General features: G+C 39.7%; 5 protein-coding genes and 1 pseudogene across 16 annotated transcripts in view; 3 read left to right on the top strand and 3 right to left on the bottom strand.

Annotated features, from left to right (window-relative positions):
- The first annotated feature begins 46,945 nt into the window (after positions 1–46,945).
- Positions 46,946–122,890, top strand: NRG4 (neuregulin 4). Its single transcript, XM_054450080.2, has 7 exons — positions 46,946–47,013; positions 48,890–48,983; positions 52,365–52,442; positions 96,488–96,634; positions 102,480–102,559; positions 114,770–114,852; positions 122,116–122,890. Exons 1-6 carry the CDS (start codon positions 47,004–47,006, stop codon positions 114,784–114,786), a joined length of 426 nt encoding a protein of 141 aa, XP_054306055.1. The 5' UTR covers positions 46,946–47,003; the 3' UTR covers positions 114,787–114,852; positions 122,116–122,890.
- On the top strand, positions 79,511–79,624 carry LOC129014943 (U4 spliceosomal RNA; annotated as a pseudogene).
- Positions 115,891–154,971, bottom strand: FBXO22 (F-box protein 22). 3 transcript variants are annotated; one of them, XR_008494044.2, is made up of 9 exons: positions 154,079–154,971; positions 153,560–153,698; positions 144,867–144,954; positions 143,951–144,046; positions 140,742–140,906; positions 128,064–128,229; positions 125,073–125,418; positions 123,641–123,880; positions 115,891–122,263 (listed from the first exon to the last, which is right to left on the bottom strand). XR_008494044.2 is itself a non-coding variant. In XM_054450079.2 (8 exons), exons 1-8 carry the CDS (start codon positions 154,216–154,218, stop codon positions 123,878–123,880), a joined length of 1,143 nt encoding a protein of 380 aa, XP_054306054.1. In that variant the 5' UTR covers positions 154,219–154,971; the 3' UTR covers positions 115,891–123,877. The 3 variants fall into 3 exon arrangements, 2 of the variants coding, with proteins under 2 accessions (XP_054306054.1, XP_054306053.1); XM_054450079.2 differs by having other exon boundaries at positions 115,891–123,880; XM_054450078.2 differs by lacking the exons at positions 115,891–122,263; positions 123,641–123,880 and having other exon boundaries at positions 124,007–125,418.
- A 2,171-nt stretch (positions 154,972–157,142) lies between these two features.
- Positions 157,143–215,797, bottom strand: UBE2Q2 (ubiquitin conjugating enzyme E2 Q2). 9 transcript variants are annotated; one of them, XM_054450072.2, is made up of 14 exons: positions 215,067–215,545; positions 214,428–214,571; positions 204,425–204,526; positions 198,893–198,997; positions 189,888–189,947; positions 186,276–186,416; positions 183,576–183,660; positions 181,850–181,910; positions 180,673–180,763; positions 174,850–174,908; positions 167,813–167,861; positions 167,283–167,378; positions 161,131–161,197; positions 157,143–158,764 (listed from the first exon to the last, which is right to left on the bottom strand). In XM_054450072.2, the coding sequence occupies exons 1-14, from the start codon at positions 215,244–215,246 to the stop codon at positions 158,733–158,735; spliced, it is 1,272 nt and encodes a 423-aa protein (XP_054306047.1). In that variant the 5' UTR covers positions 215,247–215,545; the 3' UTR covers positions 157,143–158,732. The 9 variants fall into 9 exon arrangements, with proteins under 9 accessions (XP_054306047.1, XP_063508870.1, XP_054306046.1 ...); XM_063652800.1 differs by having other exon boundaries at positions 214,428–214,583; positions 215,067–215,486; XM_054450071.2 differs by having other exon boundaries at positions 214,428–214,598; positions 215,067–215,485.
- Positions 215,798–266,377: 50,580 nt separating this feature from the next.
- LOC129014508 (putative GED domain-containing protein DNM1P34) lies at positions 266,378–267,527 on the top strand. Its single transcript, XM_054451980.1, has 2 exons — positions 266,378–266,584; positions 267,327–267,527. The coding sequence occupies exons 1-2, from the start codon at positions 266,378–266,380 to the stop codon at positions 267,525–267,527; spliced, it is 408 nt and encodes a 135-aa protein (XP_054307955.1).
- A 1,375-nt stretch (positions 267,528–268,902) lies between these two features.
- The window catches only part of LOC129013625 (golgin subfamily A member 6C-like), a 14,903-nt gene continuing 6,022 nt past the window's right edge, over positions 268,903–277,783 (bottom strand). Inside the window, exons 8-18 of one of the 2 annotated variants that reach the window (XM_054450069.2) lie at positions 277,126–277,212; positions 276,910–277,017; positions 276,628–276,715; positions 275,720–276,246; positions 275,378–275,443; positions 273,971–274,046; positions 273,448–273,539; positions 272,785–272,887; positions 272,598–272,701; positions 272,367–272,508; positions 268,903–272,280 (exon numbers count right to left, since the gene is read on the bottom strand). In XM_054450069.2, coding sequence (XP_054306044.1) covers positions 272,066–272,280; positions 272,367–272,508; positions 272,598–272,701; positions 272,785–272,887; positions 273,448–273,539; positions 273,971–274,046; positions 275,378–275,443; positions 275,720–276,246; positions 276,628–276,715; positions 276,910–277,017; positions 277,126–277,212 — 1,608 coding nt within the window. In that variant the 3' untranslated portion in view covers positions 268,903–272,065. The remainder of the gene's footprint in view (positions 272,281–272,366; positions 272,509–272,597; positions 272,702–272,784; positions 272,888–273,447; positions 273,540–273,970; positions 274,047–275,377; positions 275,444–275,719; positions 276,247–276,627; positions 276,716–276,909; positions 277,018–277,125; positions 277,213–277,783) is intronic. The other variant, XM_054450070.2, reaches the window with a different exon arrangement.

Raw genomic sequence — 277,783 nt, 5'->3', positions numbered from 1 at the left:
TTTACACGTCCCCATCTCCTTTCCCCATGAAATTCCAGTACCGCAGATACACTGTCGACCTGCTTATGTGCTGTGTGTGTATCTGTGCTTGATGCATAAAAAGTAACATTGCGCCCCTTGGAGGCAGCATCGCCCCAGTGTAGAAGCCTGTCCTAGGGCCATGGTTCCCAGTTACTGGGTGGGTTAAGCGGAGCCACTGAGCAGTCTGGATGCACCCACAGATATTCTCTGTGGTTAAAAAAAAAAAAGGTCCTCACACATAATGGGTACAACTCTTTCTAATTAATGTTTGCAAGGGCTGCTGTGAATACGGCCATTTAAGCAGCGTCTGGATTCATAGTAGCTTATCGTTTGTCTTCACCAATTCTTGCTAAAAATATAGCCATTTTCCTATAGGGTGTTGCCATTTTTGTGTTAAAATATTTGAAAAGATGGGAAACCCTTGTTTCTAGGACACGGAGTTTCAGAATGGCTTTTGGCTCTGCAGATAGGCTTGATTTCTGATTCTTGTACCTCTTCTAAAGTGTTTTTATTTGATTAGGTCCAGTTGGCCTCCCAGGAATGTCCTTTGTCTTTTCTTCCTGCCGTAGCTTTTTTAGTATGGATATAATGGAAATGGTAGAGTTGAAGGACTTCAAAACCACCTCTTGGAATTGCCCCACAGTCTTGGATTATACCTTCCCTGGATTATACGGGAATATCCATACAGGAAGTATCTACTTTTGGCAAACTGAGAAAAAAAATGTAAAATTTCTTCAGATCCTCCTTCGCCTTTCAGCATTTCCTACTCAACTCTTCTCTCTAATGGTGGAATTTCAGAGGAAGGAACACTTGGAGATGATACTTGTAGAAGCTACCTGGGTTGCCAAAGGATTTTTCTACATTTCTAGACGGAAGAAATGTGGACTAGAAAAGAGAAAGTGGAGATGGGTTAAGAAAAATTAATGGAGGATGCACGGGAGGGGAGCTATAGTTTTCTGACAGTCGGTGACAACATTTTAACTAGGTACACTTTCTTTAGAAAAAGCTTTGGCATAGCTTGCCCAAATTGTTATCCACTCCATTTTCCACCTTAGTAGAACTCTACTTAAGATTTGATTGAAACTATTGAGAAGCATCCAGTTATAACGCTAATTAACTCTCAGAGTACGACAAGTATTTTGAAACTTGCTGAGAGAAATTTGAAGACCACTTCAAATTTCTACCAGGAATCTTTGTATCCTAATAAAATTTTTTTGAATTCGGGTTCATGCTACTTCAAGGGAAGTTTTTTTCTACAATGGCTATTTATAATATAATAGCCACTGTAGAAAATATTTATATTTATAAATATTTATATTATATATTTATAATATAATAGCCATTGTATTGAAAATTACATGCTAATAACGTTTACCTATGTCTTTTAAGTGTTCTGGATTTTTTCCTTTTCTGAGTAATCCGAGTTAATGGAAATTGTAGGTGCAACCATTTCATGTTGTAGTGTGAAGTGAAAAATCCCCAAACATGTATAATTTGTCAACTCTATGCTGCCCACTGGTGATGTCTTACTTCACAGCACCTCCCCAAACTAAAATCTCCCTTTGATAAATTTTTTAGGGTATTGAAAACTTAAATCAAGTGTGGATGAAATGCCATTCTGCATTCTTCAAACTGGGCCTTCTCTTGTTTTCAAATACCCTGAGGCCTAACACCGGAGGAGGATTAGCCCTTGAGGCTGATCAGTCTAGAGGAACTGTGAAGATCTGCCACAGATCTCACTTTCACTTGGAGCATTATTCTTGAACTTAACTGGCTTATAAGACTCACTTGGGAACACTTGCTTAAAATCAGATTCTGTGAGTCATAAATTCAGCTGATTAGAAAAAAAAATCGGATTCTGGAGCCTCCTTTCAAACACCTTGAAATCTAATATCAGGGGGTTGACTTGTGATTTTTTTTTTTTTTAACTGCCCCAGGTGATTCTTATTGACAGGAGAGGGTGGGGGAATCCTAGAGCTATAAATAGTACAGGTGCTGCTTCAGTACACTGCAGGTGACTAATGAGAGGGAATTTTGTGAGTAAAGGAGCTTAGTAGCAACAGGCAAGTATAAGAGCTGTAAAGCAGAAGTGGAACTGTGGGTTTAAGCTTGGTTTATCACTTTCTTGCCAGATATACCTGTTTGTTTCTAACGTGGCTGTAGGTGGCATTCTATCCCATACCAAGATACGTTTTGAGGTAAGTCAGATTTTCTTTTAGTTAAAAAGACTGCCTTTTCAAGAGTACCAGGATCATATAAATGGAAAATTTGTACATGTATGTAGCTGCAAGATTATGGGAGGATAGATTAGAGATGATGTTGATCCTGTGAATGTCTGAAAAAGATTGGTAGCAGAGTTAAAGCTTTTGTTCTCTTGAGATAGTTGCTTGTGAAAATAGAACAAGTGGATCTGATGCCATGTGATTTGTGAGAATTTGAATAATGCCCAGTCCTTAAATTGTTAATGTGATATAAATGTTAATATTTTGAAAGCTCTTCTAAATGTTATAATATAACCTCACTTATTTGGAATGTACAGGTAGAAAGCCAATCTGAGTTGGTAAAAGCCTGAAAAATGGAATATATGTGACTTTGTGTGGTATTTATTTTAAATTTGAGTACATGCAATATCTAAGTCGTTTTTTATTTTTTAATTTTATTATTTATTTATTTATTTATTTTTGAGACGGAGTTTCGCTCTTGTTGCCCAGGCTGGAGTGCAATGGCACAATCTCAGCTCACTGCAATCTCTGCCTCCCAGGTTCAAGCAGTTCTCCTGCCTCAGCCTCCTTGAGTAGCTGGGATTACAGGCATGCGCCAACACACCCAGCTAATTTTGTATTTTTTTTTTCTTTAAGTAGAGACGGGTTTTCTCCATGTTGGTCAGGCTGGTCTCGAACTCCTGACCTGAGGTGATCTGCCTGCCTCGGCCTCCCAACGGGTTGGGATTACAGGCGTGAGCCACTGTGCCCGGCTGCTGAGTCGTTTTTTTTAAAAAAAAAAATCCTGCTGCGATGGCTTTAGCAAATAAATATGATTAATAACTAGTAACATTCATGTGCATGCAGTCTGTGTGGATACAATACGAAGCACAATACCATGGACTCAGTAGGCTCTCAATAAAAATTAATTGTAAAGTTTTCTCCTAAGTAGGTTAAGAATACTTAATGCAGCAAGCCCATCTTCAAAGATAGTACTTAGAGCAGATTTTACCTTGAATGACATACAAGAGTGGGGCAATAAGAACAGTAGATCTTGGGTATGGACAATAGTAATTCTCATTATCTGTAGGGAGTTTAAACTACAATAAACCCACTAAAAGTCTGTTTTTTATTTCCAGTAATTTTTATGTACCAGTAATTCTAAACCGTGTCAATAATAGTCCTCCATGAAAAATCTCTCATGGATCTGGATTTTAAACAATTTCTGTAGTCTCTGTTAAGTTTTAGTATATGAATTTAAACTTCAAATCAGCACATTTTAATTATTTTTTAATAAACAGTATATTCTACATGGAAATTAATTTAGAGAACTCCCACTCATACAATTGTCCTTCAATAAACATGGCCTCAACTATTGTATATATTTCCAAGTAAACTCATAAAAGTTCAGGGTAATTAAAGATTTAAGGCACAGTTCATGTTCGCAACCCTGGTGGTCCATGTTCCTGCATTTAAACAGTAGATTCTTTGTAAACAATGGTAGCACAGTGATTTTAAGGATGAAGAAACAGAATTTGATTACTTCAACATTGTTCTATGTGACCACTTAGAGTTTTTGTTAATAAAATTTAAGAGTGAAACATAGTGCAAACTTTGAGGTATAATATTTTTGTTTCGTGGAATTATCCTCTTGAATAATTTTTTTGAGACAGAGCTTTGCTCTGTTGCCCAGGTTGGAGTGCAGTGGCACAATCTGGGCTCACTGTAGCCTCCGCCTCCCCCGTTCAAGCAATTCTCCTGCCTCAGCCTCCCGAGTAGCTGGGACTACAGGCACCTGGCACCACACCTGGCTAATTTTTTTATTTTTTTCAGTAGAGATGGGGTTTCACCATGTTGGCCAGGCTGGTCTCCAACTCCTGACTTCAAGTGATCTACCCACCTCAGTCTCCCAAAGTGCTGGGATTATAGGCATGAGCCACCGTGCCCGGCCCCCTCTTGAATAATTGAATTCAAATAATACATTTAACTTTGAATTTTTTTCTTTTTTCATTGTTAATAGTTGCTTCAAAACTAAAAAAGAAATCAAGAAAATAAGAGGTGTAATGTTATTTAGTACTGCAAACAAACCAGTACGTTGGCATATGTGTTTTTTATTTTTTGAAAATGTTAATTTCATTACAATTTCCTTTTTTGTACTATAATACTTTATTTTCTATTGGTATATAAGTGGAGTTGAATAAAAGACAATTTCCACTGTCTCTTTCCTATTGTTTCATTTCATGATTATTACTGAAAAATAATTTTATCACATACAGGAAGGGGTAATAAAAAAAAGATCCCTCTGACCTGAGGTCTGGAGTTTGAGACCAGCCTGGCCAACATGGCGAAACTCTGTCTCTACTGAAAATACAAAAATTATCTGAGCGTGGCGGTGGGTGCCTGTAATCCCAGCTACTTAGGAGGCTGAGGCCAGAGAATCGCTTGAACCTGCGGGGCAGAGGTTGCAGTGAGCCGAGATCGTGCCATTGCACTCTAGCCTGGGCAACAAGAGTGGAACTCCATCTCAAAAAACAAACAAAACGAAACAAAACAAAAATGATCCCTCTGGCTGGGTGCAGTGACTCATACCTGTAATCCTAGCACTTTGGGAGGCTGAGGCGGGCAGATCGCTTGAGCTAAGGAGTTCAAGATCAGACTCGGCAACCTGGTGAAACCCCTTCTCTACCAAAAATATTTGAAGAATTAGCCATATGTGGTGGTGTGCACTTGTGGTCCCAGTTGCTTGGGAGGCTGAGGTGGGAGGATGGCTTGAGTCTGAGAGGCAGAGGTTGCAGTAAGCCAAGGTTGCACCACTGCACTCTAGCCTGGGTGACAGTGTGACACCCCGTCTCAAAAAAAGAAAGAAATCCCTCTGGATGTCAGATGTTCTAAGTATATTAATGGGCCCAAATGATCACCAAGTGAATGGTATTCAGTTTTTAAGTGAGTTCAGTTATGTGTTTGATATTTGGAATTTTGCATGTACTCTATGAAGAACCATTCCTTTGGCTACACAATTCACGTGCCAAAATGGAATATCAGCGAATGCATATATATGTATTGAAAACACAAAAATGATCCACTATTCCAATTGTGGTATAGTTAGGCTATTTTAAAACCTAGCAAGTACAGGCCGGGTGCAGTGGCTTACGCCTGTAATCCCAGATCGCTTGAGGTCAGGAGTTTGAGACCAGCCTGGCCAACATGATGAAACCCTGTCTCTCCTAAAAATACAAAAATTAGCTGGGCGTGGTAGTATATGCTGGTAGTCCCAGCTACTCGGGAGGCTGAGACAGGAGAAGCAGTGAGCCAAGATTGTGCCACTGCACTCCTGGCTGGGCGACAGAGCAAGACTCTGTCTCAAAAAATAAAAAATAAATAAATAAAAATAAAACCTAGCAAGTACATATCCATGTATTTATTGATAGAATCCTAGTAATTGCTGACATTTATGCAATACTTACCATATGTCAGACACCATTCTATGTGCTTTGTATATACTAATTTATTTTTTTCATAGCGTTCCCATTGGGGAGTTATAGTTATTAATGTCATTTTACAGATGAAGAAACTGAGGCACAGAGGGATTAAGTAGCCTGCTCAAGATCACACAGCTAGTAAGGAACTGAGATTCAAACTTGGGCAGTATGATTCAGAGACTTTAAATTCAACGCTGGCGCCTCACTGCCTCACGTATGTACACAAAGTTGTGCCTAAATAAGTTTGAGGAATCATTAAGTAGTAGGAAAAACATTCTAGATTCCAGAGTTCCAGTTCCAGTTCATTCTGTAACTTTGAGTAAGGCAAATAAATGAAAGTCTCTAATTTAGAGAGACTTGTGCTTACTTCATCTAGAAGTTCTGTAAGTTTTTTTCTAACTCTAAATTTTTGTGATTCTATGATTATTTTTACATAAAGGAGAAATTTGTCTTTTTACTTTCTAACAGACTAAAAGTGAATCAGAAAAATAAAGAACCAGCATCAAATTTGAAGATAGATAAATTTTTGATGTTTTGTAGTTACAAAAATATACTATTCTTAAACCTTTTATGTTCGTTATTTGTATGACTACAGAAAGCGCATAAACTTCTGAATAATTGATTGTTGCATTCTAACTATTGACTTGAATAAAAATTTGTATTATTAATATATGCCACTTTGATATAATTAAGGTAATCTGAGCTAGTGCCTTGATCTTACTGCCATATAAAGTAAAAGCTCTTTGGGAAAATTAACTTTCTAAGTGGAAGGTAGATCATTTACTACTTTTTTTCTTCTTCTTTCCCACAAAGACTACCACCTTATTAAAATGACAAGACATATTAGGCTTCTGTCTGTGATAATATGTGTAACTTTTTTTCTTGGGGAACACAAAACATAAAAAGTAGCTTTCGTAATAAAAGAAATGTAATGCCTTGTCCTTACAAAATCCCTGTTTGCATAGTATGAAGTGGCTCCTCACCACCATCTAATCTTTTAATAAAATTCTATTTCCCTCTTAACCCAGCTCCTAGCCTTTTATTTGGAAATAGTAACAATAGTTTTTCTAGGACTTAAAAAGTTATGAAAGGGGGAAAAATTAAACATGTCAACAAAGTGAAAACTTCTGCTTCTTACTAAAAAGTCCTTTGAGGTATCAGTAAAAGAAAAACATTCATATGAAATTTGCATATATATTCTACTTTCCTTCTCTTCGTGTATTATTAAAATTGTTATATAAATATTCTGTTCTTGCTTATTTCTTTATAGTGGCCACAAATTCTATTAAAGCAGAAGAAATAGTGGTGAACCATAAAAGAGAACCAGTTTCCTCTCTACTCTGCGATTTAGAGGAAAAATTTTCATCCAAGGACAGATCAGGTACGTGTTCATTCTTTTTAATGTTTTTGAGCTATATATGTAGTCATGATTTGTTAATTATAATCCTAGATCGTTGGTTTGATTTAACTAAGAGACAATAAGGTAGTCTCTGCAATATGGAAAATTCTGTAATTTTTAATTTTATGGGTTTCAATTCTGTTTGAGAAGACTGTATGTATAGAAGTATGTTCAATTAGGCCAGGCACGGTGGTTCATGCCTGTAATCCCAGCACTTTGGGAGGCCGAGGTGGGCGGATCACGAGGTCAGGAGATCAAGACCATCCTGGCTAACATGGTGAAACCCCATCTCTACTAAAAATACAACAACAACAACAACAAATTAGCCGGGCGTGGTGGCGGGCGCCTGTAGTCCCAGCTACTCTGGAGGCTGAGGTAGGACAATGGCGTGAACCGGGGAAGCGGAGCTTGCAGTGAGCCGAGATCACGCCACTGCACTCCAGCCTGGGCGACAGAGCGAGACTCCGTCTCAAAAAAAAAAAAAAAAAAAAAAGAAGATTGTTCAATTATATGTTAACTATTTATTTAGAAAAATAGAAACAACAAAGTGCTGTTGCTGGTTAAGTTTAAGTCTGGTCTTTGTGATTTAAAAATAACATGAACAGAATTCAAGTTTTAGGCTGAGCACAGTGACTCACACCTATAATCCCAGCACTTCAGGAAGCTGAGGCGAGAGGATCGCTTGAGCCTAGGTGTTCCAGACCAGCCTGGGCAACAGAGTGAGAGCCCATCTGTATTAAAAAAAATAAATAAAAATAGGCAGGCGTGGTGGCATGCATCTGTGGTCCCGGCTACTTAGGAGGCTAAGGTGGGAAGATAGTGTGAGCCCAGGAGTTCGAGGCTGCAGTGAGCGATGATCAAACCATTGCGCCACAGTCTGGGTGACAGACTGAGACCCCATATCTTAAAAAAAAAAAAAAAATAGTTTTGGAGAACGGGTGTCTGGAGAAAAGTCCAAGTTGTTGAGCTTAGAAAAATGAAGGCTCGGCCGGGCACGGTGGCTCACACCTGTAATCCCAGCACTTTGGGAGGCCAAGGCGGGCGGATCAGGAGGTCAGGAGTTGAAGATCAGCCTGGCCAACATGGTGAAACCCTGTCTCTACTAAAATACAAAAAAAAAAAAAAAAAAAATCCAAGCGTGGTGGTAAGCACCTGTAATCCCAGCTACTTGGGAGGCTGAGGGAGGAGAATTGCTTGAACCTGGGAGGTGGAGGTTGCAGTGAGCCAAGATTGTGCCATTGCACTCCAGCCAGGGCAATAGAGTGAGACTCCATTTCAAAAAAAAAAAAAAAAAATGAAGGCTCGGGGTGACAATAATGCTTTTCCAGTCGATGAGATGCTGTCATACTGAGGATGGTGCTTGTTCTTTTCTAACCTCTACAAGGGAAAAACAGCAGGAAAAAATAGATTAGAAAAACCAAAGATTTTGAAATTAAGAATATTTGAGGTTGTAGTTATTTACTTTGGGAAATTGTAGAATCCTCTTTCTAGAAGATTTTCCAAGTAGTGAACATCTGAGAAAAGCTTATCTACTGCTTATACACCCGTCATTAGGTCTTCTAACCTTATGATGTTATGGTTTACTTTGAAACGCAGATGGTTATTTATGTCTAAGGCTAACATGATATGTTTCTAATGATAGAGTAGGTAAACTTACAGAACTTTAAGACTATGGAGAATGATAGTTATTTTAGGAGCACAGAAATAGTCATATGTCTTATCCAATTTATTCCATTCTTGGCCGTGTGACCATCATTAACATATTTAATTTTTCTTGGCTCTTGTAATACTGTCCAAGTACCTATATGTTACCATTGACAGAAATGGAATTGTGGACTCTTAATGTATCATCTCTACCAAGACTAGAGAAAAGGATGGGAGGACAGATTTAAAGAACAGTGTATTCAAGTGGGATTGTTAAGAATAGTTCCCCGAAATGTGGGATAGGGTGGAGATTTCAAACAATAAGAAATAGGCTACAGTATGGTAATCTGAAAATGGCATGTGGGAGCAAGGAAGGGGCTGTTGTTCTTTCTACTGAGTCAGAGAGAGAGGAGAAATTAAGAGAAGTAAGTGGTTATATTGGAAAAGGCACCTTCTAATCTAAAAGAGAACCAGCTTTTTATTAGAGTGAACTGCACAGAAGTGAAAAATAAATTTAGGATAAAAGGGTTTGTCCTCAAAGAAATAGACTTTCCAGTAGATATTGTTGATGAATAGGGCAGAAGGGGAAGAATGACTGAGATGTTGAAGAATTGGGTGTAGAGTGAATGTGGTTAGGAGGGTTTGAGAGTGAGGATGGGAGGGTCAGAGGTAAAAGGAAAAAGAGGCTTGTGCATATGGGGTGAGCAAATAAAATGGAAATGAAAGAAGCATTTGAGTAGGAGAAAAAATAGACACAAGTTGAGGGAAAATTAGGAACTTTAAGATAATATTTCTTTGTAAGCAAGGAGATGTTAAGGATGACCAGTTATGCATACTGAGGAAATATACTCAGGAAAATGGTCAGAGTGTGTGTGTGTTTGTGTGTGTATGTATGTGTGTTGCAGGTGGAAGGGGATGATAATTACCCCAGGCCTGAGAAGGGCACACACATATGAAAAGTAACTAGGCTGATTGACCCTCTTATTTCAGAGAAGTTTTCCTGGAACAATGTTGACAGACATATCCTATTTGGATTTTTTTTTTTCTTTTTTTCTTTTCTGAGACAGAGTATTGCTCTGTCCCCCAGGCTGGAGTACAGTGGCGTGATCTCAGCTCACTGCACCTCCACCTCCTGAGTTCAAGCCATTCTCCTGCCTCAGCCTCCTGAGTAGCTGGGACCACAGGCATGCACCACCGTGCCCGGCTAATTTTTGTATTTTTAGTAGAGACAGGGTTTTACCATGTTAGCCAGGCTGGTCTCGAACTCCTGACCTCAGGTGATCCACCCACCTCGGCCTCCCAAAGTGCTGAGATTACAGGCATGAACCACCACACCCGGCCCCTATTTGGATATTGATTGTAGACTGAGTTTCTAGGCTTCAAGGGCATAGGAAATCTTTAGAAAGATTTCTAAAGGTATGTATGAGAGGCAGCGCTTAGGGTAGTGAGGGTGGGGAGCACTATGATTTTTTTCTCCTTTACATTTCTATACAGAGCTATAGCATTTTGTAGAGACATGCATAATTCAAGCCTATTTCTGGCAGCAAAGAATGGAAAGTTTGGTATTGCCATGTGGCAGTAGCTTAAGAGTTTATAAATCACATTCACCAGCTAGCTGCTTTTTTTTTGAGTCAGTCTTTTTTTTTTTTTTTTTTTTTGAGACAGGGTTTCTCTTGTCACCCAGGAGTACAGTGACAAGATCATAGCTCACCACAGCCTCGAACTCCTGGGCTCCAGGTATCCTCCCACCTCAGCCTCGGGAGTAGCTGGGACTACAGGGCTGTGCCATCACAGTCAGCTAATTAAAAAACATTTTTTTTGGACACATGGTCTCACTGTGTTGCCCAGGCTGGTCTTGAACTCCTGGGCTCAGGTATTCCTCCCACCTTAGCCTCCCAAGTAGCTGGGATTGTAGTTGCAAGCCATTGCGTCTGGCTGAAACTTTAATTCTTGATGAATTATTAATTTGGGGAATTTGTGTTATTTCCTATTTAGCATATAAAGTGAATCTTTATTATTAAATCGTTTTACATTTGCAGAGACTGCAACCATACACTATTTTTTTTTCACTTTTTTTGAGGTAAAATATACATATAAAATTTACCATCTTTACCACTTTTATGTGTACAGTTTAGTGATAATAAATACATTTATATTCCTTTTTTCACCCTTTATCCTTCCCTCTCCTCTATCCTTAATGGCTTTTGGTAACCACCATTCTACTCTCTGTCTTCATGAGATTCACTTTTTTTAGCTTCTATATATGAGTGAGAACATATTTGTCTTTCTGTGCTTAGTTTATTTTGCTTGACGTAATTGGCCTCCAGATTCATCTATGCTGCTGCAAATGACGGGATTTTATTCTTTTTTTATGGATGAATAATACTCCAGTGTGTACGTATATCCTGTTTTCTTTATTCATCCATTGATAGGCACTTAGGATGATTTCATATTTTGGCTATTGCTAATAGTGCTGCAATATACACGGGAGTGTTGATTTCCTTTCTTTTGAATGTAGACTCAGTAGTGGAATTGCTGGATCAGATGGTAGATCTACTTTTAGGCTTTTGAGAAGCTGCCATACTGTTCTGCATAGAGGTTGTACTAATTTACATTCCCACCAACAGTATATGAGGGCTTTCCCTTCTCTACATCCTCACCAGTATCTTTTATTAGATGATATTTCATTGTGGTTTTGATTTGCATTTCTCTGATTAGTCATGTTGAGTGTTTTTTTTTAATACACTTGTTGACCATTTGTATGTCTTCCTTTGAGAAATGTCTGTTCAAGTCTTTTGCCCATTTAAAAATCAGATTTTATATATATATATATATATATATATATTTTTTTTTTTTTTTTTTGCTATTGAGTTGTTTGAGCTCCATATATATTCTGGTTATTAATTCTTTGTCAGATGGATAGTTTGCAAATACAGTCTTCCATTCTGTGGGCTGCCTCTTCAATTTGTTGATTGTTTCCTTGTGCAGAAGCTTTTTAGCTTGATGTAATCCCATTTGTCTATTTTTGCTTTGGTTGCCTTTGAGGTCTTACCCCAAAAATCTTTACCCAGACCAATGTCATGGAACATCTCTCCAATGTTTTCTTCTGTAGTTTCATAGTTTCAGCATTAAATATTTGTCTTTAATCTATTCTGATTTGATTTTTGTGTATGGTGACAGCTAGGGGTCTAGTTTAATTCTTCTGCATCTGGTAACCTTTCCGCATTGTATGTTCTTGGCACCTTGGTCAAAGAGGAGTTGGCAATAAATGTGTGGATTTACATCTGGATTCTCCATTCTGTTCCATTGGTCTATGGTACTGTTTTTATGCCAGTACCATGCTGTTTTGGTTACCATAGCTTTGTAGTAAATTTTGAAGTCAGGTAGTGTGATGCCTTCAGCTTTGTTCTTTTTGCTCAGGATTGCTTTGTCTATTCCAGGTCTTTGGTAGTTCCATATAAATTCAAGATTTTTTTTTCCTATTTTTATAAAGAATGCCGTTCACATTTTGATAGAGGTTGCATTGAATCTGTACATTGCTTTGGGTAGTTTTATCATTTTAACAATAATTCTTCCAATTAATGAGTATGGAATATCTTTCCTTTTTTGTGTGTGTCTTCTTCAATTTCTTTCATCAGAGTTTCATAGTTTTGCTTGTATAGATCTTTCACTTCTTTAGTTAGATTGATTCCTAGGTATTTTGTATATTTTTGTAGTGTAAATGAAATTGCTTTATTTTTAATTTTTGTGGGAACATAGTAGGTATATATATTTATGGGTTGCATGAGATATTTTGATACATTCATGCAATGCATAATCACATCAGGGTAATGGGGTATCCATCCCCTCAAGCATTTATCCTGTGTGTTACAAACAATCCAATTATACTCTTAGTTATTTTAAAATGTACAACTACATTATTTTTTACTGTAGTCACCCTGTTGTGCTAGCAAATATTAGGTCTTATTGATCCTTTCTAACTAATTTGGATCCATTAACCATCCTCACTTCCCCCAACCAGCCCCCTGCTCCACCCCTTCCCAGCCTCTGGTAACCATCTTTCCACTCTCTACCTCCATTAGTTAAATTGTTTTAATTTTTAGCTCCCACAAATAAGTGCGAAGATGCGAAGTTTGTTTTTCTGTGCCTGGCTTATTTCACTTAACAGTGACCTCGAATTCCATCCATGTTGTTGCAAGTGATAGGATCTCATTCTTTTTTTATGGCTGAATAGTACTCCATTTTATGTATGTACCAAATTTTCTTTATCTGTTCATCTGTTGATGGATGCTTAGGTTGCTTCCAAATCTTAGCTCTTGTGAATAGTGCTGCAGTAAACATGGGAGTGTAGATACCTCTTCGATGTACTGACTTCCTTTCTTTTGGGTGTATATCTCAGAGTGCAATTGCTGGGTCATATGGTAGCTCTATTTTTAGTTTTTTGAGGAACCTCCAAACTGTTCTCCATAGTGGTTCCCACCAACAGTATGTGAGTGTTTCCCTTTCTCCATATCTCCTCCAGCATTTGTTAATGTCTGTCTTTTGGATAAAAGCCATTTTAACTGGTGTAAGATGATATCTCATTGTAGTTTTGATTCGCATTTCTCTGATGGTCAATTATGTTGAGCACTTTTTCATATGCCTGTATGCCATTTGTATGTCTTTTGAGAAATGTCCATTCTGTCCATTTTAATACCAGATTATTAGGTTTTTTTTTTCCTATAGAGTTGTTTGAACTCCTTATATATTCTGGTTATAATCCCTTGTCAGATGGGCAGTTTGCAAATATTTTCTCCATTCTGTGGGTTGTTTCTTTTTTGATTATTTCCTTTGCTGTGGAGAAGCCTTTTGTTGATTGTTTCCTTTGCTGTGTAGAAATCTTTTAACTTGATAGGATCCCATTTGTCCATTTTGGCTTTGGTTGCCTGTGCTCATGGGGTATTACTCAAGAAATCTTTTTTTTTTTTTTTTTTTTTTTTTTTTTTTTTTTTTGAGGTGGAGTCTCACTCTGTCACCCAGGCTGGAGTGCAGTGGTGTGATCTCGGTTCACTGCAAGCTCCGTCTTCTAGGTTCATGCCATTCTCCTGCCTCAGCCTCCCAAGTAGCTGGGACTACAGGTGCCCGCTACTATGCCCGGCTAATTTTTTGTATTTTTAGTAGAGACAGGGTTTCACCATGTTAGCCAGGATGGTCTTGATCTCCTGACCTTGTGATCCACCCACCGCGGCCTCCCAAAGTGCTGGGATTACAGGCGTGAGCCACCGTGCCCGGCCTACTCAAGAAATCTTTGCCCACTCCAATGTCCTAGAGAGTTTCCCCAATTTTTTTTAGTAGTTTCATAGTTTCACATCTTAGAATTAAGCCTGTAATCCTATTTTGATTTGGATTTTTGTATGTGGTGAAAGGTAGGGGTCAAGTTTCATTCTTCTGCATATGGATGTCCAGTTTTCCCAGCACCATTTATTGAAGAGACTGTCCTTTCCCCAAGTATGTTCTTGGCACCTTTGTCAAAAATAAGTTCATGTATAGATTTATTTCTGGGTCCTATGTTCTGTTCCATTAGTCTATGTATCTATCTTTATGCCGGTATCATGCTGTTTTGGTTACAATAGGTCTGTAGTATAATTTGAAGTCAGGTAATGTGATTTATTCAGTTTTGTTCTTTTTGCTTAGCATAGCTTTGGCTATTCTGGGTCTTTTCTTGTTCCATATAAATTTTAGGATTGTTTCTTCTATTTCTGTGAAGAATGTCATTGGTATTTTGATAGAGATTGCATTGCATCTGTAGATTGCTTTGGGTAGTGTGGACATTTTAACAATATTGAATCTTCCAATCTATGAACATGAAATATCATTCCACTTTTTGTGTCTTTTTCAATTTCTTGCATTGGTATAGTTTTCATTGTAGAGAGCTTTCACTTCTTTGATTAAGTGAATTCCTTGATACTTTATTTTATTTGTAGCTATTGTAAATGGGATTACTTTCTTGATTTCATTTTCAGATTGTTCACTTTTGGCATATAGAAATGCTACTAATGTTTGTTTGTTGATTTTGTATCCTGTAACTTTGCTGAATTGGTTTATCAGTTCTAAATTTTTTGATGAAGTCTTCAGGTTTTTCCAAGTATAAGATCATAATAATCTGCAAACAATGATTATTTGATTTATTCCTTTCCAATTTGAATGCCCTTTATTTCTTTCTCTTGTCTGATTGCTCTAGGTAGGACTTCCAATACCATGTTGAATAACAGTGGTGAAAGTGGGCATCCTTGTCATCTTCCGGATCTTAGAAGAAAGACTCAGTTTTTCCACATTCAGTATGATACTAGCTATGGGTCTGTCATATATAGCTTTTATTATGTTGAATTATGTTCCTTCTATACCCAGTTTTTTGAGAGTTTTTATCACAATGTTGAATTTTATCAGATGCTTTTTCAGCATCAATTGAAATAATCATATGATTTTTGTCCTTCATTCTTTTAATATGATGTATCACATTGATTCGTGTATGTTGAACCATCCTTGCATCCATGGGACAAATCTCACTTGGTCATGACAAATGATATTTTTAGTATGTTGTTGAATTTGGTTTGCTAGTATTGTGTTGAAGATTTTTGCATCAGTGTTAACCAGGGCTATTGGCCTGTACCTTTTTTTTTAATGTGTTTTTATCTGGTTTTGATATCAGGGTAATACTGACCTTGTAGAATGAGCTTGGAACTATTCCCTCCTCCTCTCGTTTTCAGAATAGTTTGAGTAGTATTGGTATTAGTTCTTTTTTAAATGTTTGATAAAATTCAGCAGTGAAGTCATTGGTCTCAGGCTTTCCTTTGTTGGGAGACTTTTTAATATGGCTTCGATCTTATTAGTTGTTATTAGTCTGTTTAGGTTTTGGATTTCTTCATGGTTGAATCTTGGTAGGTTGTATATGTCTAGGAATTTATCCATTTCTTCTTGGCTTTTCAATTTATTGGCATGTAGTTGCTCATAGTAGCCTCTAATGATCCTTTGAATTTCTGTAGTATTGGTTGTAATATCTCCTTTTTCACCTCTGATTTTATTTATTTGTGTCTCTTCTCCTTTTTTCTTAGTCTGGCTAAAGGTTTAGCAATTTTGTTTATCTTTTCAAAAAACCAACTTTTTATTTCATTGATCTTTTGTATTTTATTCATTTCAATTTTATCTCTGCTCTTTATTCTACTGATTTTTGGGTTTGGTTTGCTTTTGCTTTTCTATTTCTTTTAGATGCTTCATTAGGTTGTTTATTTGATGTTTTCCTACTTTTTAAATGTAGGTGCTTATAGCTATAAACTTCTCTCTCAGTATTGCATTTGCTGTATCCCATAGGTTTTGGCATGTTGTGTTTCCATTATCATTTGTTTCAATAAATGTTTCAGTTTCCTTTTTAATTTCTTCACTGACCCACTGGTCATTCTGGAGCATATTGTTTAATTTCCATGTGTTTGTATAGTTTCCAAAATCTCTCTCATTATTGATTTCTAGTTTTATTCCATTGTCGTCAGAAAAGATGTTTGATATTATTTCAATTTTAAAAAATATTTTAAGACTTGTTTTTTGACCTAACATATGGTCTATCCTTGAGAATGACCCATGTGCTGAGGAAAAGATTGTGTATTCTGTAGCTGTTGGATTAAATGTTCTATAAGTATCTATTTGGTCCATGTGGTCTATAGTACAGATTAAGTCTGATGTTTCTTTGTTTATTTTCTGTCTGGAAGATCTGTCCAACACTTAAAGTGAGGTGTTGAATCTCCAGCTATTATCATATTGGAGTTTATCTCTTTCTTTAGCTCAAATATTTGCTCTATGTATCTGGGTGCTCTAGTGTTGGGTGCATATATATTTAAAATTGTTATATTCTCTTGCTGAATTGACCCCTGCATTATTATATAACAACCTTCTTTGTCTCTTCTTAAAAGTTTTTGTCATGGAATCTATTTTGTCTGATATAAGTATAGCACTCCTCTTTTTTGGTTTCTGTTGGTATGAAATATCTTTTTCTGTCTCTTTATTTTCAATCTATGTGTATCATTATAGGTAAAGTGTGTTTCTTGTAGGCAACGGATCATTGGGTCTTGTGGTTTTTTGGGGGGGTTTTTTGTTTGTTTGTTTGTTTTCTTATCCATTAAGCCACACTGTCTTTTGATTGAAGAGTCTAGTCCACTTACATTAAAGGTTATTATTGATAGGCAAGGACTTACTCTTGCCATTTTATTTGTTTTCTGGTTGTTTTGTGGTCTTCTCTTCCTTTTTTCCTTTCTTCCTGTTTTCCTTTTAGTGAAGGTGATTTTCTCTGGTGGTATGATTTAATTTCTTGCTTTCTGTTTTTTGTGTATCTGTTGTATGTTTTTTGATTTGAGATTACCATAAAGCTTGCAAATACTATCTTATAACCCATTATTTTAAGATGATTCCAACTTAACACTGCTTGCATAGACAAACTAACAAGCAAAAAGAAAACTAATAAAAACTTCATCCTCTTGCTTTTTAACTTTGTGTTTCTATTTATATCTTACAGTACTATGTTTTGAAAAGTTGTAGTTGAAAAATTGTTGTAGTTATTATTATCATTATTATTTATAATAATAATAATTTTGTCACTCAGGCTAGAGTGCAGTGACACAATCTCAGCTCACTTCAACCTCTGCCTCCTGGGTTCAAACGATTTTCCTGCCTTAGCCTCCCTAGTAGCTGGGATTACAGGCATGCATGACCACAGCTGGCTAATTTTTATATTTTAGTAGAGACAGGGCTTCAGCATGTTGGCCAGGCTGGTCTCGAACTCCTGACCTCAAATGATCTGTGATCTGCCTGCCTTGGCTTCCCAAGGTGCTGGGATAACAGGTGTGAACCACCATGCCGGGCCCATAGTTATTATTTTTGATTGGTTCATCATTTAATCTTTCTATTTAAGATAAGAGTAGTTTACACACCACAGTTCAGTGTTATAAAAATCTGTTTTCTGTGTACTTACTATTGACAGTGAGTTTTGTACTTTCAGATGATGTCTTATTGCTCATTAACATCCTTTTCTTTTTCTTTTTTTCATCCTTACTTCTGATAGAAGTACTCCCTTTAGCATTTCTTGTAGGACAGGTCTGATGTTGATGAAATCCCTTAGCTTTTGCTTGTCTGGGAGAATCTTTATTTCTCCTTCATGTTGGAAGGATACTTTTGCTGGATATATTATACCATTCTAGGGAAAATTGTTTTTAACCTTCAGCACTTTAAATAAATCATGCCACTCTCTCCTGCCCTGTAAGTTTTCCACTGAAAAGTCTGCTGCCAGACATATTGGAGGGCCATTGTGTGTTATTTGTTTCTTTTCTGTTGCTGCTTTTAGGATCCTTTCTTTATCCTTAACCTTTGAGAGTTTGATTATTAAATTCCTTGAGGTAGTCTTCTTTGGGTTAAATCTGCTTGCCTTCTCTCTCTCTCTCTCTTTTTTTTTTTTTTTTTTGGCGGGGTGGTGGGTTCACAGTCTCACTTTGTTGCCCAGGCTGGGGTTCAGTGGTGCAATCTCGGCTCACCTCAACCTCTGCCTCACGGGTTCAAATGATTCTCATGCCTCAGCCTCTCAAGTAGCTGAGAGCACAGGTGTGTGCCACCACGACCAGCCAATTTTATATTTGAGACAGGGTTTCGCCATGTTGGCCAGGCTGGTCTCAAACTCCTGGCCTCAAATGGTCCACCTTTGGGAGGCCTTAGCCTCCCAAAGTGCTGGGATTACAGGTGTTAGCCACCATACCCAGCCAGCCTTTTTGTACTTGGTTATTAATATCTTTTTCTAGGTTTGTGAATTTCTCTCTTATTATCCCTTTGAATAAAGTTTCTACCCCTCTCTCTACCTTCTCTTTAAGGCCAATAACTCTTAGATTTGCCCTTTTGAGGCTATTTTCTAGATAATGTAGGTGTGCTTCATTCTTTATTTTGCTTTAATCTCTAACTGTATTTTCAAATAGCCTGTCTTCAAGCTCACGAATTCTGTCTTCTGCTTGATCAATTCTACTATTAACAGTCCCTGATGCATTATTCAATATGTCAATTGCATTTTTCACCTTCAGAATTTCTACTTATTCTTTTCAATTATTTTAATATCTTTGTTAAATTTATCTGATAGAATTCTGCATTCCTTCTCTGTGTTATCTTGAATTTCTTTGAGTTTCCTTAAAACAGCAATTTTGAATTCTCTGTCTGAAAGGTCATGTATTTCTGTTTCTTCAGGATTGGCCTCGCACCTTATTTAGTTCATTTGGTGAGGGTATGTTTTCCTGGATGGTCTTGATGCTTGTGGATATTTGCTGGTGTCGGGGCATTGAAGAGTTAGGTATTCATTGCAGTATTCTCAGTCTAGGCTTGTTTGTATCCACCTGTCTTGGGAAGGCTTTCCAGGTATTCAAAAGGACTTTGAGTGTTGTGATCTAAGGTCTAAGCCATATCTGCATTATGGGGCACCCTCAAGCCCAGTAATGCTGTGGTTCTTGCAGACTTGTAGAAGTACCATCTTGGTGATATTGGATAAATCTGGAAGAATTCTCTGGTTTACCAGGCAGAGATTCTTATTCTCTTCCCCTACTTTCTCCCAAACAAATGGAGTTTCTCTGTGCTGAGCCACCTCTGGCTGGGAGTAGGGTGACACGAACACCCCTATAGCCACCACCAGTGGGACTGTGCTGGGTTAGACCTGAAGCCAGCACAGCATTGGGTCTTGCCCAAGGCCTGCTGTAACCAGTACCTGGCTGCCACTTATGTTCATTCAAAGCCCTAGGGCTCTACAGTCAGCATCTAGTGAAGCCAACCAGGCTTGTGTCCTTCCCTTCAGGGTGGCAAGTTCCTGCAGGCCCTGGGCAGGTCCAGAGATGCCGTCTGGGAGCTAAGAACTGGAGTCAAAAACCTTAGAAGTCTACGTGGTGTTGTATTACACTGTGACTGAGTGGGCTTTCAAACCATGAAAAACAGTTCTCACTTTTCCCTCTCCTTTTCACAGGCAGAGGACCCTCACTTTATGGTCACTACCACCCAAGGCCCACAGGGAGTACTGCCAGGCTACCACCAATGTTCACTTAAGGCCTGAGGGCTCTTCAGTTAGCTTGTGTTGCATGCTACCAGGCCTGGGATTCACTCTTCAGGGAAGTGGGGTCCCCTCTGGCCCAGGCCATGTCCAGAAATGCCATCCAAGAGCCAAGGCCTGGAATCAGGGACCCCAAGAGCTTGATTGGTGCTATACCACATTGTGGTAGAGCTTGTACTTAAGATGCAAGACAAAATCTCCACTTTTTCCTCTGCTTTTCTCAAGCAGAAGGAATCTCTTACCATAGCCACCACAGGTGGGAATGTGCTGGGTCTTACCTGAAGCCAGTGTGTCTCCGAGTCTCACCCAAGGCCCATGCCATACTACCTAAGTATCACTATTGATTATTCAGGGTCTCAAGGGCTCTTTAGCCAGCAGATGATGCATCCTGCCAGGAATAGGTCCTTCCCTTCAAGGAATCAGTTTCCCTCTGGGTCCACGGTGTGTCTAGAAATGTCATCTGGGGAGCTAGGGCCTGGAATGGGGGACTTACAATTCTGACTAGTATTGTATTCGACTGTGGCTGAGCTGGTGTCCAAGGTGCAAGACAAAATTCCTCTTTACTCTTCCCTCGCCTCTCCTCTCAAGCAGAAAGGGAGTGCTTGCACTACCCCCTTTTCAACACCAGGCAACACAGCTTGTGGCTCTTTTGTGACTTTTTTGGAGCCACAGCTGTGTTGTCTGGGGTTGGGGGACGGGTAGTGCAAGCACTCCCTTAGGTGCCTTGGCTTGTGTCTCAGTAAGTCTCATGACCGGCAAGTCCACTGGCTTCAAGTCCAGCTCAACACTAAAACTTGCAGTTCTTGGGGCCTAGACTGCCTTTACAGTTTATTTAGGGCCCCAGAGCACTTCAGCCCACAATGAGGAAGCTTGCTGGAACTCAAGTTCCAGCTGCTGGGATGGGTGATTCTCCTCTGGCTAGGGCTTGTCTGAATGCTCCCTCTGTAGATGGGCGTCAGCTAAGTTCAGCCCAGTTTTGCTTTATACTGTGACAGCACTGAGTTCAATGTAAGTCTCATAGTCTCTGTGCTCTCACTCTCCCCAAGCACACAGATTTCTTCACACCACTTGGCTACTGTGATGGGATAGGGGAGGGGTAGCATCAACAATTCAAGACTCTTTCCTACTCTAAGTTTCTCTTTCAGAACTATGAAGTTAAAATCAGGTGCTGTGAGTGCTCACCTGATATTTGGTTCTTATAAAGGTGCTTTTTTGTGTGTAGATAGTTGTTGAATTTGGTGTTCCTGCAGGGGGGATGATTGGTAGGACCTTCCATTCTGCCATCTTGCTCCACCCCTCGAGATTGCTTTTATGATTTCTTTTTCAGATTGTTTGCTTTTGGCATATAGAAATACTATTGATTTTTGTATGTTGATTTTTGTATCCTGCAACTTTACTGAGTTTATTAGCTCAAACAGTTTTTTTTGGTGGAGTCGTTAGGTTTTTCTATGTATAAGATCATGTCGTCTGCAAATAAGGCTAATTTGACTTCTTCCTTTCCAGTTTGGATTCTCTTTATTTCTTTTTCCTGTCTAATTGCTCCAGCCAGGACTTCCAGTATTATGTCGAATTGACAGTAGTGAGAGTGGACATCCTTATCTTGTTTCAGTCCTTAAAGGAAAGGCATTTGATTTTTCCCCATTCAGTAGGAGTTAGGTGGTCATACACTATTTAAGTTTCCCAATTAAGAGTGATGAAAATAGCTAGCACTTGTTGAATCCTTCCTATGTTCCAGGCATTTTACATGTATAAATTCATTTGATACTCAGATATCCCTTTGAATGAGGCATTATCATTATGTCCCCTTCTAACTCTGCCCTCATGTATAGATGAAGAAAGTAGACACAATGATTTTGCTCCCAATGTCACACACCCATTATAGGGTGGAACATTCTACTGTGGAATTGGGAATTGGACTCTAGCCTTCTGGCTCCAGAGCCCATTCTCTGTATACTGTATAGCTACACTACATATATTTATATATATAAAAAACTATGAGTCGAGGGTTGCTGGGAAATGATGATACTTTGAATGGTTGGTGACTTGAGTATATTTATAGGTGGCACAATTTACGTTAAAGTAGCTTTTGTGAGCTGCTACATGGAATAAAAACTTATTGCTTAAATATTTTACATAAAGTTGTTTACGCCAATATAATCAGTGATGTGAGGAGCTGTTGCCTGGAGCAGGCCGGCTGCTGTTATTCAAAAGACTACATCAGGTGGTAGAACCTTAGTGAAATTTTTACCAGGGCCTGACTCAGTCTTTTGGTCTTAGAAACCTAATCTGATCAGTAGAGCCCCAGAGAAGATTAAAGTAGTTTGACAACCTTATAAACCTAATACGTAATGCCAGAATGCAAATTTATTAATGTACTAGGAGATAAAACTGTTACATAAACCAGTTGAACCATAATGATCAAGTCATTTTCTTTCAGGTGGTGGACCTAGATGGGAAACCCAAATGATAATCAAGAGATTTCTTGGTGAGCAACAGGTACCTTAAATATTTTTTGTTTTGTTTTTTCACAACGTTTATCTATTTCAGAAATACCTCAGGTATTTCATCAATAATAGCTGCTATTGGCGTGTACTGTCGGTCTTTAACTTCTAAATAGCCTCCACCCCAGGGCCCCACCACCAGGGGCTCTGCTGCCATAGAAACAGTTGTTAATAAACATGGGTATTTTAGAGAATCTATAGGTTCAGAATTGAGGAAAGGAAGAGTCCATGAAAAGCAGAATTGCTAAAGGGTGCTAATTTCAGGGATAGACTCCTAAGTAGGATGGGTTTGCTTGAGTGGGGATTTCTGTACCTAAAATGTATTTCTATAACACTGCCTGAGGGACTTTTTTTTTTTTCACTTCTGTTACCGAGTCTGAAATTTCACCAAAAAGAGTTTGATTTCTTAAAATTATAAATATTCATAAGTGGCAGATATTCTTAGTGGCTTCCATAATACCCATTCCCTACTGTTCACCTTAATTTTGTTAGGGCAGCAATGTGCCCAGCTTGAAACAAAAAACTGAATAGTTGAAACCAGTCATAACAATCCTGTTCCCCTTTGCCAGTGATTAGGAAGGGAAGTCTGCTGAGTTCAGGGAGGGCTTTTGCTTTCCTCATAAAGAGGACAGAGGTGGCTGGTACTTTACTCTTTCTCCTCTCTTTATGCCTTAAATGGAATCATGAAGCCGGGAGCTGTAGCAGGCATCTTGTAACCATGAGATGACAAGCATGAGGCTAAAATATTCTCACAAGCTGTGGACCTTGGAGTAGATGGACAGAAAGAGACTGGGGCATTGTTGAACAGCAGTTCCGACTTTAGACTACCTATCTCCAGACTTAACAGAGAAAGATGAGAGGAAAGTTATTACCCTTGTTATGTGACAGCAAGGCATTTGATTAACTTGTGCCTGCTGTTCCATGGCAGGCTGGCTCTGTGGGAAAGGAGGCTATAATATCAGGAGAAACAATAGGAAAAATCTGGAATATTGGCATGTATTAATTACTTCTTGTGACTTTTCAGTAAGATCTTATAGAAGGGGGTGAACTCAAATTAGTGCTCCCCAGCATTGAACGCGCAGTGGTGGTGGTGGGGTTACAGTTCGCCATAGAAGTATTCTGCTTTTAGCTCCTGCTCTAAATTAACAAAGAACCTCATAATTTGGAATTTTGCAGGGATTAGCGGCAGTACCTCTCCACCTAAAGCTATTGTTAGAATTGCCTCAAGTCTACTGTAAGAGTTCAGAGGTCAGCAGCTAAGAGATGAGAATCCCCAAGCCTAAAGATTATTTGGAAGTGGTTTTTTTTTTTTTTAGCTATGGTTATTCACACAAGGAGTTGATGTGAAGCAAATAAAACAAGTTTTTCCCTCCAAGCAATTCTCATATCCACCACTCTAAGTCAAACCAGTGTGAAGTGGGCTACAAAAGCTGTGGAGCCCCTGGGAAGAGTGTCTGTTTAGAAACTACCTTAGATGTCGCCAAAGAGGACAATGGCAAAGCAGATGCTCCTGAGACTTATACCAGGACCTAGCAGATTGACTAACCAAGGAATTTACTTTACTGCCTGCCAAGGAATCTGCTGTTTCTGTCCTAAAGATACAGTGTGGATTGTGGGCTGTTGACAATGTGTGCTTCCCATTATTCCCTTTTCTGAATGGGAATTTTAATGGGGTTACTCTGTTCTTTCTTTTTCACAGTTATATTAACAAAGGAGGATGGCTTAGAGATAGATATCTTATCTTGTAGCTATTCAGATGATCAGATAGGAATTGCCATATTTGGACTTGATATAGCAGATAGAAAATCACCCAGGGATTCTGTTTAAAGCTGTTTGCAGTAATTGGATGAGATAGTAGGGTTGTCTTTCTTTAGGAGAGAATGAGTATGTTCTGTTTAATGCATAGGTATGAGAAGAAGTGTGTATGTGCATGTTGGGTTGAGGACTGTGACAGACACTATTGGTTATCCAATGCAATATCTATTCCTTACTTTCACCATAAAAATTAGAAAAGTTAAATACTAGATTTTTTAAACTTACTGCTACAGTGGCCATGTAATACAATTCTAGTCTGTGAGTCTGCTGGGGGACTTCACGGAAGGCTTTCCTCTTTTCTGATAAAAGGGTCAGACAGGGCTGGGGTAACCCCTTTTCTGAGTTTGACTTTAGATGTGATGCTTAAAGCTGAAGTGACCATCTTGGAACCATTAGGCAATAAAAAGAGTATAAAAAGTTAACACACTTAGGATGGTGGAGAAAAAATACTGAAAATATTGATGACATCATTGATTAGTGAACCAACTTTAGCAGTTGCTCTGTTCAAGATTTTGTGTCTTGTGAGAAATTTATCCATATTTGTGTATGCTATTGTGAACTGGGTTGACTGTTACTTACAACCTAAAGCTTTCTAAACTGATACATTATAAAAGTCTCTTTTATATGCTACAATGTCAGGTACATTTTTGTTTTTAACTATGATGTCCTGTTAGTAAATAATGGTTATATGAAGTAAGGGCAAGCCTTATTTGTTTATTTTTTGAAATAGAGGAGGGATTTCATTGTTTCCCAGGCTGATCTTGAACTCCTGGCCTCCAGGCATCTTCCTGCCTTGGTCCCCTAATGTGGTAGGATGACAGGCATGAGCCACCACACCTGGCCGGGAAAAGCTTTTGGGGAAAAACAAACAAACAAAAACAAAACAAAACAAAACAAAAAAACTTTTACAGTAGGCTGATTCAATTCACATGTAAAATTGCATTTTTGAGGTGTTACTATTGACAGACATCTTCTTGATACATAGCCCAGTTTACATTTTACTTTTAGGAGTAGAATATCAGCACAGCCAAGACTTGCACTTTAATATAATTAGGGAATATCTTATGAAAATTGGTTTCCCATGCAGTAAGAAATGCTACAAACTTTTACAACCAAATAAAAGTCTTCAGAAAGAAATTGCTGAGTCCAGTATGATAGGTTCAATATAGTCATGGCTTTTGAATAAGACAGTATTTTAGTTCTGCATCACTGACTGCTAGGAAATGTTTATTACTTCCAAAGTGATATTTTACTCTAACTGCCTTATATCAGAACATCTACTTTAAAATTTTTCAGTTGTCCTTTTAAATGTTTTTGTTCATCATTTCAGAAAATTTTTTGTTCCAATTGTTGACTCAATCATATGAGGTTTAAGATTTTACTTTTCTATTTTTGCCTTTCTAAAAATTAATTCATGGTAATAGCCATTTGTGCCAGCTTTTTATATCACAAGGAGATGCTTAAACAACAACCAAAGGAAAATATGTGGCAAAGAAGAATAGACATTTTTCTGTGAATGTAGTTTATAGGAAAATTTTATTTGGCCTTCAAAGAAAGTTTTTAAGATTTTATGTTTGTTACTTATTCACATACTGACAAGTTGTGATCAAAATAATTTTCCTAGAAAAGTAGTCTGAAGTTTTTTCATTTTGTTTATGCTAAATTCTAAAACCAAAAGCTTTTAAAAATAATCAGAAAGGTCCTGACACTGAATATTCTGTTATTTATTAAATGCCTAAGACATGATTTGGGGGGTATTGAGATCTATTGGTCTCTACTGTGGTTTTCTTGGTGGCTTTATACACAATATTTTACTTTTCTTTTCTGATGTACCCTGAGTCATGCCTCACAAAAACTAACAATATTGTAAGACTTGCAAAGTCAGCATCTAAGGCGATTCTTAAATGTATGATAAGGGTATTTTCAACCAATTGACTGGAAAATCTTTTTGGTCTATTTCTACTGATATTTGAACACTCTATTGAAGTGGTTTGAAACAAACCTTAAAGCTTGAGCTTTTTCTTGATTTCAATTACTCTTATTTTTAAGACTGTATTGTTATTAGCATGGTGGCCCTGTGCCTAGCATGTAAAGTCTTATTACTGGGTAATTCTCCCTCTACTTCTTGTTTACCCTGTGTGCTGGCTTTTCTTGAGTAATGTATGCCATACATATGCTCATTTTCTTTCACCATTGAAAGCGTTTATCTGTGAATAATTACAGCTTCATTCTTCCTTTCCAATTTTTAGGGCTTTTATTTGTTTGTTTGTTTGTTTGTTTATTTATTTATTTATTTGAGACAGAGTCTCACTTGGTCACCCAGGCCAGAGTGCAATGGCACAATCTCGGCTCACTGCAACCTCTGCCTCCTGGGTTCAAGTGATTCTCCTGCCTCAGCCTCCCAAGTAGCTGGGATTACAGGCATGTGCCACCACGTCCAGCTAATTTTTGGAGAGGCGGAATCTTGCTCTGTCGCCCAGGCTGGAGTGCTGGAGTGCAGTGGTGCAATCTTGGCTGACTGCAACCTCCACCTCCTGAGTTCAAGCAATTCTCCTGCCTCAGCCTCCTGAGTAGCTGGGACTACAGGAGCATGCTGCCATGCCTGGCTAATTTATTTTGTATTTTAGTAGAGACGGGGTTTCACCACGTTGCCCAGGTTGGTCTTGAACTCCCGACCTCAGATGATCCGCCCGCCTCGGCCTCCCAAAGTGCTGGGATTATAGGCATGAGCCACTGTGCCTGGCCCCAATTTTTATGTTTTATATTTCTTTTTATTGTCCTAATGTGCTAGTTAAGACCGCCAGTATAGTGGTGATAGAAATAGTGAAATTGGACTTCTTTGCCTTGTTTCTAATCTTAGGGGAAAGGCTTTCAATATTTCAGTGTGAAATATGATGCTAATTGTAGGTTTTTAGTAGATACTCTTTATAAGCTTAAGCAATTTCCCCTAGTTTTTGGAGATTTTTTTTCCCTCGTGAATGGGTATTGAAGTTTTATCAGATGCCTTTTTTGAATCTATTGAGGTGACAATATAATCTTTGTCTTTTATTTTGTTAATGTGGTGAATTGTATTAATTCACACATATTAGACCAACCATGCTGATAAACCCTACTGGTCACGATATATTATCCTTTTACTGTATCACTAGATTCAATTTGCTAATTTTTTAAGGATTTTTTTGGTCTATGTACATGAGGATTAAGAGTAATTTTCTTTTCTTTAATTTCTTGTCAAGTTTTGGCATCAAGGTTATGTTGGCTTCAGAAAAATCAGTTGGGAAATGTTCATTCTTTAGTATCTAAAAGAATTTGTATAATGTTATCTCTTTTTCCTGAAATGTTTGGTGGAATTCACCAGTGAAGCCATCCAGGCATAGTGTTTCCTTTGTGGAAAGATTTTAAATTAGAGATTCAAATTTGTTTATTTTTGCTTTGTCACCTGTGCCTTTGAGGTGTTATTCATAAAATCTTTTCCCAGACCAGTGTCCTGAAGTCTTTCCCCTATGTTGCCTTGCAGTAGTTTCATAGATTCAGGTCTTTCATTTAGATTGTTAATCCATTTTGAGTTGCTTTTTTTTATAAGGTTAGAGGGTGGGGGACTAGTTTCATCCTTCTGCATATTGCTATCTAGTTTTCCCAGCACTATTTATTGAAGAGGTTGTCCTTTCCCTAATTAGTGTCCTTGATGCCTTTGTGAAAAATCAGGTGGCTGTAGAAGCATGGGTTCTTTAAATCTGGGTTCTCTATTCTGTTCCACTGGTCTATGTGTCTGTTTTTATGCCAGAACCATGCTGTTTTGGTTACTACAGTTTTGTAGTATATTTTGAAGTTGTAGCATGATGCATGATGCCTGCAGCTTTGTTCTTTTTTTTTTTTTTTTTTTTTTTTTTTGAGACAGAGTCTCACTCTGTCACCTAGGCTAGAGTACAGTGGTGCGATCTTGGCTCATTGCAACCTCCACCTCCTGGGTTCAAGCAATTCTCCTGCCTCAGCCTCCTGAGTAGCTGGGACTACAGGTGTATGCCACCACGCCCAGCTAATTTTTTGTATTTTTAGTAGAAGTGGGGTTTCACCATGTTAGCCAGGATGGTCTTGATCTCCTGACCTTGTGATCCACCCACCTTGGCCTCCCAAAGTGCTGGGATTACAGACATGAGCCACCATGCCTGGCCTGCAGCTTTGTTCTTTTTGCTCAGGATTGCTTTATCTGTTTTGAGTCTTTTAGGATTTCTTTTGCTATTTCTGTGAAGAATGTAATTGGTATTTTGATAGGGATTGCATTGAATCTATAGGTTTCCTTGGGTAGTATAATTATTTTAAACAATATTAAACCTTCTGATCCATGAGCATATCTTCCCATTTGTTTGTATCCTTTTCAATTTATTTCATCAGCATTTTATAGTTTTCATTGTAGAGATCCTTTACTTCTTTGGTTAAATTTATTCCTAGGTATTTTATGTTTTTGTAGTTATTGTAAATGGGATTGTCTTGATTCCTTTTTCAGTTTAGTTAATCATCCATGTACAGAAATACTGATTTTTATATGTCGATGTTTGTATTCTGCAACTTTACTGAATTCATTTATTAGTTTTAAGAGTTTTTTGGTAGAGTCTTCAGGTTTTCCTATATAGAAGATCATGTCATCTGCAAACAGGAACAGTTTGATTTCCTCCTTTCTAATTTGGATGCCCTTTCTTTCTCTTGTCTAATTGCTCTACATAGCACTTCCAGTACTATGTTGAATAACAGTGGTGAGAGTGCGCATCTTTTCTTCTTCCAGTCCATCCAGTATGATGTTAGCTGTGGGTTTATTATATATGGCCTTTATTTTGTTAAGGTATTTTCCTTCTATACTTAATTTCATGAGAGTTTTTAATTATGAAGGGATGTTGAATTTTATCAAATGCTTTTTTTCTGCACCTGTTGACATGATCGTATGGTTTTTCTCCTTCATTCTGTTGATATAATGTATCATATTGATTGATTTGCATATGTTGAACCATACTTGCATTCCTGACATAAATCCCACTTGATCAGGTGTATTATCTTTTTTATGTATTTTGGATTTGACTTGCTAGTATTTTGTTGAGGAATTTTACATCTATGTTCATTGGAGGATTTATCCTGTAGTTTCTTTCTGTTGTGTTCTTGTCTGGTTTTGCTATCACAGTTATGTGGGCCTCAAAGAATCACTTTTTTTTTTTTTTTTTGGAGGAGTCATCTCACTCTGCCACCCAGGCTGGAGTGCGGTGGCACATCTCAGTTCACTGCAACCTACCTTCCCCTCCTGGGTTCAGGCAATTGTCCTGCCTCAGCCTCCCAAGTAGCTGGGATTACAGGTGCAGGCCATCATGCCTGGCTAATTTGTGTATTTTTAGTAGAGAGGGGATTCACTACGTTGGCCAGGCTGTCTCAAACTCCTGGCCTTAAGTGATCCACCCACCTCAACCTCCCAAAGTGCTGGGATTACAGGCGTGAGCCACCACACCCAGCTGGAATCACTTTTTTTTTTTTTAAACAGTTTGAGAAGAATTACTTTTAATTCTTCTTTAAAGGTTCATTACAGTTCAATGGTGAAGTCATCTGGTTCTAGATTTTTCTGTGTTAGGAGACTGTTTTATTACTGCTTTACTTTTATTACTTGTTATTGGTCTGTTCAGGTTTTCCATTTCTTCTTGGTTCCATCTTGGTAGGTTGTATATATCCACGACCTCATCTATTTCCTCTAGGTTTTCACATTTATTGGCATGTAGTTGTTCATGATCCTTTGTATTTCTGTGGTATCTGTTGTGATGTCTCATTTTTCATTTCTGATTTTTTAATTTGGGTTTTCTTTTTTCTTAGTTTAGCTACTGATTTGTCAATTTTGTTTATCTTTTCAAATAACCAATTTTCATTTCATTGGTCTTTTGTATTTTTTTTCTCTCAATTGCATTTATTTCTGCTCTGATCTTTATTTCTTCTCCTAATTTTGTGTGTGATTTTTTTCTTATTTTTTTAGTTCCCTGAGATGCATCATTAAATTGTTTATTTGAAATCTTTCTAGTTTTTTGTGTAGACATTTATTACTATAAACTTGCCCCTTAATACTGCTTTTGCTGTGTCCCATAGGTTTTGGTATGTTGTGTTTCTATTTTCATTTGTCTCATGGGACTTTCTGATTTCCTTATTTTCTTTTTTAATCCATTGGTTGTTCAGCAGAGTGGTGTTTAATTTCCATGTATTTGTATAGTTTTGAATGTTTCTCTTATTATTGATTTGAAGTTTTATCCATTGTGGTAAAATAAGATACTTGATATTTCAATTTTTTAAAAAATTTGAGACTTATTTTATGTCCTAATATGTTGTCAGTTTTGGAGAATGTTCCATGTGCTGATGAAAAAAATCAGTTGTTGGGTGAAACAGTCTGAAAATTATGTCCATTTAGCCTATGGTGCAGTTTAAATCCAGTGTGTTTTTGTTGATTTTCTGGCTAGATGACCTGTTTAATGCTGAGAGTGGATGTTGATGTCCCCAACTATTATTGTATTGAAAGTCTGTCTCTCCCTTTAAATCTAATAATATTTGCTTTATATATCTGGGTGCTCTGGTGCTGGGTGCATATATATATATATTTGACTGTTATATTCTCTTGCTGAATGGATCCATTGAGAATTATATAATGTTTCTTTTTCTCTTTGTACAGCTTGCTTTATATATCTAGGTGCTCTGGTGCTGGGTGCATATATATATTTACCACTGTTATATTCTCTTGCTGAATGGATCCATTGATGATTATATAATGTCTTTCTTCTTCTCTTTGTACAGCTTTTGACTTGAAATCTGTTTTATCTAATATAGATATTCCTGCTTGTTTTTGGTTTTTGTTTGTGGAATGTCTTTTTCCATCCCTTCACTTTCAGTTTATATGAGTCTTTATGGATAAAGGGAGTTTCTTATAGGCAGTATATAGTTGGTTCTTGTTTTTATTTTATTTTATTTTATTTTTGAGATGGAGTCTCACTCTGTCCTGCAGGCTGGAGTACAGTGGCACAATCTCAGCTCACTGCAAGCTCTGCCTCCCGGGTTCACACCATTCTCCTGCCTCAGCTCCTGAGTAGCTAGGACTGCAGGCACCCGCCACCACACCCCGCTAATTTTTTGTGTTTTTAGTAGAGATGGGATTTCACCATGTTAGCCAGGATGGTCTCAATCTCCTGACGTCATGATCTGCCCACCTTGGCCTCCCAAAGTGCTGGGATTACAGGCGTGAGCCACCACACCTGGCCTCTGGTTTTTATTTTTTATCCTTTCGGCCAATCTATATCTTTTAAATGGAGTATTTAATCCATTGGCATGCAAGGTTATTATTGATGAGGATCTCCTTCTGTTTTTATGTTTGTTTTCTGGTAGTTTTGTGTATCTTTTGTTTCTCTTTTATTTATTTTTGCAGTTGGTTTTCTGTAACGAAATGGTTTGAATCCTTTCTCTTTCTCCTTTGTATAGCAGTTCTACCAGTGAGTTTAATAGTTTCATGTTTTTATGAGTGTGGTAATTATCTTTTCTCTTCCAAATGTAAGATTCCCTTGAGCATTTCTTATATAGCCAGTCTAGTGGTGATGAATTCCCTTAGTTCTTGCTTGGCTGAAAGCAAAGATTCCTTTATTCCTGAAGGATATCTTTTCTGGGTATAATACTCTTTGTTGATAGATTTTTTCTTTCAGTACTTTGATTGTATCCTATTTTCTCCTGGCCTGTAAGGTTTCTGCTGGGAAATCCACTCAAACTAATGGGAATTCCCTCATATGTGACTTAATTCTTTTCTCTTGCAGTTTTAGAATTCTTTCTTTGTCTTTGACTTTTGATAATTTGACTATAACGTGCATTGAAGAGGACTTGTTTAGGTTGAATCTATGTGGGTTTATTTGAACTTTCTGGAACTGGATATCTGTCTCTCTCCCAAAACTTGTGAAGTCTTCAGCTATTATTTCATTAAATATGTTTTCTGCATATTTAATGAAATACTAGCTTTTTTCCCCTTCTTTTCTTCTTCTGGAATGCCCATAATGCAAATATTTGTTTACTTAATGATGTCTCATACATTTTAGAGGCCTTTTTTTGAGTGTGTTACTTCAAAAGACCTGTCTTCACATTCAGAAATTCCTTCTTCTGGCTGATCTAGTCTGTTTACTGATACTCTCAATTGCATTTTTTTTTTTTTTAATTTTTGAGACAGGGTCTCACTCTGTCACTCAGGCTGGAGTGCAGTGGTGCGATTTTGGCTTACTGCAACCTCCACCTCCTGGGTTCAAGCAGTTTTCCTGCCTCAGCCTTCCAAGTATCTGGAATTACAGGCACCCACCAGTATGCCAAGCTAATTTTTGTATTTTTTAGTAGAGACAGGGGTTCACCACATTGGCCAGGCTGGTCTTGAACTTTTGACCTCAAATGATCTACCAGTCTTGGCCTCCCAAAACTGCTGGGATTATAGGAGTCAGCCATTGTGCCCAGCCTCAATTGTATTTTTTATTTCATTAATTAAATCCTTCAGCTTCAGGATTTCTGTTTGATTCTTTTTTATGATATCTATTTCTTTATTGAATTTCTTATCGAAATAGTCAATTTTTAAAATTTCATTGTGTTGTCTATCTATATTCTCTTTTTTTTTTGAGACAGAGTCTCACTCTGTCACCCAGGCTGGAATGCAGTGGCGTGATCTCAGCTGACTGCAAGCTCTGCCTCCCAGGTTCATGCCATTCTCCTGCCTCAGCCTCCTGAGTAGCTGGGACTACAGGCGCCCACCACCACGCCCAGCTAACTTTTTGTATTTTTAATAGAGACAGGGTTTCACTGTGTTAGCCAGGATGGTCTCGATCTCCTGACCTCGCGATCCACCTGCCTCAGCCTCCCAAAGTGCTGGGATTACAGGCGTGAGCCACCACGCCCAGCCCCTGTCTATCTATATTCTCTTATATCTCACTGAGTTTCCTTAAGAGTACTATTTTGAATTCTTTTTCTGGTATTTCATATAGTTCCTTATGATTGGAATCTTACTGGAGAATTACTGTGTTCTTCTGAAGGTGTCCTGTTTGCCTGCTTTTTCTGCCTATGTTTTTGTTGTTGTTGTTTGTTTGTTGTTTTTTTGTTTATTTTTGCCTACGTTAATTTCTATGCATTTGGTGGAACAATTGCCCGCTCCAATTTTCTGAAGTAGGCTTCATATGGAAAGACTTATACATATAGATGGGTCTTGGGGTGTCAGTTTGGTGGGGTGCCTTGGTTTTGGGTCTAGATTATCGTGTAGTATAGTCTCCATGTAGTTTCTTCAGCTGTAATCTGCAATACTAACATTTATGAGTGTCTCAGGAATCTAAGATGAGAGAGTTTGGCAGTGGTGGTGTGGCTTTGCTGAGAGCGAAGCTTTTTCTCAGATCAAGGCGCGAGTATGCACAGTGAGTCAGCCAACTTGAAGTCTTGCTGGGGTTGGGGACTTGGAGTTGTTACTCTGGCTGGTGGCACAGGCACCTGGTTGCTCAGCCAATCTGAGGTTATGCCTGCCAGGGGTGGCTTATAAGGCTATTTCTTAGACCTGAGACATGGGTGCACAGCTCTTCAGCTGGCCTGAGGGCATGTCTGTCAGGGGTGTCCTGGGGGGTTGTTTCTCAGGCCTGGGATGCAGATGCATGGCTTTTAAGCTGTCCTGGGTGTGTGTCTGTTCAAGTTTGCTCCTGGAGTTGTTTCTCTGGCCTAGGACATGGGTGGCTTCTTGGGTGGCCTGGATGCCTGTCTGGTAGATGTGGCCAGGACTTGGGTACACAGCCACTCAGTCTGGGAGTGTGTCTGCCAGGGGCAGCCCCCAGGGCTATTTCTGAGGCCTAGGAAGTGGACATACAGCTACTCAGTCAGCCAGGGGGCATGGTAGCCAGGGGCAGCCTGCAGGGCTGTTTCTTAGGCCCAAGACTTACATGTTGGCAGCTTGGAGGCCTAGGGGCAGGTGATCTAGGAGTAGCCCATGAATCTGTTTCTCAGGCTCTGATTGCAGGCATGGGGCCTTTGGGCAGGCCAGAGGTGTCTCAGCAGGAGGGGTGGGTGCCGCAGGGCTGTTTCTCAGGTCCTAGGCTGGTAGCTGCTCCACCTGTTTTGGGGACAGCCCAAGGGATTGCTTGTCAGCTACTTGATAGCCCCGAGTCCTGTCATGCTTAGCTTAGGGGAGAGCGTGCAGCAGTTTAGCTGGCTCAGCAGTGGGTTCACCCTGGGTAGGACTGCTAGACTATTCCTCCAGCTGGAAGTGCAGGCAGTGGGAATTGGTTTCCCTGCTGTGTAGGACCAGATTTGCAACCCATCCTGGACCCAGGCTCTGCACAGCTGGGGTTATGGCATCAGCCATCTGTGGGCTGGGTGGAATGAAGATGAAACCCCAGTGCTGGAGGGGAGCAATGGCTACTGGTCCCAGAGTAGGACGCATTCCAGAGGTGGTTCTAATTTCAAGATGGCACTGTGCTGCAGCAGTGTGGCTCACAGGATAGGTGGGGGTTGGGGAGTGCACACCTTGTGTTCATAATCCAGAGCAGTGTAGTTGCATGAATTCCCAGCAGCTCTCCAAACTTGACTTGGGGCTTGGGATGACTGTGGGATTCACCTGTAGTAAAGACTGTGGGCATTTGCATTGGCAGTAGCAGCTGATGAGATTCTTCTGCTTACCATTTCCCTGAAAGGGAAAGTCTCTCCTGTCTCCAACTCAATCTGATCCAGGCATGGCAGACAGTGCCACAGAGGCTAGGTGTCTCTCCATTGCTTCCAATCACTGTAGGTACCTCCTGGGCTTCCAATCACTATAGGTACCTCCCCACTCCCCTACTGTACTCCAGCACTCTCTAGGCAATACTCCAGTGAAATGTTAGCTCTTTATTCATTGCCTTGGTCCTTTCTTGTATGTGTGTGTGTGAGTGTGTGTGTGCGTGGGTGGGGAGTATGGGTGCCAGGTGTCTCTCGTGAGCTATCTTGCTGACATCACCTCATTGTGGTTTTAATATGCATTTCCCTAATAGCTATTCCTTTAGTTATTTAATTTTAGCAACATTTGAAAGTTGTTCTTGATTTTTTTCTTACCCTGCTCAGCTATACTGTGGGTGTACCTCCTAAGTATGTCTTTAATTATCTCTCTCTTTGTCCTAATTCTTGTGCTTTATTTCTTCACTATTATTAAAACAGCCTCCAAACTGCTTTCTCTGATACCATTTCCTCAGCAGAGTCCAATTTGTTTTCCACACTGCCATCAGAATGAATTTTCTAAAATGTTGATGTGATCATGTCACTCCCTTGCTAAAAAGCTTTCAAAGCTTCCCATTGCCTTTAAGATGAAGTCTACAATCTGGATCCAACATGTTTTATACTATCTATTCTTGCCATTCTTTTCCCCACCATCCCGCCCTCCTACAAACATACACACTCCACACACACGACTGCACATTTCCTGGCTTGTGATCCACCTGCAATTATTTGAATACATTAGATCTTCCTTCTTTTATGCCTTTAGACATGCTGTTACCTCTGTCTGAAATGCTTATTCATCTGTTTACAAACTCTTATTCATTCTACCTCTTGGAATCTTTTTCTGATTCTCCGTAACAGTTAAGCATTGTGTGTGTGTGTGTGTGTGTGTGTGTGTGTGTAAAAATAGTGACATACATATGTGTCTGTGAGAATATTAGGTTTAATCACATGAAACTGTCATTTGTATAAGTCAAAATATGCTTTATATGAATCAGCCTAAAACATTTTTGTGCTTGTTTATGTGTCTGGCATTCCTCATCCAGCAAGAGACTGTCCTTTTTTTTAAAAAGGATAGCAGGCCACTTAGTACATGTTTATTGATACATGGATGGAAAAATAGTTTTTAAAGATCAAGGCTTTCATTTAGAGCAGGGGTCCCCAACACCGGGGCCGCAGACCAGTACTGGACTGTGGCCTATTAGGAACCAGGTCACACAGCAGGTGAGCAGCAGGCAAGCAAGCATCATGGCCTGTGCTCCACCTCCTATCAAATCAGCGGTGGCGTTAGATTCTCATAGAGCATGGACCCTGTTGTGAACTGCACATGTGAGGGATCTAGATTGCATGCTCTTTATGGGAATCTAATGCCAGATGACCTGAGGTAGAATAATTTCAACCTGAAACCATCTGCCACCCCAGTCCATGGAAAAATTGTCTTCCATGAAATCGGTCCCTGGTGCTGAAAAGATTGGGGACCACTGACTTAGAGTGAAAAGTTAGCTTGAAAAGCTATAGGTTTTTACTTTGGAATCACATGGTCCTAAAAGTTGCTTATTTGCATGGTGCAAAAAATAATACAAAAGCATCACAATATGTCTCTTAATAAATACATCTCGAATGTCATGAAGTCACAGATTATCTCCCATATACAGTTTAGTAGTCATTTTCATAATAGTAGACACCATCATGGCTTCAAGGTTCAAATAAAATAATAAAAGATACTGATTTTGTTTCATGAAAACGTCATTTTGAAATTCAAACACCATATGCTAAAATGGTTTATGTGTGTGTGTATGTGTACAAGCACACCTCTGAGATATTGTAGGTTTTGGTTTCAGACTGCTGCAATAAAGCAAATATCACAATAAAGTGAGTCACACAAATTTTTTGGTTTCCCAATGCATATAAAAGGTATGTTTATACTATAGCCTATTAGGTATGCAATAGCATTATGTCTAAAAAATAATGTATATACCTTAATTTAAAAATACTTTATTGTTAAAAAATGCTGGCAAACATTTGAGCCCTCAGTGAGTTGTAATGTTTTTGCTGGGGAGGGTCTTGCCTCAACAGTGGACTTAAGATATTTAGTAAACCATGCTGTAAACAGATGTGCTGTCATCAAGGCTTTGTTGTTCTGTTTATACAGCACAGGCAGAGTAGATTTAGCATAATACTTAAGGGCCCTAGGATTTTCAGAATGATGGATGACTGTTGGCTTCAGCTTAAATTCACAAGCTATATTAGCCTATAACAAGAAGTCAACCTGTCCTTTGAAGCTTAGAAGCCAGACATTGACTTCTCTTTAGCTATAAAAGTTCAGATGGTATCTTCTTCTACTAGAAGGTTGTTCTACAGTGAAAATCTGTTTAGTGTAACCATCTTCAATGATCTTAGATTTTTCTGGATAATTTGCTGCAGCTTCTACATTAGCACTTGTTGCTTTACCTTGCACTTTCATGTTATGGAGATGGTTTCTTTCCTTAAACCTCATGAACCAACCTCTGCTAGCTTCAGACTTTTCTTCTGCTGCTTCTTTACCTCTCTCGGCCTTCATAGAATTTATAAGAATTAGGGCCTTGCTCCGGATTAGGCTTTGGCTTACAGCAAGCTTGTCCAACCCTGGCGCATGGGCCGCATGCAGCCCAGAATGGCTTTGAATGCCACACAACACAAATTCATAAACTTCTTAAAACATTATAAGATTTTTTTGCAATTTTTCTTTTTTCTCATCAGCTATTGTTAGTGTTAGTGTATTTTATGTGTGGCCCAAGACAATTATTTTTCCACTGTGGCCCAGGGAAGTCAAAAGATTGGACATCCTTGGCTTAGAGAAAGTGGTGGCTGGTTTGACCTTCTATCCAGATCACTAAAACTTTCTCCATAACAGCAATAAGGCTGTTTCATTTTATCATTTGTGTGTTCATTGAATAGTACTTTTAATTTCCTTTAACAGTGCAAGAGGCCTATCTTACTTTTCTGCACGCTTTCCTCACTAAGCTTAATCATTTCCAGCTTTTGATTTAAAGTGAGAAACATGCAGCTCTCCCTTTTACGTGAACACTTAGGGGCCATTGTAGGGTTATAAATTGGGCTAATTTCAATATTGTTGTGTCTCAGGGAATAGAGAGGCCAGAGGAGATAGGGGAACGGTAGGTCAATGGAGCATTCAGAATATGCAGATTTATCGATTAAGTTCTCTATCTTATACGGTCATGGTTCATGGTGCCCCAAAACAATTACAATAGTAACATCAAAGATCACTGGTCACAGATCACCATAACAGATATAACAATAATGAAAAAGTTTGAAATATTGCAAGGATTACCAAAATGTGACACAGAAACATGAAGTGAGCACATGCTGTTGGAAAAATGGCACCAACAGACACAGGGTTGCCACAAGCCTGTAGTAAAAACAATATCTGCAAAGTGCAATAAAATGCATAAAATGAGATATGCCTATATAATGGTTATAGCTATGTAAAAATTGCCTTTGAATGTGGGAGATAATATGTAATAATGGGTGGCTGGCAAGATGGCCGAATAGGAACAGCTCTGGTCTGCAGCTCCCAGCGAGATCAACACAGAAGGCAGGTGATTTCTGCATTTCTGACTGAGGAACCCGGCTTATCTCAGGGACTGGTTAGACAGTGGGTGCAGCCCACAGAGGGCAAGCCAAAGCAGGGTGGGGTGTCGCCTCACCAGGGAAGTGCAAGGGGTTTGGGAACTACCCCCCTAGCCAAGGGAAGCCATGAGGGACGGTGCACTCCAGCCCAGATACTATGCTATTCCCATGGTCTTTGCAACCCACAGACGAGGAAATTCCCTCACATGCCTGTGCCATCAGGGCCCTGGGTTTCAAGCACAAAACTGAGCAGCTGTTTGGGCAGACATCAAACTGGGTGGCCGTTTGGGCAGACACCGAGCTAGCTGCAGGAGCTTTTTTTCATACCCCTGTGGTGCCTGGAACACCAGTGAGACAGAACCATTCACCCCCCTGGAAAGGGGGCTGAAGCCAGGGAGCCAAGCAGTCTAGCTCAGCAGATCCCACCCCCATGGAGCCCAGCAAGCTAAAATCCACTGGCTTGAAATTCTCACTGCCAGCACAGCAGTCTGAAATCAACCTGGGATGCTTGAGCTTGGTGGAGGGAGGGACGCCTGCCATTACTGAGGCTTGAGTAGCTGTTTTTCCCCTCACAGTGTAAACAAAGCCACCTGGAAGTTCAAACTAGGTGGAGCCCACCGCAGCTCAGCAAAGCCACTGTAGACAGACTGCCTCTCTAGATTTCTTCTCTCTGGGCAGGGGAATCTCTAAAAAACAGGCAGCAGCCCCAGTCGGGGGTTATAGATAAAACCCCCATCTCCCTGGAACAGAGGACCTGGGGGAAGGGGTGGTTGTGGGCACAGCTTCGGCACACTTAAACATCCCTGCCTGCCGGCTCTGAAGAGAGCAGTGGATCTCTAAGCACAGCATCCGAGCTCTGCTAAGGGAGGACTACCTCCTCAAGTGAGTCCCTAACTCCTGTGTCTCCTGACTGGGAGACACCTCCCAGTAGGGGTTGACAGACACCTTATACAGGAGAGCTCCAGCTGGCATCTGGCGGGTGCCCCTCTGGGACAAAGCTTCCAGAGGAAGAAACAGGCAGCAATCTTTACTGTTCTGCAGCCTCCGCTGGTGATACCCAGGCAAACAGGGTCTGGAGTGAACCTCCAGCAAACTCCAGCAGACCTGCAGCAGAGAGGCTTGACTGTTAGAAGGAAAACTAACAAACAGAAAGGAATAGCATCAACATCAACAAAAGATGTCCACTTAGAAACCCCATCCAAAGGTCACAACATCAAAGGCCAAAGGTAGATAAATCCACGAAGATGAGGAAACACCAGCGCAAAAAGGCTGAAAATTCCAAAAACCAGAACACCTCTTCTCCTCCAAAGGATCACACTCCTCGCCAGCAAAGGAACAAAACTGGATGAAGAATGAGTTTGACAAATCGACAGAAGTAGGCTTCAGAAGGTGGGTAATAACAAACTCCTCCAAGCTAAAGGAGGATATTCTAACCCAATGCAAGGAAGCTAAGAACCATGAAAAAAGGTTAGAGGAATTACTAACTAGAATAAGCAGTTTAGAGAAGAACATAAGTGGCCTGATGGAGCTGAAAAACATAGCACGAGAACTTCAAGAAGCATACGCAAATATCAATAGCCGAATTGATCAAGTGGAAGAAAGGATATCAGAGATTGAAGATCAACTTAATGAAATAAAGTGTGAAGACAAGATTAGAGAAAAAAGATTGAAAAGAAATGAACAAGGCTCCAAGAAATATGGGACTATGTGAAAAGACCAAACCTACATTTGATTGGTGTACCTAAAAGTGAAAGGGATAATGAAACCAAGTTGGAAAACACTCTTCAGGATATTATCCAGTAGAACTTCCCCAACCTAGCAAGACAGGCCAACATTCAAATTCAGGAAATACAGAGAACACCACAAAGATACTACTCGAGAAGAGCAACCCCAAGACACATAATTGTCAGATTCACCAAGGTTGAAATGAAGGAAAAATGTTAAGGGCAGCCAGAAAGGTCGGGTTACCAACAAAGGAAAGCTCATCAGATTAGCAGCAGATCTCTCTGCAGAAACACTACAAACCAGAAGAGAGTGGGGGCCAATATTCAACATTCTTAAAAGAATTTTCAACCCAGAATTTCATATCCAGCAAAACTAAGCTTCATAAGTGAAGGAGAAATAAAATCCTTTACAGACAAGCAAATGCTGAGAGATTTTGTCACCACCAGGCCTGCTTTACAAGAGCTCCTGAAGGAAGCACTAAACAAGGAAAGGAAAAACTGGTACAGCTACTGCAAAAACATACCAAATTGTAAAGACCATTGACCCTATGAAGAATCTGCATCAACTAAGGGGCAAAACAACCAGCTAGCATCATAATGACTGGATCAAATTCACATATAACAATATTAACCTTAAATGTAAACAGGCTAAATGCCCCAATTAAAAGACACAGACTGGCAAACTGGATAAGGAGTCAAGACCCATTGGTGTGCTGTGTTTAGGAGACCCATCTTATATGCAAAGAAACACATAGGCTCAAAATAAAGGGCTGGAGGAATATTTACCAAGCAAATGGAAAGCAAAAAAAAAAAAAAAAGCAGGGGTTGCAATCCTAGTCTCTGATAAAAAGAGACTTTAAACCAATAAAGATCAAAAGAAACAAAGAAGGGCATTACATAATGGTAAAGGGATCAATGCAGAAAGAAGAGCTAACTATCCTAAATATATATGCACCCAATGCGGGAGCACCCAGATCCATAAAGCAAGTTCTTAGAGACCTACAAAGAGACATAGACTCCCACACAATAATAGTGGGAAACTTTAACACCCCACTGTTGATATTAGATCAACGAGAAAGAAAATTAAGGATATTCAGGACTTGAACTCAGCTCTGGACCAAGTGGACCTAATAGACATCTGCAGAACTCTCCACCCAAATCAACAGAATATATATTCTTCTCAGCACCACACTGCAATTATCCTAAAATTGACCACATAATTGGAAGTAAAATACTCCTCAGCAAATGCAAAATAATGGAAATCATAACAGTCTCTCCGACCACAGTGCAATCAAATTAGAACTCAGGATTAAGAAACTCACTCAAAACTGCACAACTACGTGGAAACTGAACAACCTGCTCTTGAGTGACTGATGGGTAAATAATGAAATTAAGGCAGAAATTAAGAAGTTCTTTGAAACCAATGAGAACAAAGACACAATGTACCAGAATCTCTGGGACACAGCTAAAGCGGTGTTAGAGGGAAATTTATAGCACTGAATGCCCTCAAGAGAAAGCAGGAAAGATCTAAAATTGACACCCTAACATCACAATTAAAAGAACTAGAGGAGCAAGAATAAACAAATTCAAAATCTAGCAGAAGACAAGAAATAACTAAGATCAGAGCAGATCTGAAGGAGATAGAGACATGAAAAACACTTCAAAAAATCAATGAATCCAGGAGTTGGTTTTTTTGAAAACATCAATAAAATAGACTGCTAGACTAATAAAAGAATCAAATAGACACAATAAAAAATGATAAAGGGGATATATTACCACTGATCCCACAGAAATATGAACTACCATCAGAGAATACTATAAATACCTCTATGCAAATAAACTAGAAAATCTAGAAGAAATGGATAAATTCCTGGACACATACCCCTCCCAACACTAAACCAGGAAGAAGTTGAATCCCTGAATAGACCAATAACAAGTTCTGAAATTGAGGCAGTAATTAATAGCCTACCAACCTAAAAAAGTCCAGGACAAGACAGATTCACAGCCAAATTCTACCTAGAGGTACCAAGAGGACCTGGTACCATTCCTTTTGAAACTATTCCAAACAATAGAAAAAGAGGGACTCCTCCCTAACTTATTTTATGAGGCCAGCATCATCCTGATACCAAAGCCTGGCAGAGATACAACAAAAAAACAAAACTTCAGGCCAATATCCCTGATGAATATCAATGTGAAAATATTCAATAAAATACTGACAAACTGAATCCAGCAGCATGTCAAAAAGCTTATCCACCACGATCAAGTCAGCTTCATCCCTGGAATGCAAGGATGATTCAACATACAGAAATCAATACCCGTAATCCATCACATAAACAGAACCAATGACAAAAAGCACATGAGTATCTCAATAGATGCAGAAAAGGTCTTTCATAAAAGTCAACAACCCTTTATGCCAAAAACTCTCAATAAACTAGGTATTGATGGACTGCATCTCAAAATAATAAGAGCTATTTATGACAAACCCACAGCCAATATCATACTGAATGGGCAAAAGCTGGAAGCATTCCCTTTGAAAACCAGCACAATACAAGGATGCACTCTCTCACCACTCCTATTCAACATAGTATTGGAAGTTCTGGCCAGGGCAATCAGGCAAGAGAAAGAAATAAAGGGTATTCAAATAGGAAGAGAGGAAGTCAAATTGTGTCTGTTTGCAGATGACATGATTGTATATTTAGAAAACCCCATCATCTCAGCCCTAAAACTCCTTAAGCTGATAAGCAACTTCAGCAAAGTCTCAGGATACAAAATCAGTATGCAAAAATCACAAGCATTCCTATACACCAATAACAGACAAACAGAGAGCCAAATCATGAGTGAACTCCCAATCACAATTGCTACTAAGAGAATAAAATACCTAGGAATACAACTCACAAGGGATGTGAAGGACCTCTTCAAGGAGAACTACAAACCACTGCTCAGGGAAATAAGAGAGGACACAAACAAATGGAAAAATATTCCATGCTCATGGATAGGAAGAATCAATATCTTGAAAATGGCCATACTGCCCAAAGTAATTTAGAGATTCAATGCTATCCCCATCAGGCTACTATTGACTTTCTTCACAAAATTAGAAAAATCTACTTTAAACTTTATGTGGAACCAAAAAAGAGCCTGTGTAGCCAAGACAATCCTAACCAAAAAGAACAAAGCTGGAGGCATCATGCTACCTAACTTCAAACTATACTACAAGACTACAGTAACCAAAACAGCATGGTACTGGTACCAAAACAGACATATAGACCAGTGGAACAGAACAGAGGCCTCAGAAATAACACCACACATCTACAACCATCTGATCTTTGACAAACCTAACAAAAACAAAATGGGGAAAGGATTCTCTATTTAATAAATGGTATTGGGAAAATTGGATACCCATATGCAGAAAACTGAAACTGGACCCCTTCCTTACACCTCATATAAAAATTAATTCAAGACAGATTAAAGACGTACACCTAAAACCTAAAACCATAAAAACCCTAGAAAGAAACCTAGGCAATACCATTCAGGACGTAGGTATGGGCAAAGACTTCATGACTAAAACACCAAAAGCAATGGCAACAGAAGCCAAAATTGACAAATGGGATCTAATTAAACTAAAGAGCTTCTGCACAGCAAAAGAAACTATCAACAGAGTGAACAGGCAACCTACAGAATGGGAGAAAATTTTTGCAATCTATCCGTCTGACAAAGGGCTAATATCCAGAATCTACAATGAACTTAAACAAATTTACAAGAAAAAAACCAACAACCCCATCAAAAAGTGGGTGAAGGATATGACCAGACACTCTTCAAAATAAGACATTTATGTGGCCAACAAACATATGAAAAAAAGCTCATCATCACTGGTCATTAGAGAAATGCAAATCAAAAACCACAATGAGATACCATCTCATGCCAGTTAGAATGGCGATCATTAAAAAGTCAGGAAACAACAGATGCTGGAGAGGATGTGAAGAAGTAAGAATGCTTTTACACTATTGGTGGGAGTGTAAATTAGTTCAACCATTGTGGAAGACAGTGTGGTGATTCCCCAAGGATCTAGAACTAGAAATACCATTTGACCCAGCAATCCAATTACTGGGTATATACCCAAAGGATTATAAATCATGCTGCTATAAAGACACATGCACACGTATGTTTATTGTGGCACTGTTCACAATAGCAAAGACTTGGAACCAGCCCAAACTCCCCTCAATGATAGACTGGATAAAGAAAATGTGGCACATATATACCATGGAATACTATGCAGCCATAAAAAAGGATGAGCTCATGTCCTTTGCAGGGCCATGGATGAAGCTGGAAACCATCATTCTCAGCAAACTAACACAAGAACAGAAAACCGAACACCACATGTTCTCACTCATAGGTGGAAACTGAACAATGAGAATACATGGACACAGGGAGGAGAACATCACACACTAGGGCCTGTCAGGGGGTGGGGCTAAGGGAGGGATAACATTAGGAGAAATACCTAATGTAGATGACAGGTTGATGGGTGCAGGAAACCAGCATGGCACTTGTATACCTATGTAACAAACCTGCACATTCTGCACATGTATCCCAGAACTTAAAGTATAATTTAAAAAATGTAATAATGAACTTTTTTTTTTTTTTTTTTTTTTTTTGAGACGGAGTCTCACTCTGTCGCCGAGGCTGGAGTGCAGTGGCGCAATCTCAGCTCACTGCAAGCTCCGCCTCCCGGGTTCACACCATTTTCCTAATGAACAGATTATTTTTAGAGTATTTGATTTTGAGTTTATTTTAATATTTTCTTAAAACAACAAAACAAACTTAGTAGTTTGGGCTTTACATCAGTCAAGTAGTAATGTCTGAATTGTCGTTTTAGAAAAGATAACCATCTAAATGTTTGGCATACTTTAGATAATTATATGATGAAGAACTCTATATTCATTTAAACAAAATGACAGTTTTAGTCAATATTTTAAAATTGTTTATGATTTTTAAAACTTAACTTTCCTCACTGTATATTTAATAACTTTGCCATAGTATTCAGGCATTACACTGTCATTGGTATTAGTCAAGTTCGATGATTTTATTCATTTCAAATTGAACTTGGTGTTATAAGTTTTATTATAGCTATTACCTTCTTTTAGCTTTATAAGTTCTTCAGGTCATTATTTATATAAATTTTATCTGGCTTGTAAGGTAACACAACCTCATAAAACATAAATTAAAAAAAATTTTTTTTTAATTTGTGAAACACTTATCCATTAGCTCCACATTAAAATTTCTTTTCTCCCAAACTTACACTACGTCTTGAATTATTCAGACAAGCAAAGATAAGTAAGGAGTCTAAGGAATGTGGTTTGGTTTTTACCTTTAAAACTTGGACAGTAATTTGGAAGTGCAGCTTAGTTCAACTCCTTTTCTAAATAAAATTCTGCTCCATTTGCAACTCTGAACACGTAAATTGAAGGGGTGGCTCTCATGGCCAGTGCCTGACCTCTGTGCACACCTTGGTCTGGTGTGACCTCGCCCACACTGCACACTGCAGCCATATAAATCAGATTTTTGACATGTTATAAAATGCAAGTCACAGCTGCTGTTGTCTGCAGTATTCAAAAACTTTTGAAACACTGCATGTCCAACAAAATTTATTTTTTGTGTGAATGTAAGTTTTTATTGAGGGTAAGTCCTGTTTATTTGGAAAAAAGAAACAGTATGAGTCAGTGCTTTTTAAAAATCAAATAGATTTAATGTTCTCTTCCTGCCTGTTCTCGCTCGTGTGTGTTTCTCTCGATTGCTTGCTCGCTTTCTCTGCCTCTCTGCTTGTCTAAGAAAGAGCTGTTGGCTTTGAGAGAAGACCTTGGTATTACAACTGTGTTAGTCGATTGAGATTTCTGTTAGTCTTTCTGTTTAGGTCAGGAGTGTTCTTTATAGAACAGAACTGGGAGCTTGTAATCATAATGTAAGTATAAATGCTTCACCTCTTCAAATATATGTTTGAATTCTTTTGTTTCTGTTATAGCAGGAAACTTCATATGTAAGAATGTCTTATTAGCTACATTGCTTTGCCAGATGCCAGACATTTTTTGTGTGTGTGTGGTTAACATTTTCTTTTTTTTTTTTTTTTTTTAATTTAATTTTAAGTTCCGGGATACATGTGCAGGACGTGCAGGTTTGTTACATAGTGTGTTTATAACATGTGTGCCATGGTGGTTTGCTGCACCTATCAGCCCTGGACATTTTTTAAAAGAAAGGTTTGCATAGATTGGTAAATGTAATGTGCAATCTATGGTAAACTTAAAAGTGCTTTTATAAAAGTTTTAAAGGTTCAGTTCATTTGGTTTTACTTACTGTCTCATCTTCATGTAAAATTCCATGTAGTACTCTACTATGTTAATAATGTTTACTAAAAATAAGCCTTATTAGACTTTTCTGCAGAGAGATATTTAAGATTAAATTACATTATTTAGGCAATGATTTATATTAAGTATGTTATTGATCTTTTAGTTTTGTTCATATTTTTTACTGAAATGTAATAGGTATCTAAAAATGCTGTAACTAAAATTTGTCCCTAGTATATAAATGTCTTTATTATTTTATTTTCAACATTTAAGAATGTTGCTATTAGAATATTTGACATTTTGTAATGCCCTTAAAAGAAGACTATTTTCCCTGAATTATTATTTGTTAAACTGTTTTAGGTACTGTTTTTCAACCCTACTCTCTTGACCAAGAATGAAACTGTTTACAAATTAAGATGCCAACAGGTAATTTCTTATACATTTATATGTTTTTGTCAATATGTGTCCATAGCAATAGAACAACAATCAAAAATGTATATTAACACAAGGCTGTATTATTCCCTTCCAACATCATTGGAAGAGATGTGAATATGAAATTAATATTTCAAATATGAAATATTTGGTTTTGAGAGACCTTCCTTTATGACATAAAGCTATTTTATTTTAGACATATGTGTTTTATTGGTTTTATAACCTGATAAATTCTAGCTTGTTCTATATCTGAAATCAGCTCAAATAATAAGGAAATAGAAGTCAGAATAAAAGTAGATTCAGAAATAGTGATTCAGGTTAGATGAGTTTTCTTTATTGATAAAATAAATGCCAAGTGTTGAGATATGTTTGACTATAATCCAATTAAAACAAGGACACTAATCTTAGCTGTGATAAAGTTACATTCCACCCTCAGTGGAAAACCATATATGATGACGCCTTTGATGCTGATGTAATGTTATTTTTTAGCCAAATTATTCCTGAAAAATTTTATAATCTTGTTGAAAGTTGTTTGATTACGAAAAAGCATGGCATTGTGTAAAAAAAAAAAAAAATCTAAAAGAATTCATTATGGTTGATTTTACTTTCTTTTTCACCAGTTCTCTGTAGTTCTGATTTCCTCTTTACATTTTTATACTCCTAGGGCTATAATATGATGCTGAAACAGGATTTTCTCAATTCTAAAGTAGAATAAAAGTTTTAAAATTTGAAATTCTGATTGTGGAGATATCTGACTCATAGCAATTATATCTTAGCAAGTATTGATATCTTAGTGGCACATAAATGCTAGATAATTTTTTAAATTAATATATTAATTTTAATGTCAAATTGGAGTCCCAATGGGAGTAATGCCATTTTCTTATTCCGATTAGATTAGGAACTAACAATGTACAATTTTAAAGCAATTTCCCCTTTAAGGCTGAAAGATAAGATATTCACCAATTTTCTCTTCATAAATTACTAGTATAATGACTCAATGAATCCTTCTGTTATTCTAATTTTTTCTATTCAATGGCTTTGGTGGACAGGGATTTTTTATAAAAGGTCTCGGGGGGAGGCTAGAAGGAAGGAGAGGTACCGGGGAGAAAGGGAAGGCAGAGAGATAAAGATAGATAAAGGAAAGGTCATAAAGAAGGAAGAAGAGGCTGAAGAAAGAGGAAAGAGAGAAAAGAAGCCAGAGAGAAGTAGAGGTTTATTTTCTTAATATTCTGAAAGATTTGGCTGTATATCAAGCTATGACTTAGCTTTTTAATTTTTCTTTGCAACTTTAGATATGCCTTATGGTTAGTATAGCTATTACCTAAAACACTGCAAATCAACACCTTATAAGATTATTTTTGGTTTCTGACATTTAGATTGTCATATAGGAACATTTAAGGTTAACTTTGGAAATAAAAAGTTAATTATCTAAATCCTTTACCAGCTGCAATTTCAGATATAATGTATTTGAGACCTAATAGGGAAAACAAGAATCTAAATAAATTCTTAGGACAGGGAAATGCTAGGTAATACTGCCAAATCTCTGTAGTAAGTGAGAAAGGCCCTGTTTGTTCTAACATCCTAATCACCTCCTTTTAATTAATATAGATATTCCTTATTTCTGTTATATAGTGTCTAAATCCATTATAGTTAATGGCCATATCTTTAGGACACAATTTTTCTCTCAAAGACATAGAAGTCCCAGTCTGTCAAATAAAGAATAGAATTAAGTCTTTAATTTTAAGAAAAAAAATTCTTCATTCTGATTTTCAGAATTGCTACTTGAGTTTAAGATAGTTATTCCTATTCCTTGTTGCATTAGGAAAACTTTAATTTGCTTTTCTCTATTTTATATATGTATGTGTTTTAGATCACGAAGAGCCCTGTGGTCCCAGTCACAAGTCATTTTGCCTGAATGGGGGGCTTTGTTATGTGATACCTACTATTCCCAGCCCATTTTGTAGGTGAGTGAAATGTACTAGGGGGAGATGTTAACTTTATTTTTTATTGTCTACTAACTTCTTTGAGAAGTAATAAAAAGTAAACAAAAAGTGTAAGATGAAAAGATGTGAGGCATATTCTTCATATTTATTTAGGGAAAATTATCCTTTTAAAACAAAACAAAAAATAAAATAGCACATAAAAATCTCACTAATCAAGGTGTTTATTTTGAAAATTGGTAATGGTAGTTCCTAGCCTAGACACATTTTTAAAAAATAATCCCTTTTAGTGAACTCTTTGATTTTAGCGATTTAAGGAAGGCAGTCTATGCTTAATATTACTGGCAAAACAGCTAGGGAATTTGCTAATCAAAAAACCTAATATGAGATATTTTATTTTGAGTTTTTAATACATAAACACACGATAACTGCGTTGGCACCAAAACTTACACTTTATATGTTAAAAAGCAAAAGAAGGGTTAAGTTTTTCTAATGGTGGTAGCAAATAAAAAAGAAGGGTATCTTAGCCACTATTGTTTTAAAATAATATAATTCACTGTGGCAGTACAGATACAGCCAGTGACCCATAAAAAACTTCAAAATAGTACTCCTGTAGCCTGATTCCTATGAGTTTGGTTGAATAGGATTTAAATGTATATAATAAATGTCTTTTAGTATATGAGTTAACATCATAGTACTGCCCTATACTGTGGAGCTAACACCTAAGATCTAAAGATATTTTGTAACACATATGAATTACTCTTTCTTGTTCTTTAACTGAAATGAGAAGTACAGAATCTAGATTTAAGATCTTGCTACATAAAAGGATCGAAAAGTAAAATTCATAGGAAAAGTTAAAGATATTGGGATGTAGTATGGAGGAGAGGAGGCAGAGAGAAATAACCTCACAATTATCTCAAGAAGTTTTTAGGGCTTTTCATATGGGGAATAGTGCCCAGGTGTTTTTCTTCTCTAGTAAATATGAAAAGGGAAGGGAATGGAGGAACAAATTAACAATTACTTAACACTCATGATGTGCCTCAGCAGTATACTTTTTTAAAAATCTATTTACTGAGATATAATTTATGTATGATAAACTGCATTCAAAGTGCAAAATGGATTAATTTTGACAAATGTTTGTACCTGTGAAGTCACCACCACCATCACATCTATATATAGAACATTTCCATGGATAATCCCCCCAAATTTTGTTGCTGACTCTGCTCAACACTTAATTCTCACAAACACCTTAGAGAAAGGAGGCAGGGGAGACCTTAGAAAATAATAAAAAAAAAGGGGGGGGAAATGAGAAATTAGGTGACATGCCAAAGGTCATATAGCTGGGAAGAAGAAAGATGTAACCTTTGAATACAAGTCCCAAGTTTCACTTTACTTTATAATATATTCATACTGGATTCTTTATAAGGTGATATGGCACGTAGCATGTTTAAAATAAAACAAGAATGCTTATCAGAAGAAGTACATTTAGGTCGGGCACAGTGGCTCACACCTGTAATCCCAGCACTTTGGGAGGCCGAGGCGGGCGGATCATGGGGTCAGGAGATCGAGACCATCCTGGCTAACACGGTGAAACCCCCTCTCTATTAAAAATACAAAAAATTAGCCAGGCATGATGGCGGGCGCCTGTAGTCCCAGCTACTCGGGAGGCTGAGGCAGGAGAATGGTGTGAACCTGGGAGGTGGAGCTTGCAGTGAGCCAAGATCGCGCCACTGCACTCCAGCCTGGGGGACAGAGCGAGACTCCGTCTCAAAAAAAAAAAAAAAAAAAGAAGAAGTGCATTAATAATTTAAAAATACTAACATTTTGTGTCTTGATCTTGATGATGGCTGCATGGGTATAAAGACTATCCTCTTTCTCCATTGAATTGCCTTTGCCCCTCTGTCAAAAATCAATTGATCATTTATGTGCAGGTCTATTTCTGGACTATTCTTTTCTGTTGATATGTGTTTCCTGTCTTTTCACCAATACCAGTCTTGATAAACGTAGCTTTATAATGAGCAAAATCAGGTAGCATGATTCCTTAACTTTGTTCTTCGGCTCAATGACCTTTAGCCTTATTTTCTAATAGGCAGTATTTAATGTTAAAAATTTTCAAATACATTTCTGTTTTATCCTAAAAATTTTATAGTTTGTTGTTCAGTTTTAGGTTTAAACATTTTTTCATTATGATTTCTTCTGTAAACTATAGGTGTTTTCCTGTCCTTTTATATTTATATCTGATTTAATGGCATTGTGGGCAGAGTACTTGGTCCGTCAAGCTACGCACTTAATATCTATCTGTTATACCTCACTGAATAAGTTGAAAGAAAGAACTAAGAATGCTGGAATTTGGAGACTCATTAAAATGGAAAGAAACCTAGGTTGTCATCCTGCTTTTGTACCTTGGATAGATGCGTTTTTAGTGTATTTTCAAAAAGTTACCAACAATAGAGAATGGCCAAGTTTGCTGGCAACCCACACCGGGTGTAAAAATGTATATAGTTTCTTCCTAATATCAGAATGTAAGAGTAGTTAATTAGGGAGTAGCTGAAACCATGCCACATGGGTTCATGATGGATAGCAAGGTCACCACATTGCACAACAGCAGGAGGTTCTGTGGCTTGGCACCCTCTTTGCAACGTGAATGTGTATTCTGGAGTTGCTAAACACCCTGGAAGGAAGTGAAGTAGGGGAGTGGGGTAGGGAACAAAAGGGCGACTGAGAGAAAAGGAAAAAAAAAAGTGGTGACTGAAGGTTCGGTGACAATGAATGGCAGATATATTTAAAATCATATTTTATAAAAATAATTGTTTTCCAATTATCTTAGGAGCACACCTCTAATGTAGCCCTATAGGCTGTAATAGCAATAGCTAAGAGTGATAAGCTCATTTTCCATCCCACTTCATACTGTTTTCTGCATTTCCTGTTTCTATTATGACATCTCAACCATCTTGTCACTGAGAAACCCCAGACTTATATTTGACTCTGTATTGCCCTCTTGTCTAGTTGTCAAATCATATTTCTACCTTTGCTGTATCTCTCATCTCTCTAGTCCTTTCTGCTCTTACTGTCAATATACTAGCTCAGAGTTTCTTAACTCCTTGCTTTGTCTATAGAAATAGTCCCTAACCAATTTTCCCGGAGCCTAATTCTCATCATCTGTCCAGCTAAAACAAAAAAAAAAAACCTTCAGTGACAGCCTTCACACCTATCCATCTACCACTCATGAAATAATACCTTACTTTTTAGCCTAGCTCTTTCAGCCTTCTACCATTTGGCCCTCAAACTACCTTTGTGGCCATTTCTTCCTTGGTCTGCATTCTAACTAGAACCATTCACTATTTACGTTAGATATACTTTGTGTTATGTTGCCTGCCAACTCCTCCTCTTTCTCCTCCTCCTCAGTCTACTCTACACGAAAATGAAAATGACAACAATGAAGACCTTTATGATGATCTACTTCCACTTAATGAATAGTAAGAGGTATATTTTCTCTTCCTTACAATTTTCTTTTCTTTCTTTCCTTTTTTTTTTTTTGAAACAGAGTCTCACTGACTGGAGTGCAGTAGGGCGATCTGGGCTCACTGTAACCTCCGCCTCCCAGGTTCAAGTGATTCTCCTGCCTCTCAGCCTCCTGAGTAGCTGAGATTACAGGTGTGTGCCACGACACCCAGCTAAATTTTGTGTTTTTAGTAGAGGTGGGGTTTCGCCATTTTAGCCAGGCTGGTCTTGAACGCCTGACCTCAGGTGATCCACCCACCTCGGCTTCCCAAAGTGCTGAGATTACAGGCGTGAGTCATTGCGCCCGGCCCTTTTTTTTTTTTTTTTTTTTTTTTTTTTAAAGAGACAGGGTCTTGCTCTGTTGCCCAGGCTGAAGTGCAGTGGCTTGATCATAGTTCACTGCAACCTCAAACTCCTGGGCTCAAGTGATCCTCCTGCCTCAGCCTCCCAAGAAGCTGGGACTACAGGCACACACCACTGCACTTAACAATTTATTTTTTGTAGAGGATGGGGTTTTGCTATGTTGACTAGGCTGGTCTCAAACTCCTGGCATCAAACTCCTGGCCTTAAGTCCAGGCATGAGCCACTTCATCCAGCCCCCTTATGAGTTTCTTAATAACATTTTCTTTTCTCTAGTTTGCTTTATTATAAGAATATAGTAATATATAAAACATATAAAATATGTGTTAATTGACTGTTTATGTTATTAGTCAGGCTTCCAGTCAACAGAAGGCTATTAGTAGTTAAGTTTTGAGGGAGTCAAAAGTTATATGTGGATTTTTGACTGCATGGGGGTTGGTGTCCCAACCCCTATATCATTCGAGGGTCAACTGTATTTGTGCCTTTAGATCTAAAATGCCTCTAGTCAGCATATAGTTGCATCATGTGTTTTCATCCATTTTTCTAATCTTTTATTAGATAATTTAATCTATTTACATTTAAAGTGATTACTGATAAGAAGCGGCTTTTGTAATTTTGCTATTTATTTTCTATATGCCTTATCACTTTTTTGTTATTTTCTATTTTACTGTCTTTTGTGTTTGAGTTATTCATAGTAAAAAAAAAATTTTTTTTTTTTTTTGAGACAGAGTTTCGCTCTTGTTGCCCAGGCTGGAGTGCAATGGCGTGATCTCGGCCCACTGCAACCCTCTGCCTCCTGCGTTCAAGCGATTCTCCTGCCTCAGCCTCCTGAGTAGCTGGGATTACAGGCATGGCCACCATGCCTGGCTAATTTTGTATTTTTAGTAGAGACATGGTTTCTCCATTTTGGTCAGGCTGGTCTCGAACTCCTGACCTCAGGTGATTTGCCTGCCTCAGCGCCCCAAAGTGCTGGGATTACAGGTGTGAGCCACTGCACCCGGCCTGTAGTAAAATGTTTAAATTCCTTTCTCATTTCCTTTTGTGTATATTCTATAACTATTTTCTTTGTGTTTACCATGGGGATTAAATTTAACCTTTTAAAGTTATAACACTAATTTGAATTTATACCAGCTTAACTTCAATCACATATAAGAACTCTGCTTCTTTGTAGCTGTGTCCCCACTTCTTTCATTTATTGTTATAAAATTATATTTTTATATATTGTGTGCCACAAAACATAAACTAAGAATTCATCTCAATACATTAATCTCTTAAATTATGTAGGAGATAAAAGTGGGGTTACAAACTATTTTTATGGTAATACTAGCTTTTAAAATTGTTCATGTATTTCTCTTTATGGATATCTTTATTTCACCATGTAGGGCTCCCTGAGTTTTTCTTGCAGAACAGGTCAAGTGATAATGAATTTTGTCAGCTTTTATCTTGGAATGCCTTAAAAACTCTTAGTTTTGAAGGACTGCTTGTTGGATATTGGATTCTTGGTTCCACTTGTATTGTTTATTTAGCCATTTGAGTTTATCAGCCTACTATCTTCTGGCTTGCATAGTTTTGATCAGAGAAATCTGTTGATAATCTCATTGAGGATCCCTTCTATGTGAGGAGTCACTTTTCTTGCTGGTTTCAGGATTCTCTCTTTGGCTTTTAAAAGTTTGATTATAGCATGTCTCATTATGGGTCTCTTTGAGTTCATCTTACTTGGAGTTCATTAACCTTTTTGGATATTTATATTAATGTCTTTCATCAAATTTGGGAAGTTTTAAACAATTATTTCTTTAAATATTCTTTCTATCCCTGTCTTTTTTTCTCTTTTTGGAACTCTCACAATAGGTATGTTGGTCCATTTGATGGTGTCCCATGGGACCCTTAGGCTCTGTTTACTTTCTTTAATCTTTTTTCTTTCTGTTAGATGACTCAACAGTTGTCATTATCTTATGTTCATCTATTTTAACATAACATTTTAAAATTATAAATTTCCCTCTGAAAATTAGTTTAATAGCAGCTCACAATTTTTGATGTGTCATATTTTCATTTTGTTTAATTCAAATGTTTACTAATATCCTTTGAAAGTTTTCTTTGTTAATTCTATGAAAGTGTATTGCTCAATTTTCAGCATTTGTGGATTTTCTGGTTATATTTTATTATTGGTTTCAAGTTTAATTCCATTATAGTGAGAGAATATACTCTTCACAGTTTTGTTCCTTTGAAATTTGTTGAGACTTACTTTATGGCCCTTCATGGAATCTATTTTGGTTGATGTTTCATGCACATTTGAAAAGGAGCAATTGATTGGTATAGCATTCTATAAATTTCAATTAAGTCACATTGGTAAATAATGCTATCCAAACATTCTCTTTCCAGACTGATATTTTGCCTGATTATTCTATCACTTACTGAGATATGTATGTTAACATCTTCAAGTATGATGGTAGATTGCCTGCTTCTCCTTCCCCCAGTTTTGCTTTATATATTTTGAAGCTATGTTAATTATTACATGTACATAAGTTTAGACTTCTGATGTGCTCTTGTTTAATTGACCCTTTTATCATTACACAATGTTCTGCTTTATCTTTAGTATTACTTCTTGCTGTAATGTCTACCTCTCTGCTATTAATATAGCTTTCTATTTGTTGGTGTTTTACACAGTATATGTTTCTATCCTCTTTTAACCTATCTGTATCTTTATATTTAAAGTGTGTGTTTAATAAACATATAGACAGGTTTTTAAAAAATTCAATCTGATAGTCTCTTTTAATTGTATGATTTAGTCAATTTAGTCCATCTGCATTTAATGAACTTACTGATATGGCTAGGTTTAAGTCTACCATCTTGCTGCTATTTTCTCATTGTCCCATTTGCTTGTTGACCAGCATTTTCCTCTAGCATTCCTTCTTTCCTGCCCTTTTATTGGCTAATTAAGTATCTTTTAAGTTCCCACTTTATTTTCTTCATTATCTCTTGTTATACCTTTCTATATTATTCTTTGAGTAGTTATCCTAGATACTACAATATACATTCTTATTTATTACAGTCTACCCTCCGTTAGTACTTTTACTCTGCCTGAACAATGCAAGTATCTTCTAACAGTTTAAGTCCTTAATCACTTTTTCCCTTGGTACTATTGTTGTGCTGTCAAATATGTTTAGTGATAAGTCCATTTGCATTTCACACAGTTTTTGAAATAGCTGGGTTTAACTTTATTCTCTTCTCGTTTTCTGTTTATTTTGTCTGTTCTTTGCTCCTTTTTTCATATGGGAGATTTCATTTATCCTTTCTGGCCCAACCCAGCTTTTGATTGAGTGGCTAAGTCTTTGTTTTCTCCACTCTGAAAGTTAGGCACTTTGGAGCTTTTGAGCTCATCTTTATAGCCCCTTGTTCCATACAGGTTCAAAATCTGACAAAAATCTGGCTGGGAGGAGGATACTTGTTATGTGTTTGTTGTAGGCCCCTCCTACAAGTTTAAAATAGATAATATGTTCACATTTTTCAAAGATCAAAACCAAAACCAAAAGATACGTTGATGTATATTTCTCTCATTTCTGTCTCTGTTAACATTTTTCCTCCCTGTGTACTAAAAGAAAGCAGTAAGCCCTTATCTAAACTTCCAGTACTTCTTTTTGCAAATTCAAGGAAATACAAATGCATATTTTAACCTCCCATTCTTAGTAGAATAGTTCTTAATATATAATAGTCATTCAATAAGTATTTGTCAAATGAAGCAAAGAACAAACATTGTATACTTCTGTGGTCCCATATGGTAGCCAGGAGCCATTTCAAGGCTACTGAGCACTTGAAATGTGGCTAGTGTGACTGAGAACTGGAGATGTGCAATGAGCATCAAATAATCCTTAAATTTTGAAGACAATATGAAAAAGTGAACTATCTCAATAACTTTTATATTGATTACATGTTGAAATGATAATATTTTGGATATATTGAAGTGAAAATATATTACTACAAATAATTTCACCCTTTTTGGTTTTTTTCAATGTGGCTACAAAAATTGGGGCCAGGCATGGTGGCTCATGCCTGTAGTCCCAGCACTTTGGAAGGCCAAGGCAGGAGGAATGCTTGAGGCCAGGAGTTTGAGACCAGCCTGGACAACATAGTAAGACCTCATCTTTACCAAGCAAAACAAAACAAAACAAATACCAGGTGTGGTGGCGTGTGCTGACAGTCCCAGCTACTCAGGAGGCTAAGGTGGGAGGATTGCTTGAGTCCAGGAGTTCAGTGCTGCAGTGAACATGATCATGCCACTGTACTCCAGCCTGGGCAACAGAGCAAAACCCTGTCTCTAAAAAAGATAAAAACAAAAATAATTAAGAAAAATTTAAAACTAGACACTTTATTTCTGTTGGAGAGTATTGCTATATGTACTATCCTGTATTTCTTTTTTCTTAACAATATATCCTAGATATCTGCTCATTTTAATATATGGCTTCCCAATTCTTTTTTACAACTAGAAGGTATTCTGTTTGTGTGAATATACCATCATGTATTTAGCCAAGCCTCTACTGATGAGTATTGTACACACAATGCAGAAGTACACACAGTGTGTACCACTGTGTCCAGCTAATTTTTTACCTTGCACATAAATCTGCACATGTATGAAATTATACAATTATATATCAGTAAAATAAAGTCCTGGAAGTGAAATTGCTGGGTTAAAGATAAATGCATTTGTAACTTGAATATATGTTGCCAAATTGCTGTCCATAGAGATTATGCTATTTTGAACTCCCACCAATATATTTGGGTACGTGTTTTTCTATAACCTTGCAACAGAATTGTCAAACTACTATGTCAAACATAGTGTCTCAGTGTTCTTTTAATTTTTATTTTCCTAGTTATGAGGAAAGCTGGACATAGTTCAGTTGTTTAAATACTAATTAAAATCTTTTTGATAATGTATTTGTTTACATATTGCTTTTATATTAGTCAGATTAGCCTTTTGTCTATAATATCAATTATGGATAATTATTTATAGCTTATTTTTCCTTTTACCTAGCTTATGGGATTTAGTTTTCCATGCAGTTGTTTTCTGGTTTTACTACAGTCAAATCCATCAATTTTTTTTTTAAAGCCCCTCAAGTTTGAGTCATAGTTTTAAAAAAGACTTTCCAGCCAGGTATGGTGGCTCATGCCTGTAATCCCAATACTTTAGGAGGCCAAGGTGGGTGGATCACCTGAGGTCAGGAGTTCCAGACCAGCCTGGCCAACATGGTGAAACCCCGTTTCTACTAAAAATATAAAAATTAGCCAGGCGTGGTGGCAGGCGCCTGTAATCCCAGCTACTCAGGAGACTGAGGTGGGAGAATCTCTTGAATCTGGGAGGCAGAGGTTGCAGTGAGCCGAGATCATGCTACTGCACTCCAGGCTGGCCTCCTGAGTAGCTGGGACTACAGATGTGTGCCACTGTGCCCAGCTAATTTTTTTATTTTTAGTAGAGACGAGGTCTTACTATGTTACCCATACTGGTCTTGAACTTCTGGTCTCAAATGATCCTCCCATCTCGGCCTCCCAAAGTGCTGGGATTATAGGTATAAGCCACTGTGCCAAGTCCCTATTTGGATTATGTATATGGTTTAAGATACAGATCCAGATTTATCTTTTTTAATATGGCTACTGTCTTAGTCTGTTTCTGCTGCTGTAACAATACTTGAGACTGGATAATTTATAGACAGTAGAAATTTATTTCTGACAGTTCTGAAGGCTGGGAAGCCAAAGATCAAGGCACCAGCTTTTGGTGTCTGATGAGGGCCTTCTTGTTGCAAGCTCACATAGCAGAAGGGGCAAATGCTGTGTCCTCACATAGCAGAGGGCAGAAGAGCAAAAAGGGCCGAACGCTCTGTCCTCACATGGCAGAAGAGCAGAAGAGCATAAAAAGGCCTAAGCTAGTTTCCTTTAGCCTTTTTATAAGGAACTAATCCATTCATGAGGGTGAAGAAAGCCCCAACTCCTTATGCCAGCACAATGGAGATTATGTTTCATCATGAATTTTTAGAGGGGATACATAGCAGCTACCCAGTCCTCCCAACATTATCAGTTTATAGATCATAATTCCCATTATAATGTCAGCCCTGTGAGGGCAGAAATTTTTATCTATGTTTACTGCTAGAACAGTACCTGAAACATAGTAAGTACTCAATAAATATTTATTAAATGAATGAATGAATTCCCCTGCTGATTTGAGATGCCAACTTTGTTATATGTGAAACTCTATATGTATTAATTCTTACTGGACTCCTTTTTCCTTTGGTGTGTCCATTTATTCTTATGCCCATAGCAATCTCTTCTAATTGTTGAATGTTTATAGTGAGTTTAATATATGGTAAGTCTAGTTTTTGTAGCCCTCCCCTTGCACCTTGGCTGTCCTTGCTTTTTAATTTTTCCATATGAACTTTAGAATCAGCCCAGAAGAATATGAATTTAAAAATTTAAATTGATAAATTCCGTTTAGGAAAGTTTCTTTATGATGCTGAATCTTCTTGTCCAGGATTGATATGTCTTCCCATTAGTTCAAATCCTTTTCTGTACTTCAAGAGTGTTTTTAACATTATATATGTTTTGCATATTTCTGAATTTTTTCCCATAGATTTGATTTTTTGTTACTGGGGTAAATCTGTTTCCATATGTAAATTTAATAAATATGTTATTTCTATGCTTAAAACCTTTCAGTGACTCTCTGTCTCGCTCAGATAAAAGCCAGTGGCCTATAAAACCTTAATGATATGGCCCCTATTATTGTTCTCACCTCATATCCTGCAACTATCTAATTGCTCAATCTACTGCAGCCAAATTAGCCTCTTTGATGTTCCCTGATGCCAGGAAAGTTCCAGACTTAAGGTGTTGGCCTGGCCTTTCTGTCCTGTGTTGAATGCTTTCTCCCCCAATGTCCTCATGGCTAACTCCCCCTCATCCTTTTGGTCTTCACTATCAATCTTTCAATGATGCCTCCTAGACCACTTTTTAAAAAGTAAAACCCATTCTTTGCCTATTCCCTCTCTTCCTCTCTTACCATCTACCAACATACTATATAATTTACTTTACATTGTGTCTCCCCAAGCTAGAATGTAAGTCCCACAGGGAAAGAAATTTTTATTTTTTGTTCACTGAGATTTTCCGTGCATCTAGAACAGGCATAGAGTAGGTTTTCAGTAAGTATCTGTTGAGTGAATGAATGCCCCACTACTTTGTTGACTTCTGTTATCGTTATAATAATTTTTCTGTTAATTCTCTTGCGTTTCGCATTATGTAGGATAGAATTTGATAAAGCAGAGTGATCTGAAACCCAGGTCAAACTTTGTATCTTTTATGAAGCTTTTCTGGGTAGAATTAGCCATTCAGCCCTGTGGCAGAGGCTGTTAGTATCCAGTAACTGTGTGGTCCTCTGTGTTTGAGCCTCACATAGAGTTAGACTGGGTCTATGTGATTGGGTTCTGGACAGTAGAGTATGGGCAAAAGGGATGCAAGCCAGTCACAAGTCTGGCCCTGAAAAACCAACTCCTGAAAAACTCCAGCTCTCATTTTTCCTGCCTTAGTGACCTTGGAGGCCATGTTCTCCAGGTGTCAGGGCCAAGAGATGGAGAAGGGCTGCCTGACTGGCACTGGGCATTAGACTGTAATGTGAGCAAGGATTAAACTTTCATTGTATGAAGTCACCAGTATTTGTAAGTTTGTATTTAAAGGCAGCTAGTATTAACTTTGTTGACTATTATATGCTCACACTGTACCCAGACATATTTCTATCTTATATCTCTCTCTACTGTACTTAGTGTTTATGTGTCTGTTGTTCTCTAATAGAATCTAAGCCCCTTGGGACTGAATAATTCTCTTGTTTTTGAATTTTCTACATCTAGTATATATCATAGAATTTAATAAACTACTCAAAAATGTTTCTCGAGTGAATTTTTGAGAAAAACCAAGATGGAAAAGGATTTGGAAATTTCAATCACTAAAAAATAGGGGTATTTAATACCAAGCAAAGAAGGGTAAGAAGATGATGAGATGAAATTCTATGAAGAATATCTTTGTAATATGTATCTTTGCAATACAGATTTTTAAATATTAGTGGAGTTGAATTAGTACCAAAAAATAAAAATTTCCTCAGAGAAAAATTAGATGAATTATCTCATAAAGTTATTTGTAATTTTGTACAGAAATGTTACTGAAATGATTTTTGCCCTTATTTAGTTTACATATTTTTTTCTCTCATTAAATTTATAACATCAGATCTCTGGAAATCTCAAGCTTTTCTTAGTCTACTAAGTATAGTGGGAGAAGTCTCAGATGGGGAGAAGATCATGAAAAAAAGCCTTAAAAATACTATTAAAATAATTTTTCTCTCATTGACACCTACCTCATCCTTTTTACAAAATTTCTCAAACAATATGTGTTAGAAGAAAATTCCAAATATAGAGCTAATTCTGGCCATCAAGTAGTGATGTGTATACTGATATTTATAGATCTTTATGATATAATTCCTATAATACATTTCACTGAAAACATTCAAGGTTTGATCTAGAATCAAATTTATTTTCATATTCTGACACAGCCATCTCATCTGATTCCTACCAAGACTATAAACAAATGTAGTAATAATAAATATAATATTGGGATCTAGTACTATCATTATGTAGATGAATGATCTAAGCAAGTCACTAGTTGCTATAAAAATAAATGGTTATAAATAGGAATTTGGCACTTTTTCCAATTTTGTGACCGAATCTCTTCTTTGCTACTCTGAGATTTTATGTCAGGAACTATTATCTAGTTTCCTGACCTTTCAAAAGTATGTTCTTTTGTATCTCTTTATTTGACTGTCTTCTATAGCTAAACACACATGCTCTATTAAAAAGCAAGGCTCATTTGTTTAATAATGTGAATAACTGAGCTTCAAACTCTTGTAGTTAAAAGATTCATACTACTCAATGAAGTTAGTATATCTAGGGAATAAATAGCCCCAATGAGTACTGCGTGACCATGGTATTATCACAATCTGAGGTCTCCCCTCAGTGTAGATTGTTAAGAGTTTAATGAAGTACATTGTGAGGGATTTCATCTCTCACAGCAGATACACATTGATTCGGCTTACAGAGCTAGTGTCTAAAGTAAGCATTCTCATTTATTTATTGAGACGTGGCCTCGTTATGTTGCCCAGGCTAGACACTTCAATTTGTTAATGTATGATGATATATAACTGACACAGGCTTGAGTTGATGTGAGCCAGGCATTCTTTTTCTCTGTAGACTGACATATATGGGAAGCCAAATTTGTAATCAGAATATTTTAATGGATATAGAGAAAACAAGAAAACAACAAGAATTATATAATATGAAAGTCTGATGCATTTATTTCCACAAGAGAGATAATCTGACTTAGAACTGTAATGCATGAAGTCTTCTGGCTACAATACCCTCTCTACTTAACAGTGCTTAGATAGGCACTGCTGATGTTTGCCTCTGTGCCTCTCCTTTCTGTGAGTGTCCCTTGCCAACCAACTCCTCAGACTGACAGCTCTTTCTTTAGATATGTTAATGCATATTCAGCTAGTCTCTATTATTTAAAGGAACTTTGCTTTATTCTACTCTGATCCATTGACTTTATAATTCAATTTGCATTATATAATCTTATTTCCTTCAGCTCTAAGTATTAGACATCACATCAGTTTCCCACTTGTACTTAATACACAACCTAAATATAGTTGAGGTGTGATATAGTTTGGATATGTATCCTCTCCAAATCTCATGTTGAAGTATGATCCCCAGTGTTTCGGGTGGGGGGGGGCCTGGTGGGAGGTGTTTGGATCATGAGGGCAGACCCCTTATGAATGGCTTGGTGCCCTCCTCATGGTAATGAGTGAGTTCTTGCTCTATTAGCTAATGTGAGATCTGATTGTTTAAAAGAGTCTGTGGTCTTCCCCTTTTCTCTCTTGCTCCCTCTCACCAGGTGATACACTGGCTCCCCCACACCTTCTGCCATGATCGTACACTTCCTGAGGGCTCACCAGAAGCAGATCCTGGCACCATGCTTCCTGTATAGCCTGCAGAAGCATGAGCCAAGATAAACTGCTTTTTCTTTCTTTCTTTCTTTTTTTTTTTTTTTTTGAGACAGGGTCTCCCTCTGGAGTGAGACGACTCCCAGACTGGAGTGCAGTGGTGCAGTCATGGCTCACTGCAGCCTCTGCCTCCCTGGTTCAAGCAATCCTCCCACCTCAGCCTCTGGAGTAGCTGGAACTAGAGGCACGTGCCGCCATGCCCTCTAATTTTTAAATTTATTGTAGAGACAGAGTCTTCCTATGTTGTCCAGACTGGACTTGAACTTCCTATGTTGTCCAGACTGGGCTCAAGCAATCCTCCTCCCTTGGCCTCCCAAAGTTCTGGGATTACAGGCATGAGCCACCATGCCCAGCCTCTCTTTTCTTTATAAATTACCAAGCCTCAGATATTCCTTTACAGCAATGCAAATAGACAAGACAAGGTGTATTACAAATATATTGTTGTGTTGCTTATTTTCTTTAAGTGTCTTCTACTAGGCCCTGACTTTCAGAAATATGATCCTTGCGGCTAATATACCATTCTTCTACTTCAGTCTTAGAGAAAGCACATAGATTTTTAAATTCCGTAAGATACTTTCAAGCTTGAGCATTATCAATATAAGTTCTGATTAAAACAACTTGCTTTGTGTACAGCTGGAGTAGCTCATAATCAAATATGCATATACCTCCTTTTTACAAATAATAAACTCTGCACAAGTATAAACGCTATTTGAAGGCACTGTAGAATGACTAAAAGCAGGAAGAAACAAAAGTAGTTGACACCTAGAAGAAGGGAATGTCACTGAGTGAGTTTCCCATTTTTATGGCTTTTTGCCTGAGGACAGCCCCTAATCAATTCAACACATAGTGGTAAAATGGGATAGAAACATGCAGGCAGTCACCAGAGCTGGAAATTGAATGTCATGAAGAGAGCCACAGAGTGGGAGCCTGAGTTCTTTATATGCTTTATATGCCCAAATATCTGGGTGGCCTTGAATTTGTATGCATAGAGGACTCCAGATAGCCCAGGTAAGGCTAAGAAAAGTGAATAGACGTTTCACTTGTTGCAACAGTAGGAGAGATAGAGTTTAGAGTTTCAGTTAAGCCAAATTATCATAATAAAACAAAATATTTGTACTCCAAAAAGGAATGTAACCATCTAGAATCTACAACATGTCACTCATAAGGTCTGGGTTAGAATTCAAAATGATTAGACATATGAAGATAGAAAAATGTCATCCATACTGAAGAGTAAAGAAAATCAGTGGAGTCAGACCTTGAGATTAGCCAAATATTGCAATTAGCAGGTAATAATTTTAAATCTTAAGGATTTATTCTCAAGGATATAACAGAAAATTTGCTTATTACCAGTGAGTAAATGGGAAACCCCAGCAGAGAAATAGGAAATATGGAAAAATAATTAAATAGAAATTCTAGAATTAAAAAATAACATCTGAAATAAAAAATTTCTGAGTGGGCTTCACAGTGGATTGGAAACCGAAGAAACAGCAGGTGTACTTGAAGCTCTGTTGAAAATATCTGTATGAAAAACAGATTTTTTTTTTTTTTTGAGAGCGAGTCTCAATCTGTCACCCAGGCTGGAGTGCAGTGGCATGATCTCAGCTCACTGCAACCTCCGCCTCCTGGGTTCAAGTGATTCTCCTGCCTCAGCTTCCTGAGTAGCTGTAGCTGGGACTACAGGCGTGCAGCCTGGCTAATTTTTGAATTTTTAGTAGAGTCGAGGTTTCACCATGCTGGCCAGGCTGGTCTTGAACTCCTGACCTCGTGACCTGTCCACTGCTGGGATTACAGGTGTGAGCTACACCTGTAATTCGTGCTCAGCCCGAATTTTTTTTTTTTTACAGAATCCTCAGTGACTTATCAAACAATGTTAAATGATTGACATACTTGTAATTGGGAACCCAGAAGGAGAAAAGAGAACACAGCAGGAAAAAAAAAAAAAATTTAAAGAAATGATGGTCCCCAATTTTCCAAATTTAGTGAAAGCCAAAATTTCAGATTTAAGCTCAACAAACACCAAGCAAACTTAGACACATCATAGTCAAATGGCAGGAGGAAAAAAATATAAAGAGAAAATCTTGAAAGCAGTCGGAGAAAGTGACACATTACATATGGGGAAATAGCAGTATGAATGGCAACTGATTTCTTATCAGAAATCATGGAGACCAAAAGATAGTGGAAGGAAATATTTAAAGTGCTTAGAGGGAAAAACTATGAACCCAGAACTTTGTATCTTGCAAAAATATCCTTCAAGGATGAAGACAATAATAAAAGCATTACCCATAATAGCTAAAAAGTGGTAAAAAAAAAATGTCCATCAACTCATGAATGTATAAATGTACTATGTATACACAATGGAATATTTGTCAATAAAAATAAAGTACTGTTATATATTACTACAACATAGATCACCCATACAAACATTATGCTAAGTCAAAGAAGCCATTTGCAAAATAACCCCAAATGTGTAATTCTGTTACACATTTTAAATGTATTACACATATTTACATATTAAATGTCCAGAATAGGCACATTTATAGAGATAGAAAGTAGATTAGTGGTGGGGTGGGGAATGGCGATTGATTGCTCATGGACGTGTTTCTTTTAGGGGAGATGAAAACATTCTAAAATTAGATTTTGGTGATAGTTACACAACCCTGTGAATATACTAAAAATATTGAATTGTATACCTTAAATGGATAAATTGTACGGTATGTGAATTATATCATATAAATAATAAATCTCAATAAGGCTGTTTAAAAATGAAGGCAATATAAAGACATTTTCAGATAAGAAAAAACTAAGATAATTTATTACCAGCAAGCCTATACTAGAAGAAATGCAAAAGGAAGGTCTCCAAGCTGAGGGGAAATAATACCAAATGGAAACTGGAGTCTACAGAAAGGGATGAAGAACTTTGGAAATAGTAAAAATTTGTGTAAATATAAAACTGTCTCTTAAATCTCAACTTAAGTAAAGTACATATGAGTACCTAAACCAAAAATAGTGACATTGTTTTGTGGATAATATGGACTGTAGATGCAATACACATGACAACTGTGGCATAAAGGGAAGGGAAGTAAAGGGAACAATATAGTTGTAAAATTTCTGCATTGTATGTGAAGTGATATAATAGTAACCCTAAGTAGACTATACAGTTCAGAATGTGTACTGTAAGGCCTAGAATAACCACTAAAAATATAATGCAGAGTTGGCTAAAAGGTTTATAGATAATGAGAATGAAATTCTAAAAACAATAGTTAACCAAGAAAAGGAAGGTTCAGAAAATAAATGGAACAAAGAGAAACAGTGGGATGGTAGACCAATATACAAACATATTAATTTTATTAAATGTAAACTAACTAAACTTGCCAGCTAAAGACAGATTGTATATTGAAAGAGAGAGTGAGACAGGGAGGGGAGGCAGTCATCAGGAAGACATGCAATCATAAATGGTACATATATGTACCTAATAACAGCTTTAGAATCATGAAACATTTGGTAAAGGGAGAAACAGATAAACCCACTAATTGGAAATTTTAACATCCCTCTCTCAGTAGTTCATAGACCAATTAGACCAAAAAAAAAAAAAAATTCACTAAGGACACAGTGAATGAAGAACCACTGTCAACCCCCTCAACCTAATTGATAATGATAGAAAAACCTGTCCTCCAAAACTGTATACGTCCCATTAAATGTATATGTTATGTTCACCAAGACAGAGGTTGGGCTATAAAAAAGTCTCAATAAATTTTATCATTGAAAATTTATAGGGCAAAGATCAGCAAACTATGACCCATGGGCTAAATCTTGCCCATCGCCTGTTTTTGTATGATGTTAGTAATAGTTTTACATTTGTAAGTATTTTAAAAAAATATTTTGACATAGAACATGTATATAAAATTCAAATTTCAGTATTTATAATTAAAATTCTGTAGGAACAAAGCCACACTCATTCATTTACATATCGTCAATGCCTGCTTTCACACAACAAAGTTGAGTAGTTGCAACAGAGACTGTATGGCCCGCAAAGCCTAAAATATTTGCTATTTGGCCCTTTCCTTTCACAGAAAACATTTTTCTAACCCCTGCCATGGAGTACATTCTCTTACCATGATAAAATTATAGCAGAAATAACTAACAAGATGTCTAGAAAAACTCCTAATATTTGGAAATGGATACCTTGAAAAGATTATATAAAAATTAATAAACTCATAGCTAGATCAATAGAATATATGAAAATTACCAGCTGAGTGTGGTGGCTCGCTGCTGTAATCCCAGCGCTTTGGGAAGCTGAGGTGGGAGGAACAATTTAAGGCCAGGAGTTCCAGACCAGCCTGGGCAACCCTGTCTCTACAACAAAATTTGAAAAATTAGCCAGGCATGGTAGTGCATGCCTGTAGTCGTAGCTACTCAGGACGCTGAAATGGGAGGATCACTTGATCCCAGAAGTTAGAGGGTACAGTGGGCTATGACTGTGCCACTGCAGCTCCAGGCTGGATGACAGAACATAGACCCTGTCTCAAAAAAAGAAAAAAACAATTACCAACTACAGTAAGAAAATTACCAACATCAGTAATGAAAGAGTACAGGTGATCCTACAGATATCAGAAGAATTATAATAGAGGCTTCTGCTTCCTGCCTTGATGAAGTAATTGGACCAGACTTGCTCTCCTCTTTAAAATGTCTATAAAAATTGGGAAAATAAATGAAACACCCTTTTTTCAGACAGTTGACAACAGGCAGTGTGGGACAGTGATCCCTGAGAGAAGGAGAACAAGCTTAGAGATCCCTCTAATCTTCCAGGCTCCCTTCCTGGAGGTACGCTCTGGACCGTGGTGCAGAGAGATGGGTGCACCAAGAGGAGCACTCTGGTCTTGCTGAGCTGAGGAGAAAGAGATCAGAGGTCAGGGAGGTTGACATGGCTGAAATTTGTGGATACACTACCAGAGAAGAGGAAGCTGTGTAAGAGAAAGAGTTCCAGAAATCTGCATAGAGATCCCTTTTGATTATCTTGTCAAATGCTACATTAGACAAGTGTAGTGTCAAACTCCACAGTGCTGTGCAAAGAACTTCTGGGAAGCTCGAAGGTGAACAACCCCAGAGCTCAGGCAGGGCTGCGATGTGTTTACATTCTGACCAGCTAGAGTGAAGTGTCCTTGGTGAACACCTAGGGTATTCACTTGAGATCCAAAGAGTCACTCTTCAGGATTAGAGCAAAAGTCGGCCTAAATGCTACCCCATTTGTACCCTGTCAAAGCTTAAAACCAAGCCTTAAAAGAATCAAGCTGATTTACAAGTAACTTTGTTTCCCAAAGCAAAGTTCAATGCTCTTTAAACAAAGACAACAAAATCTAGCACTCAAAAATGTAAGATTCATGTTCAGCAAGCAATGCAAAATTACTAGATAAAAAGAAGCAGGCAAATGTGATTAGGATGAAAAAGTCAATCAGTAGAAACAGACCTACAAATGTCAGCAATGATGGAATTAGCAAACGAGATTTAAAGCAGTTACTATAAATATGTAAAGAATTTAAAGGAAAACCTGAATGAAATGGAGAGATTTCTAGAAGCTGAAAAATGAAGTATCTGAAATGAAAAGTTGAGTGGATGGGCTTAACAAATTAGATACTGCAGAATAAAATATTAATGAATTAATGACATAGCAATAAAAACTTTCCAAAATAAAACAGATTTTTCTTTTCAGACTAAGGACAGAATCATAGAGGTCTAACATATATGTGTTAAGGTATCTCAAAGATGAGAGGGCAGAAAAAGCATTTGAAGAAGTAATGGCCAAAAAGTCTCAGGATCTTACATATTCTAAGACTTTTACAGACAAGCAGTGACTGAGAGCATTCATCGGTAGGCCACGCTACATGAAATGTTAAAGGAAGTTCATCAGCAAAAGTAAACTGAAACCAGATGGAAACAGATCTACATGAAGGAATGAAGAAAGCTTAGAAATACAACATTCTTTGCATAAGTCCAAAACATCCGCATTGCTTTGAGTTGAAGCAGGAACAGTACTATAAACTTTAAAAATTCATTCAGGGCTGGGTGTGCTGGCTCATGCCTGTAATCAAATCACTTTGGGAAGCCAAGATGAGAGGATTGCTTGAGCTCAGGTGTTCAAGACCAGCCTGGACAACATAGTGAGACCCCATCTCTACAAAAAAATTTAAAAATTAGCTGGGCATGATGGCCTGTGCCTGTAGTCCCAGCTATGTGGGAGGCTGAGATGGAAGGTTCACTTGAGTCCAGGAGTTTAAGGCTGCAGTGAGTCATGATGACACCACTGCCACTCCAGCCTGGGCACAGAGTGAGACTTTGTCTCAAAAAAAAAAAAAAAAAAAAAAAGAGGAAGGTGCAGGATTCTATTTTTGCCACTCAGTGGGATAAATTCATACCTTCATTTTATTCCTCAGGGTCTTTGTGGTCCCATCTCTAAACCCACTTCCTCTGTCTCTTTCCAGTTGACTTCTCCTTGTTGATTCAGATCAGCTCTAATATCTCTAGTTCCTTGGCATCATCCATTTTATGCCATTTACACAGAGTTAATATCCAGTGTGACATGTAGATATAAAGGGCTCTTCATTCAGCAAAGACCTATGTGTATCTATCAAGAGACTCAGGATATTTCACATCCTAAGCAACTTTGTCACCTGTGAAATTTGTGAAATGTTTAAACACAAAACTAAGAACATTAGAAGGAGTTGTAGGCTGGGCGTGGTGGCTCATGCCTGTAATCCCAGCAGTTTGGGAGGCTGAGGTGGGCAGATCATTTGAGGTCAGGAGTTCGAGACCAGCCTGACCAAAATGATGAAACCCTATCTCTACTAAAAAATACAAAAATTATCAGGGCATGGTGGCGCATGCCTGTAGTCCCAGCTACTTGGGAGGCTGAGGCAGGAGAATCGCTTGAACTCGAGAGGTGGAGGTTTCAGTGAGCCGAGATCACACCACTGCACTCCAGCCTGGGTGACAGAGCGAGACTCTGTCTCAAAAAGAAAAAGAAAAAAAGAGTTGTATAACAGTCAACCTCTTTGACATCAGCATCCTCTGACACATGCTGTAACTATAGAAATTCTCCCAACTAGCTTCTCAATCTTCACAAACTGTTACAAAGCTTGGTTCACATTCTGAGCTACTTTGATATCCAGGATAATGTCTAGGTAAATGTCAAGTATCTGAAACTTCTTGGTAGTGGAGACACTTTGAGAACATTAGAACACCTGTCTGTATTGTCATGGCTCTTCAAACATGCTTCCTAGATGGCATCTACAGTGTATATCGAAAATTCATGTGTACCTTCCTGCTTTTGATTATTGAAGCATCTAGATAGTGTTTGAATGTCACAGATGTCAGCACCTTGATAACATTAACAGGATTATTGTGAGCCTGAGTAAGGTGAGCCTAAAAGCTCCTTGCTGGCAACAGGTCTTAGAGTGCTCTTTGAACAGCACTTATAATTGGCAAGAGGTAGTATGTGTGTCAGACTCTGCAGTGTCATATTCACATGGCAGTGGTTATCTGTATTCTGGTGCAACAATTTCCAGTAGATCCCATTGCTTAGTAGAATGGGAAAATGGATTTTGGGGAACAGAATAACGTCTTTTCTCACAGACCATCCAAACAGGTATTCAGATTCTTCTCTAAATTCCCATCCAATTTGAAGTCCAGAATCTCTGGGTAATTTATTGTTTTCTCCAGCAGACTTAGATTTGACTCCTTATGGTCTAGCAACCAATAAACTAAAAGTTATTAGTGACCCCCACCACCCCATGTGCCTTAATCAGTTTGGACTACTACAACAAAATACCATAGACAAGATGGCTTAAACATCAGAAACTTCTCCGATTTCTGGAGGATGGGAAGTCCAAGGTGAAGGTGCTGGCTGATTCAGTTGGTGGTGAGGGCCCTCTTTCTGGTTTGCAGATGGATACCTTCTTGCTGCATACTTACATGGCAGAGAGAGGGAGAGAGGAAGCAAATCTTTCCTGTCTCTCATAAGGGCACTGATCTCATCTTGACCCTCATGACCCTAATTACCCCCTAAGGCCCCTCTTCATAATACCATCACATTGGAGTTAAGATTTCAACATTCACATCTGTAATGCCAGTATATAATGGTAAAATTAAAATGGAATAATTCTAATCAAGTTAGAAAAACATGAAATAAGTTGCTGGTTCATAGCAATTATTATATTTTCGTTGACAAAAATTGTGAAAACCCCTTGCTCTGAAGTGCATTAAATCCCTTAGTCAGCCATTCTGGCAGCTCCTTTGGGAGCAGCTTTTTACTCCGTTACCTCCATGATTCCTGGCTCTGTCATCCTTAATCATTTTTCTCCAAGGCCTCATCTGAGTTAGTGATTGAAACATACGTCTTTCCTGGGGACCGCAAAGCTTTCATAGCTCACTTCCTGCTGTTGTGATCTGGGGGCCTAGGGATTGCTTTAGGATTTGAACAGGATTTGCAGGCCAGTCTTTTGGTTTCTTTGGTAATGTAATTCACTCAAAAACATTCTAGGCTCTAGAAATCTCCCTGTTTCTACTGAGCTCCATATATAAGCAACACAGCTAAATATCGAAAATAAGTAGTTTTTAAACTTAGATTTAGATCTTTTACATTAATATTCTTCCTTATTTGTTCCTCCCTTCTCTTTCAATTTAATGGTGGGACAATTTAAGCCCATCTGAAACTAGGCTTAGTTTGGGAGGGCCATATCCTTAATCTGATTTTTGCCTCCAAGATAGTTACCATTGTCTGGCAAAGAAATAAAACACTTGGGACACACAAAAAAATGATAATATTCATATCTCATCTAATTATAATTTTTTTAATTGATAATAAATTTATATGGTCCAAAAATCAAGTCGTAATAAAAGGTTTATAGTAAAAATTGTTATTTCCACCCACATCTAACATATATTTGTGCATATATAAGCCAATACCAACTTGAAATCTTATATTCTGTCAGTTTTTACACTGTTTTCTGCCTTGCTTTTTCTCTTCAGAATATATTTTGGAGATCATTTCATGTCAATCCACAGAGTACTTCACTATAGCTACGTAATATGATATTTTATGCAGATAATAGACTGTATTTAACCCTACTGATAGACATTTGGGTTGTTACTTATCTTTTGCTAATGCAAATACAACAATTAACCTTATATGTATGTCATATTTTAGGGTGCAAGTGAATCCCAAGAATTTGGCTGGATCAAAGGGTATATGCATATTAATTTTGGTAGACATTGCCAAATTGTCCTGGGTAGGAATGTGAATTCCTACCAGCTATATATGAGAGTATGTAATTTCCTAGCAGAGTATGTTGTCTAACTTTGGGTTTTTACCAATCTGATAGATGAAAACGTTATCTGATTTGGGGTTTTTACCAAGCTGATAGCAGCATATGTGGTCTAATTTTGGGTTCTTACCAATCTGATAGATGAGAAGTGGTATCTCAGTGTTATTTTTAATTCAATCTTTTGATAGGTGAGGTTGAGCCATATGTGTTTCCTTTTGTGTCAACAGTTTTTCCCTAGTTGTTCTATTAAGTTGTATTCTTATAGTAGCCATTGTAGAAATTGTTTATATAATAAAGATACTATTAAAAGCTATATTATCTTTTTGACTGAGATATGAGTTGCAAACATTCTCTTCTAGTTTGTCACTTGTCTTGTGATTTTGTTCTTGATAAATTTTGGCCATAATTAAGTTTTATTTTTTATTTTTACATACTGAATTTTATCAGTCTTTTACGAGTTTTGGATGTTGACTTATAATTTGATTTTTTATATTCAAGATGTAGAGAATAGAGTTGACATAGCAGGTCTTAGACTGCTATCCTTAGAAAGGCCTCCTTGCGAAGTTGGCCGTTGCTGGTGTTTAGAAACTTAGTTGGCATACAGTTCTCTATACTTAAATGAAACTTTTCGTAAATGATAAGGATGTCTCCGTATGCCTAAACTGTATAAGCATTGTGGTTTATGCTGAATACCTGCTTTTCTTTTGGGAGTCTGGAATTTTGGTATATGCGAGGCAGAAGATACATATATGAACAGTTTCCATGAAAAATGTTGGACACTGAGTCTCTGATGAGCTTCCCTAGTAGACAACACTTCACTTATGTTGTCACAATTCATTTCTAGAGGAATTAGGCTTGTTCTGTGTGACTCCACTAGGAGAGAACTCTTCGAAGCTTGTGCCTCATTTCCTTCAGACTTCATCCCATGTATCTTTTCCCTTTGTAGTTTTTGCTTTGTATCTTTTTGCTGTAATAAATCATTACTGTGGGTACAACTATGTGTTGAGTCCATTGCGTCTTCCTGGGAGTTATAATGGAACTTACCCTTATTTTTTTCCTTTTTGTTTAATTAAAGACTTTTTTGGCCTGGTGCAGTGGCTCATGCCGGTAATCCCAGCATTTTGGGAGGCTGAGGCAAGCAGACCACTTGAGGTCAGGAGTTCAAGACCAGCCTGGCCAACATGGTGAAACCTAGTCTTTATTAAAAATACAAAAATTAGCCTGGCATGGTGGTGCATGCCTGTAGTCACAGCTACATGGGCGGCTGAGGCACAAGAATCACTTGAACCTGGGAGGTGGAATTTGCAGTGAACCGAGATTGCATCACTGCATTCCAGCCTGGGTGACAGAGCAAAACTCTGTCTCAAAAAACAAACAAACAAAAAACAAAACTGCTTTTTAAAAAAATTATTTGCCAATTTTTTAAATAATTTTTTTTATTATACTTTAAGTTCTGGGATACATGTACAGAATGTGCAGGTTTGTTACATAGGTATACACATGCCATGGTGGTTTGCTGTACCCATCAACTCGTCATCTACATTAGATATTTCTCCTGATGCTATTCCTCCCCTAGCCCGCTGCCTCCCAGCAGGCCCCGGTGTGTGATGTTCCCATCCCTGTGTCCATGTGTTCTTATTGTTAAACTCCCACTTATGAGTGAGAACATGCGGTGTTTGGTTTTCTGTTCCTGTGTTAGTTTGCTGAGAATGATGGTTTCCAGCTTCATCCATGTCCCTGCAAAGGACATGAACTCATTCTTTTTTATAGTTGTGTAGTGTTCCATGGTGTATATGTGCCACATTTTCTTAATCCAGTCTGTCATTGATGGACATTTGGGTTGGTTCTAAGTAAAAAGACCACTGTTAAAGGGCAGTTTTAGGTTCACAGCAAAATTGAGAGGAAGGTACAGAGACTTCCCTGTATATACCCCCTACCCTGGCACATGCAAGGCCTCCCCCATTATCAACACCACCAACCAGAATGGTACATTCATTACCATTGAGGAACCTGCATCAACACATCATAATCACCAAAGTCCATAGTTCAGGGTTCACCCATGGTGTTGTACATTCTATGGGTCTGTACAAATGTAATGACGTGTATCCACCATTATACTATCATACCGGGTATTTTCGCTATCCTAAAAATCCTCTGTGCTCTGCCTATTCATCCCTCCCCTGCCCTGTAATTTTTTCAGGAACTTTTATCATTTTTGTTTTTAGATATTGGGGTAACATTTATATTCATAAATTAACTTAGGATTTATATGTTTATAAGATTGAATTTATTTCATCTAGAATGTGTTTTAAAGCTTTCTTCCTATAGATATTGGGATAACATTTATATTCATAAATTAATTTAGAATTTATATGTTTATAAAGTTGAATCTATTTAGCCTAGAATATGTTTTAGAATTTCCCTCATATAGGTTTTACATATTTCTTAAATTTATTCTTAGTTATTTCATCATTTTGTTTTTATTGTGACTGGGGCTTTTCCTGCCTATCTTCTAATTATTGTCTGTATATAAGAAAGCTAGTGATTTCTTTATGTTAATTTCCCCTGCTATCTTATTATGTTACTATTTGTAGGAGTTTTTTATTTTATTCCTTTGGGTTTTCAAGATGTATAATCATATCATCTATAAATAGTAATAGTTTTACTTATCTCTTTCTAATGGCTGTGCCTTTTATTTCTGTATCTTGTCTAATTGTGGTTAGGACCTTCAGTACAATATTAAATAATAGGGGTAGCAGTGAGTGTTTTTTACTTTTTATTGTTTTTTAACTTTGGTGGGAATGTCTTTACTTTTTCCAGGAAATCTGATGCTAATTTTTGGCTGGGATGGATATATTTTATCATGCTAAGGAAGTAACTATATTTCTATTTTATTGAGGGTTTTTATTAGTTTTCAGATCTCAGTGTCTTTGTTTCTGTATCTCTGCTGAGACTTACCATTTCTCTGCTAAGACTTTTCATGCATTGTAAATATGTTTTGCTTCATTGAGGATAGTTACATTAGCGGCTTGATTCTTGTCTGTTAGTTCCAATATCTGGTTCGTCTTGGGTTTGGACTCTATTTTCTTTCTCTTGAGAACATGTGATTTTTTGGTTCTTTGTATACTTGGTGATTTTGGATTGTTTCTGGGACATTAGGAATGTCAGATTATGGATATTCTAAATGCTATTATTTTTCTGATAAGCATGGTTTCCTTTGTTTAGTAAGCAATTTTCTTGGCTGGAGTTCTACTGCAAACATGTTTTCTTATGTAGAAGGTCCAGTCTGTTCAGATGTTTTGTTTTTAGATGGTCTGTTTTAAATTTGTTCTGAGCCTACCTAGTTCGGGTGTCCGTTAGAGATGTGAGGAGACAGCTTGAGCTTGGGGATCCCCTCTTTGGCTCATGCTCGCCCAGAATTCTCCTACTCTTTCAGCATTCGTGGCTTCATGGCTTCTTTTTTCTAGTTCCTCAGATCAGAAAGAGTTCTTCCATGCAAGGCCCCCATAGCTGCTGTACTCACTAGGTGGCTTAGCCCCAGGCTAAAAGCTACAGAAACAGGAATTTACTTGTACTTCCTCCAGACTAGCGTGACCTCCCCTCCAGAATCTGTCTTTATCTCTTCATTCTCCTGGACCTTCAGGTATTTGCTTTTCATATTTTGTCCAAGTCTTTATAGTTTTCTGCAGGGAGCTAGAAGTGGTGGTCATTCTATAGCATCTTGGCAAGTCATACCCAGAAGTGGAACCTCTCATATTCCACTTATTGTTTTAAATCAAGAATGGTCATTGAATTTTATCAAATGCTTTTTTACAGTCTAAGGACATAATCATGTTTTTTTCTCTTTAACTATATCTACATGATGAATTGTATTATTAGTCCTGATTTTGAATCATTCTTTTATTTCTGGAGTACAGCCCACATACTATTCTTTTAATGGTCTGCTGATTCTTATTGTATTTTATTGAGGATTTTTGTGTTGACATTCGTGAGAATGACCTATGGTTTTCTTATTGGTACAATCTTTGTTAGGTTTTGGGATCGATAATATCCTTATTTCGTTGAAGGAGTTTGAATATTTTTCTCCTTTGTCTAAGTTTTAGAATGGTTTAGCATTAGAATTATCTAATGTTTAAAGTCTGGAAGAATTCTCTGTGAAGCTGTCTGAATCTAGGTTTTCTTAGCAATAGTTCCTAAATTTGTTTTATGGAGAATGATCTATTTGAATTTTCTTCTCTGTAAATCAGTCTGTATTAGATTTTCTGTTTCTTTGGGGGTGATTTTTTTTTTTGTAAATTATATTTTTAAGCAAAATTTTCCAATTCATCCAGGTTTTCAAATTTATTGGTAAAGAATTTACCAAAATAGCCTCTTTTCTGATTTTAAGACATATTATCCATTTCTGTGGTTAAATTTCCTCTGGCATATCTTCACTTATATTTTGTAGTTTGGTTATCTATTTTGCATAAAAACAACCCTAAAAATCAGTAGCTTCAAAAACGACCATTTGACAGGTATTTGGGGCTGGTCTCACCTAGGCAGTGCCACTCCACGTGGTGTCATCTTGGGTCACTCACAGGGCTGCACTTAGCCTTCAGTAGCAATTTCCTCATTGTACTTGCAGCTGCTACTAGCAGTTTCCTTACTGCCCCTTAGGCATCCACCTACTGCTTGGTCCAAAATCCAGTGCCACAAATTTTTAAGTTTTTAGTTACACAAACACCTTACTTCTAGGAGCCTTACTTCTAGGATTATCTGTTTCTGTGTAACATACTACCCCGAAACTCAGTGGCTTAAAATAGCAACCATATTATAATTTACTCAGAATTCTTGGGAATTCAAGCAGGTGATGCTGGGTGGTTGTTCTCCTCTACATGGTATTGGCAAGGGTTACTCAGGAGCTGTGTTCAGCTGGGTGTTTGGCAGGATCTGAAACATTTAAAGTAGATTCAGGTCTCTCTCCCCAGAGGATAGTCAGACTTCATACATGGAGACCAAAAGGGAGTATTCCAATAGATGACAGTGGAAGCTGTTGATCTGTTAATGCCTAACTTTAAGAATTATGAAGCATCATCTACCATATTCTCCTTGTCAAAGCAAGTCATAGGGCCACTCAGATTCAAAGGGAGGGGAAATAGACCCCAGCACTCAGTGAGAGGAGTAACAAAGAATTTGTGGCCATCTGCAATTCACCAAATGTGCTTTCTCTCAAGTTCATTTCATTTCATTTTACTGAGAACCAGCTCTTGGATTTATGTATTTTGGTTTCATTCTCTTTTTCTGTTTCTAACTCATTTATTTTTTCCTTTATTAATTCCTTCTTTCTATTTACTTTGGAATTATTTTATCACTCTAAAAAATCTCTTTCCCTCCCACCTTTGCCATTTTTTATTTTTTTTCTTACAGGGCTAATGAATGTTAGTGAGTAATACTTAATAGTAGAAATCAATTTATTAGAACTGAGTGAAGTCTCTGAGGGATGTAGGAGGTAAAGAGTGATCTGGAACATGAGACCTTGTCTTGATATCTCTGCACTAGGGTGTCCTAAGTACCTTTAGGACTCTGGGCTCTGGATGCTATGTGGCAACAGAAAATTGAAGTGAAGTGAAAGGATGCCAAAGAAAACTTTGAAACACTTTACCCTTTGGCTTGGAGATACCCTAGATTACGCGTGACATTCATACTGCGTGTATTCTTCCTTATACTTTCTGCTGGTTTGCTGTATTTGATTATACAGGTTGAGTATCCTTTATCCTAAATGCTTGAGATCAGAAGTGTTTCAGATTTTAGACTTTTGGATTAGGGATACTCAACCTGTGTGAACTAACATCAGTAAAAAATCCCCAAAGAAAAAAATGTATTCATTTTGAATTTACCCAGTATTTTTAAACCCACCCACATTATTTCTGCTTTCACTAATCTCCATTTTTGTTTTCCCTATCTCTGGAGTCCAGACATTTTGGAAAAGCTGAAAGTTTCTTGTGTGCTTTGTAAGATTCCTTGACATGCTTTCTTTTCCATTTATTTTTGTTCTGAAATGAACTTTTATACTACTGAACATGGTTCTTGTTCAATTCTAAGCCAAATTCTTTCTCATATATGTATTTTGCCAAATTCTTTCTCATATATGTATTTTGAGCATGCTAAAAGCTTATCAGGTGAAAAATAGTAAAAACAGTCAATAAAAGTTAGGTAATATTTAGATACTTCCTATATAGCCACAAACATCTTTCAAGAAAAAATGATAAATTAGTTGACTTACCAATAAAATAATTCTGAAAGTCTCCCATGTGGCGGCTGTAAGATATAAAAGCTAACAAAGAAGGTTCAATTACCATTTGCAGTACAATTTCAGATGAACTCTTTGTAATTTGTCTTGTTTTAATAAGAATTAATTAAATTGATTGAGAATGGGCATATATAGGAGGCAAGAAATGTATGTAATGAAAGCATAATTTAGTAAATTTACGTTGATATACAAAAACTAAACATTAAATTACAGTATATTCAGTTTGATTGACTTCTTATTCAAGTTAAGCTCTTAATATAATATCCAGAAAATAAAATGTATCATAGTTGGGTGAACAATGAATGATCATTGTTTACAACATTTTTTGGGGCCAGCATTTTACTGGTCTTATGCAATTCAGTTATGATTAAAGCTGGAAATGTAACCTTTTCAATAAAATGTAAACTTTTATACCAGATTTTAATTTTAGCTATTTTGACCTTGACAAATAATAATTAAAGGGGCACCAAGATAAAATTATCTTGTTTGTGTGTTTCTCTTCAAAACCCATGTGTTCAAATAAATGTTATTAAAACAGCCCAACTACAGAAAAAGAGAGGTCAAAATCCACCCAATTTGGAGATAAGAAAAGAACAGTATAAAGAGTTTTGCTGATATAACCACAGGCAAATGCTATTAACTGTCTAACTATACACTATACACAAAAATGGATTAAAGACTTAAATGTAAAACCTGAAACTATGAAACTGTTAGAAGAATGCATGGGGGAAATGCTTCAGGACACTGATCTGGGCAAAGATTTTTTTTTATTAAGACCTCAAAAACACAGGTAACAAAAACAAACATAGATAAATGGGATTACATCAGCTAGAAAGCTTCTGCTCAGCAAAGGAATAGCCAACAGAGTGAAGAGACAATCTACAGAATGGGACAAAATGTTTGCAAGCTATCCATCTGACAAGGGATTAGTAATGAGAATGTATAAGGAACTCCAACAATTCTGCAGGAAAAAAAAGCCCAAATAATCTGATGAAAAAAGTGGAGATATAGCTTTGTGCAGTGGCAGTATTGTAGCCAATGAGGTTTATCTGAGATGCAATTATTGCTAATTGAAAAAAATGGACATATATTCTGAATAGACATTTCTTAAGGCATATAAATGGCCAACAGATGAAAAAAATGTTCAACATCACTAACCATAAGGGAAATGTAAATCAAAACTACAATGAGATATCATCTCACCCCAGTTAACACAGCTACTATCAAAAAGACAGAAATAATAGATGCTGGTGAGAATATAGAGAAAGGGGAATGGTAGTACACTATTGGGAATGAAACTAGTACAGCCACTATGGAAAACAGTATGGAGGTTCCTCTGAAAACTGAAAATAGATCTACCATATGATCCAGCAATCCTGCTGCTGGGTATATGTCTCAAAAAATAAAAAGTGTATCAAAGGGATGTCTGTACTCCCATGTTTATTGCAGCACTATTCACAATAGCCAAGATACATAATTAACCTAAGTGTCCATCAACAGGTGAATGGATAAAGAAAATGTAGGTATAGACACAATAGAATATTATTCAGCCATAAAAAAAATGAAGTCCCGTCATGTGCAGCAACATGAATGGAGCCGTAGGTCATTATGTTAAGGGAAATAATCTAGGCATGAGAAGACAAATACTGCATGCTCTCACTAATATGTGAAAGCCAAAAAATATTGATCTCAGGGAGGTAGAGAGTCGAATATGGTTACCAGAGGCTGGGAAGGGTACTGGGTGGATGTGGGGAAAACGAAGAGAGGTTAGTGAATGCATACAAAAATACTGTTAGATTTATTGTATATTTCAAAATAGCTAGAAGAAGCTGGGTGTGGTAGCTCATGCCTGTAATCCCAGCACTGTGGGAGGCTGAGGTGGGTGGATCACTTGAGGTCAGGAGTTGGAGACCAGCCTGGCCAACATGGTGAAATCCCATCTCTACTAAAAATACAAAAATTAGCCGGGCATGGTGGCAGGCACCTGTAATCCCAGCTACTTGGAAGGCTGAGGCACGAGAATCACTTGAACCTGGGAGGCAGAGGTTGTAGTGAGCCGAGATCACACCACTGCACTCCAGCCTGGGCAACAGAGTGAGACTCCATTTAAAAAAAAAAAAAAAAAAAAAAAAAAAGCTAGAAGAGAATATTGGGAATGTTCCCAAAAGAAAGAAGTGATAAGATGGCCAAATAGGAACAGCTCTGGTCTGCAGCTCCCAGTGAGACCAATGCAGAAGGCAGGTGATTTCTGCATTTCCAACTGAGGTACCCGGCTTATCTCACTGGGACTGGTTAGACAGTTGGTGCAGCCCACAGAGGGTGAGCTGAAGCAGGGTGGGGTGTCACCTCACCCGGGAAGCACAAGGGTTGGGGGAATTCCCTCCCCTAGCCAAGGGAAGCCCCAAGGGACTGTGAGGAATGGTGCATTCTGGCCCAGATACTATGCTTTTCCCACGGTCTTCGCAACCCGCAGACCAGATTCCCTCGGGTACCTACACCACCAGGGCCCTGGATTTCAAGCACAAAACTGGGTGGTCATTTTGGCAGACACAGAGCTAGCTGCAGGAGTTTTTCATACCCCAGTGGCGCCTGGAACACCAGTGAGACAGAACCGTTCACTCCCCTGGAAAGGGGGCTGAAGCCAGGGAGCCAAGTGGTCTAGCTCAGTGGATCCCACCCCCATGGAGGCCAGCAAGCTAAAATCCACTGGCTTGAAATTCTCGCTGCCAGCACAGCAGTCTGAAGTTGACCTGGGATGCTTGAGCTTGGTTGGGGGAGGGGCATCTGGAGGCTTGAGTAGGCAGTTTTCCCCTCATAGTGTAAACAAAACTGCTGGGAAGTTTGGACAGGGCAGAGCCCACCACAGTGCCACAAAGCAGCTGTACCCAGACTGCCTCTCTAAATTCCTCCTCTCTGGGCAGGGCATCTCTGAAAGAAAGGCAGCAGCCCCAGTCAGGGACTTACAGATAAAACTCCCATCTGCCTGGGACAGAGCACCTGCAGGAAGGGGCAGCTGTGGGCACAGCTTCAACAGACTTAAACGTTCCTGCCTGGTGGCTCTGAAGAGAGCAGCAGATCTCCCAGCACAGTGCTCAAGCTCTGCTAAGGGACAGACTGCCTCCTCAAGTGGGTCCCTGACCCCCATGCCTCCTGACTGGGAGATACCTCCCAGCAGGGGTCAACAGACATCTCATAAAGGAGACCTCTGGCTGGCATCTGGCGGGTGCCCCTCTAGGATGAAGCTTCCAGAGGAAGGAACAGGCAGCAATCTTTGCTGTTCTGCAGCCTCTGCTGGCGATACCCAGGCAAATGGGGTCTGGAGTGGACCTCCAGCAAACTCCAGCAGACCTGCAGCAGAGGAGCCTGACTGTTAGAAGGAAAACTAACAGAAAGGAATAGCATCAACAAAAAGAGTGTCCACAAAAAAACCCCAGCCAAAGGTCACCAGCATCAAAGACCAAAGGTAGATAAATCCACGAAGATGAGGAAAAACCAGTGCAAAAAGGCTGAAAATTCCAAAAACCAGAACGCCTCTTCTCCTCCAAAGGATCACAACTCCCTGTCAGCAAGGGAACAAAACTGGATGGAGAATGAGTTTGACAAATTGACAGAAGTAGGCTTCAGAAGGTGGGTAATAACAAACTCCTTCAAGCTAAACGAGCATGTTCTAACCCAATACAAGGAAGCTAAGAACCTTGAAAAAAGGTTAAAGGAATTGCTAACTGGAAAAACCAGTGTAGAGAAGAACACAAGTGACCTGATGGAGCTAAAAAACGTAGCACGAGAACTTCGTAAAGCATACACAGGTATCAATAGACGAATCGATCAAGTGGAAGAAAGGATATCAGATATTGAAGATCAATTGATGAAATAAAGCATGAAGACAAGATTAGAGAAAAAAATGAAAAGGAATGAAATATGGGACTATGTGAAAAGACCAAACCTATGTTTGATTGGTGTATCTGGAAGTGACAGGGAGAATGGAACCAAGTTGGAAAACACTCTTCAGGATATTATCCAGGAGAATTTCCCCAACCTAGCAAGACAGGCCAACATTCAAATTCAGGAAATACAGAGAACACCACAAAGATACTCCTCAAGAAGAGCAACCCCAAGACACTTAATTGTCAGATTCACCAAGGTTGAAATGAAGGAAAGAATGTCAAGGGCAGCCAGAGAGAAAGGTCGGGTTACCTACCCACAAAGGGAAGCTCATCAGACTAATAGCAGATCTCTCTGCAGAAACCCTACAAGCCAGAAGAGAGTGGAGGCCAATATTCAACATTCTTAAAGAAAAGAATTTTCAACCCAGAATTTCATATCTAGCGAAACTAAGCTTCATAAGCAAAGGAGAAATAAAATCCTTTACAGACAAGCAAATGCTGAGAGATTTTGTTACCACCAGGCCTGCCTTACAAGAGCTCCTGAAGGAAGCACTAAACATGGAAAGGAAAAACCAGTACCAGCCACTGCAAAAACATACCAGATTGTGAAGACCATTGACACTATGAAGAAACTGCATCAATTAACAGGCAAAATAACCAGCTAACATCATAATGACAGGATCAAATCCACACATAACCATATTAACCTTAAATGTAAATGGGCTAAATGCCCCAATTAAAAAACACAGACTGGCAAATTGGATAGAGTCAAGACTCACTGGTGTGCTCTATTCAGGAGACCCATCTCACATGCAAAGACACACATAGGCTCAAAATAAAGGGATGGAGGAATATTTACCAAGCAAATGGAAAGAAAAAAAAGAAAGGGGTTACAATCTTAGTCTCTGATAAAACAGACTTTAAACCAACAAAGATCAAAAGAGACAAAGAAGGGTATTACATAATGGTAAAGGGATCAATGCAACAAGAAGAGCTAACTATCCTAAATATGTATGCACCCAATAAAAGAGCACTCAGATTCGTAAAGCAAGTTCTTAGAGACATACAAAAAGACTTAGACTCCCACACAATAATAGTGGGAGACTTTAACACCCCACTGTCAATATTAGATCAACGAGATAGAAAATTAACAAGGATATTCAGGACTTGAACTAAGCTCTGGACCAAGCAGACCTAATAGACACCTACAGAACTCTTCATCCCAAATCAAAAGAATATACATTCTTCTCAGCACCACATCGCCCTTATTCTAAAATTGACTACATAATTGGAAGTAAAACACTCCTCAGCAAATGCAAAAGAATGAAAATCATAATAAACAGTCTCTCAGACCACAGTGCAACCAAATTAGAACTCAGGATTAAGAAACTCACTCAAAGCCACACAACTACATGGAAACTGAACAATCTAATCCTGAATGACTACTGGGTAAATAACAAAATTAAGGCAGAAATAAAGAAGTTATTTGAAACCAATGAGAACAAAGACACACATACCAGAATCTCTGGGACACAGCAAAAGCAGTGTTTAAAGGGAAATTTATGGCGCTAAATGCACACAGGAGAAAGCAGGAAAGATCAACACCCTAACATCACAATTAAAAGAACTAGGAAGCAAGAACAAACACATTCAAAAGCTAGCAGAAGACAAGAAATAACTAAGATCAGAGCAGAATGGAAAGAGATAGAGACATGAAAAATCCTTCAAAAACTCCATGAATCCAGGAGCTGGTTTTTTGAAAAGATTAACAAAATAGATAGACTGCTAGCCAGACTAATAAGAAAAGAGAGAAGAATCAAATAGGCACAATAAAAATGATAAAGGGGATAGCACCACTGATCCCACAGAAATACAAACTAACATCAGAGAATACTATAAACACCTCTACACAAATGAACTAGAACATCTAGAAGAAATGGATAAATTCCTGAACACATACCCCCTCCCAACACTAAGCCAGGAAGAAGTCGGATCCCTGAATAGACCAATAACAAGTTCTGAAATTGAGGCAGTAATTAATAGCCTACCCACCAAAAAAAGCCCAGGACCAGATGAATTCACAGCCGAATTCTACCAGAGGTACCAAGAGGACCCGGTACCATTCCTTCTGAAATTATTTCAAGCAATAGAAAAAGAGGGACTCCTCCCTAACTCATTTTATGAGGCCGGCATCATCTTGATACCAAAACCTGGCAGAGACACAACAAAAAAAGAAAATTTCAGGCCAGTATCCCTGATGAACATCGATATGAAAATCCTCAATAAAATACTAGTAAACTGAATCCAGCAGCACATCAAAAAGCTTATCCACCACGATCAAGTCAGCTTCATCCCTGGGATGCAAGGCTGGTTTAACATATGCAAATCAATACACGTAATCCATCACATAAACAGAACCAATGACAAAAACCACATGATTCTCTCAATAGATGCAGAAAAGGCCTTCAATAAAATTCAACACCCGTTCATGCTAAAAACTCTCAATGAACTAGGTATTGATGGAACGTATCTCAAAATAGTAAGAGCTATTTATGACAAACCCACAGCCAATATCATACTGGTTGGGCAAAAGCTGGAAGCATTCCCTTTGAAAACCAGCACAACACAAGGATGCCCTCTCTCACTACTCCTACTCAACATAGTATTGGAAGTTCTGGCCAGGGCAATCAGGCAAGAGAAAGAAATAAAGGGTATTCAAATAGGAAGAGAGGAAGTCAAATTGTCTCTGGGTTTGCAGATGACATGATTGTATATTTAGAAAACCCTCAGCCCCAAATCTCCTTAAGCTGAAAAACAACTTCAGCAATGTCTCAGGATACGAAATCAGTGTGCAAAAATCACAAGTATTCCTATACACCAATAACAGACAAACAAGAGAGCCAAATCATGAGTGAATTCCCATTCACAATTGCTACTAAGAGAATAAAATACCTACGAATACAACTCACAAGGGATGTGAAGGATCTCTTCAAAGAAAACTACAAACCACTGCTCAAGGAAATAAGAGAGGACACAAACAAATGGAAGAACATTCCATGCTCATGGATAGGAAGAATAAATATCTTGAAAATGGCCATACTGCCCAAAGTAATTTAGAGATTCAATGCTAATCCCCATCAAGCTACCATTGACTTTCTTCACAGAATTAGAAAAACCTACTTTAAATTTCATATGGAACCAAAAAAGAGCCTGTATAGCCAAGATAGTCCTGGACAAGAAGAACAAAGCTCAAGGCATTACACTACCTGACTTCAAACTATACTACAAGGCTACAGTAACCAAAACAGCATGGTACTGGTACCAAAACAGATATATAGACCAATGGAACAGAACAGAGGCCTCAGAAATTACACCACACCTCTACAACCATCTGATCTTTGGCAAACCTGACAAAAAACAAGCAAGGTGGAAAGGATTCTCCACTTCATAAATGATGTTGGGAAAACTGGATAGCCATATGCAGAAAACTGAAACTGGACCCCTTCCTTACACCTTATACAAAAATTAACTCAAGATGAATTAAAGACTTAAACATAAGACCTAAAACCATAAAAACCCTAGAAGAAAATCTAGGCAATACCATTCGGGATGTAAGCATGGGCAAAGGCTTCGTGACTAAAACACCAAAAGCAATGGCAACAAAAGCCAAAATTGACAAATGGGATCTAATTAAACTAAAGAGCTTCTGCACAGCAAAAGAAACTGTCATCAGAGTCAAAAGGCAACCTACAGAATGGGAGAAAATTTTTGCAATCTATCCATCTGACAAAGGGCTAATATCCAGAATCTATAAGGAACTTAAACAAATTTACAAGAAAAAAACCAACAACCCCATCAAAAAGTGGGCAAAGAATATGAACAGACATTTCTCAAAATAAGACATTTATGTGGCCAACAAACGTATGAAAAAAGGCTCATCATCACTGGTCATTAGAGAAATGCAAATCAAAACCACAATGAGATACCATCTCATGCCATTTAGAATGACAATCATTAAAAAGTCAGGAAACAACAGATGCTGGAGAAGATATGGAGAAATAGGAATGCTTTTGCACTATTGGTGGGAGTATAAATTAGTTCAGCCATTGTGGAAGACAGTGTGGGGATTCCTCAAGAATCTAGAACTAGAAATGCCATTTGACCCAGCAATCCCATTACTGGGTATATAGCCAAAGGATTATAAATCATTCTACTATAAAGACACATGCACACGTATATTTATTGCGGCACTGTTCACAATTTTACTCTTATTATGAACTTAGATTTTTTTTTAAATATTTCTTAGTTTTGGTGAGAAGAATTTGAGTTTAGCACATTTAAAGCACTAGAAGTCCAATTTCCTTTTTCTGGGAATTTTAAGAATATTCAAATTACATAAGAACTTATTTATCTCTGTAAGTCAGTAAGAACAGAGCTCCTTGAATTTAAGAGACATTGTACTGTAATAATATCCTCTATAGATAGGATATTATATCTCACATAATGAGAGGGAAAGGCCTTTCTGAATTTTGGACACATAGAGACAGAGCTTACAGCTTCATGTCTACAAGTTTGGCACAAGTCAAGAGTAAACACAGAAACACAAAATCTCTCTGGTCCAAAATCAAAGAGGTGTTCTTCCCAGTGGGCATAACATGTTTAATTGATTTGAGCTTAAAGAAAATAGACAAATTTTTTTTTAAGTATAACCAGACTCTCTGTCATCTCTCACCCAATAGGGATAGATCTATATCACCTTCTACAGAGATCATGAGATGGTCAAACTGTAAAAACCAAAACCCTTATTGTTTTTACAGTTAATGAGGAACTGATTAATGAGGGAACCAATTGATGTCACAACTGGCTTAAAGGAGAATTCAAACCACACACATATGTACAGGTAATCAAACATGTTGAAATGAATTTACAAATAGGTATGAAACTAGTCGGTATCCACAGGGCAATCTGTTGTATTACACTGGACAAAATTCGTTTGCATTAGCATAAGTTTTCTACAATTTACAGAGTTGTAAAACAGCTCGAAGACAATGAAGATCACAGGTACTTATAGAATCAGATAACCCAGAAAGGTGCATTTGACAGGACACCTGGTCATCTTTTTCTGTTGTCTGCTTCAGTCTTTCTCTAGAGAACAATCCAGGAAGCAATCCTTGACTTGTTGGCCCACTTAGACACAAGGTCAGCCAGGCCCTAATCTTTCAACATTTCAGCTGGAACTTACGAGATTCTTTGAGCAAGCATGGGGGCAAGGAGTTTGTCTTCACCTATCCCTGCATCCTTAGCTAGGTGAGGCCTTTTCTTGCTGTCTCACTTTCCTGCATGCATCTTGTGACCCATCCAGAGGATCACTTCAGAGCCAAACATTGCACAGTGTGGAGGTGGGACTCTGATGGGAGGAGGTTTAACTTGGCAAAGAATTACCATTGGAATAATTGTCCAGGGTGACCTGGTAAGGTCTGGTTTCACCAGGGCCCTCCCTGAGGGTCATTCCCAACCAGTACCTGCCAATAGAGCCACAGGCTCAGACCTGGGACGGTCCCTGCTGCCTAGGCCAAGGCCCAGCTCTGTCCCCTGTCCACAATAGTAGCACCCCCAGTCTTCTTTAGGTGGAATTATTATTTGTCAGGTGATAAAGACTGAAATCTATTTAAGAGAAGCAGTTTAGGAGTACAAACATATAATATATGAAAAGCTAGTTATATGAAAGTAAAATGATAAAGGTTGAGTTTCACTTATAATTTGAAAACCAACATTTATTGTGCTTCTTCATTGGACGTGTTGTCTCAATTGTATTTTGGTCTCTCAGCAATTTTGCTGGACCTCGCTATGTGTTTTACTAAACTCAGTTTTCAAAAGGAGTTGTCAGGATTTTATGAATTGTTTTATTAACCCCAGAAATTTTTAAGGCTTTCTTAAAATCCAATGGTTAAGATAGACTGGCTCTTGGCACTCTTATTAGATAAGAGTTCTGCCTTTTCATCTGTAAATTTAGTAGAAGTTTGTAGTTCAAAGAAAAAAGTTCAGAATGCCTCTGCGATATTAATTAAAACAAAGTCCTCTTTACTTTGACTTTTGGCACCATACCATATGCTTTTAAACATCAAGAATTAGATTGATCTTTAGAAACACCTTAAGAATGGAAATAGCAGCCTTGAAGCTTATAATAAAAGAACAGTTTAAAATGCATAAAACAACTCCTCTGTTTAGCTATGCATTTTGTTAACACTTTTTATCTTAGTAACTTACTTCTGATAAAGATTCTTCATTAGTGTTCTCAGCAGTAACAACTGATAACATCTTTCTTGGCCTCACCATGCTTAGAACGAAACTGAAAAAGAGTATAAATTTTATTTAACCCTCACATTTTGCCAGATCACTGTGCTTACAATAAGCACACATGGCAAGATATGGTGATGAAACTATGGGAACATACTTACCTGCTCTCTTAGGTCTACTTCTCTTTACCTGAGTTTGTCTTACTGATTTGTGTCACATATCCAAGAGTAGAAACTACCTTTCAGAACTAACTCAGGTTTACTGTTCAAAGAAGCTGAAGGCTAATGAAACGCAACGTATACTCTAAAGATTTTTCATTTTCTTCTTATTGCTGCATACTGAAGTTATACCAAATTTTGCATTTGCTTCCAAATTTTGGTTATCCTTTTGATTACTGTCTTTATCATCCATTATTTTCTTTGGAAGGCAGCTGGCAAATACTCCGTTACGTCATCAGTAAGAGTTCATTTTCTACATAGGAACACCACGCAGAGTAACAACTGTGACTTTTGCCCAGCTCTAATACTTAACTTCTTTTGTCAGGAAGTGAACTGATGCTGGCTTCTCTTTGTCTTATTCCAAGTTGGGGCATGAGATTTTCCCTGCATTAGAAGGTTGTTGAGACCTGAAGCCTGGGAAGGTAAGATGCCGGCATGAATACTGTCTGTTGAGAACTGTGGTTTAATTGAGTGTCTGGTGATTTAAGAGTGTAAGTCTTTCCAGCTGTTCCTGGTTTATGGTCTTGAACCCTTGAAGTTTTACCAAAACATGAACAGTGAAACACTTCTACAATGGAAAGGCCCATTAACATATTATTTATAATATTTAAACATAATTGTATATTTATTGAAATTGTTACTTAAAGGAAAAATGGACACATAGCAATTTCTATGTATAGATACTTTGTATATACAAGTCTATATGTATCATAAAATGATAAACTAAGAAAAACATATATGTACTTTTTGTTTATAGTTTTACTTTTTCTTCTGATTTTTTAATAGACTTTTATTTACTTATTTTTTTTTGCTTTGAGACAGGAGTCTTGCTATGTTGCCCAGGCTGGTCTCAAACTCCTGGCCTCAAGCCATCTACCCACCTCAGCCTCCCAAATAACTGAGATTACGCACTCGGCTGCATGCCACTGCACCCAGCACTAGCTCTGTCGCCAAGGCTGGAGTGCAGTGGCACAGTCTTGGCTCACTGCAACCTCTGCCTCCCGGGTTCAAATGATTCTCCTGCCTCAGCCTCCTGAGTAGCTGGAATTACAGGCACCCACCACCATGCCCAGCTAATTTTTGTATTTTTAGCAGAGACGGGGTTTCACCATGTTGGCCAGGATGGTCTCGAACTCCTGACCTCACGTGATCCGCCCACCTCAGCCTCCCAAAGTGCTGGGATTACAGGCGTGAGCCAACGCACCCAGCCTTAGACTTTATTTTTTAGATCAGTTTTAGATTTCCTCCCTGATCGTTTTTTGAGGACAGCTAAGTAAGGAGAGTAAAGACTTGAATCATATATTTTGTTAATATGGAGAAAGAAAACAACATTAAGAAAATCAACAAATTATAAAGTTTTGTCTCAGTACTCTCATGACCCAACCAGCATTCTATGGGTGTTTTTCCCAAAAAGTCTCCATTGGAAAAGACTAGCGAATGCACACACTCAGTAATGAGGGTCATGTTTTTACACTACTGTTGCTTACTCTCACCATTTGTTCGACATGCTGCTTTCATTCACTGTGCCTTAGCTAGTTTTAGTAAATAAAATGTTTCAAATTTTCAGTGACTTACTTAAGCTAAGAAATTATAGTCCTTCACAATGAAATTATAAACAATATCCTTCCTAGTGACAAATATGGATTATTCTCTATGAAGACTTATTTATACCCAACATGTAGTTCATTTAGATACAACGTGTAGTTCATTTCAGCATACAAGTTATCTGGGTAACAGTCAATCTTAAAAGAATCAGATTTTGTGGCCAGGCACGTTGGCTCACACCTGTAATCCCAGCACTTTGGGACGCCGAGGTGGGTAGATCACTTGAGGTCAGGAGTTGGAGACCCACCTGGCCAACATGGTGAAACCCCATCTCTACTAAAAATACAAAAATTAGCTGGGTGTGGTGGTGCACACCTGTGGTCCCAGCTACTCAGGAGGCTGAAGCAGGAGAATCTCTTGAACTCAGAAGGCAGAGGTTGCAGTGAGCTGAGATCACACCACTCCACTCCAGCCTGAGTGACAAAAGCAAGACTCCATCTCAAAAAAAAAAAAAAAAAAGAATCTAAGATTTTGCTTCATAACTGGACTTAAATTTACTAATACATTTGATGTACTAATAATTACAGTTTTTAATGGTGCTAATGTCACATAAATGTGACGTTAAACAACAAAAATTTTGTGAGATTGAATGTTAGCTAAATATCTCTACGTATTATTAAGAATCTAATAAAGGCTTTAATGAAGTTACATTTATAGCACTAGCTAATAAAAGATGCAAAGGTCACAAGCTAGTCTTCTCTCACTGTTTCTTGGCCTATAAAAATCTAGTAGGGGTTTCATAGGATTTTGGCTACATTTGTGTGTTGTATGGCTGTGGACTTTTTTTTTTTTTTTTTTTGAGACGGAGTCTTGCTCTGTCGCCAGGCTGGAGTGCAGTGGCGCGATCTCAGCTCACTGCAACTTCCGCCTCCCGGATTCAAGCAATTCCCTGCCTCAGCCTCCCGAGTAGCTGGGATTACAGGCGCCTACCACCACGCCTGGCTAATTTTTGTATTTTTAGTAGAGATGGGGTTTCACCATCTTGGCCAGGCTGTTTTTGAACTCCTGACCTTGTGATCCGCCCACCTTGGCCTCCCACATTGCTGGAGTTACAGGTGTGAGCCACCACGCCCGGCTGACTTATTAAAGGGATCCAAGCCCATGTTGTTTTCTTGAACACTTCTAATAGTTTCATTTTTGATTTGTTTTTTCCATTTTTCATGAGTTGCAAATTGAACTTTGATTGACACAGAGTATCAGGTGGAAGCCAGATTTGACGTATGCCAGTATTAGACTTTCTCTTTCCAGGATAGACCAGCCCAAGTGAAGTGGCACTGACATTGCATCTCCCTTTGGTTAGCGAAGTCTTTTATAATATTGTAAACATGGATTTTTTTTCTGAGAAATAATGATAGCACATTTATTGATCACCATGCTCTTAACCTTTTCTAGTTATAATTTTTCTTAGGTATTTTATTCCTTGTAAACACACTTGTATAGTGTGTTTCAGTGTTCAAAGCACTCTAGACATTCTTACTTGATTCTGACAATAGCCCTATGTAGTTAAAGCACGTGATGTTATTTTGATTTCATAATCTTAAGTGACTTGCCCAAGATCACATAGCCAACAAGCATGGAAAGGGTGAAGAAACCAGTTTTTTCTAGTTCACAGTCCAATAACCTTTCCTGAAGCTAAATGGTGCTCTGTTTACATGACTAAAAACTGAGTTATTTTATTCATGTGAAAGGTCTCCTATGTTGTAACAACTTCCTTGAATGCCACAGAATCGAATGAATGTATTTCATGTCAATGTACTAAACGTAGCTTCTGTGTTTGGGAGCAGATAATTGGTGGTATTCAGCCAGAAAACCAATTTGTATAACTTAGATTCTGAATTTCGGAATTTCTCACCTAGTGGAGTATTTGTACCTGTTCCAGTATCCATCTTCAATTCCAGGAAAACATGGGTGATCCCTTATTGCTTGGTATTCACCTTATTAGGTGGCACAACTCTTTGCTACTTGGCAGTCTGTGCAGAAGTAAGTAAGGTCCAGAAGTAATTTAGCAAGAAAGTTACTTACATAAAGACTGAGAGCTACGTAGTTCTGGGTAAATGCTGGTGCAACATGACCTCTTTGTGTTTTGTGTTAATGCTGTGCTAGTACTACCAGTTGTCTATATCCACTTAATCCACCCTTACCTTTGAAGGAGTCGATTAATTCTGTTTGCCTGAAATTTGATAATTGTGTCACCAATGAAGTCATAACATTTTCATAAATGAGCTAGAGCTTTAAAAGTAGAATCCTTGTACACAGTCATTGGTAGGCAGTGTTTACTTTTTTGTTTGGTAAATATCTGAAATTTTAAAATTCATTTTTAGGTTAGCCAATCCTACTTCCTGGATAGTAATGTAATATTTAAATTTGTCTTTGCCTTTCCCTAGGTTCTGGTTTGACCTAACAATGATAAGATTGTTTATCCTTTGAATTTGCTTAAAATTACCATCAGGTTTCTACTTTCCCACAAGAGCATGTGATTGCTTTATCCCAGCTATAAGATAATAGAACAACCTAGTGTTGCTTGGTTTACTTTGTATGCCTTTTTCTATTTGCATAAACCCTGATCTGATTACAAACTTGTATTTACACCATTCCCTTGACTCCTTCCAACTCAAAGTATTTATTGTCCAGTGAAAACATTTATGGTCATATAAGCTGGCTTATCTTTTTTTCTTTGAATTTTTTTTCCCCCCGCCAGTCGGAGTCTCACCTTGTCGCCCAGGCTGGAGTGCAGTGGCGCGATCTCGGCTCACTGCAAGCTCCGCCTCCCGGGTTCACGCCATTCTCCTGCCTCAGCCTGCAAGTAGCTGGGACTACAGGCGCCCGCCACCATGCCCAGCTAATTTTTTTGTATTTTTAGTAAAGACAGGGTTTCACCATGTTAGCCAGGATGGTCTTGATCTTCTGACCTCATGATTCACCCCCCTCAGCCTCCCAAAGTGCTGGGATTACAGGCAGGAGGCACTGCGCCCGGCCTCTTTTTTACTTTTTTTTATTTGGAATAGCCTCTCGCTCTGTTGCTTCAGCTGGAGTGCAGTGGTGCAATCATGGCTCACTATAGCCTTGACCTGGGCTCAAGTGATTCTCCCACCTCAGCCTCCTGAGTAGTTGTGACTACAGGCGTGGGCCACCAGCCAGCTAATTTTTGTTATTTTTTGTAGAGGCGGGGTCTCTACCATGTTGCCCAGGCTGGTCTCAAAGTCCTGGGCTCAAGCCATCCTCCTGCCTCAGCCTCCCAAAATGCTGGCATTACAGGCATGAGCCACTGTGCCCGGCCTGAATTTCAATCTTACTTAAACTCAAACAGCCTTAAGAAATCTGAGTAATGAGTTTATAGCTTTTAAAAGAGATCTTCCTTATCAAAAATAATTATACTGTCTCATTTCAGGATTACTTATCTATGGTTCTGGTTATTTTTTCTAGAATGGAAACTGAACCCCATCTTTAACATTATTTAAAAACTTGAGAATTATTTTAAAAGTATGACAGGAATTGCTCTCACAGCTAAAATTTTTCCTTAAAAAACCTTTAGCAGTCACAAATAATTGTTACCTACTTAATTCTATTTTAAAAAAACAGGAATTATAGAAGGGTTTTATTTTTGTTATTTTAAAGATACTTTTGAAAACCGTTTAGCACCCAGTTTCTTTTACTGTGTGGAATGCTGCCCCTTTCCTTCTGTGTTTATTTTGTAATAGCACATGGATAGATTGTGATGGTGGTCTCTATGTCAACTTTCTGTTGGTGCATGTGTGTGTGTGTGTGTATGTGTGTTTATTCCATTTCCCTTTTGGGAAGCAGGAATTGGAGCTGGAAGTGAAAGAAACAAATTATTTTTATCTAATCTTTTTTCTCCTCAGCTTATTTAACTGACTTAAACTATGGAAAAATTGGTAATTTATATTTAAAATTTATAAATTATGTTTGCCACCATATATATATTATATATATAATATATATGTATGTATATACTTTTTGAGACAGGGTCTTGCTCTGTCACCTAGGCTGGACTGCAGTGGCATGATCATAGCTCACTGCAACCTCAAACTCCTAGGCTTAAGCGATCTTCCCACCTCAGCCTCCAGAGTAGCTGGGACTACGGGTACAACCATGCTTGTCTAATTTTTTTTTTTTTTTTTTTTTGCGATGGAATCTTGCTCTGTCGCCAGGCTGGATGTGCAGTGGCATGATCTCGGCTCACTGCAACCTCCACCTCCCAGGTTCAAGCAATTCTCTTGCCTCAGCCTCCTGAGTAGCTGTGACTACAGGCATGCACCACCACACCCAGATAATTGTTGTATTTTTAGTAGAGATGGTGTTTCACCATGCTGGCCAGGATGGTCTCAATCTCTTGACCTCGTGATCTGCCTGCCTCGGCCTCCCAAAGTGCTGGGATTACAAGCGTGAGCCACCATGCCCAGCCTAATTTTTTAATTTTTTGTAAAGACAAGGTCTCGCTGTATTGCCCAGATGGATCTTGAACTCCTGGCCCCAAGTGATCCTCTCTCCTCAGCCTCCCAAAGTGCTGGGAGTAGAGGCGTGAGTCGCTGTGCCTGGCCCTCCAAAATATTTTTACTTTCATTTAAGTTTGCCACTGATATCCTATCCTTACTTTCCCTATGTCCCCTTAATCTTATCTTTATGGTAGTTTAGGAGAATCTAGACTGCCGCTTTGCTTAACTGATACTGCCCCCGGCAGCTATCACCAATCACATCACTGCCTCACATTGAGTAGCACTTGAAGTTCATGAAACATCTTTAATATGCTCATCTAACTCAAATTGATCCTTTGTGCTATATCTTGATGTTCTTTTCTCTTATTTGTATACTGCTTTATTAGACTATCACATTAGTTGTCAAAGCTAGTAGTTAATTCACATGTTGATTTTCTAGGCCTGTATCCTTATTAGTCTAAGGTGGAAGAAACAGAGATAAAATTTCTAAATACCTGCCTAAACTGGAAAGGAATAAGGAAGATAATTAATTTAGTAGAATCAACCTTTTTATTCTTGACAAAATCCGGTTAAAACAAACTGGTTTTACACACACATACACTTTTTTACACAGAATTATTGCTGACTATAGTGTTGTCCAACTTGACTCCATAACTTTTTGGGTTGCTTTATAAATATTAGTTAATATTAAAGTTTTTTATTTTAAATGCTACTATGTTGAAATTGATCTGGTGCCAAACAGTGTCATTCTTGTTAATTTATATCAATCTCTGTGTTTTATAATCCTTTGAACATATTAACAAGGAAAAAGGAATGATTGGTAATACCAAATATTATGGTTCTTTGTTATATAGTTTTAGAGAGCTACAGGTAATTGGCTATAAAATATTTGGTTGGCAGTGGAGAATATTTTTAAAATTCTATAGAAAAAAGTAATAAGGAGTAGAACTACCAGATATTCAAATATATTATAAAGTAACAGTATTGAAGCAGTGTGGCAAAGGCCCCAGATTAGATGTGTAGATCATTGAAGAAGAATAGAAATAAATGCTGTTATTTATATAAATCTGACATATGTTAAAGGAGGCCCTGTTAAACAGTGGGTAATGGATTGATTATTTAATAAATGGGGTTGGAATAACCAGTTAGCAGTTTTAAGGAAAAGTGCATTTAGATCATTATCTACACCAGATACAACAAAAAGTAAATTTGTGATAAAGTGTGGACATTTATATGATTGCAAATCTAGAAGATAAAAACACTGAATACTCTATAATTTCTCTGGAGTGCCTAAGCAGTTGGAAAACTGGAAAAAGAAGATAGTAAAAATTTGTTTTATTATAACAAATTTGCATTTGTTTTATTGTAACTGTAGATCTGTGAGCATTATAGGAAAACCTGTCTATTCCATGTTCACAATCTGAAAATTAGTCTCCTTTTTTCTTCACGTCATCTGGAAACCATTTTTCTTCCAAACTGGCTAATGAAACACAGAATGCAATTCTTTATCTAAAATTTTATTCTGTAGGTGCATTGAAAACTATACAGGAGCTCGTTGTGAAGAGGTTTTTCTCCCAGGCTCCAGCATCCAAACTAAAAGTAACCTGTTTGAAGCTTTCGTGGCATTGGCAGTCCTAGTAACACTTATCATTGGAGCCTTCTACTTCCTTTGCAGGTAAGTAAAATAGAAACATGCTTTTGAGAAAAGTAATGCATAAAGTAGTTATTCCACTAAATAATTAATATGCCCTTAGTTCTAGATATTTTTCCAGATACTGCATTATGTTTAGTTATCTCTTTAATGCAGTTTTTGTTATTAATGTCATTTTTGAAAGGATCTTAATAAGCAGTCTCAATTTGTTCTTTGTTACTGTTGTCAATATTTACCTTGACTTATCTAAACTACTAAGGTAAACCCATACTCACTATAACAAATATGCCAAAAGCACCTGAATATTTGGGTTAGGTGTATTTAAAGTAAATTTTGTATGTGAAAGAAAAGGAACAACTTATGCAATACTGTACATGTTAACTTAAGACATATGGTTAATATGCAGGGTCAGCTATTTAGTGCCCACTATTGTGCTAGGCATAAAGAATACAATAGTGAACAAATAGACATGTTTCCCGACTTCAAAGATATTTAAATCAATTTGGAGAGACAGACAAAAAGGCAATTAATTTGGGGAAACTGGTAACTCACAAGAGAGACAAAAGAAAAAACTACTTGCATGAAGCAGTTATGCACTGAAGATTACTTTCATTCGTTTTGATTTTCAATTGTTTTTGAAATTTTGTAAAAGTAAATATAGAATTTAGTAAGTCCAGGAATTATTTGGCATAACTCTCGTCATTAATTAATATTTATGAAACTCACACTGTATTCTATCATAGATACTTGTGAAAATGGAGCTGAAGGTAATCATAAAAGAGAGACAAGTGGGCTTGAGAAGTTTGTATACTAAGAAAGGTAACATATAGGTAAAATAGTATCTTGTTAGATCCTGATTTCTTAACTACTTTACATCAAGAAATAATTAAAAATTGGAGGAAATCGGCTTTTTAAAAATATGTGGTATTAAATAGTTCCTTCCAAAACATCATTTAAGCAATCCAGTAGATTTTATTTCTCATAATTTTAGCATCTGAGTACTTCAGATACAAAAATTTAAATACAAGCCCATTGTATCAGATTGCATTTCCGAGGGATGGCCACATGATATCCCTCATTCCCACATACTCTTCTGTAGTGTGACCTTGCCACTCATCCATCAAGAGGTAGAGTTTATTGCTACAGATTCCTTGAATCTAGGCAGGCACCGTGACTGCCTTGATCATAGACTACTTGGGATGCTGCCTCATAGAATCAGCCGCCATATTGTAAGAAGCCTAAACAGCAGGAAGAACCAGCCCCGGCTGAACTTCCAGCCAACAGCCAGCCTTAACTGCTGGCCATTTTAATGAGCCATCCCAGGCATTCAGCTCATTCGAACCTTTAGTTGACTCCTGACTTAACTGCCAGTTTACTGCAGCTACACAGAGAGCCCAAGCAAAAGATGCCCAGCTGTCAACCCACAGAATCATGAAATAAAGTTTTTTTATTCCCCCAAGTTTGGGGTGGTATGTTATGCATAAGTAGATAACCAGAACACCCATCTTTGGGATTAGGTTTATGCTTGACTTTAAATGTGTCTATGTTTGGAAAGCTGAATAATGATCTATTCTATCCCTCTAAACATTTTGTCAGTCTGATATGCTAAGGGGAAGACCAATACCTACTTCCCTCATTAATCATTCTGGTGCCAGTTTGGAGATATAGTTTCCATCTGTTATTGATTGGATAATGAATTATGTTTAATTCATTATCATTAATAAGTCAGGATAGTCTAGGTTTGGCTGCAGTAACTACCAACCCTAATAGTTTAGCGGCTTAATAAACAGAAGATTATTTCTCACTTATTGTAGGTAATTAGTATGGATTGGCAAGCAGGGCTTCACTAATCATAGTCACTTAAGGACCCAAACTGTTGGAGCAACCACCATCTTGAGTGTTGCTGGTTGTCATAACAAAGGGAAAAGAAAGCTCTGGAAGGTCTCACACTTAAATTGAAATGATCTGTCCCAGAAGTGACACACATCACTACTGACATAACTCACTAGCCAGCAGGAGTTTCATGGTCCTCCTCAATTATAAGAGGTGGCTGGACATGGTAGCTCATGCCTGTATTCCCAAGTGAGAGGACTGCTTGAGCCTAGGAGTTTGAGACCAGTCTTGCAAGATTGCAAGACCTTGTCTCTACAAAATGAAAAATAAAAAAAGTTAGCAGGGCGTGGTGGTACACATCTGTATTCCCAGCTACTCGGGAAGCAGAAGCAGGAGGATCCCCCAAGCCCAGGAGTTTGAGATGCAGTGAGCTGGGATTATGCCATTGCACTCCAACCTGGGAAAGAGAACAAGACCCCTGTTTCCTATTTTATATGGATAGATTAAATAGATAATATTTATTTATATATTTATATGCTTATATATTTATATTATTTACATATATGTACAATAAGAGACATATAATATATCCAAGTGTCAGGAAATGCAATTCAACCATATGCCCATAAGATAAAGAGCCAGAAATACATATCTAACGTAGTGACCAAAGGATTTATAAGAGTATCTACTATTCCACTGGGAATTGTTAAGAGTGATTTGTGTGATATTAAATCCATAGAACTTGGGCCAGGTGCTGTGGCTCATGCCTGTAATCCTGCCAAGGTGGGAGGACTACTTGAGACCAGGAGTTTAAGACCAGCCTGGACAACACAGCAAGACCCCATCTGTACAAAAAAATTTTTTAAATTATCCAGGTGTGGTAACACATGCATGTAGTCCTAGCTGCTTGGGAGGCTGAGATGGGAAGATCGCTTGAGCCCAGGAATGAGAGGCTGCAGTAAGCCATGACTGCACTACTGCACTCCTGCCTGGGTGAGAGAGCAAGACCCTGTCTCTAAAAAAATAAATAAATAAATAAACAAATTAATGGAACTTTAATAGTGTTGTAGTTGCCCCAAAATGAAATTCTTTTGCCAACCCATTGAGTTTGTGAAGGGCATAGTATATATTGTACCCCGCAGGTGTTCAATGCCCCAGAGCAGCAAAGTTTCAGAAAGGAGACCTTCTAAGCCATAGCTGTTCTGCAGACTTGTGCCAGAACTTAGAAATATTTCTAGTCTGAAGTACCCTGTAGCAGGCTAAACAATACCTTTTGAGTATAAAGTATAGGTATAATAGAAGGAAAAGAGTATATATATAAGAACAAGAAGTGGTGCTGAATACAAGAGAAAAGAAACCTCCAATCACAAACATTATGTGGATCTCCATCCTGAATTCACACTATCTGAATGTCTGGGGGTAAAAAGCTAAGAATATAAAATAATCCAGGCTGGTAATGTCATCAGGTGGTTGACAGAAACAAATACAAATCAATTCTTGAAGAGCCTACTTTTATCCTTTACCTTGAAAAGTGTCTCACAGTATCAAAAGATTACCAAACGTAGAATAAAAGAGGCACAATGTATTAGAACTAGCAGAAACAGTAGGTAGTAGGGTAAGATATTCAGAAATCTGTATTTATTGGAAGAATCAGACACATGATATAAAATAAGTATGTTTAATATGTATCAAAAAATAAGTGAGAAGTGGCTGGGCACGGTGGCTGACGCCTGTAATCCCAGCACTTTGGGAGGCCGAGGTGGGTGGATCACGAGGTCAGGAGATCGAGACCATCCTGGCTAACATGGTGAAACCCCGTCTGTACTAAAAATACAAAAAATTAGCCAGGCGTGGTGGCAGGTGCCTGTAGTCCCAGCTACTCATGAGGCTGAGGCAGGAGAATGGCGTGAACCTGGGAGGTGGAGCTTGCAGTGAGCTGAGATCGCACCACTGCACTCCAGCCTGGGCCACAGAGTGAGACTCTGCCTCAAAAAACATAAAAAATTAAAAATTAAAATAAGTGAGAGGCTTAGAAATAAGCAAATGCGGCAAAGACTAAAACAGATCTCCAATGAATCAAATATAATTTTTAAAAATTCAGTACATGTCTTCAATAAATTTTTAAAATTTAGTGTATGTCTTTAAACAGCAGATTAAACACAATAAAATAATTAATGAATTGGAAAATAGATAGGAAAAAATTACCCAGAGGGTAATGCTAAGAGAAAAAAGAAATGGAAAATATTGAAGAGAAGTCAAGAAGCATGGTGACCAGAGTGTGTGTGTCTACCTTATGTTTAGTTGGAATTCCAGAAGAAAAGAGAGACTGGGGCAGAGGCAGTATTTGAAAAAGTAAAGGCAGAGACCTTTTCAGAACTGATGAAAGTTACCCATAGATGTTAGAAGCCCAACAAATCTCAAGCAGGATAAATAAAAATAAATTTACATATGGGTGCAACATAGTGAAATTGTAGAACACCACTTCTAAAGAGAACATCACAAAAGCAGAAAAGAATGGCAGATTATCGTCAAAGATGCAACAATTAAACCAACAGCTGACTTCTCAGTTGGAAAGAAGCAAAACTAGAAGACAGAGCAGTGATATTTTCAATACGCTGAGAGAAAACAGTTAACCCCAAATTTCTGTGGCAGTGAAAACATCTCTCAGGAATGAGGGTAAGATGAAGACAACTTTTAATAAGCAAACTTTGAGAGAGTTATCCCTCAGTAAACCTTCTGCCTGAAGGATGTATGTCAGGTAAAAGGAAGTTGATCCTATATGGTGTGTGTGAAATGCAAGAAAGAACAGAGAAAGCTATTACTATGTGAATATCAAAACAAATATTGTATAAATTATAACAATAGTATTGTCCTATGTATTTTTTTAGAGGAATTAAAACACATGATAGCAAATAAGCTGAAAGGATTCTAATTAAAGTATACTAAGGTCTTTGTATGGGGGGAGGATAAATATATAGGTTAATTTTGACCTTGATATTTTAAGATGAGTATTAAAATGTCTAGGGTAACACATAATAGAAAATCAAAGTGTATAATTTCCAAATTAGCAGAAGGACAAAAATGGAATTAAAAATAACCAATTAGTTAAAAATAATTAAAAAAGAAAGCTAAAAAACAGGATAAATAGAAAGCGTGACACAAGATCTAGGCTGTCCTGTAGTGACCATGTGAACTTGGAAATGTGGTGCTTTCAAGAATGAAATTGTTTTCTGTAATAGGTTTTGGTCCATTCGTGGTTGAAATTGCTTTAAACTGAGGTCCTTTTGAACTTTAGTAACTAATTAGTGCCATCATTGAATGAGGTCCAAAATGATACCCCACTAATGCTAAAATCTGGGCTAGAATCAGTAGTGTCTCAGGAATAGGAGCAAGTATGCTTTTAGAAAATACATATCATTTTGCAATAGTAAAAGTGATTTTGAAGTCATTTTCATTAATGTAAGCTAAAACTGCATATAGACATATTGCAAAAAAATGAAATCAACTGTACATTCCAAAATCTATCATGATAACACAAGTTATAACCTATATTAACTGATCAAATGACTGAAAAACCTGATGTACTGTTACCTCAAAAATGTCCAAAATTACTTTTTAAAATGCCATTACTAGAATAATTGACTAAAGGCACCCCATGTCACATAAGGGTCCCAACTGATAATGAAAGCTGACTTCTTTAAAAAGAGCACAAAAATTACATTAAGATACAACAGCTTTGCTGTTGTCTTAAAGGAAAAAGACCAGGTGGCATCATCAGCATCTGAAGTCCCCACAGATGATCTATGTGTACTAATGGATTTGTTAAATAATGGGGAACAGTTTTAAAGCATCACTGACAATTTCAGGTAGTTGTGGAAAGAAAATGAACCATCAAATAGTCAAGTTTATACTTTCATTTGATGTGTTGTAAAAAGGGGGAAGAAGGGAAATTAAAAAAAAAACTTTCTAGGTCTTCTGACATGCTTTTCCTATTACGCATTTTCCATTTTTGTGTTTCTCTCCTCTTTATTGTCAGGAAAGGCCACTTTCAGAGAGCCAGTTCAGTCCAGTATGATATCAACCTGGTAGAGACGAGCAATACCAGTGCCCACCACAGTGAGTAAACGCAAAACAAATGCTTATTTTAAAACCCTAGATGAGACTGTTGTTGTTAGATGTAGGGATTTGTATTTAGATCTATCCAGACAAAAAAGGTTGAGCCTAAATTTTTCTATGGGTTTTTTTTTTTTTTTTGGCCAGGTACCCTTTTTCACATAAAAATGAATTTATTATCAGTATGACACAAATCACATTTTTTCCCAAAGAAAACAATGTTATCTCAATATATGAAATTATGATGTAGCTCTAATATGCTACACAGATATAAGGGACTGGTTTCTCAGAAATATTTTGAAGTGAGCTAGCATATGGGGAGGAAGAAGAGTTTTACCTGTAAAGATCAGCAAATCTTTGGGAAACTTGTAGACAAATTGATGTTTTAAAATTGTCTTGAGACTTCTGGCCAAGATGGAGTAACAGGCACTGGATTTATTTCCTTCTACTTAAAACAACAAAAAATTGACAAAATATATGGAGCATTAAAATTTATGAAGACAAAATATATGAAGACATTGCTGATAGTCATCAAAGGAACCATGAGCTCTGAGAGATGGCAATAGACTAGGTAAGCCAATGATTGCCTTAGATTACTGCCTGGAGAGATTTCCAGGCTTTTGTGCAAGGTGGGGGACCCCAGGCTGAGTTTGGCTGACTCTGAGTTGAGAAGATGGAGCTAAGAGTCCCAAAAGATCAAGGTGACTATATTGTACTGAGGAGAGTCCTGGAAAAAAGAGAGCTGTATGAAGAGAGAACTCCAGAGATCTTCAGTTCAAGTATTCAGCTGAGTACTAATCAAGGCATGTGTGGGAGGAAAATACTTGAGGTTGTGGAAAAAATCACCTGAAGGATTAGAGGTGCCCAGTATTCACACAGGGCTGGGAAAAGTGTCTGTTCCCACCGAGACTGAAAACCTCATTATTCACAGGGCACAGGGTAGAGTAAATAGAAAGGTGTTTCCCTGATAGTGGGGAATAACTAGCCCTAGATTAAGCACTGAAAACATCTAGTACCCAACATGTGAAATTAATAATTTTTCACATCCAATACAATTACCAACCTCCAAAGAAGCAGAAAATGTGCTCAAAATGAGAAATATTAAGAAACTGAAAGCCGGGCGCGGTGGCTCATACCTGTAATCCCAACACTTTGGGAGGCTGAGGCAGGTGGATCACTTGAGGTCAGGAGTTCGAGACCAGCCTGGCCAACATGATGAAACTCCCATCTCTACTAAAATACAAAAAAAAAAAAAAAAACCAGTGGTGGGCACCTGTAATCCCAGCTACTCGGGAGGCTGAGGCAGGAGAATAGCTCGAACCACAGAGGCGGAGGTTGTAGTGAGCCAAGATTGCGCCACTGCACTCCAGCCTGGTCAACAGAGCAAGATTCCGTCTCAAAAAAAAAAAAAGAAATTGAAATTGATACAGATGCTTTAAATACCAGGCAAGCACAGTTATTATAAATGTATTACATAGATTCAAAAGTTAAGTAGAAACGTGGAAGATATATTTTTTAAAGGACTCAAACCAAACTTCCAGAGATGAAAACTAGTGTCTGAGATTAAAAAAAAAAACTGGATGGTATTAACAGCAGATTATACACCATAGAAAATATTGGTGAACTTGAAGATATAGCAGTAGAAACTAAGAAAAAAAGAAACGCGGAAAGAAAATTTTTTTAATGAAAAGAGCATCAGTGAACTGTGCGACAACTGCAGGTGGCATAATGTTGAGTCCCTGAAGGAGATAAGAGAGAGGAGGGAACAGAAAAAATACCTGAAGAAATAAGAGTCAAAAATTTTTGCAGATTTAATAAAAGCAATCAATTCACACATATAAAAAGTTCAACAGAGGCCTGGCACTCTGGCTCACGCCTGTAATCCCAGCATTCTGGGAGGCTGAGGCAGGAGGATCACTTGAACCGAAGAGTTTGAGACCAGCCTGGGAAACATAGTGAGACCTCATCTCTACAAAAAAGAAACAAAATTAGCTGGGCATGATGGTGCATATCTGTAGTCCCAGCTACTTGGGAGGTGGGAGAATTGCTTGAGCCCAGGAGGTCAAGGCTGCGGTGAGCCAAGATTGTGCCCCTGCACTCCAGCCTGAGTGACAGAGTAGTAATACACCAAGACATATCATAATCAAATTGCTCAGAACCAGTGATAAAGTCTTAAAGGCAGCTAGAAAAAAGACACATTACAGACGGAGAACAAAGCTAAGGATTTCAGCAGGCATTTTTCAGAAATAACACACCTTAAAAGAATGGAGCAACATCTGTAATGTATTTTAAAAAGTAAACCTATAATTCTACATCCAGCAAAAATATCTTTCAAACACAAGGCAAAATAGGCAAATCAATCTTGGAAAAGATGAACAAAGTTAGGAGACTCACACTTCCTAATTTCTAAACTTACTATGAAGCTGCAGTAATCAAGGCAAAGTAGTGCTGGCATAAGGATAGACATATAGATGAATGGAATACAATTGAGAGTTCAGACATACCTTCTTACATTTATAGTAAATGCATTTTTTAAAGGGTGCAAGACAATTCAGTGGGGGGTAATAATAGTCTTTTCAACAAATGGTGCTGGAAAAACTAGATATCCACTCACAAAAGAATGGATTTAAACCCCTACATACCATATATAAAAATTAACTCAAAATAGATCAAAGATCTAAATGTAAGAGCTAAAACCATATAACTCTTAGTAGAAAACACAGGTGTCAATCTTCATGACCTTGGATTAGGCAATGGATTCTGCGTTAAGATTCTAAAAGTACAAGCAACAAAAGAAAAAATACAAAAACTGGATTCATCAACATTAAAAACAAAAAACTTTTGTGCTTCCAAGGATACCCTCAAGAAAGTGAAAAGACAATCTACTTCTGAGAGAAAATTTTTTTAATCATACATATGAGACTTATACGTATGATCTGAAATACATATATGTTTTTGAATATATAAACAATATTTACAACTTAATGAAGAAACAACTCATTTTAAAAATGAGCAAAGGATTGGAAAAGAGTTCTCCAAATAATATGTACAAATGACTAGTAATCTCATGAAAAGACAATCATCATTAGCCATCAGGAGATGACGATCAAAACTACAATGAAACCAACTGTGGTGGCATACTTCTGTAGTCCCAGCTATTGGGAGGCCGCGGTGGAGGATCACTTGAGCCTGGGAGTTTGAGGCCCAGCCTGGGTAACATAGCAAGACCCCATCTCTGAAAAAAAAAACTTTGGGGAGGGTGAAAAAAAAGAAAAAAAATGTACATGAATGTTCGTAGCACATAGCAGCATTATTTATAATAGCCAAAAAGTAGAAATGAATCAAATTTCCATCAGCTGATAAATGATAAATAAAATGTGTTATATTTCTACTATGGAATATTATTCGGCAGGAAATAGAAATTAAGTAGTAACATATGCTGCAACATGGATGGACTTTGAAAACAATATGCTGAAGTAAAGGAGCCAGTCATAAAGGAACACACATTTTATAACATTTATATGAAATGCCCAGAACAGGCAAATCTATAGAGACAGACAGCAGATTAATGTTTGCCTAGGATTGGAGGAAATGGGGGGATGTTGGAGACTGACGGCTAAGGGATGTGGGCTTTCTTTTTGGGAATGAAAGTGTCATAAATTTGATTGTGCTGATGGTTGTGCAACTCTGAATATACTAAAAGCCATTGAATTGTACAATTTAAATGAGTGAATTTTATGGTACGTGAATGTATCTCAAAGCCATAAAAGACCAGTTAACTATTTAGAAAAAATTAAGGCAAAATAGAGATTTTCCAGGCATATGAAAGTTGAAAGAATTTATCATCACCAGAACCGCACTAAGTAAATGTTAAAGGAAGTTCTTCAGGCAAAAGGACAATATCAGATGGAAATATGGATTTACATAAAGGGAGGAAGAGCACCGGAAATGACAACTAGTGGGTAAATATGTAAGATCTTTTTCTTATTATTTAAATCTCCTTAAGAAATAATTGACCATTTAATGAAATATCATAACAACATAGTATGGGACTTACAACATACATAAAAGCAAAATGTATAATAAGAAAATACAAAGACTGGGAGGGTAGCAAGGGAAATACCCCACTGTAGTGTTCTTATGCTAAATGTCAAGCAGTACATCATCACTTGAAGGGAAACTAATAAGTCAAAAGTGTACGCTAGAAACTCTAGAGCAACCTGTAAAACGTCACCCAGTTAAGATAGAGATTGTAAAATTGGATAAAAATTAATGTGATATGCTATCTGCAAGAAATATACATTAAGTATAAAGACACAAATAAGTTAAAAGTAAAAGGATGAATAAAGATATGTCATGCTGGCGCAGGTGTGGTGGCTCATGCCTTGTAATCCCAGCACTTTGGGAGGCCAAGGGGGGCAGATCACTTGAGGTCAGGAGTTCAAGATCAGCCTGGCTAACATGGTGAAACCCTGTCTCTACTAAAAATACAAAAATTAGCCGGGCATGGTGGTGGGCACCTGTAATCCCAGCTATTAGGGAGGCTGAGGTAGGAGAACTGCTTGAACCCAGGAGGCAGAGGTTGCAGTAAGCTGAGATTGCACCACTGCACTCCAGCCAGGGCAACAGAGTGAGACTCCGTCTCAAAAAAAGAAAAAAGAAAAAGAAAAGAAAAAAAGAAAACCCACCTAGCTCTACCATTACTGTGCTATCTGAGGCTGGAGAAAATAATGAAACTGTCCAGACTACCCTCAAGTTTACAGACAGTAAGAAATACCCAAATGAAGCTCCTTTTTATGAAACATTCTTGGAAAATCTAGAAGATAATGTCTCAGACATTTAAAAATTCTTAGCATTACAAGCTGAAGAAATCTTGGCATGGTGATGATCTTTAGTGACAGCTGTGCAAGAAAAATTAAATGAAATGGATAAAAAGCAAAAGGGAGGAAGACGTATCTAGAATATAAAGAGAACTCTTTCAAATCAATAATAAAAAGTCAATCCAATTAAAATTTGGGCAAGAAACAAAAAGCAGAAGAAACCATAGAGCAATTATTCCATAGCATTCCTGTTTACAATTAAGCATTTCTTAAGTTGAGAAGCCGTGTTTGATACCGAACTCTTGGAAATCAAAAATAACCAAATCAAAGAATAAGCAGGAAAAAATAAGTGGGAAACAGCTACTTGAAACAGATCCAAATCTTGACACATCTGATATCCAGTTCTTGGAGGATGCTGGAAACAACGTGGAGGTAATTGAGTCTTTGCTCCAGGAAATGGATGACCTGGAGCCGGGGGATGAGGAGGATGATCCAGACCAATCCTGCTGACCAAGAGAGTGACTCCACTGACCAGAGGACTGTCCCCATCTGTAGAGAAGCTCGACTGCCACAGCATCCTGGCTATGCTCAGAGGGTTTTGATTTTCCTTTCCTTTTCTCCAAGAAGAAATTATTTTCAGGAGAATATTCTTCTGATAGATTTCATCATTGGACTTAATAAACTTATCTTAAAATTTCAAAAAAGTCCATTGTATTCCTATATATCAGTGACAATTAGATATGGAAATTTAAAAAAATTATTAATGATAGAATCTCAATGTATTAAGTACATAAGCATACATCAGACAAAAATATGATAAGGCCTATCCAGTGAAAACTAAAAAAAAAAATTGCTGAGAGAAATGAAGACCTAAATAAATGGAGTTATATTTTGTTCATAGATTTGGAAGATTCAGTATTGTAAGATGTCAGTTCTCAAATTGACCTATATAGATGCAGTGCTATCCCAGACAAAATCCCAACAGGTGTTTTTGTAAAAATTGACAAGGTGGTTCTAAAATTCCCATGGAAATGCAAAGGACCTAGAATAGAGAAAATAATTTTGAAAAAGAAGAACAAAGAAGCTTCATACTGTCTGATTTCCTGACTTACTGTAAAGCTACAGTAATCAAGACAGTGTGGTACTGGCATCCAGATAGACCACAACTGATTTTTGACAAAGCTGCCAAGGCAATTCAGTACGGAAAGGATAGTCATTCCAACAGATTGATACTGGGGCAGTTTGGATATTCACATGCAAAAACATGAATTCAGACCCTTTACCATGCACAAAAAAAACTCAAAATGGGTCTAAATATAAGAGCTAAAATTATAAAAACCTTAGAAGAAAACATAAGAGAAAGTCTTTGTGACATTGAATTAGGCAAAGATTTTTAGATACAATACAAAAAGCACAACTGATAAGAGAAAAAATTTCATAAATTGGGCTTCATGTAAATTGAAAACTTTTGTGCTTCAAAGGACACCATTCTAAAAATGAAAAGGCAAGACACAAACTGGGACAAAATATTTGCAAATGGATATAAAAGATGGATAAAGGACATGTCTAGAATATATAAGGAACTTTTTCAACTCGATAATAAAAAGACAGCCCAATTAAAGTTTGGGCAATATATATATATATTTTTTTGTCACCCAGGCTGGAGTGCAGTGGCATGACCTCAGCATACTGCAACCTCGCCTCCTAGGTTCAATGGATTATTGTGTCTCAGCCTCCCGAGTAGCTGGGACTACACACATGTGCCACTACACCTGGCTAGTGTTTTGTATTTTTTGGTAGAGACAGGGTTTGGTGTTGGCCAGGCTGGTCTCGAACTCCTGGCCTCAAGTGATCCACCTGCCTCGGCCTCCCAAAGTGCTGGGAATGGGCACGTGATCTTTTTTAGGGTAATGGATTTATTCTACAATGGGATTGTGGTGGTGATTGCACAATTCTGTACATTTTAAAATTCATTGAATTGTAGACTTTTTTGTTTGAGACAGGGTCTCGCTCTGTTGCCCAAGGCTCTAGCAGTGCAGTGACGTGATCATAGCTCACTGCAACCTTGGGCTCCTGCACTCAAGCAGTCCTCTTGCCTCAGCCTTCCGAGTATTTGAGACTACAGGTATGCACCACTATGCCTGGCTAATTTTTACATTTTTTTTTGTAGAGACAGGGTCTTGTTATGTTGCCCAGGCTAGTCTCGAACTCCTGGTTTCAAGCAGTCTTCCTGCCTGGGCTCCCAAAGTGCTGGGATTACAGGCATGAGCCACTGTGCTTGGCCAAATTACATACTTTAAAAAGGTAAATTTTGTAAGTTGTAGATTATACCTCAGTAAGTGGTTTTTAAAAGCCCGTTTTTCAATAAGTGGTGCTGAGAACACTGGATATCCACATGCTAAGGAATGAAGTTGGACCCTTACCTATGACCATATACAAAAATTAACTAGGGCTGGGTGCAGTGACTCAAGCCTGTAATCCCAGCACTTTGGGAGGCCCAGGTGGGCGGATCACAAGGTCAGGAGTTCGAGACCAGCCTGGCCAGCATGGTGAAATCCCATCTCTACTAAAAATAAAAAAAATTATCTGGGCATGGTGGCATGTGCCTGTAGTCCCAGCTACTCAGGAGGCTGAGGCAGGAGAATTGCTTGAACCCGGCAGGCAGAGGATGAAGTGAGCCGAGATCACGAGACTCCATCTCAAAAAATAAATAAATAAATAAATAAATAAAGTGGATCAAAGACCTAAACGTAAGAGCTAAAATTACTAAGAGAAGAAAACATAGGGGGAATCTTTCATGAAATTTGATTTGGCAATGATTGCTTTTATATAACACCAAAAGCAGAGGCAGCCAAAGAAAAGTTAGACAAATTGGACATCAAAATTCAAAATTTTGATACATCAAAAGACACTATCAGCAAAGTGAAAAGGCAATCCATGGAATGGGAGAAAAGGTTCGCAAATCATGTATCTGGTAAGGATTTGATATCCAGAATATGTAAAGAACTTCTAAAACTCAGCTACAACAAGTAAAAGAACCTAATTCAAAAATGGGCAAAGGATTTGAATAGACATTTCTCCAAAGAAGATACACAGATGGCCAATAAGCACATGAAAAAAATACTCATCACCACAAATTATTGGGGAAATGCAGATCAAAACCACAATGAGGTACCACTTCCACCCTTTAGGATGGTGACTACTATTAATACAAACAAAAAACCAGAAACCATGTGTTGGTGAGAACATGTAGAAATTGGAACCCTTGTGCATTGTTGGTGGGAATGTAAAATGGTGCGACCACTTTAAGAAACAATATGGCAAGTCCTCAAAAAAAAAATTAAACATAGAATTTCCATATTATCTAGCAATTCCACTACTGGGTATACATCTAAAAGAAATGAAAGAATGGACTCAAACAGATATTTGTATACCTACACTCATAGTGTTAATGGCTGTTGTGAGACCTTGGTTCTTGTCTTTTCAGTTTAGAAGACCTCAAGAGACACAGAACAGAGATGCAGCATATAGCAAATTTATTGCAAAGGAGAAAGAATATTTTGAAAGTTAGATGCAGAATAGACAGGACACCCTGAGAGAGGATTCAGGGCAGGCTGCTCATAAGGATGAGACAGCAAAGACTGGCACTAGGGAGACTCCCCTTCTGGGAGTCTTAGATTATTACTCATGAGGAGGTGGGAAGAGCTGTTACTAGTAAGCATGTTTTGGCTGGTCCTCTGGGTGCACATGCCAGTAGCTGTACGTGTTTGTTCACACATCACATATCTCATTAGCATCTGAAATCTCTCCTCAGGGAAGTGTTTTTTACAATTATAATGAGCAACGGATCAGTCTGAGGACAAGTAAAATCAAAATGCACATGCTCCCTACAGGGAAATTCCCCACTGGAGATAGCTTTGCTTGAATGAGCTGGACTACAATGCAAATGCTGGGCTTATTGTGTTGACTATACGGTCGCCCCTGTAACCAAGCACATGGTTACTTCCTTGACTACTTCTCCTGCCTCAATAGCAGCATTACTTACAGTAGCCAAAAGGTGGAAACAACCCAAATATCCATCAGTGGATGAATAGATAAAATGTGGTCTATACCTATAATGGAATATTATTTAGCTTTAAAAAGGAATGAAATTCTGATACATGCCACAACATAGATGAATCCCGAAGACGTGCTAAGTGAAAAAGCCAGACTCCAAAGGTAAGTATTGTGTGATTCCACGTATACAAGGCACCTAGAATAGGCGAATTCATTGAGACAGAAAGTAGAATGCTGGTCACCGGGGTTGTCGGGGGAGGAATAGGGAGTTACTGTTTAATGGGTAGAGTTTCACTTTGGGATGATGAAAAAGTTCTGGGGGGCTGGGCGCAGTGGCTCACACCTGTAATCCCAGCACTTTGGGAGACCGAGGCAGGCAGATCAGGAGGTCAGGAGATCGAGACCATCCTGGCTAATACGATGAAACCCTGTCTCTACTAAAAATACAAAAAAAATTAGCCGGGCGTGGTGGTGGGCGCCTGTAGTCCCAGCTACTCAGGAGGCTGAGGCAGGAGAATGGCGTGAACCCGGGAAGTGGAGCTTGCAGTGAGCCGAGATTGGGCCACTGCACTCCAGCCTGGGCGACAGATCGAGACTCCGTCTCAAAAAAAAAATCAAACAAAAAGTTCTGGAGATGGTGTGATGGTTGCACACAATGTGAATGTACAATAATAACCCCTCGTTAGTGGTTTACCTTTTAGCAATTTCAGTTACCCGCAGTCAACTGTGGTCTGAAATATAAACGGAAAGTTCCAGAAATAATTCATGTTTTAAATTGCACACCCTTCTAAGCAGCATGATGAAATCTCCCGCTGACCTACTCAGGATGTGAATCATCTTTTTGCCCACCACATCCACACTGTATATGCCGCCCGCCCATTAGCTACTTAGTAGCCATCTCATTATCAGAGCACCTGTTGCAGTATCACAGTGCTTGTGTTCAAATAACCCTTATTTTACTTAATAATGGCCCCAAAGTGCAAGAGTAGTGATGCTGTCATATTGTTATAATTGTTCTACTTTATTATTAGTTATTGCTATCTTACTGTGTCCAATTTATAAACTTTATCATAGGTATAGGAAAAATAGTATATTTAGGTTTGGTGCTGTCTGTGATTTCAGGCATCCACTGGGGTCTTGGAATGTATCCCCCGTGGAGAAGAGGGGACTACTGTACTTAATGCTACTGAACTTAAAAATGGTTAAAATGGTAAATTTTGTTAAGTATATTTCACAATAAAAAGTCAGCTTGAAAGAGATGCCATTATTAAATAATGCTATCAGTTGATGTGTTTTATTGTGCTCAGAATTATCACTTATCAGGAGGGATAATTTGTTCTCATACTTTACTCCTGTACGTGAGTAAAAACATGTCTTTTAATTGTTTGTTAGGTTTGTAGATCTTTGCTATATTTGTAATGTCTGGAGCCACATTAATTTTTAAAGTGCTTGATGGTTAAATAACCATGAAGAAATTCTCAGAGAATGCAGGAGGTTGAGACCAGCCTGGCCAACATGGTGAAACCCTGTCTCTACTAAAAATACAAAAATGAACCGGGCATAGTGGTGGGCGCCTGTAATCCCAGCTACTCAGGAGGCTAAGGCAGGACAATCGCTTGAACCCGAGAGGCGGAGGTTGCAGTGAGCTGAGATTGTGCCTCTGCCTGGGTGACAAAGTGAGATTCCATTTAAAAAAAAAAAAAAAAATATATATATATATATATATATATATATCAGAGAATGGAAAGATTTTAAATTGATCTTGGTGTTAACTGGAAAGGTTAATGCTAGGGGCCAAATCTGATATAAACAAGTTTGGGAATAGTCTCCTGCCATTAGATCTTGAATGCATAAGTACCATGCTTGTAATCCATCAACAGCATTTTCCCCAAAAGGTTTGCCTCTTGATTTTTTTCTTTTCCCCAGAATGTTCAGTGACATGGTAAGGACTTATTTTTTTAGAATCCACACACATATAAAACAGCTTGACTTTATAAAGACATACTTGTTTAAAAAAAAAAAAAAAGGAACTCAAGTATTAGATTACTGTTTTTATATTTTGTTTTTTTGAATAGAAAAGGACATCATAACAAAGGTTAAAAACAGAGGTAAGGTATTAGGCTCAGCTGACAAAATTAGTTCATTTGACCGTTTTTTCAAGGTTGAACAATCTCAGCCAATAACTGCAAGACCATAACTATAAGCAAATAACCACCCACCACCCCCCCCACACACATACACAAAAGCCTTTTACTAAATGTGACAAGATATGTCATGAAAATAAAGTTAGATTCTCTGATGAGGAGAGCTGATTATGAAGACTGGGACTTGCTTAATGTTAGCTCATATTATGAAAATCATAGCATAAAGGTACATTATATTTTTAAAACTTATTAATTAATGACCTTCCTTCACCAAGAACATCCTCCTGCCACCACACCATCAAGCCTTATTTCATTGATAGGTTTATGCATGTCATCTTGTGTGCTTCTGGAACGTAAGCCTCCCCGGGCAATCTTTCCAATTTATTCCTAGCATAAATCCACAGCCTGAAGTCTTAGCATGCATTTATATTGTTGTTAGACATCATCCCTACTGCAATAATGCCCTAATGCTGACAACTCTCTAAATGGAAAGCAAGCAGTGTAACAATATGATCATGCACACCACATGCCTATGTGTGCCAGGTACTATGGTTAATATTTCAAATATTTTAACTCCCATAAACCTTAACAACTGTATGGAGTAGGTGGTATCATTCTTACTCTACAATGAGAAAACTGAGGTTTAGGGAGGTTAAACCCATGTTTTTCTTACTGCACTTCCACAGATATGGGCGTTAGTCTTAGGGCTTGCTGGCTACAGAGGGAATTTTTGTCCTAAATAGTCCCAGTTAGCCACAGGTTTTATTAGTCCTTGTTTCCTTGGTATTTTCTTGCCATCTATTATTGTCACTGCTGTTACGGTGACTCACTCTAGCAATCTTTTCCCCTCAACCACCCTCTTCTAACTTGTATATCTAAGAGAGGTCACCAGGCTTGTTAGAACTTTGGGTAAGAGGCAGTGAGCAAACACAGTGAGGGGCAGGGGGCGTGAGCAGGCATGCAGGGAACTTATATGTGAGACTTGAATGGGGAATCCGACATAACTCAGTGTTCTGAGGAGTCTTGTCAGGCTGCTGGAAATTTTTGATATTCTAGGTTAGTTTACCTTAACACATCCTATCACAAACAGAAGGGGTTGGTTTATATATGTGAAGATAGACATGTAGGTAGGTGTGCGTAGTAAGAAAAATTGCAATGGAGAAAGCATCTTAATTCTTAATTATTTTTCACAGGTCATGAAGAACACTGAAGAAACGTCAAAGTGAACCAAATCATTGTTTTTATTTTACAGAGGCAGAAAATGAAACACCACTAGGTAAAAGAATTAAAAATTTAATCCTTTATTTCTTAAATAAAACGCTTGTGTAACTCATATCACGAACCATAATCCATTCTGCTGCAAGGTGTGTGTGCTTCTGTAATGTGCATCAGTCCATCGGCAACTGCTAAGTAGGGGGTGATACCAGTATAATTTGAAGTCACATTGGTTCAACATGACTCTCCCCAGAAAGCTGATGTGCTGAAGCAACCAGAGGCAAATGTTCACACACCTAGAGAGAAACCCTAAGGGATATATGAAGATCTTATGAAAAAGGATGAAAATCCTTTAAGTGCAAGGAGTAGCTGGCTTAGTGGCTTCAAAACCACCTCATTCCTGCTGTTATCTGAGAAGCTGCAAGTACTGATGAAAAAACTGAGAAGACATTTCACCTGGCAATTAGAAAAAAGCACTGACTGATGGATACCTCTGTATCATTCTTTCAATATTGATGAAAATGCTTTCTACTAAAAGTGACTGATTTCAAGGATCTGTCTCTCAAAGGAAGAAACAAAAACCCAAAAGTTTGACTGCAAAAAATTGATTAATTCTGGGTGCAAATAACTGGAAATTTAGGATTGTTATTACACAGGTCACAACGTTCCAAACCTATTTCCCTTGTAATTTTTAGTGCATGATTTTTCAGAATGCAGTTTTTATCTTTTTAGGTGCAACATTAAGAACTGTTTGGTCAGAACAATTTAGTTTCTCCAGTTTTTTCTACTTAAGTTACATGGGGGAAAAAAGCAATAGTAACTTTAAGGAAGTGTGAAAATAAAGTCTTGGAGCAGTGGAAAAGTCTGGGGCTGGTAAATGGCTTAGGCAGAAGCGCTTGCACCGGCCAAACATAACAGCCCATCTCTGAACTATGTCCTTGTCAAGGCTGGGATGCACGCTGGCTTCTCTACACAGTCTGGCCCAGTGTAGGCGCTGTGAATTCAGTGTGTCACTAGTGTCACCAATTCATTCATCACCCACCATTCATTCATTTCACAAACACATGAGGGTAAGACACTGAGACAGAGTACACAAAATGAAAAGCTCTCACATAATTTTAATAGACTTTGTTGTTAGAAGTTTTAGATTTTCAGAAAAACTGAGCAGATAGTACAGAGTTCCCCTATGCTTCCCCCCACCCCAGGCCTTTATTATTAACATCTTGCACTAGTGTGGTATACTTGTTTAACCAATATTCACACATTTTTACTTTCTTTTTTGAGACAAAGTCTCACTCTGTCACCCAGGCTAGCTGAAGCCTATAATTTACATGAAGGGTCCTCTTTTTGTTGTATGTCTTTATGGATTTTGACAAATATATAATGTCATGTATCCACTATTATAGTGTTGTATACAGTAGTTTCACCACCCTAAAAATCTCTACTCCATGTATTTACCCCTCCCTCTCCACTGAACCTCTGGCAACCAGTCTTTACTAACTTTGCTTTCTCCAGGATGTCATGTATTTGAAATCAAATAGTATGTAGCCTTTCAGACTAACTTCTTTCACTTAGCAGTATACACTTAAAAGTTCCTCTATGACTTGTGATTAAATACCACCCCCCCTTTTTTTTTTTAAAAAAAAGCTAGGCCATATGTTTTTTGTTTTGTTTTTTTTTTTTTGGTGGTTTAAAAATTTACTGTGGCAAAATGTACATAAGATTTAAATTTTAACCATTTTGAAGTTAGTTTAAAGGCATTAAATACATTCGTTATATGTACCAGTCACCACTATGCACCTCCGGAACTTTTTCATGATCCCACACTGATCTCTGTGCCCCTTAAACAATAAATTCCCATTCCCTCCTGCCCCCTGTGACAAAAAGTAATATTTGTTCTACTTTGTCTCTATGAATCTCACTAGTCTAGGTACCTCACATAAGTGGATTCATATAGTATTGTCCTTTTGTGATTTACTTCACTTAATGTCTTAAAGGTTCATCCATGATGTAGTATGTAGCAGAATTTCCTTTTTATGGCTGAATAATATTCCATTGTATGGATATAACACATTTTGTCTATCCATTCATCTGTTGGGTATTTGGGTTGTTTCTACCTTTTGACTACTGTGAATAATGCTGCAGTGAACACTGGTATACAAATATACCCTCAAGCCCCTGCTTTCAATTATTTTGTATATATACCCAGAAATGCAATTGCTGAATCAAATGACAATTCTATATTTAATTGGAAAATCACCATACTGTTTTCTACAGCAGCTGCATACCACTGTATATTTCCATCAGTAATAAGAGTTCCAATTTCTCCACATCTTTGCCAACACTTGTGTGTTTAATAAGACACAGTGGGTATGAAGTGGTATCTCAATGTGGTTTTGATTTGCATTTCCTTACTGTTTATAGTGATGCTAAGCATTTTTTCATGTGCTCATTGGCTATCTGCATGTCCTCTCTGGAGATCTATCCAAATCCTTTGCCATTTTTTAAATCAGGTTTTTACGTTGTTATTGCATTTTGGGAGTTATGTATGTATTCTGGATGTTTAATCCTTATTAGGTATGTGAACTGCATATATTTCCTCCCACTCCATAGGTAATCTTTTTACTCTGTTGATAGTGTCCTTTGATGCACAAAATTTTAAAATTTTAATGAAGTACAATTTGCCTATTTTTTCTTTTGTTGTCTGTGAATTTGGTGTCATATCCAAGAAACCATTGCCACATCCTAAGAGTTTTATGGTTTTAGCTCTCACATTTAGGTCTTTGGTCCATTTTGAGTTAATTTTTGCAAATGAGTGAGGTTGCAACTTTGTTCTTTAGCCATGTGGTTATCCAGCTTTACCATCACTGTTTGTTGAAAAAACTATCCTTTGAATAGCCTTGGCACCCTTGTCAAAAATCATTTAGCACATATGAGAGGGTTTATTTCTAGGTTCTCCAGTCTATCCCATTGGTCTGTCCGTCTGCCTTTATGCCAGAATCACATTGTTTTGATTATTTTGTGTATATACTGTAGCATTATAGTAAGTTTTAAACTCTGCAGGTGTAAGTCCTCCAATTTGTTCTTCTTTCTCAAGACTGATTTGGCTATTTGGGATCCCTTCAGATTCCATATGAAATTCAGGATGGGTTTTTCTATTTCTGCAAAAAAAAAAAAATCCTAGGATTCTGATAGAGATTTTTGTAGTGAATCTGTACATCACTTTGAGTAGTACTGACATATTAACATTAGATTTTCCAATCCATGAACATGAGATGTGTTTCCGTTTATTTTTATCTTTATTGAAGCAATGTTTTGTAGTTTTCATTGTACAAGCCATTCACCACCCACCTTGGGTAAGCTAATTTCTGTGCATTTTATTCTTTTTGGGCTATGGTAAATGGGACTGCTCTTGTAATTTCCTTCTCAGGTTGTTCATTGTTAGTGTATAGGAATGCACCTGATTTTTGTGGTTTGACTTTGTATCCTGCTACCTTACTAAATTAACAGTTATTTATTTTTTGGTGTGGAATCTTTCGGGTTGTCTAAAGATCATATCATTTGTGAACACATAGGATTTTACTTCTTACTTTCCATCTTGGATGTCTTTATTTTTCTAGCTCAGGCTAGAACTCCTAGTACTGTGTAGAATAGGAATGGTGAAATGAGCATTGTTGTCTTGATCTTAGAGGAAAAACTTCCACCACTAAGTATGGTGTCTACCGTGGGCTTTTCATATCTGGCTTTTATTATGTTGAGGTAGTTTCCTCTTATCCCTCATTTGTTGAGTGTTATTAATCACAAGAGCCTGCTGGATTTTGTCAAATGCTTTGTCTGCATCAATTGAGATGATCATCTGGTTGTTCTTGCTTCGTTCTGTTCATGTAGTATATTATATTGATTTTTGTATGTTGAACCATCCTTGCATTCCAGGAATTCATTCCATTTGGTAGTGGTGTACAATCCTTTTAATATGCTGCTAAATTCAGTTTCCTAGTATTGACAAGTGTTGAATCAGTCATCATAAGGAATAACTGGTCTGTAATCTTTTCTTGTAGCATCTTTGTCTGGCGTCAGCATCAGAATGAATTAGGCAGCGTCCTTCCTCTTCAATTTTTGGGAAAAGTTTGAGAGGGATTGGGGCTATTTCTTCTTATTTGGTAGAATTCACAAGTGAAAACCATCAGGTCCAGCGCATTTTTTCCAGGAGAATTTTGATTACTAATTCAATTACCTTACTGGTTATAGTTCTATTCAGATTTTTAAATTTTTTTCAAAGTTCAGCAGTGGTATGTTTTGCATTTCTAGGAATTTGACCATTTCATCTAGATTGTCGAAGGTATTCTTTTATAACCCTTTTCATTTTTCCAGAATCTAGAGTGCTGTTCCCATTTTCATTTATTTTAGCAATTGAGTCTTCCTTTTTTTCTTAGTCTATCTAGACATAGGCTTTCCAACTTTATGGTCTTTTAAAGAATTTGTAGTTTACTGATTTTTCTCTAGTGTTTCTAATCTTTATTCAATTTATTATATCTGTTCTAATCTTTATTATTTCCTTCCATCTGCTAGCTTTGGATTTAGTGTGTTTTTCCCCCTCTCCTTAAGTTGTAAAGTCAGGTTGTTGACATGAGATGTTTTTTGTTTTTTAATGTAAGCATTTATGTCTATAAATTTCCCTTTTAGCAGTGCTTTCACTGCATCCTATAAATTTTGGAATGTTGCATTTTTCTCTTTTTAATTTCCCTTGTGATTTCTTCTTTGACCCATTGGTTGAGTGTTTTGTTTAATTTCCACAAGTTTGTGAATTTTCCAATTTTCCTTTTGTTACTGATTTCTAACTACATCCTGTTGTGGTTCAAAAATGCACCGTATCTTCTTCACTTCTTTGTGTGTGCTATGTATCTTTTAAAACTATGGAGGCTTGATTTGTTGTTTCTGCTTTCAATGATCCCACCTCAAGTTTGCTGATTCTTTCTTCTACCTGCTTATATCTGCTGCTGAACCCCTGTAGTGAAAATCTCATTAATTATACTTTTCTTTTCCAGAATTTTTTTATAATGCCTATCTCTGTTGATATTCTGATTTTGTTCATGTATCATTTTCCTGATTTCCTTTAATTCCTTGTTCATGCTTTCCTTTAGTTCTTTGGGCATATTTGAGTTGTTTTAAAGTATATGTCTAGTTTAATGTCCTTCATTAGGACAATGTCAATTAATTTTGATCTTTTGAATGCGCATTATTTTCCTGTTCCTTTGTATGGTTTGTGATTTTTTTCCTTGAGAGTTGGATATTCACTATTATAATATGGTAACTCTAGGTATGAGATTCTTTCCTTTCCCCATGGTTTTCTGGTTCATTTATTTTTATTTTTAAAAGCTGTCATCCATTTGTTTTGAGAGTTTTCCAAATTATTTTTATAAAAGACTATTCCTTTTATGTGTGATCACTGAAGACTCTCTTCCTTTTATGTCATGTTCAGCTATTTTGACATAAATTCCCTTGAATGCTAGGAGCTATCCTAGATTTTACAAATCAGCTTTGTGCCAGGTAATCCTTCAATACTTACTTTGGCCTGCTTTTGGGCTTAGGGACCAGAGCAAGGTGAAAGCTTGGGTCTTAGAACTTTCTGGACAAGTGTTTTCCCTGGGCATGCATGTCGCATTTTAAATCCCCTCTGTATATATAACTGTTCTTAATTTCCCAAAGTCTTACCCCAGATTCTCCTCTGGGCCTCAGTTGTTCTACTTTATGTTTACACCCATAACCTCTTGACCCATGCACCTGTGGTTCTTTGCAGCTTTTATAAGCAGTGCCCACCCTACCAGTTAGGCAAAACAAAGATGTGACCTTGTGTCAGTCCTTCAGGTATCCCCAGACAGGTTAGAAAAAAATGTACACAGTAATTTGCAAAAAAAGTCTAGTATGTTTTCTCCAGTTCAAGGGAGGGGCCTGGGCTTCTGCTGCTTTAAGACTGCCACAATGTAGGGAGGGGTTGGGGCAAGAGCCACTAAAAAGTCACAAAATTTTCCTACCATTCTGAAGATGATTGGGCATTCTTTTGGTTGCTGTAAACCTTTGACTGTTTTCCAAAGCTCTAACAGAGTTCGTTCAGACAGTTGCTTTTTTTTTTTAGACAGTCTTGCTCCATCGCCCAGGCTGGAGTGCAGTGGCAGGATCTCGGCTCACTGCAAGCTCTGCCTCCCAGTTTCACAACATTCTCCTGCCTCAGCCTCCCGAGTAGCTGGGACTACAGGCGCCCGCCACCACGCCTGGCTAATTTTTTGTACTTTCAGTAGAGATGGGGTTTCACTGTGTTAGCCAGGATGGTCTTGATCTCCTCGTCTCGGCCTCCCAAAGTGCTGGAATTACAGGCGTGAGCCACCGCACCCAGCCTCTTTTTTTTTTTTAATGTTTTGATGGGCAAACACAAGCTTGCAGCTTCCTAGTCCGCCAATTTTGCTGATGTCGCTGGGGTCAATTATGTTTTATTCCTCCCTATAATTTTATTTCAAGACCTTGAATAGAGTATGTTTATTAAGTATAGTGATTAAATTTTAGTTAGTCATAATTAGAAAAATGTCAATGGTCTCAAAATTCTCAATCTGATAATTTGCATTTAAAAGCAACATTAATAAATATATTTTCTTTCAATTTCTTCTAAATTAATCAATCTTGCCTGTTTTTGCTGGCTAACAGTCACTATATAGCAAAAACTTTTATAAATCTGTTTTAAGAATTGAAAGTTTCTGGCTGGGCACAGTGGCTCACGCCTGTAATCCCAGCACTTTGGGAGGCTGAGGCAGGCAGATCACCTGAGGTCGGAGTCTGAGGCCAGCCTGACCAACACAGAGAAACCCCATCTCTACTAAAAATACAAAATTAAAATTAGTCAGGCGTGGTGGCGCATGCCTGTAATCCCAGCTACTCGGGAGGCTGAGGCAGGAGAATCACTTGAACCCAGGAGGTGGAGGTTGCAATGAGTCGAGATTGTGCCATTACACTCCAGCCTGGGCAACAAAAGTGAAACTCTCTCAAAAAAAAAAAAAAAAAGAAAAGTTTCCATACCAAAATATTAAGTGATACTTATTGGCTTCTGCCAGTTTCCTACTTTGTAGTAGCACACGTTCTCGTAACCTGTCTTCAGTTGTAGCATAGAGCAGAAGTTAAATATATAACAAAAATAACATATTTTGCAAATATTTGATTATTCTTCCCTACATAGGGTCAATATTAAAGTAACTTTCTGGTACCACGTTCTTTATATCGTATTCATTTTGTTCATTTAACAAGGATATTATTACTAATGCTTATTTTATTATTTTAGGATTTTCATTAAGCCAACTCATACCCAGTTTCTACAAATGAAAATCAAGTCAATCATCTAAAATTTCATGATTTCTTCCCATCAAGAGGATCTGGAGTCTTCTGTTCCCATTAAAACTGAATTTATGGCAGTGCAAACCTGGGCCAGACTGGGTATAAAATGACAAAAGCACATTTATATTCTTAAAAATTTCTGCAGATTGCATAGAAAGTTCTCAGATTTGTAAAAGTTTATTTCTATTGTAATTCTTTGCTTGTTCACTTTGTTAAATTTGCAATATAAACTAGTTGCACGTCTTTTGCTATCTGGCCTCGTAGGTTGAGGGTTAGGGTTTGCTTTAAGCAAAACTGAGATAACTGTAATGTGAATTGGCCTACTAGATTGCCCACTTTTATCAATCTGCAAGGGTGGATCTATTTCTAGGTCTTAATTTCAAGGTTTATTTTCCCTCTTCCTTAGATTTTACTTGGATCAAAGGGCATGGAAATATATTCCTTGCTTAAGCCTTATACAAAGGAAACTAGCCCCAGAGATTATTTTGCTTTGAAAGTATGTATATGAAATAAGTATTTTTAAATGTCTTGATTAAATAAAGCGTTCTATGATCTGATCGTCAGCTCAGTATGTAGACTAAGGGTACACCTTTACTTCTCTTTTTTATGCTCACATTTATTTCATGTGATCATTTTCAGTTTCACAGAGGACTACAATGATTGTCATCTCTAGGAATTTAGTTTGTTTTTAGCTAATACTCCTTTAATGCTTCTAAGACAAGCCTTTCAAAATTGTAATAAATGAGTTACACAGTTTTAACTTTGGTTAAATTACTATTTCCCTTCCTCACAGAACTTCAGGGCCTCTGAGAGGCAGGGAGGATGACTTTTGTTCTTATCAATACTACTATTGTTTCTATTAGGTCAACTTTTCCCTTTTTACTTTGCACTAAGTTTACAACCATGTGACTAAATGATTTTACTGTTCATAACAAGCTCCAAAGGCTCAGCTATAAAAAGGAACGCTTTAACAACATCAAATATTATATGAAATTATCCTGTATCAGACTCTTTGAGAAGAAGCAAAACATTTTATATGAGTATTAATTTGTTTAAAATAATCCATTCAATTCTAAAGCTCATTTTGTTCATATTTTCAGTTTTAAAAATCCCTTTTCCTCTACTATTCAACCAATTCTGGTTAATATCAGGGACAATAAAGTTTAAAAAATATTTGCCTTATGGGCTATATGAGCACATTCAAGGACTAAAATTTTGAGGTATTTTGATAATAGCTAAATAGCAAGAGCTAAATATAAATATTCACAGATGAAAAGTTTTGACAAATTTTTCTTTGGACTTTCCTCAGGAACTAGGATTTAGAATAACCATAAATTAAAGGAATCTTCCAAGCATTTTTATCATATATATATATAAATAGCAAGAGAAAAATATTTTCAGTTTTAAAAAAAGGATAAAAGTGACAAAAAAGGAAAAGCAGGAATAATGCTAATACATTTGGCTTTACTTACCTTGCAAGTGTTCTGCTGTCCTGTTAGAACAAACCACTGACTGTTACAAAAGTAACATTAGTTACATCATACTGTATTAGGTGGAATATGCTAATTTCTCTCTTGTAAAACAGTCTGGAGGTGGATAGTCCACGCCACTTATGGTGTTTCTTCAACGAGGTTGTACAGGGACCAGGATCCTTCTGTTGTTTTTCTTCTACAATGGTGTGTTGCCTCCTCTTCAGGGTCCAAGATGGCTCACTACCAGATCCACATTCCAAGCAAGAGGATGGAGAAAGGGGCAAATAAATGGTCATGCCATTTTAAGGACACAAATCATTTCCCCTCACATTCCATTATCCAGAACACAGTCATACCTGCACAGGAGACTGGGAAATGTAGTCTTTATTCTAGGAGGCATACCCAATTGAAAAATCAAAGGTTCTATCATTATGTGAAAAGGAAAGAATGGATATTGAGGGAAAATTGGTGCTCTCTGCACATCTCTTATTTAGATACTTGTATAGAAATTCAAACTTGAAAATCATTCTACTGGGAATATGACAGGAATGACTAGCTGACATACCAACTATTCTGGGTTTTCGTTTATAAAGGATTAGTTTACCTCCTTTGTTCATCCAAAAGCAATGAAATGCAAAACATTACCTGAATGAGTTCCAAGCTATGTTTTATTGGTATAAAACCAAAATAAGATGATGTAATACTCTGGTCTACCAGTTAAGCTATTTAGACCTGGGTGAAAAAAAATTATTTTTAAGGAAAAAAGAAAAATGCTTTACTTATAGTAAAATACTGATTAGTCTTGTCAATTTATCTGACCAAAACAAAAATAGTTCTTTATCAAATAAGTAAAAAGTAATAATACTGTTACTTCTGAAAAAATTCATAAAACTGAAAGGCAGAGAAAAATTTCTCAAGCCATCAGTATATTTTTCTCCTTTATTAAGGGAGAAAAAAGGTCTTCATGATTCTGCTAAAAGACATCACCTAACAATGCAAGGGGTAGTCAGGGAATGTCTTAAATCTATATCCTATTGATGAATCCCCTTTTGCTCTTCCTATGCAGGAAGACTATTTAAGGTCATGTTACACAGCAGCTACATGATCTGGTGCAACACAACTATAATCAGTTTGCTTCTGCCTGATGCAAAAGCTCTCAACTCCTAGTCAGTGTTATGTCCAAAGTTGTCCTTCATCTAATATATTAAAAACTACCCTCATGTGATCTTAGAGCATCAATCAAAGCTACAAAAAAGATATATCTAAAGTTATTTTTGTTTGAAATACACATAGCCCAAGTTTCCATTTTCTGAAAAAGGCAGAACCCAAAAGTTACATATTATGAAAGCCACTTTAATTATTATTTAGATGACCCCAGATGTATGAGTGCCATTATTGTTGTATAGCTATGAAACAGATCATCATCTTTTACCTCATTACATTTCCTCAATATAAAGTTCCCAGTGACTATCCGATCACATCCAATTTCTCCATTTCCAAAGAAGCCGAATAAGGGAACACTAGGAAAAAACTTTCTAAACGCATCAGCCTCAACATTCCCTTTGGCTCTGTAATACTGAAAGCCCCTGCCAACGCATGCAAACATGAAGCCAATGGTGTTCTGCTCTGGAATGTTGGCCGCTTTGAGGCGCTGCATCGCAGCCTCAGCAGTCTTCTCATCACTGACGTCCTCGTTGAGGAGCACAGTGGCACTCTGGATTCGGTGTCCACTAAATGACAGTCCAACCACACCTGAGGCATCAATATCCAGAGGGTTCCTGGAAAATTCAGAAAAGTGGCAATATCTCATGAAACATTAAAATTTTTAAGTATAGAAGCAAAATCCTCCTGATTCACTGATGGGAGGCTGCTGCCTTTAGCAGCCTATGGTTAATCTGAGGCTCACCCTCACAGATGGGTAAAAAATCAAACTATTAAAATTAATATATAAAAAATGCACAAGGCAGATCAAGAGAAGCCACCATTTTTTTCAGTCACAAATACAAAGGGGCAATGCACATCCATAATGATTTCTGAAACCCATATTTGGTTATTAGAAGGTACAGTTTCCTTACCTTTCCGACTTCCTTAAAAGGAATGTTATAATTTTATTAATATACACAAAGATATCCACTAAACGAAGCCTTCTGCTATTGTTTACATTAACATCTCTTCCCCCTCACTTCAGCTGTCAAATTCTGAAAGATGTGTATTAAAAATATAATAACGGAGGGTGATTTTATTTTAGAGATAGGGTTCTCTGTTAGCTAGGCTGAAGTGCAGTGGCACAATCATAGCTCACTGCAGCCTCAAACTCCTGGGATAAAGCAATGCTCCTGCCTGAGTCTCTCAAGTAGCTGGGGTTACAGATACATGCCACCACACCTGGCTAATTTGTAAACATTTTGTAGAGATAGGGTCTCACTATGTTGTTCAGACTGGTCTCAAACTCCTGGGCTCAAGCAATCCTCCTGCCTCAGCCTCCCAAAGTTCTGGGATTACAGGCATGAGCCACTGCACTCAGTCTTAGAGGATAATTTTAAAAACCTATTAACTCCAGAAGTTTTAGCTTTATGTCTAGTCCACTAGAAAATATGATTATGTTATTTTTTGTCTTGTTTATTGCTTTGAGTCTAGAGTTCAGCTTAATTTGATGGTAAAAACTCATGCTTTGTTTTTGTTTGTATTCATCTGGTTTTTTTAAAAAATGAAATATTTTATCCTTACAAAAGAAAATACAACATTGATAAAAGTTATAAAGCATAATATAGTGAACATCCACTAGGGGATAAACAAGTATTCTATCATGCTTCCAACATCTGAATCTATAAAATGGGCAAGATTCACTGGATTAGTGAGAAACTAAGACACAAAAAGGTTAAGTGACTAAGGTAATAAGGCTAGCTAGTAGTAAAACAAGTTTGTGAGGGGCAAAATCCATCTTCTTAAGTCCTCTGCTGCTCTTAAAACTTTATCACATTTCCTCTTTGGTACAGAATTGTTAATATACATTGTCAATCTTGCCTCAAAGAATTATACACCTTCCTTTTGGGGCACTGGGTCAGTTGGGTTATCTGGACTTTATCAAAATGGAGCCCTCATTTACTCAAAGGTTTCTCTTAACTGCTGACAGAGTATGAAGACCACATTAAAATTAATGGGTCATGTGAAGAGTAATGATTGGGGTGGGGGGTGTTTCTCATATTAGGTATAAAAAGTAGATGATATACAAATAGCTACACTAACAAGCTAGCGCCTCAGATGTTATAAGTCTGAGTGAGGTATCTGCATTTCAAAGGTAAACTGTATGTTGAATCACCATTGCCCTATCAGTACACAATTTAAGTTAACAGCAAAGACACAGGAAAAATTAGGCAAGAGGGGAAATAACTTAGATAGCCACCAAGAATTCAGCATATGTATGCACAAAATCCAGTGTTTGATATCCTGCCTGGGATTCAATGTACTTGGCCTTCCTCTCTTCCTCCTCCCTGGCAGTCCAGAGACCTCAACTTTAGCTATTTTCCCAGATCTAGCTCATAGAGACTACCAGAAGAGAGACTATAACTAGGATGACTTACATTATTCTTATAGATACTGATCTGCAACAGTCTGTCCCCATGTTACCACTCTAGGATGCAAATATTAAACAGAGTGGAAACAAATACTAGTGTTTACAAGCATTGAGGGTGGGGTAGGGTCTGATTTTCCTGCTGGAAACAAATGATATTTATGTCCACCTAATTGTTTCAAACTCAAAATGATACGTATTTTCATTCAAGATGGAAAGTAAGTAATGGCTCCCAAGACAGAAGAGCAAATATTTTTATCTTTGAAAGCAAAAGCCTTAGTAACAAAAAAGATCCACTATTTTTGAGCTTGAAAAAGCCTTTCAAAAGATCTAATACAGAATTTCCAAAAACCAGTAGGACTTGCAAGACGTTCTGTGGAAAAAAAGGTTTTGTGACCAAACAGATTTGGGAACTGTCACAGGTAATGCTATTCTCCTTCCAGATTTCCACAGCACTGGGCATATTGGAAGCTCTGAGAAGTTTTGCCATAAAGATACACTCTAACCATGTGTTTCCTTTAAAGGAGGAAACTAGAGAGGAGGTGACACATTGAGGTCACACAGAGTACCACATCTGTCAAAGGAAAGATCAACAGGCAATGTCAAATTTTAAGGAGAATGTGACTCCAACTAAGAAGTTCTTGAAGGACAATATATATAAAAACGTAATTATTCAACCGTAAGCAGAATTATGTTCAGTAAGCCCCTTAGCCAATGTCTACTACAAAATGGAATGAACTATTATCTTAATAATTCTTTAAACATGTTTTTTAAATTGTTAACCCCAAAGTGACAAAACCTGAGACCATTTCCCTTCATTTGCAGAGGAAATCAGAAGCATACAAGACATACTTTTCAGAAGTCAGTGATGACAGGTTGTCCACCTGGCCTCCAGCCAAGATGATATTCATATCACTGAAAGTGCTGACTACTTGCTGCAGATAATTACTGGCTCCCACCTTACAGCAATTATAACCAAAGACAAGGACCACACGAAGTTCAGGGTTATCTAAAAGACCTGCAGAGAAATGAAGAGCAACAGTTAAAGACAGCCTTAAAACAGAAATTATTTTATACATGCTGCAAAATGAAATGTTACTGTTAATGACTTGCACTCCTCCTTAAGGGCAATTTAGTGGCTTAAGCTATCAAATTTTCCATTTTTTATTTTTTATTTTATATCCTCTTCAATCTCTGTATCAAGTTTTCAATTTTTTACAAACATTATGCAAAATCTTATTTTTTCCATTAAAAAAATTAAATGGCTATTTGTGTTAATAAATAATACAATCAACACAAATAACGAAGCAGCTATGTACTGAGCAGCAACCCTTGGTGGACCAAGGTGCAAGCTGACTCCCAGTAGGGAACAAAAAAAAAACACTGGTTTACACAGAGCTGTGCTAGCAGCAGTGAGAATTTACAGATTTTTTATTTTTTAAAGGAGAGAAAAGGCGCTAACCACTTATAGTGTGGTGAACAGTGCCCCCTGCCCATGCCAAAGGTATATCCACATCAAACCTCTGGAACCTATGCATGTGAGCTTATTTGGAAAAAGGATCTTTTTTCAATTAATTTTTTTTTTTTTTGGTAGAGATGGGGTCTCACTATGTTAGTAAGGATCTTGAGATTAACTCATCTGGTTTATCCAGGTGGGCTCTAAATCCAATGGCAGTGCCTCATAATGAAAGATATACAAAGGATAGACAGAGAAGAAAAGGCAGTGTGACCACAGAAGCAGAAACTGGAGCAGCAAGAAGAGAAAAACAACAGACTCTCTCCTACAGCCTCCCAAGGTAGCACTACCCCTACTGCCATCTCAGTTTCAGACTTCTGGCCTCCTGAACTGTGCAGAATAAATTTCTCATTTTATGCCACCAAATTTGGGGTACTTTGTTACAGCAACCTAAGAAACTACCACATCACTGAAATACAGGCTTTATTCACCTCCTCCAGGGAAGCAGGTGAGAGTAAAGGCGAATTAGCCTTTGACCTTGCAAAGCAGGAAAATGTTCAATTCTGTGACACAGGAACTGAAAGCTGCTACCACTAGGAGGTGGCAGAGTGTAACAGAGACAGCCTACTCGCTCTGCCCACAGCTCCCAGGTTTCACTGGCAGCTTGTTTATAGACTATCAATTTGATTTTTTTTTTTTTTAAGTTCAGGGATACATGTTCAGGTTTGTTCCATAGGCAAACGTGTGTCATGGGGGTTTGTTGTGCAGATTATTTCATCACGCAGGTAATAAGCCCATTCTCCATTAGTTATTTTTTGTGATCCTCTCCTTCCTCACACCTTCCACCCTCTGGTAGGCCCTAGTGTCTGTTGTGCCCCTCTTTGTGTCAATGTGTTCTCATCATTTAGCTCCCACTTATAAATGAGAACATGCAGTATTTGGTTTTCTGTTTCTGTTAGTTTGCTAATGATAATGGCCTCCAGCTCCATCCATGTCCCTGCAAAGGACATGATCTCATTCTTTTTTATGGCTGCATAGTATTCCATGGTGTATATGTACCACATTTTCTTTATCCAGTTTATCACTGATGGGCATTCAGGTTGATTCCATGTCTTTGCTACTGTGAATAGTGCTGCAATGAACATACATGTGCATGTGTCTTTATAATAGAATAATTTATATTCCTTTGAATATACACCCAGTAATAGGACTGCTGGGTCAAATGGTATTTCTGTCTTTAGGTCTTTGAGGAATCATCACACTATCTTCCACAATGGCTGAACTAATTTACACTCCCACCGACAGTGTATAAGTGTTCCTTTTTCTCCACAAACTCGCCAGCATCTGTTATTTTTTTACTTTTTAATGGCCATTCTGCCTAGTGTGGGATGGAATCTCATTGTGGTTTTGATTTGCATCTCTCTAACGATCAGTGATGTGGAGCTTTTTTTCATATGATTGTTGGCCGCATGTATGTCTTCTGCCAGCATTACCAAACAGGGGTGCTTTGGGGACAGGAAAATGAATCTAATACCTAACACACTTGTGTTTCCATTTGATTTGACCACATGACTTCCACCTTGACAAACCTAAGGTGGTTATCAGAAAGGAGAGTTACTTAAGGAAACAAAGGGTATGCAGATGCATGAATGACCAATTACTAGCACCAAATAATGACCTATTCTGGGAAACTGTCTCTGGTCCATTTCCAATTCTCTACACGGTAAATTACTGACTTGGACAGTAAAAAGAATATTACTTTCATGACATCATATACCCCAAACCATTGCTAAAGGGTCTTTTTTCTCCTATAGACTAGCCCACGAAATTTTGAGAGAATATATTTTCTTCTTTAGAACAAAGTTTCAGAGTTGGGAGAGGCCTGTGAGATCAAGTCTAGAGTTTTATTTTACAAACAAGGACTGCCAATGCCAGAGAAGTGACTACCACCCCAGGACAATATGACAGACTCTACATTAAAACCCACATCTCCTGACACTCAGGGCTTTAGCTTTTAGAAACCTCATGACTTCTAAATCTCAACCTTTCCTACTGTTTTCTAAGCTCTAGATGCTCTTTCACAACTGTCCGCTAAACATCCTACCTGAATATTCTAAAGGCAACCACTCCCATTCATTTAACAAACACATACCCAATGTAAAGGAAAATTTTAAAAAAATCTCAGGACCTCCAAACTCCTTATGCCAAAGGGAAAGTTAAGCCTAGAGGCTGAATCAAGCGAAGCACCATCCTCCCTCCAAATTAATATTGCTGCTTCACAACCCTGTGTCAGAGCATCATACATTAGCCAGACCTACCCCCTCACACACCCCCCCACCACCCCACCAGGAAAGGCAAAAGGCTTTAGGCATCTCCAGATGACTGCTCCCACAAATCATTCATAAGGAAAATCTTTGCTGGCCTCAAAACCTTTAAGATGTACATCCTCCCATAACACAAGGACATGTCATTTGTAACTTTAGGTCTGCAATCTGTTCAATTCCACACTGATAATGTCCATTACAAGCTTATCTTCCCAGATGGTGCACAAAAACAAGAGATCAGTAATTCACCCACCTACTCTGAGACATCTGCATAACTGGTTCTTCCTTTCTTCAAAAGGTTCACCTTATCTTATGTAAAGTGTAGATTTACTGAGCACTAACTAAAGTCTCACAGGAATGTAACCATTCACCTCACGGCTATCCTTGCCCATCCTTCCTTCTCTCCTTTAAAAACATGTATTGGAAACCTCTTCAGAGTACATGGCCACTCCCACTCGTTTGTGACTAGTGTTTTTCCCAGATACGCCCTCAACCTCTGGCTCAGTAAACCTTAAATGACTGAGATTGTTGCCTCAGTCACACATTCCAGTTAACACCATCTTGGTCTCCAGCGGTGTTCTTTCAACATCTTCTCTAGTGGGTTGGTTCTCAGCTAATGGAACACTTCCCCCTCCTAATACACAACCCTAGAAAGTAGAATCACTTTCCCCTACCCCAGCTTAGAGAACAAATCCACCTTAGCCAAGGCTGGCTGCCTGATAGAGCAGATGGCTCTGTATTTAACCAACAGACTACCTGGTGCTACCGGTAAATAACAGAGGGAAGGTACAACTCCAACTCCTTGACACTCAAAATTCAAAGGCCTAAAATATGAGGTAAGGAGCAATGCCAATTTTTCCTGAAAGGTTCTGGGTTCCCCCCAATTCACAGGTAAAGGATCATCAAGGACCCAATGTTCTGGGCCACCCGCCATAGAATGTGACTACAGATTTTATTCTAGAATTTTCTAAAAGTTGATACATTAGCAGGAGCTTACCACAACCATTAAAAACAATTCCAGAAAAGTATTTATAAGCCACTTTAAACAGTGTAACCTCCTGGTGAACCTTTCAAGATGATAAGCTGGTTACAAAATGTAACCTTAGGTAACAGAATAAATTGACCTACCATGTAGGATTGGCAACTATAATCAAGTTAACTACTGCAGTTGTCCACCAAGAGATGTCTTTGGTCTTGGAATAGTATGAAACTGTTCTTTCCAGTAATAATCTTGTTAGGTAAATTTAGCAAAGAATTACCCCATCCTCTTAGGAATTTTTCATCCACCAAGCCCCTACCCTCCTCCTTGGCTATAAATCCCCACTTGTGGTTGGTGCATTTGGAGTTCAGCCTGATCTCTCTCCCCTAGTGTAAACCCCATCACAGTGGTCTCCCAAATAAAGTCTGCCTCACTGTCTTGAATAGATGTCAGCATCGCTTTTTTTTTTTTTTTTTAACACTAGCTTCTTGTCACTTCTGCTTTCTCAAGGGCTGGGCAACTTCGAAGGCGGAACAAGTTCAATCCCTTGAGCTTCAGCACTGATTCTCTCTGCTTCACACCTGGTACTGCCTATGACCCCTCAAGACTCTCTATGATATCCTCAGATAATTTTAAAACTTTGTTCTTCTTCAAACTTTTTTGGAATCTGATAAGTCATTAAAGTTCTATTTTTACCCCTCTTGGTGGCTGGCAGAATTCAAGATGAGTAGTTAAAGGATCAAAAAGCAGGGAGCAGAAAGAACCTGAACAATCTACAAGCTAGATCACCAGATCACCAGTCTCACAACAAACACTAGTACAGAGCACTGTTCTAAGTACGTTATAGAAATTAACTTATTTAATGCCTGTAACAACCTGTTACGTACTATTTTACTCCTAAAAAGTCTGTGAGGATTCAATACTTTCAAAATTCACATTTAACATGCAAATTATATCCATATTACAGAACCTAAATCAGACCAGACCAAAGTAAAATTAAATACACACCCCAGAACTGGCTGCCAGAAAGAACTGTGCCTACTGAGCTATGGAAAACACAGGACACTTCCAATCCTCTCCTTCAAAGAGCAAAGGCAACTGAATTCTTCAGAACTTCCTCTCTTGACCCTAAAATGTAAAAATCAACAGGAAAGCTTTTCTAATGGGACTCTCCGCAAATAAAACTGAAATCCAGAAAATCACTGTGCCCCAAAAGGCAATGTTACAGGTTTGTGCTTCACCTAGAAGAAAGTCAGAAGGATATTTGTAAAAGGAAAAGAGAGGGAGGATCCCAGGTGTGAGTCAACTGTTTGCTATGTAACTAACCACCTCAAGCATTCTCAAAGGAGCAAAGAGGCTCTGGCTCTCAAGCTGAAGCCCATCTTGCCAATGCTCGGCAATGCTAGGGCTGCTTTCTCAAGCTCTCCTGTCTGTGGTACAGACAGGTAGAGCTGCCAGGCACTGCTCTGAGTCTAGAGCCCCTTCCCTGGATTACATGAAGGTTTAGAGGAAGAAGTGCATGAGCACTGCCAGGGAGGGAAGCTTCTCTCCCCTCCGTTGCAGCTGGGGCTTTCAGACTGTGCTTTGGTGGGCAAAGCGTTCCAAAGATGCCTCCAGTGTAGGTGGAGGAGAATAAGCAACCTCAGTTCAAGGCCTAACATGCTCCCTTCACCCTTCAACCTAGAGGCTCTGCTTTTACCTGCTTTATTTTTATGTTGACATCCCATGTAAGACTGTACAAATGAAGTGTTTAAAACAAAAGCTAAGAAATGGCTCAAGGAGATCCTTACTGAATAGTCTCAATAAAGCCTTTGCATTAGCAGAAGGGAGGGATGTCAAAATAATATTACAGCAGTACCAACCCTGGACAATCAACATGCACTACTGAGCCTCCTCCCCGGTCCGCCTCCTCAAATCACTGAAGCCAGTTCCTTTTGCTTCAATCACCATTAATCACCTGATGATTCCCAAATTAATATCTTTCCTTTAGACCATTCTCTAGAGCTCCAGGCCAATATATCCAACAGTCTATAATCAATATCTCCATCTCAAATTCCAAACATGTTCAAAACAGAACTGATAATCTGATCCTCCAACCTGCACCTTCAAGTCTTCTTCACCTTAGTCAATGGTACTATACAGCTGCGCTAGCCACACACCTGCATGACATCGCTGTCACCTCCCTCATTCTCAACACCCAACATCTCATCAGTCACCACATCCTGTCCATTCAGCCCCAAACTTCATCTTGAATCCATTCACTTCTCAACTCCACTCACCACTTCCCTGCTCGAAGCTGCCATCTCCTCTTTCCTTAACCACAACAGTCTGTTTCTCCTGCATCTACTTTTTAAAAAAAAATTATTTTAACTGAAAAATTTAAAAGGCATATATTTATCATGTACAACATGGTGTTTTGAAATATATATACACTACTGAATGGCTAAATCAAGCTAATCCTGCATCCACTCTTGTACTCCAAAATGATCACCACATCATAGCAAGAGTGGTATTTTCAAAAGATCTATAAAATTATGCCACTCCTGTGTTTAGAAACCTGGCTTCTTGCTGCACTTCCCTCAAATATTTTTGATCTGTGGTTAGCTGAATCCATGAATGCAGAACCCGTGGATATGGAAGGCCAACTCTACCTAAAATCAGGACACAAGATAGCAAGTGAAAGAATGAAGGTGGCCATTTTAAGCTGGGCAAAGCTTCCATTTCCAGAAGAAAATAATGCCTTGGAATAAGCCAAAACTGCTGACATCAAGCAACTCAGGAAAGGACACCTATAAGAAAGCTTCACAGAGCACAATAATTCTGGGGTTGTTTTTGCTTCCAGTTTTCTCATTCCTATACTTGGCCCTACAATGCAAATATGATCTAACAAATATAACAATTTTATCACAAAAGGGTTTCTGCTGCTCAAGATTTTGGCTCTTTCTTATAAACTGACAAAACTAGGGTCCTGGCTTCAACCAGTGCCACATATCAGGGCCTCATCAAAGATTCCCAGGATGCTCGGGTGGACAGAGAACAGAGTACTGCCCAGGAAACAGCTATGTCACCTCTCTGGACAAAAAAGGCGGCACACAAAAGGTTTGGCCATATGACCTTTAGCAGCAGCACTGAATCAAAAGCCAAAACAAGCATCTCTAATGGGGTTTGATTTTTCCCAATTTCTTCTCCCAATCCCGCTCCTCCTGTCCCAGTGTTCCTATTTCTGGTCTCTGTACCACCATCACCCCCGTCTCCTAGGATCAAAACTCAAAAGTAGTTACTGAGGCTTCCCTTCTCTTTCACATCTAATCATTTGTTCATTTCCTCCAATTCATTCCCTACTCCTCATGCTCTAGTGTTATTTCTTGCCTGGACTCTAAAGTGGTCTCCTGCTTCCAGTGTTTCCCCACACAGGAGGGCCACATTCACCTCTGCTCCATGACATCTGAGTAACAGCTACCATTTACTATGTACAGGAGCTAAGCCCAGACTCTTTAGCCTGGCCTGATTGCCCCCCACCCTTTGTTCCCATGACTTCCCTGCACATAACCTTTGCTTGCAAAATGATTACTATTTCTCCAACATGCTCTGGGATTTCCTGGCTCTGTGCCTGTGTTTCTGTATTCCTTCGGCCAGTGATATTACTCATCCATATCTCTCATATGCTTCCTTCCCATCCTTCAAGGGCTTAAATACCACCTGCTTCAGGAAGCCTCCTTGATCCCTCCCACTGGCAGAACCCCTACAGCAATCTACCCATTCTGCTCTCACAGAACACCTCACATACTCACTTGGGTTATGATTATACAGTCAAGCACCACATAACACTTTGGTCAAGGACAGCCAGGCGTGGTGACATGCACAGTAAGCATATGCAACAGTGGTGCCAGAAGATTAACAGAGCTACAAAATTCCTACTGCCTAATGTGTAGCACAACGCATTATTCAAATGTCTGTGGTGATGGTGTTGTAAACAAGCCTATTGCAGTGCCAGTCGTCTAAAAGTATAGCACATACAATCATGTACAATGCATACTTGACAATGACAATGAATGACTATGTTACTGGCTTATGATTTACTATCCTACACTTTTAATTGTAATTTTAGAGGTTACCCCTCCTTATTAAAAAAAAAAAAAAGTTAACTGTAAAACAGCCTCAGGCAGGTCCTTCAGGAGGTATTCCAGAAGGAGGCACTGCTGTCATAGGAAATGACAGCTCCATGCATATTACTGCCCCGAAGACCTTCCAGTGGGATGAGATGTGGAGGTGGAAGACAGTGATATTGATTATCTTGACTCTGTATAGGCCTAGACTAATGTGTGTGACTGTGTTTTAGCTTTTAACAAAAAGCTTAAAAAGTAAAAAAAAAAAAAAAAAAAAAATTAAAGGTGGAAAAAAGCTTACAGAATAAGGATATAAATGGAATTTTTTTTTTTTGTCTAGCTAAAGTTAATTTATTATTAAAGAACAATTTTATTTTATTTTATTTTTTTGAGATAGAGTCTCGCTGTCGCCCAGGCTAGAGTGCAGTGGTGTGATCTTGGCTTACTACAACCTCTGCCTCCCAGGTTCAAGTGATTCTCCTGCCTCAGCCTACAGTACTGGGACTATAGGCGCACACCACTATGCCCGGCTAATTTTTGTATTTTTAGTAGAGATGGGGTTTCACCATGTTGACCAGGCTGGTCTCAAATTCCTGACCGCAAGGGATCCACCTACCTCGGACCTCCCAAACTGCTGGGATTACAGGCATAAGCCACTGTGCCCGGCCGAACAAAAATGTTTTAATTAATTTAATGTAGCCTAAGCATACAGTGTTTATAAACTATACAGTAGTATACAGAGCTAGGCCTTCACATTCACTCGTCACTCACTGACTCACCCCAGACCAACTTCTAGTCTTGCAAGTCCCATTCATGTTAAGTGCCCTATAGAGGTATACTGTCTTTCATACCATGTTTTTACTGTACCTTTTTAATGTTTAGATATGTTCAGATGCACCAATACTTACCATTGTGTTACAATTGCCTACAGTATTCAGTATAGTAACATGCTGTCCATGTTTGTAGTCTAGGGGCAATAGGCCACACTGTACAGCCTACACATATAGTACGCTGTAACATCTAGGTCTGTGTAAGTACTATGACATTCACACAACAACAACATTGCCTAAAGATGCATTTCTCAGAATTCATCCCCATCATTAAGCAACACATGACTGTATAAGTATTCTTCATACCTTTTCTGGAATGCTGCTGAGACAGAATCTGCATCCAGTTATGACACCTTTAACATGCTGAATAAATTTTTATTTATTTATTTATTTTTGAGACAGGGTCTCACTCTGTCACCCAGGCTGCAGTAGAGTGGCGTGACTTCAGTTCACGGCAACCTCCGCCTCTTGGGCTCAAGCAATCCTCCCACCTCAGCCTCCTAAGTAGCTGGGACTACAGGTGCGTGCCACCATGTTTGGCTAGTTTTTTAGTTTTTTTGTAGAGGTGAGGTCTCACTATATTGTCCAGGCTGGTCTCGAACTCCCGGGCTCAAGCGATCCTCCCGCCTCAGCTTCCCAAAGTACTGAAATTGCAGGCATGAGCCACCATACCAGCCTGAATAAAATTAATGTAGGAGTTCTACATTATGAGCCAATTGAATATAGATAGTCATCTCGTAAACATCAACACATTGATCATCTTCTTCCTTCCTTGTACTAAATTTGCTGCCATAAATCTTTCCAGAATCTGCGCTAAGTTGCCCTGGACTGGCTTACTCCAAGGCCTTCAATGACACTTGATGCTTTTACAGACGGACTGCCAGGCAACACGCAAATGGCTCTCAAACCAACATGTCTGACCACAGCCGTTCCTTTGAGTTTCAGACCTACTATTTGCTAACCACCTGACCAACTCGGAAAAAGACCTAGTTTGCTGAACTTTGTTAGCTCCAGCTAGCCTACCAATATCAAGTTTCATTATGTTATTACAAAATCACATAAGCTGAGCACATAGCCACATTTGCTCCTAAAATTCATTTTGCCTTTACACTTAACAATGGGTCAGTTTTAAAGGCACTATCTGACCTTTTCCCAAAGGAAGTTTGGCATCCTTAATTTAGAATAGCTTTAACATTTCTGCTAACTCTGCTATTTACATACCCTAAGAGCCTTAACTCTCTACTGCCATTAAAGTTCAGTTTCCTTATCGAAAATATTCCATAAAGAATTCTATCTGGCAAAGCTGTGGTGAAGATTAGAAGTGCTGCACAGCACAGTATCTGGCATACAGTACCTCCATAAACATTGGCCATCGTTAATTGTCACTTCAAGCCCAGACGTGTATGCTCCTCTGGCATGTGGCTTCTGAATGAGCTAAGGACACTTAGAACCCTACTATTCCCCCCACAAACTACAAGGCCACATCACAGATGAAGGGCCCATGTGACACACAGTAAAGCATGCCTAGGGTAGAGGCCAACACTAGCATCTAGCTACAATCTACTGTTGCTAAGCATTTTATGGAAGTCATTTCATTTAATCTTCACAATTCTGTGAATTCAATGTTAGTTATTTCCACTTTATAGATGAGGAAAATGGAGGTTTAGAAAAACTGAAAAACTTGCCCTAACTGGAGAGCCAGAAAGTAGCAGAACTAGAGTAGCTACAAGCCTGCAGTCTTTTAAGGTTGACTACCTTCTATTTATTTTTTAACTGACAGATAAAATTGTATGTATTTATCAATGTATAACATGTTTTGAAGTATATATACATCGTGGAAGGGCTAAGTCTAATACACATATGCATTACCTAACATAGTTACCATTTTTGTAGTAAGAACACTTAACAGTCACTCTCTTAGCATTCTTCAAGAATATAGTATATGGGCCAGTCGTGGTGGCTCACACCTGTAATCCCAGCACTTTGGGAGGCCGAGGCAGGTGGATCACTTGAGGCCAGGAGTTTGAGACCACCCTGGCTAACATGGTAAAACCCCATCTCTACTAAAAAGACAAAAAAAAATTAGCCAGGCATGGTGGTGCACACAGCATGTAGTCCCAGCTACTCAGGAGTCTGAGGCATGACAATCACTTGAACCCTTGAACCCAGGAAGTAGAAGCTGCAGTGAGCTGAGATCATGCCACTGCACTCCAGCCTGGGCAACAAAGTGAGACTCTGTCTCCAAAACAAACAAACAAAAAAGAATATATGGTCACTGACTATAGTCTCCATGTTGTACAACAGACCTCGAGAACTTGTTCCTCCAAAACGAATTTTGTATCTTTTGACCATCATCTCCCCAAATCCCCCTCCCAACTACCCCAGACCCTGGTGACTGCCATTCAACTCTATATTTCTATGAGAGCAACATTTTTAGATTTCACACATGAGTGAGATCATGCACTATTTGTCTTTCTGGGCCTGGCTTATTTCACTTAACATCCTCCAGGTTCATCCATGCTGGTGCAAATGACAGGATGTCCTTCTTTATGGGTAAAGAGTATTTCATTATGTATATATACCACATTTTCGTTATCTACCATCAGCTAATGGACACTCAGGTTAATTCCATATCCTAGCTATTGTGAACAGTGCTGCAATAAACATAGGAGTGCAGATATCTCTTCAACATACTGATTTCATTTCTAAGTCAGCACTCTTAATAGCTGCACTACCCTGTGTCACACCAGAGCTGGCTGTTGAGACTTTCCACCATCTACCTTGACCTGACCACCCTCTTCCACATTATTAAGAGGCTCCCGGCTAAGTCTTTGCTGCTAATGCCTCTTGTTCTGTGCTTCCCCTCCCATCCACCAACGACTTGCAAGTTTTTTTTTTTCCCATATTGTCAGGGATAGTTGTAAAAACTAGTCTCAATGTGTATATCCCCTTTTTTTCCTCATCAGTAAAACAAATTTTACCTTTGCTGCTACACAATTTTTTACTCCTGCTGGTTTAAGTCCCATTTCAAATAACAGAGGTTTATCTCTACAGGCTGCCTGATCTATGCAAAAATGAGGTGTTACCACTGAATAGCTTTTATGCCAACAGTGATTTTTAACAGTGATTTTTAATGAATGAAGTGAATTCAATCAGTTCATTTGCAGATGTAGATAAAAGGCTAAACGCTGCTTTCCTTGAGTAACTCATTTGTTGTTCACTATATTAAGTTAAGCTTTCCCATCCAAGCTTAGACACTAAGCCAACCCTTTACCTCTTCAAATTCACTTCAGGGCTCCATCCACACTACCTGCAGGATGTTTCCCAGCATACCCCTTGCTTGATAGACTTGCCTTAACTCATACCTTTCCTAAGACTCATCAGGATCACTTTACTTGTTCTCATCTTTCTAATTAGTTCACAAAGAACTAACCTGCGTCTTCTAAAAACTTCTAAAACGCTTGTTACTAGAATAAAAAAAAAAAGTTAACAAAACAAAAATAGAGCAAAATGAAATTATTAGAGCAAGAATTCCTTAAAATTCAGAATACAAACAAGTTTATCATCAACAGAGTATTTATGAAAAATTTTTCATCTCTGGTTCTCTTGGGCTTTAATGCAAGTAAAATAATTTAAAAAGTAAATCAGTTCTACCAAACATGTATCATACTGGCCTCTGTGAATCACCTGTTTGAATTAGCCACCTCTCCAGTAACAGGTGTACTTAATTCAGATTCTCCCAAAGGAACCTAATATCCACCAACTAGCCAAAATTAAAAAGAAAACAAAATTAATCAATAAAATGAGCAGTTAATGATAAATAAAAGTAACTTACCTACTTCAGTGAGTTGATGTCTTTCTAATGTTAAATTCTTTGGATCCTTAATAAAATGAAAGGGTTGTATTTTTATTCCTTCAATTTGAGGGAATAATAAAGCAAAACCAGATTCTCCAATTTCTATTTCCTGAGGTCGATTGCTACCTGATCCCATTGGAGTCACTAGAGAAAAAGTTAAACAGTTTCACCAATAGAGTCAGTAAAAACTAGATAACTACAGTTTAGGTCACTAAGATAATCATCAAGCTAACAAGCCACTATCTGAGTAGAAGTTTTTCAGCTTTGACAGTTTTAGGGTGTAGTGTCATGATGTTTGCCCTTTAACTTTCTAATGGTTCAGAAAGAAATTTTTTATCAGCAAAGTGAGAAAAAACAAATGTTGCAAAATTTTTTCAACTGCTAAACTAGATAAAGGGTATATGGGTATTTATCATGCTATTCTATTATTCTTTCAACTTCTCCATATTTTCAAATTAAAAAGTTGGGGGGGAGTAAATACATTTTCACAGCAATTCCAATTTTTAAAAGTTTACCCTAAAAGTATTTGACAATTATATAAAGTATATATATATACCGAAGTATTTTATCACATAATTTCAAATAGAAAATAAAAAGAAAAAACCTGAATGTCCCACACTGGTATTCAGATTAAAAGTTACATAAGTATCATAGAATATAGCCATTAAAATGATGACAAATATAAATTTATAGACATGGAAATATGTTTATAATATGCTCTGAATTTTACAGGTAGATATTAGATTGAACTGTGTCATCCCCTCCCTACTGCCTACCCCAAATTCATGTTTAAGCCCTAACCCCCCATGTGACTATATTTGGAGATAAGGCCTTTAAAGAGATAGTTAAGATTAAATGAGGTCACAAGGGTAGGACCCTAATCCAACAGGACTAGTGTCCTGAGAAGAAGAGGAAGAGACACCAGGCATGCTTATGTATGAAGAAAAGGCCACTTGAGAACACAGTGAGAGAGCAGCTGTAAGTAAGCTTCAGAGAGACCATCCCCGATCTTGGACTTCCAGCCTCCCAAACTGTGAGAAAATAAGCTTCCGTTGTTTAAGCCACCCAGTCTGTGGTATTTTGTTATGGTAGCCCTAGTAGACTAACACAGTAGGTTATAAGTCTACAGAAAATTGTATTCTGGTTTTTTATATTTACATACATATATAAATACAGGTTAACACCATAAGAGTGGTTAACTCTGTGGTGCTTAAAGGTGCTTTTGCTTATCTGAATCTTCTAATTTTTTTTTCTAAAAATAACTATTACTAGTATAAAAAAAGAAATAAACTTTTTTTTTTTTTTTTGGAGACAGAGTCTCACTCTGTCACCCAGGCTGCAGTGAAGTGGTGCGACCTCTGCCTTCCGGTTTCCAACAATTCTCCTGCCTCAGCCTCCCGAGTAGCTGGAATTACAGGCATAAGCCACCATGCCCAGCTAATTTTTACTTTTTTTTGAGACAGTCTTGCTCTTCTATCATCCAGGCTGTAGTGCAGTGGCGTGATCTCAGCTCACTGCAATCTCTGCCTCCTGGGCTCAAGCAATTCTCCTGCCTTAGCCTCCTGAGCAGCTGGGATTACAGGTGCCCACCACCATGCCTGGCTAATTTTTGTATTTTTAGTACAGATGGGGTTTCACCATGTCGGCCAGGCTGCTATTGAACTCCTGACCTCATGATCCACCCACCTCAGCCTCCCAAAGTGCTGGGACCACAGACGTGAGCCACTGCGCCTGGCCAATTTTTACATTTTTTAGTAGAGATGGGGTTTTGCCATGTTGGCCAGGCTGGTCTCCAACTCCTGACTTCAAGTGATCCTCCTGCCTCAGCCTCCTAAAGTGCTGGGATTACAGGCATGAGCCACCACGCCCGGCCAAAAAAAAATAAACTCTTTTTTAAAAAAAATGTTAAGCCCTTTAGAAACCAAAGCTAGAGCAACTGAACAAATAATATTCATTTGTAAACATGTGAAATTCTTTTTACCTCACTGTACAAGACTCAAATTCAGATCAAAAATCTTTCAGTGAAGATTAAAAATGACAATTCTCAGTAGACTACTACTGAGTTGGAACAAAAAAACATAACAGCAGCCAGGTGCGGTGGCTCATGCCTGTAATCCCAGCACTTTGGGAGGCTGAGGCGGTGGATCACCTGAGGTCAGGAGTTTGAGACCAGCCTGGCCAACATGGTGAAACCCGGTTTCTACTAAAAATACAAAAATTAGCCAGGTGTGGTGGTGGCGGGTGCCTGTGATCCTAGCTACTTGGGAGGCTGAGGCAGGAGAATCGCTTGAATCCAGGAGGCAGAAGTTGCAGTGGGTGGAGATCACGGCATTGCACTCCAACCTTGGCGACAAGAGTGAAACTCCATCTCAAAAACAATAAATAAATGACAGCTAACATTTACTTACTGCTTTCTGTGTATCTCTATTGTAAATGCTTTACAAGTGTTAACTCATTTAATTCTCACAACTCATGAGTTACAAGTGTTAACTCATTTAATTCTCCAAGGAAGGTACTACTGTCATCATCCCCACTTCCTTGATGAGGACAGTGAAGCCCCATGAAGTTAGGTAACTTGCTCAAAGTCATACAGATACTAAGCGGTACAGCCGGCATTCCAATCCAGGTATCTAACCATTGCACCATTACCGCCTCAACAGAATCTCTCCTCCTCCAATTAACCACAGAAAAGAATCAAAAATAATAAAAACCAGCAAAAATTCACCAGCAGCAATCAAGCATGGAAAGGGGCACAACCTCATGCTACAAACGTTGAAGAGTGGTACCAAAGCAGAGAAACAGAAGTCTCCTAATAAGGCCCATCTTTGCTCCTAACCCCAGCCCCATCTCACCCCTACCCATCAGACACAATACTGCTTGAACTGACAAAACTCTGAAAATGCCCACAAATACTTCCTAATTTGGAGGAAGGCAGAATGAGATCATTCCCCTCTTATGAATGACTACTGGATATGCATTATACAGGTAGCCTTGAGATGAGAAATACCACAATAACTTAATAAACATTAATATAAGGCAAATATAATGCCATGGTAAATATGACTGACTTTATTGTATTTTACATGGACAGAAATAGAAATGTGGTTCTAAGCTAAAAATAACTCACCAATCCAAAGGATCCCACATTAATGCAAGGAAGAAATCATCAAGTTGCTAATTTATCTCACCTACAATTCCTGGAGTCACAATCCCAAGGACTTGGCATTGTTTGGGGAATAGCTTCTCAAGGGCAAGTGCTGTTTCCATACTAGTTCTTTTCCTTGCTGTAAAAATACAGTAGCAAAATGATTAAATATCATCCATTTAAAGTCAAATCTGAGAATGAAAAAGTAAAAAAGCAAATACTGGAAATATTTAAGTCACTTAACACGAGAATGCTCTAAATAAAGGTCTAAAAGCATTGATTAAAACAAACACTTTACCTGTTTTGGTCCTGGCTTTTAAATTATAAATCTGATCTTTTGCACCACTAATCTGCCTTTCCCCTCTGTTCATATGTTGCTTTTGCCCCAGTGATGTCAAATTTAGCAGTAACAGCTCAATTTTAGACTTGCTATTGTACCTTTCTGTTCAGCTGATATTGCAGTATAACCACTATTTGCATCAACAGTCACCTGGATTCAAATTAGACAATGAGAATCTATTATCTAAGTCTAACTTGAGACCTAAGTGTGCCCATCTTGGATACCCATTCTGCCTTTTCCTTCAGCAAGCCAAAAATGCACCATTTCTCTACATAACTTTGGTAAATGGGACCTCATGTTCCAATATAGTAAAAGGCCTGAATAGCCAGTCATACAACCTGTTTTAATAATAAAAAGTGCCTGGAGAATTAAAGCATCTCAAATTGAGAAAAATGCCTTTCTAACGAATTCGTTTCGATTGCACTACAAGGTTTAGAAATCAATCTGAAGCAGAAAGGGTTCCTCAAGGTTCAAAGATAGATATATTGATGCATACTACAGGTGGCAGTCCCAGAGCCTCAGAAAGTCAGTTAACTCTCAGGACAAGTACAATATTGAACTCCAAACAGAAGGCACATGATAAAAAATCAGAAACAAAAGCTTTTCTTTTGATATTTACCTCTCTTATGGCCACGACACTCTTCCAGACTAATGAAAGTTTCTGAATCAGCCATGTAAAGAACCGTATGTGGTAAGATGCGAACATTCTGCAAAGAAAAAAAAAAAAATTGGAATTGGATGCCATGAATCCATGAGTGCTTCTGCATAGTCCCTTAAAGTATCACCCAGTCCACAGTGCAATCAAATTAGAACTCAGGATTAAGAAACTCACTCAAAAGCGCACAACTACATGGAAACTGAACAACCTGCTCCTGAATGACTACTGGGCAAATAACAAAATGAAGGCAGAAATAGAGAGGTTCTTTGAAACCAATGAGAACAAAGACACAACGTACCAGAATCTCTGGGACACAGCTAAAGCAGTGTTTAGAGGGAAATTTATAGCACTAAATGCACACAGGAGAAAGGAGGAAAGATCTAAAATTGACACCCTAACATCACAATTAAAAGAACTAGAGAAGCAAGAGCAAACAAAATCAAAAGCTAGCAGAAGGCAAGAAATAACTAAGATCACACCAGAACTGAAGGAGATAGAGACAAGAAAAATCCTTCAAAAACTCAATGAATCCAGGAGCCGGTTTTTTGAAAAGATTAACAAAATAGATAGACTGCTAGCCAGACTAATAAAGAAGAAAAGAGAGAAGAATCAAATACACACAATAAAAAATGATAAAGGGGATATCACCACTGATCCCACAGAAATACAAACTACCATCAGAGAATACCATAAACACCTCTATGCAAATAAACTAGAAAATCTAGAAGAAATGGATAAATTCCTGGACACATACCCCCTCCGAACACTAAACCAGGAAGAAGTCGAATTCCTGAATAGACCAATAACAAGTTCTGAAATTGAGGCAGTAATTAATAGCCTACCAACCAAAAAAAAGCCCAGGACCAGACGAATTCACAGCCGAATTCAACCAAAGGTACAAAGAGGAACTAATACCATTCCTTCTGAAACTATTCCAAACAACAGAAAAAGAGGGACTCGTCCCTAACTCATTTTATGAGGCCAGCATCATTCTGATACCAAAACCTGGCAGAGACACAATAAAAAAAGAAAATTTCAGGCCAATATCCCTGATGAATATCAATGTGAAAATGCTCAATAAAATATTGGCAACCCAAATCCAGCAGCACATCAAAAAGCTTATCTACCACAATCAAGTCGGCTTCATCCCTGGGATGTAAGGCTGGTTCAACATACGCAAATCAATACACATCATATAAACACATAAACATACATCATATAAACAAAACCAATGACAAAAACCACATGAGTATCTCAATAGTTGCAGAAAAGGCCTTTGATAAAATTCAACACCCCTTCATGCTAAAAACTCTCAATAAGCTAGGTATTGATGGAACCTATCTCAAAATAATAAGAGCTATTTATGACAAACCCACAGCCAGTATCATACTAGATGGGCAAAAGCTGGAAGCATTCTCTTTGAAAACCGGCATAAGACAAAGATGCCTTCTCTCACCACTCCTATTCAACATAGTATTGGAGGTTCTGGCCAAGGCAATCAAGCAAGAGAAAGAAATAAAGGGTATTCAAATAGGAAGAGAGGAAGTCAAATTGTCTCTGTTTGCAGATGACATGATTGTACATTTAGAAAACCCGGTTATCTCAGCCCAAAATCTCCTTAAGCTGATAAACAACTTCAGCAAAGTCTCAGGATACAAAATCAATGTGCAGAAATCACAAGCATTTCTAAACACCAGTAACAGACAAACAGAAAGCCAAATCATGAGTGAACTCCCATTCACAATTGCTACTAAGAGAATAAAATACCTACGAATACAACTTACAAGGGATGTGAAGGACCTCTTCAAGGAGAACTACAAACCACTGCTTAAGGAAATAAGAGAGGACACAAACAAATGGAAAAACATTCCATGCTCATGGATAGGAGGAATCAATATCGTGAAAATGCCCATACTGCCCAAAGTAATTTAGAGATTCAATGCTATCCCCATCAAGCTACCACTGACTTTCTTCACAGAATGAGAAAAAACTACTTTAAATTTCATATGGAACCAATAAAGAGCCTGTATAGCCAGGACAATCCTAACCAAAAAGAACAAAGCTGGAGGCATCATGCTACCCGACTTCAAATTATACTACAAGACTACAGTAACCAAAACAGCATGATACTGGTACCACAACAGATATACAGACCAATGGAACAGAACAGAGGCCTCAGAAATAACACCACACATCTACAATCATCTGATCTTTGACAACCCTGACAAAAACAAGCAATAGGAATAGGATTCACTATTTAATAAATGGTGTTCAGAAAACTGGCTAGCCATATGCAGAAAACTAAAACTGGACCCCTTCCTTACACCTTATACAAAAATTAACTCAAGATGGATTAAAGACTTAAATGTAAGACCTAAAACCATAAAAACCCTAGAAGAACATCTAGGCAATACCACTCAGGACATAGGCATGGGCAAAGACTTCATGACTAAAACACCAAAAGCAATGGCAACAAAAGCCAAAATTGACAAATGGGAGCTAATTAAACTAAAGAGCTTCTACATAGCAAAAGAAACTATCATCAGAGTGAACAGGCAACCTACAGAACGGGAGAAAATTTTTGCAATCTATCCATCTGACAAAGGGCTAATATCCAGAATCTACAAGAAACTTAAACAAATTTGAAGAAAAAAAGAACCCCATCAAAAAGTGGGCAAGGGATATGAACAGACACTTCACAAAAGAAGACATTTATGCGGCCAATAAACATATGAAAAAAAGCTCATCATCACTGGTCATTAGAGAAATGCAAATCAAAACCAAAATGAGATACCATCTCATGCCAGTTAGAGTGGCGATCATTAAAAGGTCAGGAAACAACAGATGCTGGAGAGGATGTAGAGAAACAGGAACACTTTCACACTGTTGGTGGGAGTGCAAATTAGTTCAACCATTGTGGAGGACAGTGTGGTGATTCCTCAAGGATCTAGAAAGAGAAATACCATTTGGCCCAGCAATCCCATTACTGGGTATATACCCAAAGGATTAGAAATCATTGTACTATAAAGACACATGCATATGCATGTTTACTGCAGCACTATTCACAACAGCAAAGACTTGAAACCAACTCAAATGCCCATCAATGATAGACTGGATGAAGAAAATGTGGCACAGATACACCATGGAATACTATGCAGCCATAAAAAAGGATGCATTCATGTCCTTTGCAGGGACATGGATGAAGCTGGAAACCATCATTTTCAGCAAACTAACACAGGAACAGAAAACCAAATGCCGCATGTTCTCATTCATAAGTGGGAGTTGAACAATGAGAACACATGGACACAGGGAAGGGAACATCACATACCAGGGCCTGTCAGGGAGTGGGGGATTAGGGAAGGGATAGCATTAGGAGAAACACCTAATGTAGATGACAGGTTGATGGGTGCAGCAAACCACCATGGCACGTGTATACCTATGTAACAAACCTGCACATTCTGCACATGTATCCCAGAACTTAAAAAAAAAAAAAAGTATCACCCCATCCAAACTGCTGGTACCCTACCTTCTTTCAGGTCAATGTTGGCATTCTGAATCAATTTACTTCTCATTTACTTTTCACTCATGCGCTTTCATTTTCAGTTCATTTACTAAACACCTATAATTTCTTCATTCCAGCCCTCAAAAAGTTCATTTTCATAATAACTGAAGCTCTTAGAACAAAAACGTCAAGTACCAGCAAAAGATGCACTAGCTTTATTTGAACAGGCATCACCGTATCAGAAAAATCTCAGCACTGGGGAAGGCATACAGGCTGTATCACTCCTCTTTTCACTGCTTATCAAATCAAATACTCTAAGCCTCCATTTCCATTTCCATTTCTAAGCCTTGCCAGCAAGGCTTCCTTCAGGGCCCCTTAGCTTACTATTAATATTATCCAGACACACCCACTTCCCCATATGTTCTATTGCTCTGTTCTTGTGGAACTTAAGACTGTTTCCCTCTAGGGACACCTTAAGTGCCACCTCCTCTCCAAAACCTTTTCCTAAACTCCCTCAGTACTCTGGACCTCAGATGCAACATCCCTTACCCCTAGTTAATCTTATTTGTGCCCTATCTCCCCTATGATCTGGGCTTATTCAGACTCACCTGTTTTCAACTAAACTTTCCAATTAAAGACAAGCGGCAAAGCAGCTGAATTAAATGAAAAGGATGAATATATTTTTCTAAGCTAGCTATTTTCAAATATTTTTTACTACCAGAATAAAATGAAGTACTTAGAATATAGCAAAGCCTCATTGTTGGTTAAATGGAAAAAAAAAAGTTGGTCCATTATAATTTGGGGGAATGCCAAGATGTTTCAGAATACATTCTACATAGATAAACTAATAAAAGAGACAGATAGCATGATGGCCTGTGGGGCCCAGGGCTGCCCAAGACCTACGGATATAGTTTCCTTGGTCCACACAGTATTTTCAGAAAATGTAAATTGAATGCCAATGTTCAAAATTCCACCGAATTTTTACATAAAATGTGGATTTCCAGATTCTTTTTAAAAACTGGACATTTTGGCAACACTTAGACTACGTGCCTCTTAACTAAGGCTAAACGGAGGCAAGCCTTTCCAGACTGCCATGGTGCTACCACTCTGTTGAGCTACCTGACCCTCTTCAGCTACCTGCCTGACCTTCGAGTCATCTGAATCCGTGATGCCTGGTATAGTGAGTAAAGGAGACAGAAAAAGAGATTTACAGGCCAGGCACAGTGGTTCACGCCTATAATATCAGCACTTTGGGAGGCCACGGTGGGTGGACTGCCTGAGGCCAGGGTGAGACCAGCCTGGCCAACATGGTGAAACCCCATCTCTACTAAAAATACAAAAATTAACTGGGTATGGTTGCGTGCGCCTGTAGTCCCAACTACTCAGGAGGCTGAGGCAGGACAATCACTTGAACTAGGAAGGTGGAGGTTGCACTGAGCCAAGATCAGGCCACTGCACTCCAGCCTGGGTGACAGGCAAGACTCTGTCTCAAAAAACAAAACAAAACAAAAAACAGATTTAGGTCTTAGTGGCAATTCTGCCACAAACCAGCAGAATAACCCTCATCAAGCTTTCAGGCCTCAGGTTTCTTACTCCTAAACAAGTATTAAAAGTCTGGTCCTGAGATTTTATGAGGCACCCACTGAAAAGCAATTGCTGAATTTTCCTTCCTAATTCACACCAGAAGTAGTGACATAACAAGCCTCAATATGAAATGTTCTCAAAGCACAGTTAAGACAGCTAGCACCACATTCCACTGTTCAAAGAAGTTACAAATGGCAAGCTGTTTTATAAAGCTTTTGGTGGACTTTAAAATATTTCTTTTTTTTTTTTTTTTTAAGACACAGTCTCACTCTTTATCACCCAGGCTGGAGTGAAGTGGTGCAATCTCGGCTCAAGCAAACTCCATCTCCCTGGTTCAATTGATTCTGGTACCTCAGCTACCCGAGTAGTTGCGATTACAGGTTTGCACTAACATGCCCAGCCAATTTTTGTACTTTAATATTTTTATTTATATATTTGATATTTTTAAATATTTATATTTTTTTAGTGGAGACGGGGTTTCACCATGTTGACCAGGCTGTTCTCTAACTCCTGACCTCAAGTGATTTGCCTGCCTCAGCTTTCCAAAGTGCTGGGATTATAGGTGTGAGCCACCGTGCCTGGCAGACTTTAAAATATTTCTAATAGAAAAGTTAAATCAACTTTCTTTATGGCTATAAAAGTACCCATGTCCACTAGATAACTTGGAAAACACAAATAAACAGCACGTATGATTTGGATAGAGTTTTCATGTTTTTGTCTCACCAGCAGTTTACTACAATGGAGGAACTCCTCTAAGGGCATTACTATAACTATGTGAACTTTAATAATGATACTAATAAAAGAATATTTAATAGACATCTATTGAGAACTTATGCTCCTGGTACTGTAAGTAATGTGTTATATGGATTACCTTTTCATTATTTAATCCTTACAACAACTCTATAAGGGCATAAGAAAATTATTATTTTTCCTTTTATTTTACGGAGATAGCACCTGAGGCTCAGAGAGGTTGAGTAGCTTTTTCAAAGTCACACTGCTGGTATATGCCAAAGCTATGGTTCACACCTAAGTCTGTCTGGCTATTAACAGCCACTACAATGTATAAACTCTTAAAGCTATAGAAAAATCATGCCTGTTGTGGTAAAAATTTGAAAACGATGACCATAGAAAACTTTTTAAAAACATTAAATGGAAAAAAAAGCTAACATTTTGGCTTTCTTTTCTACTCTCCCTTTTTTGTCTTTAATAATTCAGATGATACTAAATATTTAATTTCATAATCTGTTTTCACTTTTAAAATCAACATTTTCTCTTGTCATTAATGCACTTGCAGTCTATAATTTAATAGCTTTATTAGATTAACATTAGGTTTTTAGTATCCCTTATTATAAACGATGCTCCAGAGAACACTTTAGAGGAAATCTGCTTGCATTTTGAATTTTTCCAAATGATAAACTTCTGGGAAAATGGCAGGAGTTGGGACAAGTGCCAGAGAAGAAAAGTTTTCTACAAGCCTGCCTTTGGATACTGGCCAGCTCCCTGGAAGGAGAGTTCCAGAGCCCAAACAAGGTAAGGAGAAAGACCACCCAAGGAAGGGGGAAACAGAAGATTGGTTACATATGGGGCACTGATGTAATATCTAAATACATTAAGAATGATGAGAACCAGGTTTCCCTTTGCCCAAAAGGGAGGTACAAATATGAGCAGAGACAAAACTAGAAAGCATCCTGCGTTTGATTCGAAAAGGATGCACCTGTGTGAACTCATGAGCTTCCACATATATATAAAAATATAATTGTAAACGTGTGTATATGTATATACTAATATATATACATACACATGCATGTATATACATACTTATATTCCTTGGCTCTAATGACTGGGCTTTGGAGCAGCAAATCCCTCAATGGCAAGGACTACGCTTAGAGAGTCTAGACCTTGATTTCTAAATACCACACTCCATCAAAAGGAGCCAGGGCTTAATGGTCAATTCCAAGACCAAAGCAGGTAAAACCCAAGACAAGCTTAGAACATCTTGTGCCAGAAAACAAGAAAAGTGCTCAAAGGTAATGGAGTCATCTCTAAAAAGACACTGAAGCCAGCCTGAAGGAGCTCCTACTAGCCAAACTAGGGGGTGAAAGGGGTAATTTGAGCACCAAAATACAGTAACAGATTATATCCCACTGAATTATATAAGACTCTGAGAGTGTACAGACATAAATAAATGAATTGAAACACGATATTTACATAGTTTCAAATGATCTCTTCACAAAACACTTAATCATTACAGTAGAAGAGTGATTTTAGTGAAGACACTTGGCAAGCATCGCCTTAATTGAGTAATCAAAGGTAATACCACCAATAACAAGACAAATGGAAATCACATGCCACCTAAAGGATGCCGTGAAAAAAGCATAGCATCACATCTGTGATTATTTCCTGCCAAAGACACAATTGATGGATGTTCTACAAAATAACCTGTAATTTTCCTAAGTGTCAAGATTGGGAAAAATCAAGCAAAGCTTGAGAAACTGTTTCAGATCAAAGGAGATTAAAGAAACAGGACTTACTTAGAGCAACTTGGATTGGGAACAGATCTTTTTGCCATGAAGAACCTTATTGAGACAACTGGCAAAATCTGAACCGAGTCTGAGGATAAAATGGTAGAAATGTATCAGTGATAATTTCCTGATTATGACGGCTGCACCGTAGTTATCTCTGTCTGTAAGCCGTACTAAAGTAAATAGAGTGACAGAGCAGCAGGCTGGCACTTTACTGTCAAATGGTTCCCTTCCACTCCCCAGAGATGGTACACCCTGCAGCCCCTCCGACTCCACAGCTCGAGTCTTCATCTCTCCAGGTGTTGGCTCCCCTTTTGAAGTTGGGGGCCAGAGAAGCAAAAGAGTACAGGATCGGAAGTTGAAATATTTGGCTTTAAGTTTTGGTTCTTGGCTTTCTAGGTGTGCTCACTGAGCAAGACACACCCAGTTGTCTTCCTGGTAAAACAACAAAAACTTGCTTCAAGGGAAGCAGGTGAAGGGAAGGTTCTGCACAGCGTTGTTGTTAATAGTGAAAATGTGAATGCTTAAAAGGCCCAACATGCCGGGCGCGGTGGCTCATGCCTGTAGTCCCAGCACTTTGGGAGGCCGAGGCGGGCGGATCACGAGGTCAGGAGATCGAGACCATTCTGGCTAACACGGTGAAACCCCGTCTCTACTAAAAATACAAAAAATTAGCCGGGCGTGGTGGCGGACGCCTGTAGTACCAGTTACTCGGAAGGCTGAGGCAAGAGAATGGCGTGAACCCGGGAGGCGGAGCTTACGTTGAGCCGAGATCGAGCCACTGCACTCCAGCCTGGGCGACAGAGCGAGACTACGTCTCCAAAAAAAAAAAAAAAAAAAAAAAAAAAAGCCCAACATTTGATGAACGGTCAAATAAATCATGACACATCCTTACCGTGCAGTCACTAAAACTGATGTTTACTAAATCTTTTCACGGCACGAGAAGATGTTCCTTGGATTAACAAAACTGGGATTTAAAAAAAAAGTTCTCAAAGACTGAACCACCAACCTGCAAATGACTGTGCATGACACCCCTTGCTACTTGCCTCAAGCTCCTCTGCTACCACTCGAACCAAGCAATGCCTCTCCAGGTGGCTGGCCTCGGCCAGGCCTGCGGAGATCCAGGTTACGCTCCGATGGGTCCGCAATACTCTGCGCACACACTCTCTCCATAAGCGGCACACGCTGGGGACGCAAACGCACAAAGGATTGCTAACGGACGTTCATTTTCGTCTCTCCCACAGCGCACAAACCCCCACCCGCTGGCGCAGCAGCAGATCACTGCGGGATCCAAAGTCCCCGGGGTAGGTAGGTGTCAGGGCGCTGGTTCGGAAGGAGAGCCAGATGTGGAGAAAACCTTAAGGGGAACTTCGCCCCTCAGGGAAGTCCCCCCGGGGCACCACGGCTGGGAGATACCTCGCGGGTAGGGGATCACCTCAGGTAGGGCGAGGAAGCCGGGGACGGCCCTGGTCCCCAGGGTCTCTCCCCACCCCGCCAGCCTGGGACATGACCACGGCGTGTCCCAAGGTAAGCTTCCCGCCTCCGCCTCCGCCTCCTCTCCTCACCAGGCCACCCGCAGCAACGCCTTGGCGGGCAGGAAGGTGAGCACACGCTCCACCACCTCCGCCAGGTTACTCAACACGAAGGTGCTCCGTGGGTCTACGGAGGAGCCGCGGCAGTCGCCGCAGCAGCCCACCGACTCCATTCCTCACCAGCCCGCCGGAACCAGTCCTACGGCGGCTCGGAGGAACCCGATTACGCCAGCATAGGGTTGCCCGGCCGGCGCACACTGAGCAGGCCTCCGCGCCACTTCCGGCTGGACGGGGAAGGTGGGCGTGGCAACGCCGGTGCGTTCCCTGGCCTGGAGCCCGTACTCCGAGGATGAAGCCATCCGTTCCGTAATACGCTCGGAACTGTTTTCTTCATTTTTGAGATTGGGTCTAATGCTGTGGCCAGGCGGGAGTGGAGTGGCGCGGCCTCTGTTCACTGCAGCTTCTACCTCCCAGGCTCAAGCGATCCTCCCGCCTCAGCCTCCCGCGTAGCTTTAACTACAAGCTCCCGCCACCACGCCTAGCTAATTTTTGTATTTTTTGTAGAGACGGGTTTCCTTATGCTCTCCAGGCTGGTCTCAAACTCCAGGGCTCAAGCGATTCTCCCGCCTGGGCCTCCCAAGGTGCTGGAATTACAGGCACGAGCCACCGCGCCTGGCAACTTTCTAGGAGGCCTCCTGCAGTGAAAATAAATTCTTCCTCTGTGCCTGTGCCTCTCACTGCCGTGGCACCGCCATATTTCTGAGTTTACATGTTTCTCTAATTCACAAATTCCTTGCAGGGACTAGGTAGTACTTATTGCTCTTCGTAGTCCCAATGCCTGTTTAAATAGCATAAGCTCAATTTTTGAACGGACAATGTTTGCTTTTAAAAAATTGTCTTAATGTGTGAAAATCACTGCCTTTATTCCTTGTAAACTTAGTTAACTCGTTGTAATCTTCAGGTTTAAAGTTTCGAATGAGTAAAATGGCATAAATAGCACCTGCCATTCTAAGGTAGCTGAGTGGGATTGCTGTGAAGCACGCCCCAAGCTGTGCACCAGTTCCCCGCCAGGGACATCGGATTCACCTGGAAACTACTAAGTTTTAGCACGTTCCCGGTCCTTACCCTAGACCTCCTGAATCAGACACTGGGGGTGGGGCCCAGCAATGTGTTTTAAGACTTTATGGCAATTCTGATGCTCAAACTGAGAGCCGCCAAGAAATGGAAGCACAGCAGGCAGGCTCGTCCCCACCTGCCATCCATTCCTCTCGCCAGTTCCTTCCTAAGGGAGCCCTCATTTTGATCGCCAGATCTTGGGCAGAAACTTGGTCTAAATTAGCAGTTCTCATTATGGCCTCAGGACCCTTTACATCCTAAAATATTGACACGACCAATAGTTTGTGTGTTATGACTATCAATATTTACCACATTAAAAATTAAATCACAACATCTTAATACTTAACTCTTTTTTAAAAACAGATGTTATACATTAACGAAATATGTTTATGGAAAACAATTATCTCCCAAATCCTCCTTCCCCCACTGGTGGATGGTATGACATTGTCACTGGCATAAGCCTCCTGAGTAGCTGTGGCTTTTTTTTTTTTTTTTTTGGTAGACCCAGGGTCTGTGTTGCCCAGGCTGGTCTCAAACTCCTGGCCTCAAGACATCCCTCTGCCTCTGCCTCCCAAAGCGTTGAGATTACAGGTATGAGCCACCAAGCCCAGCCAGTTTTTTTCCATAGTCTATTTATAGGCGCAGCTGCTTAAGGAAGCCAGATGGCCCAGATGTCACCAGAGCTTCCTGACCCCTTGCGGAATACCAGAGGAAGACAAACAGGCGCCCTCCAGTTACCTTTAGATAATTAACATAATGCTAAAATCCTCTCCCCTAAAGAAAGCTCACTGGCGTCTTGTGAACATGGATGTATGAAGCAGCATGTTCAGGGACTATGCCTACTTGTCTGGATCTCCAGCCTGTGCATGCCCTTCATACCTCCCCCGCCCCTCAGCTAACTCTTTAAACTCCCCAGCCTCCCATCCCTCTGGGAGAAGGTGCCTTTAGAGCATGAGCTCCCCTTCTCCATTCTCTGGCTACTGAATGAAACCTGACTGCCTTTCAAAGTGGGCGTTCTTTCTTTGTGGCTGATATAAAGTAGGGAAAGAGGACAGTTTACCAGTGACGGCATCACTTTACATTTTTGCAAATATTTAATTTCTGTCTTAATAGAAGACAAGTAGATTCTCATATTTGCTTCTGAATTCAATCTGTTGCAAAATCACATCATGTAGCCTCTGGAAAACTCCATTGTACACATGAAACAATGAGTGAAAATGGCAAATGTTTTAATATTATGAAAATAGTCTTAAAACCTCTTGAAATGGTCTCAGGGGTCTCCAGTGTTCCCCAAATCAGGCTTTGAGAACCATTTGTGCAAACTAATCACGATGGTTTCATTCTTTTCACCACCATTGGTTTAGGGGTGGGCACAGGTCCCTGATGTAGCCAAGGAAAGGCAAGAGACAGTGTGCTTGATGGGACGGTGCTTTTAGAGATTTCCTCACCTCCTAAGGAGACACTAGAAGACAGGGGCATTTATCTACCTCTGGATCAAGTTAAGGGGGCTGCACATAACATGCAACCAAAAGATGAAACCAACATAGAAAAATCTCAAGGAAGCAAAGCCCAGATGTACAGGACCTGGAGTTGTCCTACCTCTGGACTTCTTGTATGTGAAATAACCTGTCAATTGTGTGCAAGGAGGCCATGGGTATGCTAAAGAAGGAGCGGATTATTTTCACTGGGGGAACTAAGGATAGCCATAAGGAAAAAGTAGCACTTGAATTTATAATGAGAATGGAAGAGGAAAAAGGCTGAGGAAAAGGTGACTATTGTACAGACTATTTCCAGGTTCTTTCACACCTTCTCTTGTTAAATCTGCCTGTCTTCCAAGCCTCCCCTCACCAACTCCTCTCCTTAAATATCTTATTCCAGAAAGTCAATGGAGCCGCCTACAAACACATCAAGCAGAGTTTTCTTATGAGGGAAAAATGAGAAAGTAATCTTTTTTTGCTTGCCATGATCAGCACAAACAAAATTTTTCAATGGTTCTTTATTCATAAACTTGATGCAAGTTTACAAAAATTTACTGTATATTGCCAAATAAATCTGCAATTAAAAATAAAATCCATGAAACAAAGCATGCCAAATGTGCAGCTATCAGTCTGCTTGCCATCAGGATATTAAAGAATTCAACAACGTATTCAAGATTTAGCCTTAGGCTTAAGGAACTTTACTGATTTAAAGAATTCTGCCTTGTCACTTGTTATCTGAGCAACTGGCAATCAGAACTTTATACAAATGTAATCAAGTGAACAAGAATACCAGAAAATCTATTTACTGCTCTCTTAACCAAAATGGAATCAAAAGAAATTAAACACACACAATAATGTAGAAATGACAAGTCTCTTAGATGTGGTTTACAAAGTTAAAAACTGAATCTCAGAGCTAATGCACAAGAAACACTTTTGAACTTTGTAACTGGTTTGTGCAGAAAAATGTGCTTCTGGATTTCTTGTTAAAAGTGCTTAAGAACTAGAATTTACTTTTAAATCAAACTTGGGTGTATAAAAAAATCTATTACCAACCAAAAAGGACTGATTCAGGTAAGGCAATAAAATGGAGAGTACCTTGATTTGAGTCAGGTTCTATAAAAAAATTAACATATATAGAGTTTCTATTAATCTTTCAATGTAAAAGCCATTGTTTTGACTGTGGCAAAAATTACTGTAAGAGTCTCCAAATTAAGTATCTTTTTGTACTTAACTGCACAGCTTTCGCTCAAGGAGTCTTTGTGCCAATCACTTTATAAGTTTATTAGTTTACAAATGATTGCAACATCCCGTAAATAAAATGGAAACGTAAGATGACTTAGTATTTTAAATAACTTTAAGCTCCATACTGTGGCTCTTGTTCATAAGAAACACTGAACCAACAAGTAGCAGATTCAGCCCAGCAAGACTCTGATGCCCCAGTGGAAATCACTACTCACAAGCCTTAATTGATAACAGTTTTACACTGCTTTGCCTAAAAAGTACAATACAACTCAATTAAGAGTATTATCTTCAGGAAACAATTCATATCTTCACATATCATTAAAAAGTTTAACAATTTAATGAGTAGGTTTCCTATCATTTTGGCAATATCATAAAATGGTTTTAGACATGAAAGAGCTATTATGATTTAGAAGGCCTTAAATTTTCTAAACCAATATTGAACATCGATTAAACCTGTATTGGCTGTAAATGGAACAATATATTGCAAATCCTTGTAACCCATGGGCTCAATATAGGAAAGTTACCCTAAAGCCTCAACTTCAGTAGCCTGATGTTGACTTGGCTGCTTTAAAAGTTCACTTTTCAAGAAAAAGAGATAAGGAATGGCCAGTATGTGTATTTATCAGGAAAAATACAGTGAAGGCCCCACTGCTCAGTCCAAGATATCTAAAATGAGCAAAATGCAAAGGCTGTAACTTATACTGGATGTCAGATGACAGATTATCCACTAAAATATCTATTAACTAACGTCTCCGGTACTGCTGTAATAGGGGCACTCAAAGCTTTTGTTTGCATGTTGGAAAGATTTTCTTTAAAGCAACATTAGTCCAAACATACAACAGTCAACATATTTAGCCATCTTCCTTTGGAGGGGTGTACCAGCCTGAAATAGAATGAAAAAAAAAAAGTTAAAATACTTTAATTCTTAAATAAATTAGAAGAACTGGCATGTAATAAGGTTAACTACAGTCTCTTTTCATAATTTTGGTGTTTAAATCTACCGTAAAAAAAATTTTTTTTTTTTTTTTTTTTTGAGACAGAGTTTCACTCTGTTACCTAGGCTGGAGTGCAATGGCGCAAACTCAGCTCACTGCAACCTCCACCTCCCAGATCAAAGCAATTCTCCTGCCTCAGCCTCCCAAGTAGTTGGGATTACAGGCATGCGCCACTATGCCCCACTAATTTTTTTTTTTTTTTTTTTTGGTATTTAGTAGACAGGGTTTCACCATGTTGGTCAGGCTGGTCTCCAACTAATGACCTCAGGTGATCCACCCACCTCTGCCTCCCAAAGCGCTGGGATTACAGGTGTGAGCCACTGCACCCAGTCTACTGTAAAAATTAAACTTACACTTGGATTGGTAACACTGCATTTTGCTATTTCACAACAGAAATTTATTTTCTATGAATAAATTGTACCTGAGTTTTCAACACAAGAGCTCTGTATTAATGGCATATCTAGCTAAAGATGACTGTGGAATATTAGACTAAAAGAATAAGTTTTATTCCACTTCAGTTCTATATGTGAAAGTAAGCCTCATGGAAAGTATTTATTTCCCCAAACAAAATCCTGGCGATTTAGAATACAAGGAACTTGGACTGTTATCAGAGCCATAACGTCATTTCACAATGACAAGGAAGCCATCGCAGCAGGTGCAGTGACTAAATGACTATGCCTAAAATCAGAGTTAGTAGCAGGCCAAACTAGAATCCATCTTGAGCTATTGTACAACATGGTGACTATAGTTAACAATATACTATATTCTTGAAAAATGTTAAGAGTGGATGTAAATGTCTCACCATAAAAATGATAACTATGTAAGGTGATGCCTAGGTTAATTAGCTAGATTTAGTCATTCCACAATTATGTATACTTCAAAACTTTGTACACAATAAGTATAATGTCTATTTTTTAAAATAAGAAAAAAAATTTTTTGAAGATTTAAAAAAAAAAAAAAACCCTAGAGGTCATCTCTCCTGATTCTGAATCTATTACTCTTTCATCACAGCTAAGCTTACACATACCCACACACTCTCAAATACAGCATTTTCTATAAATATTTTTTGAATGCCAGTTGTAATGCTTAAGAAATAAAAATGAAGATAAGAAGAAATCTGTTTCCCAGGTTCCGCAAAAACCTAAGCTCTCCATAAAAAGGCAAATTAGACTAAGTACTGTTTAGTATGAAACTTTAGAATAGTATGAATATGCCAAGATCTATAAAGTATCAAAGTAGTACACAGGTTTCTCTGGATCTAATTTTGTGTGCTAGAAATTATTATTATGAAAACCTGGCCTTGTCCTCAAATTTTATCGTTTCTCTCTTCTGCTTGAAAATTTTGTTTTGAATACTATTTCCATAAGTAAGCAATCACTGAAAGAGTGATAAGTTTGCTTTGTCATTAAAATAAGTGAGCACAAAACACAAATCTTAAGTCACAAACTGACACATTTCTAGCAAAGTAAAGAATACTTTACAGGCATGGTGGCTTGTGCCTACAGTCTGAGCTACTGGGGAGACTGAGGCAGGAGGATCACATCAGCCCAGGAGCTTGAGGCTGCAGTCCACTATGATCACGCCTGTAAACAACCACCACACTCCAGTTATAACAACAAGAACTCCATCTATAAGGAGTTGCCTTTAACTCAGTTCCTAATATTTCAAGTAAGTAAAGTGAGTCATTCATTAATCTACTTTAAAAAAAAAAAAATCTTGATTCTGACTTTGAGATACCTAGGCCAAGTGTATACGATACAAAAATTTTGATTGAAGTACAATGTTACGGTTTTGTGGTGCGGTGGCTTATACCTGTAATCCCAGCACTTTGGGAGGCCGAGGCAGGCAGATCACAAAGTCAGGAGATCGAGACCATCCTGGCTAACATGGGGAAACCCGGTCTCTACTAAAAATACAAAAAAGGCGTCTCTAGTCCCAGCTACTCGGGAGGCTGAGGCAGGAGAATGGCATGGACCCGGGAGGCGGAGCTGGCAGTGAGCCAAGATAGCGCCACTGCACTCCAGCCGGGGTGACAGAGCAAGACTCTGTCTCAAAAAACAAATAAAATAAAATAAAATAAAATAAAATAAAATAAAATAAATAAATAAAGATTTTGTATGCAGCACAAGTTTTTTTTACCATGGTAACAGCACTTTAAGAAACTAAAGCAAAAACAGAAAAATAAAATGGTAAGTATTAATACATTATCTAAAACTTCTTAAATGGCAATAAACACTTATTGAATTAAACATACCATTTTTCTCATGTATCTGTACAATGGAATTATAGGATTGTTGGGCTCTTGCTAGATTATATTGATTCTGAAAGAGAATTACACATTTCAAATCAAAAGTGTAATTACGTGAAAATTATTACAATAAATTTATGAATGCATCACACTGTGCTTCAAAGAACATGGGAAACTGACTATTTCCATTTCAAAAACAATTTTAACTTAATAGCCTCATTTCTCAATTTCATTATTCTCTACAATTTTATAAAAATAACAAAACCAAAATTGTACCCCAATAAAAACAATCCTCACAGTTCATTTTTATAAGTCTTCCTACCATTGGACAAGTACAAAGCTTTCTGGTTCTAGAGTCCATCTCCATATTACTGAATAAAGTTAAAGGATTATATCTGGATGTTAATAAAACTCAAACTCTCTTCACATAACTCCTATTTAAAAAAAAACAAAATATTACTTTCAGATAAGAAAATATTAAGCTTCCACGACTATACATATGAATGACATTTTAAGTTAGAAATCTAAAGAATGCCCGTAATTGTCACCATGCTTACTAAAGGAGCCCTCTTTTGATAAAAATATACAATCTTTTTAAGGAGCCAAATCTAGGATTAATTTTGTCACCATAATTACAACCAACCTATATCTTCACTTCGAATTAATATACCAGGAGCACTCTCCATAGTGGTACCCATCTATCCACTATATTATGTGGCAGAAATTTTTGCACAATAAATTCACACAGCACAAGACTCAAAAATGTCTACATCCTAAGTGAAAACTCTCTTTCCTACTTGTGCCCTAAACACCCAGTTTCCTCCCATTCATCCCCCTTCCTCCACAAAAGTTAACCACTATTACTAATTTCTTGTATGTCCCTCTAAGATTATACAAGAATATTCATGTGCAGCCCACTGTTATTAGCCACTGTCCCTGGCTTTCCTTCACTAACAGTTGCATACTACAGACACTGGTCTGCCCCTTTTCTCATCTAGCATATGTTCCATATCAGTATGGAACATATCTGTTTTAAACACTGAAATATTTCTATTATATGGATATTTAAATATTTAATCAGTCCCCTACTGGTGGACATCAGGTTTTGTCAATATTTTGCTGTTACAATGTTGCCAAGAGCAACCTTGTACGTATATCTGCTGAGTACTGGTAAAAATGTCCTAGAGTAGAGCTGCTGGGTCAAAAGATATATATGCGTTAGTAATTCTGAGATATTGCTAAATTGCCCTCTACATAACTGCACAAATGTGTCTGCCCACCAGCCATCTGTAAGAGTGCCTCGATGCAGCCTCACCAATGCATTTGTAGATTTCTGACAATATACTAGATGGACTCCCAGTATAGTTTTGATTTGTATTTCTATTATTGAGTGAGACTGAGCATGTCTCCATTATGTTCATAAGCCATTTATTTCTATTTCTGTAAACAGACTTTTTATACCCTTTTCCTATTTTTTTTTTAACATGTTAAATTTATGTAAGGACTTTTCCTATTTTTCTACAGGGTAGTCTTTTTCAACATCTAAGAGCTCTTTAAAATAGTAAAGCCAGCTGGGCACGGTGGCTCACACCTGTAATCCCAGCACTTTGAGAGGCCGAGGCAGGTGGATCACCTGAGGTCGGGAGTTCGAGACCAGCCTGACCAACACGGAGAAACCCCATCTCTACTAAAAATACCAAATTAGCCAGGCGTGGTGGCGCACACCTGTAATCTCAGCTACTTGGGAGGCTGAGGCAGGAGAATCGCTTGAACCCGGGAGGTAGAGTTGGCAGTGAGCCCGAGATCGCGCCATTGCACTCCAGCCTGGGCAACAAGAGCAAAACTCCATCTCAAAACAACAACAACAAAAACACACAAATAAAATAGTAAAGCCCTGCCATAATGCACCTAATAAACTAAACAAAAAATGTATAGTAACACGTTTTTCTTAACATTAATGAAAAAGTTTTTTTTTTTTTTTTTTGAGATGGAGTCTCGCTCTGTCACCCAGGCTGGACTGCAGTGGCACGATCTCAGCTCACTGCAAGCTCCGCCTCCCAGGTTCACGCCATTCTCCTGCCTCAGCCTCCCGAGTAGCTGGGACTACAGGCACCTGCCACCACGCCCGGCTAATTTTTTGTATTTTTAGTAGAGATGTGGTTTCACCCTGTTAGCCAGGATGGTCTCGATCTCCTGACCTCGTGATCCGCCCGCCTCAGCCTCCCAAAGTGCTGGGATGACAGGCAAAAAAGTTTTTGTTTTGGTATTTTCACAAAAAGGACAAAAATAAAAGAAACAAACTGGACGTAAAAACTATATATACCCTGAAACTCCCAAATGACTGTGAAGCAGTCACTTTCCAACCCTACTGCCCACCACCCAAAACACAAGGAGAAAAGAATGTTGGCCTTCCCCAGTCTCAATTATCAGTAGGAAGGTACTCAAAAGCCCAGTTTAAACAAATGTTTCTGCAGAGACTTTACTGTACTGGGGGTCTAGCCCTTCCTATTCTTCTAACTCACTGATTTCTGCTTGTGTATCTTTAATAATTTCCCCAATCTGCTTTCCTTCAGGTTCTTTTAAGAGATGAAGTCTTGCTCTGTCACTCAGACTAGAGTGCAGTGGCTGGATCTCAGCTCACTGCAACCTCCACCTCCCGGGTTCGAGCAATTCTCCTGCCTCAGCCTCCTGAGTAGTTGGGACTACAGGCGCCTGCCACGATGCCCAGCTAATTTTCGTGTTTTGTTTTTTGCAGAGATGGGTTTCACCATGTTGCGCAGGGCGGTCTCGAACTCCTGAGCTCAGGCCATCCACTCTTCTCAGCCTACCAAAGTGCTAGGATTATAGGAGTGAGCCACCATCCCCGGCCTCCTTCAGGTTTTTTTATTGTCCTTTTTTAACAATCGGAGGCTTGATTCATTTTCATTCTTTTCTTAATGGCATAAGGATTTGGCAATGAACATTCCTCTGAGCTCTTCTTTAGTGTCTGATAAGTAATGATTGCCATTATTGCTATTCTCTAGATATTCTGCAGTTTTAATTTCAAATCCCTGTTTGACCTAAGGGCTGTTTGCATGAGTTATAAAATTCCAGAAAGAACTATCTGTTTTCTGGTTTTATTATTAACTTATAGATTTCACTAAGATCAGAGAATGACATCTGTCCTTTTCTGTTTTTCAGTATTTGAAGTGTTGTTCATTGAAAAAGATTAGCTTCTTGAATGTTCCAGATAGGAAGAGGGAGGGAGAGGAGGGGAGAAAGGAATAGATAGAATTTTAGTAAATGTTAATTATGGTTCAATTCTAAGCATTTTAAAATTTCATTTTACTTTTTAAAACCATGATTTACAAGTGTGTTTAATTTCCAAATTCACATAGCTTTTTGTTAATCTCTTCATTATTGCCTTCTAACCTTAACTGCTTCATATTTAAATTATATGGTGTGTATGGTACCAACTGTTTTTAAATCGTCTGATTTTATGGATTTATAATTAATTTTTCTCCCATAGTCCATATATGCTTGAGAACGATCTATATCTAATTATTGGGTACAGAGGTCTCTATTTGTGTATTATACCATGCCTGTTCACTGGTTATTCACATCTACATATGGGCATTCTCTTTATCTTACTAGTAGTACACAGGGTATGTTGAAATCTCCAACTATGATGGTGGACTTGTCAACTTCTCCCTGTGGTTTTATCAGTTTTTCCTGGGTATTTTGAGGCTATTTTGATAGGTACATAAAATATGAAAATTGCTATATCCTCCTAATTAACAGACTTATCATCAAATTGTTACTAATGCTTTCTGTTCCAGAATCCTATTTTGTTTGATACTAAAGCTGTATCATTTGTTTTTAGTTAATGTATACTGGCATATCTTTATCACTCTCCTTTATAAAAACTTTCAACCTTTTTGTACCTTCATATTTGAAATATATAGATTAAAACAGCTGGATTTTATTAATTCAATCTAACTGGTAACTTTAGTCCATTTACATTTGTTGTGACTGATTTATGTAGACTTGCTTCTATCACCTTTAGAACTTCTATTTCTCTCACTTTCTAATATAATTCTAATATCTCCTCCTGGGATTCCACTAAGACATATTTTAGCCCTCATTCTGATCTCTCCCCACCAACCCCACCAACTTCTGCCCTATTATCTATCCTCATGTCTCTCTGTGTAACATTCTAACTTATTTTTTTGAGATAATCATCTAATCAATTAATTCTCTTCTGGTGTCTAATCTACTGAGTTTCTTATTTCAACAATTACATTTTTTATTTTGAGACAGAGTCTCACTGTCACCAAGGCTGGAGTGGCGCGAACATGCCTCAGTGCAGCCTCGGTCTCCTGGGCTCAAGTGATCTTCCCACCTCAGCCTCTTGAGTAGCTGAGACTATAGACAGGTACCCCATATCCAGCTAATTGTTTTTTTTAGGGTGGGGGGGTCATATTTTTTGTATAGACGAGTTCTCACCATGTTCCCCAGGCTGGTCTCCAACTCCTGGGCTCAAGCCATCCTCCTGCCTCGGACTCCCAAAGTGCTGAGATTACAGGCGTGAGCCACCATACCCATCTATATTTTTTAATTTCTGTAAGTTCTATTTCATCCGTTTTCTTTTCAGGTCTTCTTCATCATTCCTGGTGGTCTTGCTGAATGCTCAATTTTATGATTCCATCTTTTTTTCTTTATATTAGATTTCACATATAACTATTTTCTCACAAGTCTAATATCTGAAGTCTGTGCTCTGTATCTGGTAATTCCAAAACCTACTGTCTTTGGGAAACGTATCTATTATTATTTCTGACAATTCTCAAATATGTTGGGTTGACTATTTGAATGCTATGATCTGAGTGAATTCTTTTAATCTTTGGGAATCCTACAGGCTTAAATTAGAGATGCTTTCCTACAAAAAGTATCTGTGTCTGCTTCTGATGACAGCTGTGGATACAACTAACATGAGACCACTTTACCATCCTGCATAATCCTGAGATGCTCCAAGAGATTTGGCTCCCCAACCTTGCTCATTTATACACAGAAGACTAGACTGCTTAGTATAGGTAGTGACTCACTTCCTCCTACCCTGGAAAAAACATAACAGATCTCTCTTCTGAATGTGATCACAGTCTAGGGGATTCTGTGGGAGAATAAGTGGAGGTTACGGGCAGCAGGGAAAGACAGAAGCCTTTCCTGATCATAGAAATAGGTCAGAAGCTGCCCTAAAGACTGTGTGCTCCAGGATTTCACTATTTAACTCAACTACCATTCCCTCCATAGTGAATGAAAGCTTCTTAAAGCACCATCTTGCCTTTAAACCACAAATTCTTGCTAAAAGTCATGGTAACAAATCTCTGGCTTTGGAAGGCTGTCTCACTAATGTCCTAAAATTAACGTTACAGCCTATGCTTCAGGTTAACTGAAAAGAAAACCAGCCTGAACAACATCCTTATGTCCCATGGCTTGCTCTCAGCTCCTCTTGGTTGGGCCTAGGGCAGCCAGACTGTCTGGTTCCAATCCTTGTTCTGCCACTTGTCACCTCAGACAAGTTATCTAACTAACTTCTGTATGCTTCAGTTACCTCATCTACAAAATGCAGATAATAGCACCTACTTTTTAAGTTATTAAGAGGATTGAAAGACTTAATAAAAAGTAAAAGATAAAAAAAAAACCTTGGTAAGCATAGGCACAGAGAAAAAAAAAAGTAAAAATAAATAAATGAAAAGACTAGAGCCTAGCACATAAAAGCTTACCAGGAATTAGTTCTATAACATGAACTCAATTTTTTAAAACTTCAAAGTACATATAATTTTTAATTTACTACGGTATACATACCAATAGTAAGTTTACAACTGTAAACTTATTTGTTTACAAATAAGTTTTTTTGTTTACAACTGCAAACTTATGTTTATCTACAGCAAATATAACAAAGACTAAAAGAACAGATATGAAATCATTAAGTGATTATCAATTAGTATCTTTAATTTTCTTATAATTCCATATTTTCTATAGATCACTTTTGTAACAAGAAGAAAACAAACCAAATGAAAATGAAACTATCTCAAAAAAGAATTAAGTCAAGACAGGAAGAAAGCTTATAAAGTAATATAAAATGTATCTTACGGTTTATGTAAAATTCTTAACAGAAGTACCTTATTTGCTCCAAACTGCACTCTGGCTTTGCCTTTGACTAAGGTGGCATTTATTTGCATGATGACCGATTCTATCGAGTAGGCACTGCTCCAGCCCTATAGAAGAACAAAGTGTCTCTAAAATACAGCAGTATCTCTGATTCCCACTTGGGAAGGCCTAACAAAATGGTATGTAACTCAACAGCAGCAAATCAGTGTTAAAAAGTCTGTAGTCAAGGGGAAAAAGTAAAATTGGAACATTTCCAGAATCTTACAAAAAAAACAACAAACCAATGTTCTAAGTGCCCAACATGAGCAAATTAGAACCTTAAATAAAGGTCACTCTTAATGCCTATCCTAGCATAGATTCAGCACCAAGTACAATGTCATTTTATTGGTTTACCTTTTTCATTCTTGAAAGTAGAAGCTATTTTAAAAATGAACTAAAATTTAAGAGTAGGAGCTATTAAAGAATTTTCTACTTACAATCTAATTTACATGATCAAAACACTAAATTGCGGGTGGAAATGGAGTACCGTAAGAAAAGTCACCTGTTTTGTGAGAAGTTCCATACATAATGCTCCTCCACCCAATACATACCTTAAAAAGAAAAAAGGAGTCATACAAAATTCTCGAGAATTATTCCTCCTTAAACAATTTCTAAGTGCCATTACCAAGAAAATATGCACACAAGTAAAGATGAGAAAATAACATGCAGACATGACAACAGTTAGGGATATAGGACTATGGGTAATTTAAAAATTCTAATGTTACCACGCTAACGTAATCCCTCTGAAATTCTAGTCAATTTTTTATAATGGTTCTTAGAACATAATACTCTCAGATTTGTATGACATCAGTATCTAAGAACTTAGCCCTAAATATTCCAAAGAATAGGGGCAGAAGAATCAGTTTCCTTAAATGGCATTCACGTGTTCTTTACATCTGAAACTTTCTCTACCATGATGTTACAGCCAGGAGTTTTACCCCTGACAATGACACTGACCTTACCCTATCCATGCTATGAACATGTGTATGGTTTTATGGTTCAAATTGTTTTTACCCATTCTGTTGTGAGAATCAAATGGTTCTGACCATGGAGCTTCTCTCTGGGACTCCCTTAAGCTCTTTCTAGGCCTGAAGACTATTCTCTGAACCAAAGATAACTTCTGGGGATGTACCAAATCTCCCATTAGAAAATCATTATTTAGATAACAATTTTTAACTTTTATCTTTCTCAAACAAAATTTCATTTCTCCTTCAATGTTATTTTAAATTTCAAAATACATAAATATCATGCCTTAAAAAATCAAGGGAATGATAGTTTTAGAACAAAAACTGTGGTAATTTTGAAAACACAAAAGCTAAGACCACTGATTAGGTCTGTGTGGACACCAAGTCCACCACAAATTGTTCTGTCCTCCGGGGCTCTGCCCATGCCTTTCCCTTGCTTGAGATTCCTTCTGCTTCCTACCCTTCCAAATGCTGTATTTCCTCCCAGAAGACTTGCCAAGACCACTCTAGCCTGCACATCTTCCATTCCAGTTAACTAAAGGCATCTTTGTGTCGACTAACCAAATTACTTTGCAGACAAGGCATCTAAAAACTTTTACTGTAGACCACTAACATTAATAATTGTTATAGTGACAATATTTAATAATAAAATTAGGGAAAGAAGTCCTCTTCATCTCCCCCATCCTGGAGAATCCAAGCAAGTGTCTCTCCCCACTTGCTTTGCCCAAACCCTGGGACCTTTCAAAGTGAAAGATTAATGGAAGGGAAAGAAAATCTAAAAGAAAAACTCTCCAAAGATTTAAATTCAGGTGAAGGCTCATGGGATTAAATTTTTTTTTCTTTGTGTATTCTATTTCTGAAACATAGAAATCTATCTTCCACTCTTTAACTCTCCTACTGGGCTAAAAGAGTATTGTATATAATGTGCACTCACTGATTTAACAGAATTAGAAGATCCAGGTACTCATTTAGATTTGGGTTCCACAATTGCTCAAAGCTTAATAATCAGTTAATGAGTTAACATCACACACGATCTTCAAATTTTGGAAATGCTGATGGTAGACAGGAACTTGTCTTGGGAAAAGGAAGTATACAGTAGACATTGTACCTATTATCCAATCACAACCACCTTTCCTTTAAAGTACCCCACTCTTCCTTTGAGGATGCAGTCTTAAGAGGTGGGGGGAAGAAGGGGAGTTTTTGGATTTTCAGGTCAAAAAGTGCATTTGTACAAGTAGGTAATAACTACACAAATGTTTGTTGAACACAGGACAAGTAGTTCTAGTACCTACACAAAAAGTAAGATAACTAAACTTTTCCTTAATATACACTTTCAGCAGCATCAACACCTAAAAGTGGCCAATTCTACTTCTGTATTAAATTACATTCATTTTGTCAACAAGTGTTCCAAATTCTTACTGCTCTTTACCTCCAAAGGGTTCCTGCTGAATACTAAGACAGTTCAAGAATACTAAGGGAAAAAACATTAATGATCTAAGTAAGGGTCATCTAAGGATGACACGCCATATATATGGACACAGTAATACAGTATTTTCAACTTTAAAAAAGTTCAGTTGCCAAAGTTGTACAGCAAACACTATCCTAAGCTTAGCCTCTTCAGACATTTGATTTAAAAATCACTGTAAAAAACACCAGTCACAAAAAGCCACATTTTATATGATTCTATTTATATGAAATGTCCAAGACAGGCAAATCTACAGAGATAAAAATTAGATGAGAGGTTGCCAGGATCAATGGTGGGGGAGATGGGTATAGGGAGTGACTGCTAATCAGTACGGGGCTTCTTTTTGAAGTAATGAAAATGTTCTGAAATTAGGTAGTAGTAATGGCTGCACAACTCTGTGAATATACTAAAAACCACCAAATTGTACACTTCGAAGGGTGAGTTTTGTCATATATAAACTGTATCACAATAAAGCTGTTAGTTTAAAAAATGTTTGGCTATGTCAAGAAATAAGTAGGGTCATAACTAGAAGATATGGGATATGAAATACATAGAACAAAACTGCTCAATAATCATCTATCTAGAATCACACAATGCTTAAGCTTTACCCTGATTGAGATGGCAAGCTTTTACTTCTTCCCAAGTCAGCAAATAATTCCTCCTCCTCACTTAATAGTTGACTATGAAGACCAAGCCATTTTGATTTTGCGTCCAATGAGCTTTCACATTTCATTCCTCCTTCCACTCCCATGACTCCTAAACCAATGCAGGTTCTCCTCACTTCACTCTAAGACAACAGTGGGGCCCTCAACTACCGTCACACTCTTCTAGGCTCTGTGAGCACAATGGGTCTCATATTCTCTTCTGCTGTCAGCAGATTTACTTTACAATAGTTTCTTTACTGCCACTCCCCTTTTTCTCAACCAGTTATACAGAAAGATGAATAGCCAGGGTGATAGTTTACTTAGCAGAGGGAAAAAAAAAAAAAAAAAAGATCTGTTACCAGTCCACAGACCTGTTTAAGTACAAGATATTACATCAGCACTATTTCCTAAAACTCTTCTACATGAGTCCTGCCCTCCTGGTGTTATAGCTCAAACTGGTCTGGTATACTCTGAGTATCTCATTCTCTTTCCTAGATATCTGATTGTGTTTACTTTTCACCTATGTAAATCATTTTCCTTCAACCTCCACCAGCTGACCAAACCCCACTCACATTTCACTGCCCAGCTGGGATCTCACCTACTTCATGAAGTCTTCAGGTCACTATTGCCAGAGCAACTCTTTGCTGCTTTAAACCTCTGATAAATTAAGTCCATGGTTAGCATTTGATAATCAATGGAGTACTTAGTACTTTTAATCCCCTCTTATATAGCTGGCATTTGGTATAATGAAAAACACTTTATTAGAAATCAGAAGATTTATTTGAGTAGGTCACAAGCTGACTTATTCAAATTTTTCATTTGAATAATGAGAACAATAACACTGTGGCAAAAAAGAATCAATTAAGAAACTACGTAACAGATTTTAAAACTGAAAATGGCATTATTCATAAAGTATTTGTCTCTATTCTAGGTGGTAAACTAAGGTCATAAACTTAAATTCTTGGAATTCTTACAATAAAATGTTGAAAAGCTATACTGGCCAATTTTATAATCACATTTTAAAATGTTCTGATTTAAAAAAAAAAAAATTTGAGACAGACTCTCGCCCTATTGCCCAGGCTGGACTGCAACCTCCACCTCCTGGGTTCAAGCGATTCTCCTGCCTCAGCTTCCCGATGAGCTAGGATTACAGGCACCCACCACCACGCCCAGCTAATTTTTGTATTTTTAGTAGAGACGGGGTTTTGCCATGTTGGCCAGGCTGGTCTCAAACTCCTGACTCAGATGATCCACCTCCCTTGGCTTCCGAAAGTGCTGGGATTACAGGTGTGAGCCACCACATCTGGCTGATAAAAATGTTTTTATATATTTTTTCTGAATTTGCAAATTTCTTCCAAATATTTTCCTTGATCTTTTTTTTTCTCTCAAATAAGATTTTGAACAAAAAATGACCTGTCTTCCTTTTCCCATGCTTATGGGAATACTGAGTAAACATCACAATTTTATAAACAAGCACGGCCAGGCAGTGGCTCATGCCATAATCCCAGCACTTTGGGAGGCCTAGGTGGGTGGATCACTTGAGGCCAGGAGTTTGAGACCAGCCTGGCCAATATGGTGAAACCCTGTCTCTACTAAAAATACAAAAATTAGCTGGGCATGGTGGCGCATGCCTATAGTCCCAGCTACTCAGGAGGCTGAGGCAGCAGAATGGCTTGAACTCGGGAGGTGTAGGCTGCAGTGAGCCAAGACTGCACCACTGCACTCCAGCCTGGGCAACAGAGTGAGACTCTGTCTCAAAAAAAAAAACAGAACAAAACTAAAGCACAATAGTTATGTCATTTCTCCCCAGTCAATAAAGGCTTCATTAAAGATATTTTAACATTAAACTATGAAAAACGTAAGTAAAAGACTGGTGTTATGAGCAAGAGAAAGGTTAAAAATTTACTATTTTTCAGTCTTGTGTTTATTTTGTATATGTAAATATTTGGCTGGGTTACCTAACATTCAGCTTCCAAAACTGATCATGAGGTTTTATGACAAGAGAAGTACTTTTTATAGCAATTTTACTGCCTGATCCACAAACAGTCTACGGAAGCTTTAAAGGTAACAAAAGAAAACTGTACACAATTCTAAACAACTGTTTCACACCCAACCTGGGACTTCCACTCACTGTAATAGTATATTTGTGATCAACTTTGTAACAACCTGTCAAAAGGAGACCTCTAACATCGGCTCACGAAGGAATCCTTCAGCATTTCCTACTCTGCAGCAGAAAACACATGGGAATCACTCAGAACTCTGGATTTCCAACAGAACAGCCTTTCCCAGAGAGTAAGCCAGAGGACACCGTCCTCTGAGATGCTATCGTGTAAATTATTAAACAAATTTGGGAAAAATAGAAAACAGCATTAAGCCTCCAAGAAGTCCTTTGGTAAAAGATATTCTGAACCTGGTTTCCCAAAACCTTGCAGTCCACTCAAAACAAACATCTATTAACAAACCACTAGGCCGGGCGTGGTAGCTCACGCGTGTAATCCCTGCACTTTGGAAGGCTGAGGCAGGTGGATCACGAGGTCAAGAGATAGAGACCATCCTGGCCAACATGGTGAAACCCCATCTCCATTAAGAATACAAAAATTAGCTGGGCATGGTGGCGCACGCCTACAGTCCTAGCTACTCGGGAGGCTAAGGCAGGAGAATTGTTTGAACCCAGGAAGGCAGAGGTTGCAGTGAGCCAAGATCACGCCACTGCATTTCAGCCTGGTGACAGTGAGACTCCATCTCAAAAACAAACAAACAAACAAAAAACTACTATATTAGTGCTTACAGAACATGTTGAGAGCTATGGCAAAGATTAGGTTGCAGGTGTCAGGTAAGTAAACTCTTAAGAAACAATACTGAAAAAAATAAAATTACGAAATATTTAAAAACAAAAAAGGACAAAAAATAATAAAATAATTTAAAAAAACAATATTGGGCCAGGCACAGTGGCTTAGACTTGTAATCCTAGTACTTTGCAAGGCTGAGGCAGGTAAGATGGCTTCAGCCCAGGAGTTCAAGACCAGCCTGAGCAATATGGCAAAACCCCATCTCTACCAAAAATACAAAAATTAGCTGGGCATGGTGGCATCCCAGCTACTCAAGAGGGCTGAGGTGGGAGGATATCTTGAGCCCAGGAGGCAGAGATTGCAGTGAGCCATGACTGCACCACTGCACTCCAGCCTGGGCAACAAAGCGAGAACCTATCTCAATAAATAAATATGTAAAAATAAATTATATTGCTTTACCATGTGGTAGAACTCAAAATGAGCTCAGCATATCCGTATGTAATACTAAAGGTTAAAAAAACAAACAAACACATACTTTTTGTTTCTCTGAGCTTTACAGATGGACACCATGCCCAAATAACTATTCTGTAGTATCAACACCAAAGTTAGTAGGTATTCTGACTACATAGAAATGATTCTTAACAGAATTTTAGCCCCCAAAACACACATATAAGCATGTAAAGCAAATATAACTAAAAATAACTATAGGAACAAAGCTCTTCAGGAGAAAGTTCTGAAGTCTGAAGTAGTCACTCATATTTTTACCCTAAATGCAACTATTACTATCTCAACCATAGAAATGATCAAAGGAAAGGCTGGATATATTTAGATTTTAACCACCATAATGTAGATTATGTCACATAATAGAATTAGTCACCCGAGTGTTTGAACATTCTCAAGTTAAACTGCTCATACTTTGAGGGCCTACCGAACATTTCATAACCTAACAAATTGTAATCTTTTCCCCACCTTCTGTAAGACTTCCAATCATAAAAAGAAGCAATACAATTACCATTTGACTCTACTAAACTTCAAGTATTACCTCTAGGAGTAATTAGCCAGTTCCATAGGTCCGTGAGATTTCCCATGATTATCCCTAAAAGTACCAATTAGGATCACAGGCATGTGGGGACCACTCTCTAATCTTAACATTCTCTAAACCCTCAATCACAATTTACATTTGAAAAACATTAGCTTTTTTATGGTAAAAAGTATGTGTGTATATATACGTGTGTGTATGCGTGTGTGTGTATATGTATAAATACGTGTGTGTATGAATCATTAAAAACTCTACCTATCAACAACATAATGCTTTACAACCAATGGTTCTAGGTGTGGGCCCCAGAACAACAGCATCAACTTCACCTGGAAACTTCTTAAAAATGTAAACACTCAGGCCCCACCACAGACCTACTGAATCAGAAACCCTGGGACTAGCTCTCCATATGTTTCTGGTGCACACTATATTTAACAAAAAAAAAAAAAAAAAAATGCAGGCCAGGCACAGTGGCCTCATGCCTGTAATCCCAGCATTTTGGGAGGCCAAGGTGGGAGGATCACTTGAGCCCAGGAATTCAAGACCAGCCAGGGCAACATAGTGAGATCTCGTCTCTATAAAAAAAAAATTTTTTTTAACTGAAAAAAAATTTGTTTTTAAAGTAATCACTTAAACTTACCCTCCTGAGAGAACAGGTAACACCACTCGAACAAATGGAGGATCAAATGGAAAGTTATCCTAAAAAGCAAATAAGCAAGTTTAATTAATTTAAAGAACATCCTTAATGTTATACTATTTAGAAGATTTTAAAAGATACTATAAAGAATGTGTACATTTATTATCAGATAATGGGTAAGAGTCATAAAATTAGTACCCAAAACCAAAATGAAAACCAAAGCAAATAAAAATGAAGTTAAAATCAGGCCCAAACAGAACAGCATTATGGTAAACTGATGAAACACATGAAGGGGTTCCACTTCACTAGAATTATATAAAAGAACCATTCCAATAATGATAGACTAGGTAACTTAGATCAATCTTCTGACTGAGAACTAGAAAGGTGAACAAAACATAATAATTTCAGGGCTAAGAAAAGCGAACACCAGAGAGCAGGATCTTTTTTTCCCCCTTGGGTTTTCTTCCAATTACAGAAGAGAAAAAGAAGAGGTTCACAAGCTGAGCTAGAACTCACAGACTCACAGAGCTCACAGGGAGATAAATACTGGAGCTCAGCGTCCACCGAGGACAGGCCCTGCTAAGTCTCCGACTCCTTAGGTTGGGACCCTGAAGAACAAACTGCAAATTGCCCTGACAGGTAATGACGGCCAGCTTTAATCATCTCAATCCCTGATTGGATGAGGCAATCCTGGGTTGCTAATTTCCAAGCCCCTGGCAGGGGCAAATGTAAATCCTCTCTGGAGAAGATTATCATCCAAGGCTTCAAATTAGTTCTACAATTTTTCATATATAACGTCTATCACTAAAAATAAGCCACATGAGACTTAAAAGATGAAATAATAGAAAACAAGAGAAGCAAATAATAGACACATAACCACAAGGGGTCAAGATAATAGAGTTAACTCTGTTGAACATAAGCAAGGAAAGAAAAGACAAGACTGAAAGCCTGGCAGAGAAATGCAAATTATAAAAATGAACCATATGGAAATTCTGAAATTTAGAAATACAACAGCTGAAATTAGCAGCTTAATGGATAAGTTTAACCGCAGCAGTAACTTAGCAGAAGAGAAATTCAGTAAACTGGAAAATAAGTCAGAAAGACAAAATGGTAGAAAATGCAGAAAATAAAAAAGATAATATATTGAAAAGTTTATGACATACTTGGAGTCCTGGAAGAAAAAAAAGAATGGGACAGAACCAATACCTGAAGATATGGTTGCTGAGAATTTTCCAAATCTGATCAAAGACTTCACAAGATTTAACCACCATGAATACTTCAAGAGAAACAATGGAAGCTAGGATAAGAGAATGATATCTTCGAGGCACTGAAAGAAACTGCCAACCTAGAAACTTACACTCATGAAAATACTCTTCAAAAATGAAATAAAGGCCGGGCATGGTGGCTCATGTCTGTAATCCCAGCACTTTGGGAGGCCGAGGCGGGCGGATCATCTGAGTTCGGCAGTTCGAGACCAGCCTGACCAACATGGAGAAACCCCATCTCTACTAAAAATACAAAATTAGCTGGGCGTGGTGGTACATGCCTGTAATCCCAGCTACTCAGGAAGGCTGAGGAAGGAGAATCGCTTGAACCCGGGAGGTAGAGCTTGTGGTGAGTCGAGATTACACCAACTGTACTCCAGCCTGGGCAACAAGAGCGAAACTCGGTCTCAAAAATAAAAAATAAAGAAAAATAAAGATATTTTTTTGTCTTCAGACTCACACTAAAGGAAATATTAAAGGTTATTTTCAGACATGAGAAAGAGGATCCTCAATGAAAATGTGGAGAATAAAGACCATAAAAAAGAGCAAATATGCATGTGATCTAAGTGGATACTGACTAATTATATAATTATGTGTAGGGTTTTAGATTAAGTATAGAACTAAAATGCATGACGACAGCAGCACATATATGGCAGGGAGGACATGAACTCAGTGTTCTAAGGTCCTTGTATTGACAAGGAAAAGGAAAAAATATAAATTTACAAGTTTATATTAGACTTTGACAAGTCAAAGACATATTGTAACTGTAGGGTAGTAAAGAAGAATAAGAACTACCACGCTGACAGAGGTAGGAAACTAGAGTAATCAAAAAATCCAAAAGAAAGATGAAAAGGAGTGTGAAGCAAGGACAAATAGGAATGAATCTGTAAGATGGAGATTCAGACCCAAGTATCAGCAATAATGAATGGGTCCAATTAAAAGACAAGGATCACCAGACTTGATAAAAATATATGAAGAGAGGAAGATGATATAAAATGAGGGATAAGAAGAAACCATTTTCTAACTTGCAATAGAAATGTAAGATTATCCACAAGATACCAACTTAATGACACAAGATACCAACTTAACAACAGTTATTATAATCTACTTTCAAATAAAGTAGCTCACCTTTCATCTATATTTAACAGACATAATGAAAGGTATAGAGGTTGATGTAAAGCTTGGTAAAGTACAATTTCATTTAACCTCCTATTACTTAGATCTTTAAACATGTGAATCCCTAATGAGTGACTACAAAACCTCTTCATTATGTATGATTTAATTCATTTTAAACAGTTCAGAATAACTCTTCCACATCAAAATCTGGGGGCTCTATTCCATCAAGTCTATGCCCTGGAACTCAGGAATCCAGATTTCACAGAAATAAAAAGTTCCTCAGGGAGGAAAAAAAAGGTTGAGGATGACTGTTAAAATGAAGTTTCAGTTACCTCAGTATATATTAACTTAGAAACAGACTCTCAGACTCTATAAGGATCTCAGAAAGTTACCTGAGATCTTAACATCTTAACCATCTGAGTTATTCTTAAGGAAGAGGAACATTCTATTTTTTAAAGACTACATCACCAAATGGCTCTAAATAGTTACAAATCGCTTCCTCACATTGAGTTGAAAATCACCTCTTTGTAATTTGACTTACTGGTTTTATGCCCTGCGTTCACCAAAAGCAAATAAAAACTAATGCTTCCATATACACAGTCCTTCAAATAGTTGAAGACAAGATAACATCAACCCTCATGTTCTCCTCTCCAAATCCACAATTTCACCAGCTATCCTAGGACACGGATACAATCTTTTCCCAATCCTGGCTATTATTCTCTAAATGAACCTAAGTTTATCTAAATAGACGCTTCTTAAAGTACTAGCTCAGAATTCAATTCAGTAATTCAGATGCTGCCTGAAACACCAAAAAGTGACTTCCTTAAAAGCATAGCAAGTTACCAAGTTGCTGACAAGGTCACATTCCCTCCTGCCCCAACTCCCATCTTTGTGTTATGCTTTATCTCAAGTTCCATTTTTCTTATTATTCAAGTTGTCACCGGGGACATCAGAGGCCATAAATATATACTGTTCTGGCTCTTTCCTGCAAATCTTTCTGAGTCATACCTGCTATCCTCCAAAGTCTGTGAATCCTGATACTAACAACTTGGCAATTCAGTTTAAGGTCCTCTTCATAAGGTCAGTTAGCTCAAGGCAATCACATTCTTCCTAGGCCTCTTAAGAAATACTCCAACCCCAGAAAAGGCCCTACTTTCTGGTATCAGGAGCCACGGTCCAGAAAACACAAATCCAATAGAAATTCAGCCATTTACCTCCCAGATCGTCCCCTCCCTGAAGTTCTACCTAGAGCAGGAAATAATAATGAAAACACTACCTATAGTCACAAATCCTCCAGTTTCCTGGCCAATATTTCATATTCCCGTAAAGATACCTCCCAAAGAGGAAGTGACAAGGGAGGGGCACACCACGGGCTACAGGGATTGACTTAAAAAAAAAAAAAAAAAAAGTTCCTATTTCTTAAGTTTGGTGTTAGGCATAAGGACATATAATTTAATTTTTTAAAAAGAAAGACACCTTCCTTTTTTGTGTGTTTTGTTTTTTGTTTTTGGCCTGGGTGCTTTATTCGTTCCTCCATATGAATTAGTAAAAATGTAGCCATTAGCAGCTTCAGTCAATATATACCAGACTCATATTTTAGGAAGACAACCCAGTTGACAACCACAACAGTTTCTACGATAACAAAAGTGAGAGATAATACTGACATTTGGGTCACTTCAAGAAAGTTCAATCATAAGATATATCCCCAAGCAAAAACACACACATAAAAAAGGTATGTAAGAAGCTTTTAGAAAATTACTATCCTTTTTGTAAGTACAAAGGAAGTATTGCTTTTTCCATCAAAATATCTCATATATCCACAGATTTTAAACCATTACATCTTATCCAGATCTATATTAAGTCACGCCTGTAATCCCAGCACTTTGGGGGGCCAAGGCAAGTGTACCATGAGGTCAGGAGTTCAAGACCAGCCTGGCCAAGATGGTGAAACCCCATCTCTACTAAAAATACAAACATTATGCGGACATGGTGGTACATGCCTATAATCCCAACTACTCAGGGGGCTGAGGCAGAGAACTGCTTAAACCCGGGAGGCAGAGGTTGCAGTGAGCCAAGATTGCGCCACCACACGCCAGCCTGGGCCACTGCACTCCAGCCTGGGTGACAGAGCAAGACTGTCTCCAAAAAAAAAAAAAAAAATTAACATTTTTTCTAGATTCCATTGCTATTCTTTAACCATTATTTTTAGCATCTTTAAAATATTTTATTAGGCCAGGTGTGGTGGCTCACGCCTATAATCCCAGCACTTTGGGAGGCCAAGGCAGGCGGATCACCTGAGGTTAGGAATTCAAGACCAGCCTGGCAAACATGGTGAAACCCCATCTCTACTAAAAATAAAAAAATTAGCCAGACGTGGTGACATGCACCTGTAATCCCAGCTACTCAGGAGGCTGAGGCAGGAGAATCACTTGAACCTAGGAGGCGGAGGTTGCAGTGAGCCAAAACTGTGCCACTGAACTCCAGCCTGGGCAACAGAGCAAGACTCTGTCTCAAAACAAACAAACAAACAAACAACCTTATTAAACATAACACATAAATTCAGAAAAGTACATAAAATATATATACCTTAAGAAGCTATTGTAAATTATGTGCCCATGTAACCATCAACCTGGCCCAGAAATATATTCCAGCCAGTATCCAAGAAGCCTGCACAGATGTACCTTTCAGTTCACACCTCCCTACCTCCCACCTAGACGGACTCCTTACCCTAACCTGTATGTAATCACCTCTTTGTTCTTGGACAGTTTTCCTCTTTGGGCAGTTTTACTGCTCACGTATGAATCCATAAATAAGTGTTTCTCAGTTTTCATTTTTGCCCCCCTAAGAAGCCTTTTTAGAAGTTTTCTTCCTAATTTTACCCCCCTGCTCCATGGAATTTTAACACCACAGATATATTGTATATCTGTTTATGTTCTGTGGCCCTTTGGAGGGCAGCAGACCATTTTAATAGCTAAGATTGTTTTCACTCTAAAGATCAGTTTTCACTACACTGCAGGTGATATTGCCTCCACTAAGAATGCATGCCCTAACCAACATTAGTTTTACCTATTTTTGAACTCTATATAAAGGGAATTGTACAAAACAGGTTTCGGAGTCCAGTCTCTTTTACAACTGTGTTTAAGATCCACCCATCTTGTCCCACATAGCTGTAAACCATTTTATAAACACCACAATTCTCCATTTTATTGGAATGAACACTTGGGTTTTCTATTTGGGGCTATTATAAACGATAATAGCTGCTCTGAACATTCCTGTGTCTCCTGGTACGCCTAAGTACTCATGTCTTAACGAAGAATATGTCTACGAGATTCCTGAATCACAGGGTATGAGTATCTTCTACTTTACCAAATTGTTTTCCAAAGCACTTGTACAAATATACGCCCCCCCACTGGAAGTATATGGGGTCCTGTAACTATTTTCTTACCTTAAAAGAGAAGTTAAGCAAAATATATTCTATGCCTTCTTTTTCTTTTAAGATCTGAAGATCACTGTGCAAAGGACTATCAGGGTCAACCCTAAGAATTACAAAACAAAAAAAAGTTCAAATAAAAAGTTAGAGAGATTTTTTTTTTTTTTAACTAAATTCAAGAATGAACTAGTCTGACAGCTAAAATAGAGCACCTAGGGCAAGTTCCAGAAAGAGAAGGTCTAAAGCTGCTCTGTATCACCAGGAAAAAGAGGTCACTATAGGTTCCAGCGCCTTGGGAATAAATGTCCAAAAGAGACCAGAATACTCTAAATCTAATCTAGTAAGGGAGTTCAGAGTTTCCAGTCATTCTAAAGGAAAATAGTCACATGTATATAATTTTCTCAAGAACTCAAAAAAAGTTTAGGAAAGCATAATAAACTTTTATTATTAGCCAAACGGTTCAAGGAGAAAAGCTTGCCATGGTCAGAACTATGAAAAGTTAAATCACCAAAAAAACCTGTATTTGTCTACAACTGTCCTATATATACAGGTCCAATTTGAACCCCACCTCCCCCCAACTTTTTTTTTTTTTTTTTTTTTTAAAGAGACAGGGTGCCTCATTCTGTTGCCCAGGCTGGAATATAGTGATAGGATCATGACTCACTGCAGCCTTAATGTCTGGAGTGCAAGATCTTCCTGCCTCAGCCTCCCACCACCCCCAGTAGCTGGGACTACAGGTGTACTCCACCATGCCTGGCTAATTTTTTTTTTTTTTTTTTTTTTGTAGAGATGAAGTCTTGCTATGTTGCCCAGGCTGGTCTCAAACTCCTGGGCTCAAGAGATCCTCTCACCTCAGTCTCCCAAAGTGCTGTATATATTTCAAATATAAACTGGTTATCACGGTCTCATGAAGTTATTAAATACACTTTTGTTTCTAAGTTCCCCTGCTCTAACTCCATAAAACACTTTATCCTGCAGCTGGTCCCTCTTTTTGTCCTTCCTCTTTCTCACTTTCTTATTAAGCCTCAGCAACAGCTCATTTATAAACAATCTAAGAACTATTTCTATAGAAACAAAGTCTAAAGTTCTAAGTAAAAGCCATAGTATAAAGGTATCCAGTTGGAAGGAAAATAACTTCCATTGTGATAGTCTACCATTGCAAAGAGTGGGTTAGCATTAAAAAGCCACTTACTTCTGCAGTTTAACATGCCAGTCATATAAACTGTCATTTATGAGTTCCACTGAATAAATCCCTGTTAAGATATAGAGCATGTTAGCTACTCTTCATTTGATCATATAACTATTACTATGGTATAAACATATACACTAAATAGCAAACGAAAGCTAGAAATTTTGCTCTTAAAACATGGAACAACTAAGCTATATAGTAAATATTACACTACTGCAGCTAAGTATCTTATGCCCTTAACAGATAATTACAACCATCAATTGAGAAGATTCTTTAATGAGCTGAAAAACTGCTTACCGTTTAGTCTGACTGAAAAAAAAAAAAAAGATTATGCAAAATCATATGTACTTAAGACTTTTCTTCCATGAACATACATTTCTACAAAGATGGACTCCTTCTACGTATGTTGTTTTATAATCTCTCTTCAACTTTCAGGGACATCTTTCCAAGTTAGTATACATAAATCTATTCACAATCTTTTTAATGACTTTGTGGTAGTTTATTTTATGGATATGCTTTAACAAATTCCACCCAATATCTGTTTTTTTTTTCTATATAAACAATGCTGAAACGAATGATTACTTAACATTTAAAAATAAAACCAGTATTCAAATGTTTGTACTTTATTAGGTTTCTACAGATAAACTTTTAGACTTCTTACACAAAAAACTGTAAGGACACCCACAATGCTAACAACTCAGAAACAAGTTTGGCTTATCCTGCATGCTACACAGCAAGGATTTTTCCTTGTTTTTATTTTTTAAGCAAGTTCTAATTGATTTTGATTTGCTCACACTAAGAATTCCTGAATCGGTCATAATGCTCTTTTTTCTTTTTGACAGAGTCTCACTCTTGCTGCCCAGGCTGGAGTGCGGTGGTGCAATCTTGGCTCACTGCAGCCTCTGCCTCCTGGGTTCAAGCGATTCTCCTGCCTCAGACTACTGAGTAGCTGGGATCACCAGGCGTGCGCCACCACACCCGGCTAATTTTTTATTTTTCGTAGAAATGGGGCTTCGCTTGCCATGTTGGCCAGACTGGTCTCGAACTCTTGACCTCAGGTGAGCTGACCACCCTGGCCTTGCAAAGTGCAGGGATTACAAGTGTGAGCCACCGCACCCAACCAATGCCATCTTTTCAAATTAAAGTTTGGCTCATTATTTAATACTATTAGAATCTGTAACAATATGAGAATTTTACCTCTAGTTAGAGAGGTTCCATAATATTCAAGTCATACTGCGTAAGAATACTCAAGTCAAACAATGAAATGAAAACTTTAAAAACCTATATATTTTAAAGGTAATAATATAACTATCTCTACAATAAGAGATGATTATCTTGCTTTCGAAAATGGGGGTGGGGGAATCATAAAAATCAACGTGGCAATTACTCTCTGTAAAATGAAATGTATTACTCTTATTTACTTTCCAAGCAATATTGCTCATGCTTTCCCCAGAAGATAAAAATCATGTAAGAGTTCACTGTTTATAAAGAAGAGGACAAAATTCCAACGGACCTATAAAAACATTTTTTAAAAATCCAAAAAACGAGTAAACTCATCCTATTTTACTCCTACATCTTTTGGAACTTGATTGCATTTGAGTTTCACATTCCTGAAATAAAGCTAGTAAACATTTCCACTTCTGTCCAGTTTTAAGAAATGACATTTATAATCTGACAATAGAAAAGAGCAGAAGAGCCATAAGGAGAGCAGGGATCCAGAGATCCTTACCTGTTTTATAACTCTGTGATCTGTATATGTCCCTGAGCTCTTTCATAAGTCTATCTGAAGCTTGCACTGACCCAGACACTGCACCCTGAAACACAAAAGCCACTGTTTACCAGGGTCTGATGAGCTAAGATTTAAGATATTTCAACCTGATCTAAAAGATTACAGCAAAAATGGATCACCACTCAACTTTTTTTTTGGAGATGGAGTCTCGCCCTGTTGTCACCCAGGATGGAGTGCAGTGGCACGATCTCAGTTCACTGCAACCTCCGCCTCCCGGCTCAAGAGATTCTCCTGCCTCACCCTCCCAAGTAGCTGAGACTACGGGTGCACATCACCACGCCCAGCTAATTTTTGTATTTTTTTTTTTTTTTGGTAGAGACGGGATTTCACCATGTTGGCCAGGATGGTCTCAATCTCTTGACCTCGTGGTCTGCCCGCCTCAGCCTCCCAAAGTGCTGGGATTACAGGCATGAGCCACTGTGCCCAACCTCAACATTTTAAGAAGTAAAAAAAGTCCAATTAAATGAAGCATTATGAAGTTTCAAGAGGATATTAAAACTGGGCACAAAGTCTGGTTCATTTCCTATTTCTTCTCATGTGAAAAAGTCTAGCCAACATGTCCAGACCACCATGGATTCCACAATAGCAAAGAATTCAGTATGAGTCTATTCCAAACCCCAGCAATTTTTGAAAATACTAGAAGACACTCAAGGTGACACATTATTAACTAAAATAGAGTTCCATTCATAAGACTACAAGCAAGAATATTACATAGATGGTCTAGTTCGCACATTAAGACACTGAGAAACATGTGCCTACATGCGACTGGTTTCAGTTTTTCAGTGTGGTTTCATCTCTGAAGATGAAAACACATCAATATCTTCTAAGACTAAACACAAACGGAACTATTTTTTGGTCGCGTGAAATTAAAGATTTTAAACATTGCACTATACTTTGAAGGGGGGAAAAATCAAGTTTCCTAGCTCATTTCATATCTACAAAATATGAGAAGTTTTTCCTATCTCTAAAATATGAAGCGTACCTATTTCACACGGTGGCTATGAAGACTAAATGTGAAGATATATGAAGTATAAAGTACTTGGCATAGTATCCGTCATGCAAAAGTGTTCAATAATTTATAGTTGTTTTGACTATAACTCAAACTGGAATCGATCACAAGACATAAAGTACAGTTATCATTAATTCAAATGACAAACTTTGTTTTTTAAGTAATCAAGATACGGGCACTTGACTAAATTTCTTTGCTCTACTAAAAATTATAAATTAGATTAATATACAAACAAGACTGAAAGAGGGAGAGTAATCTACCTGTTTTCAACATTCGGCATCTACTTACCTAACAATTCATTCCCTGTTTTGGGGAACCTGTGCCCAAGACAAAGTGACTGCTACTCAGATTTCATGGAGTTGGTCAATAGCTCTAACACAAGGCAGGAAGTAGTAAGTGTTCAGACAATCATTTCATGTTTCCCTACTGTGAGCATTTTATATATATATACACATCATTTTCATTTATTTTTGATAGCAATCATCCAAAAGGTATGTACTGTCTAGCCATATTTTAGAGCTGAGGAAAGTGAAACCATAAAAGATGTGTTGGTCACCAAACTCAGTGTTCTTTTCACATCCTGCTGCTTCACGTAAAAGAGATATTAAGTTGTGGCCGGACACGGTGGCTCACACCTGTAATCCCAGCACTTTGGGAGGCCAAGGCAGGTGGATCACTTTAAGTCGGGAGTTCAAGACCAGCCTGGCCAACATGGTGAAACCCTGTCTCTACTAAAAATACAAAAATTAGCCAGGTGTAGTGGTGTACACCTGTAATCCCAGCTGCACGGGAGGGTGAGGCAGGAGAATTGCTTGCACCTGGGAGGTGGAAGCTGCAGTGAGCTGAGATCATGCCACTACACTCCAGCCCGGGAGACAGAGCGTAACTTCATCCAAAAAAAAAAAAAAAAAAGGATGTTAAGTCAAAAGAGAAAAATTACTTTTGGTTGGGTCAGAACAGGACAGACCAAAGTCAGCTTCACAAAGGAGAAAGAACTTGAATTGTATTTTGTAGGAGGGGATGAATTTGAATATACAGATCCCATGGGAGGAAGGTAAGCAGAGAAAACAGCATAAACAGGCCAGAAAGGGGCATATACAGGGATCAGCAGGTGGTTCCAGGATGTGAAGAGCAGATGAACAGGGTAAAAAGTGGCTATCCATAGATAAGAAACATCACCTACAGCAACAAAACATATGACTAAGGCTAGGCACGGTGGCTCATGCCTGTAATCCCAGTACTTTGGGAGGCCAAGATGGGAGGATCACTTGAACTCAGGTGTTCAAGACCAGCCTGGACAACACAGAGTCCTCATCTCTACTAAAAATAAAAAAAAACTAGCCTGGCATGGTGGCATGTGCCTATAGTCCAAGCTACTTGGGAGGCTGAGGCAGCAGGATTACTGGAGCCTGAGAGATCAAGGCTACTACACTGAACTATGATTGTGCCACTGCACTCTAGCCTAGGCGACAGAGCAAGACTCTGTTTTAAAACACATACGACTGAATCCACCACTAAGGCAGGAATGGAGGAGGAGGGCAGCTGAGATGAGCATGTTAATGAATTGCCTGGTATTAACTATAATTATTTAACCACAAAAGTCCAGGTTCTAGATATCTACACACACTTACATTTAAATGGTCTTGCCTTTGAGTCTTCCTAATTTTCTCTAATATTGCCAAATTTTCTTTTTCAATTCCTTCATCCTCTGACTTTTTCCCACTAATAGGCTCTTCTTCCTTCATCTCATAGTGATCTAAGTCTTCTATATCCTGCAAAGAGAAGAAAAATGTTAGCTTATTCAACCTATTTTTCTTCAGCAGTTTCTTATGCCAAAATAACGTTAAATTATTCTTGACTCAATAAGGAACAAGAAACAAAATATATCTATCGTATGGGGAGAGAGAAAAAGCCCCCACATTCCATTCAAGAGGCTCCCACCTTTTATATCCTGTATTTTATTTAAAATCTAGACTCTGGGTAAAGCAGATTTAAAAGCTTTACAAAATCATAACTATTACCAAATAAGCCATCTTCTAAATCTCCTATTAAGAGGAACCTTTAAAACAGTTTAGCAGCAGGTGTCAAGAACCTTAAGTGTTCCTAGTTTGTTCCAGAAACTCAGCTTCTAGAATTGTATTCTAAGAAACTAGTTTAAACTATAAACACTAATTTAGGCATAAGGATACCTATTTCAACCTTGCAGCCACAAAAACAAACACAAAATCTGCATGTGCAAAAATAGCAAAATATCAAGAGGCCACTGAAATACTAACACGGCATAATTTCTCCTGTAACGAAAAACTTTAAAATGAAAAATACAAAAAAGAATAGAAAGAATTTCAGTTACGATGAAATAAGCACAGAAAAAGAAAGACCAGAAGAACTTACATTGAAATGTTAATTTCAGTTAATTTTAGTTATCTCTGGAGACATTTAATGCTTTCCCCTAATTTCCAAGTTTTATGTAGTAAGCATCTATTGACGTTTATAACTAGAAAAAAAGTTAGAAAAAGAATTTTATCTCAGGTCCTCAGGAGGCTGAGATAGGAAGATCATGTGGGCCCAGGAGTTTGAGGCTGCAGTGAGCTATGATCATGCCACTGTACTCCAGCCTGGGTGACAGAGCAAGACTCTCTCTCTTAAAAAAAAAAAAAAAAAAAAAAAAGGTAAAGAAAAAAAAGAATTTGAATACCCCTAGACCAATATCTTTATTCACATCATTCTGCTCCCTCCTTTCCCATATTATCTGTTCTTATACATATATAAATCTATGCAGAATTTAAATCCTAACTTTTTGCAATTACTTTATTTCTCTACTTCAATTGCCAAAATCTCTAAAGGAGTAGTTTATACTCATCTCGACTTTTTTTTTCCCCCCGGAGCAGGCTAATTCACTGATTTCTAGACCAGGTTAATTCACTGATTTCTAGACCAGGTTAATGACTACCTTCTATCCATTCAATAGGCCTCCTTTTTGGCTTTATTTTTTTATTTTCTGAGATGGAGTCTCGCTCTGTTGCCCCGGCTGGAGTATAGTGACAAGATCTCGGCTCACTGCAGCCTTCACCTCCCCGGCCTCCTTTTTGAATGCCATCTCTTCAAGCCCTATAACGTTCTGTTCTCACTCAAACTCTGCCCATGACTCCATACTTCATTGAGCTCCCTTCTCCCTGTGTGCACCTTTCAGCCCCGATCTTCCATCCTACATTGTTTTCCTCACAATTCTCACAAATGCCTTTAGCCTGTATTTCCTCCTATACCTTCAACCTCAGTCACGTTCCCATCCACAAAACTTCCTTCTCTGAGTACTAATCAGCACATCCCAAACAGAATTCAACATTATCTAAAACAATATCCTCAGCACACTATTCCCTGCTTAAGGCCTTCCTATCAATAATCACACCAAACAGAAACACACCTGTCTCGAATTCAAGACTTTTAACCATCTGCCTTTTCTAGCCAATCTTGTTTTTTCATGACTTCCACACATCAACCCTCCTCAAAAGAAAAGTATCCAATGAACTCAAACACACTATGTCCAAGGTTGTTCTGAGCCTGTTCCCATATTATTTTAGCAGCCTAGAATATCTTCTTTCCACCTGTCCTAATCTGACATCTCCAAAGTCCAGTCTCCTACCTTTCCAGGTTTCCCTCCATATTGCAGCCCCTTGTTTATTATCTTGTGAGGGGAAAAAGAAAAAGTTCATGAACTTTAGTACAATGGCTGCTTCATGGTAAACTGGACCCACAGAAAAGGTTTAATGTTTTCATGCAGTTTATTCCGCCTAAGCTAAACTGCATAAAAATATTAAACTCTCATTCTAACTTGACAGTTTTAAGAGTATTTTACTCCCAGACTCATAAAACAAGCCTACAGCCAGGCACAGTGGCGCATGTCTATAATCCCAGCACTTTGGGAGGCCAGTGGTGGATCACTTGAGGTCAGGAGTTCACGAGATGAGCCTGGACAAAAGAGCAAGACCCAATCTCTACAAAAAATTTTTTAAAAAGCTGGGCATGGGGCACACGCCTGTAGTCCCAGCTACTCAGAGGGCTGAAGTGGGAGGACTGCTTGAGTCCAGGAGTTCGAGGTTGCAGTGAGCCATGATCACACTACTACATTCCAGCCTGTGCCACAGTGAGACCCTGTCTCAAAAAAACAAAACAAGCCTACAACACTGCTTCTTTAGTTCTGAAGCATTCTAAAAGTATATTTTAGATTAAAAATTTCCAAATCAAGAAAACAAAAGCATATACTAATTATAAGACCCAAAACAGAAAAAAAATTTTTTTTTAAATCAAGACCATGGAATTCACATATCCTCTATTTGGTCAACGCAGAGACAAAGATCTTTGTTCTGAAGTTTGAATTTAAATGCAAAGCTTCAGAGCTTGAAAACATCTAAAATTATATCCATGACTGACAACTGGCCTAAGCTCAATGTCTTTGGAATGAGCTCTACTAAATTTGCTATGATTTAAATGTGCTCCCTCCAAAATGCAGGTGTTGCCAATGTGATGATATTAAGAGGTAGGACCTTTAAGAGGTGATTAAGCCAAGAGGGCTCCCTCCTCCTTAATGGGATTAAGGCCCTTACAAATGAGGCTTCACACAATGGACTAGCTTGCTCTCCTGCCCTTCTGCCTTCTACCATGTGAGGATGCAACAAGAAGGTCCTCAGACACCAAATGTTGGTATCTTGATCTTGGACTTCCCAGCCTTCAGAACAGTGAGAAAATAAATGTCTGTTCTTTATAAATTACCCAGTCTCCAGTATTCTGTTAAAATAGTGTAAACCAGATTAAGACAAAATTCTTTGATGATTTTTCAACAAGAGACAGTTTCACTACTTCTGGCAAGTAGTCCCTAAAATGTTCTCAAATTCTCCTTTTATGCAAACATAAAATTTTTTAAACTTAGTAGTTCCTCTTCCTAAAAATAACCAAATACAGATTAAGTACTGATACTGATTAGTATTAAACATAAATATAATTTTAGTGCTAAATGTTAAAAGCTTTTGTTTTCCAGGAAATCAAATCCAAAGAATTCAGATAAATTTGCTCAAAGGCATATCATTAGTTAGAGGTAAAGCCAGAGTTGGGGAATTATATTCCATTCCAAACACAATGTGCTTTCAATTATTCCACATTAATAGTAGTCTATAAAAAAGATGTGAGAATTATTCAAATGTTCAAAAATGAAGACATTTATGAACTCTTCTTTCATATAAAATACCTACTTCAGCCATCTCTTCTTCTTCTTCGTCTTCTTCTGAAGTCACTTCTTCTGTTGTCCCATTCTGAAACAGAGAAAGAATCTGCCAGGGCTACACAGAACAAATATGCACAGGCTGAGTACATTAGAAGACTGGTGCCACAAACTCTCAACCATCTGTCACTGGAGTCCCACTACCAGACAGTTTATTAAAATTAAAATGTTTATCTTTAAATCCAGCTTTGACTAACAAATAAGTTATCAGCTTTTAAAAATGAAACAATTTTGAACAATTCAACTTAATGGATGCCTTAGGAATAAAGAAAAGCAATCAAATATAAAGCAAAACAGAAAAAAATGTTAAAACATAATCTAATTTAAAATAAGAAAACATTTTACTTATATGGCTATGTGCATAAGATCAATGGCTTATTTAAAATAAAATCTCCCAATTCTTAAAATAGCTCCCTTTTTAACTTTGGAAAGCCTGAATCATTACATAAATTCAACTGCCTTACATTTTGAAAGGTCAGATGTGTCACTGATAATAGACATTTCACAAAACTAAGAATTATGAAATGATTACCACCTCACTAAAAAGCAAATTTTCTTTTTAAAAACATTTTACTACAAAATACTTCTCTACAAGACACAACTTACCAATTTACACAATTTACAATTTATCAAGTTCAGAAATGAATTTGATGGGGTTTTAGGAAGGCCTTTCATATCCATTTTCGGCAAAGTTCAAAAAGTAAGCTTCCTGGCCGGGACACTGTTTATACATGCATCTTTAACCATGAAGGCCAGTTCAGGTTAGAACACAGAATACGTAAAAGATCAAGAAACCAGGATCCAGAGATCAAGTAAGACCAACAAAGGTCTCGGCAGTATCTAAGCATCTGTTATGAGATACTCTGATGGAATAATTCTCAAGAAAAACAAACCCACGATCACAGAGGGTATTAGAACTCTTCTGGATTAGTCAGCTGGAGAATTCCATGTAAACATACCCATGCAGAATTAACTTGTATTTCCTTTAAATCTGCATCTCTTTAGACATTGTCTTCTAAAAACTAATGGAAAATGGAAGCAAGCAGCTTCCAAAATGTAATTCTCCCTTTTTTCATTTCCCTAAATTGTTATACTCCAAATCAAACTATTCTGGGTATCTAAAGACTATATACCTAGCCTAAAAGTCCCAAAGAGTTTGGTTGCATCAATGATTGAAAGAGCATTTTCGAAATGCCAATTTCAAAGCCTACTCAGAGAATCTGTTTTTCAAAAGCTCTCTGAGGTGATTCTCACATGCATCTGGGTCTGTCACCATCAGCCAAGTTACCATCCTTCATTTTAAAATGAGAAAGCTGAGCCCCCACCACCTCAAAAAGGGTAAGTAATTTAATCAAAACAAAAAGTGAGTTATCCTAAGATGATTTCATTTCAAGATGTGGCCTGGTCCTCTTTTCAAAACCCCATTGAAATGACAGAATTTTATAACAAAAGAGTAGGTCTGCTGCAGTAGCAGAAAAACAAATACAAGGAGAATACCCTTAGTGAACCAAAACTATAAGGACATGCTGGAAGATACAAAGGAGATGGAATCAGACTGCTGGGCTTGAGAAAGTCACAGACTCAATCCAATAATGCAGGGACCACTTTTTTTCAGAAGAATCAGACATTCTTTACTGTACTTGTCTCATCTACAGTTGGTAAGGATCACTCTCCTATATAGAAACCCTATCTTGATGGCCTCTATGAGTGTCAAAACCAAAGAGAAAAGACAGAGAGTGTTTTTAATATAACTCAATGCAGCAGCAAAATCTTGTAACAGACTCCGCCTCTTCCTTTTAGCTCAGGAGCTGGAAAGCTCACCAGCCAGCACCTCCCCACCCTCATGCCATAGGAAGAGCACAGGTCTGCAAACCAGGAGGGGGAGGCCACCGTAGAAAAGAGTGACAATTCTGAAGACACTCAGGTCAACAATGGATACTGATCAATGGTATATCTCATCTATAAATGAAGAGATAACCACGTATCACCAGAGAGCTGAAGAAAATTAGCAATCTGAAAGTGCCAAGTCAAACACAAATGATCTGAAGCATTACTAATGAAGGAAATAAATAGAATTTAAAAACCTAATTGGGATCTTCAGCAGTAATTGAGAAGTTACTGCATCCACAAAATAAAAAACAGATTACTATGCAAGCACAATTCTAAAGATCCCCTCCACCCCCAAAAAACCACTTATAGAAGGGTTGTAGTACTATGGACTTGACCCAACAAGGCATTTATGATTAAGAAAAACAGTGACATTTTCTTAGAACAGAGAAAAAAAGGAGACGGGGGAGAAAACAGAAGAGATGTAAGTAAGAGAACAGTTAAGGGACATCAAAGATATAGAGATCTAACATTCATCCAGAGGATGAAGGGGAATAAAAAGAAACAAGAGACAAGTGCTGCTGAGCTAAAGAAAGACTTTAGAATATTAAGCGGCTCTGAATGCCCCAAAGGAATACTGAAGGCTGGACACAGTGGCTCATGCCTGTAACACTTTGGGAGGCCAAGGCAGGAGGATCACTTGAGCCCAGGAGTTTGAGACCAGCTTGGGCAACATGGTGAAAACACATCCCTACAAAAAAATTTTAAAAATTAGCCATGCACGGTGGCAGTGCACACCTGTAGTCCCAGCTACTCAAGAGGCTGAGGTGGGAGGACTGCTTGTGCCCACGAGGTAGAGACTGCAGCGAGCTGTGATCACACCACTGCACTCTAGCCTGGGCAAGAGAGCAAGACCCTGTTTCAAAAAAAAAAAAAAAAAAGTAATACCAAAAAGTAAAACCCCCACACTTTACAGTTACAGAGAAAATCATACCAACTACCAGAAAGAAAAAATAAAATACACAGAAAGAATTAAGAATGAGATAGGCATCAGACTTTTCATTTGTAACAAGTATCAGAAGATAAAAGCATAAAGAACTGGGAATAGACACAATTATGAATTTAGAATTCTATATCTAGCTCCATCAAGACAGGAAGCATATCTGTGTACGTTCACCTCCAGATTCTCCACACCAATGTGGAATACTTTATACAGAGTCAGATATTTGTTGAACAAACAACAGACAGCAAGTATTCAAGGGACACTCTCCATACACATCCCTGCAAACCCTTTCTAGGTTTAAAAAAGAACAAACCAAAAAAAAACAGATATTATTCAAGGATATACTTGAGGGGCAGGGAGCAGGACACATAATACAAGGAGCAGCAATAAGCAAAGACAGCAGTAACACCAATAGTGAAGTCTAAATGATTGCTGATAATGCAGTTGAAAGGTCACAGGCCATATTCTCTGACCATATGATGCACTAAAAATAACTGAAAAGCCACCTGAAAATGCTTTTTTAAAAGTTTTTTTTTTCCTAGATAACTCTTGAGTAAAAGAAGAAATTGATCCTCATGCCCCTAAGTATTGCCCCAGAGAAATGCTGGCACAGGGGTACCATGAAATACAGGCAAGAATGATCACAGCAGCATTCACTGTTCCTAACAACACTGGAAACAACCCACATGTCTGTATCCAGTCAAGGGGATAAATGGTAAGGTGTATTCAAACAATGGAATAAATACAGCAATGCAAAAGAATTATAGCTATACACAATAGGAACAAATTTCACACACAATGTTGAGCACAACAAAGATATGAAAAAATACATATAGTATGATTTTCAAAAGTTCAGCAATAGGCAACACTACACTGTATTGTTCAAGGATGAATACATAAGTGATAACACTAGAGAAACCTAAGGAAAGACGAGTGTACAGAGGAACAGTGATCAGGAAGAAGGCTGCAGGAGGTTTCTGTAGTGCGAACAATGTTCCTTCTCTTCACCTGGGTGCTGGCTAGGTGTTGGCTCCCAAGTATTCACTCTAATTATGAGTTACACTAAGCTTATGTTTTACATATTTTTAATACATGTCATCTCTCACAACGAAAAGTTTTAATAGTATGGCAATGTGAACAAATGATGGAATAAAATTACTTAGAAAACAGATTATAAAACTTGTGCAATAAACTCAAACAGCACCCAAAGAAAATGTATACCCTTACATGTTTGTTTAAAAAGCAATTTAAATTACATTAATCCACTAAACTAGAAAAACCAAAATAAAAAGGGGGAAATAATTAAGACATAAGCAAAAAATGAAACAGAAAACACTAGATTTAAAAAATAAAACTGAAAGAGGATTCTTTCACAAGACTAATAAAACAGCCACGCCTCTGGTAAGTAATCAAGATAAAGAAAACTTCTGAAGTGAAAATGGCATATAGCCACATGTGAATACGACGCAACAGCTTAGAAGTATACGTGAAGCGATCTTTTTTTTTTTTTAGAATCTACAGTTACTACAACTGAAGAAGTGGAAAATCTGGAGACCGATACATAGAAAAAGGAAAAAGACAGTCAAAGACTCATCCTCCCGATTGGAGTTTTATTTAAACCATGGTTTCTCAACCTCAGCAATACTGATATATTGGGCCAGACAATTGTTTGTGGAGGGTTCTCCTATGTGTTGTAGGATGTTTAGTGACATCCCCTCTACCTAAGAAATGCCAACAGCACCCCTACCATGACCAGCTGTGAAAACCAGAAATGGCTCCAGATATTTCCAAATGTCCCACGGGAGGCAAAAATCTCCTCCAGTTGAAAATTACTGTGTAAACTAGATCTACACCCTAGATCTTAGAAAAAAAGATGTAAAGCTTTCCAAGTCACCCCCGCATACCCTTGATACTGAAATAAGAGCCTAAAAGGAAACAAAGTATAACCTTACTTAATATAGAAGTAAAAATCCAAAAATAAAATATTACCATATCCATTCTAATGGTGTTTACTATAGAAATGCAAGGATGATTCAAAATTAGGAACTCACAAAGTATATCCCTACATAGAATCGTGGGCACAATCATGAAAAACCAGGCAGCTCTCTATGCATTAAGTCCATGTGATATTCAGTGAAAAACACAAGCTGCAGATGTCTTACAGAAGGAAAAGTGAGGGGCCAGATGCAGTGGCTCATCCCTGTAATCCCAGCACTCTGGGAGGCCAAGGTGGGCAGATCACAAGGTCAGGAGTTTGAGACCAGCCTGGCCAACATGGTGAAACCCCAGCTCTACTAAAAAATACAAAAACTTAGCCGGGCGTGGTGGCGCACACCTGTAATCCCAGCTACTGGGGAGACTGAGGCAGGAGAATCGCTTGAACCCATGAGGCAGAGGCTGCAGTGAGCCAAGATCGCGCCATTGCACTCCATCCTGGGCGACAAGCGAGACTCCAACTCAGGGGAAAAAAAAAAAAAAAAAGACTGGCCAGATGATCATAGATGTTTATAAAGTATCAGCTGGCCATGGTGGCATGTGCCTGTAATCCCAGCTACTTGGAAGGCTGAGAGGCAGGAGAATCACTTGAACCCAGGAGGCGGAGGTTGCAGTGAGTTGAGATCGCGCCACTGCACTCCAGCCTGGGCGACAGAGAGAGACTCTGTCAAAAAAAAAAAAAAAAAAAAAGAAAAAAAAAAAGAAACAGAAGGAAAAGTGAATACTGAAAACATATTTCTCCCATCTGCTCTTTGTCCTGAGGTTCCACTAGAATTACGGTGAAGAATAAACACACAATTACAAAAAAGGAATGGGGTTACCAGCAGACCAGAACTCACCTCCACTAGACAATGACAGTAAATGGAAAATGGTTAATTAATGGACCAAAGCCAACAAAGGTGGAGGTTAGGCAGATATCGATAACAAGGAGGCAAATTTATCTCACAGCACCCTGAAGAGGCTCTAGACTCAGACACTAGGTACCCCAGAGAGTGGGACAGATAGGCAAGACTGTAAACAGATTAACAAAAGCCTATATACAGAACACATTTTCCAGGCCCTGAAACACACTGTTCTACCACATCTCCTTAAGCAGAACCTAAGCAAACATACATCTACCTCAGGCAAAAGAACACAGATTTCATCTCCAGAGGAATGGAGTAGTTCCAGCCATCATTTATGATTGCACCAGGAGATAAGATAGAGGGGTAGGGAATAACCATTGGGAATCAGCCTAAATTCCCACTAAAAGCTACCAGTTGACAAGTCTTGGCCACAAAGAACTCCCAATCAGTCTTTCAGTCCTTTTTTTTTTTGTTTTTTTGAGATTGGGTTCCATTCTGTCACCCAGGCTGGAGTACAACTGGCATGATCACAGCCCACTGCAGCCTCAACCTCATAGGCTCAAGTGATCCTCCTGCCTTAGCCTCTTGAGTAGCTGGGACTACAGGCAGGTGCCACCATACCGACCTAACTTTTTATTTTTTGTAAAGATGGGGTCTCAATATGTTGTCCAGGCTGGTCTTAACTCTTGGGCTCAAGTGATCCTCCCATCTCGGCCTCCCAAAGCACTGAGATTATAGGTGTGAGCCACCACATCCAGCCTCCCAATCGGTCTTTTAGTACCCCTCTCAAATATGAACAAAAAAGGGAATTAAAAGACTACAAATGATAAGCAACATAGAATAGATACCTGAGGAAAGGTTTTAAAAAAAAAAAAAAGACAAAAATAAACTAAGAAAAAAATTTATTAAAGAAAAAAGATGCTAGGGAGAGGGCCAAAGAGTATCAAAATAGCTCCTTAAAGACACTTATGAATACATCCATGGAACAAAAATAGAATATGAACAAAAAATAACCAGCGAAGAAAAGGCTCTTAGAACTCAGGGCTCATCTTGGGAGTTGGTCCCCAATGAACCACACCTCCTGTCATCACGGTCCTTGGATGGGCCCATCCCACAGTGAATCTGGGTTGGCCCCGAGACTCACTTTAACCTACAGAATTTGGTAGAAATTATATTGGACCTGTTCCAGATCTAAGCCTTAAGAACACCTGGCAGCTCCACTTCTATGCTTCTGGAAGCCAAAAATAGGAACTGACTATCCTCTTGGAGAAAGAGAAGCCACATGAAGAGGCCCGAGAGGATGAGACGCTATGCAGAAAGGCCAGATGAAGAAACACCAAGGCAGCAGACCTGTGGGTGAAGAAGCCGTCTCAGACATTCTACTGCAGCTGAGCATCCAGATGACCAGTCCCTGCCACCATCTAAACCACAGAGTGAGAGCTGCCAAATGAGACCAGCAGAAAACCTGTCCAACTAGCCCCAGTTAAGCCATACAATAGCGACAGATAGGCAAATTTGTTGTTTTATGCCATTAAGTTTTGGGATAATTGGTTAAGCAACAATAAATAAAACTTAAAGTTATGACTGTCCAAATAACATTTCCAAAAGTTGAAAGAAAAATATTTCAGATTTTAAAATTAAAGAAAAATAATTTAGAAATAATATGAGATACAAGACTCAAGACAAGAAGAGGTCTAAAATCCCATTAACGGACACTTCGAAATGAACAAATAAAATGGAAAGGAGAAAATTAACAACAAAAATATGAGAAGATTAAACATTCCAAATTTGAAAGAGCCTATCCATAGACCTATCCATTTGGTATACTCAGCACAATGAGTGAAAAAAGACCCACACTAAGTATACTGTTGTGCTGTTTCAGCACATCAAGGAAAAGACAAACTCCTAAAGGCTTCCAGAGAGAAAGCCATACGTAAATGACTGAAACTCAGAATGGCATGAGGCTTCACCACCACGACTGGTTAGAAGACAACAGCACAGACTTTGAAATTCTAAGGTAAAATTATCTTCAACCTAGAAATATATAATCAACCAAACTACCAATCAAGTGTGAGGGAGGGTAGAATATAACAGAAGTCAACACTGATGGGGATGTGCTATGCACCAGGCACTGCTCTAAATGGTTTACTTGTAACAACTCATTTAATCCTCATAGTTCCCCCAAAACATAGGTACTAACACTATTACTGGTTCCCCCATTTTGCCAATGGAAAATTGATGCATAGAACAATTAGGGAATCAGCCCAAGGGCACACAGCCAGTAAGTAGCAGAACAAAGATTCAAACCTATCTCGGTCTGGCTCCAAAAACCAAACACTGGATAGTATTTTTCAGAAGCTAGAGCTCAGAAAATGTACTGCTCCATGCTTTCTTAGGGTTTTGCCTGAGAATATAGTCAGGCAAAATGAGAAAGGGTAAGCCAAGAAAGACGGCATGGGATTCAAGAAACAATGGATCTACTGTAGGAGAGCAGATGAGAAAAACCTCAAGATGGCATCTACACAGCCAACCCAAAGAACCACCTGCCAAGATGGGCACAGAGGAACCAAAGGCTTCAGAAGAAAGGGAAACCTCACAGAAAGGGCTACAACAGAATTTTTTAAATTAAAAATTACTATTATGAGGAAGACACTGCAAAACAAAAAGCTGCACCAAGAAAGGAAATATCCTATCTTAAATATTCTAGAAAACTTGGCTTTACTCTACAAAGTCCTAATGATAATTAGTGATTACTTATATGACTAAAGATAATATTTGAGGAAGGGGAGGTGAGTGGTAAGTGGGTGGTATAAGAGCTAAATTATCATGTATTATAGTAAAAAAAAAATAGGTAATAAATATTTAGATGCCTAAATAAGTAAATCCAGAATGAAGTTAGTGGTGGTGGTGAGCTAGTGGAAATTTCTGTTGCTTGCAGGAGATAACATTTGGTTTAGTCTTTAAAAAGCACAGACAGACTTAAGGAGATGACATTGCTAGGTGATGGTAATTGAATAACCAAAGACAAACTATGAAAGAAGCAAGAGCATTTATGGAAACCAGCAATATTAACAAAAAGGTGGTGGTAGGGAGAAGGGCAATTGTTTGCCTGTATAGTAAATACCAGCAGCTCCAAAGAATGAAAAGTTTATTTTTAGTACCTAAAACAAACAAAACAATTCAATAGGAACAAAAATGAAACTAACTTCTAAATAAGTTGAATAATAAAAAGAAAAATCATCCTAGTTTGACTTTTGCTTGTGACAATTTATTTAGCTCTTGAACACTAGAGAATTTTTACTTTACCTGACCCGTGGGTAGTGGTTGATCTAGCATCTCAACATCCAGGTGCTTAGGAAGGTTATATAAACTGCAGAGTTCACATATCAACCACTTCAATTGCTGACGAAGCTACAAAACACATTTCAGTAAATAAGCATTATGTTAAAGAGCCCTTAGAAGACATCAATAATGTTATGACTACTGTAATCAATCCAGTAGGAAATGAAAAAGTTTGTTACTGCTCAACTGCAGCTTACAGATTTAAAAAATAGTCTTTAAAATATTTTCAGGACCCTCTAGTATAAGAAAGTTACTATGGCTTGGGGTATAATCACTACAACTGATACCTAGCAGAATGACAACAATAAGGGCAGAGGAACGAAGTTCCAGACATTGTCCAATTTCTCACTGCTAACCTGTTTTCTGAGAAACTTACAACTTCAGACAAGAGAACATTAATGCATTAATGAGGCTACCAAAAAAATAAAAACAAAAAATAACAGAAAAAATAACCCAGACACACACAGGCAGTGTTGTTACAGATGGATTACAAAATTATATATTCCAGTCATATTCATTTAAAAATACAGAAGCAAATATCTAGTAGACAGAGCCTGGCAATCTAGATGACCTTGGATATCCTATCTAATTCCCTGAGTATGAGTCTACCCATCTGTAAAACAAAGAAATGAAAACTTTCCCAGAATGGTAAAGATGAAATGAAACCTGTAAAACACTTGATACTTAGTAGGCTCTTAAGTGTCTGTATAAAAAATAACAATAATTCACTAGGAAAACTGCAAAGAATAACTGTAAATTTCCATGTTTAAGTCCAGATTGTTTTGTAAGCATATTTGCTTTCAACAAGTAAACAAGGTAAATCATGTGCACAAGTATGGTTTTCATTGTTTAAAATGTTTTTCAATGTATAAGGTAACTCAAATGGGATCTAATAAGGCAACTCACTTCACTTGGTCAGGAACAGTTTCCTAGGTGGCTCTGACCAAGAAAAGAGATGAAAAGAAAGAAGCAGGTTTACAAAGGACAAAGAAAGAAGACACAGGATTAGAATGGGTTAACGAAGCAAAGAATAAGCCTTCCCAAAGTGGACAACAGAGCAAATGAAAATGAGGAAGGCTGAATGGTAAATTAGGATCCAACAAAAATCTTCATGCTTAAAAGGAAACCAAGCTCCAGTGTGGATCTGATATCCACCCAATACGCTCTACTGCGTGCTAAGTGCATAACGAAGATGAGGCAGGGCAATCTGGACAGACCTAGACACTCTGGCCTCTGGCACGGAAGGGGCTCCAGGAGTGCTGGGGAGAGAGGCAGCAGGGTAGTGGAGTCATACCAAGCAACAGGAAAGACAGGGTAGTACATTTTCCACGAATTTCAATTTTCCTCCCTTCCTCCACACACCAAAAAAGCATTTGAGGGATGGGAGGAAGAAACTGAGATCACAGGGAAAATAGTAAGAGACATTCAGAAGGACAGGTCTTAGAAAATTACTAGTTTGGGGGCGGTCAGAGAACAGTAGTATATAAAAGAACGCTAAGACAGTTCCCAGGTTTAGGTATGGGTGACTAGTTTGATTATTTCATTTTGTCCCACTCACAATCACAAGGAGAATTACTGAGAAAAAAACACGGGGCTGACAGAATGCTAGGAGGTGGGTAAATGCAAATTTAAATGTCATCATTTTGAATATCCATGGCACTCTAAGTGAGATTCCCTAACATATATGATTTACAGACAGATATATGGGTTTGAAACTCTGGAGATGAATACAGATTTAGGAATCCCTAGAACAGAGGTCATGACTAAAGTAATGGGAGTAAAATATTACTCAGAGAAAGCACAGAATGAGAAGAGAAGAAGTAGGCCAAGGAAGAAGAGATCAGAGGAGACCAAGGCAGGGTGATAAGATAAAAACAAGACAGTAATCAGACGGAAGTTCCATTAGATTATCAGTTCCCAGAGGACAGGGACATGCCTTATTTGTCTTTTATACTCAATTATCACAGAGCCTGACACAGAAGCCAATTTTTTTTTTAATTGTGTTCTACTATTAACAGTTTCCTGTACCCACCAGGAAAAGAAAAAAGTATAAACAAGCATATAGATTTTTTTACACTGTATACTAAAAAGGCCAATTATACACAATATTTTATGCCTTGCTTTTTCACTTAATATATCTTAGAACTTTGCACATGCTCTTATGGAAAGACTGGCTGCATTTTTTTTTTTTTTTTGCCTACAACAGAATATTCTATTATAAAACTATACACTATTTTTATTTAACCAACTCTTTATTGGTGGACATTAAGAATGCAGGAATGTTTCAACAAGGGAACAATCGACAGTATCAAAATACTGCAGAGGGGTCAATTTGGGGACTAAGAGAGGAGCCGCTAGTTTTGGCAACTAGGAGACAAATTTTAGTGCAACGATGAAGGCAGAATCCAGATCATAATAACTTCAGCGAAAAAAGGTGAAAACATGTAGCTTATTCTCTCAAGAAACTAGGTTTTGATAAACTGGCAGAGGCTGCAAGAGTGGGAGGTGAGTTGTTTTCTCCTTCATGTAAATATATTCACTTTTTAAAAAACTAGGACCAATTTTATATCCTATTTCATTTAACCTTATGAATGTGTTTATGTAATATTTTAGATACTGAAAAATAACTCATTTTTGCTATTACAAAACCGTTATCTTTAGATCTTCAGAAGCAACTTCCTAAAAGGAGGTAGAGTAACAGAACTATGTCTACCACTCTTTCCCATCAACCCCCTTGCTGGGGATGTAAACATGTGTCCATCTAGCTTTTAATTTTTACCTCTTACCTTCATGGCTCTCCACACAAACCTTAACTCGTGTGTGTGTGTGTGTGTGTGTGTGTATATACACACACACACACAGAGAGAGAGAGAGAGAGAAAGAGGGTCTTGCTATGTTGCCAAAGCTGATCTCAAACTCCTGGGCTCAAGCAATCCTCCCACCTCGGCCTCCCAAAGTGCTGAGATTACAGGCATGAACCACTGTGCCAAGCCTCAGCCTTAACTCTTAAAATATCTTTTTTTTTTGGAGACGGAGTCTCACTCTGTCGCCCAGGCTAGAGTACGGTGGCACAATCTCAGCTCACTGCAACCTCTGCCTCCCAGGTTGAAGCAATTCTCCTGCCTCAGCCTCCAAGTAGCTGGGATTACAGGTACATGCCACCACACCCGGCTAAATTTTGTATTTTTAGTAGAGATGGCGTTTCGCCATGTTGGCCAGGCTGGTCTTGAACTCCTGACCTCAACTGACCCGCCTGCCTGGGCCTCCTAAAGTTCTGGAATTACAGGCGTGAGCCATCACGCCCAGCCTTCTGTTCTTAAGAATAGATGTGTTTAAACCAACTATACAACTATAACTTATCTTGACAAAAAGCAGAGTTGAGACTCAAACTTCCTCAAATAGTTTTCCTAAGACTATTTACAGAATAATCTAGCCTTTCCTTATGAAGTTAGAATACCACCTTTACCTTATACTAAATTCTCATTTGCATGACTCTGGTTCTAAATTTCCATTGCCTTTATCTGTCTGGAACAGAGTTAGTACACAATATTTTACTGAACATCTGGTTGAACAAGTCTATTCGTTTTTTTATCATTTACCCTTTTAAACAAATGTTAGAGTCATTTTGTCAACTTCCAAAAATAAACCTGCTGGGATTTGTACTGAAATTTAGTTTATATATATATATATATATACACACACACACACACACACACACATACACATGTATATACATATATACACATAACATGTATATACACACACACATATATATTTTTTGAGACAGGGTCTCACTCTGTCACCTAGGCTAGAGTTCAGAGGCACAATCTAGGCTTACTGCAATCTCCGCCTCCCAACCTCAAGCGATCCTCCCACCTCAGCCTCCTCAGTAGCTGGGACTACAAGTGTGTGCCACTACACCCTGCTAATTTTTGTTATTTTTTGTAGAGACAGGTTTCACCATGTTGCCTAGGCTGGTCTTAAACTCATGAGCTCAAGCAACCTGCCTGCTTCAACATCCCAAAGTTCTGGAATTACAGGCATGAGCCACTGCACAACCAGCAGAAATTACATTTACGAATATGAAGACATGGCGATAAGTGACATATTTATAACATGATATCTGCTCATCCAGGAACACAGAATGCAAATCTTTCCTTCCACTCAGCAAAACTGTCATGTTCTTGATAAAAGTCCTGCACATCTAAGTTGATTCTTAGGTATTTAAGTTTTGTTGAAATACTTGAAAAAATACTTTATCACTGTATCTTCTATGTGATTATAGCTAAAATTGTGGAAAGCTATTGACTTTTATGCAACAGAACTTTCAACCAGTAATCTTAAAAACTCTTTTATTCAGTTGGTTCCTCTGAATATTTTTAGGTAAACAATCATGTCAGCTGAAAATAATGATGATTATTTTTCTATAACGACTGTATGATATCATGGGAAAATACAGTAATTTTTTTTTTTTTTTTTTTTTTTTTTTTGAGACGGAGTCTAGCTCTGTTGCCCAGGCTGGAGTACAATAGCGTGATCTCGGCTCACCACAACCTCTGCCTCCCAGATTCAAGCAATTCTCCTGCCTCAGCCTCCCAAGTAGCTGGGATTACAAGCATGCGCCACCATGCCCAGTGAATTTTTGTATGTTTAGTAGAGACAGGGTTTCACCACGTTGGCCAGGCTGATCTCGAACTCCTGGCCTCAAGTGATCCGCCCGCCTTGGCTTCCTAAAGTGCTGAGATTACAGGCGTGAGTCACTGCACCTGGCCAGTAAATGTTTTTTAAAATAATGTAAAACTATATAGACTATGACCTCAACTATTTAAACGTATGTATAAAGGTATATGTATTTTACTAGCAAAGAAAAAATATATACTGGTAGAAAATAACCATCATGTCAACAGTGGTTATATTAGGCAGAGAAATTATGGGAGATTTTAATTTTTTTCCTGTCTATATTTTACTAATTTTCTCAACAATGCTTGCTCATGAGTTTTATAATCAAGAAAAAAAGTTAAAAATTTTTTCAACATGGAAAGTTATATTTCTTTATATACTAAAAACAAAAATAAAACTTTCTGTTCTTTTACTGCAGACTTACAGACCCTTGAAAGAAAAGGCAATTCCCTCATACTAGTTCTGGTGTCATTCTCCTCATCTCTCCCTTCACTTCTACCTTGGTCTTTTTTCTGCTTCCCATCTTGGCTAGTGGTCTCTACCCAAAATGCTTGTTTGGCTTAATGGTTAGAATTCAGGGAAAAAGAGATCCCTAATTTGTAATCTAAATTAAGGTTATACATGTGGGAAATAAAAGAGAGAGACCAGGTAGTAAATAGAATTTGAAGGACAAAAAAAAAAAAAAAACACTAGTCTTTAATTCCTACAAGATTATAATCATTAATCATGCTTTTATATCACATTATCTCTTAACATTTAATTTCTATATGTAATATTCATGAGGAAAAGAGAAAATAGGTTGGCTTATTTTCTTACCAAATTGTTGTTCTTAGTATCTTCTAGACGTTCCAGAACTGATGTCAGATTTGGGTCTTCAGAATCCACAAACCATATGGGTGAAGAAGATGGATAGGATTCCTGTTTAACACAGAGACACCTATATTAAACAATTACAAACAGACTAACCCAAATATGCAATTAAACCACACCACTAAACGGCAAGATGACTATGGATTTAAACAAAATGTATGAGGGGAAAAGGCAACACATTAAAAACCATGTGAGGAGCTGGACTTTTGAGACAACCATTCTCCTTGCATAGCACTGCCTGTTGCTACAGCTCATAGAAGTCAATGATTTTCTTCAACAGTTGTAGGCAGCCTCTAAAATGGCCCCGATCACCCTCACCTCCTGGCATTCACACCCTTGTAAAATTCCCACCCCTGGACCTAGGGACTCACTTCTAACGAAGAGAATACAGCAAAAGTAATAACATCACTTCTGAGATTAGGCTACAAAGAGACTATGATGTCTGCCTTGCCCATCCTTCTCCTGCTCTTTCCATTGCTCCCTCTGATGGAAACCAGTTGCCATGTGATGAGGTGCCCTATGGAGAGACCCACATGGTGAGGTATTATAAAAGGCCTCAGACCAATAGCCATCTAGAAACGGAGGCCCAGTCCCACAGCCTGTGAGATGAATCCTGCCAACATCTACATAAGTGAGCTTGGAGCTGCCAACATCTACATTCTCTCCCTATCCTGCCTTAGGATGATCATAGCTGCCACCAACACCTTCACTGCCTGGTGAAAGGCCAAGCCAGTGAACCCAAGGTAAATTGCACAAAATCCTGACCCACAGAAATGGTGAGATAATGTTTGTTGCTTTAAGCTGCTAAATTTGCTACAGAGCAATAGAAAACTAATTCAAATACCATGAAATTCTAATGTTTTAATCTATCACACAAACCAAGTACTACCAAGAAATGCCATTACTACATATATATATATATACACACATACATATATATATATAATTTTTTTTCTTTTTTTCCTCGAGACAGAGTCTTGCTCTGTGGCCCAGGCTGGAGTGCATGGTGCAATCTCGGCTCACTGCAACCTCCGCCTCCTAGGTTCAAGCGATTCTCCTGCCTCAGCCTCCCAAGTAGCTGGGATAACAGGCACGTGCCACCACGCCAAGCTAATTTTTTGTATTTTTATTAGAGACAGGGTTTCACCATATTGGCCAGGCTGGTCTTGAACTCCTGATCTCATGATCCACCCACCTCAGCCTCCCAAAATGCTGGGATTACATGCGTGAGCCACTGAGCCAGGCCCATATCTTTTTTAAAACACAATTACACGTGATTTTTTTAAAAAGCTAATGAACTAAGCATTATATGCTTTCACCCACTAACAGATATTTACTCTGTTACTTTGTATGGTTTTCTATTATAAATTGGGGAAAAGCCATTATTATTATATATTAGCTTCAGAACAACTAGGTTCAAGTCATGGAAAACAATTTCACAGAAACGATTTTAGGAAACACTGCTTTGAGAACTATAATCTGATTTATACCTGAAGCCACAGAAACTGAATATTTTTAAAGCATTTTACCAAATGTTCTTTTAAGAATAAGTTGTATTGATTGAGGACATCATTAATAGTATACCTGGTCAATAATGGGTTATTTACATTCTCGTTCCTCCAACTCTTACTGTGCCCCAAATCTCTTTACAGGCTAAATGAGAAACTCTCCAGAATTAATCCTGTTCTTAACACCACTTATTGAGTACTGCATTTTCTTCTTCAAATTCTTCAGCACACATTGGGAATACACCATCTGGACCATTTTTACTGTTTTAGTTTTTAGGTTTCTTTTTCCTTAGGCTAAAGAAACTGCAACTACACTTAGGATCTCATTATTTGGTTAGTATTTGTCTAGTAAACTTCAGCATAAGCCAAGAAACATACATGTCGTCGCTCTGGACTGAAACCCTTGAAAACCATGTTAAGAAAATTACAAAAACAATTAGCTGAAATCATGTTTTTAATCTTGTAGATGAAAAGATATGATACACTGCAGATCTAAGTACCTATTCCAATGGTTCCCAAAGTGGGGCCCTCAGACCCCAGGTCCAAACTATTTTTACAAGAATACTAACATGTTGACATATGTTGTAAGGGTGCAGATACAATGGTGGGTAAAAATGCTGGCACTTTAGCACAAATAAAGGCAGTCATGGTATTCTTCACTATGCACAGGAAAGGCTTAAAAAGGAAGGGCAACAAAAGGTCAGTTTAATTTAAGAATGTCTACGATAAGGCTGGGAATGGTGGCTCATGCCTGTAATCCCAGCACTTTGGGAGGCCGAGGCAGGACGATCACTTGAGCCCAGAAGTTCAAGACCAGCCTGGCCAACAGGGTGAAACCCCATCTCTACAAAAAAAATACAAAAATCAGCTAAGCATGGTGGTTGCATGCCTGTAGTCCCAGCTACTTGGGAGGCTGAGGCAGAAGGATTGATTGAGCCCAGAGGGTCGAGTCTCCAGTGAGCTGTGATCACGCTACTGCACTCCAGCCTGGGTGACAGAACAAGACCCTGTCTCAAAAATAAAAAGAACGTCTATGATGAAGCAGTGAAAATTTTACTATATCTGAATCCTTGAATATGTCTTTTTAATATTTCAAGTGATGAAATGGGAAGTGTACATGAGCATTCCTACAGACTGCCTGAGAAAAAACCCTTGTGTGACTAAGTCACGAAGTGAATTAACCACTTAAATGGAATATCATTTTTACTTGAAAGGATGACTGACAATGTTATTTCAACTTGGGTTTTTGTCAGGCATTTTCCTCAAAAAATGAGATTCTGTCATTTCAAGGAAAACAACAGACAGGCCATAATAAAATTCAATAATAAAACTGCTAATAATAAAATGCAAGTTTTTGAACAAAAAATTAGAATTTTTGAAAACCTGTATCCACCACTGTTTTCCAAGAATATCCTGATAACGTTGACGGCAATATTGATGAATGTATTTTGATACTGTAAAATCAAATGTATCACCATTTAGAAGATCTCGGTGAACCATTATTTTCTAAATGACCAATGCATGATGTTATAATATCATGCAAGGGTAAAAGATCCAAAGTTCAAGAAGACCAAGTTTTGATGGAGTATCAAAAAAGAAGCCTAGGCAACATGGCAAAACCCTGTCTCTACAAAAAAACACAAAAAATTAGCCAGTAAGATGGCCTACACCTGAGTCCCAGGAGACTGAGGGTGCAGTGAGCTGTGATCACACCACTGCACTCCAGCCTGGGCAACACAGTGAGCCCCCATCTCAAAAAAAAAAAAAAAAAAAAAAAAGAATATCCACAATTATCTAAAATGGCCGTTAAAATATTCAGAATTTTTCCAACCAGGTATCTGTATGAGGTTGGGTTTTGTTTACATTATTTCAAGCAAATATCATACAACAAATTAAATGCAAAAGCAAATGACAGAGCAAACATCAATGAAATCTGCAAAAAATGTAAGACTGTGCCACTATTCTATTTTTTGGCTTAGAAAATTTTGTTTCATAAAAGCACATTTATAATATGTGATGAGTTTTTAAAGAGTTAATGTTTTAAATATTTCTGATTTAACTTCTAGTGATAAATACCAATAGACATAACTTACATAAACCAAAGCCCTTAAGTCCTCAATATATTTTCAAGAGTGTAAAGGAGTCCTGACCCCAAAACTCTGAGAACTGCTGCCTTCCCCTCCACTTTCCTTCCTTCCTTAGAATTTTTTCCTTGGAAGAAACATCCCTTTGCCATTCTACATTAACTTACACAGTTCCATTGAGACCAGTTTTGCTACCTCCCTCCCATCTTTCCTCCTCCCTCTCTTGACACAAAACCTGACCAAAGGATTCTACCAGCCCACCCCATTTCCAGTGATTAGCTGTCAGGTGGGCTAAGGCAAGAAAATCTGGGTTTTCCCTGAAGCTAGACCTCTAGTTCTGGGAGATCTGGAATCACAGGGACAAGGTTGGCCACCTTGGGGTGGTCAGAATTCATCTTGCCTAAACGTGAGGAGTAAGTTATAACATGGATCTACAATATTGTTGAGTGAAAAAGCAGATTACAAAAAAATCTGATTTTTTAAGGGAGAGGGAACATACATAAGCATCGGAGAAAAGAGATGAGCAGATAACTGGAAAGATACAAAATTCTGATAGTGGTATATTCTGAGTGGTAGAATTATAAGTAATATCTCCTAGTTTTGACTAAAATTTTTTTAATGTCTTACAATAAGGTTTTGTTTTCCATATTATAAAATATCCACCACGCCAGGAAACTTAACCTTCAGCACAAACTCTACATCATGTTCAAGGTTTGTTCAGTTTAATATTTAAGAGACAATCTACTTTGAAAGACATCTAAAATAATGACCAATATTTCTACACCTACGCATTAATATTTTCAATCTTTCACATGCTTTAAGTTTTGTAATTTTATAAGGTTAACTAAGCTTTATATCTATCTTAAAAAGATAAGTTTTCCTACCACTTCTCTTTAAAATAAATATGACCTACAGTATATCAGTTTTTAAACAGTGAATGGTGCTCAAAAATCCCAATACAAATTCAGGCAGTTTTCCCATATATAGAATGTTTAAGTGCTTCTAGCACCGCTTTTTTTCACCACAGTTATGAAAACACAGAACAATTACCTAAGCATCTAATTAGTCAGGTCCTTTGTTCCTCATCCATTCTATTAGTTTTATAGTAATTTTAAGGCCTGTGAGGATGAAGTTGTCTGTGACAGCTACCATAAAGATTATTGTAAGTGGACAAATTTCAAACAAGTTCATCACCACTACCATCCCCACCATAAAACCGTCTTAATGGAGAGAAACACAACTCAAGATTAACCAAGCCAACCTCTTTACCTGTCACTACTTAAGAAAAAGGTTTTTTTTGTCTTATTTAGAAGTAACTTTCTGTATCTATTTTTCTCCATAAATCCACTGAGACCATTGTGTGGCTCTATCTCAAGCACCAGCAACCAAAACTGGTTGACCAGAATGGTCAGTTTTTGTATCTTTCCAAATGTAGGACACAGCTATCTTCAGGGATTTCTTTTTTTTTTTTTAAACTGATGCACAAACTTCTTGAAGGTTCAGAGATAACAGCAGTTGTAATTCTTCCGAAGGCCAATTATGGGACACATTACTTTCATACTTTGCTGTTCAATAAATGTGCGGTGGAGAATGAAGTAAATTGACAGAATTAGCATATAGTACCTTAATAAAATTCTAACTGCTCTGACAACAAAAGATACTTAAAATGCATACACATGGTTCCCTGCTAATCATTTTACAAATAAACAACCAAGTAGCTAACCTAGAGCCCACAAAAGCAGAGTAAAAATTCTAACACTTGTTGAAATAAAAATGCTTATATACCCGTGATAAAAAGAAAATGCTTAAGTATTCAAACACAAGCAGCAAATTACAGCTACTGAGAACATCATTGTAAGCAAACTGAGGCACAGAAAAAGGTGCTGATGGGGATCTGAACCACCTAAGCTGCAGAAACCCACTGGATGGTTTCCTAGGTTCCAAGTTGGGATTATCTTTCAGAATCTTCTAGAAGAGATCACATAACACTGTTAGAAAGGATCTGGAAAAAGGGACTCCTGCTTTATCACTCTGGCTCTCCAGTCATGCTTTACATTTGGCAGTGACTATTCTCCATTCAACTCAATTCCCCATCCCTCAACTAGCTGACATTTATCAAATACTACCCTTTTCCAGGTCTAAATATGTTTAACCAAATTAAAAAAAAAAAATCAAGATACTAAGGGATATACTATTCACAAAAGGGAAACCTAAGTCTCCTCTTCATATATCTGTTCCTTTCAAGGACAGGTATAAAAATGGGGATGAGGGAGCATAGATAACCACCAGGAATTTGACCCTATATTATAAATTGGTCAGATAAATGAAAACAATGATTCTTCTGGAATGAAAGTACCACTTAGGTGCTTAACATGACAGTTCTGATATTTCCAAATGCTCTTCCATGAATCCAATTTGGAAAGGTAATCTGTCTCAGGAGGGCAAACCAAAGAGAAAGTCTTAGGCTCCTTAGTCCAGGTTTATTTCCTCTGCACAACTTTGACTGGACTACTTTTTAATCACAGTAAAGACTAGAAAAATGCAAGATGAAGTTAACAGCAGTGCTTTATTTCCCACGAAAAGCTGTTATAAAGCATTTTCAAAATAAAGTGTTATTCAGCCACAAATGACACCAGCACTTTTATATTTGTAGAACATAATATCATTGCCAAAGAGCTTTCCTCTATATGCTGTCTTGCAAGGCAAAAAATATTACCTATTGTATACAGAAACACAGTAAAAGAAGTGACTTACTTAAGCTCCTAACTACTAAATAAAAGCTAAACTTCTCACTTCCTCCTAGATTCACAGCTCCAACATTTTTAAAATTTAGTATCTTGCTGTTGGGGGTAGGCACTTTTTGGCAATAATGAATAGAAATTTAATTACCCAATCAAAAACAAAGTCCCACTAAAAGCAGCCTAGCAAACAGCCACTTATGCAGAAAGGGTAATAATTTATGCTCTACAAGTAACATAAAAAATGAAGTTTCATTTGTTTACTAGCTAATTTACTTCCTGGGGGAGATTTTTCATTCTAAAACAGTGATTCCCTACCAAGAGTGCCCAGATGCCAAAAAGTCCATAAAAGGAGTAATGGAGTTGCCAAGTTATGTTAAATACTTCAAAACGACTAAAGCCATGTACTAGCTCCCAATAAGGCTAAACAGGTTATTAAAACAAGCTGCTTTGCATTTCGGCGTGATTGTAACAACTAATTAGATGGCAATCAGGTTAGTTTACTGAAGATGCAAAAACTACACTTAAGTTTGTATAACAGGCAATCTTTCGTATCATGGCTTCACAGAAAACAATAAAAAGGACTCCTTGAGGTTGAAAAAGAGCACTCTTTTCCCTTCATTATTTAAGATCAGGACAAATTTATAAAACAGGAAAAGAATTAGCTCAATTCCCTCGGCCTACAGAGTAAAACATCTACTCTGTTTTGGTCTTTTTCACTTCTTACACTCTCATATGAAGTCAATTTACAGACTTCCATCAAGCCCTTAGAGACCTTTTTGTACTATCCACGACAAGTTACTGATGTCATCTCTGCACTTTTGACAAATTCTTAGCAGTTAACTTACAAGGCAGTTAAGATTTTTGTTCAAATACAATACAGCTAGAATAGCACCATATACTCAAATATTTATGAAGCATTTATTGAGTGGAAGATAAAAAGCACAAAGCATAATTATAAAATATTCTCCCCTGCCACCATAAAAAGAAAAATTTAAAGGCTTACAGAATACAGCATAAGAAAACATGACCAAAGCAAAAACAGTAAGGACTAAAGAAGGGAGGAAGGGGAAATAACAGCATGAACTAAATATGACCCAGAAGAGCCTTGAGGGATGGTCAGGCATATAAAGACAAATGGGGTAGGGTTAACGGGTGGAGATCAGGGGCACAACAGGAGGAAATATAGCTGATACAGAAACCTGAAAGGAAAAGCCAGCAGAGCACCTGTACAGGACTCTTCAGAAAGTAGCATGCACGTGTGTAAAAAACAACTTAGTTTCTCAAACATTAGAGAAACTGCATAAGGATGTTTCTTGGTAAGTATAAAGAAGACAAGTCCTAGCATGCAGAATTCAAATATGTGAACTGTCTTAAAGAGGAAAAGTTAAAGAATAAGTCAAACTCATTACCTTTTCAAGAGTTACAACTTTAGAGAATAACAAATCATTAATCAAACCGAATCATTTGAAATCCAACCCCATTTTTCCCTTGATCTTTCCCTTCTAAGCAAATGGTATCGACATGAACAAGCCATGTCATTTTATCAAAACAGTCACCCATGTTTAAAAGAGTCTTTACGGCCAGGAACGGTGGCTCACTCCTGTAATCCCAGCACTTTGGAAGCTTGAGGTGGAGTTCAAGACCAGCCTGGCCAACATGGTGAAACCCCGTCTCTACTAAAAACACAAAAATTAGCCAGGTGTGGCGGAAACCTGTAATCCCAGCTACTCGGGAGGCGGAGGCAGCAGAATTGTTTGAACCTGGGAGGCGGAGGTTGCAGTGGGCCCAGGTCACACCACTGCACTCCAGCTGGGACGACAGAGCGAGACTCCGTCTCAAAAAATAATAATAAAAGAGTCTTTTACCTTCAAAAGATACAAGCAGAAATATTTACAGATGAAGTGATCTGTCTGGAATCTGCTTCAAAATCATCCAAAGTGGAGTACAGATGAAGATTAGCCAAAAGTTTATCATTGTTGAGGCTGGCTACATTACACTGTTCAACTTTTGTACATTTGATGATTTTCCATAATAAAAAGTTAGCAGACATTTGTACTGAGCAGCTGCCATGATAATTATCTCCTGATAGTCTGTCATATTTCACTAGCACCTCAATTTTAATAGTTTCTACCTAGCGGTGGGTGCCATTACACTAGTCCTCACTAAATCCTCCTTGTACTGAAAGTGTCACATTCACTTCTTGCTCCATTTCTGTTGCCACTGCCTAATCCAGGTCATCACTCCTCATTTTTATCTGCAGCAGACTCTTACCAGCCTTCAATATGGTTCTCGATGGGGCATCAGTGGCACTTTAGCTGGGATAATTCTTTGCTGTGGCAGACTGCCTGAACGTTACAAAACATTTGGTATCCCTGTACTCCTAGCACTAAATGCTGGCACAGCAACAAAACCACCCCACCCCCACTGGGATAACCACATTTCCTAATGCCACCCACTGTAGAGAACCACTTCTAATCCTGGATGGCAGATACATTCTCCCAACTTACCTGAGTAAACTTAGTAGCTCCCCACAGCCTACAAATTCAGTCTCCTATCATTCAAACCAGCCCTACCTTTTCCTGGCCATGCCCTAACTTCTACCAGAGTAATCACCCTCGAAGCCATTCAGGCCCGTCTCCTTAAAACACCTGCTTCATGACAACTACTACACTTTGTTTTCCACTCTTGGAAAATCTTCCCCTTCTCCAGCCTATATCGTGGGCTTCTCAAGTCTGAGCATAAATTTTCTACTACTAAGGAAACCACCCTTTCTCAAATCTCCGTGTCTTCTTTGGGTGGAGTTTCCTCAGTCTAAAATGCCCTTCCATCAGCCTTCCAAAATTGTATTCACCTGTGGAAGCTCATCTCTAACTGTCTCAGCCTCTCATCAAAGCCTTCCCTGAAGCGCACCTCCCCCAAGTCAAAATTAGTTGCTCCCTTTGGCTTTCACGATGATACCACAGGAGATGTCACTTTGTTGAACTCTTCCCCCAAGAAGACTGAGTTCTGAGAGCGAGGACTACTTCACTCAATTCTGCAACACTAGTGCCCAGAACACTCAGACGTATTCATTCAATAAGTGAGTTACCTCCTCAGTACAGCACTGTGTTGTTGTTGTTGTTTTTTTTGAAATTAACACACCTTCTCCCCAGATAGTCTGGTAACCATTTTAAGGTCAATTATAACATCAAGGTTTTTGTAAACGCCAGCCACCCTGCAGGCACTTGAGTACCCACTGACTCAACCAAAGGGAGTTAAAAACAACAGACTTGGTTTTAGCCATGTTTGAAAAGGAGCCCGAAGCCACCACCTTAACGCCTATTATAACCAAGAGAATATTCTGCAGTTTGGACCAATATCCTACATCAATTTCACGACGAATAGCTTCACGATACACTTTTATGGAGAAACTCACTCAATACATCAATTCCTTTACCAAGCCTTGGGTTTCTAATGAGATTTCCGCTTAATGAGTGAGTTTTTAAAAGTGTCTTTTCGGCTTTGTGACATAGGTGATCTTTCTGGGGAGCAGCCCTGGCGCGTATCTCCTTTCACCTATCCATTTTCGAGGCTTACACACAAGGGAGGGGCCACACGAATACACACTCAACACCACCTGCCGCATCGACGGTACTATGCGCCTTTCCAGAACACAGCAGCGCGCAGCCAGGCCCGGGGGAGAGGGGTCGCTCAAACAGCACCAGAGTCTGCATTCCAACTTTTCCTCCGTCAACGAGTCCATTCTCATTGTCAGTTTCTCCTTAAACGCAAACTTAAAAACAATTGGCTGAACAAGCGGGAACAAGGAAAGTCCGACTGAAAAATGAGGCGTTAAAACTTAAGGGCCGTTCCCCTTGCCGGCCTGGGCTCAAACAACAGCCGGAGCCGCGCCGCCCCGCCCCGCCCCGCCCAGGTCCCGGGAGCAGGCCGGCTGAGGGCGGCCATGGACCCCACCAAGGCTTGGGTCGCCGCGGACTCCCCCCTCGGGGCTAGGAGACGGGGACCGAGATGGGCCAGAAGCCCCCAAGCCAGCCCCACGCGAGAAGCCGGAAACACGCGCCCTCCGCCTCCTCCCACCCAAGCCTCGCGCAGTCCCAGCCCGGCCTGGGCTGGGCCAGTCGTGGGGGAAAGGGGCGGGCCTGCCCCGCCCGGGGAGCCGGAGCCTCTCCGGGGCAGGCTCCCCTTTGTCCCGGGACTCGGAGCGCCCCCTCTCCGTCCTCGCCCTGCCCCGCGGGGCCGCGGCCGGGCGCCTCACCGTGATGTTGCAGTGGAGCGTGAGTGGCGGCGGCGGCGAGTGCGGGCTGCCCGGCTGCGGCACCAGGAACTGGCAGTGCAGCTCGTCCAGCTTCCAACTGACGATGCGGAATCGCTCGTGGTTCTTGTCGAAGATGGACGCCAGGAACTTCAGCTCGGCCTTGAGCCCTGACACGGACATCTTCCCCTCATCTCCGGCGGGAGGGGCGCGGAAGGGGAGCCGGGCCCGGAGCCGCCGTCACGGCCGCGACCGCCCCGCGGGGCCGGCCTGGGCCGCGCTCTCGCGGCTCCGCCTCGTCGAGCGCGACTGGAAAATGGCGAGGGGCGCGGAAGCCTCGGCGGGTAGCTGTGTGGCGACCTGGGTGGCTGCTCCCTTTGTAACCGACTCCAGCGGCAGGAGGCGGCGGCCCGCGGCTTAAAAGGGCAACAGCGACGCCGCCCCCGCTACCGCCTGGGAAAGGGCTGCCCCCACCCCGCCCCCGTCCCTCTCACCCCGGCGCGCCCTGCGCGCTCCCGTTTCAGCGCGTGCACGATGCCAGAGCGCGCGCGCGCTCCCGGCCGCCCCCTCCTCGCCTTGACCCAGCTCACTTCTTCCCGACCCATCTGCTCCGTTCTTCGCACCTGCGGACTGGGGGCTCGGGGCCAGCTGGCGCCCGGGCCCCAGAAGTCGGGGAGGAGCCGGAGACCCCCGCGCGGCCCCGCCGCCGGCCTGGAGCCGGACACGTGCGCGGCGGATCGCGCCGGCCACGTCGGCGCCGCTGCAGACTCGCGCCAGCCCCTGGGGGCGGCTCCTCAGCTTGGCGCTCGGCGCGGCACCCGCTAACCTCACTGGGGGGACTTCGTGGGAGACGAGGGTGCGGCCCACCCAGCGTTACCTCCGCTACTTTCACCCTAGTCCGAGCCACCGCTTCGCTAGGCTGGGTTCCTATGAGGACCTTCTCACCGGACTCGCTTCTCCCGCCTTTGCTCTCAAACCATCCATTTACCCAAGACGATGGTTTAGCCCCTGCAGGCTATTTCCTAGAGGTGTCCCACGATTTTATCCCTTCCCTTAGCTACCACCTGTGTTCACTCTGCCGTATATAGTCTCTCTCTCCCCGCTTTCCTCATTTTGCCTTGTTTCCCAAGCTTAAGATAACCCTCCCCACCCCCACCCCCATCCCCATGGAGCTAGGGCTGCCCACTATTTTCATTAAACTCTTAGCTCAAATATCATCTCCGGCACCCCCCACCACCACCCAATTTCAAATAGTCACCCTGTGTCACATCGTCCTGTGCTTAGTTTTTGTTGGGCACCTGTGACTAACTGATCTCTAACCCATTTATTCCTTGTCTCTGCCCTGTGTTAATGTGTTCAGAGCTGTATCCCCAGGACCTAGAACAAGACCTGTTATATAGTAGAAACCTGGTATGATTGAATTGAATGCTCTCGCTCTTATCTGGAATCCCCACCTCTAGCACAATTCCTGGCACATTCTAGGTGCTCAAAAAATGAATAAAGGTCTGCATAGCAGTCCAAAGGAATACATCCCAATTTGGCAGACAATAGTGTGTGCAATCATAAGTGCCAGAGGCAGGACCAGCTGCATGTGCGTCCAACCTATGTGGTTGCACAGTACTCCTAGCTTAGAAGGGCACCGAGCTTGGTTTAATACTCTGGTGTCACCATTTTGAAATTCCTAATTTTTCAGAAAGGGGCTCTGCATTTTCCTTTTCCAGTCTTACCTTGAGTTACCCAACCCTGACACCTGTCTCTTTCTTCCTAATCTACAAGAGATCCCTGGGCTACTGGTCCCCTTAGATGACAAAATACAGAACAACACAGGGACACATTAAGTCTACTGAAAGTTTTTATTCCCATCTACTTCTGAGATTTTGTATCATGTTATAGTCCTTCTTAGCCTTTAAGAAGACAGATAAACTTTTCCAATTTACCTCAGTAAGTTAGTAGCTCCCCACAGCCTACAAATTCAGTCTCTTATCATTCAAACCAGCCCTAACTTTTCCTGGCCATGCCCCTTCTACCGTCTTCTACCCCAACTTCTATCTAGCCTTTAAGAAGACTAAGATTCTCACAGACCCGTTTGAGAATCTAATAAAAGCTTTGATCCATCTTCCCAGGAAAATACTTCTGCATCTAAAATTTTGTACTCATGGGGATTCATGACCCCAGCACTAGAGCTACCACACTACACACTGGGACTGGGAGAAGAAGGGGTTCCAGGCCTGAGTTTTGAGCCAGAAACAACTAGGCTGCTGTATTGGCATTATTGCTGGGTTAAGCACAGAAGTTGCTTCCACTTTATTTTTTCTTCAGTCCCCAGTTTCTTGGGACCCTAACAGGCATGGCATTCCGAGATAAGGATTTGAGACAAAGAGCAACAAACTCTTGAGAAGTTGGTATGACTTTGAGAAACAAAATTCCCTAAACAAGTTATTTAATCTGTCTAAGCTTTATTTTGTTACCTCTAGATTGCTGTGAGAAAATAGAGCTTTCTAAATTGCAAATGTTTTTACTAGTTGTGTCTCAGAAATATATACAAATATTAATTTCACAGTCGCTTTTTGAGCATCTATCTTCTGCATGCCAAGCTGTAGGACGGCTAGAAAGATACATAGATACAGTCCCTGATTTTAAGAAGCTTAACATTTAGCATCAAAAACAAAATATTGTTTCCTGATGCTTTTGGCTGCAAATAATAGAAAACTGTGATTTAATCTGCCTTGGACAATAAGGAAATAAATTACCTCACATAATAGGAAGTCCAAAGACAGAACAGTCTCCAGGATTGGTTGACCTGAGCTTTCGTGTCATCAGAAGTCCAAATTCTTTCCATCTCTTTTGTTGGGTTGAGAGCAAGGTGGCTGTAGCTGTTCTTGCAGTTCACATCCAGACATGAAAATATCCAGAGGCAGAAAGGACATTTTCTTCTATGTTTCCTTCTAACACATGGGAAGCTTTCCAAGAATCTTCCCAGCAGACTTCCCTTAGTGTGTCTTTGGCCAGAAGTGTGTCACATGCCCACCCCTAGCCAATCACAGAGAAGTAGATGGGATTACTCTGGATTTCCAACCTGCTGGGATGGAATGGTTGCTGGGGAGTCACCATAGTCCTACACAGACAAGTAAAGACAACGTCAGATCATATGTAATATGAGGTTCAAACTACTGAACTACATTTCAGGGGAGGAAAAAGCTAATTCCATGAATTATTTGCATGAAAGTAGGGCCATATTCAGAGGATATTCAAGAGCCCATTTGATTGTAGAGTACAGCAAGGGGCCAAGAGAAAAGTAAAGTTGAGATATTATTTTTGATCAGATTTTGCGCCCTGAAATACCATGCCAGGGACTATAGTGTAATAGTTTCATTTGGTGAGAGAGGTCACTTTTTTTTTTTTTTTCCCCGAGACGGAGTCTCGCTCTGTCACCAGGCTGGAGTGCAGTGGCACAATCTCAGCTCACTGTAACCTCTGCCTCCTGGGTTCAAGTGATTCTCCTGCCTCAGCTTCCCAAGTAGCTGGGACTACAGGCATGCACCACCGCGCCCAGCTAATTTTTGTATTTTCACTAGAGACAGCGTTTCACCATGTTGGCCAGGATGGTCTCGATCTCCTGACCTCATGATTTGCCTGCTTTGGCCTCCCAAAATTCTGGGATTACAGGCATGAGCCACCACGCCTGGGCAAAAGTCATCACTTTTTTTTTTTTTTTTTTGAGATGGAGTCTCGCTCTGTCGCCCAGGCTGGAGTGCAGTGGCACGATCTTGGCTCACTGCAAACTCTGCCTCCTGGATTCACACCGTTCTCCTGCCTCAGCTTCCCAAGTAGCTGGGACTACAGGTGCCCGCCACCACGCCCAGCTAATTTTTTTGTATTTTTAGTAGAGACAGGGTTTCACTGGAGTAATCACTTTTAAGATTAATCTGGGCCAGGTGCGGTGGCTCATACCTGTAGTCTCAGCACTCTGGGAGGCTGAGGCAGACGGATTGCTTGAGTCCAGGAGTTCGAGACCAGCCTGGCCAACATGGCGAAAACCCATCTCTACTAAAAATACAAAAAATTAGTGAGGCATGGTGGCACGTGCCTGTAGTCCAGCTACTCGGGAGGCTGAGGTGGGAGAATCACCAGAGTCCAGGGGGTCGAGGCTGCAGTGAGCCAAGATTGCACCACTGCACTCCAACCTGGGCAACCAGAGTGAGACCCTGTCTCAAAAACAACAACAACAAAAAAAGAAAGAAAGATTAATCCGGCATTCATATATAAAATGGATTATAGTGGGCTTAGAAGTATGCAGCCACCGAAAAGAAGCAAGAAACCTGGATTCTACATCTGGCCTGCCATTAATTCAATGGGGCAAGTCATACTCAGCTCTGAGGCTCCTCAGCTGCAAACAATGAAGAGCCTTTGGATCAGTCTGAGTCAAGAGTGAAAAAAATTGAAGTAGGGGAAATGGCAGTAGAAAGAACCACACTAGGGAATCAATGTGCAGTAGAACTGCTAGAGCTTAGAGATGACGGGAGGATGGAAGGAGAGAGAGGAAATTTGTTTAAAGTAACACTTTGAAATTTCTAGAGCAGATGGCAGGGAGGGAGTGATGCCATTGACACATCAAGAAAAAGATGTTGAATTTGGTGTGCTGATGGAACTTAGGCAGAGAGTTTGTATCTTAAGTTTGAAGTTTATGAGGGAAGTCGGAGCAAAGGACACATAATTGGGTCAGCCACACAGGTGGGTGATGGTGGAAGCCATGCCATAGGTGTGATCATTGAGTCACAAGGGAGGGAAGACAACCTGGGATGTTGAAGGGACCCTGAGGAAGGCTCACCATTGGTGCTTGAGTGGGAAAAGAGTCATTTGAAGTCATCAGAGGATGACTCGTGTTGAATATTTATGGAAGGGACAAGTTAGTTCAGGACCAAGAAAAGGCCATAGGCTTTAGAGATTAGAAGGTCAGTGGTGCTTCAGAGAAAATCATTGCAGTAGAATGGTGGGCATGAGGTCAAAGTGATGTTAAAGTGAAGAGAATGTACCTAGCCTACTTTCTTGAAAAGTTTCAGGGTGTTGAGAAAGAGAAATGGAACAATGGTTTGCAATAGCAAAGCAAAGGGAAGCTTTTGTGTTTGGTTTGGTTTTTATTATAGGACAGACAGAGGTGGACTCACTATGAAATAAGCTTCAGGACCCCTAGCACTTACACAGGCCCCTTCTAAGTAAGTATTAACTTTTCCCCCCTAATTTGATATTTGTAATTTTGTATTCTTTTTTTTTTTGAAGAAGAAGACTCCCAAGATTAAATAAGCTTTAGGCCCTGAAAACCCTGGATCTGCCTCTAAGGAGAGAACCATTCACAGGCAATGAAGACTGGATACAAGAGAGGAGAAAAAGCATGCTACTGGGTCCTGGAAGAGAAGAGAAAACATGGGATAAAGAGTTACTCATAGAAAGGAATGCCCCCTCCATAGAGGATAGGGTTGGGGGAGAGAATTGGGGAAGACACAAAGAAATGTTGAGTTAGACTAGAGAGTTGTTGAGAGACCTCATACTGAATAGATAACATTAATTTCAGCAAAACAAGATTGGGGATTAGTACGATAGATAAAAACAGAAGCCAGAGGACAAAGAAGTACTAAAAAAAAAAATCTGCTTGAAAACTCTGATCATGGAGTCTCATCTAGATGCGCATAAAGGATCATGAGACTAGGATGGGTTGGGAGGCTGGAAGTCTCCAGGAAGACAGAGCAGGTTCAGTGTGAAAGGAAAAATGAGAGCTGCCACAGCCTGTACAGTGGAAGAATTTCAGACTTCAAGAACTGGAATGCATGCAGCCGTAAACAAAGAAAGAGATCATGTCTTTTGCAGGAACATGGATGGAGCTGGAGGCCATTATCCTTAGCAAACTAATGCAGGAACAGAAAACCAAATACTGCATGTTCCCACTTATAAGTGGGAGCTAAATGATAAGAACACATGGACACAAAGAAGAGAACAAAAGACAATGGGGTCTACTTGAGAGTGAAGGGTGGGAGGAGAAAGAGGATCAAAAAATATAACTATTAGGTACTGGGTTTAATACCTGGGTGATGAAATAATCTGTACAATAAACCCTATGACATGAGTTTACCTATGTAATACACCTTCACATGTACTCCTGAACCTTAAATAAAAGATTTTTTTAAAAAAGAACATGAATGTGGAAGAATGCCCAATTATATGTTCCATGCTGTTCTGGTCTAATATATTCTTTAAGGCTGTGTTCAAATGCCATCTCCTTCAGTGAGCCTTCCTTAGTCCCCTATATTGAATTTTAGTCCCTCCTTTTCCTGAATTTCCCAGTACCTTGCCTGTTACAGCACTTATTTCACTCTGCCTTGGTTATGACTAGCTGGTTTCTCATTTGTCTCCTCTGCGAGATTATGAACATCTTGTCCTAATCCTCTTCATGTCTGTAGCACATAGCCTGGTTCCTGGGACATAGAAAGCACCCACTAAATGATCATTACGTGAATATAGCCTACTGCAGGTGAAACCCGTGTAACATCCTTACTTAGAAAGACTGCAAGTAAATTGTGAGAGAAGTGATCTAGTTTCACTAAAATGTCAGGGAAGTGGTGAGGACCTCTCCCTGTCTAAAGTGAGCACACATCAGCATGTGGCCACTAGGCCCAGACAACCACAGCGCTACCCAGGAGGCACAGGAAACTGAGCCCATCCCTGTTGAAATGAACAAGTGACTCATTATTCAACTGCAGCCAACTCAGCCAGAAAGTTTTTCTAAGCTACAATTTTCACAAGTTTGGACTCTGGCTTATAACAAAACTCCTATCTTTGATTTTAGTTTTATTTAGCAACACTCATCGTTTCTCTCTTGCCCGTATTATAAAGGGCTTTCAGACCAAGGTGTAAACATCTTGAAGTGGTATGAATCTGGGATATATGCATATAAATGTTATTCTGGGGAGAAGGTCTAAAGCACCACTGTCCAATAGAACTTTCTTCAATGATGGAAAGGTTCTATGCCTGCCAATATATGGTAGCCACTAGCCTCAGGTGGTTACTGAGCACTTGAAAAGTGGTTAGTGTGACTAAGGAACTGAATTTTGTATATGTGCTGCCTAAGCAAGCACTGTGGAACTGAATTTTGATTTTATTTAATTGTAATTAATTTAAATTTAAGTAGCCATGTGTGACTGCTGCCTACCATATTGGATAGCACAACACTAGATAATTCTATCATTTTATAATAATATCACAGAGAGCTTGATATAGCCATGTCCATCCTTCCTTACCCCTTGCGAGCAGTGACGAGATGTTACTAATTATATCCTCAGTGCTTAACACATACTTGCCTGACACATACTCAGTTCATAATAAATGTTTGTTAAATGAATGAACAAAAAAAGAAATTTCACATTTTCTTTGAACTTAGTTTTCCCATTTCCAGAATACAGAGGGTGTGTTCTGAGATTTCTTCTGGCTCAAAAAAAAAAAAAAAGATTCTCTTTAAAAATATTTATTTGTTCAACATATATTTATTGAGCACCTGCTATATCCTAAACTACTTCTTCTTTGTAGCAACTTAGGAAATTATCATGCCCCTAAATAACTGAGTTTCAGAAAAGGGAAGTAATTTGCTTTAGATTATGCAATAAATAACTGATAAAGCCAAAGTTTTAACTCAGGTCTGTCTGTTTCCACCACACTGCTGCTTCTATATAAATTACAATGTTTAATGTAAATATTATAGATAAATATAAAATAGCAAATAAATTAGCATTGAGTGGGCAGGGTGGCATAGGAACTTCACTGGATTGGAATATGTATCTTCCTCTTGGGAAGATCTATGGTTCTACAGATAGAGTCTTGACTGTTGAGTGAGAGACACCAGCACTTTCAGGAAGATCACCTGGGCCACTGAGAAGGAAGGATGCTCCTCCAGAGTGGGAAGCCCTCCTGACTCCAATGATGCTGATGATGGGGGCTGAGGGTATCAGCCTGGTGTCTACTGTGGTAAATTGCTAGGAACCTTTTAGAGCATTACATCCTCTCAGTCATCAGCATATGAAAGCCTCAAATGAAAGATTTTCTCCTCATCCTTCCAGTCACATTTATACAAAACATTCTTTTGGAATGTTTAAGGCTACAAACAAGTATACAAGTGTTTAAGAGGTACAAGTGAGAACATCTAGATCTTTCTAGATCTAGGTATAATATACCTTTCACCCAGTGACTTCAAATCTAAGCATGTGTCCTAGAGAACTAATTAAGCATGCACATCAAGATTTAGTTACCAAAGTGAGGGCAACAGTAAACAGTTATGAGGCAACTGGAAAATTTGAACATTAAATGTTTGATGATAATATGGAATTGTTATTTAATTTTTTTAGATGTGACAATAGTATGGCTATTACTAGCTATCTTTTTTTTTTTTTTTTTTTTTTTTTTTTGGAGATAGAGTCTCACTTTGTCACCCAGGCTGGAGTGCTATAGTGTGATCATGGCTCAATGTAGCCTCGACCTCCCGGGCTCAATTGATCCTCCCACCTCAGCCTCCCAAGTAGCTGGAACTATAGGCATATGTCACCATGCCCAGCTAATATTTTTTTGGCAGAGACAGGGTCTCACTCTATTGCCCAGGCTGGTCTCACACACCTGGGATCAAGCAATCTTCCTGCCTCAGCCTCCCAAAATGCTCAAGTGAGCTATCATGCCCAGGCTGTTATTACTATCATATTTTAAAAACGAGAGTCCTTATCTTTTAGAGATATTTATGGATGAAATAAAACCACAAATATTTTCTTGAAATATTTATTTCAGCTCTTTTTTTTTTTTTTTTTTGAGATGAGGGGTCTCACTCTGTTGCCAGGCTGGAGTGCAGTGGTGCAATCTCGGCTCACTGCAATCTCTGCCTCCTGGGTTCAAGCCATTCTCCTGCCTCAGCCTCTTGAGTAGCTGGGATTACAGGTGCAAACAACCACACCCAGCTAATTTTTGTATTTTTAGTAGTGACGGGGTTTCACCATGTTTGCCAGGATGGTCTTGATGTCCTGACCTCGTGATCCTTCCACCTCGGCCTCCCAAAGTGTTGGGATTACAGGCGTGAGCCACCGTGCCCAGCCCCAGCTATTTTTATAATAGTAAAAGAAAGGACCCAGAGTCTTAGAATTGGATGTACCATACATTTTGGTGCAACCATACAATGAAATATAATACAGTCATTAAACGAGGTTGTGTATATATCTGGAAGGATACACCAAAATGTTAACAGTGGTCATTTCTTCGTAGTGACTTTTTAGGTGATCTCAATTTTCTATCTGCTTCTTTATATTTTTTGAAATATTTGTATTGGGTTATTTATGTAATTAACATAAATATATGATTTTAAATTGGTTTATAGACATTTAAGATAGAGAGAGGTAAATCAGAGAGGAATTTTGCAAAGAAATTTTAAAGGCCCAGTAAATATGTGGCTGTTGTTTCTTCTATCACAAAAAGACACCTGAAATAGATGCTGCTCAAGGTTGAATTACAAACACTTAAACTTCAGGGCCCATGACAAACAGCCAATTTAACTGACACTTTTGATGTTTTATTTTCCATTAGGAGAATTCCTGCTCCCTAGATCAAGCTAAGCGAGGGCTTTGGGTTTAGATTACAAGGTCTTACATAGGGTTTCCTCCTCTGGTTTATTTGTTGGTCTTTCATTTAGCCTGTGGTCCTTCTCTGCAGAGCCACTGCAGTGTTAATCAAGACCTCCTCCTGCTCATACTCCAGGGCTTCAAGGTAGTGCTATGTGCAGGATGAATTTATGGAAATTCAGTCTTGATTTCATGTTTGGAGTTTACCATAATCATTAATGCACTATAGAACTTTGACTAGCCAACGGGCCTAGAATCTATAGTCATCTCCCTTGTTACATTTAGGTCTCATCCTGCAAGATATAAAAAATGAAGTGTAACAAGCCCAGTCCTTCAGACCTAATGGACCAAGGGGAAGATAACCTGGCTCACTCAAGACGGGGTGTTTTTAACATTTACAAACATGCTTCTCCTGCTAAAAGCCTTGGGCTCCACTTAGTGATGATGAAAATAAAACCTGGAAAAAGACTGTTTGTGGTAGAAAATCAGAGAAGTGGTTGGGGGACTGGGGGCAGATTCTGGCTCCTTTGGTCACTCCCCATAGAACAGGTGTCCAGTAACATACTCTAATGAAGCCTTGGTTTCTTTGTGTGTCAAGAGGTGTGTAGGATAGACAGGGTTCACATTTGTATCATTCAAACACTTGCTTAGTTTCAACAATGTGAAAGGCAGTTGCACATAGCTCTAGAGACAATAAAGGTCAAGAAGCTTATAGTCCTAAGGGCAGAACAAACATGAACACCAAAAAGATCAATGTGAGAACTGGATGATAAGTAATATGTTTTTTTCTGCCTTTTTTTTTTTTTTTTTTTTTTTTTTTTTAGATGGAGTCTCGCTCTGTCATCCAGGCTGGAGTGGCACAATCTGGGCTCACTACAAGCTCCGCCTCCCAGGTTCAAGTGATTCTCCTGCCTCAGCCTCCTGAGTAGCTGGGATTACAGGCGCCCGCCATCACGCCTGGCTAATTTTTGTATTTTTAGTAGAGACGAGGTTTCACCGTGTTGGCTAGGCTGGTCTCAAACTCCTGACCTCAGGTGATCTGCCCACCTCAGCCTCCCACAGTGCTGGGATTACAGGTGTGAGCCACACCGCGGGCCCGTCCGGTTTTGGAATGGAGAGTGGAAGGGCAGGGGAGGCAGAAATACTTTGCCTCAATTGAAGAACTGATTTAGTTTCTACTTTCTAAATATAAGTTATGTTATTTAGTTTCCCTCTAGATTTCCAGGAAGCCCAGAGCCAGCCTTAGTTTGGGTTCTCCTAAAAGTAAATGCTGAGATACACATTCTAGTGCAAATAATTTATTTTGGAGGGGACCCCAGGAAACACACATAGAGGATTGGGAATATGAGATAGGGAAGCCAAACAGTTTACCATGTAGGCCACTGTAGCTCAGTCCCTCCAAGGACCTCTGGGGCTGTTATAGACTGTCAGTTATCCCAATCTTGGAGGAGAAAGCTAATGTGTTTATTCCCCAACTCCCTATTCGTTATTGGTGATGGGCTGCTTCCAGGGGCATTCACCCTTTGGCATTTCCAGTTTGCATTGTGTGTGTACAAACACACCCCCATGATAGAAGACTGCAAATATTGGCAGTCATCTCTTTGACTCTTAGTTTTGGATATTCATGGTCTCTCAGTTATTCTCCCCAACCCCAACCATTGTACCCTTCCATAGTAAGAGTTTTCAGTGGACATGGAGCTACCTAACCAGAAACTACCTTTTCCAACTTCCCTAGCCCATAAGTATGACCAAGTAGCTAAGATACGGACAATAAGGTATGCCTGGAAAGGATGCACACCACTTCCAAGTCTTCTCTTTAAAAGGCTGGGACATACACTCTCCTACGCCCCCGACCACTTCCTGCTTCCTTCTGGTGAATAGCTGAGACCAGAGAGCCATCCTGGACTCAGTGATGGAAACCACATGTAGGTGAAGCAGTCACCTTTCCAGGTCTTGAATGTATTTTCTGACTGTTACGTAAGAGAAAAATTAACTCCTTTCTAGTTTAAACACTACATTTTGCTGTCTCTTTGTTGTATCACCTTAGCTTGTACCCTAACCAACACACTCCCTTTCTCTCAGGACTGTTTTTATTTTTTCTTTTTAGCCTTATTTTATTACTCTTATTGGATTATGTCTTTTAGCAGGACTCCTAAAGAACAGTTAAACCCCTGTTATTGATATTTGCCATATTCGTGGCTGTCAATCAGACTTTAAATCATCTCTTTATTTTGGGGAATATTCTGACAAAGATAAACAAAGCCACTCATTAAAGTGGTAAAAACAGGTTTTACTCAGTAACTACTGACAGAAGGGGAAAGAATGGAGCTCCATTCCAATTTGTGCAGAGGTGCATGGGTATTTTAAAGAAAGAATGAGGGCGTAGGAGGGGGATGTGAACAGGGACTAAAGTGAGAAATGACAAAGGGTTGGTCAGTGTGAGATTAGGCCAGCTGTGCCTGCTAGCTGCCTATTATCAAAGTTAGGAATCTAGCCTCCCACAGTGACTGGGAGACAGAGGTCCAGTCCTTCTTGCTTATTACATTTCAAAGGAATGGCTTTTGGGTCCTTGAGAGAAACACTCCTGAGTTGTAGGAGATATAATACATCTATACCTCAAAGAGAGGCCAATGTTAGTAAATGCTCTACTAAGAAAGGTAGGGGCCTATCTCAGGTGTTGGCTAAAACAAATAGTAAAATTTTTTGACAGCTCTGAGCTCTTCCAGACAAAAACCCAAAAAGGGGCTAGATTGTCCCAGGGACACTGACTTAGGCTCCCAGAAGCCATGTTAAAGTTTGGTCAAGTCCCGTAGTGCAGGGGTTTGAATGGAGTGTTTGTGCCAAGAGTTTTTTGCAGTCCTCAGTTCCCAAATGAGGAATCCCACCTCCTCAATGCAGAAGTCAGAACTCACATCTCCATACTCCGTTGTAGGTAGGATGCAGGCATTTGGCCAGGTTTTCTCTATATTCCTGGAAAAGGATACCAGGCTCAGGGAAAATTATCTTTAGGAAGGCCTGGTGGCGAAGATATAGGTATGTGGAGGCAGCAAGGCTGTTTCTGCCAAGGAGGCATATAACATTTGTGCAAATACCGCAAAGGGAGTTTCTCGAGCTCCTGGAATTGGCTGCCACCAACGAAATGAAGGCTCGCTGCTAGGGCGATGCTGACGGGAACAGGGGCAAAAACAGTAAAAGAATAAATCCTTCACCTTTCTCCAGCCTTTCAGTCTCCTTCAAGCACCCCTTACTTCCCTGTAAGCAAAGAAGAAATGCCAACCCAAGCCAAGAATAGAAAGGTGGGTTAAAAACTGAGAAGCAATAGCATAATAACCAACACAGATCTGAAAAGTAGAGATGTCATATGCTTTTAGGTGTACATTATTTTGCTCACTGAAATAAATATGCTTATTTTCTTGATTTATGTCTTTTCTTCTGGGCCTAGCCTGTCTCCCTAAATGGATTCCTCCATTCCCATGGCTTTGGTCACCATCTCGGTGACCTGACCCCTAAATTTTTTTTTGTTTTTTTTTTGAGATGGAGTTTCACTCTTTCACCCAGGCTGGACTGAAGTGGCACGATCTTGGCTCACTGCAACCTCCACCTCCCCAGTTTCAAGCAATTCTCCTGCCTCAGCCTCCTGAGTAGCTGGGACTACAGGCACCCACCAACACACCTGGCTAATTTTTGTATTTTTAGTAGAGACAGGGTTTTGCCATGTTGGCCAGTCGGTCTCAAACTCCTGACCTCAGGTGATCCACCCACTTTGGCCTCCCAAAGTGCTGGGATTACAGGTGTGAGCCACCGCGCCTGGCCAACCTGATTCCTGCATTTCTATTTCTAAAGCAGATCTCTTTTCTGCACTGTAAGTCCTGCATATCCAGCTGCCGTCTCTGATCTCCTCCTCTTTGTCTCCCAGGTCCCTCAATCTTAACATGTCCAATCTTGGTCTCTTTTTGAGCCTGCTCCTCCTGCAGTATTCCCTAGCTCCAGAAATGCACCCCCATTTCCTCTGTCTTGTGCCAACACTGACGGTTACTCTTGGTCCCTCCTCTCTTGCTCATTTCTCACATTCACTGAGTATCAAGTTCCTTCTAAATGCTTGTGGATGTCTTCATTTCTCCCCATCTCCACTAGCCCTGCTCTGGTCCAAGCCGCCATCCTCTCTTACTTGAGATGTTGGAGGAGTCCCCTAAGTCACTGCCTGCATTCACTTTTGCTCCCCACTAGTGCAATCTTCTCAGTGGTCTTTTAAAAATCTGGTCAGCCAGGTGCGGTGGCTCATGCCTGTAATCCTAGCGCTTTGGGAGGCCGAGGCAGGTGGATCACCCGAGGTCAGGAGTTCAAGACCAGACTGGTCAACATGGCGAAACCCCATCCCTACTAAAAATACGAAAGTAGCCAGGTGTGGTGCCGCATACATGTAATCCCAGCTACTTGGGAGGCTAAGGCAGGAGAATTGCTTGAACCTGGGAGGAGGAGGTTGCAGTAAGCTGAAATCACACCATTGCACTGCAGCCTGGGCAACAAGAGCAAAACTCAATCTCAAAAAAAAAAAGAAAAAGAAAAATCTGGTCATAACATTTCCATATTTAAAATCCCTCCAGTGATTTCCTTCCACTCTCAGGATAAAGTCCAGAATCCTGACCACAGCTTGCCAGGCTCTGAATGGTCTGACTCTGCTTCCCAACCCATCGTATCCCCCTAGACCATTTATACAGTAGGCCCCAGGTTTATTTTCAGTTATTTCAAAGCTTTATCTCTTTCCTGCCTTTGTATTAGGCTGGTGCAAAAGTAATGGCAGTTTTTGCCATAATACATCTCCTTCCCTCTGCCTCAATTTCACTTCCCATCTCCCAGACCCTTCACCTCACTATCTTCTACCCATCCTTCAAGTCTCAGCTTAAATGTCATTTCCTCAGAGAAGCCTTCCTGGATCTCACCACCATCATTGCCACTTGGGCTAGGTAAGACATGTTTTTATAAGCTCTAATAGTGCCCTCTAATTCTTCTTGGCATTCATCACATTTGTAATTGTTTATTTGCATAATTTGTTTAACGTGTCTTCTCATTACATTTAAGCCCTGTGAGGACAATGTTGGTCTTGTTCACTGCTACTGATCTAGCTAGCACACCTCACAGTGCCAGGCACGTAACAGTGCCCAACAAATATTTGGTGAATGAACGAATGAGTGAGAAAAGATAATTACTTTGAGAGGCAGCGTAGCATGGTAGAAGTCACACTGGAGTAGCAGCCACGGACCTGGGTTCTAACCCTGGTTTCATTTCCTGGGTAATCTTCAGCCGTAATACATTTAATTACGCTTCAGGGTCCGAGTCTTTAAAACAAAGGAATAATGGTCTCTGAGATTTCTTCAGTTTCCAAAATGCAATGAGTGTTACTTTTAGTGATGACCCAGTGACCACATGAAAAGGTGTCTGTATGTTGACTCCAGTTCTGGAAGGGAGAGCAATACCTTTCCCCAGGCTCTCTGATTCGCCTTTCCCACATCCTCCCCATCTCTCCACTTTTGGTTTGATTATGAAGTAGATATCCCTGTCATTACTATCAAATCTACAGTTGACCAATGTGTTTGGGAGATTAAGAAATGAAAGAAGTTGGCCAGGTGCGGTGGCTCACTCCTGTAATCCCAGCACTTTGGGAGGCTGAGGTAGGTGGATCACTTGAGGTCAGGAGTTCGGGACCAGCCTGACCAACATGGTGAAACCCCATCTCTACTAAAAATACAAAATTAGCTGGGTGTGGTGGTACATGCCTGTAATCCCAGCTACTCAGGAAGGCTGAGGAAGGAGAATCGCTTGAACCCGGGAGGTAGAGCTTGTGGTGAGTCGAGATTGCACCAACTGTACTCCAGCCTGGGCGACAAGAGTGAAACTCCATCTAAAATATAAATAAATAAATAAATAAATACAAACAAGAAATGAGAGAAGTTAAGATGTGTCAAGCTTCCAGAAAAGACAGGTAGCTTCCCCTCTCAGGCTTGAGAATTATAGGGTCAATTTAATGCAAGTCTCTGGAACGTTTCCCATCCTCATAAGCTCTTGTGATGCTTCTATTGGGGAAAAGCCTGTTTAGATGGGAGCAGGGAATGGTGCTGAGGGCAGAAGCTGTCACAAATCCTCAGTTCACTCACTCACCATGGGCCCTGGGATGGGTTGGGGCTCGCTTGCATGTGGGTGTGTCAGGCATTCTGGGAATCCATGTCAAACAAAATCACTTCTCTACAACAGCAAGGTCTGAATCACAAGGCACTGACAAGTGGTTTAGTTTCCTCACCCTGCTCCCTTGAACTCTCCCATCCCCACTCCCCAACTCACCCCAGGGATCAGTGCACCCCCTATGCAAGTGGTGCCAGCTCCAGCCAGAAAGAGCTAGGTCCTAATACCTGCCACCCCCAGCACACTCCCCTGGGCTACTCTTAGTCACAGACCATGCAGTTCAGGGTCTTAAAGGTCTTCTTCAAGACAGCACAATTATATTTAGAAGAACTGCAAAAAGCATTTGCCCCCAGAAATGCTGTGGCCCCATTGGATAACAATACTACCTATTTGAATGATGCCATCAAGGACTCTCTTCTCACCTTCAGGAAGGTAAGGAGGAAAAGTGTCAAAAAGATCACCCTGCAGACAAAAATATCACATTCCCACAAAATCTGAGCTGTAATGAGCTTCTTCAGAGAATTATACTTAATTGGTCACCTTTCTAAGGTGGAATGACTTGCCAGTTTGCTCAGCCTAGGGCAGACTAGCTGCATAAGATTGTGTGCATTATTCAAGCACAGAGTACCTGGTTTGGGGAGCTGAAAGCCAGCCCACATTGTGTTTTTTCAAGCCATGTGTTTTGGGGACTGTGTCCTTCCACAGCCCAGGCCTTTTTCTAATTTGCACAAAGGTGTTATGTGAGCTATTGGTTGCTCTGGCCTAGGACTCCAAATCTGGAGGGGATAATGACCATGTAAGGAAGAAGCATGGGTTCATATCATGCCTTGGGTCCTCTCCTTATTTTCACCTCCTGAAAAATGTTATCTTATTTCTCCAAAATAATGTCAGGTCATTTATTCAGTAAACGTGGATTGTTTGTCTTGTCTGTGCTGGACAGGGTACTATGTTAGGAGGCTATATCAGAAAACATTTCCCAAGAGAAATTCAGAAGGCAGATTAGGATAATTCAAGGAGGAGATTTATGAACAAAATAACAATTTATAAAGGTGAAGCTGTTGGGGGAATAGTGTAGTGAGAGCTGGTAGCAACCAAGCTCTTATCCCTAGGCTTGAAGACTCGAGGGGAGGGAGTGATTACTGAAATCAGTTGGAATAAGAGAATGAGGGAGAGCAATGTTACTCAGAGTGCAATTTGCACACCTGTGCAGGTCTTGCAGGTCTCTGCACACTGTTGACAGTCTATGATAAGATATGTACGGCAATTGAAAGGAGATGTTTAGAAATTTTCATAACAATTCAACATTGCCGTAACATCAAAGTGTGTGATTAGTGTCAGAAAATGTAGTTTGGAGTTTAGGCTTTGTGTAAGAATGTGTCCAGGTAAAGCAGCTTAAATGACAGGGAAACATTCTGGGATACTTACTCTGATTGAGAAGCTTGCACCAGGGCTGGGCGCAGTGGCTCATGCCTGTAATCCCAACACTTTGGAGGCTGGGAGGCTGAGGCAGGCAAATCGCTTGAGCCCAGGAGTTTGAAGACCAGCCTGGGCGACGTGGCAAGACCCTGTTGCTATAAAATACAAAAATGAGCCAGGCTTGGTGGCGTGTACCTGTGGTCCCAGCTACTAGGGAGGCTGAGGTGAGAGGACCACCTGAGCCCAGGAGGTCAAGGCTGCAGTGGACGACACAGTGAGACCCTGTCTCACAAAAAAAGAAAAAAAAAAAGCTTGCACCAAAATGCAAGTAAATACATTGCTTTCCTTCTTGAGAAGTCAGGTTCCCTGTCCCACCTCCCATAACAACAAATGAATGAATGAATGAAGGTCAGCTAAACTTCAGTGTGCTAGGTGACATAGTAAAAAGTGTTAATTCTATAAAGGATTGCTAATGTGTTCAGTTTGAGATTGTTTTCTTTACTCTGTAATAATATGGAATGCTGATCATAAACAGTTGTAATTATATGCTGACATATGATGGTTACTTAAGGGAAAAGTTCTGTCAAGAAGATTTGAAGGATAGAGTGAATCTGTGCTTCTGCAAGACAGAAGACCAGTGTAGCCCCAACTTTTTCAGGCTGTAAATTAGACAGCCGGATCTGTTTTCTTGTTTGACATCTTGAGTATTTTAATGATGTTAATACTTTCATGCAAGGAAGAAATACAAGCTTAGAAGAACAGAATTTTTACAAATTGGGATAGTGCATTTCATTTATTAACAGTTAGCGAAGTTGGTGGTAATTCTGATATTGCACATATGTTAAAAGTTAACACCAAACATCTTACAAATCTGATAGAACATTTTCAATTTATTTTTCATCAAAAGGAGATTCACACATAGGAAATGAATGGATCCAGAAGTATCACTCGATAGAAAAAGTTAATCATGCTGGCTTCTAATAAAGGACTGGAGATAAATTTTGAAAACATAGCATTACTTGCCTAATTTTTTTTTTTTTTTTGAGATGGAGTCTTGCTCTGTCACCCAGGCTGGAGTGCAATGGTGCAATCTTGGCTCACTGCAACCTCCACCTCCCGGGTTCAAGTGATTCTCCTGCCTCAGCCTCCCGAGTAGCTGGGATTACAGGCGCCCACCATCATGCCTAGCTATTTTGTATTTTTTAGTAGAGACGGGGTTTCACCATGTTGTTCAGGCTGGTCTCAAACTCCTGACCTCAGGTGATCCACCCGCCTCGGCCTCCCAAAGGGCAGGGATTACAGGTGTGAGCCATCGCACCTGGCCCACCTCATTTTTATAGAGATAAAAAATGAATAGCCTGAGCCTGCTGAAATTGCTTCAAATCTCTTCTATGCCAGTTTTAAAAACATACTTTTTAAAACTGATTTTTCTACTATAAGTGTAATTTTTTTCAATGTTGAAACCATTTGTATATACATCTTACTATGTGGGTATCAATGTTGTCAATCCAACCTTGATCAGATAAATTAAAAAGCAATTTCTTTGTCACATTGAAAACTTAATGTATTGATATATGTATTGTACTTTGAGAGTATTGTAGGCATTTAATGTGGGCAATTACTATATTGTCATCATTTTTTATTTAGATATGATTATTAACCTATAAGAACTTAGCCACGTAGCAGCAATTCTCTATGTTAATCACCTATATGCAGACTTTCAATGAACAACATATGTAGTTTTTTTGTAATTCTTTTTTTCCCTATGTTAGATTTTTCCTGATTATCTATTTTTTAATACAACTTTATGACTTTAAATGTAGGAATAGAAATCTAGTTTTATATCTTGCAAGTTATTGCTTTTTAATTTTTCTAGTAATTAATATTTTAATAATTCATGTTTCACTGCATTTTGTAAAAGCACTACGGTGCACTTCATTGTAAGTAATATAAAACAAACCAGCTCTTCACCCCAGATAGTCTAAGGAATGCTCCTGTGAACTTCAATGAGGGATGCTGCTAGTCTACAGCCATCCCCTAGGGAGGGAGCCTCAGGAACAAATGCCCTGACTGCCCTCCCCTCCTCCAGTCTCCCACTGGGGCTTTCTCCCATTGGCCCAAACCAATCAGAAGCCAGAGGGCCTAGGAACCCTATAGATGCAGTCCTTACAGGTCAACCTCCAGGACAGAGGGCAGGATGGAGGATAGGAGAAGGGATATCTGGGAGGGCATAGGGATCAAAATAAAAGACACAGTTTGTGTCCCAAGGTGCCGGTTATATAGTCATAGGCAGATAGACAATTAGAGGCAGTGTAATCAGTGCCAGGATAGAAGGAAAACTGGGGTGCTATGGGAATACGTATCTAACCCAGGGCACGTCTAATGCAGCGTGGGTGTTCAGGGTCAGGGGTGGAAGCGGATAAAATGGCTTCCTTGGGAATGTGACGTCTGAACTGAGGAATGTGAGAAGAACAATAGGCCAGGAGACAGGCCAGCGGAGAGTGTGGGTAAAGGTGACAGCCCATGCAGGCACAGAAGCCAAATGACGTGAACACAGAATGTCAGCAGGTAAGGGAGGACAGCTGGGCTTGCTCAGATCATGAGACATCTTATCCTCAGGCCAAGAGCTTGACTTTATCCTGAAATAAATCAGGTAGAAATTTCAAGCTACCGAAGGAATGATTGAGAAGGTTTTGAGTAAAAACGTTTTGATTCAAAAAGCCAGAGGAAAAACAGCAAGAAGCAACAAAGTTTAGATTCAGGAAAGAGCAGAGATGATTGTAGTGATAGCTAAGTCTTAGAGAAGGCTTATTCAGTGTGCTGCCATACACTGTCCTAAGCTCTTAATATGTGTTAATTCATTTAATATTTCCAGTGATGCCCCCAAATAGATACTGTTATCATTCCCACTTTATAGATGGAGAAACTGAGGCACAGAGAGGTTGGGGAATAGCCCCACTTCACACCGACAGCAGTAAAAAGAGCCAGGATTTGAATCTAGGCAGTCCGGCTCCAGCATCTGTGCTCTTAACCCCATTCTGGGGTGGAAGAGCAAGCCAGCGTAAGGAGACTGGGCACAGGGTTGGGAGATAAAGCCTACATCTGCTTCCTCACTGTTTCCTCTATGGAGAGTCCAGTGGGCATGAAAACCATGGCAACTACCCTCTTCCAAATCAGCTATTCCTCAATGCCTTATTTGTCCTAAGATGCCCAAACCTGTCATCTGTGCTGAATGTATTTTCCTCATTTCCATTTTGCATCTTGGCTTATGCTATACTGGCAAGGATGCAAGAGGCAGGAGACCTAGACCCTAGTCCCAGTCTGACTCTCTGGCCCTGCTCAGGTCACTAACCCGATGGGACACCTGTCTGAAGCAAGCTTACTTCTCCCAGTGGCTCCCCTTTTGTCTTTTTGTACCACCTGATACAAGTTTGCTGTCTTTGCATTTTCTCTGCTTCTGGACATTTTGGCAATTGTTAACTGCATTATTTCATTCTTGGTCTCTGAATCGGGCGTTTGCTTTTCCAATTGATCCGTCTTGCTTATGAAGTGCCTTGTCTTCTATTAATCCAGGATAGTTACTGAGCTATTGTAGGTGGCACAGCCACCAACTTGGGGGGTGTGTGTGTGTGTGTGTGTGTGTGTGTGTGTGTGTGTGTGTGTGTGTCCCAAGGGAACAGAGCACTGCTGAGTTCAGGCTGATTATTAGCTCGTGGACTGTCAGCAAAATACATTCACAAGAAGGCTATGTGCTGATTTGTCTTTTGCAGTGACGTCATGTTGCTCATGTTTTATATTTTTCAGAGTTCATTAGTTTCTATTTGTTCTCAGTTAATATCCAGCTCAATAGATTGTGTAAGTGGAATACCCCCAAACCGAAATTCACCCACTTAAAATAAAGTGAAAAATATGTCACCCATTAAACTATAGTTGAAAATATGTACCCATTAGTTCTGTGCAGCAAACACTGGATAGTGGGTAAAGGCACAGGATCCCAGGGCTAGACTGCCTGGGTTCAAGTTCTGACTTAGCCACTTGCTGGCTGTGAAATACTTGACAGCTTTAGGCCTCAGTTTTTTTTTGTTTGTTTGTTTTTTGGGGGTCTTTCTTTCTTTCTTTCTTTCTTGTTTTGCCTTCCTTCCTTCCCCATTTTTTTTCTTAATCCCAAAGGTGATAGTAAGCCTCAGTTTCTTGATCTGAAAAATAGAAATTATTCAATGAGAGTCTATGTGAAAACTTTAAAGCACACTGCCTGGCTCAGGAAAGTCCTCAGCTTTAGCCATTATTAGCTATGATTACTATTGTGCTGGCTACATGTGCATTAATGAGGCAGGAAAATGCTCAAGGATAACAACCAAGTATCCAAATTATCTCATCAGACCGACAGAGATGCGTGTGTGTGCATGCTCATGTTTCAGCTCAGAGCCCTTTGTCTAGAAGGCTCTTGAACTCAGAGGCCCAGGCAGTATCAACTTTACTTTGCAGTGGAGCCATCACTTTTGTTGATCAATTAAATTGACATACTGCTTTTTTTTTTTTTTTTTCCCACCAACCATGTGCCTAGAGCTATCTGTGTCAAGAAGAGCATGCTTCAGTTTGCTGGAGTGAGCAATTCAACTTGTGGAGGAATGAGAAATGACAGTGTTGAGATGAGAAACATAAAACCCCAGAGTAAGGTAGGAATCACTGAAAGTCAGGCAAAGGAACTGGCGTCTAGTAATTAGTTAGGCTTTGCCAGTCTCTGGCCCTACAGTTGGCTCTTTGGAGAGGAAAAAATTAAGCTAGGCCTAAGGCCACAGATCCTAAGGGACTGCCGGCAGCTTGAGGCTGTCTATGGAAGAGAAGCAGAGGGTGGCACCTGGTTGAAAGAGGGAGCTGGGGGACATGGCTTGAGCCTGTGTTTAGAGATGGAGTCCCCTGATTCCTGAGATGGGAAGGAGATCATACCCGGATCAGAGGAGCTCAAATCAGAATTCTTCCCACCCACACCCCCTTCTCTTCAGGGCATCTTTGACTGCAAACAACAGATAAACTAGTTGGAAAGCTCAGCAGATTCTCATGATGGTGCCTAGCAGGCCAGGCCTAGCTGCCCTTTAACCTGTGACTGAGGGTGATGCCACTGGCCCATATGCACACATTGGAAAATCTTTACATCCATGGACACACCATGCCCCACAGAGACAGCTGTGCAGGGTTCTTTAGGTTTGGGGTGCTGTGCCGCATGTTGTCTTACAAATATGTAGGATTAAAATGGGATGTCCTGGAGCTTAGCTAACTTTTGCCCCACCCCACCCCCTCTAAAATGAAGTGGCTGCTAGTTTTGTTTTCTTTATGAAAGATGGATCTGTCATTGTTTTTAGAACCTTTGGAGAAAGATTTATTGGGAGGAAGCTCTCCTGAACCCTCAGAGACTTTTCTCATTTACTGGAGCACCAGCTTTAGAGTCCTAGGTCTTCATCCTGGCTCAGCCACCCTCCAGCTGTGTGGCCTTTGAGAAGCTGCTTGACTACACTGAGTCTCATTGTCACCTATGAGTGGAGGTTGCTACATTGCTACTGTGTGGAGCACCTACCCCCAGGCACTCTTATAGGGTGATGGTGAGGATTAAATGAAATAATAAGGTTGAGGCAGGAAGATCACTTGAAGCCAGGAGTTCAAGACTAGCCTGGGCAACATAGCCAGACCTCATCTCTACAAAAATGTTTCTTAAAAAATTAGCTGGGCTTGATGGCTTATGCCTGTAGTTCCAGCTATTCAGGAGCCTGAGGCGAGACCACTTGAGCCCAGGCAGTCAAGGCTGCAGTGAGCCATAATCATGCCACTGCACTTCAGCCTGAGCAGCAGAGAGAGACCCTAACTCAAATATTAATAAATAAATAAATGAAATAATGCATGCAATTAGTACACTAGTACATGATCAAACACATGGTAAATGCTCTCTACAGTTACTTTCAGTTCTAAAATATATTTCGTGACCCTGTGAGATAAACAGACCTGAGCAGAACCTTGTTAAACCAACAGGTTCAACATCTTGTCTAGAGATAGCAAATTCTTGGAACATTTGCCACTAGTCCCCAAACCTATGCCCATGTCAGACATTGCTAATCAATAGCAGCATATTTCCCCTACAAGCCTCATCTATCTCAGAATCCTTTCTAACATAGCTTTCCAAGCAGCCACTTGATCCAAGCACATGAGATGAAACCTATTTGGCATTTCTTGATCTAGTGCCCCAGTAAACTTTATAGTGTTTCAGGAGAGGGTATCCTTTGGACTCAGCCCAGTGACAGAAGCATTTGAAAAGACTAATCTATATGATGGCTATTTCCTACAGGTTTGAACCTGTACCTCCAGGGACCCAGGGCATTGGCGCACTGGAGCCCTTTGTTCCCTTTACTCTTGTTTTGGGCTGTACGAATTGATTGCAATTTTATACTCCAAAGCTTAAGACTTACTTTTAAAGGGAAAGATAACTTGTTTTATTAGTTAATTTCCTAGAGCAACTCTCTTTACCTCTTAGAGCCAGAGTTTTTTCATCTATAAAAGAAGGCATTGAAATAATAAAGATTAGAGAATAAAGTAATAAAACAGAAAATATAAAAACAATAGAGAAAAATCAATGAAATCAAAGGTTGTCTCTTCAACAAGATCAACAAAGTTCTTTGACAAATCTTTAGCTAGACTGACCAAGAAAAAAGAGGGAAGATTCAAATTACTAAAACCAGAAATGAAAGGAAGGGTCATCATTACAGACTCAAGAATAAATAAAAAATGTAAGTAGACCTGTAACAAGTAAAGAGATTGAATAACTAATCAGAAAAACTCCCCTCAAAGAAAAGCCCAGGACCAGATAGCTTCACTGCTGAATTCTACCAAATATTTAAATAAGTAATACCAATTCTTCATAAAGTCTTCCAAAAAAAAAAGAGGAGAGTACACTTCCCAACTCATGCTATGAGACCTCTACTACCCTGATACCAAAACTAGACTAAACATCATAAGGAAAGAAAACCACAGACCAGTATCTCCCCTAAATATAGACACAAACATCTGCAACAAAATCCTAGCAAAACAAATCCAGCAACATATTAAAAGGATTATACAGGATTTATCCTAGAAATGTAAAGTTTGTTTAACATGCAAAAATAAGCTACTGTGATACACTATATTAATAAAATAAAAGGGTCGGGCGCAGTAGCTCACACCTGTAATCCCAGCACTTTGGGAGGCCTAGGTGGGCAGATCACCTGAGATCAGGAGTTCAAGATCATCCTTGCCAACATGGTGAAACCCTGTCTCTACTAAAAATACAAAAATTAGCCAGGTGTGGTGGCACACGCCTGTAATCCCAGCTACTCGAGAGGCTGAGGCAAGAGAATTGCTTGAACCTGGGAGGCAGCAGTTGCAGTGAGCCAAGATTGCACCACTGCACTCCAGCCTGGGTGACAGAGAAAGACTATGTCTCAAAAAATAAATAAATAAATAAAAATAAAAGACAAATACCACAAGATCATCTCAACAAATGCAGGAAAAGCATTTGATTAAATGTTTTCATGATAAAAATACTCTACCCTTTTCATGATAAAAATATTCAACAAATTAGGACTAGAATGGAACTTTCTCAACCTGATTAAAAAAAAAGCTATGAAAACCCCACAGATAACATCATGCTTAATGATGAAAGACTGAATGCCTTCCCCTAAAATCAGGGATGAGACAAGGAAAGCCACTTGCATGATAAGACTACAGGAAATCAGAAGGAATAAAAAGCACAATTTAGTCACCCACTCTCCAGTTGATGGGCAATAGGTTTTTGCTATTTTGAACAGAACTGTTAGGAACATTCCTTGTACATGTCCCCTGTTTTATATAGGCGAGAATTTCTTTTGGAGGTAGAGTAGAACTCCTGGGCTGGGAGGAGTGTGAATATTCAACCTTATGAGATGGAGCCAAACTGTTTTCCAAAGTGGTCAGATCAGTGTACATTCCCAGCAGCAGTTCTTAAAAGATCTCAGGATCTCTATCTTCTGGTGGTGTCACAAGCAGTCAAAAAGAATGAACAGCAGCTATAAACAACAATGAGGATGAATCTTAACAATATAATATTCAGCAAAAAAAAAAAAAATCCCATAAGGATGCATACAGCATACTTTATATAACTTGAAAAACAACTGAAAGGAAAATATGTGTATAGGCCAGGCATAGTGGCTCACACCTGTAATCCCAGCACTTTGGGAGGCCAAGGCAGGAGGATCGCTTGAGGCCAGCAGTTCAAGATCAGCCTGGGCAACATAGCAAAACCGTGTCTCTATAAAAACTAGAAAAATTAGCCAGATGTGTTGGTGCAGGTTTGTAGTCCCAGCTACTTGGGAGGCTGAGGTGGGAGGATCTCTTGAATCCAGGCGTTTGAGGTTACAGTGAGTTGAGATTGCACCATTGTACTCCAGCCTGGGCAACAGGAGATTCTGTCTCTTAAAATAATAATAATAAGCAAATAAGTAAAAATTTTAAGAAATGTGTACATATACTTTAGGATTATATAAGGATAAAATAAAAAACTGTATGAAAAAGAACTCTAGGGGAAGAGAGACATCCATACACACATTCAATAGCAGCATTATTCGCAATCACCAGAAGTCTATTGCAACCTTTTGGCTATTGGGTTGCAAAAGCAACCCAAGTGTCCATAGATGGATGAATGGATAAATAAAATGTGGTATACACATACAATGGAATATTAAATTATATTCAATATATATTAAATAATATATTTAATAGTATTTATTTAATAATATTTAATAATTTAATACTATTTAATAATATTAAAAAAGAAGGAGATTCTGACACATGCTACAGCATGGATTGAAGACATTATGCTAAGTGAAATAAGCCAGGCGCAAAAAGAGAAATACTATATGATTCCACTTGTAGGAGGTATTTAGAGTAGTCAGACTCAGAAATAGAAAGTAAAATGGTGGTTGCCAGCATCTTGGAAGGAGAGGAAAACAGGGAGTTATAAATGGGTGTAGAGTTTCAGTTTCATAAGATGAAAAGAGTTCTTGGAGACTAGTCATAGTAGTGTGAATATACTTAGTACTGAACTGCACACTTAAATTTCATGTCCTGTGTATTTTACCACAATTTTGAAAAGAAAAAAGGAACTCTTAAGGGAACTAGGAACACAAGATTCAGGAAAGTGGTTCCCTGTGGAGGGGGAAGTGATAGGGAGTCCGGAACATGGGGAAGTGCTGTGTTGCCAGCTGTAAGTTGTCAATGTCCTAACTTTAATTTTGCATGGTGTGTTCCCTTTAAAAATAGTGCTTATTACATTTTTAAAAACAAATAAACATATTAAAATGCTCCTGCATTTTACCAGTGATGAGAATGTGTTTTGAACCTGGGATTAGATCAATCCAATTATCTACACCTGAAGGGAAAAACATTCAACCTCAAAATCCTCTGTAGGAAATTATAAACTGTTTTAAAATTGACAGTTAGGATGTCAACATCTCCCCTAACAACCTCCCTTTGTCACTTTCATAAAGTCCTGACTTAAAGAACCCTTCTTTAAATTACTGCAGATAGAAGAGAGAAGGCTGAACCAGGAAGATCCCCATCTGGGAATTTTAGTCACACTTCTGGCACCCAGCAGAAACAAACAAAGGGAAGCTTGTTCCTTACAGAAAGTTATATTTTTAAAAAATTCAACAAAATACTAAGTTATTAAATAATCCAAGTCACAATTTTGTTGCGAGTTGGACACTCAACATTTCTAATTTTTTAATAAAATTGATTGATCATAAATGTGATAATTGAATTATTCTGACCCCAATTTGTTGTCAGCTGTTGATTTAACAAGGTTTTGCTCAGGTCTGTTTATCTCACAGGGTCATGAAATATATTTTAGAACTGAAAGTAACTGTAGAGATCATCTTGTCTAAAGATAGCAAATTCTTGGAACATTTGCCACTAGTCCCCAAACCTATGCCCATGGCAGACATTGCTAATCGATAGCAGCATATTTCCCCTACAAGCCTCATCTACCTCAGAATCCTTTCTAACATAGCTTTCCAAGCAACCACTTGATCCAAGCCCATGAGATGAAACCTATTTGGCATTTCTTGATCTAGTACAACCATCTGCTTGTACAAATGGAGAAACAGAGTAAGGAAGTGACTTATCCAAGGTCACACAAGAGACAAAACTCATTAGGGTCTTCTGAGCTCCAGTCCAGTGCCTTTCTCATTACTTTCGAGTCATCCCTTCCTTTGACATAAAACAGATACTCCAGTCATCACAGGAATCCCAGCCTCTGCTGAATCCAGCTCCCAATGTGCAGCCTTATTCATGGACATTTTTCTTTCTGGGATTGCAGGCCTGTCTCTCCCTCTCTGTCCTTTTAGCTGCTACTGCTGCTGGTGGTGAGGGCTTCCATGGAGGAGAAAGCATCGTCCTTATCTTCTGTGAAGCTCCTCTGGCAGCTCCCCAAACAAAGCCCTTTGCAAGTGCACCACAGCACTGCCAGCTTTGGGATGGCTGTAACTCACTGTGTGCTGGTCACTGAGCTCCCCTCCATGGTTGCCTTGTTGACATGGAGCAGGTTCCACTTCATTGCCTGAAATGAATACCCCTCCAAAACCTGCCACTCCATCCCCATACACAAATGACCAGAGCATTCTTTCTCTGAGAAAACCTACAAACTCTAAATTGTTGGACAAATGAGATGGAGACCAAATTGGAAGAGCAGGTAAGCTGGTCTTGATCCATGTGAAATAGCTGTGGAAACAAAACTGAAGACCATTTGGTGCCTTCTGAAATTGACCTTAATTAAGATGCTTTTATGGAGCTGGAGAAAGGCAGGCAGCAGCTCAGGATCTTTAGTACCACAAAATAATGGAAAGGACTTTAACTTCTGAAAGTGGCATCAGGTACAGGCAAGGCATCATTTTCCTTGAACCATGTGGACATTTTACAACCTCTGGCAAGATGCCTCGATTCAAATTAAAATTCAAGTGGTTTTGGCCAGCCCCTCCTTCAAGTGAGAAGTACATACCTCATCTTAAAGCCATAGGAAAGACATTGGAGAGAACTGATTCAGTCTTCTCATTTTGGACATGAGAAAGAAGGGCACAGATCAGACAGGGACTGGCCATAGGTCACACCTGGGGACTCAGAGCTCAAAGTCAGAGCTCTGCCCTTGATTCAAGGTTCTTCCCCAGTGCCTGTATCGTAACCAGTGGCCCTTGCTCGGGTGCCTGGGAAAGGCACATACCAAACAGTGCCAAGAAACTTGCAACTGAAGGCAGCATCCCCAGGGAACACACCGCTGCTGGTGGTGAAAGGACAGCAAGAGGCCTCGCAATCAGAGGGTGAGAGAGGACAGACCGGAGCTGGAACTGACAAGCCAGCTCTGTGTTAGCATGGTGCTGTTGCCTTGCAGGTATTTTCTTTTAATCATTTCAACAAATCTGGGTGACTAAATCCATTTCATGGATGAGAACACGTAGGCTCAGAAACAGTGAGTAACTTGGCTAAGGTGGCCTCATTAGAAGTTGGCTGTGCCATTTGACCCCAGCTTACTCCCCAGGGCCTGGCCCTTCCTCTCTGACACACACTTAAGGCCACCCTCAGGCCACACAGAGTCCTGCCACTCCCACATGGATGCTGAAGAATCTCAAAGTTAGGTAGAAGTATATTTTATCTTGACACTTCCAAGGAAAGTCTGTGTAAGCAATGAGTTATGGGTAGATGTAAGGACTTTTTATTTTTTGTGGGGGATATTTAATCCCTTTAGGAGAATAAAATGTTCTGAAGCCACTTGATAGTAGCTATTTTTATAGAACTATTCTATTGTAAGGTATTACTTCTAGCTCACTGCCCTACATTTTCTAGAAAAGAAAACTTTGCATTTACTGTTTAAAATGAAATAAATGTTTATTTTTATAAGGTTGATATGGTTTGCATCTGTGTCCCCAGCAATCCATGTTGCGATGTAATCCCCAGTGCTGGTGGTGCGGCCTGGTGGGAGGTGTTTGGATCGTGGGGCTGGATCCCTCATCAGTGGCTTAGCGCCATCCCCTTGGTGATGAGTGAATGAGTTCTTTGAAACCTGGTTGTTTAAAAGTGTGTGGCACCTCCCCTCTATCTTGCTCCCACTCACTCCCTGTGACACGCCTGCTCCCCCTTTGCCTTCTGCCATGATTGTAAGCTCCCTGGGGCTTCTTCAGAAGCAGATGCCAGTGCCATGCTTCCAGTACAGCCTGCAGAACCAGGAGCCAATTAAACCTCTTTTCTTTGTAAATTACCCAGCCTCAGATATTTCTTTATAGCAATGCAAGAATGATCTAATGCAAAGGTGTACTGTTTTGTTTTGTTTTCAAGCTAAAGTACATTGTTTATGCCTTTTTACAAATATGAGGGATATCAGAAACTGAGGAAGTCCCTAAGCCCAGCAAGGGGAAGAATCCTCTATGGCTTCAAGCCTGGGCTCTCCTGCCTATGGGGTTTCACAATGGGAATGGTGCTTGATGCATTCAACTAATACCTTATTTGCAGACATCTGTATAGTTTTCAGCTTTTAAAATATGATCAGCTACATTGTAGCCAGTATTTCCAGTTAAGTCATAGCTGATATGCAACTTTATTTCCTTATAGTAAAATACTAGAAGTTACTGGTCAGATTTAAGATGTTCAATATATATTGACAAATTGCCCTCTAGAAAAATTGCTCCAATTTACCTTTGGACAGCAATTATGAAAGGCTCATTTTTCCAGACTCTCACTCATGTGGTTTGGATCTCTGTTCTCACTAAATCTCATGTTGAATTCTAATCCCTGATGTTGGAGATGGAGCCTGCTGGGAAGTAATTGCATGACAGGAGCAGATTTCCCATAAATGGTTTAGCACATCCCTTGGTACTGTTCTCATGATAGTAAGTGAGTTCTCCACATGGACACCGGAAGGGGAACATCACACTCTGGGGACTGTTGTGGGGTGGGGGGAGGGGGGAAGGATAGCATCAGGAGATATACCTAATGCTAAATGACGAGTTAATGGGTGCAGCACACCAGCATGGCACATGTATACATATGTAACTAACCTGCACATTGTGCACATGTACCCTAAAACTTAAAGTATAATAAAAAAAAAAAAGTAAGTGAGTTCTCATGAGATCCAGTCATTTAAAAGTGTGGCACCTGCCCCCTCACTCTCTCTTGCTCCTGTTCCCACCATGTGAGAGGCCTCGCTCCCGCTTTGCCTTCCACCATGATTGTAAATTTCCTGAGGCCTTCCCAGAAGCTGAGCAGATGCCAGCATCATGCTTCCTGTACAGCCTGTGGAACCGTGAACCAGTTAAACCTATTTTCTTTAGAAATTCCCCACTCTCAGATATTTGTTTATAGCAATGTGAGAATGGACTAATACACTCACTAATGCTGGGTTTGCTTTTTCTTTTTTATTATTACTAGTGAAATTGAATATTATTTTATATGTTCATTGGCCATTTGTATTTCTTCTTTTCTGAATTGCTGGTATATTTCCTTGACTCATTTTTTCTATTACTGTGTTTGTCTTTTTCCTGTTTGTTGATGAGTACTTTTATATAGTTGGAAAACTCACACTGATATACCTCATTATGTAAAAATCAAAACTTCTGTATGTTACAAAACACCAGAAAAACAAATGAAAAGACAGAAGAAATTATTGAGAAAAACAAATTTGCAATGAATAGAACAATTTTTCTTTATACCTTCTGTGCAGTACTGAGCATCATCCTTAAAAAGTCCTTCATAATCCCCAAGATCATGTAAATATTCTTTTTTTAATGTTTTCTCTTAATATGTTTATAGTTTTATTTGTTAACATCTTTACAACAACTGGAATTCATTTCTGGCATGAGGCTTAAAGCAGTAATGATTCTAACTTAATTTTTTTCCAGGTAGTTAATTAATTGCTCTAAAAAAACTTATTGAATAATTCTTCTTTGTTCAAGAGGTCTTAATGCCACCTTTATCACACGCTAAAACAATATATTCTTATAAAAATTCAGGTTTGTGGCTGCGCATGGTGGCTCATGTCTGTAATCCCAGCACTTTGGGAGACCGAGGTGGACGGATCATGAGGTCAGGAGTTCAAGACCAGCCTGGACAAGATGGTGAAACCTCATCTCTACTAAAAATACAAAAATTAGGGGGGCATAGTGGCAGGCACCTGTAATCCCAGCTACTCAGGAGGCTGAGGCAGTAGAATTGCTTGAACCCAGGCAGCAGAAGTTGCAGTGAGCCAAGATCACACCACTGCACTCCAGCCTGAGTAATAGAGTGAGACTCTGTCTCAAAAAAAAAAAAAAAACCTTCAGGTTTGTTTCTGAACTTCCTATCCTGTTCCATGATTTCTGATCTCTTCTGAATTCTAAAGCTGTCCTATTCCAACAAGGGCCCCCAAATTCTCAGAAATAGAGTTTGCATTGCTTTGGCGATCTCTGTTCAAATTCTTATCTCTTATGTTAGACTGTGAGTTCCCTGAGGGAAGGGTCCTGTCTCACTCCTCTGTGTACCCTGAGAGGTTAGTGTGGTATAATGAAGGGAGGGCACAACAGCACCATGGTGAAGTGAGGAAGCCCCAAGATTAGGGGTGCCAGATTGAGCAAAGAAAAGTATAGGATATGCAGTTAACCTACAATATCAGATAAACAGTAAATAGTTTTTTGTATGAGTATATCCCATGCAATGTTTGGGATATACTTATCCTAAAAGTTATCCAGCCATCTCCACTGAAACACATCCTCCTCAGACCTCACACCCCTGCTTAAATGAGATCCAAGCTGGAAAACCAGGAATGCATTTTTTACATGCCAAATGCCACAGCTCAAGTTAGAAGCACCCAACTGACTGGGTGTGAGAGTGGGGAATATGGCCTGCTATGCCTGCAGAGGCAGCGTCCCATGCCAAGAAGGGACTGACTCACTGCTCTTCCTCCATAAGACTCCCTGCCACAACCACTTGCACCATGCGCCATGTCCCTGTCCCATATCCCCATTACCCAGAGGCCTTGAGCCAAGTGGAGCAGGGCAGACACTGCATGATCCCACAGCTGACTGTTCATAGTCTCTAACCTTTCCTTCTCTTATAAAAGGAAAACAGGGCACTCCTCTGATGCCATCCAGCATGTGATACATGCCTGGACACATCCAGGAAGCACTCAAGCCATGCTGGGGAGGCAGTCATCCTGTTTCTCATGTTTATCCACACATTTCCCCAGGGGCTGCAAGTCTACATGGCCTAGACACTTGGTCCAAATGGCCCCTAGTTTGTGCTAGGCACAGTGCTAAGCATTTGGGTTACAATGATGAACAAAAACTGACCTGGTCCTTGATGTTATGGAGCTTACATTCTAGTAGGGGAGATGGCCATAAATCACATGATCAAAATTTATTTAATTGAAAAAGTATAAAGAGATATAAGAGCATATAGTGAGGGACCTAATCTGATGGGGTGGGTAGTCAACACCCCAAATAAGGGATATTTGAGAAGGCGTTGACTGTCAAAGAGAAGTGTTTCTGGCAGAGAGAACAGCACGTGCAAAGGTCCTGAGGTAGGAGGGAGGGAACCCTCAGGGATCTGAGGTGATTGAGGGAGTGAGAGAGAAAGAATGAAGCAAGAGGTGGCTGCAGAGGTAGGCAGGGGCCAGATCCTGCAGGCCAAGGGTGAGTCAAAGCCATTGCAGAATTTAGCAAGAGAGTGACTTAATAATATTGGGCTTTTAAAGATGAATATGGCTGCAATACCAGAATGGCTGGTTGGAAGAGGCCAAAAAGTGGAAGCTACTGGGAATGTCTGTGTAAGAGCTGATGGTGACCTAGTGGTGGAAATGGGGCAGGAGAGAAGGAGACTGTGCTGGGCTTCATCATGGTTGAATGCAGGAGAGAAAGGAAGTATCAGGGAGATGCTGGCACAACCAGGGAAGACTTTCATCAGCCACTGGGTATGGGGGAGGGTGGTTAACCTGTGGGGAGAAGCAGGGCACTTATCCAGGGTGGAAAAGAGAGAGAGTGAGGAGAAGAAGCAGGAGTAAGAGAGCTAAAGCTGAGAACTCAAAGGACCAAGGAGAAGCTACAGGGCCAGCTCACAGAAATGGGGCAGAAGGAACTCACTTGTTGCCCCAGCTTTCTCTCATTTCAGTCTCAAAGAGATCCTGCCGGCTAGGCGGACACTTTCTCCACTTCACAGGGTAACCAACTATGGATCAGATCCTTTCCTAACATCGCAGAGCTGGGACTTGAATGCAAGTCTGTGTAACTACAAAGCCCATACTCTTTGCTCTCTGCCAGGAGCCCCACTCCTGCCCCTGATCCCTGGGCTGATGAGTTATATCGAGGCCTATAGCCAAAATGAAGGCTCAAAGATTCCCCGGCAGGGGAGGAAAGTGGCTGGGTGGGAGGGCTAATTCTCAATTCCTGTAGTTCTCCCAGATCCTGGAGCCTGGGGGAATATGGGGAAACCAAGGCAGACGCAATGTGGAGACAACAAAGGGCAGTATTTCTCTACCCTGGCTGCACAGTGCCATCATCAGGTGAGCTGTGAAAACTCCTGGTGACCGGGCCATCCTCCACCAATTAGCTCAGAAACTCTAGGGTGGGGCTTGGGCATCAGAATGTTTTCAAGCTCTCCAGGTGATGATGCCAAGCTCTCCAGGTGCAGCCAGGTTGAGAACCACGGGCATATCAGCCCCTCTCCTGAGACCCACTCTATCTCAGTCTAGACTCATCTTGGAACGTCCTCCCATAACTGTATTTGGGGCCACACTGCCCAGGATCCCAGCCTAATCTGAGTTTAGGTCCTAATTAAGATCTTTAGAGACCCACGACACTGCAAAATTATTGTGCAGAGCTCTTCTCTTTCTTTTCTTTCTTTCTTTCTTTCATTCTTTCTTCTTTCTTTCATTTTCTTTCTTTCTTTTTTTTTTTTTTTTTTTTTTTGAGGCAGGGTTTCTCTCTGTCATCAGGCTGGAGTGTAGAGATGCAATCGCAGCTCACTGCAGCCTCAACTTACCAGCCTCAGATGACTCTCCCACCTCAGTCTCCTGGACAGCTGGGACCACAGGCACATACCACCACATCTGGCTAATTTTTGTATTTTCTGTAGAGATGGGGTTTCACCGTGTTGCCCAGGATGATCTTAAACTCTTGGGCTCAAGTGATCCTCTGCCTCAGCCTCCCAAAGTGCTGGGATTACAGGCATGAGCTACCACACTCAGTTCCCCTTTTGCTTAAGTAATTCTAAATAAAAACAAGACTAAATTATAAAATAAAATTTGACATGGGCATCTTTGGAGAAATGACACAAAACTTCCATGATAGCTGAAATTAAAATATTTATTTTTGGATTTTCTATTGTGTGTGTGTGCACACAGGTACACACTTGTCCTTGGTTGGTGCCCTATGTGTGTACTTGCTCTGTGTATTAGGTTAATCTGCACAGAGTCTGAAGGCACAATTTTCAGTAAATGAAAGCTCTGCATAGCACAATTTCCAAGCAGTTGAAACTGAAGCAGCAGTCTCTTTCTGGGTTTAATTTGAATTAACTTATTATGTCAGAGGTTGCAAATGTTTTTTTGTGAAAAATCAGACCTTGGCGATGACACTGAGCAGTAGGATATAAATAACTCCACAAGCTTAGCGTTCCAGTAATGGAACGCTAAGCATAAATGGGTAAACTGCCAAGATGTACTTGTGCAGGAAACTGACAATTCTCAGCAAGAAATCTTCAGATGAGGCCTGTCACTCTCCAGTGTAACTCTAGGGCCTGCTTAGCAGGGGGACCAGCTTTGGCTGGAAGCTGGGTCAAAAGGGCAACCCTGGGATGGCACCTTCCCATCCCATGGAGGGAGCTCTGTTGGGAACGTGAGACAGACCAAGAAGACTCATCCATTAGGAAAGCGGCCCTTGGCCTGTCCGGTTTTAATGGAGGAGGGTGCTTGGTGCAATGACCACTTCTGATGGAGAAACTAGTTGAAGACATGGGCATTGTCTTTCCCATGTGTGCCCCACTGGGAGCCTAAACTTGATGGGTGAAAATTTCCAAGAGATGAATCAAGAGCGGTACATATGTCTCGGCTGTCCAGGCTGGGATCCTCCCACCACCCCTCGGTCCTGCCCTCTGGAGCCCTTAGCAGGCTGGCAGGAGCCCTTTTTGGGGTCCAGACTTCTGACCAGGATGCCTATGGCTTCCTAACACCCAGGTATGGCAGCCTAGTGTAAAGATCCTGAAAGCAGGAGAACAGCAATTGATCAAGTGAACCCAAGATATGACTAAAACTGTCTCTGATGACAAAACCTTTGTTGATGAAGAGTCTGGCCCATAGAAAGATGGCCCTGAGCATGGCACCTCTGACCAAATCCATCACTCTGACCTACTGAGTGTATGAGCCCAGCCTTGCTCACAGTTGGGGCTGGAGGAAGACCTCATGGAGGCCACTTGATAACTGCACTTCCTGTGTGCCTGTCACCGCTGATTCCACCCACACCATCCTCTGCCCCAGCCAGCCCAGCCCTGCCATGCCCTGCCATTACAGTCCGGGCTCTTTGGATGTGAGTGACAGAAAATTCACTCAAGTTGGCTTAGGCAAGAAGGGAAGCTCATTGGTCAGTAAGTTAGCCATGGGTAAGACAGGGAACAGTTGGGCCTCAGGAATACCTGGACTCAGAATCACCAGCGCTGTTAGGATTTGCAGGCTCCTTCCCTTTTCTCTGTCTCCACCTCAGTCTGCAGATCAGTTTTGTGCTCTCAGAGCAACTCTCCCCACAAGGTTAGAGTCAGGCTGTTGGCACCATGAGGCTTCCGCCTTACTGGCTTTGGCCCCCAAGAAAGGATGGGGCTCCCCTCTATTAGTTCCTATTCAGAAAATTCCAGAAGAGTTTCTGCTTGGTCTGGTCTGGGTTGGCTGAGTAGCTGGGACACTAAAACTGCCAAGCCCTCTAGTGTCATGTGGTTGAAGTAGGGCAGGGAGATGTATTAGTCAATTCGGTGTACCTTGCCAAAATACCACAGACTGGGTGGCTTAAACCACAAATGTTTATTTCTCACAGTTCTGGAGGCTGGGAAATCCAAGACCAAAGTGCCAGCAAGGTAGGTTTCATTCTGAGGCCTCTTCTCTTGGCCCATAGGTGGCTGCCATATTGTGTGCTCACGTGACCTCTTCTTTGTATTTGTGCAGAGAGAGAGTGAGTGCACTCTCTGGTGTCTCATCTTATAAGGATACTAATCCTACTGAATCAGGGCCCCACCCTTAGGACCTCATTTAACCTTAATGACTTCCTGAGAGGCCTCATCTCCAAATGCAGCCATACAGAGGGTTAGGGCTTCAACATATGAATTTGGAGGAGACAGAGACACTCAGTCCATGAAGAGAAGAAAAGCTATTCAAGAAAAAAGGGGTGCAGTGGCCAGAAAAGGGGGCAGACAAAACTACAGATGCTCTCCCCATTTCCCCCAATACACAACAAACACACACACACACACACACACACACACACACACACACACACACACAGCTCTGCCTTTGTCCCTTCCCCACAAGGCCACTCCCCACCCCATGATTATTTACCTCCCTCCTATCCTGCTCTCTGGAGCTGCCCCTTCCCCTAAGTTGTCCTGTGGCTCACTGATTGCTGCATACAGGTAGGTGCGTGTAAATGTAGTTGGGGCTGGGGGCCTCCTGGACCATGTGTGTCCTGAGCCCCACCATGGGACTAGGCAGGAAGTGGGTCTCACCCATGTCTCCTGTCCTCAGGCAGAGCCTAGCCCTGGGATATGAGCTCAGAGGGTGCTGCAGCTTTGTTGGATTCACCTCAGGCCCCCTTTCTCCCCATCCACTTATAAGGTTCCCAGGGCCTTGATACCTCTGTCCTTGGAAGAAAAGAATGTGATTACCCAGCTCACTCAAACCTGCTCGTGGCTTCCCACAATAGAAGGACATAATTTTCTAATTCAAAAGAGTCTACCAAGTGACTAGCACAGTGAATGAAGAAAGACCTACAGCAAGGCACAGCATTGGGAAATTCCAGAAAACTAAGGATAGAGAGAAAATCCTAATATCTTCCAGAGAGAGAAGACAGGTGATATGTAAAGAGCCAAGACTCCGCATGACATGGACTTTTTCCCAACAACACTGGGAACTAGAAAATAATAGAGCAATATTTCCCAATGTGAGGAGAAGTTACATTTAAATTAGAGCATTACATCCAGCCAAACTAGTAATCAGAAGTTGGGGTAGAACAATGACATTCTAAAATATGTGAGGGTCAAAAGCTTGGCTTCCATTCACTCTTTCTCAGGAAGCCACTGGAAAATGTGCTGCAACACAGTGAGAGAGTAAAACAGGAAAAAAGAAGATCTGGGGCCAAGGAACAGGAGATGCACACAGAAGAGGCAGGAGGAAATTCACACGATGGTGCAGAGACGTGCCAGGACGCCAGCCGTGTCATGGGCTGAGAGCCGAGTCCAGATTGGAGCAGAAGGATGGAGGGCAAGGGAGAGAGGGAAGCCTCCAGGAAAATAACAGGGCTGATACAGTATCTGGTGTTTCTTAGTTTTTGGATCATTATCACTAGGCATTTGATAAATCAGTTGGAGCATCTGAAAAGAAAATAGTAGGTGGGCCTGAAGTGGTGACTCACACCTGTAATCCCAGCACTTTGGGAGGCTGAGGTGGGCAGATCAAGAGGTCAGGAGTTCAAGATCAGCCTGGCCAATATGGTGAAACTCCATCTCTACTAAAAAATACAAAAGTTAGCCAGGCGTGGTGGCATGCGCCTGTAGTCCCAGCTACTTAGGAATTTGAGGGAGGAGAATCACTTGAATCCAGGACTTGGAGTTGCAGTGAGCTGAGATTGTGCCACTGCACTCCAGCCTGGGTGACAGAGTGAGACTCTGTCTCAAAAAAAAAAAAAAAAAAAAAAGTAGGTAATAGGTACAAAAACATATAAGCAAATGAAGGAAAAAAATACAAAGCAATTATTAACTCTGAGGGAAAAAAAAAGGAAAGAAATTAGACAATTTCAGTGCAGGAGTTGGGTTAGGGAACAATATTTAGATAGCTACAAGAATGTAAATGCTTTTGATTTCATAAGACTATGATCCAATCAAACTGGTAGATTGGAAGCAAGGAAATTGTTAAGACCTCATAAGGGAGGTAAGCCCTATACTGAGCTATACCAGGAGGTAGACACATACTGAAGAAAACAAATCAAGAAATAGCAACAAAAACATTATTTAGAAATATGATGATAAATACCAGAGGAAATAGCAAAATGAGTTTAAAGTGATGGCCTCTGGGAATTAGGACTCAATGCAAGAAAGGAAAGGGCAGAGGAAATGCTTTTTGATATAAGCCTTTTATTACCATTTTGTTCTTTTTTTCTTCTTTTTTTGTTTTACCGAGGATTTCTTGCTCAAGATACCATTTTGTTCTTAACTCTGTGTATGTAGTACTTTGATCGGAATTAAATAGAATCTTACAAATTCTGGAGATCTATTGTACAGCATGATGACTATAGTTAATAATAATGTATACTCTAAAATTGCTGAGAGTTGATTTTTTGTTTTTATTATTATTTTTAATTGATACATAATAATTGTACTTGTTTATGGGGTACAGTATAATATTTTTATATATGTATACAATGTATAATGATCAAATCAGGGTATTAGCATCTCCACCACCTCAAACATTTATCATTTCTTTGTTCTGGGAGCATTCAAAATCCACTCTTCTAGCTACTTGAAAATATATAATACATTGTCATAAATTATAGTCACCCTATAGTGCTAAAGAAACTAGAACTATTCCTCCTATCTAGCTGTATTCTTTTTTTTTTTTTTTTTTCAGACAGGGTCTCACTCTGTCCCCTAGGCTGGAGTGCAGTGGTGCAATCACAGCTCACTGCAGCCTTGACCTCTCTAGCCCTCCCGAGTAGCTAAAAATGCATGGCGAATTTTTAAATTTTTTGCAGAGATGGGAATCTCCCTATGTTCCCCAGGCTGGTCTCAAGCTCCTAGGTTCAAGTGGTCCTCCCACCTCAGCCTCTGAAAGTGCTGGGATGATAGGCATGAGCCACCGAACTCAGCCATGTACTTTTTTTTTTTTTTTTTTGACAGAATCTCACTCTATCTCCCAGGGTGGTGGAGTGCAGTGGCACAATCTTGGCTCACTGCAACTTCTGCCTCCTGGGTTCAAGCAGTATTCATGCCTCAGCCTCTCAAGTAGCTGGGATTACAGGCATGAGCCACCACGCCCAGCTAATTTTTGTATTTTTCACGGAGACGGGGTTTCACCATATTGGCCAGGCTGGTCTTGAATTCCTGACCTCAGGTGATCTGCCTTGGCCTCCCAAAGTGCTGGGATTACAGGCATGAGCCACCGCGCCCGGCCCAGCCATGTACTCTTGTATCTGTTAACCTGTTAGCCAGCCTTTGGCTACTCTCTCCCGCTTATCTTTCCTCACTGCTAGTAAACACTATTCTAAGCAAATACATCTTAAATATTCTTACCACAATAATAATAATAATAGTAAGTTGTGATGTGATGGAAATGTTAATTAACTTGATTTAATAATTTTATAATGTATGCATACATCAAAACACCGCATTGAATACTGTAACTGTACACAATTTTTATTTATCAATTATACTTTAATAATGTTGGAGGAAGAATTGAGTATAATGTTAAAACAAAAAACAATTGCAAAACCTATAGAAAATCATTAGGCTGGGCACAGTGGCTCACACCTGTAATCTCAGCACTTTGAGAGGCTGATGTGGGTGGATCACCTGAGGTCAGGAGTTCAAGACCAGCCTGACTAATATGGTGAAACCCCATCTCTACTAAAAACACAAAAATTAGCCGGGTGTGGTGGCAGGCACCTGTAGTTCCAGCTACTTGGGAGGCTGAGACAGGAGAATCTCTTGAACCCGGGAGGCAGAGGTTTCAGTGAGCCGAGATTGTACCACTGCACTCCACTCCAGCCTGGGGGACAGAGCAAGACTCCATCTCAAAAAAATAAAATAAAATAAAATAAATAAGAAAATCATTAATCTAGTCCAGACCAGTCTTTTATAGATGAGGTCACTGAAGTGCAGAGAGGTGAACTGACTTTTCTTCTCTTACACAGCAAGTCACTGGCAGAGCTTGACCTGAAACCCAAAGCCAAGCATTTCCTATTACCTCCAGGTCCTTCAGTCCAGCCCTCCCAGGGCTCTGCCTTGGGAATTGGTATTGGTGACAAAGGGAATAGAGAGGAACATGCATAGAGCTCTCCATTTAGATTGACATATTCACACTGTGCCAGGGCATCAGCAAGAAACAGTGCAAGCTCCAAGAGTACTCGCCCCAACCTTTTCCCCCCTCCCCATCCTCTCTCATAACCAACTTCAGCTAAAAGGTCTGAGAAGAAAAGGGAATCTTAGATGACTCTCACTAGGGTGTAAATGACTCCCACGATGATTTTTATTTTATCAAGACATAAATCTAAAAACAGTTTGATGGATAGGATGCCAGGCAATAGGATGAAGACAGATAGGGAAACTGCCTGGGGTCATGAAGAAGGTGGAGGCACTGAGGCCCTGAGTAATTTCATAAAGAGCACCTTAGCAAATGTCCAGCACCATGATTTCTCATCTTCACTACCCAGGACACAGAAGTCCCCACGTTCTGACAGATTTTATCAGACAAATTGCACTCGGTCATGCTTCATTCATTTTCCTCGGAGAGTTCCCACGTTACATAAAATTGAGATAATCTCCCCCCTCCCCATCACCCCCATGAAGACATTCTATGTTTCTGTTTGCAATACAGTCTTATATGTATTGATATTAGATTTTCATGGTGCTCTTTGTATTTTGCAACTATTGCTCAAGCTGGAGACCCAAAAAGAGCACTAGCTTTAGAATCAAAGACCCCTGGGTTCCAGTTTCAGCTGAGAGACTGTGAGCACACCGCCAGCCCACTCTGATCCTGTCTCCTAGTTGTATAATCACCTATTTCCCACCAATTGCGAGGCTGGAGATAAAAGTGCCCACTCTGGCCAGTACATAGTAGGAGCTTAGTAAGCTTAAGCTCTCTTGCTTCCCCACTACCCTAAAGTGTTAGTGGAAAGACAGAGATGTGGGGAATGGCACCTAGGAGGCTCCAGCTGTATGCTTCACAATCCTACCAATGAAAAATCTGAATTAGGCTTCAGTTTCCTGTCTACAAAATGAGAAAGAACAGGAGTGGGTAGGAAGAGGAGGAGCTTGGCCTTGTTGGTTTAAGCTGGGCTCATCTGATTCTGTAACGCGGGCTTCACTGCAGGGTCCAGCCCACTCCCCAGCCAGGGCTTCGCGTGCTCTGAATGTCTTTTGGCCAAGTCCAAAGCTGTCCAAGGTGGCGGTGGGGATGTGGGGTGGTGGGTAGTGGGGTGGAGAGAAGCAGTTCCCCCATATAACCTGCAGGTGGCACCAGAGCAGCGCGGGAGCCGAGAGTTCCGCTCCAGCCTTCCTGGAGACCCGGGCAGGGCGGGGTAGGGCGAGGCAGAGGTGGTGCACGCGGCTGAGGTGGTGCACGCCGCTCAGCTGGGCAGCGGCATAAGCGCGACTGCAGATCAGTCCACACCGTTTAAAATCAACACAAAAGTCTCCTGGCTAATTTCCTCTCTTCAATAGGGTGATCATATGCTTTGTCATCCAAATCCAGACACTTCGGAGAGTGAAAGGGGGCACTATAATAATTGCACCAGGACAGCAGACATAACCTTAGCTGTACCTTGCAAACGAGAACATATGGTCACCCTACCCTCAGGTCACTTTTTCCTCCTTGTTTCCATTCTTTCTTTTAAATTTTTTTTTTCTTTTTAAACACACAGTATTCTTTTTCCCTAAGCACCGCTGTCTTTGAAAATGCCTTTGCATTTGGGATGTTTTCGACCATGCAACATCTGTTTTCGCATCTTGAGTCTGAACAGTCTCTCTGAACCCACCCCAAAGGCTGGTTTTAGCTTCCAGTCGGAAGACTCTGTTCTCTGGCTTACCATCCCCATGACTCAAGAATTAAAGATGTCAGACCTGGAACAGTAGCCCTTATCTCAACTTTGTTTACTCTTTGCTAAATTTATTCCTGTAATTTTGTGCTGAGTGCTCATGTCCTTTATCTCTTTGAATTTACGTAAATTAGTTTATCAAATTGCAAGTAGACAAGTCCCATTAAGCAGGATTCTTATATTTTCAAGATCATCTCATTACCCCATTCAACCCCAAATTAGTATGCCATTTATCCCCTTGTTTCTGAACCCTCTTCACTTAATAGTCTCATAAACATCCATCCGTCGCAAAAAGGACTTGAACTTTTCTCACTTCCATTTTTAGTTGATTCATTGCGATCCAAGTAATAATTTGTCTGGGGGAGTGATTAGTAGAGAATTGTGCTCTTAAATTTAGTTTTATAGTTGGATTCTGCTAGTTAATATCTCTCTCTCTGTCATTCTCACATTGCAACAAATGACTATGGGTTTCTGTCTTAACCTAAAATCTAGGTTAGAAATTTGATCTTATCTGAATAAGATATTAATAGATAATGTGAGACTTTTAAAATTTACTGAAACGTTTCTCAGCTAAGAATGACAACTCATGGTCACAAATATGTATGTAAGCAAGCAGAAAATTGAGCTTTAAATATATAAACTCTTAAAATATCATGTTTAGAGACAATTTTTTTTCTTTTCTAGTAAAGTATATTTGCTATTGTTGGAATGATTGTGTCTCCTCCAAAATTCATGTTGGAACTTATACCCCAATGTGATAGCATTAGGAGGTGGAGTCTTTAGGAGATGACTAAGTCGTGAGGGAGGAGCCCCCTCATGAATGGGATTAGTGACCTTATGAAAGGCCTTGAGGGAGCTACCTAGCTCGGTTTTCTTCTTTTGCTGTTCTGTCCTTTCCACCATGTTGGGACACAGCATTCCTCACCTCTGGAGGACTCAGCATTCAAGGTGCCATCCTGGAAGCAGACAGCAGCCCTCGCTAGACTACAAACCTGCTAGCACTTTGATCTTGGACTTCTCACCCACCAGAACTGTGAGAAATACATTTTTGTTCTTTACACATTACCCAATCTCAGATATTCTGTTACAGCAGCACAAATGGATTAAGACAGTATCTTGCATACAGCGAGGTGCATATACCTTAAGCTACAACTCTGTACTACTTACATATGTGCACACTCATGTAACAACCACTCAGCTCAAGATACAGAATGTTCCCATCAGCACAGAGGGCTCCCTCTTGCCCCTTCTCAATTGCTGTCCCCGCAAAGTTATCCAGGATCCTGACCTCTGTCACCATGGATTAGTTTCGCCTGTTCTTGAGCTTCATATAAATGGAGTCATTCAGTGTGTGCACGTTTGTGGCTGGCTTCTTTCATTCAACATAATCCTGTGAGATTTAGCCATGTTTGGGTACTGGTAGTTGTTTATTTTTCTGGTTGTGTAGTTTTTCATATTTTATTTATTACCCTTCTATTTTTGTCTCTAACTCAGTGTCTTGTGGGGTCTATTGATCCTTTTTAGCCAGATTGATATTAAACATCTTCTTATCAATGGAGCTTAGGACATTTTTAGAAAACAAAAGCCTAATAAACCCAAGACCCCCAATCTTAAGCCAAGTTTCCTTCTCACGCCTGCTTCAGTTGCTCTTCTTCATGTGGTATTTTTTTCCTTCCCAAAACTGATGGAAATTAAGAAACCCAAAAGCTCTTCATCAAGTTATCAGCTTAGGGATGCTTGTCATCTGAATAACAGGGTAGATATTTATAATCTGAAATGTTAAAATAACTATAGCAAACACTTACATAGCACTGATTGCTTTTCAAAGTGCTTTACATATATTATTTTCCTCAAAACAACTCTGAAATAGACACTAATATTGTCATCCCCTCATTTTAGATGGGGAAATTGAGGCACAGGGAGACCACGTAACTTTCCCAAGGTGGTAGAGCCAGGACTTGAACCTGTGTTTTCTGGTTTTAGAGCCTGCACCCTTCCCCACCACACCATATTGGGTAGCATGATACTTCATGTGGTTAAAGTGTTTTCTTCTATTTACTTGGGAGCATTTTCTGAATAATTTGAATCTTATAAATTAGCTTCAAATAATATGAGCAAATTGAAATGGAAGATTTAATATAGAATGTGCAGCATTCATGAATAAATTATAAGACTCCCCGGTTTTAAGTAATAATTATTTGCTTATCTTGTGACTTTTGTCGGCAGGGCTGTAATGTGCTCACCTCATTTTCCTTCTCTTCCAAAGGAGGAGATGGGCTCAGAGATAGGCACAATTTATCATAAAGTCTCATCACACTTTCCCTCACCATCTGGAAGCTGGAGCTAGGTTTGTGAAATCTTGGTTGAGAAAGAGTTGAATGCCACTTGTAGCATAGTGAGTTTCAGAAAGATAGTTTTATTTGCTAGTTCTGTTGCATAGGGTCCTGCAAGTTTTGGCAATTAACATATATGACCAACAGTTTTCTCACAAAGATTATCAGGGTTCTAGAAGAAATTATCTTCCAGTTTTATCCTGCTGCTAGTCCTATATTTCTTTATATAAGAACTAATTAATTCTTTGTCACTTTTCATTAGACATTTCTCTGCCTCTTTATGCTGTGCTTTATGTCTCTTTGTGCCCAGCCCCAGGTTTTTCCTTCTAACTGCAAGATTATTGAAATTTTCTCTCTCTCTCTCAAACTCCCAGGCTCAAGTGATCCTCCCCCGTCGACCTCCTGTGTAGCTGGCATTACAGGTGTGCACCGCTGCACACTGCTGATTTTCTCTCTCTCTCCTTTTTGAGATGGAATCTCACTCTGTTGCCCAGGCTGGAGTGCAGTGGTGCAATCTCGTCTCACTGCAACCTTCACCTCCCTGGTTCAAGCAATCCTGAGTAGCTGAGTTTACAGGTGCATGCCACCATGTCCAGATAATTTTTTTGCATTTTTAGTAGAGATGGAGTTTCACCATGTTGGCCAGAATGGTCTTGAACTCCTGACTTCAGGCAATCCGCTCACCTTAGCCTTCCAAAGTGCTGGGATTACAGGTGTGAGCCACTGCACCTGGCCAATTTTCTCTTTAACTTTCCCCATGAGCATGTGTACACACACACACAAACATGCATATAGACACCCAGACATCCACATGTATACACAAACACACATACAGAGACATACACATATCTACACATACTTATTAGATATACATTTACACACACCAACACAGACATGCACACACACGTACACACCTTCCTTTCACCTTCTTCACAGGACTCAGTGTTCTTAGAGAATGGAAAGAGTATTGCACCATGAGTCAAAGATATACTGTGCAACTTTGCCCAAGTGTCTTTTCTTTTGAGATCTCGTTTATAATAATAAACATCCTTACCCACCAATTAGGGTTATTTTGAAGATAAAATAGAAAGGTTGAATAACAGAATGATGGCATGTCATATAGTTAAAAAAAATAAAGAAAAACATTAACCTGACCAAAAAGAGATCTGGTCTTTGTCCTAGACTCCTGGGAGGTAACTGTCAACATGTAATACCTGATAGGAATATCTTTGCCTGGGGATCTTGGCTCATGATGGATAGCCTAATAATAAGATTTAGGGTGGGGACTAGCCAGGGCAATAAAACAACTATGTGATTTAGAGTCTGGGCTTTAGGTCACTCCTGGAAGGACTGGAGACTGGAAACTGAGAGCAGCCACATGGACAATCAAGCATGCCTCTGTGATGAAGTTCCAGTAAAAACCCTGAACACCAAGGCTTGAGGGAGCCTCACTGGCTGGGAATACTCCATGTGTATTGGCACATAGCAAAGCCGGGAGGGTAATGCACTCTGACTGCATGGGGAAGGGATAATGGACACTCCATGCCTGGTGCCCTCCTGGACTCAGCCCTATGCCTTTCTTCCCCTGGCTGATTTTAATCTGTCTCCTTTCCGTGTAATCAAGCCGTAACTATGAGTATAACAGCCTTCTGTGAGTTCTAGCCAATTCTTAGAGGTAAGTAAGCAGAGCTCATCTACTGCCTGCTTGAAAAAACTATTTAAAAATCCCTAAACTGAAGAAGGCCAGAGCTCTCATGAATCTGACCCAACAGATTTTGAAGCCAAAGCTGAGGGCATTGGAAGCCAGAGCCAGGCCAGACAGAGATGAGGCTCCTGGGAGGGAACAGGTGCAGTCCTGCTCAGGCTGCAGTGTCCCTGGGCTACAGCTGGACAAGGACTCCCTCTGGGTCACAGCTTCTAGGGACAGAATTTGGGGTAGTTTCACTGTCTGATTTGTAGGACTTTGGTGATGAACTCAGCTGGGAAACTGTGTGGTAATGGGAAGTGAATAGTTTTGCTTTTTTAAATCATCTACCTCCTGTATGCTTGGATCCACATGGGAACTCAGTGTGGAAATTGCCTTCGAACAGCCTAAGCCTGAACTGTGGGCCATGTGTCCAGTTTCCTGGCCACCAGCTTTGTTCACTCCTCACCCCTACCCATCACTGATGCCAGATCCATCCTCCCAAATATCCTTTCATCATGTTACCCTCCCCACCACCTCATGGCACCTTCTACACAACAGGAAATGCCTCCCACCTCAGCCTGGCATTCAAGGTTCTTTCTGATGTGGCCACCTCTCACCACCCCACCACATCTCCCTGTGGGCCCTGCCTAATTGGATCAATTTTTCCTATCCATGAGCTGAACTTTCCCACCTCCATACTGTTGCTTACACTGTGACCTTCCTCTGAATGTTCTCTTCCTCCCTCTCCCCAAGTCCAAATGCAATAGACTGAATTGTGTCTCCTCAAAATTCATACATTGGAGCCCTAACCCACTATATGATTGTATTTTAAAATAGGGCTATTAGGAGGTAATTAAAGTGAAGTGAGGGAGGGGGGGCAGAGCAAGATGGCTGAATAGTAGTCTCTACCAATCATTCCCCCTGCAGGAAAATCAAATTTAATGACTCTTCACCAGAAAACCATCATCATAAGAACCAAAAATCAGGCGAGGACTCACAGTACCTGGGTTTAACTTCATGTTGCTGAAAGAGGCATTGAAGAGGGTAGGAGAGACAGCCTTGAAACACCAATATGACCCTTCCCCCTCCCCCAGCAGTGGTCACTGTGGTGCTGAGAATCTGTGCACCTGGGGGAGGGAGAATGCAGCAACTGTGAGACTCTGTCTTGAACTCAGTGCTGCCCTGTCACAGCAGAAAGTGAAACCAGGTGGAACTCATGTGACACCTGCCCATGAAGGGAGCATTTAGACCAGCCCTACCCAGAGGGATTCACCCATCCCAGTAGTTAGAAGGCTTGAGGCTTGGGTTTTGACGAGCCTTGGCATGGCAGGCTATTATGCCCTGGGGCCCTAAATACACTTGAAAGGCAGTCTAGACCATAAGGACTTCAGCTCCTAGGCACATCCTAATGCCATGCTGGGCTCAGAGCCAGTGGACTCAGGGGGCACACGACCTAGAGAGACACCAGCCAGGGCAGCCAAGGGAGTGTTTGCACCACCCCTCCCCCAACCCCAGGCAGTGCAGCTTGCAACAACTAAACTGACTTCTTCCTTTTGCTTGAGGAGAGGAGGGGAAAGAGCAAAGAGGACTTTGTCTTATGTCTTGGATAGCAGCTCAGCCACAATAGGACAGAGCACCTGTCAGAGTTGAGAGGCCCCCATTCCAGGACCTAGCTCCTGAATTACCTTTCTAGATACACCCTGGACTAGAAAGGAATCTTCTGCCCTAAAGGAAAGAACCCAGTCCTGGCAAGATTCATAACCTGCTGACTCAAGAACCTTGGGCCCTGAATAGCCAACAACAGTGATACCCAGGTAGTATGTTATGGGTCTGGAGTAAGGCTCTGAGACTTGCTGGCTTCAGGTGAGACCCAGCACATTCCCAGCTATGGTGGCTGTGGTGAGAAATTTCTTCTGCTTGAGAAAAGCAGAGGGAAATGTAAAAGGGACTTTGTTTTGCAGCTTACATACCTGCCTGGCCACAATGGGATAGACAGCACCAAATGGGCTCTTGTGGTCACTGATTCTAGGCCTTGGCTATTAGACAGCATTTCTGGACCTGCCCTGGGTCAGAGGGGAGCCCAATGCTTTGAAAGGTGAGTCCCAGGCCTGGAAGCATTCACCACAAGTGACTTAAGAGCCCTTGGGCCCTAAGTGAACATCGACAGTAGCCTGGCAGTACTCCCTGTGGGCCTGTGGTGTTGTGGCCACAGGGTGAGGCTCCTCTGCCTGTGGAAAGGGAAAGGCAGAGTGGGAAGGACTTTGTCTCATGGTTTCGGTGTCTGCTCGGCTGCCTTAGAATAAGGCACCAGGTAAATTTCTAAAGTTTTTGACTGCAGTCCCTGGCTCCCAGACAGCATCTCTGGACCCGCCAGGGCCTGAGGGAACTTGTTGCCCTGAAGGGAAAGACACAAGCCTGGCTGGCTTTGCCACCTGCTGACGGTACAGCCCCAGGGCCTCAAGTGAACATAGGCGATAGCCAGGTAGTGTTGACAGTGGGCCCTGAGACCCAGTGCTTTGCTGGCTTTAGGTCTGACCCAGTGCAGTCCCAGTGGTGGTGGCCATAGGGATGTTGTGTCAGCCCACCCCCAGCTCCAAGTGGTTCAGCAGAGAGAGAGAGAGAGAAAGAGAGAGAGAGAGATGGGGCGCCGCAGAGACAGAGACAGAGAGACAGAGACAGCGACTGTTTTTTGGAGAGAAATTACAGGTAGAGAATAAGAGTCTCTACTTCCTGGTAGCTCAGAAAATTCTTCCAGATCTTATCTGAGACCACCAAGGCAGTTCCTCTATGAGTCTGCAAGAACCATAGCATAACTGGGCTTGGAGTGTCCCCTAATAAAGATACAGTTTAGATCACAACACCCACATCCTTTCAAATACCTGGAAAGCCTTCCCAAGGGTGGGTACAAACAAGCCCAGGCTGAGAAGATGGTGGCAGCTTGAAATCAGCCATGGAATATTTGCACCACCGAAAATGGCAAACACTACAGAACAGACTTCTGTTCCCTCCCCGACAGAGAGCCCCTTGTGTAACAACAGCACACCACTGCCCCTTCCCTGAGCAGAGCACTGTGTGTTGCAGCAGAGTGGGGGTGGGTGTCTTCTCCCTTGGGCTACAGAGTACACATTTTTTTCCTCAGCACATGGATCATTCTCAAGGATAAACCATATCTTAGATCACACAATACATCTTAAAATATTAGAAAAAAATGAAATAATATCAAACATCTTCTCTGATCACAATGGAATAAAACTAGAAGTCAGTAACAAGAGAAATGTTGGAAACTATACAAACACATGGAGATTAAATAATATGCTCTGGAATGACCAGTGGGTCAGTGAAGAAATTAAGAAGGAAATTGAAATATTTCTTAAATGATAATGGAAACACAACATGCCAAAACCTATGGGATTCGACAAAAGCAGTACTAAGAGGGAACTTTATGTCTATAAACACCTACTTTTAAAAAGCAGAAAAGCATCAAATAAACAACCTAACAATGCATCTTAAAGAAATAGAAAAGCAAGAGCAAACCAAACCCAAAATTAGTATAAGAAAATAAATAATAGAGATAAGAGCAGAAATAAATGGAATTGAAATGAAGAAAACAATAAAAAGCATCAGTGAAATGAAAAGTTGGTTTTTGGAAAAGATAAACAACATTGACAAACTTTTAGCCTAACTAAGACTAAGAAAAAAAGAAGAGTGAAGTGAATAAAATCAAAGATGAAAAAGGAAACATTACAACTGATATCGCAAAAATTCACGGGATCACTAGTGGCTATTAAAAGCAACTGTATGCAAGGCCGGGTGTGGTGGCTCATGCCTGTAATCCCAGCACTTTGGGAGGCTGAGGTAGGTGAATCACGAGGTCAGGAGTTCGAGACCAGCCTAACCAACATGGTGAAACCTGTCTCTACTAAAAATACGAAAAAATTAGCTGGGCATGGTGGCACAACCTGTAATCCCAGCTACTTGGGAGGCTGAGGCAGGAGAATCGATTGAACCCAGGAGGTGGAGGTTGCAGTGAGCTGAGATCATGACACTGCATGCCAGCCTGGATGACAGAGCAAGACTATCTCAAAAATAACAACAACAACAATAATAATAATAAACAACTCTATGCAAAGAAATAGGAAAACTTACTAAAAATGGATAAATTTGTAGACACATCCAGCCTGCCAAGATTGAACCATGATGAAATCCAAAACCTGACCAGACCAATAAGAAATAATGAGATCAAAGCAGTAATAAAAAGTCTCCCAGCAAAGAAAAGCCTGGGACCTGGTGCTTCACTGCTGAATTCTACCAAACATTTAAAGAACTGATACCAACCTTAACCAAACTATTCAAAAAATAGAGACCTTACCCAACTATTTCAAACTCATTCCACAAGGCTAGTATTACACTGATACCAAAACCAAAGATACATCCAAAACAGAGAACTACAGGCCAATATCACTGATGAATACTGATGCAAAAATCCTCCACAAAATATTAGCAAATTGAATTCATCAACACATTAAAGTTGGGATGCAGTGTCCCAGGTTCACTCAACCCTTCCCCTTTTCCTGTGTGTGTCTACTTTGGCTGTGCTCCCAGGTGGCAGTGGTGGTGGCAATGTTGGTGTGTGGGCCTCCCAGGACAAGGGGAAAGTGAGTATGCCCTTCCTGCCTCCTGCCAGGTGTCTGTAACCTGTCACCAGCTCTGGTCAGGTCTTCAAGCAAGGGATCTGGAGATGTTCTTTTCCAATTTCTGGATTGGGAAATGGAGGCAAATTCTGGGTACTAGAGTCAGAACTAAGATGAGGCTTGATCAAGGGCATCTGGGGTCCTGAGAGGCAGAGACCGGAAACCCTCTAGAGCATGTGGGGATCTGGGTGTGTGTTCTGGCCAGTTGCTTCTCCCTGTGCCTCAATGTTCCAGGTATGCTTGGAGGGGCTGAGATCCTGGGGATGCCTGGAGCCTGGCTGCATGGCCTGGCCACCCTGATGCCTTTGTGTTCTCCGTGGCAGGCCAGCAAGGCTGAGGAGAATGGCTCCGACAGCTTCATGCACTCCATGGTCCCACAGCTGGAGCGGCAAATGGAGACCACCCAGAGCCTGGTGGAATCCTATGTGGCTGTTGTCAACAAGACCGTGTGGGACCTCATGGTTGGTCTTGTGCCCAAGACCATCATGCACCTCATGATCAACAATGTGCATGCACCGCCTCATGGGGGCAGGGGGCTCCTGTGGCACTGGGGATGCAGGTGGCTGTGTTGGCCTGGCAGAGATGACAACCAGCCCTGTGGGACCAGGTGCAGGGAGAGGGTCACGGTCCAGACCAGAGCTGTTCCATAGAACTGTAACATAGGACTGGGCACAGTGGCTCATGCCTGTAATCCCAGCACTTTGGGAGGCCAAGGCAGAAGGATGGCTTGAGCCCAGGAGTTTGAGACCAGCCTGGGCAACATAGTGAGACCTGGTCTCTACAAAAAAATTTTAAAAATAGCTAGGCCTGGTGGTGGCATGTGCCTGTAGTCCTAGCTACTCAACAGGCTAACCTTGGAGGATGACTTTGAGCCCAAGAGGTTGAGGCTGCAGTGAGCAGTGATCTCACCCACTGTACTCCAGCCTGGCGACAGAGCGAGATCTTATCTCCAAAAATTAAAAACTGAGTAGACAGGTGTCCTGGTGGCATGATAGGTCCTGGGTCCCCTCCCAGATCTGTGACCCTGGACTGGTGACTTGACTTTTCCTCTGGACCTCAGTGTCCCCATCTGAGTGAGAAAAGGCAGTGGAAAGGTAGGTCTTTGAGTCTAAGTGGTGTAGAAGCCGCATCTGAAAAGCCATGCTCGGAGCTCCAAGTCCATGGCACAGTCCCAGCAGGGCCTGGTGGGGTGGCCAGGGTGGCACGGGCATCAGGTCCCAAACTCCTTCCTTCTTTGCCCGCTCTCAGACAAAGGAGTTCATCTTCTTGGAGCTGCTGGCCAACCTGTACTCATGTGGAGACAAGAACATGCTGATGGAGGATTCTGCAGAGCAGGCACAATGGTGCAACGAGATGCTGCGCATGCACCACGTGCTGAGGGAGGCACCCAGCATCATCGGCGACATCAACACGACCACTGTCAGCATGCCCAGTGGGGCCCATGGATGACTCCTGGCTGTAGGTGCAGAGCATCCCAGCCCGACGCAGGTACCAGGGCTGGCCCCCATGGCCCCAAAGCCCCCCAACCTCCATGGCTGAGCCTGTGGGATCTTGGAACAGGCTCCATGCCCAAGTTGGCAGACGTGGGTGCTCTCTGGAGCTGTCAGAGAGGGCAGAGAGCTCGTGGTTCATGGTGTAAGGGCTGGAACTTGGAGGGTGTTGTGTGTGGGGCTGGAATCTGAGTCTGCCAGAGGCCTAGGAACATCATCCTGGGCATGCCGTACCTGTCGTGCAGTCTGAGTCATGCTGCCAGGTCAGGGTATCCAGCTCCCAACCTGGGAGTGCCAAGAGCCAAACCCACTGCAGAGCAGGGGTGATAGTCAGGGTCCCACCTCCTCTATCTGTTGGCAATCCAGTGGTGATATAGGATAAAACCTTGAGAGTCCCATACACATGGTCATCCCACAACACACCTCACAGACCAGGCAGGAGTCACATCACCAAGGCAGCCAGGACCCCATCCCCACCTCCTTCCTCTGTCCTATGCTATCAATAAGTAAGTTTCCCAGCCACATATAATGATTAGAACCTCCTCCCCATATGCCAGCTCCAACCTCCACTAGGTATGATACAGGGGGCGACCCTACCCCCCAGAATATACAAAATATTACACAGATACTATATGTACACTGGGGAAGGGGGTCCACCCCAGCAGCCCATGCCCTCACCTGCCTACAGTTAGCCCCACTGTTCTGCTTCAGCTGCCTCTCTGAATAAGATGGGAGCCCCCTTAGGGAAAAGTTGCTTTGGTGAGAGTAGGGAGGCCATCAGGCCTCCTCCAAACAAACCAGCTCTACCAGCCTCTGGCTCTTAAGTAACAAACATCACCATCCAGAAATGTAAGGACTCAGCCCTGGTCAGGTGGCAAAGGGTCTGTTTGTCTGCCCCCATTAGACAGGGGTCTTGTCTTGCTACCCTAATGGTAAAGGGGTGACTGGGAAGGGGTGGTAGGGACATGGTGGGGGCAGAGACTCCAGCTCCACTTCTCCAGGCTTATGCTGACAGGGGCCTGCTTTTATTTATTTTTATCCCATGACTTATTTTTTAATCCTATAACTTCTTTTTCATAATACTTTTTTTAAACTTTTCATAAAACTTTATTCTACCTTTTTTCACAACACTTTTCTGCCACAAATTTTCCACAACATTTTTTATCCCATAACTTTGGTTTGTGTTCTTTAAATAAACACACTTGCATAGTTACAATTTTGTAAAAATAAAAACTGATTATCTCGTGCCAAGCGTGCCCAGCATTTGCACATTCTCAATACTTTTAACACCATAGTTTTCAAGACACAAAATTTTAAGGCAAAAACAGCACTTTGCAACAATTTAATAATTTATTACATTACAGTAGCATCACAGTAGCAGTGAATAATGCCACTTTAGGCAACAGTGTTTCAGTATTTCCATTATACATTCTGTTTACTAGAATTCATAAATTGGTAAAAGTCATTCTAAGAAAACTTGGCAAATAAAGCTTTGCATTGGAATTGGCATTTCTTTCTCTACCTTTCCTTCCCCCAGTTTCTTTTAAACTACAGTATTCATATTTTAAAATGTTTTAACTTACTTCAAAATGTTAAGATAGCAGTTACATTTTTGAATAGTTATATTCTTTTAAAATGACTCTTTAAGATAAAGTTTTAGAGAAACTATATTATGGATAGGGCTGATTTACATTTTCACATTTTCTAAATATCAGCTTTGGTTTTAGAACTGATTTTTTTCATTTCTGGAAAAACCTATCAGGTTTAATCAAATACTTTAAAAATGATTATATATTGCAATATTTAAATAGGTATTTTAATTCTTTACTTTTTCAGAAATTCTAATTTATTCAGTAGAACTCACATTTTAAAATTCTATGTTTCTGATAAACTCTAACCTTCCAATGTTGCCTTCTAAGCAAATTGAAAGCTGCCTTATACTGAATGAGGAAGAGAACAAATACTTGGCTGAATGAGGCATTGCAAAGGACTGCATGCACTTTGAAGAGAGACTTAAGTTATTGTCATACGATTTATATTCTATGTAATTTTTCTTAAATATATGACAAAATGCCTACACAAAGAGTGGTATTTCAGTTAATATAGTACATTTACTTTCCAGACTGACGTTCAGCTTAAATATGCCAGTGTGTGATTTAATCCATAGGTACCTGATGAACACATTATTGTCAGATTGGTTACAGATGCTAAACGCTATCTGAAGGTCATTCCTAGTCATTTATCTTTATCAGGGTAAAAGTGAAGTGATTTGAAATAAAAATTCCTTTGAAATAATTTATCAATATATTAGGTAAACCCAGTTTCAGAATTATAAAGAAAAACTGTTAGACCAAATAAGGTGGCTAATTAACAGTGGTACAACTTCTAGCCCGAGGGTTTAAAATGGACTTAAAGTAACTGTCTTTCAAGTGAACTCAAATAATGCAAAAGTGGCAAGTTCACAAAATAGAAGGCAAGAACGGGACCTTAAGTCCATTTTAAACCCTCAGGCTAGAAATTGTACCACTGTTAATTAGCCACATTATTTGGTCTAACAGTTTTTCTTTATCATTCTGAAACTGGGTTTATTTAATACATTGATATATTCAAACAATTTGGAAGAGTCAGTTGAAGTCACAATAACCCAATATTTGCACTCTTTCAGTGACTGCAGGCAAATCTGTTATTTCATCTGTAAAATCATACTATTGCTCTCCTATTAATGTCATATTTATAGAAGTATCATGAGGATATCAAATGATAAAAATGGAGATGGTCTAGTAACTAGAAATGCCCACCCCAGGGAGCACACATACATCTCTCCCTACATCCTAATAATGTGACATATTTTGGAACACAGACATTAGAACTTCATGAAGTTTTAACTGTTGATTCTTTCCCAAGCATCATAAAGTTATGATTTAGGCAATGTATGACTGAAATAATTCATTCATCGTGTATAGGCACATTAACATAAATATGGCACAAAATATGCCTCTAACTGAAACTGAGAGGTATAAAAACATATTTCACTCTTTGTAAAGAACCCTGTGAGGAAATATAACTCTGTGATTGTATAGACACTTTTCCTCATAATACTTGGACATTCACAAACAGTAGATTGCACTGCGGCTTGTAAACATTTTAAGTTACATAAACTTCACCTTGATTTTAAAATGTAGTATAATACTGTCTACTAAAACTCCTTTTTGTTTCAACTAAGTACTCTCACATATATTGGTTTATAATAATGGTGGTTATTATTTTTTAAATGTTTTCCTCTCAAGGGAAAGAAGTAAATTCCTATGTCAGAGAAACCAATGTGGCTGAAGAATAGGTATTAGCCAGAGAGGTCTACATGGTAAAAATCAATCTTCTAGCCTCAAAGAAGCTCCATGAACATAGAGGAAGGCCAGGTGTCACACAGCTTTCCCTCACTCGAATTCATTCTTGACTAGAACCTGTATGCCTCTTCCAGGGATATTTAAACTCTTAAAGGATTTCTTATGATCTTTACTAAATACATTAAGAAGAATGCCAACCAGTGCCCTTTTGTGTACTGGGACATATACTCATGTGATTAAAACAGGTAACATGAACTCTGACTTTAAAATCTATTATAGATATAAATGCTCTAAGCTAGAAAAGGTTTTCCACATCCACAGTCAATGATGGGAGCCTTTCATTCCTCAGAAATAATCCCTTTTTAGGTCATTGAGAAAGGGTACAACTGCTGCAGCTCATGATGCAATATCTTCATGACCCCAGAGCACATACAAATCCTAAGGGAACTACCATAGTACAGCACTCATTCTTGGCACCAGAACAAATGAAACACTCTATCCTGCACACACCTGCCAGAGCAGACCACTTTCCTCTTCTGTGAGATTTAAAAAGCTCCCCAAAATGTTATTACTCCCATCCCCAATACACAGAAAATAGGGGAAAGGCTGTTTCCAGTTCTCGGCCTTTAAACAACTCTAAATGTCAGTACTCACAGTGGCATGTTACCAAGTAATAAACAGTGCACACTTGAGGGCAAACCACATATTGAGCTAATGAAGAGCTCACTGTGGTTAGGATTCGACCAAACATAATAGCAGAATATAAGCAAATTTTATCTGAATTCTGTAATGAATGTACATGCTGCAATAACATTAAAAAAGCGTGGCAGCCTGTTCCAAACCAGTAAGAATAGTTTTGTGCAAATAGTGGGTCTTTGTGTGTTTGAATTCCCATCACCTAAGGGCAAACTCGATATGCATGCTAATGACCTGAAATTATCAAATTAAAAACAAAAATGCTAAAGGATGCCAGAGTGAACATCAGGGAAAGACCAACTCTCCCTTAACTTTTTACAAATAAATTTAAACGGTAAATTAGAAACATAAATAAATGTGAGTGGCTCTAACATTCAAATGGAGTAAATGAATGGTGTAGGAGATTAACCCCATAACTTTTTGTTGTTGTTGTTGTTTTAAATTTCTTGACCAGCTCTTAGATGATGATGATGTTTATCTCCCTGTTCTCGGCTGCCCGGTAAAAGAATGGCACGCAGGGTTTGCTGGGCAAGCCTGGGTGCTCCTGGGTGTCCTGCATTATAGGAGGCAGCTGCACAATCTGCTGTGCAGTGGGGTTGTCATGGGGAGAACCCTCCCTGGCCTCTGCTGTTGCAGGCTCCATGCTGTTGTCCAGGCTCACCTCATAAAAATCTTCGGAGAGAGGGAGGCGGGGGTCTGAGCACAGTGCAAGCCTCCCCTGCTCTTGCCTGCCCACCCCGCCTGAGGGCTCTACTCACCATCCGCCCCAAGTTCCTGGGGGGCTGGGGCCCCTGGAGCGGGCTCATCAGCAGGGTTCTGGGCAGCGGTGAGGAATTTGCCTTGACCCTCGTGGTTGCCCACAAGGGGCAACACCAGCTCCTGCAGCTCCAGCAGCTTCACCTGAAGGGAGGGGTGCTCAGCTCCCACCCTGGAGCCTGCGCCAGCACCCATGCCCAGCCCCACCCCCGCAGAGATGTTGCATGCCCTACCTTCATCTCCTCCTCCTTCTGGGCCAGCCTGATGACATCCTCCATCTCCTGGTGCCGCGTGATTGGCACTGCCCCCTGGCTTTCATATCCGGTGAAGGACTCTCCTGCGAGAGGACATGGCTCAGACACTAGGGTCCCTCCGATGGCCCTGCAGCTCCCCTTGCCCGTGCCCTGGCCTCCCGCTCACTCATGCCATCTGTCGCTCCAGAGGGCTGGATGAATCCATGCTCCAGTGTTTCCACCTGCTCCTTCCCATTCGCTTTCTCCTTTGGGAGGTCCATAAAGCTGCTCTGGAGCCAAAATAATGGGGTCACATCTCGGGAGCGACCTGTTCTGCCCTGCCCCCACTTTTCTTGGCCCATGCCAGGACTCACTTTCAGCTCCTCCATGGCCTCCTTCAGGGCCTGGTAGCTCTCCCAACACACACACTCATCCCCAGTCCTCCCTGGGGCTGGGGCCTCTGCCTCTGGCTCCTTCCAGGCCGAGGCCACCAGTTGAGCCAGGTGCAGGCAGCACAGCCTTCGCACCTTCCGCTGCCCACATAGCCGTGCCTGCTCCTCCTGGGAACTGGCTCCAGCGGAGTTGAAAAATGCCACTTGAAGGCAAGAGGTGAGTATTCTTGTAGGGGCATAGACAGAACAAATGAGGCAGGGAGGTGGAGCACAGCCCCTTCACTTGGGGCCTCAGAGAGTGCACCTGTTGGCCACAGGTGACAAGGTGTCTGACCACTGGCTCCTGGAAGGGGTGAGGAGCCAGAGAAATCAGAAGGCAGGAAAACCAAGAGCATAAGGGGGTCTGGGAGGGACCACAGAGGAAGGTGGCAAAGCGGGGTGGGGAAAGTCAGGCTCACCGTGGACTCCCAGCTCTCCAGGTCCTCTGGGATGTTTGGCACGGGCAGAGGCACCTCCTCCTCCTCACTGTCCAGATGTCCTCTTCCATCTCCTGTAGGGAGTTGGCCAGAGGGGTCCTCAGACAACCCAACAAGGGAGGTACTGTGGGCCCACCTCTGTCCCCACCCTGACCGTGTAACCCTGAGCCAGCCTCTCCCCAGAGGTGAATGAGCTGCTGTTCTTTATTTTTCCTTTTAAGAACCAAGATCTTGCTGTGTTGCCCAGGCATAGTCCCACTACTGGTCAGTGCGGGAGTCCTGACCTGCTCCCTTTCTGATCTGGGTCAGTTCATTCATCCTTAGGCAACCTGGTGGCCCCCTGCTCCCAGAAGGTCACATATTGATGCCGAACACAGTGCAGACACCTGGTTGGCATAACTACCAGCTGTTCTAAAGGTCTCTTCCAACCCCTCAATCCTATGCTGCTAACAGTCCCCCATTCTTCCTGGGGCTCTCTCCTCTTCCTCTGAGTGGTCTCCTGTACCTTCTCCAGGGAGAGCCATGAGGCTCAACTGGGTCTCCAGCTGTTGGTTCTGCTGGCTGGCAGCTTCTAGGTGCTCCTAAGGGGATGGAAAACAGAGTGAGAAGGCACAGAGGTTGCCAAGTCATCCCACTCGGGGCCCCGTCCTCAGCAACTCCCTCCTCCCCTGGGTCTCCTGCAACTTTTGGCAGGCCATCTCAGCCACCACGTTGTCCTGAGCTTCCTGCTGCTGCAGCTGGTCCATGTGCTGGGTCTGCAGCAGTAACTGCCTGTGCAGTGCCTCCTTCTCAGAGGTCAGCTGCTGATAGGTGGCCGTGTACTGCTGCAGGTGACCCAGGTACTAATCTCGCTGCTGCTGCAGACCTGAGACTCTTGGCTCTTCAGCTCCACCTGCAGGAAGACCCTGGGCATGAGGGCGTGTGGTGGCTGGCTTCCAGATTCTGGACCCATTAACAGGGTAGCCAGGGCACTGTGGGGCTCTGTCACCTGCCCAGGACCCTGGTCCCTTGTTCCAGGCCTAAGAGGCTTCCTCCCTTGCCTAGAACCCCATGCCTCCTTCCGCAGCCTCAAATCTCATGTTCTTCTTCCCTCAATTTAAACTGTAGGCCACAGACTGGTGGAAAAGCAGAGGGAGCCAACCACCACCTGTTAAGTGTGCTACATGCCTAATGCTTTCCATGTATCCTCTCATTCAATCCTCAGCACCTCTGCAAGGAAAATGCTAACTTCCTTTTGAAGTTAAAGAAACAGAGACTTAGAGATGAACAGTAGTTGAATGGTGACCAGTGGAACCCAGGCCAGAATCCAGTTTGAATCTAAGGAGGTTTTTTGTTTTGTTTTGAGACAGTGTCACTCTGTGGCCCAGGCTGGAGTGTAGTGGTGCAATCTCAGCTCACTGCAACCTCCACCACATGGGCTCAAGCGATTCTCGTGCCTCAGCCTCCTGAGTAGCTTGGATTAAAGGCATGTGCCACCATGCCTGGCTAGTTTTTTTTTTGTTGTTGTTGTAATTTTACTAGAGGTGAGGTTTCGCCATGTTGGCCAGGCTGGTCTCGAACTCCTGATCTCAAGTGATTCTCCTGCCTCAGCCTCCCAAAGTGCTGGGATTACAGGTGTGAACCACCATGCCTGGATAAGGAGCCTCTTATCACTGTCTCTTCCCCTATGATTGGGCAGCTCCATGCATCTAGCTGGGATGATGATGTCCAGATCTGGGAGGAGCCCAGGGCTACCCACCTCTAAAAGTCAGAGGGCAGGAAGCAAGAAACAGTCATAGGGCTGCCCCGGAGGGTGCTGGGGTCACCTGCCCCCCAGCTGTAGCGGCCTTTGGCCTGGCACCTCCCCTCCCCAGAGGCTGGTGGCCACCTCCCAGCCCTTCTTGGATGGGGTGGAGGTTACCATCTCCTTCACCTCCTCTAGCTTCCCCTGCAGCTCATTTACTTGCTGCACCAAGTGCAGTGCACTCTTGTTCTCGTTCTGCACAGAGAGAAGCAATCAGTTTCCATCCACTGCAGCTGGAGACACCAGAACTTGGTGTCTGCCTCCCATGTCACTGGGAAGGGTGGAGGCAGGTTAGAAAAATCATCCCTTCTCCCCCACAGCCATCAGAGCAGGGCCTGAGGAGCTGTAGCTCACAGGTGCCTTTAGAAGTACCATTTCGTGTGAGGGCTACACTGCCCCATTTTACAGGTGGGGAAACAAAGGCCTGGAGGGATAGGGATGAGGGCAGGCTTCCCAGGTGGGGCAACCCACCAGATCCTTGAAGCTGCACTGTGGCTCAGCCAGCTGCTTGTCGAGCTTGTGGTTCTGGGAGAGCACAAGCCTCTCCTGTTTTCGCAGCCTCTCCTCCTGCTTTTGTAGCCTCTCCTCCTTCTTCCACAGTCTCTCCTCCTGGTCCCACAGCCTTTTTTCCTGCTTTCGCAGCCTCTCCTCCTCCTTTCTCAGCCTCTCCTCCTGCTTGCGTAGCCTCTGCTCCTGCTTTCGCAGCCTCTCACCCTGCTCCCCTAGCATCTTCTGCTGCTCCTGAAGCATCTCGTTTTGTTCACACAGTCTCTTCTGCTCCCGCACCCTCCACTCCTTCTGCTCTCGGAGCATCTCCTCCTGCTCCTGGAGTCTCTGCTTTTGTTCCTTGCTCAAGAGACTCAAGGCCTGATTGTTTTCCACCTGGGATTGGAGCTTTCCCTCCAGACCCTCCACTTCCTGCCTCAGGTGTTTGGCCTCATCTTGTAGCTGTTCCACCACAGAGGTCACTGCTGGGGGCGCCACGGATGGGGGCTCAGCTGAGAAACGAAGCAGATAATAAGGGCCTCTGGATTCCCCACCTCCCTCCAAAAAAAATCCCTCTTCTTGATGCACAGCTCCTCTCAGGCTTCCCAAACTTGGTCTCACTGCTAATGATTCCTTGCACCTGATGGTAGCCAATTTCCAAGCCACTTTCACATAGAGAGCACTGTGAGTGGCTGACAACGGGCACTCCTCCCTCTTTGCTGATGGGGACCCCGAGGCTCATGGAGATGACAAAACTTGCCATCTCCTGGCACAGACCTCTTTCCCTCTGCCTCAAAGCCCTTCCATCCACCCACCTCCCTGGGGCATTCTAAGCCACCCCCACAGACCTCTGATGCCAGTCCTGCTCCCAGGTCACACCAGCCCCACCTTACCCATCTGGTTTTTGAATTCGGACAAGCTCCTCTCCAGCTCCTGTATCCGAAGTATGTCACTCTTCTTCTCTTCCTTCAATGTGTGAGCCTGCCCAAAGCACAGGGGAAAGGGCCCTGGGGAGAGGGGCTGGTGGCTGGACAGGCTACCATCTCCCTCTCTGCCCCCATCTGCACAAAGCACAGACCCAAGACCACCTCTGGCTGTACTATTCCCATTTTACACAGATGCCCAGAAAGATCCAGTGACCTATCTAAGGTGGGGGCTGAGGGGTCAGGTCTCACCTCCACCAACATTTTCCGCATCCTCTCTTGCCACCGGGCCCTCTCTCCTTTTATGTGTTCAGCGTATTCGTCTTTCTGTAGCTGGACTTGTTTTAATGACTCTGTCATCTGCAAGAAATGGGCACAGAAGTTAGGAAGGGCTGTCACTGGTCCTCACCTGCTCCTGGCCACCTGGGGTCATCTTCCTTCCACATCCCTCCCTCTGCAAAGCCTCACCTGTGTCACATGTGCGTTCAGCAGCGCCCGCTCCTTTATGGTCTGCTGTAACCGCCGCTGGAGGACCGCTTCACTGCAGCTCGAGGACTGGATGGTGAAGAGTGAGAAGGTTTGATCTGGGGAGCCCAGGCAGTGCCACTTAAAAGGGCTAGGGCTAGGCTCAATATACAACTTGGTTAGTGAAGATCAAGGCATTTCCAAGCCCGTGGCCTGGTTATTAAAAGAACTCAGTAAAGTTGGAAGGGACAGGGAAAGAGATCGAATTTACAGCTGGCTAACAGAGGCCCAGAGAGATCAGATAATATTGCTGTTGTTATTACTGTTATTACTACCACTGTTTGAGCCGCCATGGAGTGCTTCACCAGGTTCCATGCTACAAGCCCATTTCATCCTCACAAACACCATGTGAGACAGTTACTAGGATTACCTCTATTGTGTAGATGAAAAACATCGAGTGTTCCAGGTTAAGTGCTTGCTTAAGATCACTTAGACAGAGCTGGGATTTGAACACCCCGGTCTATCCTATTCTCTAAGCCCATTTTTCTTGTTGGGGATGGGGGCACAGATAGGAAGGGGGAAATTAATCTTTTGTTCACTTTTTGAAAGGATAATACATTCATATAGTCCAAAACTCAGAAGGTACAGAAGGGAGGTGTCT

This window comes from Pongo pygmaeus, chromosome 16 (genome assembly GCF_028885625.2).
Source record: "Pongo pygmaeus isolate AG05252 chromosome 16, NHGRI_mPonPyg2-v2.0_pri, whole genome shotgun sequence".
Taxonomy (NCBI): Eukaryota; Metazoa; Chordata; class Mammalia; order Primates; family Hominidae; genus Pongo; species Pongo pygmaeus.
This window is presented reverse-complemented; position numbering and strand designations above follow the sequence as displayed.

What these genes read in the sequence shown, in the direction of transcription:
- NRG4 (XM_054450080.2), top strand. An exon ending in ATTCCCAGCCCATTTTGTAG is followed by an intron (nt 48,984 to 52,364) that starts GTGAGTGAAATG and finishes CCTCCTCCTCAG; the next exon opens with TCTACTCTACACGAAAATGA. An exon ending in CACTTAATGAATAGTAAGAG is followed by an intron (nt 52,443 to 96,487) that starts GTATATTTTCTC and finishes TTTATTCTGTAG; the next exon opens with GTGCATTGAAAACTATACAG.
- FBXO22 (XM_054450078.2), bottom strand. Translation starts at nt 154,218, where the DNA reads ATGGAGTCGGTGGGCTGCTGCGGCGACTGCCGCGGCTCCTCCGTAGAC. An exon ending in GTGTCGTGGCCATAAGAGAG is followed by an intron (nt 144,047 to 144,866) that starts GTAAATATCAAA and finishes GTATTTTTACAG; the next exon opens with CAAGGAAAAGAACTAGTATG. An exon ending in TGTGACTCCAGGAATTGTAG is followed by an intron (nt 140,907 to 143,950) that starts GTGAGATAAATT and finishes CTTTTTCTCTAG; the next exon opens with TGACTCCAATGGGATCAGGT.
- UBE2Q2 (XM_054450071.2), bottom strand. Translation starts at nt 215,246, where the DNA reads ATGTCCGTGTCAGGGCTCAAGGCCGAGCTGAAGTTCCTGGCGTCCATC. An exon ending in AAAGGCAAGACCATTTAAAT is followed by an intron (nt 183,661 to 186,275) that starts GTAAGTGTGTGT and finishes TTTGTGTTTCAG; the next exon opens with GGTGCAGTGTCTGGGTCAGT. An exon ending in TGGCATGTTAAACTGCAGAA is followed by an intron (nt 180,764 to 181,849) that starts GTAAGTGGCTTT and finishes TGTAATTCTTAG; the next exon opens with GGTTGACCCTGATAGTCCTT.
- LOC129014508 (XM_054451980.1), top strand. Translation starts at nt 266,378, where the DNA reads ATGCCTTTGTGTTCTCCGTGGCAGGCCAGCAAGGCTGAGGAGAATGGC. An exon ending in TGCACCTCATGATCAACAAT is followed by an intron (nt 266,585 to 267,326) that starts GTGCATGCACCG and finishes GCCCGCTCTCAG; the next exon opens with ACAAAGGAGTTCATCTTCTT.